Below are 288,358 nucleotides of genomic sequence, written 5' to 3' on the forward strand. Positions count from 1 at the left end.
CGGAATGGGTCGTACGGTTGCTGCGAGTGTCGGATGCCATCAACAATGAAGTCACCTGACTCCTGGGCAAGAGACCTGTCGAAGCCATCCGAATAAAATCGGTCACGGCCGAATCGGCAGAAGCAGCACGTCGAAAAAATCATTACCGGATCAGGTCAGCGTTAAGTACTTGTACTCGCCGGGCGAACACAAAGGAGACACCAGAAAATGGGTCACAGATCCGATATGGTCCATAAAAACGTACAAACTCGACCTGGTCAACATCAAAGAAGGCGAACGGAACTTGTACTCCTTAAAAGACGGGGCGCCGAGAGGGTTCATCATACGATGGGATGGGATTCAGACATCAATAAACCTATAGGCTGCATGTGCGGCAGTAGCCCCATTCTACTACTACTCCTCCCCCCACATATTTTAAAAAGTTGATTACGTCTCCGAAATAATGAACAACAGTCTTTTAGTCAATCAAGAGATAATACCATACAAGTATTGAGAATACCGGGTGAAACGAGTAACATGTCATCTCTAGTTAATGATTATGCAACTTTTGTAATGTACGACATACCCGATTACCATCAGTATTTTTTCGATTCAAATTTGGCTATCAAATTACACACCACGCTCGTAATAGAAGTCTATCTCGTAAACGCTTCCGTGCCAAGATTACTTTTGGATGGACTGTCAATAAGCTGGGATGACAGACAGCAGCACCAACGTTGCCGGATCATCATACGACCGGGATCGACATCCTTAGCAAGCCTCGATGGGGTTCATGTTATAGAAACGAAGAAGTCCATTCATCTCCCGAGTATTTACTTTTACGAAGATCTATACTTTATCAGCCTCAAATACATCAAGCTAAGATTGACGGAAAAGCAATTAAATATTATTTTCTAAGACTTATATTGTCAAACAATTAAAGACTCTTCCATAATACGAGTATAACCATGGGTGACGTTTCAAACCCGAGTCTAAATACTACCATCGCTTCTCCGATCTCAGGGACACGCGAGGATTCGATCAACCCGGTACGGAAAACGCCTTATATGTATTGCACTAACAAAACAATGTGTACAAACGACGAGAAGTGATCATCCAATCTCAGTTGAACTGGGTCATTGATTTTATCCTTTCCTACCCCTATCTTGTCATGGATGATGTTGGTAATGTCATCGAACTAAAAAATAATGGAGTTCTACTGGGGAGGTTTCAGGCTCTACAAAAGACGACGTACGTAACAAGTTTATTTGCAAAGTTGGGAGGAAGGATGAAAAGAGACAACCTCCCTCCTATAAGAGTTCATGCAGAATAGGTATAATTTAAGCCAAACAGTTTAAATGTCTGTAGTACATGGTTGAAGGCCATGTGCTCAGACAGAGTAACATAATATGATGGTAAATATTTGATAATGTAGGAAATTATATTGTAATTAAATATATTTTTACAATTATGAACTTGTGAGATACCCTTTATTGAATAGTATTTGTTTACAGAACAAAGTACAGAAAGATAAGAATATTGAAATCTTTCTCACCTGAAAAGAGAGAACCTCCCTCCTATAAGAGTTCAAGCAGAATTCAGAGGAGGGCAGGTGAGAAAGGAAGTTCAGAGAGGGGACCAAAAGGCCAATCAGAATACAGGTAGCATCTGACAGGTGTCAAAGGAAGTCAGATGCTGGACAGTTACATTAGGTGGTGGAAGTGTCTATAAATAGAGAAGGGGAAGTCCAGGTGAAGCTGGAGAACTCAGAGGCTGCTAAGGGTATTGAAGATTGAAGTTGTTAGTGGGCTGACATTCAACTGCAGACGAGGACAACATATAATGCAAACAGCATGAAATGATGATGATCATGATGGATGTGGATGACAATGTGTATATATAAATGTATATGACAATAATGTGGGGGATTATGAGAGAGTGGTACTTAAGTGGTCACAACGCAGTTAGAGGTATAGCCACCACCCTGCTACAAACACATAGGGATGAACCACGGTGAGTTACCTCTGTTATTATGCGGAAGACAAGAGTGGATACGTTAGCCACTGGGCTCTGTCTAAGCGCAAATGGGCACAGACATGAAAATAGTCTTTAGTATTACCAAGGAAAGACAACTTTGATTCTCCTAACATGGCTACTGAAAAGAATAATAGATATCACGTGGGCCAAAGCAACTGTTTACACATACACCTTGTAAATGTGGTTGAGTGTTGAAAGTTGATGAACTTATAGTGCAAAGTGTAACATGAAATTATGCCTTGAATAGTTTACAGAAGTTGAAATGTTCCATTCGTAATTACTCGCATTATTCTAGTGGCCGGAATGTTCTAGAACAGCCACCAATACCACGTGTTTAGTAACCATGGTAGAATGATGTGTGAAAGGGAGGGATATGTACTCACCCACGAAAAGACGAATAGTTCCAATTAACAAGTTGTGTGAACAGACGAATCTTCGAACAGCTGAGCTTTGTGCAGTACAATGGGAACGTTCATGTGAGATGTGTGTGCATCTATCGTCCACCTGTATCCAAACGTAATGGTTCTACTCAACAGGATTTCATTGAAGATTTCTCATTGCTTCTGTCAAATCTCACACAGAAAAACATATTAGTTCTGGGAGATTTCAACATTCATTGGGATAATCCACAGGATGCCGTCACGAAAAGTGGATTAAGCTCCTGGAATCTCATGAGCTTGTGCAGAATGTGGCTTCTTCTACCCATAGATCAGGACATACCCTTTGATTGGGTTGTTACTCGACAGGACCAGGATATCTTGGATGATGTATCTGTGTTGGACTCCCAGATGTCTGATCACCACGTTATCACCTGTATCCTATCTTTAGTGAAACCGCCAAAGTCTGTTAAACTGTCAAATCTCGCAATATTAAGAAAATTGATAGGAGGACTTTAGATCAGATTTACTAAACTCACTACTTTTCACGAGCCAAACTGATGATCCGGAAACTTTATGTGAATTGTATAATGACACCCTATCCCATCTCCTTGATAGGCATGCACCCTTTAAAGAGAAGAATATTCCCGACCGTTCGTCGTTACCATGGTTTAATCGAAGAGATCGCTTCTTTAAAAAGAGAGCGTCGTGTCATAGAACGGAGATGGAGACAGTCGGGTTTAGAAGTGTATCGTCAAATGTTCACTGCCGCTAGAAACTGTGTAACTAGGGCAGTACGGAGGGCAAAGTCTGCATACACTCTATCAGCTCTACAGTCAGTAAGATCCAGCAGAGATGTATCAGCTCCTAAACCGCTTAGCTGGCAAGGCTAAGGATTCTGCTCTCCCACAGACGTCTGATCTGGGGAACTTGTGGATAACTTCAATAGCTTTTTGTTGACAAAATCTGCAAGATTCGAAATGAACTTGATTCATTGGATATACCTGTAATGCATCATGAACCAACGCCATTGGGTCAAGTAAACTTCATCAGTGCTTTTGCACCATTTTCAGAAGCAGAGGTCCTAAAGCTTTTAACATCAGCAAGACCTAACATTTTGTATGTTGGATCCAGCACCAACACGATTTGTTCTTGAGTTCATTGATGTTTTGCTTCCAGTGATCACACGGATAATAAACAGCAGTTTATCTTCCGGATGTCCCCAAGTGTTCGAAGGTCGCTGTTGTTGGGCCACTCCTCCTGAAAAGCCTGGCTTAGACGCTGACACACTATCGAACTATAGGCCTGTCTCTAATTTATCCTTCATATCAAAATTGCTTTGAGAAGGCAATCAAGGTACGCCTTGTTGATCACTTGACCTTGAATGATCTCTATGACGTGCATCAGTCTGCATATCGCTCCGATCATTCCACAGAGACCGTACTTCTGCATGTGATGGAGAGACTTCTTGCTGCAGCTGATGCGGGCTATGTTACAGTTCTAACGCTGCTTGATTTATCAGCGGCTTTTGATACCATTGACCATGTTCAACTAACTGAGTGTCTGAAAACAGAATTTGGTATTCATGGCACAGCTCTTGGATGGTTTGTCTCATACCTCAATAATAGGACACAATCTGTGGTCATTCAAGACGTGAAATCGTGTACGCATCAGCTTACATACGGAGTGCCACAAGGTTCCGTTCTTGGGCCCATTCTCTTTTCACTCTATATGAAGAATCTCGGCAATATCATTCGGCATCATGTTGTGATGTACGAGTCATATGCTGATGACACCCAGCTGTTGCGTTCCACTAAACCGGACTCACTTCCAGCCGATATGTCTATAATCGAAGACTGTATCCTTGACTCCAAAGCATGGATGATACAAAGGAAGCTGAGATTAAATGACAGTAAGACCGAGGTTTTGCTGTGTGGATCACCCAGTAGCACTGCTAAGGTGGATGTGTCTTCGTTGGTAGTGGGTAATGAGAAAGTTCCTTTCAGTGATTCCGTGAAAGACCTTGGTGTTTTTCTAGACTCAAATTTATCCATGGAAACACACGTAAACTCTGTTTGTAAGTCATGCTATTTTCATCTCAGAAATATTGCTTCCATTCGTGATATTCTGACATTTGATGCAGCTCACCACCTAGTTCGTTCACTTGTTCTCTCACGTTTGGATTATTGCTGCAGTCTCTTTGTAAATATCCGCCAAGATCTATTGTCCAAGCTCCAGAGGATTCAGAACTCTGCGGCGCGATTGATTTGCCGAGTCAACAAGCGCAGTCACATTACACCATTGCTGATACGCTTACATTGGCTGCCCACGAAACAGAGAATAGAATATAAAATCCTCACTCTCGCTTTCAAGTGCCTCCATGACAAAGCTCCAATCTATCTGAAAGATCTCCTCAGTGAATATGTCCCACCACGGCTTTTAAGATCAAGTTCTAATTGTCAGTTGAATGTCCCTAAGGTCAGATTAAAGTCATATGGACATAGACAGTTCTCTTTACACAGCCCCTTTCTGGAACTCACTGCCTCTTCACATCCGACAAGCTGCGTCCGTGGAATCTTTCCAGTCCCAACTGAAAACTTTCCTTTTAAACAAGCTTATGAACTTTAATCCTTTCTTCAGATCACTCTATCTTTTAGCGCCTAGAGAAATTGCCTTGCAGTTTGATTTGTGCGCTATACAAGAACACTTATTATTATTATTATTAACCTGAGGACGAATATCACGTAAATGAGGTATTGTAAATGATTAATGACAAATGCGGCAATGGAGACAAATTGTTACTGGATGGAAATACGATGTCCCTGTGTAATGTCCGAAAATGATGGAAAACAAGATGTCATGCTTGCATACCACCACCACCATCCCCCACCTCCACCTAAAGAAGACTCGTCACCAAAAAATCTAGAAAATTTACAAACCTGAAAGTTTAAACATTGACGAAGACAACCAAACCAACCAGAATCTACAAAAAGTTATAGGAGTAGCCATGAGTCAAGAACGTATGTACAAGTATGTACAGGAAGCTATAGCAGTCACAAATCGGTCACAGGATACACAACACTGATATCCTCCCAAAAATTGAGAAAATCATGGGTCCTCCCCGTTTGCAGCGCCACATATATTCAGTAAGGAACGTGTCAAAGTTACCCTTTCTTGTGTGAGTGGAGGGCAGACTTCTTTATCTGCCACCACCTATTTCTGTCCTCGCCTGATGAAATTGACGTCTCATTAATCGTGGCCGCATATGGCAATTGGTGGCAAAATGAGTAAATAAGGAGTAAGGATTTTTTTTTAAAAAGGTTCGAATGTGCTCCAAACCATGTATTTGCGCGAAGCTGAACTTGATTTCTGTTGCCCTTTTTGCAAATGGCTTTGTTGCATTGAAATCGGTAGTCTGGTCTCCTCCTGTTAGACCTCTTAATACTAAGACAGCTTTGCTTGTGTCCGTTAGGACGACCTTTAGCGCTAGGTGTGCTAAAGGTGCTGTCAGGCCTCGATTTGGGGAATTAGCTATAGGGAGCGAGCCTTGAAACAAGAAAGGAGAGAGCTGTGAGTTCCTGGGTTTATTCAAGCAAGTGTGCCTGCATCAATTCATACATAATCATGACATACAATAATAGAAATAGTAATCAATGATATCCTAATACAGTTTAAGTCTAAGTCAGGTAATACAAGCAATGTGTGGTACAACAGGGTATGTACGGTAACTGCTTACAGAAACATAATACAAATAATACAGCATTTCCTTGAGTAACTACGGTACTGATAAATAACTTAACCTGACGGATAAATTAATCATCAACAACAATTGCAAAGAACAAGTACTGAGTGGAGCGCCCAACAGTTTAATTACAGCATGTAGTGCCTACCTAGTTCATTAACTGTTGTGCAGATTTATGACTATTACGCTATGTCGCGCCTAATGCGTTAACTACGGGACCTATTTATGACAATTACGGTATGTAGTGCCTATTGCGTTAACTACGGTAGGAATTTATGATTATTACGGTATGTCGCGCTTAATGCATTAACTACGGTAACGATTTAGGTCTAGTGTAAGTAAATTTCCGTTATCAACATACATGCCCTTGAGCAAATACGGTAAACGGCGCGAAGTGCTCAGATTTGACATATACCATTTAACTCCGGTATTGACTGTACGCGTTCTAACTGTAATGTTAACATTTATTTTCGCAACACAATAATTTCAGTAGATACGGTAGGTGATATTAGAGAGATATAAAAGTGTGTAAATACGGGGACAGAAGGCCTAGTTTTAGTTAGAGTACTACTACTTAAGCTTGTTTTATCATGAATTATTTGGGTGACTACGGTAAGTGTATTTCGACGGTGGTGTTGCTATTATTGGTAACGTGCACTTTCGACATAAACGGAGTTAAGCACATGACCTCCAGAATATATGTAATGCTGTAGATTCATTTTGTGCTTTACAAAACAAGACAGTTACTTAGTTAAATGAAAATGTAATAATGTACTACGACGGCGCTGTTGTCATTGGCTACGCGTATTTCTTAAATTACGGAACTAAATAAATACGGAATGAAGACTGTAATTGCAAACTACACGGAGTGAATGTATATTTTCTGGTTATATGAAGAGTAGACAATACCATTTTCTACTGATTACGGTAATGTGATTCGCGTATAAACTGTTCTGTACGGTATACAACTGCACGCAGATCAGAACATTTAATATATCATTATTCAAATTTTTATCGTGTTGGTGAAATATCAAAACACAAATGTTGGCTGTTATACCTATCATGTGAGCGCGTATCTGAGGTAAATCTACACGAATATCATTTGGTCGGCGGACTATCGTAAAATACATACAACTTCGTCTTTGCTGGAAATGATTGTATAAACTCTCGGAACTGCTTTTGTGACTAGGCTACTAGAATCTAGGCTACTGAACGAGAATCTAACCTGCATATACAGATCTAACACGCAAATGAATAAAAACAGACAAATACTGGGGATCTACATGTGTGTCGAAACATAGAAAAGAAATATTTGTTTGTACACGAAAGACATAAAACTTGAGGAGCCCACGACGCAATGTGGATATAATATATCTAGAACTAGTATTTAAAGTGCTTCAATATCGTAGGAATGTTTCAAACCTGACTCTAACATTTTCTAGACAATAATTACAAAGAAATAACAAGTTAGACATAAACAAGAATAAAGTTTAAATGTTTCTTACCTTGAAACAAGAAAGGAGAGAGCTGTGAGTTCCTGGGTTTATTCAAGCAAGTGTGCCTGAGATGGAAGAACCCAGGATTTTATAACCCACAGCTCTACTCGTTTCGTTTGTCATTATCAAGTTCCTCTAAAGTTGAAGATTCCATATGCGTTATCTACCTTATGCTGACAAGGTTTACTACACAAGGTAGGTGGTAAGAAGATGATTACCTAACAAGGTTTGATTTTCTTTATGGTGTAGCCACGGTCAGCTTGCGCCAGCTGCTTAACAAATATCTGTCAGCGCTTGACCATGGCATTTACGACAGGATAAAGGGATGGCATGATGGTAATCTCGATCTTGGTCAACAAAAGTTGATTTTCTATTACGACTTAGTTGGTGGTAAAACATTCTCCTGCTGGGATGACACTACTTATCTGTGCTTGACCAAGGCATGTACCCGAAAAGAAAGGCCGGAGCCGATACAGCTCAATAACTTCATCTTTTATTAATTAGTTTAAGGTTGGCGTGGACGCGTTTGCTAATTGCCTACTACCGCGCTTGCCATGTGGGGCTAAAAACAAGACAGACTATGCACAGCGACTTGCACCTATACAGATTTCCTATGTTATGGATAATTTGTGAAAAATATAAAAATGTATGAAGAAATATATGCACTGTAATAATACTGAAGCGTTTCAAAAGTGTTGCACCACAAGTGGGACAAGAGACCTTACCATGGAATCAATCCTTGACATTCACAGAAATGTAATTTGTCACTTTCATCACCTAAAATGGAAGAAAGATTGAAGAGATTAAGATCCGTAACTTTACCGGATCATTTTTGGGGTGCGGTGGGATCTGAAGATGGTGCAGAAAGAGCAAACTTATAGATCGAGTAATCACACCGCGCGATGTGGATGGTTGAGGATCGACAGAACCAGATACATCAACAGCAGGTGGCACCACAAGATTTTGATAGAATGAACATCGACACCAACACAATCTGTACCTTCACTCCCATCCAAGGAATCCAGCAAAACAAACAAATCCTTGGTTCCATCGAATTCGCCCTCGCAGTTATCCTGGGGCAGATCTGAAGGTTTGGTTAAACAAACATGCTGGCCACAGGGAAGAACATCACTGTCCGACGAGTAAACATCCGCCATGATGAATGCACCAGAAATGAACCAAATGAACCCATAATACACTTAAAAAGCTACATTAAAACATTAAAACAAAATGAAAAAGTTTCCTCCTTTAAGTGGAATCAATCTCTATCCGCATGGTTTCAACGTCCGATGCGCTACCATCACAGTACGGAATCATGTGATGCTTTCCGCTGGCAAAACAAGTTAAAGTATCATAAACAGGAGCACAGACGCAGGATTGTAGAGCACATAAAACCGGCCTCAATCACCAAATCATCAGTGGTCCAGAGCATGTATGTCAGGAAGGAAATATATTGCAATGTATCGAAACATACACAATTCATTTCATTTGGCATTTGAAAACAGTATTTGTACTCATAGGAAAGGTCAACGGAGAAAACAGTAAAGCCCCTGTCCTACCAGGAACCGACGTTTCCTTTTCAGTGTTCAGCATCTGCCGCAACTCCTCCAAGAATGGCAATGCATGGTGTTGAGGTTGGCAAAATCTGCGAAGTCGTATCGTGAATCGTCTTTCCTTGTGATCCATCTGCCGTTGTTTGTCCTAAACAACAGACATGGTATAGGTACTCTTGATGGTATGCATTTCGAAATATGAAATTATTTCACTGTAAAATATATACCTGTAGTGAGAAATACGAACCTTGACAAACGCCAACAGCAAGCAAAGGCTGATCAGTTCGATGATGTTCGCCATACCCTCGACTGCATGCAACGAATAACAGCATGACTAGCCAGCCTTTATGTACTATTTCGTAACCATGGCCTAACACTTCTAGACAAATCGGTATGGACAGCCCTTCATAAATAATGCTCAATTCGCTGTTGTTCATGTGGTCCCATGTTGAATAATGTATATACGGTTTAATTCACATGGACACCTAGTCCAGTTTTGATAGAAACTCAGATCAGTTCAAACACAAATAATGAATGTGTTGCGTCTCAGAGCAGGAAATCACAGTGTACAACTATTGTTAGTGTTTGTTCAACGATTCATATTCTGCGATCACATTCTGGTATCTCTCGAATGAGAACTAACCTGATCCCTTTCGTTACACAGGTAGTAATGAGGCAGGTGAGGACAAGGTTAAATCCATATAGTTCATATCTGTGTCATGTTCACATAGCTTGCAGCTGCGACTGGTTACCGAGTACACGGATCGACTGCATAACATTAACTACCAAGATCCTGAATAAACTACCCGGACCCCTTCGCCATGTGCCTTTTCACGTGAACCTGATAGTTTTGCAAATATATTACGGAAATTAAACTCAAAACAAAATCGAAATAATGAATAAAACATGCAGTTTATATTCGTTCTTCAATCATAAGTATGGACGCTCATTCATTGACACAAGATATACGGACTGACGATAAACAAGACGTCCCTATCACCGATGGACACGAAGCATTGGATAGCCATCGACGGATCAACACGTACGCGTACAGGCATGAGAAAATTGAACCAAGAACATAGGTGTATATATACAATGTCATGGAACCAAAGAAAGTTTGAGGCTATTTTACTACAGCCCGCGTGGGTACTGGAAAGGAGCTAGCCCCATACACAAGCTTGCCAAAATGGCGAGAGTAGTACCCCAGACGAGGCAAAAGCATGGCTTCAAAAACAAGCCCTGTGGCAGATCTATTTACCAGCACCACGCTACGTGCCTCGAAGAAAGTTCGGCATTGCCGTACCCAATAGCGTCCACCAGGCCGACTCCTCCTGTTCCTGCCCTACGACAGGAGGAGGTACAAGTATGCCCTAACCGTCATTGACGTTTGCCAGCCGCTACAAAGGAAGCCGAGCCTTTAACTGCGAAAGATGGGGACAAAGTAGCCCGCGGATTCGAGCGCATATACAAACGCAGTCCGCTGACATGGCCCACAGAGCTGTAAGTCGACCCCCGGGCGGGAGTTCATGGGTGCCATGTCACAACTGCTATCCCAGCACGACGTCCAAGTCAGGGTTGGCGCAGCCTGGGCTCATCGCAGCCAAGCCATAGTCGAGAGATTCAATCGGACTTTGGCCGAGTGCTTATTCAGACACCAGTATGCAAGAGAGATGGTCAACCCAGAAAAAGATCGACGGAATGGAGTCATTGGAAAAGAGTGCAATGTTGGCTATTTGCCAAACCAACGGCCATTAGTGTAGTTTTGGTCGCGTTGGAAGGAGGGAGTTATCTGTCCGTTATCGTGGACATTTGCATGTCTTATTAAAATGAAAGTTATAACTTCCAAAATAGCATGTTACGAGATGCCATTATATTTTCGAGATCGTGGACAACTAAAACGGGTCCATCATGCACGCCCATTATTGCCAAACACAGATTTTCAATATATCTGAATAGTTCAAAATGGTATGACAAGTCCTAAGGTTATGGAATTTTAAAATGTGTATGACCATATGTATTGGAAGCTGAAGAATGTGTATGGCACGTATTTATGGTTTATTGTGATTATTTCGTATTTTATGTTTGTTTTGCCAAGTGACGAAAAGACAACATATAAGATCAAAATTATGTTACGTAGACATTGTATGGGAACTTGTATTTACATTTATTTTCCCGCTTGTGTGCTAGACATGTCACTCTGAGAGAATTTAAAACCGCTTTCTCACTAAGTCTATAATTTGAAAGATATATAATCTCCAAAAGAAACGCATCATGAAAATAGCAATTTCATGTAGCAATGAATTAAACCGTGATTCATTTTACAAAAGGTTTTGCTCTGTTTATGAGTCCTATGGTGTTTATGTTTTGAAACATCACAACAAAACGCACCATCCGTAAAATACCCGTATTTAACAGCATGATTTTCAATTTCGGCGTGTAGTGTCACAGAATCACACAATTCACATGCAATGCACGTGAAAGTTGGGGATCAGATAGTCTTAGTGATGGGTATAAAAGGTTGATCGCTGTCTGACGATTATTCACTGTATTTGGAATATTGTTGACGAACGCAAAATGCCACGTCTAAGTGAAGCCAACCGTCATATCGCCATTGGTTTGCTTGAAGCTGGCCAGTCTCAACGTGCAGTTGCCCGACGCATGAATGTTCACCAAAGCACCATTTCACGGCTCTGGAGAGATATCGCCGGCAGAATGCGGTAGCAGATGCCCCTCGTAGTGGGCGACTTCGAGCGACCACTGCGGCGCAGGATCGCTACATCCGGGTACATCACCTGCGTCATCGAACAGCTACGGCGCCCAGTACCACGTGGTTAACGTGCCAGAAGACCTTATTTTGGCCCTGTGCTTCGACAACAACATCGTCGACATCGAGTTCAATGGTGCACCAACGTTCAGGCCTGGAACCTACCGAATTGGCGTAGAATCTAGTTCAGTGATGAATCACGATTTCTATTGGAACGACGCGATGGAAGAATGCGGGTGTACAGAAGTCGACGCGAACGTTTCACCGACACTTGTGTTATGATGTGGGGAGCGATCACCTGCCGTAGGAGAAGTGATTTGGTGATGATCCAGGGCAACCTGACAGCTCAACGGTACTGTGACGAAATCCTACGCCCACACATCCTTCCAATCATTGATCGCCGGAGGGAGTTGTTTCAACAGGACAATGCCAGCCCCACACAGCACGTCACACTAGAGACTTCCTCCAGAACCACAACATCAATGTGCTCCCCTGGCCCTCAAGATCACCGGACTTAAACCCGATCGAACATCTGTGGGATGCCCTGGACAGACAGGTGCGACGCTTTAACCCTCAGCCCCAGACACTTCAGCAACTCGCACAGGCACTACAGACAGAGTGGGCTGCGATTGGGCAACACGAGATTCTGAGACTTATTCGTTCGATGCCGAGGCGATGCCGTGCAGTTCTGGATGCCCACGGTGGTCACAAGAGGTATTGACATCAGCCCCACCACACGTCTCCATGTGACACTCAAACTGACTTTCCTCGAGTTGGTGCCAAAGACGGATAAGTCTGCATTCCCACTGTGCAATTTCGCTATCTTTCATTCACTCATAAAGCCTACAAGATGTTTCAAAATAAACATAAAAATACAGTTGAAATTCCTATATGCGTTTCTTTTGAGGGGAGTATATTTTTTCAGCTTAAGTCGTTTAGAAAGTTTGCCTTGAAGGTACAAACGCACTAAACAAAATAATCATTACCACAATTACTTGAAATGCAAGCTTCATACTATTATTCCTGCAGAACAAGTATATACTTGTCAACCGGTACACCATTAATATGAACACATCAGCCTTATATGGGCAGTAGGTTACTTGAATCAAGTTATGTTGTAATGGATACTTATGGTATATCAAAAAGGGAACAGAAGTCGCTCTGTTAATTTTGTCAAACTTCATAGTGCTTCAGGTAATTTAGGATCTTTTCGCCACATCAATCCGAGACGTTGAGGTATCACTAAATGCCGTTACAGTGATATCACTTAAATAATGTTAAACCAAACTCACTCACTCAAAATAATCATTCGTGATGCTGCAAATAATTGGCGAGGAGTGGTGTTGAAGAAAATTTTTGTTTTCGCCTTATACACCCAAGTACTCAAGAAGTAAATGAAATAACTTATCTTGTCCTTGAACGTTTGTAGTGGAACAGAAGCAAATCGGTAAACCGAAGTGGCGTCCAGATATGTATAATTTGTGTGCGAGTGATACACTCCTTTGACTATTGAACAACGCTTTCTGTATAATGATATTGATTTACTTAGGCTGCTTGATATGTATTGTTTTACATGTGCGCATGTGAGTGCATATCTTATACACGTATCACATGTAAAAGAGCGTAGTTATATCTATAGCTGCGTTTTCTGTAGAATGTCATTCTCAATTTAATAAATCATCCACATTCTACTTAATACAAACCACTTTTATCCAGCCTTATCCAGAAGACAGTATTTAATGAGTGAGTGAGTGAGTGAGTTGGTTTTACGCCGCTTTTAGCAATATTCCAGCAATATCACGGCGGGGACACAAGAAATGGAATTCACACATTGTACCCACGTGGGGCAGTATTTAATGAACAGGATCTCAGTAGTAGTAATAATTAAAACATTCCACATTTGTTTTCATGCACGCAAAATGGTTTTATTCACGTATATGACAGTGGCGCATTGGCTGTGACCTATTTCGAGCAAACAGTGCATCTCAGCTCCCAGTTATTCTTGTATGGAGGACATGGCAGGGAACCACAGACACCTTCAACAAGATACAAGAGTTGCCCGTTCTTGTTTTCATGGCCACTGCGATCCTTCTCTGCATCACCATCAACACACAGATACTCACTACCAGCATGATTAAAACGGCCACTCATCAGATACCCCGTGTACTCTACATGCCACCCAGGAAAGCAGGACATCTTGGCAGGCACCATGATGACGCTTGTTTTGGTTGTTCTTCTGCACACAGCACAGGGAACGTCATGGTCATGAAGGCGTTTGAAACTGATGGATTGATGTTTGGTTTGATATTCTGTACCGTAGATAACACCTTCAGCTTGAAACCCTGGAGTGTGTTTTCCATATTCAGGGTTGTCTGGCAGGCACAGGATATTAGCAGGTCCGGCCTTATGACTAAAATGAGTTCCTCCAGCTATTCCTGTGATAATAATGCAGTCGGGTTAGTCAAAATAAGCATTACTAAGTAATGCTCAGGCTGCTCAGATATAGGATATTGCTTAAACCATGGATATGACAAGGACATACATGTTCCCCCTCTTCAGCTCTCACTTTGAAGGTGACGCAAACTCAGTATTCATCACGCACATAATACACTTCACAGGTCTATATTCTCAGGGTGATCTGTGATATCATAGGCCCATATTTTATACAAATCGACATGATCGAAAACCACCTCTGAAATACGGTTCTTTTTATAAGGCTACTTTTGAAGGAGGTGGTGTCATTTCGTGTATTTTCTAAATTTCAAGTTGTTTACCCTTAGAATGAAATATAACACATTGCTGATCATGGGGATTGGTAATCTATACAATTGCCGATGGTTATTCAGAATCGACGCCAAAGACTTGAAGTATTATGTAGAGTACCATCCCTAAAATCAAATGTCCCAAATGCAAGACGACGTTGTCAGACAGTTTAGCCAACAGAAGAAATCCGACTGTAACATCACCAGTCATTCCCAACGCATGGTGTTTCTTTATGTCCGAAAGGGAAATGTGTGTATGCATGGTACAATGTGATTCGAGCATGGATGGCCCACTGCACAATGTGAGTAGACAATCTTTGTATGCATAACTCCCTAACGACTGTCAGTGTTTGTATATATATACTAAATAGGTATGAAAAAGAGGATCTTGGGTTTGTATTACCTTTATATACAAGTTGAGTTTTAGACGGACATTCAGTTTTTCTCCATCGAGTGTAGACCGCTCCGCCATTACCCTTAACTGTAAAACAGATCGATATCGATAAACAAACATGTGCATATTTCAATATTTGGTTGTGCTGATAATCAAAAGCTAATTTGTAAAGTACACTTCAATCTTTTTAGTCATAATATGGCACTATTGATAAACAAACTTTTATGTTAGGTTACTTGATCTGGTGTTGGATATGACCGCAATGTTTACTGTGAGTGAATGGTGTGCCACGTTAGTTCAATTGACGTCACGTCATATAAGATGTACGTAGCTGAGTCTTGGCCAAGTACACGGACAGCTGCACGAACGACGTCGCAAACTTGATTACTGGGTAGAATGAAAGATGACCAGGCTTGTTGGCCTTGCCCTTTTCTTGATATAATAGTATGCAAAACTGAATTTTCACTTTATTTCACAAACGTCACCCAGCATATACATCTCAACTATCCCACTTTTCAGGATCATAGCTATATCAATTCACGTTGAAACATTTTAAAGATATCTTGTGGGCAAAATGTTATATATGAAGATGCAAATATGCACATTAGTGCCAAACGTTAAGTTGTGACATGAAGCGACTATATAGTTCCTAGATAGAATGAGTAAATGAGCGTGTATGGTATTTAAAACCGCTTTTAGCAATATTCCTGCAATATCAGCAATGGGCTTCACACAATGTACCCATTTTGGGAATCGAACCCGGGCTTTTAGCGTTACGAGCAGACGCTTTGCCCATTGCACTACACTACCTCCCTCTTACATATAAGAGTGAGTGAGTGAGTGAGTGAGTGAGTGAGTGAGTGAGTGAAGGGAGTGAGTGAGTGAGGGGTGAGTGAGTGGAGTGAGTGAGTGAGTGAGTGAGTGAGTGAGTGAGTGAGTGAGTGAGTGAGTGAGTGAGTGAGTGAGTGAGTGAGTGGTTTTACACCCCTTATAGCAACATCACGACAAGGGACACCAGAAATGGGCTTTAAATATTGTACCCACTATATGACTTGGAGTTGACATGAATCAGGTAGAGAAAATATTCAGCGTCCGTGAAATATATAAAGTAGTTACATGTCATTTTTTAGTTTATTTGTAAGGCAGGGAGGTGCGCCCAACCATTCTACGAACTGAAAACTACATATGAGAAGAGGTTAACGATTATAGTTCAACTCCATTCTATTATACAGAGAAAGAAGAGAGTGAGAGATATTCTATATATGTGTAAATATAATGTTTTACATTGTCACACAATAAAACACAATATAAATATATCATATCCACCTAAAATTCACAAAAAGACACAGACATGATCATTCTCTATACATGTAAACATAGCTGTATTGCAATCATATTGTAGTGAAACATAGCATAGTTCAACTAGACGTTCCTTGTTATGGTCTTGTTATAGGTGAGGTCAGGTGACATGGGGTTTAACGTCATACTTATGATTATTTCGCTCATAAGACGACGTGCATGCGTGTGTACGTGTAGCTGCTTGTACTAGCCCAGACTCAAGCTGGTTTATAGTGCTAGTTCACTGAGATAACATGACTCAGATAAGCATGAGTACCACTCTCAGACACATTATACTGACTCCGAGCCGACCAGTCCTTTTTGTACCCATTAATGCCGAGCGCCAGGCAGGGACCAACAAGTACCATATTTTAACGTCTTTTGGTACGACGCGACCGGGGATCGAACACGTGCACGACCTATCGCTCTCTGGGCGGACGCTATAACCACTACACTACGGAGGAGGTCTCGTTTGTTATACTGAATATTTACATCTATTATACATGAACTAATCCAGAGAACTGTAAGCTGTATTTTAATAGATGAGTGAACAAGTGAATATGGTTTTACGCCACTTTTAACAGTATTCCAGCAACATCACGGCGGGGACACAAGAAATGGGCTTCACACATTGTAAGCTTGTCGGGAATTGAACCCTGGGTCTTCGGTGTGACGAGCGAACACAAAATGGACAACTGATGGAGTCAATGTCACTGACACCTATTTTGTTCTCTTGGGGAGACCTGGGGCCTGTAGGTGTATCAATGTATATTTCCAAACACAGAATATCAAACCTTAAGCTATTCAGCAAACAGAGGCCTCGGTAGAATTTCAATAAGATACTATTCGAATACCAAGAACTGACTTGTCAAAGTTCAGTTTTCCAGTTCACCGTCCATATATAATACTGAAATGCCTGGCATAGGGATATAATGCAACATAATATGGTGAATTCCAGTGAAACCTCGTGTCTTTTAATGTAATAGAAAAATCCTTTTGACTAATTGTGTCTGAATCATCGTACACAGTACCATAAAATGTGAGTAATTATTTAAATGAATATGTCTCAAAACATGTGCAGGATGAATATTAACACAGTTGATCATAAACAACTCTGCCTTTTGAAATCAGTTCATATTTTTGCTACGCAAAAGGGAGCTAAACCAAATGGAATCAGCAAAAATGACGGGATCTCTCTGGGAACGTTATTCAGATGTAAAGTTTCCAGCCTTCATCGAGGCAGCAGGTGATACTGCACTAATAGCTCCCCGTGTTGTGTTTCTCCAGATATCACACTTACAACAAAATCAGCTCCGTATCAATATCTATCACAAACAAGACACGCGATGTCCAGATCTGGTTTGACGATAGTCAACATGTGCATCCTGATTCAGAAACATCGTACCCTCAGGTGTGAATGTGAGACCAACATGACTGCGTCATATCTAGCTAACAATCTTATATCCTTAACAGGCGGTAACGGTCGACGAAACACGAAACACCAAACAGATGAACACGACACCACAGGAGGACACTATCAGAGTACTTTACACGAACGTGTTGGCCAGACAGCCAAACATGCAATCTCAGATCCGCGTGCTGCTGTTGTGTGAGGGTAGAAGGGTGTGATTACAACTGACAGCAGTGTGTGTGACACAATCGGGGTACCAGCACCGGCGAGAATATGTTAGATCCTGGAATGAAAACATATAAATATGAATTCATACGTAGCTGATTTGACTTTCCAAGTATGGCGACGATGCGAATATCAACATTGGCAGCCTGCATCTTGCTTGCTTCACAGACTACTATATCTTCGGGTAAGTTCAAACAATTTCGAATATCTATTATACATTTTGTGTGTGTGTGTTTGTGTGTTTCTTTGTGTGTGTGCTTATTGTTGTTGGTTTGTGTGTGCATAAACTAGAAAATTATTTGGGTTGTTAAAATAATTTTCTCTGTCTACTTGAATTACGATCTGTGTAGTACTTATATTCGAATCCATTTAAATTCATTGAACGCCCGGGTCACAATGCGTTTCGAAGACATCTAAGATTAATACAAATCATTTACAGTCATATGTTAGTCCGTTGTTTGGTCTTGAGTAGCACCATTGTAGCACCAGTAGCAATAGAGGCCTATTATCATTGATCGTTCTTGAATCTGATAAATATCGGATCGAATCCAAGTTTCGTCCTGTATCATTCATAACACGTATTAAATATGTTAAGCTGGCGGGGTACAATATCAGTGATTTCATACTTAATTACTCTATTCATACAAGATATTACCTGCAACGGGATTCCTGTAAAGGCCGCCTTTGATTGTGTTGTAGTCGGCAAGGGAGCTGACGCTCTTGTGACCAGTGATACTGTTGCTCTTGCAAAGATACCGCGAGCGAGGATCGTAGTGCTAATAGCTTGATGTCACCTTTCGGTTTTATCCTTTCCTTGATTATCGAATATGTACGTTGTTTCATACTTCAACTATCCTAAGTTGAATAAAATTCTGAGTTTTCAATGTTCAACTGGCAAGGTAAAATTACATGGTTTCGCAATCTTAATTTCACTTTATTTGATTTACTCATTTGTTTGAAGTCAAATTCATCGGTATTTTTCACTGCAAACAGACTGTAAGTCCCCATTGTTCCTAGTATGGTGATCTACCTTCAGTTGTTGGCGATCAACAGCCTGTTTTTTTTTTATTGTATCGTCTTCTATAGTTAAACTGATTTAGATTTAATCAATAGTTTTAAGTGTATATCTGTGATAATCTAGCTGTTTTACTATCATACGTCGACAGGTGTTTATAATTTACTTTTAATTATTATAAAACTACAACTTGATTTAGTCACGATATGGCTGAAATAAGGCCGATTTTAAGACCGATGTGACCTAAAATCTTAACTTGTGTTTTATTGGTGGTATAAGTATAGATTGATCAACAAAGAGGAAATCTTTTTTACTCGATAATATTTCCATGTTCATTAATTTGATAACAAATGAAAACATTTTGAAGTTTAACCATCTGCCAGTGGTGAAAAATGTTAGGACTAAAAAATAACGAAGTCAATGTACGTCTTTATATTTTGTCTTATAATCCTAATTAGTTTATTATCATTTTTGTATGCATTTTGAAACCTAAAAAATGCACATGATCTGCTTATACTTTACTGTGAATTTATAACATGGCTGTTTTATCTAGACATTTTGTATATTGTCAACGTCGATTATAAATTATTTCACACACGCGCCCCAAGTGCGACCTAGTGTATGTTGTCTGTCTCATTACACTTCACGGCGAAAAAAATGATTCTGCATAATGTTACAAAAAATGAATAAAAACAAAATGCAAATATTAAAATTGAAACAGACTAAAGTTACAGCAACAATGTCAGGCTATCCTACCTTGTTCGAGGAATGTCTCCATCAATATCCACATAAAGGAACCACATGCCATTACCTTGTTGGAGGAATGTATCCATCAATATCCACATAAAGGAACGTCATGCCATTCACCTTCAGCTGACAAAGAATCCTGCTCCATGTCATGTGACTTGTAACAGTGTAATATTTGAAAAGTGATATATCGTTTCAGGCTGACAAAAACTTTAGGCCGACACATTGGTGTAGAGTCTGAATAGTCTGTATATACCTATTTCTCAAAGTAAATTTTCAGATTTTTCTAGCAATAGCAAGGTGGGTTTGTTTAGTTTACGGATTCAAATACATCAAATGTGTGTTTTTAATATTAGCATAGGTGTTGGCATGATTGAATATCGAGATAAAAACACATCAATTCTAGGATCAAATTGGATCATGGCCATCCAGGCATTAGAAAATATGAAAATGTTTACACTGCTGGGTTTCTTTATTACACGTTATAGGTATGGTTAATGTTTAGGTTGAAGAAATTGCCAGGTGGACAGGCATTTTGGTCACCGACCCCTCAACAATCAGTTCGATTAAGTGACGCCCTTCAAAGCATCAGCTCAAACAAAGTATGTTATAAAAGTCTACATCATTCATTTTGGAGACCACCCCTCAACAATCAGTTGATTAGTGACGAAGTATCACCGAACAAAGTATGTACAAAGTCTACATCGTTCAGGGAGACCACGCGATCGGCGATTTCCCTTTGCACCAATTAATGCTAAACCGGCAATGACTTCCACACCAGCGACTTTGTCATAAAACTGTCAGAAATCGACTGAAAACAGCAAGATATAAAGCCAGAAAATTACGGTGGTGCCGTGACCAGCATCATTGAGGAGGATCTATTTTTCAGACAAGAGCCTGTTTTTCCTGTTTGTTACTGACAGAATGTCGCGTGTATGGAAGAACATGGCCTATGTTCAAAGAAACACCCTGGAAGAAGTTCCATTCACCTGAGGATCCTTAATAGAATGGGACTTTGTGTCGTTTTTACTGGAAACTTTAGCTTGTCACAGTGAAGTCATTACTACCGTTCCCTGGTCAGCCAGAAGCCCCGATTTGAACCCTATCGAGCATGTTTGGGACATTCGGGGGCATAAGGCTCGATCCGCCAGGCCAGAATATTGATGAATTAGAGCAAACATTGCACCAAGAATGAAACAGGGGTTCAGCGTCTTGTGCACTCAATGATGACGAGGGTTCAAAACGTCATCCAGATGGGCGGAGGTTACACAAGATACTAAATCTGTCTTCTGTTTCTGAAACAAGATACCTTATTTGTGGATTGGGTGTATAAAGTAGGACTGCATCGTCTTACCCGTTTGGGATGACCATACGTTACAGGTCGATGTTTCATCACATTGTACCATGATTGAGATTCTTTATTGTTGGCTTTTGTCTTAATGAAAAGTCGTTTTAGCACTTTGGCTCAAAATGATCTCCTGTGAAGACGCACATGACATATGAACTGTGATTAAATATTGATCGTGTCATAAAACTTGGATGTTGCGATACTTTTGTCCATCTGTACATTATGTAATGTTATGTCCTGACTACCAAATACATATAAATGCTGACTGCTCATGTCAATATCTTCTGTTGATCGTTGTCATGGTTCTTATGTCTCGCTGTGGATATTCAAGTCCACCAGTTCAATATTTCCGTGTGTATGAAATCGTGTGCACTTAATCCACGTTTGTACTTCAGGACAAGCCGTGAGGGGTGCACGACAAGGAAGGGCTACTTCGCAGGTTTTGCCAACCTCAACACCATGCATTGCCACTCGGACATTCCTGGAGGAGTTGCGGCAGATGCTGAACACAGAACAGGAAACGTCAGTTCCTGGTAGGACAGAGACTTTACTGTTTTCTCCGGTGATCTTTATGTTCGTGTGTCTTTGGATTAAATTGAATTGACCCCACCCTCCCTCATAAATATAAATAGGGTTTTCAAACTTCAAAATAAAACAAACCTGTATGTTTCAATACATTGCAGTTATTTTCCTCTGACAGACGTGGCCCCAGCTAAAAGTTGTAAAAGGAAATTATATTTTGTTTTGTCATTATATCGCATTAGGCTCTTGGATATGTACGTGTTATTTGTAAATTGCAGGTGAAGACTAAGAAGTGTTATCAAGTGTTTGAGACTAACGTTGAAAGTGAAATTGCATCAATGTACTTAATATAAATATCAATAGTGCTATATTATGACTCAAAGATTGAAGTGTACTTTACAAATTTGCTTTTGATTATCAGCACAACCAAATATGGAAATATGCACATGTTTGTTTATCGATATCGATCTGTTTGACAGTTAAAGGGTAATGGCGGAGCGGTCTACACTCGATGGGGAAAAACTGAATGTCCGTCTAAAACTCAACTTGTATATAAAGGTAATACAAACCCAAGATCCTCTTTTTTCATACGTATTTAGGTATATGTAGACAAACTGAGGATGGAACTATTTAGGATTATCTAATCAATACATTGACCGACAGTCGTTAGGGAGTTATGATTGTCTACTCACATTGTGCAGTGAGCCATCCATGCTCGAATCAAATTGTACCATGCATACACACATTTCCCTTTCGGACACAATGAAACACCATGCGTTGGGAATGGCTGGCAATGTTACAGTCGGATTTCTTCTGTTGGCTAAACTGTCTTAAAACGTCGTGTTGCATTTGGGACATTTGATTTTAGGGATGGTACTCTACATAATACTTCATGTCTTTGGCGTCGATTCTGAATAACCATCGGTAAGTGTATAGATTACCAATCCCCATGATCAGCAATGTGTTATATTTCATTCCAAGGGTAAACAACTTGAAATTTAAAACATACACGAAATTACACCACCTCCTTCAAAAGCAGCCTTTAAAAAGAACCGTATTTCAGAGGTGGTTTTCGATAAAATGTCGATTTGTATAAATCAAAACACAATCCCCCGCACAGTCCAAAAGTAAGGACATATACTAAACGTATTTACATGTATATTAACCACATAGAGCAAACGGTGCACACAGAAGATGCCTTCAGAATTGGAATACAACACAGCAAAGACGAAATGATGTAGACACTTTTATAAGCTGAAGAAAATGTCAATAGAACATGAACAATATCCGTAACGATGACGTCAGAAGTTCAAAATCGAGTAGGGGGTCACACGACGAAGTCACAAAGTCAATAACGGGTATGACCACCGTGTGGGTGAAGGTAGTCTTGGGAGGGATTGCACAAGGCGTTGGACTGTTGCTTGGGGAATTCCTCGCCATTCTTCCTGCAACGTTTTGGCAAATTCTGTAAGTGTCTACAGGAGGATTGTGACGTTTTCGGACGCGTCTATTAAGTTCATCTCTTTAATAAGATGGTGAAGACCATTCTTTACTACTTAGCAATGTTGAAATGACATCAATATTTGTCCTTTGTGGACGTTTAGTCCCGCGAGATTGATGTAGTTCTTCAAGGTCACCTGAATCTGACAATGATAGAACTGAAAATAGAAACAACCAGCTTCCCATCCCAACATTCCTGCTGCCAAAGATGGTCAAAGGAATACCATCCTTCTGAAACCGTCACCCAGTCGATTTCCCCTCTCGAATCCCTTTTACATAAATAGAATAAACTTCATGGTCGATATCCCTAACTTCTTGTCAACCTCGTCTACTTCCCCTCTTGAATCCCTCGAATCTAACTAGAATTAACTACGTAGTCATCAACCCAGAACCAACGTCAGAACCCGGGGATTGATGTTTGTAATGGCCGGTTATTTAGTTCCGTTGTAATGAATTGTTGCATCAACCATGGTAATCATTACCACTCATCGGATGGTCAGATTTAGTGTCTTGGCATATCAGGGAATGCGTCTACATCAAAAGCATGGTGATGTATGTCCACACCTAACACTCTGCTGCAGCACATTCAATGTCAAGTACAGCCATGTCCCCTCCATCAGATTATGCAATAGTAAAATATCGACAGGCACACCAATTTATAGTGTCGCAGGTTGTGGTACTTAAAGGAAACACGTTGGCCAAAGTTAATCCTGTTCTGTGCAAAATATGTTCCCCGTTAATTCACTTTCAAGAATTTTGTAAACATTTTATTTTGATCTAAAAGATATAATATTTATATAGCCTTATTATAAAAAGAGCAACCCATATATGCATAGGGATGTATAATTAACTTTTTCCAATGGACAGGATTGAAAATTAAAGTCTTTTGTATGTTTTTTTCCAAACTGTAAAAATATAATCTTATTGTCAGTTGTTTGCCTATATACGGATGTGGCGCGTGGAGGTGAAATAGAGTTGAGAGTAATCTGTTATTGCCACAATGGACGAGTGTGTGTCAGCGTCTATGTGCGCTCGCCTTCCCCAGTGAGACACGATGTCGGTCGGTGTGTGCGTGCGTGCGTGCGTGTGTCTTGTCCAGTGAGATACGTGGTCTGCAGTTTTAGATCTATACATTTCTATTTTGATCGCATGGCAAGGTAACAGCAATACTTGACTTTTTTGAGTGAACGGATAGCAGATTGAACCCCTATCCATCCCCACAGACAGATCATGTCAACGACACACGGATATTCTTGCAAATAGAAATGTAATGAAGTAATGACCTTGTATGAACCTCCTTGCGACTTTGTGTGGGTTTCCCTTCCATGCTGTGATCTTATGTGGGTTTCCTTGGCAAGTTGTGACCATGTGTCGGCCTCCTTTTGAAGTTGTGGCCTACTGAAACCTTGTGTTGGGCTCTCTGAGATAGTGTGTCTCCCTGGCAAGCTGTGACCTTGTGTTGTCCTCTAATTGAAGTTGTGACCTTATGCGGGCCTCCTAATTGCCTCCTTCCAACGTTGTGACTTTGTGCTAGTTCCCTTGACTTCATATGTGGGCTCCCTAGGCAAGCTGTGACCTTCGTGTGAAATTGTGACCTTATGTGGGCCTCCTGAGACCTTGTGTGGGCCTCCTTCCAACGTTGTGACTTTGTGCTAGTTCCCTTGACATGTTGTGATCATGTGTGGTCTTCCTAGGCAAGTTGTGACCTTATGTCGGTATTCGTGTGAAATTGTGACCCTATGTGGGCCTCCTGAGATCTTGTGTGGGCCTCGTTAGGTATCAAGAAAGGTATGTACAAACAGGTTGGTCAGTCGTTAAACTTATCAGTCCCTTTGATTCATAAAAAGAACAAAATACTAATATCCCAGAATGTAGGTTTTAATGTCAGGTTGCACACTGTGTATTTCTAATGTATCACGTAGTCTTTGAACTCCACACAAGTAAAAAATACTTAAGTGCAGGAAAGATTAAGAATATTCATTATGGAGACAGTGACATTGTCGCTAGGTCCCCAACATAAGCCTCAGTAACTGATCACGTTTTACATTTTCATATTTCATATTTTCTTTCGTTCTTGTAGAATGGATTCATGTTAAAGACTTTGGGGCAAGTTTGTGGCTGTGGCAAATAGCTGTGAGAGAAAATTGTCAATAATTGACGAAACAGGGCATTCATGTCACAACAAGAGAAATTAAACTTTGCTGCTCGGCAATGTAGTCATTTTTCAACTCACCATCGCCATCGGCGTAATGAAACAGCAGTCTAGGGTCTTGACCACCTCTACCCATAATGCACCGTCCATGAACATTTTTCACACATTAAAACCTTCAGCACAACCCTTTTCGCAAGACTGATCCCTCTATCGTCCAAAACGTACCATGTAAATACACGGGTCTTCCTTTCACAGGCATCGCTGGGTTAGGATCTAATCAAGGCGTCAGTTATTTTTTTTGGCGAATAAAATAATTAATTTTCTTTCTTTCGTATGTTTCTCCTGCCTTTCATGTTAAAAAGGAGGCGAGTTTAACATCTGCCCAATTCTGAAATACAATGCCATCCTTCCTGGTTTAAAAGAAAGATATACCAGATATACTCTGTTCAGTGCGGTGTCACTTACCACTGTGCTCTAAGCAGAGGCCCGGGTTCGATTCCCCACATGGGTACAATTTGTGAAGCCCATTTCTGGTGTCCCCCGCCGTGATATTGCGGGAATATTGCTAAAAACGGCATAAAACCATACTCAGTCAGTCAGTGATGTAACGAGGTTTTGTGTCATAATCAATATCACAAGAGAAATATTGAAAAGTTGATGATATAAACATCTCGCCGTGACAAAAGACAAGCGTGTCAGACCACAGAATTGTCACGTGTAGTAGCACGTGAAGGGACGATACAAAAAGATCAAGATTCGACTTTTCATGACTCGTGTTTTATCGGCAAGACTTTGTGGTCGTTAACCAGAGCCCTGCGTTATCGTAACATGTACGTGAGAGTGAGCAGGCCTGGTTTGCTGCAGTTTTCAACAGATTAAACCACGATGTTTCACGGTAAACTCCCATCAGGAATCTGTGATGAGAGCTACTATCATCTGATCCCGGAACATTAACGAGTGATCATCCAACAATTAAAGCTTCTACACAGTCCGATCACACGTATGAGAATAGTACCATGTTCATCACCATATCCATCACAAAATCTTATCGGGTAAATTCTATTTAGAACCTTATGGTGGCGAAGAAAGGGGGTGTAGGAATCTGAAGCAGACAGATTTATTTAAAGCAATAACTAAGACAATATGTTTTGTTTGATAAAATTGCAGATTGCTCCATCCCCTCGCTCAACATTGAATATCATTCCCTTGTCAGCAAATAATTTTCAAGTTAATGTCGAATATTGCATATCATAGAGTTTATGAAGGTCCTTTAATGGGAAGTCCACGTGGGAGATTCCATACGTACGCAGGTCCATGTGCTACACTGACTAAACAGAACTCTCCACGTACATTTGGAAACCATACATCCTCAGTCAAAGTGGTTGAACATCCTTACAATTCGCTAAACGTTGACAAAAACTACTAACATGGGTAAAATTGATATAGTAGTAAGAATCTTGATCTGATAAACCAGACGTATTCTGAAACAAGTAGATGAATCACAGCCATTGTAATACGAAACACAGAGAATATATGAATGAAGTTTGCACATTTTTACAGTCAGCACAACAACACATGGTGACGTCAAGACCAAGCTTGGTGTCAGATAGATAAACACAGTGAATATTTCTCCACATGACTGTTGATTCTCCAACAAGTTGTCTATGAAGTGGAAGGATAAGTACGGTTCCGCTTGAATGGTCCATGTACCCTCAAGTCATCGTATAGAGTTGGTGAAACCATTTAAACTCATTCTTTGTGCCATGGTTATCACATAAAGAAATATTGACAGTGTCCAGATATACAACCAACAATTGTTATCTGTCAATGTTCACACACAGATCTGTATCCAAACATTCACAGGTTTGTACCAACAACTGATACATCCATTTGGGGCATCTTCACTATGGTAACCAAAAGGTTCCACGATTGGACAACTCACGTCAAAATTTGACTGTTCTAACAAGATGTCAGCATATGACCGCCGTCCTTGTAACATTATCAGTTAGTTATGTTTTCCCCTCGTTCAGCTATTAGTCAGTTATGAAATACTGGATGTCAATAATAGACCGTTGTTCAGCATAAGCTTGATTCATTCTCTTCAGATCTTTAGCACACTGTCCGTTGTTCAGCATAAGCTTGATACATTCTCTTCAGATCTTTAGCACACTGCCCGTTGTCATTCATGAGTCCTTCATACGCATGTGATCAACACATTTCCTGTTCTTTGAGAGGAGTTTAATATTATGTTGAGCCAGTGTATTCTCCTACGAAATGACTCGGTATGTTATTGTTTGTTTCGTCTCAACAAACTTACACTTGGTGTCCTGTACCACGTCTTTCGGCTGTTTGAACCAAATACATACTAAAGCCATGATCATTACAGTAAGCCGTGGCAAACCCGTAATATTCAGTCAAGGTGGTCCAGAATAACCAACTTGAAAACACGCGACAGAATTGTATGAAAATAACCAAATACAGTTTCCAACGATCCAACTAGGTTTCCTGCTGATCGTTGAGATCACTTCAGTAGGACATACTCCATTCGTTCCATGCGCACATTTCCATCCCTGGTGAAGTCACAACATACACTCTGTCTTCGTTCGAGAACTGCTGATTTCAGCGTAGTGGCCACACGTATCACCGGCTATGTATAAACTACTTCGTCAATCACAGCCATATCGGTCCGCGTGGTGGATCCAGAGAAAGATCAAACATGGATGCTTCACAAAGAAGAAAAACATCACGTTCCACCACAGCTCTGTGCAATGTATTCCATGGTATTGTAAGCACAAACTAATATCATGCATGGTATTTCAACACTTCGCAATGTCACTAAAGGCAGTTCAGAACTACCCGATTCCATTCATGGTAGTTCACAACTACCCAATGCCACTAAAGGTAGTTCCACACTACCCAATGCCACTAAAGGTAGCTTAGCACTACCCAGTGCCAGCCACGGTAGTTCACCCCTATCCAATGTCAGTAAAGGTACTTCAGCACTACCCAGTGCATCCATGATAATTAACTACTACCCAATGCTGTCTATGGTAGTTCAGCCAATCGCCATTTATCATATGGTAGTTCCGTGTAATACCATCTGTTTCTGAAATACCCAGTACCAACTTAAACATAATCCTTGAGGTTTCAAACCATTGCCCACAGCGGAGTCTCCTTGAGTGTGAAAGCAGCGCTATAGAGAACATGGTATGTAACAGTGGCTCTAACGATGGGATGCAGGTCAGGAGGATGAGGATGTTGGCGTCTCCCCAACCAGCCAGTAGGTTGTCTGTGCTCCCTTCCCCTGGAACAGATAACACAGTCATGCATGGCAGAACCTTATTACCATCAAAACAAATATCTTACTTATCATGCTTCAAATTATCAAAGAATAATATGTTTGTCGTAAGAGGCGACTAACGGGTGGTCAAGCTCGCTGACTTGGTTGACACATGTCATCGCATCCCAATTGCATAGATCAATGCTCATGCTGTTGATCACTCGATTGCCTGGTCCAGACTCCAGAGTATTTACAGACATACAGCGGGAAAATTGCTGGAGTGCGGCGTAAAATTAAACTCACTCACTCAAAGAATGATAGAAAAGGTTTGACGGAATCACAACATCACGATCATGAGAATGTGATCACAATAAATTGGTTCGTTTTAATAGGAAGATTTTTACTCCTGATGTATACATAGAAACATCATCGTAGAAAAATTAAAAATTAAAATTAAACAATAGTCAGGTCGATGTTTAATCAGTACTTGGAATGTGATCTAAACTGATTTGTCTGTTATTGTTATTTAATGCTGTAGTCCAGCTGTATAATGACGGAATAGAAAACTTATCGATGATCGGTTGTGAACATCCTGGTATTTCCTGTCTTTTGAAGTTAGTATTCATTTGTAAAATGATCAAAATGCACGTGACCTAAATCCATTTAAAATGTCTAACCGAAAACAAATGCATTCACTTTACAAGGGTTCAATACACTGTAGGCGCGGTTTTGTACACCCATGATGTATAACACTCTAAAATACAACGTCTTGCTTCTTCCCTGACAAATATGTGTTTATTTGTTCTTAAACAATGCTAATAGTTTGATTTAAAAAACAAACAAACTTGTGAAAGATTCACATGAGGCTAGAAGGACTCTCTTAACGCATTCTCTGCCGACCACGATGGAGCAGGTTGATGGGAGTTTCTGTGATTCACAATAGCAGTAAATGGGTGAAACGTTCGTAAAATACTGACCTATGCGTGACCACAGTGTGACAGAACATGCCACTTTGAGTCACCATCATTAGTTGTTTACAACCACGGGACAGCTTGATCGTTCGAGATGTTTCGTGCTGGGACACTTTCTTAAAGCCTTTTTACTTGTAGAGCGGCTGATGAGCTAGTCCATGCCTTGTACGTTTGGATTGCTAACTGCTGGCTAACTACTTATAGATCTAAAACCTTCGAACCCGACAGATCCTACCATCTGATTCACAATTATATTTAAAAGGGCTTATTGCTGTAAGCCTAAACTGTTAGTTTCAATATTATTTGCTGCTTTTTCAGTGACGACGTAGACTATTTATGCGTTATCCTCTATTAGGGAATCCCCTCGTAACACTAGTTCATACTGAAATCATAATATTTGATGGAAATCATCATCTGAGTGGATTATGTGTAATCTCGACCAACCTTCGGAGTATGTTCTAACTTGGGTATATACAAATGTACACTTGTGCTCCGTTATTCCGGCCAAGCACTGTGGGAGGTGTACACACATATATTGTTCTTATAGCTGTGGCACTCCGGGCAGTTCCACATGTCACTTACTTTCATCTCCACTTGTCCCCGGAGCTCCACATCAAAGGTTCGGAAATGGTCCAGCACGTCTTTGGTTTGTTGGCTTAAGTGGATCTTCAAAGCTGCAATGGAGTGTTTCGAGTTAGATAGCATCGTGAAGATGGAACTTTAAATGGACCGATAGTTCTATTTCTATTCCATTTACTAACAAAATTAGAAGGGTTACTGAATACTTACATAGACCATTAGACAGCAGATGAGAGGACGTGAGTAAGCAGACGTCATTGAACACTTACGTTGACTATTAGACGGTGAATAATTAGACATGAGTGAGTAGACGTTACTGAACACTTACGTAGACAATTAGACAGTGAATGAGTAGACTTGAACACTTTACGGAACACTTACGTTGACCATTAGACAGTGAACGTCTAGATGTAAGTAAATATACCTTATCGAACACTTACGTAGACAGTTAGACAGTGGATGAGTAGACTTAAACACTTTACGGAACAACTATTACTATTGAGTGCATGAGTACAGTGAGTAAACAGTTATCGAAGACTTACGTAGACAATTAGACAATGACAGTGAGTGGACTTGAACACTTTACGGAACACTGGACGTTGACCATTAGACAGTGAACGTCTAGATGACCAGTAAATATACCTTATCGAACACTTACGTAGACAGTTAGACAGTGGATGAGTAGACTGAAACACATTACGGAACAACTACGTTGACTATTAGAGCAAGTGCATTGACCAGTACAGTGAGTAAGTGGAGCATTACTGAAGTGAGTAAGTGGACGCTATTGACCATTAGACAGTGAGTAAGTGGAGCTATTGCATAGACAGTTACGTGGAGACCAATTAGACAGTGAGTAAGTGGACGCTATTGACCATTAGACAGTGAGTAAGTGGACGCTATTGACAATTAGACAGTGAGAAAGTGGACGCTATTGATAATTAGACAGTGAGCAAGTGGACGCTATTGACCATTAAGACAGTGAGTAAGTGGTCGCTATTGACCATTAGACAGTGAGTAAGTGGACGCTATTGACAATTAGACAGTGAGTAAGTGGACGCTATTGACAATTAGACAGTGAGTAAGTGGACGCTATTGATAATTAGACAGTGAGTAAGTGGACGCTATTGATAATTAGACAGTGAGTAAGTGGACGCTATTGACAATTAGACAGTGAGTAAGTGGACGCTATTGACCATTAGACAGTATTGACCATTAGAGTGAGTAAGTGGACGCTATTGGATTAGACAGTGAGTAAGTGGACGCTATTGACCATTAGACAGTGAGTAAGTGGACGCTAGTTGACCGTTATTGAGCAAGTGGACGCTATTGACCATTAGACAGTGAGTAAGTGGACGCTATTGACCATTAGACAGTGAGTAAGTGGACGCTATTGACCATTAGACAGTGAGTCAGTGGACGCTATTGATAATTAGACAGTGAGTAAGTGGCCGCTATTGACAATTAGACAGTGAGTAAGTGGACGTTATTGACAATTAGACAGTGAGCAAGTGGACGCTATTGACCATTAGACAGTGAGCAAGTGGACGCTATTGACCATTAGATAGTGAGCAAGTGGACGCTATTGACCATTATGCAGTGAGAAAGTGGACGCTATTGATAATTAGACAGTGGGTAAGTGGACGCTATTGACAATTAGACAGTGATTCAGTGGACGCTATTGACAATTAGAAAGTGAGCAAGTGGACGTTATTCACCATTAGACAGTGAGTAAGTGGATGCTATTGACCAATAGACAGTGAGCAAGTGGACGCTATTGACCATTAGACAGTGAGTAAGTGGTTACTTTTGACCAAAAGACAGTGAGTAAGTGGACGCTATTGACAATTAGACAGTGAGTAAGTGGACGCTATTGATAATTAGACAGTAAGTGGACGCTATTGACCATTAGACAGTGAGTAAGTGGACGCTATCGACCATTAAACAGTGAGTAAGTGGACGCTATTGACCATTAGACAGTGAGTAAGTGGACACTATTGAACACTCACGTAAACCATTAGACATTGCGAGAGTAATCATTTCTGAGACTTACGTAGACCGTTCGACTCCATCCTCGACGTGGTGTTGACGGTGTCTCCAAACAGACAGTACCTTGGCATCTTGAGGCCTACCACCCCAGCACATACACCACCTGGAACACATCATATAATGACATGTTATCCAGTGTTAAAGGGTAAGTCAGTGTTGCTTAACGCCGCGCGCACAGTCGAAGTACATACAAGTTACTTGTACGGAATCAAGTCAGACGCCAAACGCCTCACGCTCCAAAGAATAAAGTCAGTATTAAAAAATCAATATCTCAGGTAAAACTATGTGTTTTTGTTCATATTCATTACTATTGTTTTGTCATCATCGTACAGCTGTAATACTGCTGAGTGCGGCGTTAAACCGATATAGTCTGGTTTGTACATTCGACTCTACTTTGAACAGAAATTTCTTATGGATGTCACCCGTGAATTTCGAAGGTCCGGGTTAGAATGAACATTCAGTAACTAAGGCGACTAGCAAGGAGGCGACTAACGGCATCGGGTGGTCAGGCTCGCTGACTTGATTGACACATGCCATCGGTTCCCAATTGCGTAGATCAATGATGATGCTGTTGATCACTGGATTGTCTGATCCAGACTCCATTATTTACAGACCGCCGCCATATAGCTGGAATATTGCTGAGTGCGGAGTAAAACTTAACTCACTCACTCACTTATGGATGTACAAACTGTTTTGCCGTTTCTATTTATACATATGTATGGGCGAATAAGTTAATTCAGGACCCCAAAATCGACGGAAGAAATGCAATCTTGACCACTTACCTTGTACACATCGAAGTTTTCTATATCGAACGTAAATTATTACGGAATCAACGTTGAAAAACATTGATTGGGTGGCACGTGATACTTGAACACCGTTATTTGGAGCAAACTGAAGATGTTAACATACTTTTCATCTCTGACCATACACATATTACAGTGGACGAAATTGAGATATGCGCGAAAATGTTCGTTTCCGACCGATTTAATGTCGAAATATAACTGTGAGTAATTCACAAACTATCGTCTTCGTACCTGTATGTATGCCTATCCGTAGCTTCAGGTGCTCCTCGGGTCTGTGGCGGATACGGAAGTGTTTTATAGCATTTAGCAGTGCAAGAGACATTCTGGCGATTTCCCTGGCGTGCAGGTTTCCGTTTGGTACTGGCATACCCGATACTACCATGTAGGCGTCGCCTATCGTCTCCACCTGTACAGAAAACACAACAACTAGAAACATCTGACAGCATGGCAAGAACGTAGATACAAAGTTTGATCATAGCTTTTGTCATCCAAAACTGTGTTCCACTGGATATATTGCTTGTGTGAGATCAAACGATATCTCCTAGGGGATATCATTTTGACAGAAGATTTTGTACAATGCACTGACAATGCTATGACGTCATGAACTTGATGACGTAACACTGCTATGACATCGCTACACTGCAAGTCTAATGGTAGTACCGTTGATAAAAGTAAAATTGTGTAACGTTATCAACTCGTGTTGATATAATTGATATCAGGAGACACTTGGGTAGGATTACCTATATATCCGTTACATTTCAACCCGGGTAACAGTAACAGTACGTGTTGCGTGATATCTTCGAAAAATCAAAACATATTTCTTATAGAGCGATATTTCATAAATGTGAACTGCATCATATTCTGAGAATGGGGCATTGCCATACCATATAAGGAAATCCAAACATACAAAGTAAATGCATGATTTGGGAAATAAGGCTAGTAAAATGTCTCAAATTAGGGTCAGCACCTCTGTTAAGACATACAATGAACAGGATATACGACACAATGCAACAACCAATATTTCGGTAAATTTCTAGTGCATGTCGAGTTGCCCAAAATAGTACTGTTAGTTGTAAATTAATGTCCCAGTTATGACAAAAATGCATGAAGCGGATTCGAGGAGAACATACAAAATATCGAAATATGAGATTTTCAGGTGACGCCATGTGTTATACAAACGTATGGCCGACTTGGTGTGCACTTTGTTAATGTCGCCCATTTAACATTGACGGAAGAAGCAATAACTACCTTATACACGTCGAAGTTTTCTATGATGGAGTCAAACGTCGTGTACAGGTCATTCAGGAAATCAACTATCTGAAAGGATACACAAGAGTAATATGTTAAAGTTTGTACTCCACACAACACAACTCTCTCTCAGATCTTGACGTTCTGATAAACAATCACTGGACGGGAAGTCGCGGCAGTTGAATGCTATTAGATATTCGCATATAAGCTACTCTTATATCCCCACGTGCATCAATAATCTATGAAGCTCGATACTGATTGGCAGATTAGAAAGATCTCATGACCGAGTATGGCTGGTTTGACTCATCCTCCTCACAAGGAGGTATCAATCCATACGAAAATGTGTGATTAACGGCAATGTGGGTGAAATGAACCTGTGTTCCTGGATTGACTCCAAAGCTGTAACTATTGGGCTATTCCAACGACTCTTAGAAACATATATAATATTTTACTTGTATTTATATTTACAACACAGCAGCTTCGTGATAACCATCTCAATCAGGTAACTGAACATGTGCTGATATCTTCATGCTATTTATACGGTGAATTAATGATATTGTGAGAGAGTTAGATTTTACGCCGTAACATACCTGCATAGGAGTGCTCTCCGCTGACATAGCAGTGAAGCCGACGATGTCGCTGAAGTAGATAGTGACGCATTCGAACGCCTCTGCTGTCACCGACTCGCCGCGAATCAGCTGACCAGCAACTGACCTGCAAGAGAGACTTATGTATGTGCATGACATTGGCTTCATACTGAGGCAGAAAGGTACAATTATCGGATCTACCTGAAGAAATATGTGAAATATAATGCATACATATGACGCCAGTGTGAGAAATATCCACTGGCCCGCTTGACTGTGGCTATTAACAATCTAGTCGGGCCAGTAAATCTCCACAGTCACTGGCCCGACTGGCTAGTGAATTTTCATATGGTCATTAAATTATTTTGGTAAATATATCACGCTCTCCGGCTTGTTACGTTATAACACAGTTTCAAATCATGCAAGATTCTGGCCTGATAAAAATGTTCACCATATTAGCAGCTTAATTACGAAACCCGTGTCATGCCGACAATATCTGTTTCTCAGCTTTTTTGTAATCTTTTGCTTTAGTTTCTACAATCACATTTTTGGCTTGTGAATTATTTTGTGGGCTAGTAACTTTCAGGCACAGCTAGGCAGACTGCATGTGCATGACAATGGTTTCATACTGAGGCAGAACGGTACAATTATCGGATTTACCTGAAGAAATATGAGAAATGCAATGCATACAATCACATATGACGTTCTGCAGCGGTATTGGAAAAATAAAAGATGCGCATTCTGGTTGATCAAGGTAGCACAGCTAATTGTGGCGCCTGTGGTCTCTTGATCCATTTGTACAATACATCTTTACCGTTACGACTGTCCTATACCTGGGCAGTTTCAGTGATAATCATGAGTGATAAGACCACAGAGTACAGCGCCGTTCTGGACACCTGTGTCCACTGTTGCTAGAGGATGAACCTGATGGACATTATTCCGTATACTATTGTCCACAAATATACTTGCGCAAGAGAAGGAACGAGCTGGAAGTAAGAATTTTATTACGATCACATCTCGTTATCTTGAGACCACGGGGGGTCATCGATTGTATATCTTTAACGATTAGTAAGATGACTGATTTCAAGTTAACGTTAAGTACACAATATGTTGACACATGGTTTAGAATGTGTTCAGTTCTCAACACAATATTTGTCCACAAAATATGAATGTATTGGCGAAAGAAACACGTCCCTAAAGGGCAAACTAAATGGCAAATATCGATTTTTTTTATTCAGAACTAGTCTTGACAGTGTTACCCAATAGATTCATTTGTCTGGAGTCTATCACGTTGGCTTCAACACGACAGCAGCCACCTCCAACGTGTTTTCCTACTGTAGACATCGGTGACTGATTGACTTCCACCTCACCCCTGACTACCACCAGGGCCATGACGTCACAACGCCCGGATGCCCTTGTGAAACTGACATTTTCATCAGTAACACAGGTAATGGCTATAGATCCGATAAATTACAGTGATTTGTGGAGTGGTGGAAGATTACATTTTTTACCATGAGATAATGTGCAGGCATTGTCACGAGGAACTGATTACCTGGTTACTAGGTGTGATATACTTCGATCTGTGCCACGAGATGTTGAACACCGGGGGTCGTGTCCAACGGATTATGTTTCAGAGGGGAATTCATTATTTTGTGGAAAATAGTTGGAAAATACATGAGAGATATGAAGACACAGCGGATAATCCGCCATTGATGGATAACTTTCCATTTGATAAAAGATTCAAATAGTTCACGAAAGAAAATTAATGATGCGGGTGAGCTAAATCCATAATTAACGAGAAATTCAGGAAATTTAGTTGCCCCTTCGGTCCAAAGTTCAAAGTAAGTTAAGCATAGGTGAGTAAGGGGAAGATACACCAGAAAAGGGCTTCACACATTGTACACATGTGGGGAATCAAACCCGGGCTTAGGCGTGACGAGCGAACGCTTTAGACAACCACAGGGCTACCGTCACCGCCCCGAATCTTCGTGACAGGGTGTACAGGAGATATGGGTATTTTCACAACACGACGCTTGAACCCTTTCTCAAGCAAACGTCTCCCAACAGTTCCAGATAACAAAACTGATTGAATTGTGTTGTAATATTTTGTTGCTAAATTTCATTGTGTCTGTTTCTTGTTGAATTCAACAACGACAAAACATCAGCTCCGCTTTCGATACTGTTTTACGTGGTTGCCCACTTCGCAGCCAATGCTCTTCTAACACATTTTGAAATTGTATTCTATGATAATTGTACACCTGTCAATTCTTCTTTTTTTTCCCGGAATAACTCTGTCATTTGACTGATTGATAATTATTTTCTGTATTTTATCAGGTATAATTCATGCTGCGCGCTGCCAACGCGGACGACCATAGACAAAACATTATAGAGAAAGGGAAATACTCAGTAACAAAGAGTGAAGAAGAATAAATAAAACCGTATACAATGTTGCAGTTACAGACATCATGACCTATCACGACCCTGAGGAGACAATACCCTGGTGGTATTTACCTTGATCACCGTATCTATCTATCTGTTTTATAAACGCGCTTTATGCTCAGGTAGTGATGTTTTCACACAACAACCGCACTAAGTGTATCGCGTACCGTTTCTGCATGTATTCCTGCGCGCGGAAGAACACCGAAGTACTCAGCAAGAAATCCAAACAGCCTCTTGAACTGGAGACTATTAAACTGTATATGTAAGAGATCGACTGGATGCGGGGTCTGTTGTGCATCGCCTCGCTGGAGACGTTGTAGTCCCTGTTGTTGTTGAGATAAACAGTTACAGTCTGGAACTGTCAGTTTGATGTGAGACCAAATCTTGCTGTGTGACAGGAATGAGCGGATTAGTCCTCTGCTTGAGCTCCATGGTCCCTGATATGTAATTGCCTGAGTGTAGCCAGCCGAAATAGGCTCCTTGTGGAAGAGCGCACACAGATTTGTCAGGATTGAGACGTTGCCAGTGTACGTAATGATGTCTGATGTCCTCCAACTACATTTACTGCCCAGCCTATTTTGGATCACTTTCCCTAAGCCAACAGGAGCCGTGTTACCATGTACGATCACTAAGTGTGATCATGGCCAGTGCCTACCTGTTTAGGGGTAAGATATAACTGCAGTTGAGTAAACAAATTCCATATGTTAATCTTCAGATTTGAAGCTACTCTAGACCCTTCATGTCTTGACATTATGACGAGAATCAACGATGCTTTACAAATAACCCACATTAACGCTGACAATTCAATGTGCAGTACTGGGTTCTTTGGGAAGTTCAGGAATATAAAGATATAATATCAATATTCATATTTGAGTCGGTATACTTCATTTCAGGCGATTCTTTCGTATTTGAGTCGGTATACTTCAGGCGGTTCTTTCATATTTGAGTCGGTATACTTCAGGCGGCTCTTTCGTATTTGAGTCGGTATACTTCAAGCGATTCTTTTGCATTTGAGTCGGTATACTTCAGGCGACTTTTTCGTATATGAATCTGCTGTATACTTCAGGCGACTCTTACGTATTTGAGTCGGTATACTTCAGGCGACTCATTCGTATTTGAGTCGGTATGCGTCAGGCGAATCTTTCGTATATGAGTCGGTATGCGTCAGGCGACTCTTTCACCAAACTATAGTTTGACATATAGACTTTTAAACATAACACCTTTCTTTAGCATCCCATCCAAAATGGAAGACTATCGGAACATGTAGATCCGCAGGGAGAAGGCATATATTAAGGATTTAGTGACACGTATCAACGCGGTCATGTTTCATTTTGATATTGAAAATATTATTATTATAGGATATTTATATAACGCACATATCCACGCAACTAGTGCATGCTCAAGGCGCTAGTATTTATTCCGTCGATCATTGGATGTCAATCGCAACGGCACATCGTATTATCAATCTCAACTCCCTGGGGAATATGCAACTCTTGCAGCCACTAGGCGAGTTATTTCGGCATTTCCATCCTTACAAGGTACCCATTCACAGCTGTGTGGACTGGGACACATAGTCACAGTACTTTATCTGAGTTTACTACACGTTGCTGTACCTGCAACTAGGTGTTTGCACGTATTCATGTGGCCACCATTTGGTCACATACCAACGGATTCGTGGGTTCTTTTAAGTGCACAGGGTTGTGTACTGAACACTAGGGGTTGTGACAACACTGAAAGAATCTGCACACAAAGCTGACTCCAAGGTTTTTACACCCAGTCACAGGTGGGCTCGATCCCTACACCTCCAGCTCGCTGGATCACTAGCCTGGCACTTTTGACAGCTCGCCCACCACGCCCACCACGCCCACCACGCCCCCAAAATATAATACACATTTGATTCCTGACAATGTGGATTGTGGACAGCTACGTGCAAACTGTCCTCGGCTGATGGGTACAGCCTCTCTTTAACACTGGCTGTATTATACCGAGAGTCGGCGACGTCGTGACGAGGTCAGCATCACAACAAGAAGCCAGCTGTGATACACCCCCACGTCTGTGTGGCTGGGGAAACTGATTTGATCAGGTTTGATCATCGGTATACAATCAGGATTGATGACCAGGTCATCCGGGGTTTATCCGCCGTGTACGTGGGCAGGGGTCGCAATGATTACCTGTCTCCAAGGGATGAGATTCTATCGACAAACTTGGAACAAACAACCAACATTTGTCAGCTATCTCAGATACAACAATTGGCTGATACTATCAGCATCGTCCTTCACCGTCGGATACGATGAATTCCAACCAGGGCAGGCTTGAGCATCACCCAAGTCAGCGCATCTAACACAGAACCCGCGAAGATTAGAATTGATCGTCGTCGTCGCTTGTCGTAAGAAGCGACTAACGGGATCGGGTGGTCAGGCTCACTGACATGGTTGACACATGTCATCGTATCTCAATTGTGTAGACTGATACTCATGCTGTTGATCACTGGATTGTGTGGTCAAGACTGGTTTATTTACAGACCGCCGCCATATAGCTGGAATATTGCTGAGTGCGGACAATCAGACAAACCAAACCAAAGATCAACAGAGACATTCTTTTGGTAAGTCGGTGAACTGTAAAGATAATGATGACCTCGTGTACTAAGACTGCATAAGCATAGGGATTAAAAACAAAACGCAAAGTGGACGACGTGGAACACCGGGTGTCTACTCACTTCGGCAGCATGGAGTACAGTAGATCCTCCGCCTTCCGCTTCTCCTCCAGGTAGTCAGACGTCCTCTCCGCTACCAGGGCCTCCAAGTTGTTGGCGTACTGCTCCATCCGGGACAGCAGGTTGTCAAGGATGTTGCCCTTGTCTCCATCCCTGTAACCAATGGAAACAGTGTACATACGAACTGGCCAGATCAGTTTGACAGTCTTAATACTCCAAAGTCACTTACTCCGAATGTTGCAAATGAGATAGGACAATGTCAAGCGTGCCACTTGTTGATTGCGTGAAACTAAACACATATCAAGTTCGTGATTACAAAGCTATGTTCGTCATGTAGAGAGTGAAACGTTATTTAGTTTCTATCATGTAGCCACATTTAATTGTGGAAGGAAAGTAAGAATTTACGCAGATGGAAGGCGTTTTCCGTGTTGTGAGACCCTGGTGCTTTCAAACATAATCGACAAAACCCTTTCCACATCAAGAAGAAATCGATTGTACGGTTTAGTCTTTTTCATAGATAAGCGTTTGTGAATCACCATCAAAACTTTGATGACACCGGGTGTAACCCAAAACGTGGGCGTATCCTGTCCCCTATGGCACCAGTCATTAACACTATCCCGGCAACCTGAAGGCAACATCTTCCCGTCAGTAAGCATGATTCGCCAAATATTGCTCTGGAATTGCATCTTTGTTACAATGACGACATGTTATTAGCATCACAGTTTAAATTGTTGAATCTTAACGCACTCCACGGCGAATGCATATCACCAGCATGGAGACTCAATTACAGACTCCACCTATGACACATTGTAACCATAATGTTACAGGGATATAATTACCCGTTACATCAATCTACACTGTCATTGGTGGGATCACAGGATCACGTGTTGATAACAGTATGCAGGGTTAACAAGACTAAATATACATCAATTGTCCGAAGACGTTAAGCAGGCTACTGATATGTCGACAGGGAATCTGTCTTTTGGAAAGCCATACTTAGGAGGACGGAAGTCACTGTGATGCGGACACTGCCTTACTTGCGCATGCGCGTGGTAGTAGTAGTAGTAGTAGTAGTAGTAGTAGTAGTAGTAGTAGTTGTAGTAGTAGTAGTAGTAGTAGTAGTAAATTGTCTATTAAAGTGTCACACGCACAAAATTAACATTAACATTCAACATTAAAGCATTTTCAAGGAAGTGCGTCCAGCCATACATGGGCTTACGAGACACTATAAAAACATTACAGCTAGATTAATGGTACATACATAATAGAATATAATATGGGAACTAGAAGATGGGTAGATAAGACACCCCGATTACAACAGCATACTCCTCGATGAAAGAACAGAAGAGAAAGAAAAAGAGTAACAGTAGATCCTTAAAGTAATCACCTAGATACACTGCGGCCATATTGTCCTGTTTCATAAAACAACTTGATTGACTTTTGTTTTACGCCACTTCAAACCGCTCAAATTAGAGATGTCAATATGTGAGGAAGGTAATTTAAAACTATATGGCAAAATATATATACAAACTAAAATCCATGCCCTCATTATTGTGAGACTTAAAGCTTCAATTTGCGTGATATACAAGTGGAATGCTTCTACACATACATTTTTGACGAAATGGCGACACAGGCAAATGTCGTTAAATTCTAAAATCTTATAAAAGAGTTCATTTAATACACGCAAATAAAACACTGCTTCCTTTGAAGTAGTCACAATAATTAGCTAACAACATATTACTTACATTGCCAGCCAATCATGATTAGTAGTTTCCATGTCTCTGAAGTCGATTATATTTAATCCATTTAATCTCCACTGCACTACACATTCAGTGAGTCTCTAGAGTCTCTAGAAACAAACTTCATAGTCTGACTTGCCGTTCTGCTGGGCAGGTGCCCTCTCTGATTAACTGTCACCGTTCAATACCTGCAATCGATCAACCCATTTTCAGCTTCCTGATTATATTTACATCGATCCTGATGTTTAAGACGAACGCGAATATCCCCGCAGTCGCCGCGCCCTTGATGCCGGCGTTCTGCTTCCATGATCTATTCTGCAATCGCGGATCAAATAAGCACAACAAATGGTACAAATCCATTTTGATGATCGAGAGTCTGGTATTACATGTCTAGCCAGTGGGTATATCTATGGCATTGGTGTAGAACAGAGGAATTTAGGCTGATTTAATTGTCTGTGTTTCTCCTGATTGAAAATTCAGGATGTCCCTGTTTCCTGATTTCTCTGTGAACGGAACAAGTTGCAATCCGCCTTTAGCGAAACTGTTCCAATACACAAATGTTATTGGATTTACCTACTGACACCGCCGAGGTAATATTGTACAGACGAGCAGTAGCCATGCTTCCATGCTTATAGCTCACGTACATGCACTGGCAACAGCTGTACAAAAAACCTTCTCCCGTGAAGTTCCAGGTTAGAATTGGTCTTCAGTAACCCATGTTTGTCGTAAGAGGCGACTAATGGGATCGGGTAGTTAGGCTCGCTGACTTGGTTGGTACATGTCATCGTATCCCAGTTAAGTAGATCGATGCTCATGTTGTTAATCACTGGATTTTCTGTTCCGTATTCGATTATTTGCAGACCGCCGCCATATAGCTGGAATATTGCTAGATTTGACACATATTCTACACTTGCATGGACGTTCTTGGATATATTTGTTTCAGGGTCTGTATGGCACACTAGGCGTAAAACTAAACTCACTCACTCACACAGTGTCATTTTGTTGTTACAGGTGGCAAATGCAAATAAAATTGGGAAACATTAATTTTCGCTCTAGAGAACGGTAGCAAAATGGTTGGTTTCAAACTTGAAAACAACCGAATCAAACTAAAAATTAATTGCAAATCAACGACTAAGTATTTGAAACATGGTATTCTTAAAGAAAAAAACCCAACATTTCAATTGTACGATTCAGAATGTATGACAGGCATGTGGTATTGAATCGTTATCAAGCAGATTGAGTGATGACGCTACGCCTACCTATCCTCCTTCACTGGGGCACCTGTCACATGGAAGTCATCTCGTATGGAAAAGCACCGTGAAAATAGGGATATGTATTGGTCATCATTTCTGTCATCTATGTGCAAAAAATGTAAAACTGCATTCCACCTTTTTGTCATTAAATGTTTCGCACGCTGTACCAACGTCTTCAATGGAAAGGGCAGACTCAAAAGTTTTGAAAAGTAACCACTAAAATCTGCAGGAACATTGCCCGACAACAAGGGAAAGTTTACTTTTTTAGGAAAGTTGAAGTAATCTACAAAGATTATGTCATTGTGATTCTGAAAGCAGATTGAGATCTAAATATAGAATAAGCATTCACAAGGGTACAGTTCATCAAGTGATTTTAGCGACACGAATAGAGTAAGTCTGTCTAAAAGCCATTAAGACAGCCGTGCGGCTGAGACGCTTGGGGTATCTGCAACAGCTAGAGTGATTGAATGTCGGTCACTTCAGCAATGTTTCAGCTGCAACAGAGTGCATTGTGAACTGAATCAGGCAGATCAGAGACTGTAGTGCGCACAGACCTAGAGAGACAATCAAAGGTAGAGGTAGACGTGGGGATGGATGAAGAGCTGGAGTCGGGATGTCATTCAGGGATGGAGCGAGGCTAGGTGGTTGCAACGTTCGCTTGTCACTACGAAGATCCGGTTCGATTCCACATATACAATCTGATGTCCTTCGTCGTAATGCTGCTGGAACATTGCTAAAGGCGGCATAAAACCATACTCACTCATTCAGGGGTGTACGCAGATGGAAGGCGTTTTCCGTGTTGTGAGACCCTGGTGCTTTCAAACATAATCGACAAAACCCTTTCCACATCAAGAAGAAATCGATTGTACGGTTTAGTCTTTTTCATAGATAAGCGTTTGTGAATCACCATCAAAACTTTGATGACACCGGGTGTAACCCAAAACGTGTGCGTATCCTGTCCCCTATGGCACCAGTCATGAACACTATCCCGGCAATCTGAAGGCAACATCTTCCCGTCAGTAGGCATGATTCGCCAAATATTGCTCTGGAATTGCATCTTTGTTACAATGACGACATGTTATTAGCATCACAGTTTCAATTGTTGAATATTAACGCACTCCACGGCGAATGCGTATCACCAGCACGGAGACTCTACTTACAGACTCCACCTATGACACATTGTAATCATAATGTTACAGGGATATAATTACCCGTTACATCAATCTACACTGTCATTGGTGGGATCACAGGATCACGTGTTGATAACAGTATGCAGGGTTAACAAGACTAAATATACATCAATATACATCAATTGTCCGAAGACGTTAAGCAGGCTACTGATATGTCGACAGGGAATCTGTCTTTTGGAAAGCTATACTTAGGAGGACGGAAGTCACTGTGAAGCGGACACTGCCTTACTTGCGCATGCGCGTGGTAGTAGTAGTAGTAGTAGTAGTAGTAGTAGTAGTAGTAGTAGTAGTAGTAGTAGTAGTAAATTGTCTATTAAAGTGTCACACGCACAAAATTAACATTAACATTCAACATTAAAGCATTTTCAAGGAAGTGCGTCCAGCCATACATGGGCTTACGAGACACTATAAAAACATTATAACTAGATTAATGGTACATACCTAATAGAAAATAATATGGGAACTAGAAGATGGGTAGATAAGGCACCCGGATAACAACAGCGTACTCCTCGATGGTACAACAGACGAGAAAGAGTAACAGTAGATCCTTAAAGTAATCACCTAGATACACTGCGGCCATATTGTCCTGTTTCATAAAACAACTTGATTGACTTTTGTTTTACGCCACTTCAAACCGCTCAAATTAGAGATGTCAATATGTGAGGAAGATAATTTGAAACTATATGGCAAAATATATATACAAACTAAAATCCATGCCCTCTTTATTGTGAGACTTAAAGCTTCAATTTGCGTGATATACAAGTGGAATGCTTCTACACATACATTTTTGATGAAATGGCGACACAGGCAAATGTCGGAAAATTCTAAAATCGCATAAAAGAGTTCATTTAATACATGCAAATAAAACACTGCTTCCTTTGCTCAAAATTGAAGTAATTACAATAATTAGCTAACAACATATTACTTACATTGCCAGCCAATCATGATTAGTAGTTTCCATGTCTCTGAAGTCGATTATATTTAATCCATTTAATCTCCACTGCACTACACATTCAGTGAGTCTCTAGAAACAAACTTCACAGTCTGACTTGCCGTTCTGCTGGGCAGGTGCCCTCTCTGATTAACTGTCACCGTTCAATACCTGCAATCGATCAACCCATTTTCAGCTTCCTGATTATATTTACATCGATCCTGATGTTTAAGACGAACGCGAATATCCCCGCAGTCGCCGCGCCCTTGATGACGGCGTTCTGCTTCCATGATCTATTCTGCAATCGCGGATCAAATAAGCAAAACAAATGGTACAAATCCTTTTTGATGATCGAGAGTCTGGTATTACATGTCTAGCCAGTGGGTATAACTATGGCATTGGTGTAGAACAGAGGAATTTAGGCTGATTTAATTGTCTGTGTTTCTCCTGATTGAAAATTCAGGATGTCCCTGTTTCCTGATTTCTCTGTGAACTGAACAAGTTGCAATCCGCCTTTAGCGAAACTGTTTCAATACACAAATGTTATTGGATTTACGTACTGACACCGCCGAGGTAATATTGTACAGACGAGCAGTAGCCATGCTTCCATGCTTATAGCTCACGTACATGCACTGGCAACAGCTGTACAAAAAACTTTCTCCCGTGAAGTTCCAGGTTAGAATTGGTCTTCAGTAACCCATGTTTGTCGTAAGAGGCGACTAACGGGATCGGAAAGTCAGGCTCGCTGACTTGGTTGATACATGCCATCGTATCCCAGTTAAGTAGATCGATGCTTATGTTGTCAATCACTGGGTTTTCTGGTCCGGATTCGATTATTTACAGACCGCCACCATATAGCTGGACTTTTGACTAGATTTGACACATATTCTACACTTGCATGGACGTTCTTGCTTGGATATATTTGTTTCAAGGTCTGTATGGCACACTAGGCGTAAAACTAAACTCACTCACTCACACAGTGTCATTTTGTTGTTACAGGTGGCAAATGCAAATAAAATTGGGAAACATGAATTTTCGCTCTAGAGAACAGTAGCAAAATGGTTTGTTTCAAACTTGAAAACAACAGAATCAAACTAAAAATTAATTGCAAATCAACGACTAAGTATTAGAAACATGGTATTCTTAAAGAAAAAAAACAAACATTTCAATTGTCGGGATATCTCATGCAATCAAAGACCGCTGTACGATTCCGAATGTATGACAGGCATGTGGTATTGAATCGTTATCAAGCAGTTTGAGTGATGACGCTTCGCCTACCTATCCTTCTTCACTGGGGCACCTGTCACATGGAAGTCAACTCGTATGAAAAAGCACCGTGAAAATAGGGATATGTATTGGTCATCATTTCTGTCATCTATGTGCAAAAAAATTAAAACTGCATTCCACCTTTTTGTCATTAAATGTTTCGCACGCTGTACCAACGTCTTCAATGGAAAGGGCAGACTCAAAAGTTTTGAAAAGTAACCACTAAAATCTGCAGGAACATTGCCCGACAACAAGGGAAAGTTTACTTTTTTAGGAAAGTTGAAGTAATCTACAAAGATTATGTCATTGTGATTCTGAAAGCAGATTTAGATCTAAATATAGAATAAGCATTCACAAGGGTACAGTTCATCAAGTGATTTTAGCGACACGAATAGAGTAAGTCTGTCTAAAAGCCATTGTCGACGGGTTTAAGACAGCCGTGCGGCTGAGACGCTTGGGGTATCTGCAACAGCTAGAGTGATTGAATGTCGGTCACTTCAGCAATGTTTCAGCTGCAACAGAGTGCATTGTGAACTGAATCAGGCAGATCAGCGACTGTGGTGCGCACAGACCTAGAGAGACAATCAAGGGTAGAGGTAGATGTGGGAATGGATGAAGAGCTGGAGTCGGGATGTCATTCAGGGATGGAGCGAGGCCAGGTGGTTGCAACGTTCGATTGTCACTACGAAGATCCGGTTCGATTCCACATATACAATCTGATGTCCTTCGTCGTAATACTGCTGGAACATTGCTAAAGGCGGTATAAAACCATACTCACTTATTCAGGGGTGGGGCGTTATTTGGAAGAAAAATGTTTGCAAAAAGTAAAAAATGCAATCAGAACATGTCAGCTGGACATCCCTGAATAAGGATCAAATACGTATTGATACGTATTGCTTTATGACATCCATCACTAGACACTGAAGGGTCGAGTTGTCAGTTTGCAGATCTGAATACATGCAAATGCATTCGTTTGAAGTCCTTGTGGTGCCGATAAGGCCATTACATTGTAAGAGGGACGCTCTCACATTGGTGCATTCAACCCCAATACGCGCACAACTCTCATTGACAATTTTGGACTGATACCATCTCATAACGTCTTGCGTCGGGCTGCTGCCCAACACTGGAACCCTTCACTATGAACCACCCACAAACCAATATGAGCTGCCCTAACTCTCATTAACACAGCGTAATAAGCAATACGCCTTTGCCAGTGTTCTGATTTACAGGGAGTATTGACGGAGGGAACTGAGTTATATTGTCCCTTCCTTCCGGTGGGTAATGCAGTTGAATAAGGGCATATTCATCTCGCTGACAATCTCAGATGAATTGATATAGCTTTGTAATAAAATGGCAATAATGTGACGCAATATTAGGAGCCAGTGATTACTGGGTAGACGACAGTCAATATAAGGGCGAGGTAATGACAGTTTTTCGGTACTTGTGGCGACAAAATGGCATCTAATAGTGCAATTTCATGTAGACAGATTTATGTCTTTATTTCCAGAGAGCGTTATTATATATTTACTAAAATAATAAATGTTTTATCTGGTGTGTCTGGAAACATTATTTTCAAACAGTTACTTTGATAGAAACTCATGGTTTGATAGGGACGCCGAAATGTGGAAGACTTCCTGATCCACACGGTTTGTAAACAACTATCTTTATCATCGAAAAGGCGTCCCTGTGAGTTATATAAACGATGTCAATTTCAATATCTAGCCAGAATATCCCGATTTCAATACCAAGATAGAATGTGTTTATTTCCAATACCCAGATAGGATGTGAACTGTTTGAGAGGCCTTCTAGAAGCTGCAATAATAGGAATGACAAGTCTTTATGGATGATCAACTTCTTCATTGCATAATAGCGACGTTTAGGTCTGGAATAGAATGAAGTTAACAAAATGTCAGATCCAAATCGAAACAAAATCAACTGATCAAACACACTAACCAATAACCATCGTTATGTTTCCTCTAAATTTATTTTGGGTGGTGGGGTAGCCTAGAGGTTAAAGCGTTCGTTCGTCACGCCGAGGGCCCAAGTTCGATTCCCCACAAGGGTACGATATGTGAAGCCCATTTCTGGTGTCTCCTGCCGTGATATTGCTTGAATGCTGCTAAAAGCTGCGTAAACCATACATTACACTATCACTCATGATTTGATTCTAAGCGGAGAGGTTAGCTGCATAGAAGCTTTTAAACGACCTTCCGTGCAATACCAATTTTATTAATTTATAATACAAATGGTGTTTCACGGAAGCCAGCTTAGTATTCTGTTTATTACTCTCCAACATAAATTGATAGAAACTGCCTACAGTGTGATGACTCTCATTTCAGTTTTCCGCGAGTCAAGCAATGTCTAATACCATTGCGACAGAGTCATTTGCATTGTGACGTCATAACTGTAACCATTATGACGTGATATGTCTAGCAGTAATACACTAGTGTAATAGTGCTGTAAAAATATCACACTGCAGTATCTTCCACGGGCATGTAATAAATAGAGGATATTATATAAGTTCCCATGTCATACTATGTTTACGACACGAGTGCCTAAATGTTGGTATTTCCCGAGCGAGAGCGAGGGGATATACCGATATGTAGGCACGAGTGTCGTAAACATAGTATGATATGGGCACGATCATGTTTTTCTGTTTATTACCGAAGTCGTCAAATTGAGGAAAATTAACCCAAAACTACTTTCAAACATAGACTGGCTACCTACAGTCGCCGCATGTAGAACGCAACGTCACAGTTTAAACGTGACGTCATAGTATTGTTCATGACGTCACGACACCCTGACAAAGTGATATTTTGCCCTAGGGGATCGTATGGAAAATATGAACCCCGATATTTTCGCCCTTGTAGGTAATAAAGTTGCATATTACCATGAAGGACAGGTGTCATCTAACAAGGTGCATGGCCACCGAACAAAGTGGTCCCCCTGACGTCGGTTATAAGGGATACATTCTCTGGCTAGAATCACAAAGGTAGGACAGGCCTACAATGACCTACTGCTTTCTCGAAAAATCAGTATGTACAGTCTTGTCATATCACCACTTAAAGCTACAAGCATGCCTTAACAAGATAACACAATGAAGTGGAACGTTTACGTGACAACAACGGACACATAGACCGAGCGTTAGAAGCGAGATGGTTGTATATGGCACTAAGAACTAATTCTGGTATAAGCTAACGTTGGTGTTGCCAATCTGTACACAGTTCAGTCATTTGAGATATGTCATCATAATCTAGGTGACAAACCAAGCTCATAGTTTACGGGCACAGGCAACATGAAGAACAGCCAGGGAAAAACAAATGTTTGAACGATCGCTCGTTACGATTAACGGATTTCGGGAAATGTACAACAGCCTAGTGAGATTCTACACCTCAGAAAACCAGGCCACCTGGTCTTAAATACCACAGCAAAACACAACACCATCAACTTACTTGTTAAGTTTTCGAATGATGCTCTTCAGGGCTTGGAAATCCGGCCTTTCCATTGGATCGTCTGCCCAGCAGCGTCTGATGACGTCAGCAAGCTCGTCACACGGACAGTCGTAGTCCTCCAGAGTCGGGCGGAAGAATGGTTTGACGCCGTTCTTGACCTTCTGGTAAACCTCTGCCAGATAGTGGTAAAGTATGAGTACAGTTAGCATACTGGACCTGGTCACACAAAACATACACCCCGTAATATTTATACATATAAACCGCACTTCAATGCTTCATTCATCCCGCGAACCACATTCCCATAGGCAGTTATATGGCGATCAAGTGACGTGGATGATTGACAGTATATATTGTCGTGGAACTTGAAGACTTGGAATTCGTCATATAGGTTTGATGTTTGATGTTCATTGTAAATAGCACATATAAAACTGTTGGCCAGTGTGTGGTTGAGATGATTCCTTCCAACCAGACGTTGACGAATAACAGTAAACGCTGAATGACATATACACTGGGCTGCGGCTTGCCGGCGCTATCACTCCCTGACTTCTTGTGTATCGATTCCTATGGACAGCGGTTGCTTGACATCTGTGAACCTATTGGACATAGGTCCTGAATGTGCAGTGGACAAACAACTGGACAAGGCAATGCCTTCACCTCCACCCAGGCCGTGTCATAAAAATGGAGCTTGTTAAACGTAGCGGGGAGTAGAGAATACTGAACTGCACAAGTTTGGATATTTTTCTGTTCAGATCGTCAATGTGTACAAAATATGCTCACAACTATAAAAGTTTATTCAGTTTCAACGGTCATATAATATGATTTTAAAGTTTGACGTAAAATATTGAATTGTGTTAAGTTATGTTAGTATATTTAAACTTGAAACCTTGATTACATCATTATTAATTAATACATTCTTTATATTTTCAACAGACCCATATTTCCAAGCAAGTGCCATAAAAATGGCAAAAACCTTCAACAAGGTGTTAAATCACACATCATACAAATGCCATGCGTTCACTTGGCGTGTAATTCATTTCAACAATCTAGTAATCAGACTTCACCAAGTAGAAGCGGTAATTAATTAATAACCGATCTGCCGTGCACGACTCCAGTCAGAATTAGACTGACATCACCATACCATCTGGTGCCAGGAATACCAGGCCTGACCCTGATTCCTCAACCAGGAATGTACTCCTTCAGACCCATGTGGTGCCGGCAGTCAACGGTCGAGGGGAATATATTGATTGTTCTTCGAGAATTATGCAAAGTGGATGGCTCACTGAGCGCTCGGAACATCTAACATAAATTTGGCTATGCCACAACATACGTGTTCATGAACACTTTAATTATTGATCAGCATGTTTGACTTTGAATGAGGTCAATGCCTGATATTTATGACAACTGGCACATGTTTTATGTACTTGCTATATTTACAGGTATGTAAGTCGGCATATTCTAACAAAAATCTGTTAAACACTTTAAAGGGCATTCTTTATAAGCTATTTTAACATTGAGTCTGTAAAAAATGTTTAGATATGTTATTCATACCGGTAATAGTTATTTCAGCAATTATTCATAATTATGTTTCACCTGAACGTTGACTTGAGACATTTAGATATGAGATGTACATATAATAATTATACTACCCCTAAAATATCCACGTGAGATATATACGAGCAAACGTAATCGGTATCATAATTCCCCACACTCAGCAGAAAGTCGCATGTGGCTCCTCGAATTATTTCCAAAGAACGTGGATTCCCAGAACAAGCTCCTGTCGCCTTCCACGTCCTCAGCACATTAAAGAAGTGAACACACATACGCGGGCCATATATAACGGTAAGTGATCCACACTGATCCGCGGTGGTCAACCTGATCCAAGGTTTTGTTACACCCAACGGTTCATACACTCCGTTCGTGTCCACCAGCGAGCTGAATGACTGGCCTAACATGTGACTTTCCCAGTCGATGCCTCGTCGGGCAACGCAGTGCACGGTGCCGGTGTTATCTGGCTGATGGAACTAGATGATAAGATGGATGGATTGCTATGTTTATATGGTGTCAATGCTGCAGCGACAGGCAGAGGGACGGGATAGAGGGAGTGTGGGAGGTTAAGCTTTATAGTCACAGCGGAAGTATTTCAGCCATATCGTGACTTACAATAGTTATATATTCATGATAAATGCGCAGATTTTAAAAACATGTCGCCGAAGGACAGTAAATCCAATTAGTATATCACAGTAATAAAACTAAAACTAGCATATATCTCTAAAATAGGATTTCAAATTAGGACAATACAATCTACAAAGGGATGATGATCGCTAACAACTGAAGGCAGACCACCACTCTAGGGACCATTGGGACTTCCAGTACTTTGGCTACCTGCTGGATGTATACCATCCCTTCAGCCATTGGCAATTGTACTGATATTTAGCGATAATAAGACAACATATATTCTACGATTAAAAAGGTTTGTAGTGCTAAATTGACTTGGGAAGTTTAGGGACTTGTGTACTCTTTCTCATAAAATAAAAATGTGTTAAATTAGGTGGGTATATATAGGTGCGGATACAGATTATGGTTGACAAATAACTTAAGAATCTATGACGGACGTGTTTGATGAAGATCAATAGTTTGATTATTATCGGCCGGGCTGTGGTTATGGTTGATTAAGATTGGAGTTGATGCATGGATGAAGAATGCGTTAAAGGATGGCAGATGGACACATAATGTATTGGACGATTGATAAGGGGTGTTGATTTCATACACGAATGAAGAATGAAGGGTAGGGGAGGGTTGCACATTGAATTTTACGAGGTCGGTATTTAATACATGGTACTTTTACACGGATGGGGTAAAAGCGTGTTGATTTGTGCCTTGATTAAAGCCAACGGGTCGAAGGAGCTGGGGGTAACGGGAGGTATTATTCCACGGGGGATGTGGAGTATACGGCTGTGGGTGAGTGAGTTGAGTTTATGAATTAACACTGCTTTCCATTTCCGAGTCAGCCTGCAGTGATGTGATACAAGTGGAAGGGGGTCTTGCGGATCGGGGAAGCAAACTAAATGTCACACCCATGGTCTCATATATCTCGTACAGCTCTGCATGGTCGTTGTCCCTCTTACATCCACTGGGCCACTCAGGTGAAACAGGTGGCCTGATATAGTGGACCCATGATGGGTGTATTGCTGGTTGGATAGAGGTGGACCAATATAGATGGATTTTGAATACCAGACTGACTGATGATGACAAATAGCGGATGGACGAAGGGTGGTCGGATGATGACAGATAGCGGGTGGACGAAGGGTGGTCGGATGATGACAGCGGATGGACGAAGGGTGGTCAGATGATGACAGATAGCGGATGGACGAAGGGTGGTCGGATGATGACAGATAGCGGATGGACGAAGGGTGGTCGGATGATGACAGATAGCGGGTGGACGAAGGGTGGTCGGATGATGACAGATAGCGGATGGACGAAGGGTGGTCGCATGATGACAGATAGCGGATGGACGAAGGGTGGTCGGATGATGACAGATAGCGGATGGACGAAGGGTGGTCGGATGATGACAGATAGCGGATGGACGAAGGGTGGTCGCATGATGACAGATAGCGGATGGACGAAGGGTGGTCGCATGATGACAGAATAGCGGATGGACGAAGTGGTCGGTCGCATGATGACAGATAGCGGATGGACGAAGGGTGGTCGGATGATGACAGATAGCGGATGGACGAAGGGTGGTCGCATGATGACAGATAGCGGATGGACGAAGGGTGGTCGCATGATGACAGATAGCGGATGGACGAAGGGTGGTCGTATGATGACAAATAGCGGATGGACGAAGGGTGGTCGTATGATGACAGATAGCGGATGGACGAAGGGTGGTCGTATGATGACAGATAGCGGATGGACGAAGGGTGGTCGGATGATGACAGATAGTGGATGAACGAAGGGTGGTCGGATGATGACAGATAGCGGATGGACGAAGGGTGGTCGGATGATGACAGATAGCGGATGGTCGAAGGGTGTTCCGATGATGACAGATAGCATATGGACGAAGGGTGGTCGGATGATGACATATAGCGGATGGATGAAGAATGGCTGGCTGATGACAGAGAGTGGATGGATGGTCTGATTATGATAGATATCGGATGGACGAAGGGTGACCGGATGATGACAGATAGCGGATGGACGAAAAATGGTGGGATGATGACAGAGAGTGGATGGATTGTAGATCTTCTGATTATGACAGATAGCGGATAGACGAAGGGTGGTCGGATGATGACAGATAGCGGATAGACGAAGGGTGGTCGAATGATGACAGATAGCGGATGGTCGAAGGGTGTTCCGATGATGACAGATAGCATATGGACGAAGGGTGGTCGGATGATGACATATAGCGGATGGATGAAGGATGGCTGGCTGATGACAGAGAGTGGATGGATGGTCTGATTATGATAGATATCGGATGGACGAAGGGTGACCGGATGATGACAGATAGCGGATGGACGAAAAATGGTGGGATGATGACAGAGAGTGGATGGATTGTAGATCTTCTGATTATGACAGATAGCGGATAGACGAAGGGTGGTCGGATGATGACAGATAGCGGATTGATGAAGGGTGGTTGGATGATGACAGATAGCGGATAGTTGAAGGGTGGTCGGATGATGACAAATAGCGGATGGATGAAGGGTGGTCGGATGATGACAGAGAGTGGAAGGATGATGGTAGATGGTCTGATTATGACAGATAGCAAATGGACGGAGGGTGGTCGCATGATGACAGATAGCGGATGGACGAAGGGTGGTCGGATGATGACAAATAGCGGATTGACGAAGGGTGGTCGGATGATGACAGATAGTGTTCGGATGGTGGGTGGTCTGATTTATGACAGACAGACGGATGGTTGATGGGGACAGGTATTTGGACGGATGGTGGGTGGTCTAATGATGACTGACAGTGGGCGAATGATGGATGGTCCAATGATGACAGATAGTGAATGAATGTTGGGTGGCCTGAAAATGACAGACGGTGGATGGTCTGAATATGACAGTGACGAATTGCTGATGGTCTGTCGATGATAGATAGTGGACGGGTGGTGGATGGTCAGATGGTGACAGGCAGAGTACGGTGGATTGTCAGATGATCTGGGATAGCGGATGGATGATGGATGTTGGGGGAAAAATACACAACGATTCTTTCATTCAATATCAGACCTTATCTGAAAATAGTTACTAGGATTCGATAGACACCGACGACTTACTGTCGCTACACGGATAAACACAACGTTAATACACGGAAGTAAGGAAAGACAGAATGCTTAAACGAATAAAGAGATCGATTATTCGGTGAAGTGACAGGTGGCGGGATAGTTATGCCTGTCTAGACCGACAGAGGAAATAATAAACATAGATTTGAATGCTAGAGATCATTATGTAGTGCCTCCGATTGGTTTATCTCTGTGAACGCCAGTAGATCTCATCACTGCAGTAAAGTACTTTAGGTAAAAGCGCTCGTCAGCCCGCGTCCCTCGCTTCCTTCCACGCTCAGACATTTCGCAGCTCTTACCGATTGGCTTTAAAGATTTTTGTTCCATCCTAAAATAACATCGACCTTTAAACACATTATCAAACGAAAGCAACGATGCATCATTCAAGGTTGCAATGACTTGTGGTAACTTTTTTTCCTTTCCTTTAAACCGATACTGACGTGTTTTTCAAGCAATGCATAGAATACAATTTATTGTGACAAAACATATCTAGAATGCAGATGTTAGTGTATATCCACAGTCAATATACACTACTTCACGTAACAAATCATTACAATGAAATACTACACATAACCTACAGGCAATAGGGAACTTGCGTTGCCAGGAGACGGGACGTAGATGTTCTATATGTACCAGAAAACATACATAACAACCCACAAAAGAGATTTGCTTTGAAATGTCGATGACCTATTAATACACGTCATTGTCCATATGGAGGGTATCAGTGAAAACGTCAAATGACTATTGACAGTTGGTATTGGAACATTCATCAAAAGACTTATTTCATGAAACTGAGTCATGATGATGATGATGAAGAAGATGAAGGTGAAGAGGAGGAGGAGACACAGCGTAGATAAAATAATTACAGGGCTCCAAACACATACAATACTGTTGATCACTGGATTGTCTGGCTGACACTCAATTATTTCCAGACCTCCGCCATATAGCTGGAATATTGCTGAGTACGGCGTTAGGGGCGGTGGGGTAGCCTAATGGTTAAAGCGTTGGCTCGTCACGCCGAAGACCCGGGTTCGAATCCCCACATGGGCACAATGTGTGAAGCCCATTTCTGGTGTCCCCCGCCGTGATGTTGCTGGAATATTGCTTAAAAAGCGGCGTAAAAAAACAAACTCAGTCAGTCAGAGTACGGTGTTAAACAACAAAGCAACCAGCCAACATACAATGCTGATCTGGGTCCAGCTGAACATCGAGTCCTGCATTGGGAGTACTTCTTCTTGGAACCATAATCGCCTGTTGCACATTGCTGTCATTTTACAACACAATCCGTCGTCAGCGGTGACCCTTATATAATTGCTGCTCCATGTCAAAATGTGCTATACACAATAACAACATAACGAAAGCTTCTGTTTTAAGACAACAACGAATTCGTCTTCCAATCATCAAGCATTATCACCACACCATTGCAGAGCAGGAAAAAGGGTGAAAGGAAATCAACGGAATAAGCCCAGATAACCCGAATGACAGCACGACACTTTTAACTTGACCCAATGTGACCTCTCAGTCACGTGTCAATTCTGCACAATCATCATGGATTTCCCTTGTGACCGATACCCTTCGAGCGGAAATCCGCCATCTGATGTATCGTCTTCACACGCCGACCTGTGGCCAGCCACTGGCCATGTGGACTTGTGGCCACCTAAATCATTTATTAATGAAACTGTCCTCCCCTAAGGAGGCCAGGGGAACAGTCACTGGCAGTTGGTTCTGTCATCATGTCAGCCGTATTTTACTCAGTTGATTGTTCTTGGAGAGAGGTTCTTAAATATTCATGAATGCGAAGATGAGGAACACTTTTGGAACAGAAAATATTTGGTAAAATATTTGGTACTTATGAAGCATATTTCTTGTGTTCGTATGGTTGTTCCAGTCACTAGGCATACTGGTTAAGGATGTCATGCGCCCTTGCCCCCTTTCCGACGCAGTCAGGACAGCCAAAGGGAATTCTAATGGAAGCGCTGCCTAGTCGAACCCATCAAGAGTTCTTGTAGAATCTGTAGACTAACCAACACTGCAGCCTCCTGCAGAATGTCAGAAGGGCTGTGCTTCTGGAACCAAACCCTGATAGTCTCCCAACGTAAGGCAAGAGCGGAAGCCGAGAACAATGGGGAGTCGGACAACTAGGGGCTTCGGATGCAAGAGTGACATTTCGTAAGGGAGGTACACACATGTGTCAAGCTCTTTCATGAATCTTGACAATCATATTACTGTCCTAAGGGACAGACAAATCAATTACCTTACAGATAATGTAGTTGGTTTTAAAGAAACAACTCTGGGCATCCACTGACTAGACGTTGGACAGTTAATTCAAATATTTCCCATAATCTACAGTTCATATATTTTTCAAGCATTATTTTTAAACAATATCATAAAAAAATATATTGAAAGTTATGAGTGGAAAGTGAGTAGTCTTCAGCATCAAACAGAAGCCTTCCCTTTTCAAGCAAGACGATTTCTTTTGAGCGATGGACTCAAAACGCTGCATATTAACTCGGTGCAACGGCCGTTCAAAAAACCTACCCTTGAAAGACTGGGCCTGTACCGATTTGATAAGGCACTTGGATGTCCAGGAGGATGTCCTTCATCTTAGTCACACACAAAGGTTTGAAGGATTTGATGACTAGCAGAAAACCAAAGAATTGCCTTGAAATAACCCTCTTCCAATATTAATATTATCATCATTATTACTATCATTATTGTATAACGTCTACTTTAACATGCAAGGTGTTTTCGAGCAAGTCCAGTTTAAGCTGAAATCTCGCTGCAAAGAAATTATTACTCTGAGCCAATTTTTCAGCTGAAGTACGGCTGGGTTTAAACCGATTTCTTCTAATTATTTTTAACAAAAAGGAGTAAACCCCAACGCACTCGTTTGAACAAAACATAACCCATGAATACATATAATACTGATTGACTTCCCTGATTTTTAAAACATCGGAGGTCATCGTGATGCTGACAACAGCCACCAAAAGAAAGCCCTGCCCCAAGAAGCGGTGTTACGTTTCTCTAGGAGAGAACGCATGCATATAAGGCGCAATACGGTGAATCATGAAATCCCTTTGAGAACATTTATTCCGATTAGTTAGACATTTACAGATTGGAATATCTCCGGGGGCCAAAAATCGATACATCGTTGATTTATTTGAAGGGCTATTTCCTGCTTCGTTATCAACACGTATTAACAGATCAACTTTATGATCGTTCACCGCCATAATTAGATCCAGTGTCAGATTACCTGAGTTATCACGTAGATAGTCATGATAAGGGTGTGAGATCGTTGTCAAACCAGGAAAACATTACTCATTTCGAGATGCAGACTTCTATTTTCGGAATAGGATGCAGTGTTCTTTTGTCCGAGACGAATTACCATTATTATTCTGTAAACCTCCTGTAACAAATGCCAGCCACACACGCGTTAACAAGCGGATGTTGTTCTGTGTACTCCAGCAACTGAACGACGGTCTGAGACAAATTTGAATCTGATCCAGGCACACATGTTGTTGTAACATGAGAACCATCCACATCTTTGGATTCAGCCGACGGTGGTGTCCCCACCAGGGCAAGACTTGACCTTCTTAGAAACGATGCCGCAAGATTCTACGCTTTATATCGAAATATTGCTCTGAGATGCACCGACAAAGGCAACTTGTGACTTTGGGTAATTTTGAGAAAGATAAGTTTCCCTTCCCCGGCAAAATTGTAAAGAGCGTCCGAGAGAAAATAGGAATACAATATGTGAATGTTCCTGATTCCACCACCTTCAAATTTTGAATTTGCTAAAATATTGTAAACTGTGATGTAAATTCATTCCCATGTACTTGCTCATGTAATTCATCTACTGCGCATACGATTATGAAGTTCAGCATATTATGGTTATAATAGTCTGTTGGTCGTGCTTGTTTGCTTGTTCGGTCGTTAGTTCGTTCGTTTGTTAATTTGTTTGTTTGTTTGTAAAAGCCACTAATGAGATGTGGGTCAGACAATCCAGTGGCTTCTGTTGAGAGTAATGCTCCAGGCGGACAGGGCACGAGGTCATGCAATCTGCGAAGTCACCATGCAGGATCACCTCATCCATCAAATCGCCTCGCGTTGCGGGCTCAGGTTGCCAGGCATCAGCTCTCACCCTAAATCCCCAGGGGTAAGGAAATAATACCTAAACGCAGCATGCGTCGGTGTCTGATAACAGATTTGTCCAGTACCTCCTGAGTCGTTCATCACGTGACCGTGGTTTTGCCACCATGTGGTCAAGTCTGTGTGTCCCTTGACTTGTGTTAGGGAGAGGTCATGACAGACACGGGGGACAGTGGAACATCGGTTTGTACAAACACACTGACCCTTAATAAATTCCGGACAGAGCAGCACGCCAAAGAATCCCATGCTCAGCACTATAATAAGAGCTGACTTGTGGCAAAAACGCGCCCCTTGCTAGACTGCGTGTACCCGTGAAGGTCCGGGTTAGAATTGATCTTCAGAAACCCATGCTTGTCGTAAAAGGCGACTACTGGGATCGGGTGGTCAGGCTCGCTGACTTGGTTGATACATGTCATCGGTTCCCAATTGCACAGATCGATGCTCATGCTGTTGATAATTGGATCGTCTAGTCCAGACTCGATTATTTATAGACCGCCGCCATATAGCTGGAATATTGCTGAGTGTGGCGTAAAACTAAACTCACTCACTCACTAGGCTGGGTGCCATTATATCCCAAACGACGGAATCGCAGTTCATGATTTTAGCCACTAATAACGACATACGATAATTATCAACGTAATTATAATATCCTGGGATACGCTGTCTGCTTAGAGTCGGGGTTACCTAGATAGGACAGAATGCGAGGTACACATAATATTTATGGATAATAGATTCCGGGCTGTTGGTGTGTTCAGCGAGCGATTTAACAGCTTTGGCATCCTTAGAATCAAACCCGAAATTCCCTTTGTCAGCCTAAAGCTTCATCTGTAAAGGCAGCATTTGGCCACAGTCTTGCTTGAACATGGAACTAAAACAAGGTGTCAAAGACCCCAAGCTCATTGTGTGGGAGAGTTTTGAACTGATTACAGAAACAGGTCTAACCTTTGTCCAGTGTGTGTAAACACAATGCCAAAGCCATGGATGGAATCTATTCAGCAGGATCCGTATCAACACGATTGCCACTTGCTCTGCACGTGAGGACCGTCTTGTCGTGTCGGTATCAATCAGACTGCAACCTGCCCTGCACGTGAGGACCGTCTTGCAGTGTTGGTATCAACCAGACTACTACCTGCTCTGCACATCAGGACAGTCTTGCAGTGTTGGTATCTACCAGACTACTACCTGCTCTGCACATCAGGACAGTCTTGCAGTGTCGGTATCAACCAGACTGCAACCTGCTCTGCACGTGAGGACCGTCTTGTCGTGTCGGTATCAATCAGACTGCAACCTGCCCTGCACGTGAGGACCGTCTTGCAGTGTTGGTATCAACCAGACTACTACCTGCTCTGCACATCAGGACAGTTTTGCAGTGTTGGTATCAACCAGACTACTACCTGCTCTGCACATCAGGACAGTCTTGCAGTGTCGGTATCAACCAGACTACTACCTGCTCTGCACGTGAGGACCGTCTTGTCGTGTCGGTATCAATCAGACTGCAACCTGCCCTGCACGTGAGGACCGTCTTGCAGTGTTGGTATCAACCAGACTACTACCTGCTCTGCACATCAGGACAGTCTTGCAGTGTCGGCATCAACCAGACTACTACCTGCTCTGCACGTGAGGACCGTCTTGCAGTGTCGGTATCAACCAGACTACTACCTGCTCTGCACGTGAGGACCGTCTTGTCGTGTCGGTATCAATCAGACTGCCTCCTGCTCTGCACGTGAGGACCGTCTTGCAGTGTTGGTATCAACCAGATTGCCACCTGCCCTGCACATGAGGACAGTCTTGCAGTGTCGGTATCAACCAGACTGCCACCTGCCCTGCACATGAGGACAGTCTTGCAGTGTCGGTATCAACCAGACTGCCATCTGCCTTGCACATGAAGACTGTCTTGTAGTGTCGGTATCAACCAGACTGCAACCTGCTCTGCACGTGAGGGCCGTCTTGCAGTGTCGGTACCAACCAGATTGCCACCTGCCCTGCACATGAGGACAGTCCTGCAGTGTCGGCATCAACCAGACTGCCATCTGCCCTGCACATGAGGACTGTCTTGTAGTGTCGGTATCAACCAGACTGCAACCTGCTCTGCACGTGAGGACCGTCTTGCAAAGTCGGTATCAACCAGACTGCTCTGCACTTGTGAGGACCGTCTTGCACATGAGGACCGTCTTGCAAAGTCGGTATCAACCAGACTGCAACCTGCTCTGCACGTGAAGACCGCCTTGCAGTGTCGGTTTCAACCAGACTGCCACCTGCCTAGACTAAGGCTTAGTCTCTGAATATATATAATTTTGATAGTACCAAACAAGCCCATTTATATTGAAAAGGAGCCCTAGGCAGACCAGAGCCTGAGGAAGTCTAGACCTGCTTTATTTAGGGCTTTAGCACTGCAGAGAGGGCTTGGCAGTGGGGAAATTAATGTGGTTCAGGGACTGTGAGACAGACTACCACCTGCCCTGCACATGAGGACTGTCTTGTATAGTGTCGGTATCAACCAGATTGCCACCTGCCCTGCACATCAGGACAGTCTTGCAGTGTCGGTATCAACCAGACTGCCATCTGCCCTGCACATGAGGACTGTCTTGTAGTGTCGGTATCAACCAGACTGCATCCTTTGCACGTGAGGACCGTCTTGCAATGTCGGTATCAACCAGACTGCAACCTGCTCTGCACGTGAGGACAGTCTTGCAGTGTCGGTATCAACCAGACTGCAACCTGTTCTGCGCATGAGGACCGTGTTATAGTGTCGGCATCAACCAGACTGCCACCTGCCCTGCACATGAGGACAGTCTTGCAGTGTCGGTATCAACCAGACTGCAACCTGCTCTGCGCATGAGGACCGTGTTATAGTGTCGGCATCAACCAGACTGCCACCTGCCCTGCACATGAGGACAGTCTTGCAGTGTCGGCATCAACCAGACTGCCATCTGCCCTGCACATGAGGACAGTCTTGCAGTGTCGGCATCAACCAGACTGCCACCTGCCCTGCACATGAGGACAGTCTTGCAGTGTCGGCATCAACCAGACTGCCATCTGCCCTGCACATGAGGACTGTCTTGTAGTGTTGGTATCAACCAGACTGCAACCTGCTCTGCACGTGAGGACCGCCTTGCAGAGTCGGCCTAAAAAAACTGCCACAAACGCATGTTGATGATGCTCTGGTCCTAAAAGCGTGGACAACAGTGTGTCCTGATATGCTAAGGGTCACACTTGAAGCGAAGATGAAAATCCCAACGACTAAAAAGTAACATACACCACAAGAACATTGCGACCTGAGACTAACTAGCTGCCGAAATAAGAGCTGTTAGTTCTCTCTGAGTGTTGCTCTTGAATCAATTTTTCACAAGTAACTCTTAAAAATAACTCAAAGGTTGAAAGGCATCCAGTATCTAACGGTATCTTCACGATCGCATTCATTAATGGAGTTTGTCCCGGGTATCTTCAAGACATCAAGCCATAATCAATATGGTTGTTTCCAGCAAAAATATGCTTTGTTTCTATTTGCGACGGAAAATTGATTTTTATTCCTTTTTAGGTAACTCTTTTACAAGTGAAGGTGAAGGTCAATGTTGAGTGAGTAATGAAATCTGCACGTCCCATCAAGTAAACCGTCTTGGGTGTTGAATTAATTCAATAACAGATGGGGTTATTACCGGATTAAACCCACAACATGTGTAGAGCTTGAAACAATAACGCCATAAAGTCTACCCGATGGGCTGGACGTCCTTGACTGAAACACTGTAGTAAAATTATTGATGAGTGTCATATTAATTAATGATTGAGTGACGTTAAACTTTTACGTCGCCTTGTTATTTCAGCCATATAGCGACCATGAATTAATGCTATATACCACATGTAAGCGAGTCGTGTGGTTGTGGACAACATCTTGTTCCAGCAAATTACGTATTTAGATTACAGTATTGAATTAAAACGTTCGAATGAATTAATGCAACGTTGCATTAAATCGACTCTCGCGCCCTCTACCTGTCGAAAATTACTTCAAGCGAACCCCATGAAGCTATTTCCCTTAGAGCGCTTTTTACGAATATCCTACGAAAAACTTGTGATACAAATCAGTTCGGCAAAGACCGACAACACCGCATGGGACAGTTTTCGATGTACGGATCAATTGTTTACATTCCATATATGGCTAGTGTTCTCTGGGATGTTCGCCTCGAAGTTTCAGTTATCGATTTCAGGCAAGTCGTCAGGGATAACAAGTCTTTCATTGTATCAATAGGAAGCTAAAGTGAGTGCATATGCCCCAATATATATAAGGGCTCCTTGATTCCCGTGTACACTAACTAATTGTAAATTATAAAATGCCTCCCTGCAGAAGACATGTGGTGATAAAGTAACTTTTCATTTTTGAAAAGGTGAGTGAGTGAGGTTTTATTCCACATATATCACGACGGAACAAATGAAACGAATTGGCTTCGTATTGCTTAAAGTTGGGAGGGTCGGTGACTTTTAAAAAAGAAGCAACATGTTATTTACAAAATTATAGTTACACTTTGAAATTTAGTAGGTGATTTATAGGGACATTGAAAGAAATGAAATACATACTTTGATAGACATCATGATATATCGATTGTGAGTTAGTGTTTGATAATGTTCATACTCTTGCTACACACCTGTAATGGGTAAAGGTGGCATTCAGCTCCAGCAGGGATCGAAAAGGGAAACAAACAAAACTTGACTACAATCGCTCCAAACACAAAAACTATCCTTACCATCCAGAAGTTCAAAAAGGGCAATAGAGACACCAGGTGCAATTAATTACTTAATTATGCTCCAAACAATATATGAAGATCTATAGTAGGACAGAAAATGATTCATTGAAAGATGGGAGTCTCCGGGCGAAGCGCTTTGTCTGGCGAAGACTGTCTGCTGGCGCTATGTTCTGGTTCCGTCAAACAGAAATATCCTTTTCTGATCTGACATAAAATCAATGTATATCTAATCAGGATGGTAATCACAGTAGTGTCTCCTCCGTTTTACTGACAACACTAAAATATCCATCTGCTTCTAAATTTACCTTGAAAGAAACATAACAGCGGCGTCATTGGTATCCAACCGAACACGCTACTTTGATCCGGTATCTATTATGTATGATCTTCTTTGACATCATTAGTTAGCTTCAACGTAGCCCTTCCGATCAGACGATTTATTGGCAGGTTTAACAATACTGTCACCATGTCGGATAAAAAACGACTTACTCGGTAATGCACCAAACGTTTAATTCAGACTGAAATCATTATTTCCGTTGTCAGTTTTGCTTTAAGAGTTATTAAAGTCTGACGAAATGTATATTCTGGGTCATGAATGTTGTGTAAATGTTAAATATAACATTTTCGCTGATGCAAGGGTATGAATGGGAAAACGCAACGGCGTTCATATAAGATATTGCAAAATATTGAAAGCTGGTGATGTGTTGCATGCCTGAAGCAACTATTCATTTCATATTCATTTCATGCTTTTTATAGCATACAAAGTCGTTACATGGATTGACCATATATGTACATATGAAAAGCCTATAACACGATGGCCTTGTTTGCCGACAAAGACAACCACAGTAGCTTGTCAACACAGTCGTTAAGCTTCAAATTGCTTTTAAAAAAACATGTTAAGGTAATTAAAATCTGATATCTAGTTGATGATTCTAAGGGACATTAAAATACATGAAATACAAACTTTGATACACGCCATGATATATTGATTGTGAGTTAGTGTTAATATTGCTCCTACCCGTGAAGATACGGATTAGAATTGGTCTTCAGTAACCCATGATTGTCGTAAGAGGCGACTAACGGGATCGGGTGGTTAGCCTCGCTGACTTTGTTGACACATGTCATCGTATCCAATTGCGTAGATCGATGATCGTGATGTTGATCACAGGATTGTCTTGTCCAGACTCGATTATTTACAGGCCGCCGCTTTATAGCTGGAATATTGCTGAGTGCGGCGTAAAACCAAACACACTCACTTACTCATATTGTTCCTAACGCTTGCTACCTGTAATCGTTAAAGGTGTCATGGATTTCAAACAATTATCAAAAAAGAAAAGAAAAAAAACTTGATGCAGCTCGCAAACCTTTACACCAAGAACTCAACACAAGTAATTCTGATTTAAATTCCGAGCTTAGGATCAACCCTGCAATCAACGGATATTGACAGCTATGGTCATTGACATAAGAAGGGTCAGCCATCTGGGTGTGCTTAATTTATTTCCGATCTTTGGTTTAGCCTTGAGGATTCGTTCAAAGAAGAGGTAGTATTTCGTCATTAAGTAACCACTGGTTCGTATGAATCTCGAGTGTTTGTCTTAACGCCGCATTCAGCAATATTTGCAGATTTGTGGGATCTTGTTTTGCAGACACTATGGGATTATGTGTGGAAGCGGTCATGCAGATTTTCTTTTAAACACATCACAGCATATCCGCATTTAGAGGCAGGATAATGGAAACACGTTCAGACTTTCTAATTATAGGGCACGTAAGACAGAATGGAGGACGAGTTGACTGGACAGCATAATTTTCCGAGACTGCCCATGCGATGACCATAAGACTGTCAGCCATTTTTGAATAATGGCCACCCTTGTTCGTGTCCCAGGATATGGAGGCGGACTACTTGCTTAGTGCCACAGACGGATGTAAAATATGATCCTGTTCACAATAAAATCAGCTATTGTATTACTTGACGGAATGTTCTGGCCCATAAATAGACAACGTGTGACAAGCCTGTTAGATTCGTATTCCGTCCTGAGACGTAGGCTATTGACAGAACGAATGGAGATTTGGAATGTAATCAGCGGGCAGTCATCCCGGCTCTCTTGGGGACCATCAGGCAGTAGGAGTGTGTGTGTGTGTGTGTGTGTGTGTGTGTGGGGTGTGGGAGGGGGACATTGTAGGATGAATATTTAAACACAACAACATCCCAGAGACGCGGGGAGTTGAAAGATGCTCAATATAAGCCATCGCCAGATGACATTTGACATTTGTTTCGCTGAGCTTTCTTTATTACAATCAATACAAATGTCTTGATCTACATTAATTGTTGTTCTAAGCAAGATGTTTATACAGACATTGTGTAATTTGTTATATCGAACGCCCACACATTAACGGCGTGCAGGTATTGCAGACTCGGGCACCGCATTTAGCTATACAGAGTTGCTTCCCCTGGACTCGCCAGAATCCTCGGACCGTGGCTGGGAATTCCCGGATTATGCTTCCAGGCAAGTCAGTATCGCTGCGGGCATACCCCTTACATCAAGCTAAAATACCCATATACCACAAGAATAACGTTAAAAACAGCGTTGCGGAGATGATTGCCTTGATTGTGTAAATGTTGCGGAGATGATGGCCTTGATTGTGTAAATGTTGCGGAGATGATGGCCTTGATTGTGTAAATGTTGCGGAGATGATTGCCTACACTGTGTAAATGTTGCAGAGATGATTGCCTTGATTGTGTAAATGTTGCGGAGATGGTGGCCTTGATTGTGTAAATGTTGCGGAGATGATTGCCTGTAAATGTTGCGGATGGCCTTGAGATGTTGCGGAGATGATGGCCTTGATGTTGCGGAGATGATGGCCTTGATTGTGTAAATGTTGCGGAGATGATTGCCTACACTGTGTAAATGTTGCAGAGATGATTGCCTTGATTTTGTAAATGTTGCGGAGATGATCGCCCCCATTGTGTAAATGTTAATTGTGTAAATGTTGAGGAGATTGCCTCCTATGTGTAGATGTTGCGGAGATGATTGCCTACGTTGTGAAAATGATAATTGTGTAAATTATAATTGTGTTATGACACAAAAATGTATATAATGCCGAAAAGGAAATGCTATGTAAATGATGCCTGCTAACCTTCCATATTTTTTTACTGAAGATCAAATTGGGCTTTGGATACGGGACAGTGAGATAGGTTTACGACATTTTAACCAATACTCCAGCCATAGCTTGATAGGAGTTTCCAATAACATAACAGATTTTACCCTTGAGGGAAATAGAACCTGTGTGTTTATCCGAACCAGTGAACGCTACTGGGCCAAGATAACTCAGCGGTTAACAGCTTTCGATTAACAGTTAAGCGTTAAAGATGCCTGATACCTGTTACATCAGAGAACAAGGTCTATTCTTACAATGAGTGAGTATGGTTTTACGCCGCTTTTAGCAATATTTCAGCAATATCGCCGCGGGGCAGGCCAAAAATGGGTTGCTAACATTATACCCATCTGGGGAATGGAACCCGGGTCTTCGGTGTGACGAGCGAACGCTTTAACCACTAGACTACCCCACCGCCCCTCTCTATTCTTTCAAAAACCATTAGCATCATAATAGTATTGACGCGAAACTAATCATCTCAGACGATACACCACTGCCAGGCTTCTTCCAGACATTCACGTCGCATATAGTTTCTACGTTGATGTGAGGCTAAAATAACGCTGATGCTACACTAGACTTTATTCTTACTTCCATACTCTTGAACCGTATTAATCTGGAAATTTACGAACTTTTTCTAACGAAAGTTGATATTCTGAAACTATTTCTCGATCGTTACATATGTTGGTTGCTGTAGCGACAGCCGAACATTATAATTGTTGACAGAGGTGACACGGTTGCTCTACTGCAGCGTATGCTACCTGTATACCGTTCTATGGATGTCGCTGTCGTGAGCAGGAGGAATTCTTTGTACGCATTCTCCTGTCTTTGAAAGAATCGAAACAAAAGACAAAATATAATACAAACAGTGCCCCTTTAACGTCTAATTAGGTCTGCGATGTTCGACAATTCTTTTAAAATTGCATGTTCTAATTACCTACAGTCGAGACACTCCGAATGTAAGCTGTGAACCTATCGATACACTCCATGTACCCAGGGCTAGCAGGTATACTGACTGAGTTTGTTGGGCAAGTCAGGTAGGAACCGACAGTGAATCTTCCATTGTTTGGGGGTGGCAGGGTAGCCTAGTGGTTAAAACGCTTGCTCGTTAAGCAGAAGACACGTGTTCGATTCTCCACATGGGTACCATTTGTGAAGCCCAAGTTTGGTGTCCCCGCCTTGATATTGCAGGGATATTGTTAGAAGCGGCGTACTCACAATCTCCATGGTTCGGGGAGGATTTTGCCGTAACACCCATCGCCCAGCGGTGGGGTAGCCTAGTGGTTAAAGCGTCAACTCGTCACGCTGCAGACCTGGGTTCGATTCCCCGCATGGGTACAATGGGTGAAGCGCATTTCTGGTGTCCCCCGCCGTGATATTGCTGGAATATTGCTAAAAGCGGAGTAAAACTTGACTCACTCATTCACTCACAATTAGCCCAGGCGGTTGCTAGTGAGACCACGTGTGTGTAGCGATAGATTACTCTTGACACCTTATTACCCATTCTGAACAAATGATGCGGCAAAACTGCCGTCCGCATAAACGGGGTTTCGCTATTATCGGTTATATCAAGACACAGTCGGCGGTTTACATCTATCATGGAATATCGTGGCCTGTGTGAACATTACAGGCAAACAGTGGTTGATAACATGAGCGATAGCGCACATCAGCAGCCAGGTGTGTATTCATCCGTTTGGATGGTTAGTTGGCTGAGACTATTTTGCCCAGGGCAAATAGATGACGTTTTCAGTGCTGTTTGATGTGCTTGTTGGTCTGTTGTTCAACGCTGAACATTATTCTTACAATATGACGGCATCCTGTCAATAATCGAATCTGGTACAGACAATCCAGTGATAATCTATGAACTCCGGTCAACGACAAGGTACATGTACGCTGTCGTCAAACAATTCCACCTATTAACCTGTTGCTATTTGTTAAACGGGCTGTCAGTTTAGTGTGTCTCTGTGAGTTTTAACCAACACATGACCCATTTACCCGTTGGTTCAACACGTCATTTGGTTGGTTGGTTGGTTTGTTGTTTAACGCCGACCTCAGCAACATTCCAGCTATATGTGAATGTTTCGAGGTTTTGTGTGAAAAAGTAAGCAATCATCAGAGGGAAATTGGGGAGGGCCGATATCCCCGGGCAATTCCTCAGAAAATTTCTGGGACCCGGGCAATTCTGTAGAAAACCCTCTGGACCCGGGCAATTCTGTAGTTCTAAGATCAAAGGAATTTCTTAGTGCCACGAATGCCCGCGAAACTGATTGTAGAGGTTTACTCCGTAAAATAAGTACCTTGCGAGACAATAGAGTGGCGTCATTGGAGGATTATAAGGTGGGAACACCTCAGTCAAGACGGTCAAAGGAAGATATTTAGGATGCATTTGGGATTGGATGCAGTACTGCATGAAATACTTTTCCCATCCCAGATCATAATCACGTGTGCCCTACATTACAGCTGCTGATGCCACATTAACATTGACTGCTTACCGTGAGGAGACAGGTCGATGTACTGTAGATAGAACACGCCCTTTCTGTACACAATCTCCTGGCAGATTATAGCGAAGCTGAACACATCCCCCTTCTGTGTCCCCTCGCTGGGAGCATTTTGTTGCCTCAGCAGCTCAGGAGACGTCCATAGTCTGCCTGTAAATAGACAGTAGACCAATAGACAGTAGACACCGACAAGACGTGACCGTCTACCTGCATTTCCACAGATATTGACGTCACATGGAAATGTAGTATTTCGACAGGAACAGAATTTCCAAATTGGAGAAATTTATCGAAGGAAGCGCCGTAAAATATCTCGTGATACGTGTCATTCAAAGGCAAATTCTCCTGCAGTTTTGTGTAAGGAACGCTTCAAACAGGTTTTACTCAACATATTTACATTATCTGTACATTGGTTGAGGTGCGGTGAAATGGGATATAACGTCGTGCTTGAGACTATTTCGCTCATCTGACGACTTGCACTAGCCCAGACTTAAGCTGGCTTTATAGTGCTAGCCCACTGAGATACCATGCAGCCGTTCAGCATGAATACCCCACTCAGACACATTACACTGACTCCGAGCCGACCAGTCCTTGTATAACCCATTAATGCTAAGCGCCAGGCAGGGACCAACAAGTTGCCGATGCGACGTTTCGAGTTCGACTTATTTACAGTAGCTGGGGCAATATTGACATCTCTTGAATGACTTACTCTGTTGCAGTGCGAAGTCCATCTCATCAAAGTCATCATCCGTCTCCCGGAAGTAGTGGAGACCGAAGTCCGTTATCTTGACCACAAACCTGCTGTCCACAACACAGTTCGTACTTTTTAACCTCCCGTGACTCTTCGCTTCACTACTGTGTAAGTACGCCATTCCCTGCAAACAAACCCTTTAGTTCAGTGATGTGGCTTTGCCGTAAACAGTATACAGACATACAAACCAGTCTACATATATGTTACAGGGAATGTGTGGAACCAGGGATTCATGAAATCACTGACTCTTTCAGGGATTACATGAAATCACATTCCCTGTAACATATACACAGTTCACCATATACTCTCACTTTCAAGAAGAGCATAAGTGTGTTTTCGTGAATTTAATCCGCTGAATTTAAAAACCTTTTAGAGGTTACACATGAAGTCACAACCGAAATTCTCCCCAATACCACCAGTCGGTTATGGCACCGATATCCACAAACCAATTCTACGCAAGATCGGTAGACCTCGGTGCACGCAGGATAGGTTAGCGTACATAGTTGTACTGCATTTGCGGAATCGAACAGTCAACTACAAGTGCAGTGCCTGGTTTGAGAGTATCGGCGCAAACCATTCATAATCGTTTACTAGAAGCTGGACAATAGACCCTATTTGGGCCCTGTGCTGCGACGACTACATCGGCGTCGAATGGCTCAGTGGTGCAATAACGTTCGATTTTTGATTCTACAAAAGTGTTGTCGTGTATGGTTCAGTGACGAAGCACGCCTCCTGCTTCAGAGCCGCATCCATCGACGTCGAAATGAACGTTCTGCTCAGAATTGTGTAGCCCAGGTTGACCGATATGGTGGTGAAAGTGTCACGATGTGGGCAGACATATCCTACACGCAGAAATCTAACTTTGTGCGCCCTCGGGGCAATTTGACTGCTATTCGACGAACGACGAACTCTTAAGGATTCATATGGTTCTGATCATTGACTCATGTATGCAACAGTCACGAATCTTCAGCAGCCGCATCTTGTAACAAGGACGCATCAAGAAGCTCACCCTGACTATGTCCTGCATGATCGAATACCGGAACATCCAGTCTAGTTGTATCTCGTCATTCTCCAGCACATCCTGGAAATAAAATAAATGTAAAACTGTCATCAGATTATTAAATGCATTACGCCTTCCTCAACGTTAAGGCCCAACGACCGTCTATAAAATGAGGAGGATCTACTCCAGGAGCCCCGAGATGATACACAAGAGATTTCCGTAAAATGTCTGCTTTGTGGTCGCTCCCTTCTTACTTCCTTGTGTTAAAGTTCGAAAACAACGCCAACCACATGAACTCATTGAAAGATGTAAAAATTAATGCAACGCTGTTTAAGATAGTGATTCACCATTACAATGAAATGTTCCAGTCCCAAGACAGTAGTCCTAATGTCCATACATACACCTATGCACTACAGCGTGTTATTGGGGTGAGTGAGTTGATGTCGTTTAAGCAATATTCCCGCTAGATCAAGGAGGGTTCGATAAGTTGATCCGACAAACCAATCGACGATAGCGCATGCAACGAACCTTGTACTAATGGGCAGCATGACACAACACGGCCACCACCTGATGTCGTCTCACGACAAGAATTAGGTACTAGTGACCTGTTGTGATACGCATGCGTTGGTTCTGTATAACCTCAACTTAGACTAGTAGTAGTTGACACTGACAGATTCGACCATATATGTGGCGGTGTGTGGTCCTGGACGTAGAGCTCTGGTCACAAATCAGTTGAAGTTAATCAACGTCGGGCGCGGAGAGTCTTTGGATGGGTAACTGCGTTTGACTCCTGAGAGTTTCTAGGATTTCAGTCCTGCCCCACAACGAAGCACATGTGATACATGTGATCACACCTTAGGCAAGTGAGTTTGTTCAAAATTGCCTCTGTTCACCCAGCAGAAAATGGGTACCCGGTGAAATATATCTTGAGACTATTAACCTTCTAGCGCCTAACAGGCAGCTTGGGTTATCCGGGGTAATAATGATCAGATTGTGCGTTTTGAACAGGATATCTAGCCTGGAGAAGGCGGGTTATAAATATTTTCATTATTACTATTAAATGTAACGGGACGTTGCTGTACCTGTAGGCTACCCTTGGGGCAGTACTCGGTCAGTATACACTGATGGGGTGGGTCCAGACACGCCCCTATAAACCGCACCACGTGGTCGTTCTGTAAATCTTTTATCTGTCAAATAGATCGATACATGAACAAATCAAAACATGTGATTGAGAGGAAGATGTCACATATGTAACAGACGTAACACGCTATAAATCTGGCACAAATCTGGAGCACTCTCTCTTTCCGTCGTGTAACCTTGTCTTGATTGAAAAGTATGACGGCAGCAGAAATTAATACTGAGAAGTCCGAACCAAGTCCTAGCCAATTAACCTATGGCGACGACACATGACAACAACATGTGTTGATATACCTCAGCATGTAGTTAGCACGGGACCCTCTGTTATCGCGGCAGTTACAGACTGTAATGTTGTCTCTATCGGAATAATGAACGGCTATTGACATTTGGCATTTTATATATATTTTCAGTTGACTGATGTTTAATCTTCATTTCTGTCGCAAATCATGCGGCACATAATAGCAACTCGTTCAATGCGATCACTGCAATCCTGATTGCCTCGTTTGACGCGGAAATGGAGAAACTCACTACTATCGCGGTATTGCTATTGTCTGACTATGGCACGCGGTACAAGCAAATGACACTGTCAAACTTTTACTTAAGACAAGTAACGAATCTAAATAGATTTTATATTAAAAATTATAATTTCATTAAGATTAGTAATATCATCATATGTTTAACCATCTTCGATAATCTCCAGGGTATACGTTACGATCACTCTCCACTAGACCCTGGATGCATCTACGGCTTGGCCTGATGATTTTATTACCTCGCTTTGCTGGCTTTTTATCCAGTCAGGTGTCTACGCTGGGAAGTTGAGCGAACCAATCACAACTGACTTTCGCTTCTTAAATTATCTAAACTTGGCAACACAATTGATGCAGAGGTACTCTGAAAGATGTGGAAGGAGTTCTTTTTTATATTTTTTGAAAGTTTCAGATCTGTCAATTTGTCTGTATTATTTCTCAAAAACTCTGAGTGGTACTGCGAACAAACCTTCGCGACTGCGACCGCTGTCTTTGTTGACACTGGCAAGCTCGGATGTAACGGCGGCTTAGCTGATTGGCTACTGTGAGAATGCGGAGCCAGCCAAGGGAGGTAATATAATTATCGGGCCAAGCTGTAGATGCATCCAGGGTATAGTGGAGAGTGATCGTAACGTGTACCCTGGAGATTATCGAGGATGGTGTTTAACCAAAACATCAGAAACGTTAAGAATGTCTTCGTAAGACGATCGTCCAGGTTTAACATCCAATATCGAAATGTAAGAAAACTGCTATGCTGTATCAGTGACAAAGTGTGGATTAAACGGAAACTCACCTTCTTTACCTCTAACAGTAAAGGTTTGTGGATTGTAATGTTGGACCGTGAGATGGGCTTGATGGCTATGATAGCTCCTGAAACACCCAATACACAGACATGAAAATCTCACACACAAAAAACAATATCTACTTCCAGTGCTGTGCTTGTACTCTGAGAAATATTTTCCCTTGTGTCGATACAACGTCGTGATGATACATCCATGGGGTAGACACGACACACTATATACATGATGTCACTACTGATATTACTGACCCGTGAAGGTCCGGGTTAGTAGATTGATCTTCAGTAACCCATGCTTGTCGTAAGAGGCGACTAACGGGATCGGGTGGTCAGGCTCGCTGACTTGGTTGACACATGTCATCGGTTCACAATTGCGTAGATAGATGCTCATGCTGTTGATCACTGGATTCTCTGGTCCAGACTCAATTATTTACAGACCGCCGCCACATAGCTGGAATATTGCTGAGTGCGGCGTAAAACTAACCTTACTCACTCACTGATATTACTATTGTCATATTTACACGAATACCATAATGCCTGATCCAAGTAACAGGACAAGTTGGCAAATGCTACAATCGAGACAATCTAATGACTACCATCATCGATCGACGCAATTCGGATACTATACTGCAAACTATTCTACCCCAGTTGACCGCCTCCGAGGTTAGAGTGTCCACCCGACGGCGCCATACCCAAAGACGTTGAAATATGGTACTTGTTGGTCCTTACCTGGCGATCGGCATTAATGGGTACAACAAGGACTGGTCGGCTCGGAGTCAGTATAATGTATCTGAGTGGGGTATTCGTGCTTCACTGCGGCATGGTATCTCAGTGAGCTGACACTATAAAACCAGCTTCAGTCTGGGCTAGTACAAGCACCCACACATACACACGCATGCACGTCGTCATGTGAGCGAAATATTCTTTAGTGCGACGTTAAACCCCTTTTCATCTCACCTCTACGCCAGGTGTTTACAGGGATTTTTTAATCTGACTTAATTGAATCACACAATTATTTAGACCTAAACAGCCTGAGGCTCTGAGTCAGTATAGGTGGCTCTTCCAAACGTCGGAAAGAAAAAATCCCAAATACTGGGAAATTAACATAAAGGTATTGTCTTCCCGCTGTAATGTGCGCTTATTTATTTCAAAATTAAAATCAAAATCCAAAATAAACACTTTCAGACAGAGAAGGATATTCCTGAAATATTTCATTTCACCAACATACAACATTCTTATTTAAAATAAAAACGAAAAAAACAACAACGCCGGAAAAATCATTTTTCATCACAAATGATGGAGTAACGGCCATAAACAGTTTTCACATTATGGGTGAGGTGGTGAACATATTGAAACTTGAATTCGAATCTCTTCAGCAAACACATTAAGGGGCATCAGTGGTGAGGTTTCAGCATCACTGGTTCAACAGATGTTAACGAGGTTAAGCTGGTGATAGTTGATAAATTTATTGAGATTTGTTGTTTTTGATTCGCCGATCGAGATGTAATCCACAACACGGCACTATATTAACCATTTTTACGATCCCCGTTAATTCTGCTTTAATAGAAGTAGTTGGGTTTTTTGAATTTTCTTTAATCAAAAATGCCCACCAGACAGACTGTCGTACAGAAATTTAAACGTGTATTGTTACAATCAAGCTACTGAAATTCAGCTAAATCCGTCTAGCTATGTCATCAATATCAAATGTCATATGACATGCTTGATGGGCAATTTACCCGTGAAGATCCGGGTTAGAATTGAACTCCAGTAACCCATGGCCATGCTTGTCATAAGAGGCGACTAACGGGATCGGGTGGTCAGACTCGCTGGCTTGGTTGACACATGTCATCGGTTCCCAATTACGTAGAACGATGCTCATGATGTTGATCACTGAATTGTCTGGTCCAGACTCGAATATTTAGAGGCCATCGCAATATAGCTGGGATACTGCTGAGTGCGGCGTAAAACTAAACTCACTCACTCACTTCCTCATTGATGGGAACTTAACTGGCGTCCACGTTGCTGCCACATCAGCTCATAGATGCGAACAGCACAGTGCATCTAAATAGTATTTGAAGCGCCAATACAATCCCCCAGTAACCCCGCGTGAAATACTTCTTGTTTGTTTGTTTGTTGTTTGTTTGTTTGTTTGTTGTTTTACGCCGCATTCCCAAAAAATGTCCAGCTATATGGCGGCTGTTTGTAAATAATCGTGTCTGGACCAGACAATCCAATGATCAACAGCATGAGCATCGATCTACGTAATTGGGAACCGATGACATGTGTCAACCAAGCCAGCGAGTCTGACCACCCGATCCCGTTAGTCGCCTCTTATGACAAGCATGGCCATGGGTTACTGAAGTCCAATTCTAACCCGGATCTTCACGGTTATACATGATAGTACGTTTGAAACGACTGTATTCCATGACGGATGAGGCATCGCGTTTCTCCGAGCAGCTACAGGAACGGAGCTACACACAACAATGGATGCTATGCCGCCCATGCTAATTTACATGAGTGTTATACAATGCGCAATAGAATGTCAGCCACAGGGCCGGTGGGGTAGCCTAGTGGTTAAAGCGTTCGCTCTTCACGCCGAAGACCCGGGCTCGATTCCCCACATGGACACAATATGTAAAGCCCTTTTCTGATGTCCCACGCCGTGATATCACTGGAATATTGCTGAAAGCGGCGTAAAACAAAATTCACCCTTTAGCCACATCAACCGACTGCAATCTCACGCAGCACTTACTTCCGCCTCAGATGTAACACCCTCCGGTTACATATTTTCCAGCATGTACTCAATCGGTCTTTAGGGTTTTCACTGATGCTAATTCTTTTAGATTTTTTTTAACACAAGGTGTAGTTTCACTTTTCCCTTCATATTAAAAAACACGGCGATTTCATCGTCATATAAATTTCACCCGTCATTTTTCCGTGTCAGGCTGCAGGTCAGAATCGACACATTTAATCAGTGTTCAGCTCTCAGACTTAGTTGATCCATGTCAATGTCCCCAACAACATGCGTGCATATAGACCCATTGTGACAGTCACAGTATGTTCTGTTTCTGTTGTGACGAAGAAACAAAACAGACCAAAGCCTGTTTGGCATGAGAAAAACAACAATGTAGATGTCTATTGAAATATCAGTAACAGTTAATATTTTATCTTGTTATAATTAACTCTGATTAAACCATGTCGCCCTTTTAAACTATACGTGAAGGACGAGACTATACATTGTACTGTTCTACCAGAACAATCCTGATTGATGGGTGGTTAGGAATGAAAATTGGAAGTTGTTATTATTCCTCAGGAAGTTCTCTAAATAGTCGTGCGCCAATAAGTATGTGTTCGGTCGTAAAAATAGTACATTTCATTTTTTGGCGTTGATGGAATGCGCAATGTTTTCCCTAAAACCGTCTCCCGTTTCGTGTTGTTTTACCTTGTAATACCCCGTCTTTGTAAACAGCTGCCTGTTGCCGACGTTGTTCAGTACAGCGATCGTATCCCTCGAACAGGAGCTGGAGAACGACATCCGCTGAAACAGTGGACACATATCATCTGTCATGCATGGAACTGTAGAAGTGACAATAACCCATATGGTAAATTACGTTAATAATACGAAGACTCGCCACGATTTGTCAGAGTTTGAAGGTTCTTTTCGAAATAGGCGTGCGTGTGCGTGCGTTAGAGATTGATAGTTTTCTGTTAATTTCAGTTATGCAACATGGCTCTGAACGAAGGACCGTTTCTTTCTTATTTTCAGGAAATATATTAGCTACATTTTAACAATAATGACGCAAAATATGTTTTCAGTACTCCACGGAACAAATTCATTTTTAAGTGAGTGAGTGATTTTGTTTTACGCCGCTCTCAGCAATATTCCAGCTATATGGCGGCGGTCTGTAAAAAATCGGATCTGGACCAGACAATCCAGTGATCAACAGCTTGAGCATCGATCTACGCAATTGGGAGCCGATGACATGTGTCAACCAAGTCAGCGCACCTGACCACCCGATCCCGTTAGTCGCCTCTCGACAAGCATGGGTTACTGAAGATCAATTCTAACTTGGATTTTCACGGGTGTCGTGTTTTAGGAACACAACTTTCATTAGTACATTAGTACATTTCTACATAGAAAATACAGATACACCTGGTTAATTATTGTCCTCGCTGTGCGGAGTTAGTGATCCGTTAACTGTTAGTTCGAATCCCTTCTGAACACAATGTGATCCCTGTTTTGTCGACAACCACCAGGTGTCAAGGGTCACAGGAGTGTCACTTACCTCACAAATCTTTCCCTTTCCGCTCCGATCGAGTTTCTTATTTTTACCAGGTGAACCGAAGAGGATGTCGTCCCACTTCACGCGCCAGTTCATCTCGGCCAACTCGGCCTCCAGCTTTATATGTCTGTGAGAGGAGATCATCACTACCATAATAATGTTTATAATCATCATCATTATCACCATAAGCGCCCTCGACTTCGTCCAAGTATTATTGACATAATAATTCATCATCACTATTATCATCCATGTTTAGTCACAGAGATCAAGTCTAAGGTTTCATCATACTTCAGCCATATCGTCGCAAGCATCCATGTTTACTGTCGTCGTCATCATAATCATCATCATCATCATCATCGCCAACACCACCAACAACATCACTCGTCTATTCTTGTGTTAAGGAATGGACACAGGTTACGTACTCACAAGCTCTGATATTAATTGGAAAAGAAAAGGGCGAGATATACTCTTTTGCATCTTATTTCTCTGTAAATGTACATGTAAATGATGATACTGTTCAACCATCGCCCACTGTCCAAGCATTAAGACATCACAGTATGAGCGACACAAGGTTACATCCGGGCCTCCGACCAGAATGCTCTGGTAGGCGTTCACAGAACGAAATTACGTAGCGTTAACCTAAACTGCCGGCAAATGTAGTATACCCGTGATAACAGGTTTGCTAAAAATATCAGAAACGTCATTGAAAGGAATTGCTGAAACACACAGAGACCAAACATCGGTGTACGGTCCTTCACTAAACTCGTGAACCAAACCGTAACAGTGATACAAGCTCAGGGGTTCGAATCATTGTTTAGAGAATAATTTGTAAAAATAGCTCAATGAATCAATAATTTGTTTTAAGTTCTGCCGCCACGCTATTACATACAGTACTATAAATGTGTAGTGGTAGAATTTTCTAAAATATTATTTCTTCACCGATTTCCTTCAAATGTGAAATATGTACTCATGCCAATAATGGTTGTCATCCCCTCCCACCCCAACCCCACACACACCTCACACCCCACCTACACACCCTCTCCATTAAAAAATTGAAGGGGGTGACAACCATTATTGGCATGAGTATATGTTAATCATAACATATAAAAACAAAATATGATTGCAAAAGTCTGAGTTTTATATTTAAACATAATTGTCCAAACAGTGATTCGAACCCCTGTGGATACGTATCAAATATGTCACCATCGAAGAACTACGAGTTGTTGGTGTCAAGTGTAGCCTTCATCAAACCTGGATGTATCTTGCCCGGTGATTGTACACGAAGTCACCCACCTGTATATGAAGAATGTCGCCACCAGGACAATGAGCAGCACGGAGCCGAGCACAATGATCACAATGCCGTACTCAGGGAAGGGTTCTGTAAACGTAATGGCAGTGAGTGAGTTTCACGAGAGTGAATGTGGTTTTACGCCACTTAACCACGTAGATGTTACGGCGGTGAAATACATGACGAAATAATTTAGTGAGTGCGTGATTGTTGTTTGACGCAGAGGATATCTGTTATACCAAGAGTGAGAAGGTTACTGAGTAAACGTGACTTTACGCTTTCAGCAATACTGCAGCAATATCACTGCGGGGGACACCACAAGGATATCCAACCGCCCGTTACACATCGGGTCCATCTGATCCACTATCGACCCGTGAAGATCCGGGTTAGAATTGATCTTCGGAGACCTTGCTTGTCGTAAGAGGCGACTAACGGGATCGGGTGGTCAGACTAACGGGGTCGTATCCCAATATATGTGCGCAGATCGATGCTCATGCTGTTGATCACTGGATTGTTTGGTCCAGACTCGATTATTTACAGACCGCCGCCATTTTAGCTGGACTATTGCTGAGTGCGGCGTTAAACAACCAGCAAGATCTTTTATTGAAAGAAGATTATAAAAACAAATATTTGATCTGAAACCCAGTCTTTCAACCATCTGTCAATGCTGCATAGCCCGCTCTGAAAATATAGTCCGGTAAAATGTATTTTGGAAATATCAACAATTTGTTGCTTTTGCTATTGTTTTCTTTGTTATGTTTTTTGTGTTGCTTTTGTTTGTTTTGTTTTTAAAGAAACTGTTCACAGACATGTAAGTTGTGATTGGGCCTGCATGTTCTATAAAGCCAACACCTATTTTGTTCGACATTGTTGACAGAAATAGCAGAGAGATTGAGATTCGAAACTTGCGCTGCATGTGCACGAAATTTACACTCAGTCGCGCGAGTCCATTGCATAAGAGGGGGTAACGACTCACATGGGACTTCGTATGTTTGTCTATGTGTTCATATTGACACGTTTTTAATTTAAAATCACCAAATGAATAATTTTGTTAGTTTTTAAGAGGTATAAATCTCTTTCGCCGGTTAAACTCAAGAGATGTGATCCACTCACTCTCCCCGCCCCCCAAATTCTCGACCCCCCGAGAAATAATTCAAAACAGTGCCTCCAGAGTTCTACCTTACCCCGTGTAAACAAAGTACCGGTTTCCTGGACCTTCTAACGCATTTGGCAAGGGACTCAGTCGTTTCCTTCCTCGAGCATTAAAAAATATTTGTCTTCTTTTCAGATAAAATCAGGTATTTCCAGTGTAATTTTTCTAGGAAGTGCGCACAAATAAATAACGCCCAATTAATGCCTTGCTCTTTCTCTGCAGACACAAAATCAATATTTTTCAGACTGACGAGTGGAAGCCGACTGTTTCCATATTGCACAATAAACATGTCACCTGTAAAAATGTATTCCCTTAGTGAAAGGGGTTGGTTTACGCCCAGACATTCTAGACACCACAGCCTGTGAAAACTGCAACAGGCAAACTGGTGCCTGATATAAGCAAACTGGTGCCTGATATAAGCAATGGTCCACAAAGGTTCAACGACACACAATTATCGATACCTTATGTCGTAACTACACTATTCATAACGTTGATACGTCGCGCCTCGGGGTAGGAGGTGGGCTTGAGGGTTGGTATTTGTAACAGTGTGGCTCAATACGTTGTATACATACACATGTTACACGCGTGCGTCACTCGTTGCACCCACGTGTGACACGGAACTCACGCGCTGCTCACCCATTCCACATGTCACATGCATATTACACGCGTTCTCGGGGCGGTGGGGTAGCCTAGTGGTTTAAGATTTCGCTCGTCACGCCGTGGATCCGGGTTCGATTTTCCAGATGGGTACAATGTGTGAAGCCCAAATATGGTGTCCCCCGCCGTGATATTGCTGCACTATTGCTAAAAGTGGCGTAAAACTAAACTCACTCAACGAGTGTAAAGGGAATGAAGTTTTAGGATGTAATGTACACTGGAATCACTATGTTACATATTCATGACGTACCACCAAGCCACAATGTCAAATGCATTAAAGATGTAAATATTCATGATATATACTGGCCACATAAAGAAACTGTGCACACAGAAAATATAAAGATAGGCAGACAGCGTATTTATACATATATAAATGTTTGAACATAACAAGTATTGGAGACAATCAAACGCTCATGCAGGTGCCAGGCTACGTGACGTCATTGATGGTGGCCTATGGACTTGCAATGTGTTACTGCACGTGCAGCCCGTGCAGATGCACAAAACATGGGAAACTCAGAAATTGCTGTCACTGTCGAAAGCCTGTTCTATGGTCATTAAAACGTTCACAAATTAACATGAGAAGTCACATGCACATCATGCCAAGATTAACATCTGCTCAACGTCATGAATCCATTGGAATGGTTCGAGCAGGCATGAGCCAACAACAGGTGGCAGCACATTTCCAATGCCATCGTAACACGATATCTGCATTGGTCAGGCGTTATGGAAACAGTAATGACGTCGCCGACCACCCACGTCCTGGGCGTCCCCGAGTAACGACGCCAAGACAGGACACATGGATTCGGGTGACTCATCTCAGACACAGGTTCCAGTCGGCAGTGACCACGTCCCAAACCATTCCCCAGGCCTTCAATGCTCATTTGGTAGCCTCTATGCGTCGTCGAGGCACTGCCGCGCATGATGGTCATACCCGTTATTGACTTTGTGACTTCGACGTGTGACCCCCTATTCAATTTTGAACTTCTGACGTCATCGCTACGGATATTGTTCATGTTCTTTTCACATGTTGTTGTGGCCCGATACTTCAGCTTATAAAGTGTCTACATCATTTCGTTCTTTGCTGTGTTGTATTCCAATTCTGAAAGACTTTTCTGTGTGCACAGTTTCTTTATGTGGCTAGTATATGATGTTGTTTGCTTGTTTGTTATTTAACGCCGCAACATTCCATTCCAAATAATCGAGATTGGACAAGACAATCCAGTGATCAACATCATAAGCATCGATCTACTCAATTGGGATACATTGACATGGCCACCCTATCACGTTAGCCGTCTCTGAGGATAAGCTTGGGTTGCGGAGGACAACGTCTAACACATATCGTCACGGGTCTATCCTGATCTAGGTATATCGTTTTAGTTAGCACTTCCAACATCAAAAGATAGGAAAAGAACATAATTTCATACGTTTTGAAACAAACCTCCCCCGCCCCAAACATAGCCAGCAGCCCAACGCCGAAAGGTTAATGTGAAAATCCTGACATCGTTCAGGAAATTCTATATTACAAATCTTATCAAGTTTGACACATTGCCCACGTTTTAACGACCAGTGTTTCTGCAGGATGCTGTTCATTTTCAAATTTATCATCTTGCAGAAAATGCGCAATACGAAGCAACGTGGAAATTGTTACGGTGGAGCAGAGGTTAAGCATACCCCCACGGGCTGCTCACTCACTCACCTTGACAGACAATTAGCACTTAAGCACTGGGAGAGTACTCCGATCGACCTACGTCAGAGGAGAAGTAAGTGTACTGCAGTGTTGTGTTTTGTTTAAGTTTTGTTTTAAATTTAGTTACAGCATACAACGTCAGTGTCTGCCAAGGCAGCGACCACCCGTATACTAACTTGGATCCATGTTAAATGATACGTCTTCAGTCATTGCTGGGGTTTCAGAAAATACTATTACCTTTCATTTATTCGACGTCTAGCAGTGGGAAACATGAGAAAGTTCCCAGAACATCGTAAAGGGGAACTAACATGGGGAGCATTTGTCTATAATGAAGAGGTAGTATAAACAAAACACCTAAATTACGACAGGTCATTACTACACTCAAATGATGGGAATACGATGCATTTGTTATCTTTGTCAACCAACGACTGGGTTAAACAATTTGAGGGGAGTAAGTTATCTCTACATACCTTCTGGCGGACATTTTGCGCCATCAAATCCACATTTAGGCACGTCTGGCGGGGGAGAAGTTCTTCCTCCCGCCCAGTGGATCTCCTTCCCAGGTACCGGTTCGTAGCGTTTCCTGTTCCCGAAGTAGTTTGCAACAACCTGTATTAGGACAAAATAAGTATTTGAACTACAGACAAAACTCGGCAGGACCAGTACCCTAGCCCCAGTATCCTAAATATATGCTGCCGACCTGTGACCAGAAATGAGTGAATGAGAATATTCCAGCAATATCACGGCGAAGACACCATATTGTACCCATGTGGGGAATCGAGCCCGGGTCTTCAGCGTGACGAGCGAACGCTTTAACCACTAGCCTACCCCCACCGCCTCTGTGGCCGGTGTATGACACCACGATAAACAGAACCACACGCCCGAGTGATAACACGACCATTATAACGTAAGAGTTTGTACGCCCCAGTCTAGTTAAGTTATATCACTGATGTATGGACAGTAGCTGCAGAGGAAATATAATATATAGTGGATAGAATGGACAGGACAATTCTAAGTTCGAGTCTGTTCACCTCTGAACCTCTACAATATGTCGTATGCTAACGATCGTGTCAGCCTCAAGGTTGTGGACCTACCTCAAACTTGCCGCTCTCGGGGTTCATGTCCAGTAGTGAGTAGTCGGCGTTCCGGTCGCCGTTGGCGTCGATGCTGACCGTACCAGTAATGCCTGCAAATAACAGTTGGAAAACACATGCTTATCTTGAGGTGAGTGAGGTGTACGCCGCATTCAGAAATACTCCAGCAATATCAAGAGAACAGAGGCTACACCATTGATACCAAAAAGAAACCGGGTCTTCAACGTTACACCACAGACAACGGATACAATTGATGGCACTACTGCTTATACAGTTATTTAATCATATGCTTGTTTAGATTTTACAGCGTGGGGTATTGATAAAATGTGTGATGTCAATCCACATGAGTAGGCAAGAACATGGTAAAGTACCCCATGGTGTGACGAGCGAACACTTCAGCCACAAGACTACCCCACTGCCCGTTAAGTATACACATCTCCCACGTTTATACGCTATACGCTTTGTATCGTTGAAATCGCATTCGTATTTTCGCTCGAATAAGGAGCGTGAGAACTGGGTTTAACGCCGCTTTTGGCAAAATTTTAGCAAACAGAAACGACATTCACACATTGCACCCAAGTGGAGAATCGAATCCGGATATTCCCCGTGACCAGCGAACACCTTAATCACGAGACTATCCTATCACCGTTTTGCTTGAACGCATTTTAATACTTATAAAGTCTGTGAAAATATGAATAATGGAGATAAGTCTTCGCTGAGACCCTGTTCAACATCACCCTTCCCACTTAATATGTTGAGATCTACACCCATATAGGTAAACTATAACTATGGCATTTTATGAACACAAAACTCAGGATACGCAGATTCTGACTTGTGAAGCACCTGTGTGAAGACTTTCCTGCTGTGTAAAGTACTGCTAACATGACTTGTGAGGCACCTGTGTGAAGACTTTCCTACTGTGTAAAGTACTGCTAACATGACTTGTGAGGCACCTGTGTGAAGACTTTCCTACTGTGTAGAAGTACTGCTAACATGACTTGTGAGGCACCTGTGTGAAGACTTTCCTGCTGTGTAAAGTACTGCTAACATGACTTGTGAGGCACCTGTGTGAAGACTTTCCTGCTGTGTAAAGTACTGCTAACATGACTTGTGAGGCACCTGTGTGAAGACTTTCCTGCTGTGTAAAGTACTGCTAACATGACTTGTGAGGGCACCTGTGTGAAGACTTTCCTGCTGTGTGTAAAGTACTGCTAACATGACTTGTGAGGCACCTGTGTGAAGACTTTCCTGCTGTGTAAAGTACTGCTAACATGACTTGTGAGGCACCTGTGTGAAGACTTTCCTGCTGTGTAAAGTACTGCTAACATGACTTGTGAGGCACCTGTGTGAAGACTTTCCTGCTGTGTAAAGTACTGCTAACATGACTTGTGAGGCACCTGTGTGAAGACTTTCCTGCTGTGTAAAGTACTGCTAACATGACTTGTGAGGCACCTGTGTGAAGACTTTCCTGCTGTGTAAAGTACTGCTAACATGACTTGTGAGGCACCTGTGTGAAGACTTTCCTGCTGTGTAAAGTACTGCTAACATGACTTGTGAGGCACCTGTGTGAAGACTTTCCTGCTGTGTAAAGTACTGCTAACATGACTTGTGAGGCACCTGTGTGAAGACTTTCCTGCTGTGTAAAGTACTGCTAACATGACTTGTGAGGCACCTGTGTGAAGACTTTCCTGCTGTGTAAAGTACTGCTAACATGACTTGTGAGGCACCTGTGTGAAGACTTTCCTGCTGTGTAAAGTACTGCTAACATGACTTGTGAGGCACCTGTGTGAAGACTTTCCTGCTGTGTAAAGTACTGCTAACATGACTTGTGAGGCACCTGTGTGAAGACTTTCCTGCTGTGTAAAGTACTGCTAACATGACTTGTGAGGCACCTGTGTGAAGACTTTCCTGCTGTGTAAAGTACTGCATTATGCTGTCTGTTATTAACCCTGATATCTAACATGACTTGTGAGGCACCTGTGTGAAGACTTTCCTGCTGTGTAAAAGTACTGCACTATGTTGTCTGTTATTATCCCTGATATCTAACATGACTTGTGAGGCACCTGTGTGAAGACTTTCCTGCTGTGTAAAGTACTGCACTATGTTGTCTGTTATTATCCCTGATATCTAACATGACTTGTGAGGCACCTGTGTGAAGACTTTCCTGCTGTGTAAAGTACTGCACTATGTTGTCTGTTATTAACCCTGATATCTAACATGACTTGTGAGGCACCTGTGTGAAGACTTTCCTGCTGTGTAAAGTACTGCAGTATGTTGTCTGTTATTATCCCTGATATCTAACATGACTTGTGAAGAGGCACCTGTGTGAAGACTTTCCTGCTGTGTAAAGTACTGCACTATGTTGTCTGTTATTATCCCTGATATCTAACATGACTTGTGAGGCACCTGTGTGAAGACTTTCCTGCTTTGTAAAGTACTGCACTATGTTGTCTGTTATTATCCCTGATATCTAACATGACTTGTGAGGCACCTGTGTGAAGATTTTCCTGCTGTGTAAAGTACTGCAGTATGTTGTCTGTTATTATCCCTGATATCTAACAGCCTTATGATGAAATAAGTTTTCTGTCGCTCATTTGTCTAAATATGGAATGAACACCCACATGAACACATTTACGTAAATGCAACTTAAGCAAATTGTTAGATTTTTTTAGAACGTTTTTGAAAACGAGCTCAAGGCTAGAAGTGGAATTCACCTTCAAAAGTCCGGTTCCACATTCGCCTGGTTATATTGGCACCGTCCGATATTTTGCCTCCCGCTTGAATAGTCTCGTTGAGGGCCAAGGCATATAGGATGACGGCATCGTGGAAGGCGCCCACGAAACTGTTAACCTGAAGCAGCAACCAGAAATTGTAAACAGAATATCGATACGCCCGATCAACAAAACAAAATCATTACAGTGTACATGTTTTGGCATACATGTGTTTGTATCACAAGCACATATATTTTAACCCCATGATAATTCAAAGACATGTCTATGCAAAATACAACATACCACTGTTCATTTGATATCATGTTAACAAAAGTGATGTGAACTAACAGGGTGTTCCTAAATGGTTTTCGAGTAGTACAGTGTACAAATGTTGAACGTGAGAGGGTGAATGTAAAGTTACGCCTAATGTTTGGTAAGTTGTCTCATTGCATAACGAAAGTGTCTTGAGTTGTGCATTGGATATATTCTGGAGGTCTCCAGTGAGAGCGTCAGCATAAAAGAATTGTCTCTTGATGTCGGGACTGATATTTTGAGGAAAGTCCCAAGCCGTCGGTGGTACCATGACATGCAATGAATTAAACCAAATGAGCCCCATGACTCGATCCCAACAATCGTCTCGTGCGACAAATACAGGTTGCTGGGATACCTGTCCTATCCTGGACTAATCCACTGGCTAGATAAAGGCACTAATTTAGGATGTGTGACGAGCTCGTTCTTTCATACATCACTTGATTCAAAGTGACTCTCATATAGATTTATCATGATACAGGATATGCTCAACATCAAATTAATATCATTCATAAAACACGCCATTGATTCGCTTCTGTAAACATACATACTTTACAATGATCTTGTATGCACTTACCTCTTCCTCCCCGTACGTGAAATCCGGGTACATGACTTGGGCTCTTCTTTTAACCTCCTCCGAGAACTTTCTGTATGCAGGACTTGTTGGTTTCCGGAGAGTCACCGTCATCAAGGCCTCGTATGCCTTTCGTGCCTTTTCGTTTCTTTCCGGTGTGTCATCCTCTCGATACCAGGAAGCCTCGCTTTCATTTTTGCTGTATATGCATTAATGTACATAGTATGGTTGAGACAACATATTGGAGTTTTAATACTATATAAGTATAATAAATGAGCACTTTATACATTTTCAAGTAGTTGTACAGTGCAAATATTCACAAAAAGCTTTGTATATACTGATTGGTATTCCATCTTTCAGCCATGCGAGAATCCAAGTTTGTTGGCGTCGATTTCTAATTTTTGTCGAACGCACCGGGCAGCAAATATAAAATCGGCGTTAAAACTGATTCACCTACACAACATGTGAAATTCAAACATCACAGTTTGTTTGGTACCACTCATATCGCGTGTTGAGGATTTTTTCTCATTATTGTATTCCCACTTTAACACAGAAATGTATTTTAGAATACATGTTTGCATAAATTATCCAGCTGGGTGTTTATGATGAAAGTCATTTATTCGCAACTTTTCATCCATGATTGTGACTGGTCGTATTTCCTGAATTGTGTACTTTGGTGGAGCTTTCAGTCAGTATTTATCACGCTGGAAACATTGAATAATTGCTTACATTTGGATAGTTGTTTTGATTATCCAAGAAACAAAGCTTGCTTACCTGGAGAATAGGTCGATGTTAAAGAAGACATATTCCCCGTTGTCAAAGTTGAGGTCGTGGGCGTGGATCATGATGTCTCTCACGGAGTCGGGGGAAGCACAGAGGACCACGACTGGAAGAGAAGGGAGATAACTCTCAGGTAACATGAAAAAGGTCGTGTAAATCCCCGTAAACGAATTAAGTATACAGGCGAAATATCTGATCATGCAATGTTATTTAAAGATCACACGTCATGTGTTGTCTAACGCCGCGCTCAGCAATAAGCAATATTCCAGCTATATCACGACGGGGAACCACAGGCCCTCGTGTATTTGCGAGGATTATAAAAAAATTAAATGTAAAAATTGAGATGACCTCCGACTCGAAATGTCATTATCTATTGTGCTGTGACGCATTTCGAATCAAAGCTCATCTCAATTTATTTTTTAAAATCTTTAATCCTCGCAAAGACACGAGGGCCTGGGCGGAGAACTCCATGGGCTTCACACTTCCATGTTGTACCATGTGGGGAATCGAACCCGGTCCTTCGGCGTGACGAGCGAACGTTTTAACCACTAGGCTACCCATCGCCCTAGTTCATCGTCAACCAGCTGGTATATGTACTCAGACTCAATGACCCCGGACTGTCCCCTATTTCTACCGTATCTATTGGACTATACAATCAACACGACTCCAGCAGACCTGGGACTTACATGTACTGTTTCATTGGACTTAGTGAGTATACGTGTAGTTACAGGTTTGGCAATCTCGGACCATGTCGTGTCCATGTATCTGTCAGTAGCTACAACTCGCGGAATTAAACCGGCTGAAACGCGTCACTTATTATTGGTTGGCACACTTCCAGGAATTGTCTTCCCTAACACGCTTTGAAAAAAATATTTTCCCCCAGGATATGAAAAAGTCTACCACCTCATATACTAGGTGTTCCTAAATATACGGCTCAACGGGTGATAGGATTACTGTGCTTGTTTACACTCTCACGTACGTTGGTGTAAACGATTGATATGAGTGTTTATTTTGTTAATCAGGATGTGAAGCTGAACATGCATCAAGTCCAATTGCATCCTATTTTCAGACCGCCTCCATGGTGTAGTGGTTAGAGCGTCCGACCGGAGAGCGGAAGGCCGCGGGTTCGATCCCCGGGTGAGTCATACCAAAAGACGATAAACTATGGTATTTGTTGGTCCCTGCCTGGCGCTCGGCATTAATGGGTACAACACAACACAATCGACTCGGAGCTAGTACAATGTGTCTGAGTGGGGTATTAATGCTTAAATGCGGCATGGTATCTCAGTGAGCTAGCACTATAAACCAGCTTTAGTCTGGGCTAGTACAAGCAGCCACACATACACGCGCATGCACGTCGTCACATGAGCGAAATATTCCTAAGTACAATGCTAAACCCCATTTCACCTCCTCACACCTCACAACTTGTCAGACGGACACCCAGCCTGGACAGTCACACTATGTCCGTCAAATGTTGAGACGTATATATAATGAAATGTATGGCTTTCCACTATGTTGCGAACAAGAGGAGCTGATGGATCAGGGCGTCTTACTAGTATTCTTTCGCAATATATGCATATATATCGCACAACATTTTCTCTGTTTGTGTGGGGTTTTAACTGCCTTCATCTTTAACTGCCGCGTTAATATTAAAGCTGTTTTCGAAGGGCAGACATATTGTAAAATACTTTATAAATATCATCATCAGCCTTATTTCACACACATTACACGCCTGTGTGCTTTGTATGATGTTGAGTGATCAATTAAGCGCATCAGACATTTCCCGATGAGTCATCCCTTTGATCATCGGGTCCCTGCGGCATACTCCGAGCTGCTGAAGCAGCTACTGATAGCTCTCGTTGATATACCTGATGCTATTCCCCGCTTCCCTACACTAAAACACCCCCAACAGCCACCCGAACCCCTTCACCAACGTGAATGTAACATAATATACTGAACAACATTAGAAACGCACCACCCATGTAATGCGAAATATCCCCGTCAGACTGAAATGTACCCATGATATCTGAGCATCGTCGCTGCATTTTAGTGTGGTGCGTTTCTTATGTTGTCAGTATACAAAACGTGCCCGCATCTTCAGTACATCACGTGACCATACACTACCTTCTGTGATGTTAAATACAAACTGTCATGAACACACGACGTATATTCACTGAAGTGACACTTGACTGTAAGTTGTTGTCGATAGAAATTATACATCATGCTTCATCTGAGAATTAAGGGTGTAGGTAGCATGTTACTAATCGGTTCACAGATATAGGACGCTGAATACACATCCACACATCGTGTCACATATGTGAATCAATAGTTCACAGACAACGATATCGCCGTCACATATGTATCACACATTGCTGGTTTAGCAGTCAAACTCAGTTGGTTTGTTGTTTAACGCCGCACTCAGCAAATATTCCAGCTATATGGCGGCGGTCTGTAGATAACCGACTCTGGACCATACAACCCTGTGATCAACAGCATGAGCAACGATCTACGCAATTTTGAAACGATGACGTGTCAACCAAGCCACCGAGCCTGACCACCCGATCGCGTTAGTCGCCTCTTACGACAAGCATGGGTTACTTCAGATCAGTTGTAACTCGGATCTTCGCGGGTTTATCATTCAAGCCCTCTGACCGGCAGCAGGCCACGTCAGTCCAACTGAATGGAATTTAAATCAAGCAACGTGTTGCCCAATTTTTACATCTTACCGATAGGTGCATGTTCTTTGGTAATAGTGTGAAGTACATTGTTCGGGATGAAGGCACCAAACACCATTTTACATCTACAGTAAATGTCAGTAGCATTCATAATAATTCCGTGTTTAAAATGATTATTTATCTATTCCACATGTATTGTCCAATCTGACATGAGATTGGTGATCGATCTGCGGATCCTGGCAACAAAGGGATGTAAGTCAGCAGACAGGTGGCAGTGGTGTCGGGGACATGTTTCTATCACTCAACTAAATCGTTTATCCGATAAGTAAGCTTCTGACGAAAACAAAACAAAACGAAAAAAAAATACATGTATGTCTTACCTAACGACATGAGAATTCAAGTTAGAAACGCAAACTGGATAACCGGGCGATGGGCGCTTTTCGCAGGTAAGATAGAAAGTTAATGTCAGTGAAGTTATACCAGAGATATGATCAACTGACACAGAATGGTTGTTGTTGGTGCTGTTATGGTGTCCATTATTCTGCAAAATCTGTCCACGTGGTTTTTAAAACAAACCAAGGAACTCCTTTTCTCGGCGACTGAATGTACCATAAACGTGTTAACAGTTTGTCTTGTTGGTTCACATGCCAGCGTAGTGAGAGTGAGCGAGTCAGTCAGTTGGGTTTTACGCCGCTTTTAGCAATATTCCAGCAATATCACGGCGGGGGACACCAGAAATGCGCTTCACACATTGTACCCATGTGAAGAAACGAACCCGGGTCTTCGGCGTGACGAGCGAACGCTTTAACCACCAGGCTACCCCACCGCCTCTCTACGTCGCGAGAAAAATGTACCGCTACGTAGTGAGAAAAAGTACCTCTACGTTGCAAAGGAAACAAAAGTACCGCTATGTAGTGAGAAAAGGTACTGCAACGTAGTGTGAGAAAAAGGTACCGCTACGTAGCGAGAAAAAAGTGAGAATCTGACAAGATTCTTATGTTAATCTGATGCATTTATAGCTTAAAAGAAAAACAGTCAGGTGAAAATGATAAACAAAATCCATCACGAAAGGCTCCGCAAACACCATTTAAATCTGACTCGGTTCATATTTCCGATGTGAAAAAAGTCACTCGTGACGTTTTCTCTATTTAATAATAAATTGTGCACTGTCTGCCCATGTCACTATGGAAGCGGTCATGTTGCTGAACCACATCGCTAACTCCACACATATTGAACATCCAAGATTCCGCTGCCAAAACAAACATTGACTGACAGGGAGGGGTTTTGTATAATTGATTGACATATTTTGACACGTGTGTTAATGAACGAGCAGGTGTGTCTACAGGTAGCTAGCGCCTGGATGCGATGTATCGGGCCCATGTGCAACTCGTTAACTGCCGAGGCTGAACTGTTCAGACAGAAGGCATGGCGTCATATCTTAGTATGTCCAGGAAAAGATGTTTAAAACATACTCCACATCAGCATTTCAAATGCACATACTCCTCGTACACACCCAGGATAGTTACGCTTACTTTATGAACGTTAACGGTTGCTTATTGCGTTTTGATGTAGATTCCTATACTTTCAGCTTGATAACGGTATATGAATCTACACCGAAACGGCGCTCCATGCAATAAACTTGAAGTTGTCATCCATGAAGTGGTATGATTCGTTATTTACTTAGCAGCGTCTAGAATGTCGATCACACAACCCTAGACAGTTGACTAAGTAGAATAAAAGAGTTTATCCCGTTTAGAACTGTGATCGGAATCAACTATTATGATACATAGATCGTATGATGAGGCTTTCGTGATTTCCTGATTAATTATAATGCAAATATACAACTTGACAATACTGCAGGACAAGCCGGATAACGGTAGAATAGTGCCGTTTTAAGAGTTGGAGTCACACCCCAATATCAACCTGCTGCAACGTTTCAAAACGAAAATAATCGCAATACATGCAAACACGAGAAACAATAAGCACAATTTGAAACCAAGAAAACAATGACGCATTAACGAATCTTAAATTCTGGCATCTTAAAAAAATGAGAGGCTCTCACGCTTTAAGAAAGAAATACTATGTGGCAAAAAGGATAACGAGTTCTTTACCTCGGCGTAATATGAAGGAGTGAATGAGTATTGTTTTACGCCGCTTTTAGTTATATCCCAGTAATATCACGGAGTGGACACCATGGTGCCAATATTGGTAATCGAACCGGATCTTTGGCGTGACGAGCGCTACTAGGCTACACCACCGTCCACGCGTACGTATACGTATGAACGATATAGGTCGCCAATACGTGTATCTATCTTAGCAGTTTATCCCCAAGTCTATCATCTACACCAGTGACAGACAACATAGCATGCTGAACGAAATGAACTCGAACTAATGGTTGAAAGAAACAATCTAACATGGCGGGCAATATTTACATACAATTAGGAAGAAAGGACACTTATTTTCTGAAGAAGCAGAATGAGACCAACTTAATTGAGGAATAAGAACGACTGTGATCAGATGTTTGGTTAAGCCAGCGCGTGTTTATTGCAACAAGCAGCAAGGCAACGGCGTCTCGCTATCTGCATCACGAAGGCTGATGTAGAGCTAGTGACTTGCCGCTGAAACACCCGGAACCTTTAACAGATCAGCTCTATGTCTGTAACGCCGGAGAAATAGGGGAATTGGCTTCAGGAATCTTATGCGATCTGTTTTATTCACGCAAAGATTAAATCTACGTCACGGGTGCATTACAATGACAAACAGTCATTGACATGTAAGGTAATCTGTTGGTGATAATAATTATTTATATTCAGCGTGACTCGACTTCAGAACGAAAACCTTCCAGAACGTTTGCAAGTCATTATAAATGCGCATGTGCTTGTGTGTGTGAATGCGCACACGCATGTGTGTATGTGTGTGTATATGTTTTAATTGTATCTGAGTTAATGTATGTTTAGGCGTGTGTTTATGTGTTTGAGTTTGTGTGTGTGTGTGTGTGCGTGCGTGCGCGTGCGTGTGCGCGTATATGTGTCAGTAAAAGACTAATAACAGTTACTTCATATCACAATTACTTCATGTCACAAAAGTATCCTACACATTTCAAGAACATATTTCAAGTATGAATTTAATTATGCAAATGTGAAAACAATTAATTATGCAAATGAATATTAAACATTGTTGAAGCTCATGTCTAGTTGGGGGTGGTGGGGTAGCCTAGTGGTTAAAGCGTTGGCTCGTCACGCCAAAAACCCGGGTTCGATTCCCAGTATGGGTACAATGTCTGAAGCCCATTTCTGGTGTCTCCCGCCGTGATATTGCTGGAATGTTGCTAAAAGCGGCGTAAAACTAAACTCACTCACTCATAGAGCATGAACAACGCAAACATATCATTCTTTTCTTAAAATATCAATTTCCAACTCGTGTCAGAGTTAGCACTTCGCTCGGGAAATTCAAAACGTTTGACACTGGTTTAGTTAAATCAATGTGACATATACAAGTACTTGATCCTGGCATCTATTGAAGCCCATTTCTGGTGTCCCCCGCCGTGATGTTGCTGGAATATTGCTAAAAGCGGCGTAAAACCAAACTCAGCCAGCCAGTCATGTCTAGTTGGAGATCGTTATATATTGTCACGCAGGTTTTGCCGTATCCATCCGTATTAATGTTGATGATTCCTCGATTTATTTCCACAAGGCTTAGTATCCGCACATAGTCCTTGTTGAAGAACCCCTAACATGGAACTTCACAAGGTTAGGTGAGGTGAGGTGAAACTGGATTTAACGTCGTGCTTGAGAATATTTCGCTCATATGACGACGTGCATGCGTGTGTGTGTGTGTATGTGCGGCTGCTTGTACTAGCCCAGACTGAAGCTGGTTTTATAGTGCAAGCCCACTGAGATACCATGCCGCAGTGAAGCATGGATACCCCACTCAGACACATTATACTGACTCCGAGCCGACCAGTCCTTGTTGTACCCATTAATGCCGAGCGCCAGGCAGGGACCAACAAGTACCATATTTTAACGTCTTTTTGGTATGACGCGGTCGGGGATCGAATCCGCGACCTTCCGCTCTCCGGGCGGACGCTCTAACCACTACACCATGGAGGCGGTCGAACTTCACAAGAGGCAATTCAATCTGCTGAAAACAAAACAACCCGGAAGTGTGTTTTTGTACGGTTACGGTTATAAATGCGGATGACAAGTCAGGTGACATGTCTGTTTGAACTGGTCTTCAGCAACAAATGCTGGTGTAAAAGGCGCCTTACTGGATCGGCTGGTCAAAGTCTCCATTCTTGCTGGTCATCTTGTACACTGGTGTGGATCAGCGCCCATAACTTCAATCACTGGATTGTGTGGTCAGTATGCGGTTGTTCACAGAAAGCCGTTATATAACTGGACTACTGCTGAGTGCTGCATTAAACAACAGCAAAAAACAAACAATATTACACTTACATCTTCGAAAAGTTGCAGCCCTTTATAAGAATGCATGCTGAAAATGCATTCCGTGCACATCGTGCTAAGGGACCCTGAGACAACATTTCAAGGTATGTATATTTAATACCACTACTAATATCTGAACTACCAGGGGTTAAAAACCTGTAATGTCTGAAAACTAAATCCCCAAAATAGTCGCTGTGCATCCCACTCTTCAGGTACACATTCTGACTACATACAATTCATGCCATTCCGTGTTTCCTCTTTGAGTTTGTTTATAGATTAATCATATCGCCCGACAGGTCAAACTAACACATACAATAACCACCCTCGTGTTAATCTGGCCAGGCCTACTTTAACTGAACCTGATTTAATGCACACCTACATCACAAAAAAATCAAAGTAAGTACAAGTGTTTTAATTTAGCCAGAGATCAACACAGTATACACATTATCAACAAACTAACCTACAGGAAATTAACATTGATAGAGCCAAGCATTATATTAATTTAGAACATTCTCGAGTGTTTGATAACTCCCACGATATGAGCGCCGTGTTCTCCTGTACTAATAACCAGCAAATATAAATACCTAGCCCGGCATTAATGGTAATGCTTTCGCAGACAGCGGCAATTATAATCTCGTTTGTTCCTGGCAGTACCATTAGAATATTAATAAATTTAGATTAAACGATTTATTCCAGCTCTGGGGTCAGATTGCTATTTCCTTATGTCAGTTTACATGTGTCTGAAGAGGCAAGTCTGTTGTGGGCCAGACAATATTGATATAAAAATACGTATGAATTAAAGAGCAATAAGTTTTATTATTTAAATCAATTTCTAATATACCCTGATGATTTGAAAACAAATGTTAGATAAATGTGCTGTTCTGAGTTGATGAGAAATGTCGAAGTAATAAAATCGTTTCGACCTTTCATGGAAAAATATATGTTCTTCCTTGATGTCTTAAAATTTTGAGCCCTATTCATAACACAATATGATAGGATAATAGCCTGAAAGTGGTAATTTAGCACAACGACATACATGCGACTGTGATTCATGTCTGGCAGCGATTATCAGCAGAGACAGATTTGTGAATCTCTCAGCAAATATCACGTTACCGTAAGCTAAGTATTTCAATGAAAATATGTCTGAACACCATGTGAACAAAGATCAAAGTACAATGTGAATCTACGAACTATCATGCGTTAAGTGATTTGTCATTGGTGGTCAGTATCCCGGCTGGTGATCTTTGGTGAATTATGCGAGCTGATAATGTTTCATGGTCGTTTCTTCCCAGCTGCCCCATCACTACAGACATCATTTCTCTAAAAACGCCACCTTGTCTGACTCCAGGAACACCTGATTGACGGAATTCAAGAACTGGTTAGATCTTGGAAATGGCAGCGTAGTTTAATCAGTTACTCTGTCTGATTGGATCAGCTTTAAATGTTGGTCCAGAATGACCGCTCGTTATATTGGACCCTTGCAATCCGGATACCTCTATATATGTCCCAGGATGAGGAAGGGTAGTGATGTATTCGTTTATTTATTGCGATAAAGATCAGGGTTCAATTTACCACATGGGTACAATGTGCAAGGGTACAGCACATCCCATTAACCCCTGTAAAGATACTTGATACAGCATTTTGAAAACCAAAGTGAATGAAATGTAACAAGTCGATCCCGTTGGAGTATCAGTCCCAATTAACAACCCAAACTTATTTCAAGGGCGTCAAAAGGAACACAACGGTATAAATGGTATAACACTCTGAGAAAAACAAACAAAGGAACGCAGGGAAATTCAATCGTTTCATTATTTTTTTCCAGTTTTTATCACCAGCTTTGAATAACGCTGTGGGAGAAAATCTGAGAATATATAAAGGAACAATCCCATCAAGTTGTGTTCCCTTATTTAATTCCCTCAGTATATATGCATGATTAATGAATCCCTAAACCTCGTTGTGACACAATGTGTACACGAAACATAACCATTCGCTCCTTTACTTACATAGATTATAGGGGCGGTGGGATAGCCTAGTGGTTAGAGCATTTGCTCGTCACGTCGAAGGTCCGGGTTCGATTCCCCACATGGGCGGGCACAATATAGTGAAGCCCCGCCGTGATATTGCTGGAATATTGCTACAAGCGGCGTAAAACTAAATTCACCCACTACATAAATTATACATATGTTACACAATTTAAGAACCCGGATTACATTGGAACAATACTGTCTGGATTGAGGAGGTTAACTGTAAATATAACTATATCTGTTTGAAGTGTCACCCTGTACACCAACCTTTGTGGCTTACATCCGTGCGAACATGCTCTGGATTAGATCTGTGAACCGATGAAAGAGCTAACAACATGTTCTGTGATAAGGTAATCTGTGACCCCATGAATCGATGATCGTATCATTACCCAGGGGACCAGGCGGAAGGTTGAACACATGTACGTTTGAAGGCTTGTGTTCCGCAATGGGTTATCTTGTAAAACAACATGGCTGACATTTGTTTAACATCATCCGTAGTTATCTGCCCTTTTCTTGCAGCATGTGCAAGATAAGAACATGGGCCTGTGTGTTGGGTGTCATGATGTCATAGAGGAATGAAATCCCATTGGCCTACTACAAACAAACGTTTACTCACACTTAACGTTTGAACTATTTGAGCCGTTATCGTATCCGATGTCTCCCGTGTTTTTGGGTTACACAGAATGACGACAAAAGAGAAGTTTTCTTCAATAGTAATGTTTTTGTAAACATACTGCTGATGTTTGCAATTGATCACTTAAGTGAAAGTCATATTTTGTTTGATAATACCAGCATAGTATAATGTTTTATCCGAAAAAGTCAAACTATTAGATTAATTACAAAGAATAAAACATTTAGAATCAATTCATCTGATATAGTTTTCGATCAGGTTCGGAAACATAGCATCATGTTAATAGGGTAAAGATAAAACTACATCTTCAATGTAATCAGATTTCAGACATACAACCCGATTCGCTGGTTGGAATTATTGATTCGAAACAATTTACCGTGGTGAAAGAAGGACATAGGTGAACAAACGGAGCTGTCTCTGAAAAATCGAGTGAGTGAGTTTAGTTTTACACTGCATTCAGCAATATTCCAGCTATATGGCGGCGGTCTGTAAATAATCGAGTCTGGATCAGACAATCCAGTGATCAACAGCATGAGCATCGATCTACACAACTGGGATACAATGACATGGATACAATGACAAGTCAGCGAGCCTGACCACCCGATCCCGTTAGTCGCCTCTTACGACAAGCATGGGTTACTGAAGATCAATATTCTAACCCGGACCTTCACGGGTATTGAAATATCGACGGTTACACTGACGTAAAAACAATGAAATCGAAGTTATGTAAAAGTTTCATTTACAAAGCTTGACTCTCATCTCACTGTACACAGCCCTGACAGAGGGGTAAACTGTACCCCTGTTTAGCTCATACTAACTGTACGTTATAGATAATTATGCTAGAGTTGTCGCGAGGCAAGAGTCGTGAGACTGTACTCACAAAGAACAGTATTGTGAAACTCAAATCACAATTACTTCCAATATCATTGCTACAAAGTCGACATCAACAGATAGATTCATCACAGGGTTGAAACTTAATGTTGTAATGGAAATGAGATCCCGTTTTTGTGAGGTGTTACATTTCAATACAAATGCAGCAAAACACATATGACATTTACAGGCGTTGATTTGCGTTATGTTATTTTCTAAGACATAAAATAAATTATGCCCATACGTTTCCTGCGGTCTTGGCAGAAAACCGAGATCGTATATCTAAAGATTGCCCGGTGCGGCTGAGAGTAACCATCTGATCTGACGGGAATACTCCGCTTGTAGATGAAGTCTATGATATCCTACACTCTTGTAAATATAGAAGACGTCAGCAACTTTCTGCGAATCACATACGAAATTTCATCACTGAAATAATAAACACAAATCCACTTTTATAGGAAACAGAGATTTAAAAAATGTTCTATTTGGCTAAAGGGCGTCTCAGCAGTCAGCATCGAGGCGAGATGTCTGTTTGGTGTGGGACATCTGTTACAGACGGAATGTATTTTAGCATGCCTAAACAATGGCCCTCAGCGGAACACACATCTAACAATCTGCACTGAAACAGCAGCCTTATGTATAAACAATAGCTGCCTCCTGCTGCTAGAGTGATCTCCCTTGGCCTTGAAGTCAAAATATTGAAGTAAAATTTGGTCCGATAAAGACACGCTTCACAAAGAGAAGACTAGCTTGAGACTTATAATGTAAACAATGTTATATCAGATCGTTCGTTTTAGTGCAACTTTGGTAAACGGACATTATCTTAGGGAGTCGGGTCGAGGATGTAGTGTTCGTGGTGGAGCATCGCTGCCGTGAGATCACGGGTTAATGACTGAGTTAGTGAGGTTAGTTTTACGCCGCATTCAGCAATAGTCCAGCTATATGGCGGCGGTCTGTAAATATTCGAGTCTGGACTAGCCAATCCAATGATCAACAGCATGAGCATCGAGTCAAAGTCAGCGAGCCTGACCACCCGATCCCGTTAGTCGTCTTTTACGACAAGCATGGGCTACTGAAGACCAATTCTAACCCGGATCTTCACGGATGTCACGGATTAATGAATTATGGTGGGACTGATTACGACAGGGGGTACATTTAGGAAAATACTCCTAATACCTTTTTGTAATGCAGGTATTAAACCTTGATAAAATCTAAAAGTTGCATTGGTTCTTAAAATCTGAGATGCATAATTGGCGGGAATGTTTTGGATGGACACGCCAGAATCCCGGAAGACCAAAGGGACATAACTACGGCGATTCGGCCATTATTTTCTCTGACCAACAATTACTCACACCACGATTTTTATTTGGGTTTTATCCGAAATGACATAATTCTAACTTTCAGGTAACAGTGCAAAAAGTTTGCATACCACCGATATCTCAAAACGTTTTAACCATTTTGCTGTCAACACATTATGTATTAATTGAAGTGATCTCTTTCTGTGTCTCCTGTGTGGTGGATGATACCACTTAGAATGTTGTTCTGGAACTGACGAGGCAATAAACACAGCCAATCTGTTGCCTTATCTATTTTAGTGTCTAACGTACACCTTTCTGTCTTAATGGCTTTCCTTCCTTTAAAAGTTGTTAAAAAGAGTCATATTAGATATCTTGGCGGTTATCCTCAGTAGACGTGAATGCTTACATTTCGGTCTGATTCGGAATGGTTGGAAACCGGATAGAACATGCATCTCTTAAACAAATACGTTAACAGATAAACCGGGTCGGGATGAGGAAGATCAGTGGTAAAATAGCATTATGACATCACACCTGACATTCCTGAATCTGACGGAGTTCACTTTAACAGCGGGTGTCGCTGGGTGCCGACTGAAGGTATACAAATGTGATGCCAGGATTGGAATATACGTCTTGGTGGTCGTGGTACAAGGAGCAATTGTCAAGGTTCCTGTGAATAATGGGGTTTTCATGGCAACGTTGTTTGTATTGAGAAGCGGCAAAAATGGTTATTTCGTTTTTCTTAAAATCATATCTGGTTTCAAACTCCTGACATTATATGATTAGTGGGATAATTTTCTTATGTAACTTCCTCATTTTGATGCGAAATAGACAAGCAGAAAGGTACAAGATGATAAATATGCATATTTAGATAAACATGTTTGCATGTATATTTTATTTTAGCCTTTTTTAAAAGATATCATCTGCGAATATGCACTTAAAGGGATTTTTTTTTGGTTTAAATGTGCTAAAATATTTATTCATCTTTTACGATAAACAGCTTTACATATTTCCAAGTAAACTATGTCACATGGGTTGCCTCACTTGCCATTAATTCTGCAATATACTCAGAAATAGGAACGTGTTTAATAAACGGATGGGAGTACAGCATTAAAGCCAAGTAACATAACAGCGTTCATAGCGCCTTTTAGTATAATATAGAAAATTATTCGAAATATTCCTGGTAGATGATGGATAAAACGTGTACGCCTTTGACGAACAGGCCCTTGGAGGACGTCAACAAAATCATGAGAGTAATATGATATTTTATGGTGTACTAAAGGTGCCAATGGAACCTTGCCTTTTGTGGGGGTAGTCCAGTGGTTAAACCGTTCGCCCGTCACGCCGAAGACCCGGGTTCGATTCTCCACATGGGTACAATGTGTGAAGCCCATTTCTGGTGTGCCCGTCGTGAATTTGCTGGAATATTGCTAAAAGCGGCGTCAAACTAAACTCACTCGCTCACTCTTGTTTTTTTAGGGGTTTGTTTGTTGTTTAATATTCAATCTATCTGTATAGAGGTGGTCTGCAAACAATCGAGCCGGAACCAGACAATCCAGTGATCTACAGCGTGAGCATCGATCTATGCATTTGGGAACCGATGACACGTCCCACCCGATCCCGTTAGTCGCATCTTACGATAAGCATGGGTTGCTGAAGATCAATTCTAACTCGCATCTTCACGGGTGTCATCTTCTAGTTTCTGACAGTAAATTGTCAGTATTCATACACAGGGCTGGTCCAATATATGGCACTGAAGATACAATTGGGGAACAACTGCATTTTTTGTTATTTTGGGGTGAACAATAATATTGCGGGTGTGGCTTTCGTTAAACAATAGGTTAGGTTAGTTCCAGCAATGCCCTTACACCACATCACGCAAATCTACGAGAATACCCACGTCCTCAGACGTTGAATTTCGGCAAACCTTGGCATAACGTAATCGCCAGTCATAATGAGTGAGTGTGTGAGTTTAGTTTTACGCCGCATTCAGTGGTATTCCAGCTTTATGGGGCGGTATGTAAATAATCTAGTCTGGACCAGACAATCCAGTGATCAACAGCATGAACATCGATCTGCGTAATTAGGATACGATAACATGTGTCAACCAAGTCAGCGAGCCTGACCATCCCATCCCGTTAGTCGACTCTTACGACAAGCATGGTTTGCAGCTGAAGATCAATTCTAACCCGGATCTTCACGGGTCCAGTCATGGTGAAACAAAGGTGTTTTCCTCAGCACGTGCAGACAGCTAAACACTTACTGTGCGCTGTCGGCATTTTCGAACACGTGAGTGAGAACCATACTCCAAACAAACACACAAACATTCAGTTTTGAACAGCATTTCTACTTCAATATGTTTTGAAAGATGCATTATTCAATTTCAGAAAAAATTAAACTCACACAATTTCCCTTCGTTGAAATGTCAAGTTTAAGAAATATATTCCCTGTGGCTAAACGTCCTAGTTCCTGGCCGTAACGTCGACATAATCAATGCCCAGCGTATGCCTTAATGTCATTATATTTGTCGCGTCGGTACAAGGTACTGCTTGAGTGTTGGTAGCATATTGTGTCGCCGAGATTGATCTGGAACTTTTTCGAACAAAACCGAAAATGTTTTATAAACATTTTTGTCTCGCTGTTGAAACAAGTACGCAAAAAGCACGCTATTGTAAGGTGTTTTGTTTTGAACAATATTTCGGCTTTAGTTTAGAAAACATGACCTTGTATTTTTTTCAGTTAAAAAATGTCTGGACTATGTACCAAATCCAGTGGCGGTGATGTAGCTTTATGATTAACGCCAGAGACCGGGTTCGATTCCCCACGTGGTTTCAATGTGTAAAGCCAATTTCTGGTGTTCCCCGCCGGGATAGTGTTGGTATATAGCTAAAAGCGGCGTAAACGTCTATTCACTCACTCATACCTAATCTCATTGCCCCAGACTCTCAAACAGTCGTCACTGGCATATGACTATTGATAACCCAACCCGTTGTCCACCGTTATTAACTGAGCCATGCGAACCTACTGAATTTCTAAAATTAAGGATAGAGATTGAAGGGTCAGGTGGGGTAGTCCAATGGTTAAAACGTTCGCCCGTCACGCCAAAAACCCGGGTTCGATTCCCAATATGGGTACAATGTGTGAAGCCCATTTCTGGTCTCTCCCGCCGTGATATTGCTGGAATGTTGCTAAAAGCGGCGTAAAACGACACTCACTCACCCATAGAGCATGGACAACGCAAACATATCATTCTTTTTCTTAAAATATCAATTTCCAAATCGTGTCAGAGTTAGCACTTCGCTCGGGAAATTCAAAACGTTTGACACTGGTTTAGTTAAATCAATGTGACATATACAAGTACTTGATCCTGGCATCTATTGAGTTTGGAGACAAATGACATTAAATCAGGGATTAGATCACTGACAGTATTGAATAAGTGTTTGAAGAAGCCCCTCCAATACCAGCTAGTTGAGGTTAAGACACTCGAGACACACTCGTGTCAATGCACCCCCAACTCTAACTCCCCTCTAATTAGACTCCGTACGCCTGGAGGGGAGGTACTGAGAACACGCGATGTGACAACATCCCCGAGAGCAACGACTCCGCTCGGTGTTTGGACAAAAGAAAGTAAACAGTAAGATTGTTGAAGTGATTACTGCCATCGCATTCAGTTTTTAGTGAAGTATTTACACAGTTTTCATGTTTTTCTACACCCCGGGATTTAAGCTACACTTTGTCAAATGAATCTGGAAAGTTCAACACTGACATGATAGGTTTATTAGTTTAACCCCTCATGTTGAAGTTAATACCATTTCGTCGGGAGGTTTAAGTGACGGTTTCTTCACGGGCGTCTTCCAACAGTACAACAAATGTTAATTATCTAAATGGATTTGGTTGGCTTTTTCGATATTTGTGTTTGAGTGTTCTGTCCTAACTTATGTGGCTTAAGTCATGGCATGACCACAACTTGGCAACATTAATAAGTGACATAGATATAAGCGAGTTTGTATAATTACATATCAATCCATTACATATACACCTGCATCAAGCGCAGCACTCGTGGAGTAGTTAACCGTGCCTAAAGTAATGATGGCGCCTAAACAAATGACGTCATCGTTAACGTCATAGTGACAGTGTTAGCGTCAATACAAATCACTAGTTGTTGACCGGTGTCCTCCCATTACGCAGACAGCCATTTCGCAGACACCTTAAACAAACAACAATTACGGTTCAGTGAACAGATTATCTACTACCTGTTACCTACACATTATAATGGAATAGTCCAAATAAAACACAGGAACAACCTGAAGCTATATTATTTATTTTGAAAGATGGACGAAAAGACAGTTACTTGAATTTTTATTGCTGCAATATAAAAACAGTTTATTTTCATAAACATTTCGGTTTAACCTTCTAGTCTAACGGGAGTCGGCATCATCATATTGAAAACATTAGCTTAGCTATTAGAAATCGCGACACTGTTGTATCATATAAATCAAATAAAGACAAATGTGAACCTAAATATTATTCATATGGAATAAATAAGTTGTATGTTTTGCACACAATATTAAGATATATGACGAGTACACTTAATTACGATTTATTCAGAATACATATTTAAAATATGACACATCATGTCAATGTGGCCATGGATGTGAGAATGCTTTTCATTACTTCCTTGAATGTCCATTGTACACTACTCAAAGACATAAACTGTTACAATCTTTAGAAACTATTGTTAAAATAAGAACACTGATTTGTATTAATCGTATCTTACATGGCAATGCAAGTGTCTCATTTACTGCAAATCAGAATGTTTTCAAATATGTACATATCTATATCTCTCCAACAAAACGTTTTCTCAGTTAACGTCTGTTGTACATATGCTATTATTGGGAGGGGACCTTTCTATCAATAGACACAGTCAAACCTCTCAGTGACAAACCTGTTTTATATTCGATAGTATTTTGAGAAGAGAAATCATTTAGCATTTAAACACAACAAATTTCTATTTACCTACAATCAAACTTCTCAATAACAAACCTGTTTCAGGCTCAACCTGCTCTACTCACTAGACAGTGGACTGTTCCATTATACCCATAGGTGTTACCCTAATTAACCTTCTAGTTCAGTGTCTGTCAGTTGGGTGTCTGTCAAATGGGTGTCTGTCAAATGGGAGATAACCTGTTGACCGCATGAGATCATAGCTTGTACTTAACGACACTTTCAACACTATTGTACATCAGCTGGATATGGGTGAGAAGCCTCAGATGTCCATGTACATGTAGTTCAACTTGGAGTTGTTGGTTTTGTTTGTTGTTATTGAAGTCCGCACTCAGCAATATTCCAGCTATATGACGGCGGTTTGTAAATATCGAGTCTGGACCAGACAATCCAGTGATCAACAGCAAGAGCATCAATCTACGCTTTAGGTATATGATAACATTTGTCAACCAAGTCAGCGAGCCTGACCACCCGATCCCATTCTACCCCGGACCTTCACGTGTGCCCTCAGTTTGAAACACATGCACTATATGTCTTCAGGTCAACACTTGGTACTACGTATACTATCATATAATATTGAAGAGAGGGTGGACCTGAAAGCTGCTAAACAGTATTGGCATGATATAACGGCGGTTCAGATTAATGTGTGGAAAACCTCAAAAGATGCCAGTCACATGCTCTCCAGTTGGATGAAACCAAGGATATGTATGTGTGAACATCCTATTAAGAACATGCTAGAACCATTCTACGTTGATAAAAAATCATAATGAACACGTTTGAGTGGAACCAAACTACGCTACACAACTGAAAATGTCTTGAGGGTTTGCACAAGCCTACACGTGTCCCTAACCCAGTGGGTTATGCCTTATGTTGATTCCGAGGTTCTTTCCCAAGCAGCGTAATGTCTGGAGAGATATATCGTCCATGTTCCTATTTTGACCTTTCAATCTAGCAATAATAGACAAGCAGATATGTCTACCAGTACATACCGTCTCCTTGATGCGGATCTTCCTACATGAAATGTTTTCGTAATAAATAACCCCCAAGACATGTAACTTTAATTTGGACGCTATAAAATTTGACGGCATTTTGCTACTAGCTTATAAAAGAAGATTGGCACCTTATTTCGTCTGAGTTTCGCAATAGGGAAGATAGTATTGTCTGAAACAGCAAACATGTCAGAGAAATGTCTCCATGCTATCTGTTAGTGGCATTTATAAAAACAAACTGATAGTGTAAACTCAATTAAACAATGACTCAACCATACTCCACATTGTCTCCGTGAGTGATGAAGACACCGGAGAACGTGTAGTCTTACAAGCTCTATCTTTACGACTTCCTGGGATGAATAAACACACATTGGACGCCAATTTCTTTGCTCGTTTACATTACGTTTCAAAGATAGCACTCGACAAGTGTTTATTTGCAACAATTAGGAAACGCTTTGTAAGAGACCCTTTTTGTGCAGACCTCTTCGGAGTGAGATATGCAGATGTTTAGACCTTTAGCTGGGGCGGAAATGATAAAAACGCATTACTGGTGGAGATAGTTTCGTGTTTATTTTGACAGTTTCGAAATATATTTTCATTTCCATTTTGGACTTTTTGATATCTGACCGAGTGGATATAGAACAAGACAAATATGAAGGTGTTGATTCATTCTGACGTAAACGCTGTTGTTGTTGACGTGGCGAGGGGACGTAGACGTGAGGTTGTACGTGCACCACATCACATGCAGATGAAAAACGTGGACGACAGAAATAGGTTTCCTTGTTTTATATAAATGTAATAGTAAGTCGTCCAGCCTGAGGTTACTTGTGAGAAGATTCCAATACAGGTACATCCGCGTGGACTCACTACAGTTAGCCATACATACTGTTACAGTTCGCCATACATAGTGTTACAGTTACAGTGTTGCAGTTCGCCATACATAGTGTTACAGTTCGCCATACATAGTGTTACAGTTAGCCATACCTAGTGTTACAGTTAGCCATACCTAGTGGTTTAGTTACAGTGTTACAGTTCGCCATACATAGCGTTACAGTTCGCCATACATAGTGTTACAGTTAGACATACATAGTGTTTCAGTTAGCCTTACGTATAGTGTTACAGTTAGTCATACCTAGTGGTACAGTTAGACATACCTAGTGTTACAGTAAGTCATACATAATATCACACTTAGACATATACAGTGTTACAGTTGGACATATTTAGTGTTACAGTTGGTCGTACATGATGTTACAGTTAGCCATACACAGTGTTACAGTTAGTCATACACAGTGTTACAGTTAGTCATACATATTATTACAGTTAGTCATACACAGTGTTACAGTTAGCCATACATATTATTACAGTTAGCCATACATAGTGTTACAGTTAGCCATACATATAGTGTTACAGTTAGTCATACATAGTGTTACAGTTAGCCATACATATAGTGTTACAGTAAGCCATACATATAGTGTTACAGTAAGCCATACACAGTGTTACAGTTAGTCATACATAGTGTTACAGTTAGTCATACACAGTGTTACAGTTAGCCATACACAGTGTTACAGTTAGTCATACACAGTGTTACAGTTAGTCATACATATTATTACAGTTAGTCATACACAGTGTTACAGTTAGTCATACATATAGTGTTACAGTTAGCCATACATATTATTACAGTTAGTCATACATAGTGTTACAGTTAGCCATGCATATTGTTACAGTTAGACATACATAGTGTTACAGTTAGCCATACATAGTGTTACAGTTAGCCATACATAGTGTTACAGTTAGCCATGCATAGTGTTACAGTTAGTCATACATAGTGTTAGTTAGTCATACATAGTGTTACAGTTAGCCATGCATATTGTTACAGTTAAACATACATAGTGTTACAGTTAGCCATACACAGTGTTACAGTTAGTCATACATATAGTGTTACAGTTAGCCATACATATTATTACAGTTAGTCATACATAGTGTTACAGTTAGCCATACATATTATTACAGTTAGTCATACATAGTGTTACAGTTAGCCATACATAGTGTTACAGTTAGCCATACATAGTGTTACAGTTAGCCATACATATAGTGTTACAGTAAGCCATACATACATATAGTGTTACAGTTAGCCATACACAGTGTTACAGTTAGTCATACATAGTGTTACAGTTAGTCATACACAGTGTTACAGTTAGCCATACACAGTGTTACAGTTAGTCATACACAGTGTTACAGTTAGTCATACATATTATTACAGTTAGTCATACACAGTGTTACAGTTAGTCATACATATAGTGTTACAGTTAGCCATGCATATTGTTACAGTTAGACATACATAGTGTTACAGTTAGCCATACATAGTGTTACAGTTAGCCATACATAGTGTTACAGTTAGCCATACATAGTGTTACAGTTAGTCATACATAGTGTTACAGTTAGCCATACATAGTGTTACAGTTAGTCATACATAGTGTTACAGTTAGCCATACATAGTGTTACAGTTAGACATACATAGTGTTACAGTTAGCCATACATAGTGTTACAGTTAGCCATACATAGTGTTACAGTTAGCCATACATAGTGTTACAGTTAGTCATACATAGCGTTAGTTAGTCATACATAGTGTTACAGTTAGCCATGCATATTGTTACAGTTAAACATACATAGTGTTACAGTTAGCCATACACAGTGTTACAGTTAGTCATACATATAGTGTTACAGTTAGCCATACATATTATTACAGTTAGTCATACATAGTGTTACAGTTAGCCATACATATTATTACAGTTAGTCATACATAGTGTTACAGTTAGCCATACATATAGTGTTACAGTTAGTCATACATAGTGTTACAGTTAGCCATACATATAGTGTTACAGTAAGCCATACATATAGTGTTACAGTAAGCCATACACAGTGTTACAGTTAGTCATACATAGTGTTACAGTTAGTCATACATAGTGTTACAGTTAGTCATACACAGTGTTACAGTTAGCCATACACAGTGTTACAGTTAGTCATACACAGTGTTACAGTTAGTCATACATATTATTACAGTTAGTCATACACAGTGTTACAGTTAGTCATACATATAGTGTTACAGTTAGCCATGCATATTGTTACAGTTAGACATACATAGTGTTACAGTTAGCCATACATAGTGTTACAGTTAGCCATACATAGTGTTACAGTTAGCCATGCATAGTGTTACAGTTAGTCATACATAGCGTTACAGTTAGTCATACATAGTGTTACAGTTAGCCATGCATATTGTTACAGTTAGACATACATAGTGTTACAGTTAGCCATACATAGTGTTACAGTTAGCCATGCATAGTGTTACAGTTAGTCATACATATTATTACAGTTAGTCATACACAGTGTTACAGTTAGTCATACATATAGTGTTACAGTTAGCCATGCATATTGTTACAGTTAGACATACATATTATTACAGTTAGTCATACATAGTGTTACAGTTAGCCATGCATATTGTTACAGTTAGACATACATAGTGTTACAGTTAGCCATACATAGTGTTACAGTTAGCCATACATAGTGTTACAGTTAGCCATGCATAGTGTTACAGTTAGTCATACATAGTGTTACAGTTAGTCATACATAGTGTTACAGTTAGCCATGCATATTGTTACAGTTAGACATACATAGTGTTACAGTTAGTCATACATAGTGTTACAGTTAGCCATGCATAGTGTTACAGTTAGGCCATACATATGTTACAGTTAGCCATACACAGTGTTACAGTTAGACATACATAGTGTTACAGTTAGCCATACATAGTGTTACAGTTAGCCATACATAGTGTTACAGTTAGCCATACACAGTGTTACAGTTAGACATACATAGTGTTACAGTTAGCCATACATAGTGTTACAGTTATCCATACATTATGTTACAGTTATCCATACATACAGTGTTCACAGTTATCCATACATAGTGTTACAGTTAGCCATACACAGTGTTACAGCTAGACATATTTAGTGTTACAGTTGGACATATTTAGTGTTACAGTTAGTCATACATAGTGTTACAGTTAGCCATACACAGTGTTACAGTTAGCCATACATAGTGTTACAGTTAGATAGACATAGGGCTACAGTTGGACATATTTAGTGTTACAGTTGGACATATTTACTGTTACAGTTGGACATATTTAGTGTTACAGTTGGTCGTACATAATGTTACAGTTAGCCATACACAGTGTTACAGTTAGCCATTCATAGTGTTACAGTTGGCCATACATAGTGTTACAGTTAGACATACATAGTGTTACAGTTAGCCATACACAGTGTTACAGTTAGACATACATAGTGTTACAGTTGGACATATTTAGTGTTACAGTTGGCAGTATTTAGCTTTAGAGTTGGCCGTACATAATGTTACAGTTAGCCATACATATAGTGCTACAGTTAGCCATACATCTAGTGTTACAGTTAGCCATGCATTGTGTTACAGTTATCCATACACTATGTACCCATGTACAGTTATCCACGTACATCCTAGTTATAACACTTAACCAAACATTATGTTACAGTCATCCATACACTATGTCACAGTTATCCATACACTATGTCACAGTTATCCATACATTATGTTACAGTCATCCATACACTATGTCACAGTCATCCATACACTATGTCACAGTTATCCATACACTATGTCACAGTTATCCATACACTATGTCACAGTTATCCATACACTATGTCACAGTTATCCATACATTATGTTACAGTCATCCATACACTATGTCACAGTCATCCATACACTATGTCACAGTTATCCATACACTATGTCACAGTCATTCATACACTATGTCACAGTTATCCATACACTATGTCACAGTTATCCATGCATTATGTCACAGTTATCCATACACTATGTCACAGTCATCCATACACTATGTCACAGTTATCCATACACTATGAGGGGCGGTGGGGTAGCCTAGTGGTTAAAGCGTTGGCTCGTCACGTCGATGACCCGGGTTCGAATCCCCACATGGGTACAATGTGTGAAGCCCATTTCTGGTGTCCCCCGCCTTGATCTTGCTGGAATATTGCTAAAAGCGGCGTAAAACCAAAACTCAGTCAGTCAGTCAGTCCATACACTATGTCACAGTTATCCATACATTATGTCACAGTCATCCATACACTATGTCACAGTTATCCATACACTATGTCACAGTTATCCATACACTATGTCACAGTCATCCATACACTATGTCACAGTTATCCATACACTATGTCACAGTTATCCATACACTATGTCACAGTCATCCATACACTATGTCACAGTTATCCATACACTATATCACAGTTATCCATACACTATGTCACAGTTATCCATACACTATGTCACAGTTATCCATACACTATGTCACAGTTATCCATACACTATGTCACAGTTATCCATACACTATGTCACAGTTATCCATACACTATGTCACAGTCATCCATACACTATGTCACAGTTATCCATACACTATGTCACAGTTATCCATACACTATGTCAAAGTCAGTCATACACTATATATGTTCAGGAAGCAATACACTCTGTTACATGTTTCCATATCATATTCAGCCAAATATTACGTTACAATCAGCCATACCCTGGGCTACAGTCAGTCACATACTGTGTTACCTGGTGCAATACACAATGTCTCAGTTAGGTAGACATCGTGTTTCAGTTAGCGACGTGGTTCAACTCTTGTACAGTACTCAGTCACTCGTTGTGTTGGCCACGCTACAAGGAGAAGTAACTGTTATCTAAATTTAATGGCTCAATATATAAATGATCAAGTACCATTTGCAATTGCAAAATATTACAACTGTCTTTAAGACACAAAGTGATGAAACACTTCAAACGGTTTGTTGCCTCAAGCATTAAAAACACAATGTCGCTCGACATGCCGGGTGTCCTGCGAATAACTAGTCGAACTCATCTCCTTTCAGGTGTTTGTTGTCTTCAAGCAGCGACCGAAATAGTCACAGATTATTTATTTGCAGGTACAAATACTGACAACGTTCACTATGCCAGTTTTCACGTTTGTTCTCGTTTGCTCGTTGACCTTGTGGTTAAAGACCCGCGTTCTTTTCCACGCATGGGTAGAATGTGAGAATCCTAGTTCCAGTGTTCCCGGCAGCATATTGCAGTATAACCACACTCACACACTCACTTGCTCACGTTCGATCAGAGTCGCACGCTCAAACATTCACCTGGCATTGGTGAGTAGATCACCCAGGTAGAACATATCTGGGTACAGAGAAACCACAGCCTCTGGAAATAGATCTGAACGAACATCACATAAGTGGGCTACATTACATTGATTGCAACGTGAAGGCTCGTTTTTATTCAGTGTTAAGCTTCAACTTTTAATCCATTTCAATAAAAAGAAAGAAACGTTTTAAATCAAGCTTGTTACGATTGGATTGTTAAGAACTTGTAATTTACCCCGTAACACTTCAAGTAGATCAACTTTCTTTGCTCAATGTTACAGTTATGCTGCTTGAGAAACAGACGTGCGTTACTGCAGATTAAAGTACTGTTTGTTTCCTCGGGGCTTGGCCCCAAAGCTTCTCTCTACATGAGAATTTATCAGACTTCGCTCAAGTTAAAAGCTAAAAGCGAGCAGGACTTTGACGCAAACCAACAGGAGGAAGCCTAACCGGGCTAGCTTTTATCAGGATGAATGGTCACTGGAGAGAAGGGTTGTGGTGCTTGACTACGTGGTTTCATTCCGTGTTTCACACAAAGAGCGTCTGAAGTGGTATTCGTGGTTTTTCCAAGAGCGTTCCAGGCCATGTATGTATTTACAGAAGCAAAATCATTTGTCTTTCTCCCCCCCAGGTGACTCTGCCAGTTGAAGCGGCCGTCATTGCCCTCCGAAACTCTTCATTACATGTTCTATTTTTTTTTGCGGTTAGAGGTTTAAAAATCAGATAAGTCTGTTTTACAGGTATATCTTGTGCTGTACAAAATCTGGCTACTACGATGATTTTGTATCAGCATAACCCGAAAGGCTTGAAATTATATCTAGCCTGCCGTCATGTTACAGAAGTATTGCTGAGCGCTGCATTAAACAAACAAAAAAGTATGAAATATTTGATATTGGACATTTCTTAGGAGAATTCACGGATAGGAACTCCAAACAAGAACATAACTCCGTAAAGCAGTTTATGAGGTTAGCAGATCTTTTCAGCCACAGGCACTGAAGGACTCGCCAAGGTCATTTATTCAACTAGCAGATCCTGGCAAAAGCTATATTAACAAGGGGCATAACTCAGTAACGCTACTTGAGACATCCAGGCAAGAATTTGATGGATGTGAAGTTCTTTATTGTGATGGGCATGACGTTTCGTAGTATATTCGTCCACCTTCATCAAGTGATTGACATCCAGAAATTGACATCCATAAAATTCGTGTCTATATAAATCACTTCTAAATGCCATTCAAAGACTTGTGAGATCATTGAATCTTCTACTTGTACTGTTCGCAGACCAAACTGAAACATATATTTGAACTCCCATACCTATGCAAGTTTGTGTTCCAAGATATATATTTTTGTGTTCGGTAACACATTTGCAACCCTGTTTTAACTACTCAGTTGGTTAGAGGTATATCAAGACGTGGAATACATTTACAATCAAACGGCTTCCTCTGGTTCAGCCAGAGATGCTCGGTTTAACTCCATATGATACAGATAGTATTTGAGTAGTCACTCTATATCATCCCCCTATTCATCAACCGTATGTATCTATTTGCGCTATCGGTCCAACTCCGCCGTCGCTGTCAATGGCAACTCATTCTGTACTTCGTGGTAGTAATTGTTTATCTCGAATAACATTGAATCACGTATGATGTACGGAAATTACCGATGTTTTGCGAATGCAAATCGATGGAAGGGAGATAACTCTAAATCTGTTTTTCTTGTCAGCAAAATCTAGCGATGGCTACAAAAACATTTATACCCGTGCTTCAAACAATTCAAATCTAACATTAAGGTGTTCAGTAAGATAAATACGTTGTTCACTGGTCCCTCGGGGGGCATGGGTTGATGTACCCTCGATGTTTGTTTATGTTCCCTGAGCCCGAAGGCATAAACAAACATCAAGGGTACATCAACCCATGCCCCCCGAGGGACCAGTGAAGATCCTATAATGTTCCACATTATCATGCTTTTGAAAATGTGTATGTAATTAAGATCATGTTTTTATGTATTTACTTGATATACATGTATTTATGCTCATTCAGAGGTAAGAAAAATTCCCTTGCGGACAATAGAAAAATATATTCGTAGAAACGAATAAGGGAACAACGTGGAGGTCTAATCGTCGAGTTCAAAGTTGAACACGCACAACCCGATATATTCGATAGTCCGGTGGACTTCGAATTAAGAATGTTTCATTGCGGTTAAATGTGCTGCCGATAAACCGTGATCATTGTAAATTGGCTATTGACACCCAAGTATTCCGTTGATTCTCATTTGGCATGAGATACATCTGGACAGAAATTTGGAAAATGTGCCGTGTTGTAAAGTCCTCAACTGAATCGGCATTTTAATCCTGGTCGTCCTGGGAGTGAGTGAGTATGGGTTTCACGCCGCTTTTAGCAATATCACAGCTGGGGACACCAGAAATGGGCTTCACACATTGTACCCATGTGGGGAATGGAACCCGGGTCTTCGGCGTGACGAGCGAACGTTTTAACCACGAGGCTACCATGTACCACACTGCCCCCTTCGACATGAGAAAGAATTGTGGGCCGCTCATCCTTGATATGAGAAGGGACTTGAACCGGTTTGGCTTTAAATGAGAAAGTACTTTTGGGTCAGTTATTCTTTCTATGAGAAAGTACTTTGGAATTGTTTTCCGTGATACGAAGCGTGCTTTTGACCAGTTATTGACATGAGAAAGAAGTTGGAAGTAGTTGATCTTACCTCGTTAGGATGAGAAAGCCACAATAACTCAGTGCGCCTAGTGGCTGCAAGACCTGTATACTCCCCAGGGAGTTGAGATTGATAATGCGATGTGCCGTTGAGATTGACATCCAATGATCGAGGGAAAAAATACCAGCGCCTTGAGCATGCACTATTTGCGTGGATATGTGCGCTATATAAATATCCTATAATAATAATAATAATAATAATAATAATAATAATAATAATAATCCTCTGCTGCATACTATCTTAAATCTGTAAAACATAATAATAATAATAATAATAATAATAATCATGTCTGATAACAGAGCCCACCACCCTCGTTCCTCTCTTAACCGTGTATATATGCCAATCAATTCTGGAGGTCGGGGTTTGATTAATGTGGAGGCTCTTCATGACAGAATTTTATTGTGTACTTTTGCACATATTTATTTATCGGATGATCCTCTGGTGATGCATGTGAAGACTCATGATGAAAGCAAGGAATTCCACAGTTATTTTAAGCGTGCCAAGGTTGTTGGACAGAATCTGAAATTTGAGGTTGACTTTGCTGATGGCGATGTACTGCTGGATGGTACAGCGATGGGAGTAAACCAGGTGAAGTCCTTCACCAAGTCTGCCCAGAGTCGGTCTTTTGTGGAGAAGCTTTCTGAGAAGCCATTGCATCGTGTGTACATGCAGGGTGTGGAACAGAATAGCAATCCCTCCGACTCCTTCGCCTGGATGAAGTCGGCTGGTCTTAAGTGTGAAACTGAGGGCTTCCTTTTTGCTGCTCAGGACCAGTCACTTCCCACTCGTAATCGCCTAAATGTGATTCTTAAAGAAAATATCAATATGAAATGTCGTCTTTGCAATGAATTCACAGAGACTGTCCAACACCTTGTCAGTGGATGCCTTTCCTTGGCACAAACAGCATATCTTAAACGACATGATGGCATGGCTCGCTGCTTTTACTACCGTCTCCGACATGCCTGTGGCTTTGACTCCGAGGTCCATCCATGGTACGACCCTGAACATGTCCAGGGCGTCATGGAAAATGACGCTTTCAAACTTCTGTGGAATAGGCCCATATACAGCCTCAGAAGAATTCCAGCTAACAAACCTGATCTTGTCCTTTTTTGATAAAGCCAATGAATTTATATATATCATTGAATTTTCTGTCCCTTTTGACAGGAATGTGATTGACAAGATCAAGGAAAAGCATGATAAATATGCGGACCTCGCCTTTGAAATGTCTCGCTTGCATCCCAAGTACACTGTCGTCAGGCTCCCCATTGTTCTCGGTGCCCTTGGTTTGGTACCTCCTGATCTCTTGGCGCAGATCAGGAGAGTGCCCGGGTTCTCCACCGGGAGTACAGCCCTTCTGACACTCTGGGTAATGCAGAAGGCTGCAGTGTTGGGGAGCCTTCATATTCTCCGGAAAGTTCTTGGTGGGTTCGACTAGGCAGCGTTTCCTGGGAGAAGTCCCATTCGCTGTCTGGGCTGCGTGTAGAGGGGGGCAAGGGCCCTGAGCTGATGATGAGCCTTACCAGCCTGACTGTGCCAGGATCACCCGAACCCTCTCTGCTGCATATTATCTTTAATCTGTAAAACATAATAATAATAATAATACGAGAAAATGCTTGGGACCAGTTTTCATCAATATGAAAAAGCAGTTTGAACAGGTTATTCTGACATGCGAAAGAACTTTGAAGTGGTTATCATCGATAGGAGAAATATCACTCAGACGACGAGAATGGCAGATACTTTTTGATAAACATACCAGTGAGTTCTGTAAACGACCGCGCGTTAATGCGCCTCCTTATTATCAAGATACCCATAGCTGGATGGATGCAAGATTGGTACCACGATCTGGGGTCGCCAAATGTACATTCCTGTCTAGGTCTAGACGCACTCATTAGTGTCGTGTGAGAAACTGATACAATGTCCTGGGTAATTAGGGTAAATCTGTCCTCGCTAAATTGATCGACGTCACCATATTGGAATTGTCAGACGAGTAAAGTGGAGTTTAATCGAATCCTTCTTTCGAGGACTGTTCACAGAGAGTTCACTAATGTGGCCGGCTAGGAGGTGATACGTAACGCCGTATGAGGGTGGGGTACTGTCATAGACATGTTAGTCGCTATTAGCAACAGACACAAGTTGCTTTTGTTTTACAACAGTAACAAAATGCATAATTTTCAATTTCTAACTTCACAGACTAAACCTCATCTAAACCTCATGCACAGCTGAAATATACAACAATCGTCTTAGTATCAGGTGAAAAACAAGTTTCCCATTGACATTTCAAGCTAATATCACATGCTAATATTACAAGCTAAGACCAACATGTGAGTTGGGTCATTATCTCAACAAACATTTTGCTACATACTATCTAGAAGTTTTTTCTATACGTTAACATAAAAGTTCCCGTTATTATACGTTATATCTATACACGTTTCCGTAAACACACGATATTGTTTTTCTTGTTGCAATCTACTAAGACTAGATATATTCAAAATTCTAGCTATATTTGTGTATTTTTGAAAACACATAACGGTTGAAGCCTTAACAGTCAATATGGACTTCGTGTCGTCAAATCTCGAACGGGGTCTTAATTATAAACATAAACAATAATCATAATCATTAAACAATCGCGTTGATTAAATAATATTCTCCATCATGACACTGCTGCACTGCACAAGTCACATTAGTACCAAACCGAGAGACAGAACTAGCTAGCCTGTGCAAGTTTCTTGAACAGAAGGTATTTAATTTCTTTGTAAATGTCCAAATTTAGCATCCGACATCTGTTATGAGCGATAAATAAACGGATGGAAAAGTCAGCGACAAAAACACTGGTCCTCTTTGTGTGTCGTATTTTATTCAATAAGCAGATGAATCCTGATTTAACGTCAGCGCACCAGAACATGTCTCTTGTGAATATGTTTACATCCAGATTTTACTGGGGCGATGGGTAGCCTAGTGGTTTAAGCGTTTGCTCGTCACGCCGAACACCGGGCGTCGATTCTCCACACATTGTGGAACCCATTTCTGGTGTACCCCGCCGTGATATTCCTGGAATATTGCTGAAAGATTTTACAAAACTAAGGGTCCTCAGGGCCCTCATTTACTAACTTGAAGGTACAGATTGGCATTACATAGTCTAGAGCCCTGTACCTTAAAATGTAATAATTACGTTTATGAAAAAGAACTTTATATTTCTTGTCGAGAATTAGGTACGGTGAATATTCTGTAATGTAAAATGTAAAAATTAATTTTCTGCGCCTTTCCGGTATGTTTGTGCGTACAGCTCGCTCATTTCTGTGGCGCGCAAAATTCTCAACCATTGGGTCTTTTAACGATACCGGAATATTTGCCTGAACTGCTAAACTCGATTGTAAAATCAGGAGTATATCAAAAGCATATCGTAATAAACCACTGTAAAGTAGCGACGTTACAAGGTGTTCACGAAAACGTGAGCGCACCTAACCACATGCAACAGCAAGTACTTGTTTCCAGAACAGAATGCGAACTTAGAGAGCAAGTCCACATGGAGAATTGCATAGGGCATCATTTGTGTTGCTGATGCTTTAAATGTTAAAATGTCTTTTAGAAAAGTAACAGTTTTACTGGCGCCTTTAACGCTGAAACTTGATAAAAAAACTTATAACCCAAAATCACACGATGCTAATTGGCACATTTGAAGAAAGCACACGCTCGACTGTATCTCAAACGTTGTGACTTGTAGATACAAGAGGCGGGAGAAGCAAGAACGTCGCTCTTCATAAAGGAAAAGTTGACAAGTAGAAGTTGAAGTCATCTCTCTTTTCACACAGCCCTTTAGGGAGCTTCTTGTCAATCGGGAGTGAGAGTGAGTTTAGTTTTACGCCGCTTTTATTTAGCATTATCCCAGCAATATCACGGCGGGGGACACCAGAAATGGGCTTCACACATTGTACCCATGTGGGGAATCGAACCCGGGTCTTCGGCGTGACGAACGAACGCCTTAACATCTAGGCTACTCTACCGCCCCTCTTGTCAATCGGAATCTTAAAGATGGATAAACGTTTTGAACAAATTCCATTTATTGATTTTGCTATTCGTTATTGATTTTGCCATTCGGAGGGTATGTGTGTGTGTGTGTGTGGGGGGCAGTTGTTGCGTACGTCTTGACTAAATCTCTCCCAACAAAGTTTCAACTATTTGCAACAAACTTTAAACGACATTGTCATTGAACACTATACCACATAAATTGAATTCCTCTATGTTAATGAGTCGTTAGTCTGGAAATTTGTCGCGAAATTCACAATAACAAATAATTAGTAAATTGTAATATGTTCCTGGGATTAGCGAGTACACACTTCCTCCACGTGAGTCGTGTCTTCAGAGATATGACATTTCGTACCGATGGTAGGTAAATCAGTATTTGTCAAAAATCATTATTTTGTAGAGATCCGCGCGGTCCAGGGAATACAGTTTAGGCTCCAGACGTTCCCCAGTGTATATAAACCAGTGATTTGGAACTTAAGCTAAGAAATTATAACCATCTTCCCATCATCTGTCTTCATCCTCGTCAACTTAACGTGGGTGGATGGCGGGTGATGTAGGAAGTGTGAGTGAGTTTAGTTTTACGCCGCATTCAGCAATATTCCAGCTATATGGTGGCGGTCTGCAAATAATCGCGTCTGCACCAGACGATCCAGTGATCAACTACAGGAGCATCGATCTACGCAATTTGGAACCGATGACACGTGTCAACCACGTCATTGAGCCTGACCACCCGATCCCGTTCGTCGCCTCTTACGACAAGCATGGGTTACTGAAGATCAATTACAAAACACAATAACACCCTACATAACAATTTATCAGTATTGTTCAGAACAAAAGACAAATATTTTCAAAATATAATTCTACTGAGTTAGATATAACACTTTTTCAACATTGAAAAGCTTGTTTCTCACTGACTGGTTGTCGTCCCATTAGTACAAATTCCCTTTACTAACCATCTCCCTTCACTTCACCTCTCCATCACTAACCATCCACAATAATCTTTCTTAATCCCACAATGCCTATTTTGTTTCTGGAGGCGTTTGATTAAGTGAAAACCTTGCCGTTTTCATTAGTACGAAGCTTCCCTGATTACTCTAAGTGCCCCACGAAGACGTTTTGTATGAGTGCCCAGTGTGAAATGTACAACCCACAGAAAAGAACACCGCTGCATGCTCGGCTTCCCACTCAGTGGATATTTTCTTGCACTATTGCCTTCCGAGGGACGGAAGCGAAAGTTTATAACCAGAGCTCGCGGCAACAAAACTTAATTATCTTGCCCGACGAAAGTTCACGACAACAATCAAGTATTTTTTCGAAGCATATGGTTCTTGACAGTTCTCATATATTTGGATCTGTTGCCGATACTTATTAAGGTGGTTGAAGTGTATCGTGCTGTAGGAATCCGTTCTTTCCTTCAGGGAAACCACACATATATCAAAATGGTTTCAATCAAGATTACTTCGGTTACAGTAACATCGAACCCAGTACACGTGTACTAAGTGAAATAAGGACCCCTTGCATGTGGAGCACAGACTGTAGACTAGGGTCCCATTTCACGAAACGTTCGTAGCCCTACGGCATTTGTAAGCCTATAATAAACCATAGAGTTACGACAGGTCGTAAGGTTACGAACGCCTTGTCCAGAATGATACAACAAATGACGTCAATAATGACAGTGTAACGACATTACTGCGTTTATAACAACAAAAATTAAATGTGTAATTTGTTATTTATGTATTTATTTAATCGACTTCTGGAACAAAGTGTATAAACACAAAATGGCCTATTTCGGTTTCCTTGAACTTGGACTATTTTCAAAAGTACTGTTCAGCGAATTGACTTCCAAAATAAGTATTAAGACCCGATGTCCACATGTGAATGCGAATCTATATTGTTTCAAAACAAATTTGTTTTTGTAAACTTGTCAAACCGCCCGTGCTAAGTGTGGAATCTCGACACGTAATGTCAGTACGTATAAACGAGTTAAATAAATCCTTTCAGACAAGCGCATTTCATCGTTTGAGTGTTCTCGGCGACACTGGCTAACACAAACAGGCCTATTTGTATTCCAATCTGTTTCCATTGACTCTAATTACGGATTCGTGTGCTTCGCCGGGTCCGAAGGTCCGCAGTACGCTCTGCGCAGGCTTGCAAGATTAGCAGATCTGCTCATGCGCGAAACGAGCCCATGGGAAGAGCAGTATGTCTCAATCAAGACGGGCGGTGACGGGGAAAGATAGCACGGCGGATGAAACAGTGCGGGCTGTTAGTGGTATAACAAGCTGAGGGAGATCACGGGATGGGCCAATAACCATTGCTGTAAACACATGACCAGACCACCATGTACCTACTGAATGTCGACTTTCATTTAAATTTACAAATACATTGTTCCTAGGTTACAAGGCTGACTGACTGACTGAGTGAGTATGGTTTTACGCCGTTTTTAGCAATATTCCAGCAATATCACGACGGGGGACACCAGAAATGGGCTTCACTAATTGTACCCACGTGGGGAATCGAACCCGGGCCTTCGGCGTGAGGAGCGAACGCTTTAACCACTGAACTACTGTCGGAAATAGAATACAACTTTTTTTCCGCATTTATATCTACAATTTATGTAGTTAATATATGAAAGTGTAAAATATCTGTTAACTAAGTTCAGTCTCAGTGGTAGGGAGGTAGGAAACGTAGAAAAGGGACTTTACTGAGGAGAGATTAGTGCAGGAATGAGCAATGTGGGTTTTTTCTTAGGCAAAGGCGACTTATTTGGAACAGACCATGGCTTTATTCAAATTAGTGTGCGATGATATTGTATTACAACGGACACTTTTTAAATGCCCATTTTGTAATTAAACTTAGCTTCATTATACACGATAGCTGACAAAACAATAATAAGTTTAACACTGAAACTATGAAGGATGTAGCTGCCATGGAGTCTCACTATCACTGTTAAAAGAAACAGGTGGGAGGGGTCGTCTCAAAAGCAAAACCAGGGTGGGGGAATAGAGAAATCAGCGAAGATAAAATAATTCTTTAGGCGAATTAAACTGGGGAAGAAAACGGCAGGTCATAACAATTTACAAACAATATCCAATCCTGTCGATCTTCTGGTGGTCATGCCACTTATATATTTTGAGACATTTCATACAATGGGGACAGTGAACCTCTTTATACAAACAGTCACACTCAACATTGTATCAGCCTTTAAGGTACCTCATGCCCCTCGTCTCCTATAATAATTTTAGACCCGTGAAGGTCCGGGTTAGAATTGATCTTCACAAACCCATGCTTGTCGTAAGAGGCGACTAACAGGTAGCGGGGTCAGGCTCGCTGACTTGGTTGACACATGTCATCGGTTTCAAATTACGTAGATCGACGCTCATGCTGTTGATCACTGGATTCTCTGGTCCAGATTCGAGTGTTTTCAGACCGCTACCATATAGCTGGAATATTGACAAACTAAAACTAAACTCACTCACTCATACTCGGTAACGATAATTATTTTGGCGATGTCCTTCGCAATGTTATTGCCGACAAGTTCGTAAAACATCACATAATATAATGCACTCATCCTGTGAACACTCGCTACCAATGTGTGATATCTGCTGCCAATGCTACCAAAGGTTGGATGCAAAACAGTGAAATGAATTAGAAAAAGTCTTTAGGACAAACTCGAATCATAAGGATACTGTCCTACATTCCTAAGGAGAAAAAAACAACAACATATATCTTAGCTTAAACAATACCTGTCGGCATTGTCAACAACACAAGGACTTATATCTGTGTTTGTGTTGTGCTGTTCTGACCTTGCCCTGCTATGTAGATATTAGCACAACGGCTGCATCTAGACATGCGATCTAAGAATCACACAGTTCACTTGACGGTCAGTCCACGTTAACAGGAAATTAAACATAATCTTCTTTCTGAATCCTGCCATCGAATGCGTTGCTGACAAAACTATTCCCAGCGCAGGTCTCTTCACGAGTCAATATTGATGGCTTCTTGACGATGCCGTGAACGGCTGTACTACGTTGACAGGTACAACCATCTCTATGAATCAATCACATGTATGCCTTCAAGGAATATCGGTCTTATCAACAACATTCAATTCATAACTTCGTTCGACTTTTTTACCAACTATAAGGTTTTTAATTGACATTGTAAGATACCGGTGTTATAACACCAATAATGCTATATCGACATTGGAACGTGTTACAACACCAATAATGTTATATCGACGTTGTAAGATACCGGTGTTATAACACCAATAATGTTATATCGACGTAAGATACCTGTGTTACAACACCAAAAGTGTTATATCGACGTAAGATGCCTGACAGTGTGTTACAACACCAATAATGTTATATCGACGTAAGATGCCTGTGTTATAACACCAATAATGTTATATCGACGTAAGATGTCGGTGTTATAACACCAATAATGTTATATCGACGTAAGATGCCTGTGTTACAACACCAATAATGTTATATCGACGTAAGATGCCTGTGTTACAACACCAATAATGTTATATCGACGTAAGATGCCTGTGTTACAACACCAATAATGTTATATGCGTAAGATCGACGTAAGATGCCTGGTGTGTTACAACACCAATAATGTTATATCGACGTAAGATGCCTGTGTTACAACACCAATAATGTTATATCGACGTAAGATGCCTGTGTTATAACACCAATAATGTTATATCGACGTAAGATGTCGGTGTTATAACACCAATAATGTTATATCGACGTAAGGTGCCTGTGTTACAACACCAATAATGTTATATCGACGTAAGATGCCTTTGTTACAACACCAATAATGTTATATCGACGTAAGATGATTCGGTGTTATAACACCAATAATGTTATATCGACGTAAGATGTCTGTGTTATAACACCAATAATGTTATATCGACGTAAGATGCCTGTGTTAATGTTAACACCAATAATGTTATATCGACGTAAGATGTCCGTGTTATAACACCAATAATGTTATATCGACGTAAGATGCTGATGTTACAACACCAATAATGTTATATCGACGTAAGATGTCGGTGTTATAACACCAATAATGTTATATCGACGTAAGATGTCGGTGTTATAACACCAATAATGTTATATCGACGTAAGATGCCTGTGTTATAACACCAATAATGTTATATCGACGTAAGATGTCGGTGTTATAACACCAATAATGTTATATCGACGTAAGATGCCTGTGTTACAACACCAATAATGTTATATCGACGTAAGATGTCGGTGTTACAACACCAATGATGTTATATCGACGTAAGATGTCGGTGTTATAACACCAATAATGTTATATCGACGTAAGATGTCGGCGTTATAACACTAAATAATTTATATCGACGTAAGATGCTGATGTTACAACACCAATAATGATATGTCGACATTGTAAGATCCCTGTGTTATAACACCAATAATGTTACATTGACGTTGTAAGATGCCAAATCCACAGCAACATTACATCATAAATTACCATGACTTCATGACGTCAGGAGCTGTAAGCCGCTTTATCATAAGCTCATAAGCTTACCCACACGTTTATTTCACACATCCTAAAACCTCGACCCCATTATTCCAACCACATTTTCAACGTTATGACGTTGTATAAAATAAAAACACAACATTATTGTAACAGTCACGACTACTACAAGTCCTAATGCTGATATCCAAGAGACCAAAATATTCAGCTGACCGAGAAGTGACCAATGAGTATAGTGCCTTACTACTTCCTAACGTCTTGGTCAGACAAGCCATTGGTTGATATTGTTGGTAACGCCCTGTCGAGACACGACGGAGCTCCAACGGGTCAGCTATCTTGCCAACACGGTAACTTAAATTCCAATCGCCTCTTCCAACCAACACGGATGATGTTTTGCTGATACCTTTTCAATGTTGTTAAACAATTACCCAACGTCAAAATCATCTGAATAGCGGAAAGCAGGACATGGTCCGATGACGTTATATTTCAAGAAAAGTTTTTTTTTCTACACTGACCATATCTTCTATTGATGTCTATAGCATTTACTGTTACAAGCTTCGTTTGACTGATAACAGAGGTCGGTTGATTTATTGTTCTCGTTTGTGTTAACAATCGAATTTACTGTTATTCTTGAGATGTCTATGAAGAAGTAACGATGTCATCATATGTTTTAAATTAAATTATACAGCCGCTGTCTCAAAGGTTAATGTGTTCCTTCAGTAGAACAGTTTGATGTTCTCATGAACATTACGCACGCAACAATGCATCCCTAGGGCTGCAAACGTGATTGTATGAATATAATAGTTCTGACATCAATCTTAGTTACTACTTCAAACAGTAAGATGTTTAACCGATATTCTATTTCACGTTTTCTATATAAATTCTCGGCACGCTATTGAAACAAAAAGTGTCGGGTTGATATTGTCATAGTTTGCAAGAAGCCTTGTTTCAGATGCCGCGTGGGCGGTGGGATAGCCTAGTGGTTAAAGCGTTCGCTCGTCACGCCGAAGGCCTGGATTCGATTCCTCACATGGGTACAATGTGTGAAGCCTATTTCTGGTGTCCCGTGTTATTGCTGGAATATTGCTAAAAGCGGCGTAAAACCATACCCACTCTCACTCAGATGCCACGTGATCGTTATTTGCATCATAACCTGTTTTCTTGTTCGCGCCTTTATGCATCAGCGTACCACCAACGCATATCAGCTGCTATATAATCTGTCCCATTAACCAACTGTCTGTAATATATCATGCGACCTTGCAGAATCTCATCAGCAGATCAGACACGTTAAATAAAATGATCAAATCACTAAGGCTTCGGTGTGTACCGTGCACTGTGTGGAGTTCTGAGACATATCGATATGCTGCTAATGACGGAGGGCTGCCCGAACCCCTAACAGGGTCAATATAACGCCAATCGCTTTATACCGTTAAAAGTCTTATCGTGACTGTATCGATTACCGCTGTTCTATCTAGTATCTAGTGATTCATCTAGCCATGTGATAAATGCCACACAAATACGTCTGTTCATTCGGGTTTTCAGTTTGCAATGAAAGGGCTATTTCTTTGTCGGTTTTCAGTTCGCAATGAAAGGGCTATTTCTTTGTCGTTGGTGTGGATTAATAAGTGGCTTTCATATTGAGCACTTGTATTCTGTATTCGATTTACTTTCGTAAGTAGATCTATATTTAAAAAAGAAAGCATATACGCACGCACACACACGCTTTCATATTGAGCACTTGCATTCTTTATTCGATATACTTTCGTAAGTAGATCTATATTTCAAAAAGAAAGCAACTACGCACACACACACACACGCACGGACCCGCCTCCCTCCCTCACTCACTCACGTCCTATTAGTGTCGGTATCATAGTAAAAGCAGCTTACCCATTAGAAAAAAAACCCAAGCACAATGTTAACTTTTTCAAAAGGCACAAGCCTCAACCTTTCTACGTTTTCCCCTGACATACAAAGCAGTGAGTAGTGACCTCGCGGTCTTGCAATATACAGGTGCAGTACACCTGTAACAAGCCAAAATTCCTTCGATACCACTTAATACCACTACTTATAAACTCCCCTTCACATCAGCTGCGGCCTGGTTTAAATGTAAGTATGTGAAATATATACGATGTTTAATCCCTGCCGTAGATATTTCACAGAAGAGAGGGATAGGGCGACCACAGTGCCGTTACATGTTACCAGCGATCACAAACCAGCTCATATGCTTACGGGGGCGGTGGGGTAGCCTAGTGGCTAAAGCGTTCGCTCGTCACGCCGAAGACCCGGGATCGATTCCCCACATTGGTACAATGTGTGAAACCCATTTCTGGAGTCACCCCGCCGTGATATTGCTGGAATATTGCTAAAAGCGGCGTAAAACCATACTCACTTACTCACTCACATGCTTACGTCATTCGCCATTATAGAAGGCAAGCGATATATTTTAGGTCCAGGTAATTGCGTGACATTACATCCAGATCAGTGATTCAAATGTTGCAATTCCGACTGATCATCTCAACAATCTTGCCTATGTATTTATACAAGGGAAAGTTGCTAAGCCTTTGAAACATCAGAATGTTTGCTAGTTATTCACTATGACGGAACCGGCCGTTCTGCAAGCAGTTTCGACCTGCGTGGACATTGACAACTGACCGACACATGTGTATTGACCCGTGGTAAATAGGGTCATTGGTCAAATTGATACTGACCTTAATTTCGCAGTCCAGCTTGTCAGTTAAGACATGTTCATATTGATCGGACATGCATAATTGAGGCTTAATGTGACGGGACATTTTCCAGGAGTATTATCAAAGTCCGTATGCCCAAGGCACAGTGTTGGAGGTGCCTGTTCTTCACCGTAATAGCCAGAGTGTTGACGTTTTGTCTTTCTGCTGGCGGTCTGTAAATGATCGAGTCTGAACCAGACAATCCAGTGATAACAGCATTGACACCAGTCTACGCAATTGGAATACGATGACATGTGTCAACCAAGTCAGCGAGCGTGACCACCCGATCCTGTTAGTCGCTTCTTACAACTTACATGGGTTGTTGAAAACCAGTTATTGCCTGGGTCTTTACGGGTGTGTTGAATATTGAGTGCATTTTACCTTACAGAGCTGAAAAATTCAAAACTTAACCCGTACTTGCCTCACTCACCAAAGAAAATCAAGACGCTGTTCTATTTTTAAATGACACCTGCCAAACTTTCTGCAAAGGACACGTGTACATTTCTGTCAGCTTCGTGTTGCACGTGCAATCCGTGAGGATGTGGTATCAGGTCAAGAAAAGCCGAGGATGGTTGTGTGGAAGGTCTGGGGCGGTACATTGGCGTCATATGCATTTTACATTTGGAATGTATGACGCTAACTTAACAAAATACATTTTAAGTGTATAAACTGACTCTTAAGCGACATTTACTCAGAGGGAGGAACACATTAAATGGACATGCTGTGTCTATTTCAGGGGCGTAGGAACGGGGACGGGGGCTGGGGACTTTTCAAGACGAAACCATATCAACCTTACCATAACTACAATTTCATTTTGATTTTCAATACTTTTCATAAATTAGAATCCCTAGAATGCACGTGCAGCAAAGGGTAGGCTCAGACAGTGTATCCCGAGCTCGATTCACGCGTGAATAGTTCATTAATAAACGTTAACGTTAAGTTTGTGAAAAAGATGTTGAAAAAATGATTACATTAGTTCAATAATGTTCGCGTAAAATATGCTTTCTTACCACCACTTTAACGAAATGTCGCCATGCTCGTAGAAAGAGGCGACAAACGGGATCGGGTGGTCAGGCTCGCTGACTTGGTTGACACATGTCATCGGTTCCCAATTGCGTAGATCGATACTCATGCTTTTGATCACTGGATTGTCTGGTCCAAACTCCATTATTTACAGACCGCCGCCATATAGCAGGAATATTGCTGAGTGCGGCGTAAAACTAAACTAGCTCACTCACTTAACGAAATTTATTTGTGTTATACTTTGTTTCGGAAACACTTCAACCATATTAATTTCGGAATTAATCAAATTGAAACAAAAACGGTTGTATATGGCCAAAAATCAGAAAATTAAGAACATTACTGTTATTGGCAGGGTGGGTATATCAAATAATTCATCTTTGTAAAAGAATATAAACCCGGAAACAATTTATGTGGAACGCTGTTTTGAACTGTATTACGCGGCATGTCAGCTTAACGAGGGGTGGAGGATTCAAGAAGTGATGTTGGCTTCAGACGGTAACTATAATTGTGGACCCTCACAAGGCATGGTGTTTACAAGACCAACAGTCGGAATCAGTACAAACAAAGGATTCAGGTCGAAATTCGCAGACTTCTGGCACGTGTGTGTGTGTGTGTGTGTGTGTGTGTGTGTGTGTGTGTGTGTGTGTGTGTGTGTGTGTGTGTGTGTGTGTGTGTGTGTGTGTGTGTGTGTGTGTGTGTGTGTGTGTGTGTGTGTGTGTGTGTGCAGAAGCAAAACATACACTGGCCCAAAAAAGAAGCGCATAGGTGAAAATCCAGTGTTATCAGTGATTCTTTAATAACTTAAATTACACAAAAAGTAATGATAGAGCAATAAAAATTCACACAGGTATTGGGACATGTGTATCCAAAAACATACAGTCATTCACAGTGCTCTCTGAAACTCTGTATTCAGATAAATGAAGTTTCCAAGAACAATCAAAATCGCTCCAAAACTATTTAGACAAATACCTTACTGGAAATTAGTAAAATGGAGAAATCTTATAAAATCACAAAGCAGATATACATCGTTGAAGGGTATGGTCAGATTTACAATCGCAAGTTTAAATTAAGAAATGACAACAAATGTTTAATGTTCGCTGGCAAACCTTTAAACATGCAGACATTATAGCTAATAAAATGTCTTCATATTGACAATATGACTGAGGGTGAACCTATCTCTCGTTCAATCAATATCTTAGACAATGTCCTATAAAAGACGCACGTCATGTCTGTAGTCTTGCTGCCTGAATATTCATTGCATCATTAGCATTTAGCATGAGGACCTCATCTAGTTCCAGACGCCATTTTATCTACCTGTGTACATAAACATTGAGACCGCTGTCGTAGCTGACGTTTGCTTATCCTGGAGATCAATTCAGTCCCCGCCGTCTGGGACAATCGTCTCCGCCCTTTCAATCAGAGCATAATTAATCTTCATTTTACAATTTTCCCACTTTCCCGACATATTGATATCCATATTGACCAAACTTATTGCTGGTTTGGAACGAGATGACCATTGTCCTGGTGGTCAGTGGAGATAATCATTTCGACTGGACGGACAGCAGGACTCGCATACCAAGTGGCGTTCCTTGGCCTTGTCGTATGTGTACACAGGCAAGAAATAGAGAAATTCTGATTTTTCTGATGAGACAACTTTCCAGTAAATCCTTACTTAAGATTCCGTATCACGATTGCTGTTCAAGAAATTTTATGAGCATATAGGAGATGCACGGTGAAGTGAATTGAGTTCAGTTGAGTTGAGTTGGGCTTTACGTCACAACGGCATTATTTAAGCCATATAGTGACGAGAACAAGTCTGCAGTCATGGATATTTAAATTCAAGTACACGTTGAAGTGAGTGCGTGAGTATAGTTTTATATTCCAGCAATACCACGGCGGGGGACACCAGGAACGGTCTGTACACATTGTACCCGTGTGGGGAATCGAACCCGGGTCTTCGGCGTGACGAGCGAACTACCAGCTCACCTCACCGCCCCAGATACACGTTGAAACGGTGCACTAAACATCTCAGAGACTGCACCACAGATAAATGAACATTTGATAGGTTACTTCAGCGAAAACAAAATACAATATGTCGAGCAGAATGTTTTAAAAGCCTGTCAACAATGATGAACAATGAACAGAAACAAATTGTTCCGCAAAAAAATAATTTCAGATAGATATAGAACGTATGTGCAAATCCTGTTGGCACTGACAACTGAATAGATACACCAACGTGCCGCTGAAAATATGTTCCATAGTCGGAACTATAGTCTGATCTCAAAGGCGTCGAAAAGAACCCAACTAAATGTTAAGAACGGATTATTCTATTTTCAGGTAGGGGATTTTCTGTTGAGCTATGGGTGACAGTTGAAACCTGTGCTTTCAGCAATTCAGAAATATTGTATTTTTAGTTCTCCAAGCGTCAATTGTGTTTTGGCAGAACGTTTCGTTGATTTGTAAGCTTGTGTTTTTGTATAAAACATTATTTCTAAATTCGTTTCGAGCTTCGTCTGATTTCACCGTGGCGGTTTACACGGGTCCGGTTTAAGAGAACCAATGTTTCAGTAACAGTAGAAGAAACATTGCTCTCAAGTCTCATAAAAGAAAATTGTTCAATGGCTGTTAAGCGAAATTATATGTGTCGGATCCTTCATTCAGAGATCGGAATTGTAATCCTTGCCTTCAACAGCCTATTAAACAGTCATTCCATTATATTCAGATAGTTTCTGGCGGTCTGGGTAATATCATTTGGTGTGCAATGGTTTGTAAAGTTTAAAAGGCCGGGTCAGTTATTGTTCGCAGTTATTGTGAAAATGATCCACCGTTGTTCTTTATGTCTGCGTTAACTGAAATACACATTAACTGGTGACAACAATCGTGGCGATTTAAAGCAACTGTGAAGATGTTCTTGTTGGTCGTTTAGCGAATCGCTTAGGCTATCACCTTAGGCTTTCTCTGAAGACTAAATGTGTGCCGTACATAGTGCTTTCGAAGATTAAAACAGTTATACGAAGTGAATATAATTTTGCACAGTGAAAATATGGCCAATATTCCAGCGGGGACATCAGAATTGCCTTTATATATTGTACCCAACTGGGAAAGGAACTGGGACCTTTGATACGACGAGCAAACGCTTTACAGGAGACTCCGGTCTTCCGCTCCTTTATCCCATGAAAAATGTACGATTTTTCCATGTGTTGCCTGTATTCCTCATACAGTATTGATAGATCCATCCCCCGTTAGTGAGTGAGTGAGTGAGTTTACTTTTAAGCCGCTCTTAGCAATATTCGATACATCGTAGGCAGGTAGGCGACAACTGGGAGATGTTTCACTTAGGGGTATATAATGCTATAGAGTATTATGTGTTATGCTTATTTGTTGTCATTCTCTTCCCACAGAGGTTACTCCTGTCATATCTTCCTACGTAACCTCTGTTCTAATACGGCCCTTTCATGGTGTGAGCGTTCAAGACTCGTGATTGGAGACAATCAGATTTAGTTGTGCAATCAGCAACGTTGTTTCAAAAGTGATCATTCGCAAGGCCTCGGTAATTTCCGTATGCTTCGAGAAAACTAAACTTCTTCCCCTGCGCGATGCGCAAACGTTTCTTCTAGACAGAACTCAGTTATGTTATGGCGGATCAGTGGCGTCTCCATCGCCCTCGTTGACAACGGACAAGCTAGCCATTAAACGTCTTGTGTGTAACATCAACACAAGTCCCCGGCAGATGGGGGATATTTGTGGCCCCACATTTGCTTGTGTTAGTCAAGTTGAATCTAAGTCGATGTAACAGGTGTTCTGATTGGATAGAAAGAAGGGAGATAATTTGTGTTGCGATCTTTTGCCGCTAGGGGATTTTACGAGAACCGGGAAATATGGCCGTATTAGAACAGAGGTTACGTAGGAAGATATGACAGGAGTAACCTCTGTGGGAAGAGAATGATTTGTTGTTTAACCCTGCATTATATTTGGCGGTCTACATCGCGTCTGGACCAGGCAATCTTGTAATTCACATCAAGAGCATCGAAATACACAACAGGGATACGATGACATGCCTCAACAAAGTCAGCAAAGATGGCCACCGGATCCTGTTTTTCACCTTTTACGACAAGCAGGCGTCCGTGAAGAACATACTATAAAGTAGTGAGTGAGTTTGGTTTGATGCCATTTTGAATAATATTCCAGTTATATAACGACGTGCCTAGTTAATGCCGGATGACAGCCCTAAGTGATGCAGGTGTTGTCCGTTTACCACTTGGTGAAACACACGGGCATTGGGGGTTTGTATTTTTGGTTGTTGTTTAACGACGCACACAGCGGTATTCCAACTATATGGCGGCGGTCTGTAAATATTCGAGTCTAGACCAGACAATCCAGTGATCAACAGCATGGGCATCTATCAACACAATTGGGATACGATGATATGTGTCAACCAAGTCAGCGAGCGTGACCACCCGATCCTGTTAGTCGCCTTTTACGACAAGCATGGGTTACTGAAGACCAGTTCTAACCCGGATCTTCACGTTTGGCATTGGAGGGAATATACTGACATTGTCAGGCGAATCTCGGATGCAAAGAAATAACTGAAAACGGATCGTCAGGTATAAGATATTATATTATGACAATACGATCCAAAACCTACACAATGATATCATCGTCATGTTATTCTAAATATCTCAGTCACCAGCCGGAAACGATTCCATTGGACGTTCCATTGGAGGTAATACCTTTTGGAAATTAGAAGAATTGGACACGAGGAATCAGCGATGACCGGCTGTAGTGGTTGAGAAGTATTGTAAGGTAACAATGTTATCATGCGTCTAAACACGTGTACGGATTGAGCCTCGTGGAACATGGTTATCGCCTCCTGATACACATGCGAGATTGTGGCCAGCTGTAATACCAATGTCTGCGACACATGCAAGGGGCATTATCTTCTGAGCTAGCAGCTCTGTTTATGAGACCTTGGAAATTGAGGTACAATCACGGATGTTTTTATGAGGAGCTTATGGGATACTCTATTGCTGACCCCGAACTAGCGGTCAGCTCTGACCAATGGTCAAGCATGGAAGGAACGTGAACAACAATGCTAATCTGTCCGTTGATGGTATGTTGATAACACGATGTTTGGAATAAGAGGAAACAAATCTGTCAATCTTCGATAATAATGTTCGCGTGCACAGTCACCCTGAAAGGTGATTTTATGTGGGTGGGCTTCGTTAGCGTTTGTAATCAAAGGGACGCGAGGTGAGGTTGTTTATGCTTGACAACTAATAATATGAGGCTTCTCCGGTTACATACTATCTAAACAAACATGTTTGTCTGTCTGGGACGTTATGCAACACTGTGGTGTCATATTACACCGGCTAAACCCGTCCTTGCATTACACCTCGATAATGGATTTAATACCATACATGGCGGCTGAACTGTTCTTGTTCTTGTTTGTTGAGAGTCGGGGAGGGGGGTGTACATGTCTATTACTCTTGTAATGATTTATGCAAATACGACATAAAGGTATGCATTTAAATTTGAGCACCAAACCGGCGCTCAGTCTAATTGCAAGGTCTTTCCTGAGGCATTGATCTTCAAACTTCTTACACGGTCTGTTTAAGCTTCTTTGTATATTTTTCATTTCTTATATAGTTTCAAATACGTATTACCCGGCAACATCTAGTACTATATTTTTAGCAAACATTCATCAAGTAAGGGAAGGTCAATAATATGTTTTCTTTTTTTAACATTTCGAGAAGATGGATTCTTCTGTCAAAAAATGAAGATATGTGATGTATTCTTAATGAGGCGAGACAATATGACCAAGGCAAAGATTTACTTCGCGGTATGGTTGCTGGGGAAACGGTCAGATGGTACATATACTTTCAGTTATACTGTCTTGGCCTATCGTTTACAAAGAAGGTACTGAACATTCTAGTCTGTCGTACAGGCCCTCAAGCAAATATATCCAAGAAAGCCCACGCAAGTCTAGAAAATGTGGCAAGTCTAGATTTCCTCAGCTTCTGAAAATGAAGAAGGTCTCAGGGCTCCTTTTCATTATCTTATATTTTCTTTTACAGTGAACCTATTTCAGTAAAATATGTTCATTTTAGAGACTACTTGTTAGTCTATGAACATTCGAGAAACTAGTGAATCGGCGAGTGAGAGTGTGAGGGACTCCCTGGGCAGAGGTTGGGTGGGTGTCACATATTCGGTCACATAGGGTGTCACATATTCGGTCACATATTCCGATGAGACGTCGAAGCAGCCATGCCGTGTGTGGATGGCTTGTAGATCAACAGGTTTCACTCTCTGTCAGATCCCATGATACATGGGATGTAAACCGGCTCAATACCAACATGTACTTAACAATGGACATTTGTACACTGGGCTTCTTAAGTGCAGCTTGACCTACTCTGCCGTGGATATCCCCTTTTAGTATTCAGACATCTGAGCAAGTTGGGAAAGCGGCGATCTATGCCACTTCTGATCACATATATATACTCAATACAGACAAATATATGAACGGTTGAGCTGATTCTGGTGGTGGTAATTCATTCTATGTATGAATCTACATGGACATCAAATATCACGACCATGGTTCAAAGCTTTAAAGCAATAATCATATCAAACTGGAAAAAAACATTAAACAGCGACCGGGAAATAGTAGGTATAATGACCCGGATATTGTTTGATAAAATATCATGATAAAATAGTGAAGAGACATAGTGGGACAGAAATATGAGAACAGTAATGTCTCATGTAGATTATATTGTGTGTTATCTTCACATCAACACGGGGAATTCAGGCTACGTTTGGACCCCAGTAATCTATGCGTGACGTATTACGACCGTCGTAGTGTACAACGTGTGGAAGTGTCCTGACCCAACCGTGACGTCTTACGGCCGTCGTAGTGTACAACGTGTGGAAGTGTCCTGACCCAACCGTGACGTCTTACGGCCGTCGTAGTGTACAACGTGTGGAAGTGTCCTGACCCAACCGTGACGTCTTACGGCCGTCGCAGTGTACAACGTGTGGAAGTGTCCTGACCCAACCGTGACGTCTTACGGCCGTCGTAGTGTACAACGTATGGAAGTGTCCTGACCCAGTCGTCGCTTACAGCGTTACTCATTATGTTAACCGCTGTTTTGGGGGTTACAGATTCGATAATTTCTAGCTGTAATATTCAATACTGCTGGATTAAACAACAGTCATCCACTCCACAGGTGCGGTAATGTGTTATTAAGGTTTAGACTTACACAAGTCTCTAATGTAATAATTCATAGTTAAAATGACAATTACAATACATGCATGGGCTTAGCACTCAGTACAGCCTTGGAGCAAGGCTAATGAAGGGTATACACAGTCACTCTGCACCCAGTGGGGTATGTATTCATCCATCGCTACTACTAAATCGATCTAAACGTCATGCAATTGACGGCGGATTGTTTACTCTGTAACACGATACAGCCGGTTAGTGGTAAAACCTTGTCCACATATCGTATGTCGCCGCTGTGCTGCTGATCAATGGGGTGTATGATACCTCCAAATGCTGCTCATAGCTCGCGGAGCTCAGAGCATGCCTGCTACAAACAATGTGACGACGGTAGGGATTGGGGATATTTAGGATGGGGGGCTGCTGAAGTATCATACATCATTGACGGTCAGAGGAAGAAGGAAAGAAATCAAACCATACAAATAAACACATAAAGACGTTGAGAACGCGGAAGGACGAAAGACAAGGTAACCGTTGGAGTTGAATAAACAAATACAATATTTTCAGAGAGGGAAGTAAAGACGGCTAATATAGTGTAATCCAGGATCACACAAACCCTCTCTGCTGCATTTTCATTTTGATTTGTAAACCATAATAATAATGCACAATATTTATAACGCGCTTTTCCTGGCCTCATATCCTGCTCAAATACAATCTGATTATTATTACCCCGGGGGCACTAGAAGGTTAATAGTTACATAACTTATCCCACCGGGTACCCATTTATAGAAATAAAGAAGCTTAAAACTTAGCGAAAGAAAAGTATCCCTTAACGACACAGTTAAAAAAAGACAAAATGTTCCGGAAAGCGTTCAGGCTACCAAGGAAGAGGGACATGTTAGTGGATAGGGTTAAAAACCAGATTATTGACAACGACATCTCTGTTAGTGGTTTTGTTGGTATCACTTTGTACTTACTTCTCGCATTGTTCCTGGCCTCTTGAAGAATAGTCTTGAAATTAACATCTCCAGTTTTCATATCAAATGAATGGTGCCAAGGCTTATATCTGTAGGTCTTACTGAGCGCCAGGTATATAGCTTCCATGGAGAAGAAACAATTCGACTTCCCCTTGTTAGGGTCAAGTTTGTAATCACTGTATAACAATCCCGCTTTCGTCCATCCAAACACTTTTATAAGTTCCAAGAAGAACTCGCCGGCCTTGGCGTATGATCCTAACATCCTTGTGAGTAGTTTGTACTCCGATTTGTCCCAGAACGCGCTGACCAGTGCCCCTGAACTCAGGACAGGTATTTTCCACCGGGGGCTGAACCTAGCCACCGGTGCGACGGCGTAGTCGCAGGCCGGCCCGATGAAGACGTGAGCATCGTTGTGGATGTAGAGTTCTATAGCTTCTAACGGGCCTTCAGTCTCCGAACATTGAGAATCCCGTATAACCAGACTGATGTTATGTTGAGGTAGCACTGTCATATTTAACATGATGTTTTCAACAGCTATTTGTAAAGCCGGTCTCGTTTTTTGAATCACCCAGGGGTACTTACCCTTGTGGGGTAGCAATACCCCGATCTTAAGTTCATTCCCTTGTCTTGAATATCCGACTAGAGAGGATACTATTAATGTGAATACCCGTATATTCATTTTGACATGGAGAGAGTGTAAATATATCCAACAATATCATGTACAAGTTTTCCCTGTTTCACATGTGACATCCATTGGCGTATATTTCGTATAGCAAGCGACAATAGGATACACTTCCTGCTTCAAAAGGTGATATATTTCAAATGTATTCACACAGGTAGAAATAGAGGCCACGTGAATAGTAAACTGTGGACTGCCTAAACATATCTCCGGTGAGACGGGTTCCAGATGTGCCGGCTTTTAACAAGCCCACCTCTGATCTGTGATCGAACAACCATACTCTGTTAAAAGATCCAAGTATACTTCCTATCTCCTTGCGAGAGAGCTCTTCCAAGTCACGTGGTTCATCCAGTGGAAGGACAGCTACCATCTTCAAAGATAGTATATACCATCCATTCTGCCGCTGAAACTATAACTGATCACACTTGAAAAAAAATCTTATCCATCAGGCACTTCTTGTTCGCGAGTTTGTGCTTTGTGAGATGTTTGATGATGTAGACACAGGTTAACTGTTGAAGTTGGGGCTTATATACTGCTCATCGCTCACTCGCAAATAGCATCTGGCGGCGAAAAACACTCCACAGCTTAAACGTTCACGGATTTGTTTTTTGTTTATTTTATTTAATATATGAACTGGACGATAATGACTAGAGATCGGCTATTTTGATTTTGTGAACGATCCTTCTGAAATCTGTAAAAGGTTACTTTTCCACAACATGGCAAAATCGGTTTTTTTATGTTTGCGAAACTTCCTTGAATATTGACGCGAGGAAATAGAACTCCTGAATATCCAATATTGAGGGAGATTTCTTCCGTCCTCAAATCATCACAACTGTACAATCCCGGGTAATCCACATGGAATGAACAGCCGGTTGTAGCTGACATCCAACATCTCTTACAGCGTCATCGTCGACAGTTGTGGAGTGCTCAATACAGCGGTGACAGGGACGTTCTCTGCCGCGCCTCGCTCCAGAACACAATACAGGTAAGGTGTTTTGCTTAGAGATCACACACAGTCACCAGGTGTCACGCTTAACAACATACCTTGGACCAGGAAAGTCATGGGTTCGCTACGTATACCAACAGTCCTTTATACGATCAATTTATTATATATAAACGGTATTGACTTATCGCCAACAAACTCGACATGCGGGTAGAAAAGCATTTGACACAAACAAATCCACCCTGAAACCTATCCGTGATGCAGGTCTACCCACAAGAGGAACACTTTGTTAACACAACAGGGACACAATCAGATCACTCTCAACAGAAACACACCCAGTCAGCTCTCTGTCAGAGGGAAGTGAATTCCTTACGCTGTGAGCAATGCATGCTTGTGCTTGGGGAAAGCCATTACATAGGGTCTCGGCTCTCGCGATATCTCCGAATCCCGTGTGACTCGACGTTGTTCAGATACCATTAGGATTCTATGCTTGTCAATCCCAATTGTGCAGTCATTGATTTGGTTTAAACTCAGTTCTTAGCCGTCTTTCTTAAATAATTATTGATGCTTATACCACAGATAGGTTGGTTAATACCTAGCCGACACTGACGTCGCTTTTAGATTGAAGGTGGCGTTGATACTAATCAGACAGGTAATTTGACATTTCTGAGACTATCTGGAAGATGGTCATCATTGGTAGGTATATAGGTATACATTTATATTGGTTATCAATACTCGTGTCAATTCGCGATCAGTTGACAGTATTGGTTGTCTCGGCTTTAATTATATAGCGTGGCATGCGAAATGTCAGCTATATACTAGTATCATCAAAGTCAAGCCTTCAAGAATCACTTGTCACTGCGTAAATACATCTTGTGAAATAGTATTGATATTCCCAATGTACTTGAGGTAAATGTATCCCCATGTCATCCAAATAACTAACACTGTTTTCAGTCACCTCCCGTCATTGTGAAACAGCTGAAGCTCGAAGCACAACAAACACTGAGAATACAAAATGAAACCGCGAGTTGCAATTGTATGCGTTGTATCCGTTCTTTTGAATTTTTCTCCTTTGTTGATCCCCAAACTTTAAATACAGTCATATAATGCACTTAGAATGAAGCATTCCATCTCGTACACGTTTTCCCGTTTTGTCACACATTCTCATGTGTGGCAGTCCTTTGTGATTGAATTATCCAGACAGTCATATCATGGGTACACCATACTGAATCTCCAACGCTAAACACATTCTGGAGATATACAATCGTGGAAATACTCGTTAAGGGCCGGTAGTTCAGTGAACTGCGCCGTAACACAGGATACCACATCGGTCGAATAAGTACAGCTGTGAATTTACTTGTCATTGAAACGTCGCTGTACGATCTGTTTGAGCAGCCCATACACCCAGCACGGTCACGCTATATCGGCTTTATATGTCCGTATAAACAGCTACCACAACAAAGTCACAATGCAAATAGTTATCCTAAAGTATCACCCATTAATCTCTTCGCCGTGGTATGCTAGGGTTCTGTTATTGAACAATCCTCCTGTTCTCAAAGAATTGTGAACTCCTTAAAGTAATGAATCCATAAACGGTAGTTGAAGGGATTAAGTTTGCCAACACTGTTGTACAATACTACGGTAGCCCTGGCTTCGTTCATTCAAACTGTCGGTGTATTCCTAGCAGACGGGGGGCACATTGAACACATTCCCGCATACACACCGCCTGACCTTTAACTCGGGAAGGTGTCGAGTCGGTTTGTGTTATTAAAGGAGCGCCCATAGGACGATTCCTTAATCACTGGTTCTTGTAGGAGACATTGCTGCAGGCGGGAAATGGTAATAGACCGCAGACAGTCTTGCATGAGTCATATGGATAGGAGGGTAAGAGAAAGAGGGAGAGAGAGAGAGAGAGAGAGAGAGAGAGAGAGAGAGAGAGAGAGAGACAGAGACAGAGACAGAGAGAGAGGGAGAGACAAAGAGAGGCAGAGACAGAGAGAGAGAGAGAGAGAGAGAGACAAAGAGAGAGAGAGAGAGAGACAGAGACAGAGAGAGAGACAGGGAGAGAGACACACAGAGAGAGAGACAGAGAGAGAGGGAGAGAGAGAGAGAGAGAGAGAGAGAGAGAGAGAGAGAGAGAGAGAGAGAGAGAGAGAGAGAGACACAGAGAGAGAGAGAGAGAGAGAGAGAGAGAGAGAGACAAAGAGAGAGAGAGACAGAGAGAGAGAGAGAGAGAGACAGAGAGAGAGAGAGAGAGACAGAGAGAGAGAGAGAGAGAGAGAGAGAGAGAGAGAGAGAGAGAGAGAGAGACAGAGAGAGAGGAGAGAGAGAGAGAGAGAGAGAGAGAGAGAGAGAGAGAGAGACACACAGAGAGAGAGACAGAGAGGAGAGAGAGAGAGAGAGAGAGAGAGAGACAGAGAGACAGAGAGAGAGAGAGAGAGAGACAGAGAGAGAGAGAGAGAGAGACAGAGAGAGAGACAGAGAGAGAGAGAGAGACAGAGAGAGAGAGAGGAGAGACAGAGAGAGACAGACAGAGGAGAGAGACAGAGAGAGAGAGAGAGAGACAGAGGGAGAGAGAGAGAGAGAGAGAGAGAGACAGAGAGAGAGAGAGAGAGAGAGAGAGAGAGAGAGACAGAGAGACAGAGACACAGAGAGAGAGAGAGACAGAGAGAGAGAGAGAGAGAGAGAGAGAGAGAGAGACAGAAAGAGGGGAGAGGGATGTGTATTTTTGTTTGTCTAATGACATGACATCTAGGACAAGCCTAATACATTTATCTATTTCGCCAACCAGCTATAAACAGCAATGACAAATTTCGAAGTGTTTCCTAATTTAACCGATTGTACATTAACTCAGGAAACTTGTCATTTATCCTTCTGTTCAACAACAATACGCAGTCAGTACGTTATGTTGCTGCCGAAACGACGTTGTCGACGGCGCAGAACGGCATTCTCTCAACCAACGGCATCGGGTTTCATGCAATAATTAAAGGAGCACGTGCCATACGTTCCACCGATGGTATTGACCACTCCGTCATAATATACCCGTGTTACCGGGAAGCACAGATCGGCGACATCCAACTTCTTAAAGGTTTGCACAGGTATATTGTGATCAAACTTATGTAAACAGCCCCCCTTAGTTGTAACCTTAAGCCACAGATACAAGCCAATTATGTCCGGATATTACCAAAAAGCTGAGAGACAGCACGCAGTGATATTAAGGTACCTCATTACCAGGCAAAACATGTGCGAGGCTTTATCCAAATTTCATACGCACATTTCATGTAGGTCTAGCACTTGACAGATATTCGGTGCATGACGAAACGTGAAATCTGACAGCACACAGAGGCACTTGAAGAGAATCAGGATTTATTTCCTATTCTAAGATTTTGATTGTTGATACAAAGGCTGTAACGAAATAATATTTCTTTTCCATAAATCATTTCCCATTGTGCAAGTATTCACTTGCAATATTGTCAAGAAGATATATTTGATGAATAACAAAACACTAGTTTATTATTTCTATCATTGTATGTAAAACGTCATTGTTGTATTTTGCAATACTATCATCAGCTTACCCAACGCTTTATACATGTGTTATAAAAGATATTACTTTGCTTTCGTAGTCGTTTTAGATTGGCATTTAACATGTGTAATTAGGTGATAACCTGTCATGTGTATGTGGTGACATTCATGGCAACATGTGTCATGTACATGTAGAGAGTCAGGGCAACATGCGTCATGTACATGTAGAGATTCAGGGCAACATGCGTCATGTACATGTAGAGATTCAGGGCAACATGTGTCATGTACATGTAGAGATTCAGGGCAACATGTGTCATGTACATGTAGAGATTCAGGTCAACATGTGTCACTTGTAGAGATTCAGGTCAACGTGCGTCATGAACATGTAGAGATTCGGGGCAACATATGTGATGTACATGTAGAGATTCAGGTCAACATTTATCATGTACATGTAGAGATTCAGGGCAACATCATGAACATGTAGAGATTGTCATGAACATGTAGAGATTCAGGGCAACATGTGTCATGAACATGTAGAGATTCAGGGCAACATGAACATCATGTACATGTAGTAGAGATTCAGGTACAACATGTGTCATAAACATGTAGAGATTCAGGGCAACATGCATCATGAACATGTAGAGATTCAGGGCATGGTCATTCAGGGCAAACATGTGTCATGTACATGTAGAGATTCAGGGCAACATGCGTCATGTACATGTATAGATTCGGGGCAACATATGTCGCGTGCATGTAGAGATTCAGGGCAACATGTCATGTACATGTAGAGATTCAGGGCAACATGCATCATGTACATGTAAAGATTCAGGCCAACATGTGTCATGTACATGTAGAGATTCAGGGCAACATTTGTCATGTACATGTAGAGATTCAGGGCAACATGTGTCATGTACATGTAGAGATTCAGGGCAACATTTGTCATGTACATGTAGAGATTCAGGCCAACATGCGTCATGTACATGTAGAGATTCAGGGCAACATGTGTCATGTACATGTAGAGATTCAAGGCAACATGTGTCATGTACATGTAGAGATTCAGGGCAACATATGTCATGTACATGTAGAGATTCAGGGCAACATGCGTCATGTAGAGATTCACAACAGCGTCATGTCAGGGTATGTGTCATGTACATGTAGAGATTCAGGGCAACATGTGTCATGTACATGTAGAGATTCAGGACAACACGTGTCATGTACATGTAGACATTCAGGTCAACACGTGTCATGTACATGTAGAGATTCAGGTCAACATGTGTCATGTACATGTAGAGATTCAGGGCAACATGTGTCATGTACATGTAGAGATTCGGGGCAACATGTGTCATGAACATGTAGAGATTCGGGGCAACATGCGTCATGAACATGTAGAGATTCGGGGCAACATGTGTTATGAACATGTAGAGATTCAGGGCAATATGTGTAATGTACATGTAGATATTCAGGTGAACATGTGATCATGTACATGTAGAGATTCAGGGCAACATGTGTCATGTACATGTAGAGATTCAGGGCAACACATGTCAACATGTGTCATGTAGTAGAGATTCAGGGCAACATGTGTCATGTAAATGTAGAGATTCAGGGCAAAGATGTGTCATGTGTCATGTACATGTAGAGATTGAGGGTAACATATGTGATGTACATGTAGAGATTCAGGTCAACATGTGTCATGTACATGTCGAGATTCAGGTCAACATGTGTCATGTACATGTAGAGATTCAGGGCAACATGCATCATGAACATGTAGAGATTCAGGTCAACATGCGTCATTTACATGTAGAGATTCAGGCCAACATGCGTCATGTACATGTAGAGATTCAGGTCAACATGTGTCATGTACATATAGAGATTCAGCGCAACATGTGTCATGTACATGTAGAGATTCAGGGCAACATGCGTCATGTACATGGAGAGATTCAGGGCAATATGTGTCGTGTACATGTAGAGATTCAGGACAACATGTGTCATGTACATGTAGAGATTATGTACACGTAGAGATTCAGGACAAGATGTGTCATGTACATGTAGAGATTCGGGTCAACATGTGTCATGTACATGTAGACTGACTGACTGAGTTTAGTTTTACGCCGCTTTTAGCAATATTCCAGCAATATCACGGCGGGGGACACCAGAAATGGGCTTAACACATTGTGCCCATGTGGGGAATCGAACACGGGTCTTCGGCGTGACGAGCCAACGCTTTAACCACTAGGCTATCCCACCGCCCTGTACATGTAGAGATGCAGGGCAACATGCGTCATGACCATGTAGAGATTCAGGGCAACATGTGTTATGTACATGTAGAGATTCAGGGCAACATGTGTCATGTACATGTAGAGATTCAGGACAACATGTGTCATGTACATGTAGAGATTCAGATCAACACGTGTCATGTACATGTAAAGATTCGGGGCAACATGTGTCATGTACATGTAGAGATTCAGGGCAACATGCGTCATGTACATGTAGAGATTCGGGGCAACATGTGTTATGAACATGTAGAGATTCAGGGCAATATGTGCCATGTACATGTAGAGATTCAGGTCAACATGTGATCATGTGCATGTAGAGATTCAGGTCAACATGTGTCATGTACATGTAGAGATTCAGGGCAACATGTGTCATGTACATGTAGAGATTCAGGGCAACATGCGTCATGAACATGTAGAGATTCAGCGCAACATGTGTCGTCTACATGTAGAGATTCAGGTCAACATGTATCATGTACATATAGAGATTCAGGTCAACATGTGCTGTGTACATGTAGAGATTCAGGGCAAGATGTGTCATGTACATGTAGAGATTGAGGGTAACATATGTGATGTACATGTAGAGATTCAGGTCAACATGTGTCATGTACATGTCGAGATTCAGGTCAACATTTGTCATTTACAAGTAGAGATTCAGGGCAACATTTGTCATGTACATGTAGAGATTCAGGGCAACATGCATCATGTACATGTAGAGATACAGGCCAACGTGCGTCATGTACATGTAGAGATTCAGGGCAACATGTGTCATGTACATGTAGAGATTCAGGCCAACGTGCCACATGTACATGTAGAGATTCAGGGCAACATGCCTCATGTAGAGATTCAGGGCAACATGCCTCATGTAGAGATTCAGGTCAACATGCGTCATGTACATGTAGAGATTCAGGGCAATATGTGTCATGTACATGTAGAGATTCAGGGCAACATGTGTCATGTACATGTAGAGATTCAGGTCAACACGTGTCATGTACATGTAAAGATTCAGGGCAACATGTGTCGTGTACATGTAGAGATTCAGGGCAACATGTGTCATGTACATGTAGAGATTCAGGTCAACATGTGTCATGTCATGTACATGTAGAGATTCGGGGCAACATGTGTCATGTACATGTAGAGATTCAGGGCAACATGCGTCATGAACATGTAGAGATTCGGGGCAACATGTGTTATGAACATGTAGAGATTCAGGGCAACATGTGTCGTGTACATGTAGAGATTCAGGTCAACTTTGATCTTGTACATGTAGAGATTCAGGGCAACATGTGTCATGTACATGTAGAGATTCAGGTCAACATGTGTCATGTACATGTTGAGATTCAGGTCAACACGTGTCATGTACATGTAGAGATTCAGGGCAACATGTGTCATGTACATGTAGAGATTCAGGGCAACATGCGTCATGAACATGTAGAGATTCGGGGCAACATGTGTTATGTTCATGTAGACTTTCAGGGCAACAGCTGTGGTGTACATGTAGAGATTCAGGTGAACTTTGATCATGTACATGTAGAGATTCAGGGCAACATCCGTCATGAACATGTAGAGATTCGGGGCAACATGTGTTATAAACATGTAGAGATTCAGGGCAACATGTGTCATGTACATGTAGAGATTCAGGACAACATGTGTCATGTACATGTAGACATTCAGGTCAACACGTGTCATGTACATGTAGAGATTCGGGTCAACATGTGTCATGTACATGTAGAGATTCAGGGCAACATGTGTCATGTACATGTAGAGATTCGGGGCAACATGTGTCATGAACATGTAGAGATTCGGGGCAACATGCGTCATGAACATGTAGAGATTCGGGGCAACATGTGTTATGAACATGTAGAGATTCAGGGCAATATGTGTAATGTACATGTAGATATTCAGGTGAACATGTGATCATGTACATGTAGAGATTCAGGGCAACATGTGTCATGTACATGTAGAGATTCAGGGCAACATGTGTCATGTACATGTAGAGATTCAGGGCAACATGTGTCATGTACATGTAGAGATTCAGGGCAACATCCGTCATGAACATGTAGAGATTCGGGGCAACATGTGTCATGTACATGTAGAGATTCAGGGCAACATGTGTCATGTACATGTAGAGATTCAGGTCAACACGTGTCATGTACATGCAGAGATTCGGGGCAACATGTTTCATGTACATGTAGAGATTCAGGTCAACATTTATCATGAACATGTATAGATTCGGGGCAACATGTGTTATGAACATGTAGAGATTCAGGGCAACATGTGTCGTGTACATGTAGAGATTCAGTGCAACATGTGTCATGTACATGTAGAGATTCAGGGCAACATGTGTCATGTACATGTAGAGATTCAGGGCAACATGTGTCATGTACATGTAGAGATTCAGGGCAACATGCGTCATGTACATGTAGAGATTCAGGGCAACATGTGTCATGTACATGTAGAGATTCAGGGCAACATGTGTCATGTACATGTAGAGATTCAGGACAACATGTGTCATGTACATGTAGAGATTCAGGGCAACATGTGTCATGTACATGTAGAGATTCAGGGCAACATGTGTCATGAACATGTAGAGATTCAGGGCAACATGCGTCATGTACATGTAGAGATTCGGGGCAACATGTGTTATGAACATGTAGAGATTCAGGGCAATATGTGTCATGTACATGTAGAGATTCAGGGTCAACATGTGATCATGTACATGTAGAGATTCAGGGCAACATGTGTCATGTACATGTAGAGATTCAGGGCAACATGTGTCATGTACATGTAGAGATTCAGGGCAACATGTGTCATGAACATGTAGAGATTCAGGTCAACATGTGTCATGTACATGTAGAGATTCAGGGCAACATGTGTCATGTACATGTAGAGATTCAGGACAACATGTGTCATGTACATGTAGAGATTCAGGGCAACATGTGTCATGTACATGTAGAGATTCAGGGCAACATGTGTCATGTACATGTAGAGATTCAGGTCAACATGTGTCATGTACATGTCGAGATTCAGGTCAACATGTGTCATGTACATGTAGAGATTCAAGGCAACATGTGTCATGTTCATGTTGAGATTCAGGTCAACATGCGTCATTTACATGTAGAGATTCAGGGCAACATGCGTCATGTACATGTAGAGATTCAGGGCAACATGTGTCATGTACATGTAGAGATTCAGGGCAACATGTGTCATGTACATGTAGAGATTCAGGGCAACATGCGTCATGAACATGTAGAGATTCAGGGCAACATGTGTCATGTACATGTAGAGATTCAGGTCAACATGTGTCATGTACATATAGAGATTCAGGGCAACATGTGTCATGTACATGTAGAGATTCAGGGCAACATGTGTCATGTACATGTAGAGATTCAGGGCAACATGTGTGATGTACATGTAGAGATTCAGGTCAACATGTGTCATGTACATGTCGAGATTCAGGTCAACATGTGTCATGTACATGTAGAGATTCAGGGCAACATTTGTCATGTACATGTAGAGATTCAGGGCAACATGTGTCATGTACATGTAGAGATTCAGGCCAACATGCGTCATGTACATGTAGAGATTCAGGGCAACATGTGTCATGTACATGTAGAGATTCAGGCCAACATGTGTCATGTACATGTAGAGATTCAGGGCAACATGTGTCATGTACATGTAGAGATTCAGGGCAACATGCGTCATGTACATGTAGAGATTCAGGGCAACATGTGTCATGTACATGTAGAGATTCAGGGCAACATGTGTCATGTACATGTAGAGATTCAGGTCAACATGTGTCATGTACATGTAGAGATTCAGGGCAACATGTGTCATGTACATGTAGAGATTCAGGTCAACTTTGATCATGTACATGTAGAGATTCAGGGCAACATGTGTCATGTACATGTAGAGATTCAGGTCAACATGTGTCATGTACATGTAGAGATTCAGGTCAACACGTGTCATGTACATGTAGAGATTCAGGGCAACATGTGTCATGTACATGTAGAGATTCAGGGCAACATGCGTCATGAACATGTGTAGAGATTCAGGGCAACATGTGTCATGTACATGTAGAGATTCAGGGCAACACGTGCCATGTACATGTAGAGATTCAGGGCAACATGTGTCATGTACATGTAGAGATTCAGGGCAACATGCGTCATGAACATGTAGAGATTCGGGGCAACATGTGTTATAAACATGTAGAGATTCAGGGCAACATGTGTCATGTACATGTAGAGATTCAGGACAACATGTGTCATGTACATGTAGACATTCAGGTCAACACGTGTCATGTACATGTAGAGATTCAGGTCAACATGTGTCATGTACATGTAGAGATTCAGGGCAACATGTGTCATGTACATGTAGAGATTCAGGGCAACATGTGTCATGAACATGTAGAGATTCGGGGCAACATGCGTCATGAACATGTAGAGATTCGGGGCAACATGTGTTATGAACATGTAGAGATTCAGGGCAATATGTGTAATGTACATGTAGATATTCAGGTGAACATGTGATCATGTACATGTAGAGATTCAGGGCAACATGTGTCATGTACATGTAGAGATTCAGGGCAACATGTGTCATGTACATGTAGAGATTCAGGGCAACATGTGTCATGAACATGTAGAGATTCAGGTCAACATGTGTCGTGTACATGTAGAGATTCAGGGCAACATGTGTCATGTACATGTAGAGATTCAGGGCAACATGTGTCATGTACATGTAGAGATTCAGGGCAAGATGTGTCATGTACATGTAGAGATTGAGGGTAACATATGTGATGTACATGTAGAGATTCAGGTCAACATGTGTCATGTACATGTCGAGATTCAGGTCAACATGTGTCATGTACATGTAGAGATTCAAGGCAACATGTGTCATGTACATGTAGAGATTCAGGTCAACATGCGTCATTTACATGTAGAGATTCAGGGCAACATGCGTCATGTACATGTAGAGATTCAGGGCAACATGTGTCATGTACATGTAGAGATTCAGGGCAACATGTGTCATGTACATGTAGAGATTCAGGGCAACATGCGTCATGTACATGTAGAGATTCAGGGCAACATGTGTCGTGTACATGTAGAGATTCAGGTCAACATGTGTCATGTACATGTAGAGATTCAGGGCAACATGTGTCATGTACATGTAGAGATTCAGGGCAAGATGTGTCATGTACATGTAGAGATTCAGGGTCAACATGTGTCATGTACATGTAGAGATTCAGGTCAACATGTGTCATGTACATGTAGAGATTCAGGGCAACATGTGTCATGTACATGTAGAGATTCAGGGCAACATGTGTCATGTACATGTAGAGATTCAGGGCAACATGTGTCATGTACATGTAGAGATTCAGGGCAACATGTGTCATGTACATGTAGAGATTCAGGGCAACATGTGTCATGTACATGTAGAGATTCAGGGCAACGTGCCACATGTACATGTCATGTACATGTAGAGATTCAGCAACATGCGTCATGAACATGTAGAGATTCAGGTCAACATGCGTCATGTACATGTAGAGATTCAGGGCAATATGTGTCATGTACATGTAGAGATTCAGGGCAACATGTGTCATGTACATGTAGAGATTCAGGTCAACACGTGTCATGTACATGTAAAGATTCAGGGCAACATGTGTCGTGTACATGTAGAGATTCAGGGCAACATGTGTCATGTGTCATGTACATGTAGAGATTCAGGTCAACACGTGTCATGTACATGTAGAGATTCAGGGCAACATGTGTCATGTACATGTAGAGATTCAGGGCAACATGCGTCATGAACATGTAGAGATTCGGGGCAACATGTGTTATGAACATGTAGAGATTCAGGGCAACATGTGTCGTGTACATGTAGAGATTCAGGTCAACTTTGATCATGTACATGTAGAGATTCAGGGCAACATGTGTCATGTACATGTAGAGATTCAGGTCAACATGTGTCATGTACATGTTGAGATTCAGGTCAACACGTGTCATGTACATGTAGAGATTCGGGGCAACATGTGTCATGTACATGTAGAGATTCAGGGCAACATGCGTCATGAACATGTAGAGATTCAGGGCAACATGTGTTATGTACATGTAGAGATTCAGGGCAACATGTGTCATGTACATGTAGAGATTCAGGTGAACTTTGTGTCATGTACATGTAGAGATTCAGGGCAACATGAACGTCATGTTATAAACATGTAGAGATTCAGGGCAACATGTGTCATAAACATGTAGAGATTCAGGACAACATGTGTCATGTACATGTAGAGATTCAGGGCAACATGTGTCATGTACATGTAGAGATTCAGGTCAACATGTGTCATGTACATGTAGAGATTCAGGGCAACATGTGTCATGTACATGTAGAGATTCAGGGCAACATGTGTCATGTACATGTAGAGATTCAGGGCAACATGTGTCATGAACATGTAGAGATTCAGGGCAACATGTGTCATGAACATGTAGAGATTCAGGGCAACATGTGTCATGTACATGTAGAGATTCAGGGCAACATGTGTCATGTACATGTAGAGATTCAGGTCAACATGTGTCATGTACATGTAGAGATTCAGGGCAACATGTGTCATGTACATGTAGAGATTCAGGGCAACATGTGTCATGTACATGTAGAGATTCAGGGCAACATGTGTCATGTACATGTAGAGATTCAGGGCAACATGCGTCATGAACATGTAGAGATTCGGGGCAACATGTGTTATAAACATGTAGAGATTCAGGGCAACATGTGTCATGTACATGTAGAGATTCAGGTCAACATGTGTCATGTACATGTAGAGATTCAGGGCAACATGTGTCATGTACATGTAGAGATTCAGGTCAACATGTGTCATGTACATGTAGAGATTCAGGGCAACATGTGTTATGAACATGTAGAGATTCAGGGCAACATGTGTCATGTACATGTAGAGATTCAGGGCAACATGTGTCATGTACATGTAGAGATTCAGGTCAACATGTGTCGTGTACATGTAGAGATTCAGGTCAACACGTGTCATGTACATGTAGAGATTCAGGGCAACATGCGTCATGTACATGTAGAGATTCAGGGCAACATGTGTCGTGTACATGTAGAGATTCAGGGCAACATGTGTCATGTACATGTAGAGATTCAGGGCAACATGTGTCATGTACATGTAGAGATTCACAACATGTCATGTACATGTAGAGATTCAGGGCAACATGTGTCATGTACATGTAGAGATTCAGGGCAACATGTGTCATGTACATGTAGAGATTCAGGGCAACATGTGTCATGTACATGTAGAGATTCAGGGCAACATGTGTTATGAACATGTAGAGATTCAGGGCAACATGTGTCATGTACATGTAGAGATTCAGGGCAACATGTGATCATGTACATGTAGAGATTCAGGGCAACATGTGTCATGTACATGTAGAGATTCAGGGCAACATGTGTCATGTACATGTAGAGATTCAGGGCAACATGTGTCATGAACATGTAGAGATTCAGGTCAACATGTGTCGTGTACATGTAGAGATTCAGGGCAACATGTGTCATGTACATGTAGAGATTCAGGGCAACATGTGTCATGTACATGTAGAGATTCAGGGCAAGATGTGTCATGTACATGTAGAGATTGAGGGTAACATATGTGATGTACATGTAGAGATTTAGGTCAACATGTGTCATGTACATGTCGAGATTCAGGTCAACATGTGTCATGTACATGTAGAGATTCAAGGCAACATGTGTCATGTTCATGTTGAGATTCAGGTCAACATGCGTCATTTACATGTAGAGATTCAGGGCAACATGCGTCATATACATGTAGAGATTCAGGGCAACATGTGTCATGTACATATAGAGATTCAGCGCAACATGTGTCATGTACATGTAGAGATTCAGGGCAACATGTAGAGATTCAGGGCAACATGCGTCATGTACATGTAGAGATTCAGGGCAATATGTGTCGTGTACATGTAGAGATTCAGGACAACATGTGTCATGTACATGTAGAGATTCGTGTCAACATGTGTCATGTACATGTAGAGATGCAGGGCAACATGCGTCATGAACATGTAGAGATTCAGGGCAACATGTGTTATAAACATGTAGAGATTCAGGGCAACATGTGTCATGTACATGTAGAGATTCAGGACAACATGTGTCATGTACATGTAGAGGTTCAGATGAACACGTGTCATGTACATGTAAAGATTCGGGGCAACATGTGTCATGAACATGTAGAGATTCAGGGCAACATGCGTCATGTACATGTAGAGATTCGGGGCAACATGTGTTATGAACATGTAGAGATTCAGGACAATATGTGTCATGTACATGTAGAGATTCAGGGCAACATGTGTCATGTACATGTAGAGATTCAGGGCAACATGCGTCATGAACATGTAGAGATTCAGGTCAACATGTGTCGTCTACATGTAGAGATTCAGGTCAACATGTGATCATGTACATGTAGAGATTCAGGTCAACATGTGTCATGTACATGTAGAGATTCAGGACAACATGTGTCATGTACATGTAGAGATTCAGGGCAACATGTGTCATGTACATGTAGAGATTCAGGGCAACATGCGTCATGAACATGTAGAGATTCAGGGCAACATGTGTTATGAACATGTAGAGATTCAGGGCAATATGTGTCATGTACATGTAGAGATTCAGGTGAACATGTACATGTAGAGATTCAGGGCAACATGTGTCATGTACATGTAGAGATTCAGGGCAACATGTGTCGTGTACATGTAGAGATTCAGGGCAACATGTGTCATGTACATGTAGAGATTCAGGTCAACACGTGTCATGTACATGTAGAGATTCAGGGCAACATGTGTCATGTACATGTAGAGATTCAGGGCAACATGCGTCATGTACATGTAGAGATTCGGGGCAACATGTGTCATGTACATGTAGAGATTCAGGGCAACATGTGTCGTGTACATGTAGAGATTCAGGGCAACATGTGTCATGTACATGTAGAGATTCAGGGCAACATGTGTCATGTACATGTAGAGATTCAGGTCAACATGTGTCATGTACATGTAGAGATTCAAGCAACATGTGTCATGTGAACATGTAGAGGACAACATGTGGGCAACATGTGTGTCATGTACATGTAGAGATTCAGGGCAACATGTGTCATGTACATGTAGAGATTCAGGTCAACATTTATCATGAACATGTATAGATTCGGGGCAACATGTGTTATGAACATGTAGAGATTCAGGGCAACATGTGTGGTGTACATGTAGAGATTCAGGGCAACATGTGTCATGTACATGTAGAGATTCAGGTCAACATGTGTCATGTACATGTAGAGATTCAGGGCAACATGTGTCATGTACATGTAGAGATTCAGGGCAACATGTGTCATGTACATGTAGAGATTCAGGGCAACATGTGTCGTGTACATGTCAGAGCAATATGTTCAGATGAACACGTGTCATGTACATGTAGAGATTCAGGGCAACATGTGTCATGTACATGTAGAGATTCAGGGCAACATGCGTCATGTACATGTAGAGATTCAGGGCAACATGTGTCATGAACATGTAGAGATTCAGGACAATATGTGTCATGTACATGTAGAGATTCAGGGCAACATGTGTCATGTACATGTAGAGATTCAGGGCAACATGCGTCATGAACATGTAGAGATTCAGGTCAACATGTGTCATGTACATGTAGAGATTCAGGTCAACATGTGATCATGAGATCAGGGCAACATGAGAGATTCAGGTCAACATGTGTCATGTACATGTAGAGATTCAGGACAACATGTGTCATGTACATGTAGAGATTCAGGGCAACATGTGTCATGTACATGTAGAGATTCAGGGCAACATGCGTCATGAACATGTAGAGATTCAGGGCAACATGTGTTATGAACATGTAGAGATTCAGGGCAATATGTGTCATGTACATGTAGAGATTCAGGTGAACATGTGATCATGTACATGTAGAGATTCAGGTCAACAAGTGTCATGTACATGTAGAGATTCAGGGCAATATGTGTCATGTACATGTAGAGATTCAGGGCAACATGTGTCATGTACATGTAGAGATTCAGGTCAACACGTGTCATGTACATGTAAAGATTCAGGGCAACATGTGTCGTGTACATGTAGAGATTCAGGGCAACATGTGTCATGTACATGTAGAGATTCAGGTCAACACGTGTCATGTACATGTAGAGATTCGGGGCAACATGTGTCATGTACATGTAGAGATTCAGGGCAACATGCGTCATGAACATGTAGAGATTCGGGGCAACATGTGTTATGAACATGTAGAGATTCAGGGCAACATGTGTCGTGTACATGTAGAGATTCAGGTCAACTTTGATCATGTACATGTAGAGATTCAGGGCAACATGTGTCATGTACATGTAGAGATTCAGGTCAACATGTGTCATGTACATGTAGAGATTCAGGTCAACACGTGTCATGTACATGTAGAGATTCGGGGCAACATGTGTCATGTACATGTAGAGATTCAGGTCAACATTTATCATGAACATGTATAGATTCGGGGCAACATGTGTTATGAACATGTAGAGATTCAGGGCAACATGTGTGGTGTACATGTAGAGATTCAGTGCAACATGTGTCATGTACATGTAGAGATTCAGGTCAACATGTGTCGTGTACATGTAGAGATTCAGGTCAACAAGTGTCATGTACATGTAGAGATTCAGGGCAACATGCGTCATGTAGATGTAGAGATTCAGGGCAACATGTGTCGTGTACATGTAGAGATTCAGGGCAACATGTGTCATGTACATGTAGAGATTCAGGACAACATGTCGTCATGAACATGTAGAGATTCAGGGCAACATGTGTCATGTACATGTAGCGATTTACTTCTTTGATGGGCATTTTAGAGTTGATGAAAAATGATGACAATGTTTTTGGATATACAACGTCTTTTATTGTGAAAGTTGTATGTCAATAAAAAATTTAATCATTCTTCATGTAGACATTCATGTATATGTCGTGATTCAGGTTAACATGTGTCGTGTAAATGTAGCGATTCCGGTCAACGTATTTTGTACACATGTTTATTTTGGTTGGATTATGCCACGTACAAATGGTGGATCAGATCAGATTGTGCCATGAACATATGGCCATTCATATACATGTATTTTTTAACCATATTTATTCATTATCCAACGTCCTCCGGTGCCATCGCACACCGAATATATACAATACAATTTTTAAATAAATATACATATTTCTTATATATTAGTATAAAATGAACAGAAAATCTTAAAGCATTTTTCAGTCGTATTACACAATTGCCAATACCTGAGACGTTCTAGAAAACCTGCAGGATTTACATTGGCTACCAAGGCATCCACTCCAACACATGGTGCTGTCCTCACACTCCAGAATTAATCCCACCTCAATCATGGTAACGTCCACCGGATATTTGTAAAGGACAATATCCGGTTCGTATTCCGAGTCATCTGTCGCTCAGCAGAGCATAGGGTTTGAGCGTGGGTATAAATATTCATGCAAGTTCATTTGTAACCGATCATTTGTTTGTTATATGAGACTACTTTACTATGTAATATGTTTCGTAGACGTATCATGTTGATATAACTTCGTCTGGAGTATTAAGATCAATCTCGTTTGTAGTTTACTCTTCTAATAAACCAAATATTGCCAAAGTTTTTCTGAGTTTACTGTAATCGAAATACAAGCAACTGTTGTAAAGTAATGTGAATTGAAGAACCTACAGCTAATGCAACATTTCGTATATATTTCAAAATGTTACGCGAGCATCACCAACAGTAACATATGATGAAGAACGTTGAAGCAGGAAAGCAATCAATTTTATTACATGAGTATTTCTGTCAGGGTCGACGTTCAGTGGTAATGGAATCATACAATGTGCTCACTTAGTCAAGAAATGTGACTCTCCCTTGCCAGTGTGTAGCAATGTAACTGTATCTTTCTGTCTGCTCAAGCTCGTCCGTTAATGCTCCTTCTCAACTCCCTGAGCAGTATGCTAATGATAACTCCAAACACGCTGTGCCTGGACGAGCTGGGTAAGGCGATGAGCCAGGTACAGTGTAACCAGCATAACTATGTTTGTGTCGACTCTCTTGAGTCGTGAAAAGAGTTGGCTGTGTCAGGAGGGAGACGTATTAATGAGCTGAATTTTGTGTCATGATGCTTATACACATACTTTCATTCATTTACACCTCCAAAACATGGACAAAACCCACGTATTTTGAGTAACAGTAAATATTCTCGCCTATGGGCCAAACTGTTTCTGTTTTTTGGTTTTTTAAACATCGCTCTAAATTAGCCGAATTTTAAGTTAAAATGAGTTGAAATTTGTGTCACGATGCTTATATACATACACTCATTCATTTACAACCTCCAAAAGATGGAAACACATGTATTTTGAGTAAAAGTAAACATTTTCGCCAAGGGGCGAGATTTTTTAACATCGCTCTAAATTAACTGAATTAAGTCAAAATGAGTTGAAATTTGTGTCATGATACTTATAAACATACACTCATTCATATTACAACCTCCAAAACATGGATTCTGAGCGAAACTAAACATTCTCGCCCATGAGCCGGCCCATGGGCTAGCGAATTTAAATATTGAGTTTTCGAAAAACATTTTTTGTTCATCCTTAGCATATATTCATAACAACTGCATGATTAATTTGGTCAAATCCTTTGTCAGAAAGTGCCCACAGTGCGGAGAGTTCCTGGACTTTTGTGAGTTCAGAATTAAATTGTGACGTGTTATTTTCATTCGAAAATTACCCATTGCTGATCACTGTGGCCAAAACAATGTTCCCAGAATGAGTGAGTGGGTTGGACTGAACGCAGTCTTTGGTCAAAGGTAAGACATGTGTGTGTGTGTGTGTGTGTGTGTGTGTGTGTGTGTGTGTGTGTGTGTGTGTGTGTGTGTGTGCCCTGCGTTGTGTCTAATGAAAGATCGATGCATAATCGGTTCCAGATCTGGTATTCCTGGATCAATACGTGATGATCGTACATACCAAATACCGTTACATTTTCCACACGAGTGGTTTCCGTAGATCATTGGTATAGATTATTGGTATTGATCATTTGTCTTGATCATTGGTATATTCAGTACATGTTTCAGTCATCAACCTAAAGATGGTTACTTTCTGATTAGTCAATCCCCGTTGTGTCGAACTCGTCGGGACAAGGAGGAAGTTTGACTTATCCGAGTGTTCGACATATCCGTCAACACAGAAAAGACCAAAGTGTTTACAACATCGTTTTTCTACAGTAGTCTACACAAACGAACAATACATTTTTGTAATACACGTTTACTGCAGTAAAAAATAAAATAAAAATAAATAAAATTGTAAATTAATTCAACCTCTTTAATGACAAATACATATGCATACAAAAAGCTAAGAATACATTTTTTAAACAACGTGGATTTGAAGATTTATCTATCTATTTACATCAGGGTAAAAATAATGATAAATATTAGGAAATCGGCAGGGACCGATATATGAGTTCGACACAAACGTGAATTCATCTCAGCCGAGTTCGAACTGTAGGGGTTCGACTGTAGTTGCCAAGAATATTTTTGACATCTTAACAAACGCCATATATTTCTAGTAAGGTTACTGTATTGATATAGATTTAACGCAGCGGACATCGATATCATTACAACAATACGTTTACCATCACATCTTTCCATATATAGTCATATTTAGGATATTTAACTGACATTTCCCTGAAACCATTAGATCGAGGGTAATTTTATCCTTCTTCCTCCCTGGTCTTTGCTTCATCGGATGACACAGTGACAAGACAGATGCTACCAGTTACCACAGAGCGTACCGAGACAGATAACATGGTCAGAAAAACAACGTTGGCCCTGTTATGACGGGGTCATCACTGTCTGACCGTTAGACACGTCTGGTGCTGGCCCTCAGGTGTGGTGGTCTGACGTTGTGGCGATCAGTAAACAGACACCGTTATTCTAACAAATGTCTGTGGTATTCTTCTGATAACGACGAACATCTTTGTACGAACATGTGGGTTACACCAAAACGCTATGATGGAACAGCGATGTACAAGCCTATATGATGTATCACAAAACCGTCATTAAACACATATGTACAAGCTATATGATCTATCATATAACTATCATGACAAATAGATATGATAAATCACAAACCGGTTGTGAAATAGCGATGTACAAGCATGTATAATGCATTACAAAACGATCGTGAAACAGCGATGTACAAGCATGTATGATGTATCACAAAACCATCGTGTAACAGAGATGTACAAGAATATATGATGTATCACAAAACTGTCGCGAAACAGCGATGTACAAGCATATGATATATCCGACGTAAAATATGTGTTTCCAAAACCTATGCATAACTAAAAGCTCATACATGAATATAACCATTATATGAGGAACTCAATTCATGTCCAGCGAATTGGGCAGTCATGAATTACCTTCTGACACTCCATGGAAGTCAAACAAGTTCTGTTCATGGTATGAAGCTACGCATGTTCTTCTTGCAGCTAAACCGATACGACAACATCATGTGTTCCTAAAGCACACAGTCTTCTATTGCGTGTTTGCCTTACTTCTATATTCCGTTCATACAGAGACCATATGATATCTATTATATGCTCTCTGGTTCATACGTGAGCTTGGTTTCAACTCTGAACACCATTTCAAATGGACATAACATCCCACTGACTAGTCACTTGACTACCATTGCCACACCTATTATTTATTAAAACTAAAAGTTTATAAAAAAGTTTATATAACAAATGAAATATTAGTTTTCAATCGTATATGATATTTTCTTGGTCATCGATTCTAACAAACCCGTGAAGGTCGGGGCTAGAATGAACCTTCAGCAACCCATGCTTGTCGTACGATGCGACTAACGGGATCACGTGGTCAGGCTCACTGACTTGGTTGACAGGTATCATCGGTTCCCAATCGCGCAGATCGATGCTCATTCTGTTGATCACTGGATTGTCTGGTCCAGACTTGAATATTTACAGCCCGCCGCCATATAGCTGGAATATTGCTGAGTGGGACGTAGAACTAAACTCACTCACTCTATTCTAACATGGTTGCTGTTGTTCAAATGACATTCATCTCTTTACGACAAATACATAGGAAGCCTGTTGTACAAGTGTGTGTCCAATATATCCGAGTAACACCAAGGTCAACACGCTCGGGGTCTAAGACGACCATCTACCACTTCACCCACTAATGATGAGTCTGTATTCAGCTTCAGGCAGAGAATCTCAACAACCTCCGATTTCCATATGGTCGACAGACCCACCATTGAAACTGTGGCCCGACAAGCAAGCAGGCAACCCAATACATCAACACGTTCAGCCAAGCGGAGGACCATGTCATCAACATGGCTCAATATTGCCTCACAGATTATACGGTGTCCTGTCGCAATCATTCACAGGGGGCATTGTAGTCACCACCATTGTTAACGGGATTGTCTTGTTGTGTAAAACCCTTCCGGTAGTGACGTCTTATTATCTGGATTTTTACACGGGTTTTAGGTCGATTTCTATGGATTCGGGAAATTGCTCTCATCTAATTATTTTTTTAAGTGACATACCTTACCAACAGCTTGTCGGAACAATGCGACAAGTAATTGCTTTCTTTCAGGACAGGACGTCTCTTGTTACGTTGGGTAGGGATGTTTTGTATTCAAACTTCGTATTTTTACATATCTATGGTCTTAGTTCGTCGGGACCAGGGATAGAATTGGTTCCGAGTAACCCATATTTGTCATAGTTGACACGTTACGACATGGAAGCTTGGTGGGGCGAGTGGCATCGTGCCAAGGCGGTCTGAGATGTCGTTCATACTATTAACCACCTGTTTGTGTGGTCCAGACTCGATTACTTACAGGACACAGGCCATGAACTAGCAGGAACATAACTTCAATGTAACCCAGCAAACATTAGGACTATGGAAGTGACACCTAGGACACAACACACCTTTAGATAATAACGTACACAACCAAAAGTAGGTTGTCGTGAAGAGGAATCTTGTTTCAGGACGTTTTTCCCATGCCACTGGTGTGTGAATTTCGATTCTAACAAATGGTACGGCTAAGCTGAGTGACTGAGACACCCAAATGATGGAACATTGAGACCTATGGCTATTAAATAACCATACATAATCACGCCCTTTCTCGCTTAACTGTTGGGTGTGCTGATTCCCCTTTCGGAAATAACAGTATGGGTGACGGGATAAATAGATAAACGATAGTCACAGATCAGGTTGAAGGCCGAACGTATAAAGATCTTGTCTCAAACGTTGAAAACACCAGAAGAAAATTGTCGCGATGTGAGTGAATGAATGAGTTTAGTTTTACGCTGCTTTTAGCAATATTCCAGTAATATCACGGCGGGGAACACCATAAATGGGCTTCACACATTGTACCCATGTGAAGAATCCAACCCGGCTCTTCGGCGTGACGAGCGACGTTTTAACCAGCCTGGCAGGCTGTAGATCCGTCTCGATCTCGTCAGATAATGAACACCACTTTAAATACATTCAAGGGGTATCCCAGAAATGGTAACACCAACAATTGGCCTCACACGCGTAATTCTTAAATATGCATTCATGTTATAGAACGGTTGTATTCAGCATGACTGACCGCCACTCGACAGTACCTAAACAGTCGGTTCCAGCGTCTTTGGCAGGAGGAACGATTCATCGGTGAATGGCGATAACCGACCGACTATAAAACATATAATGAGTTAAAAGAGCAGAGCACGCCATAACACATCCTGAGTACTAGTCTGAATCTCTGGTCTCCCTAGGTCTCCTTTTCAATTTAAATGGGCTTGTTTGTTACTATCAAAATTATATATATTCAGAGACTAAGCCTTAGTCTACCCGAGTACCTGCTTAGAGTCCGTTTGAGCGGCCTTATGGTAAATCTGTCATGTGAATGACGGATTGCTTGTTTTTCAGTGCTATGATTTTTTTTCTGTTTGTAAATGAATACTGTAATGAATATGTTTAAAAAGAAAAAACTCATTCAGACTTTGTTTTTAAAATGTGCATGAATTCAGACTTGATCTCGTCACCATCTGGCTGGAATAATGCCTATGTGATGTATAGAGCCCAACCCAAGTCAACTTATGGTAAGTCAGACACCCCTATACAAGCTGTACTTTCCGTCAAAACAAGTTATTCTAAAACTCGCTTTTACTGTCTTTGTTTATGTTTGTTTTATAGAAGATGAAAATGATATTAAATTTCCTTGACATAAACGCAAAACAGCAAACTCTGATTCTTTGTTGATGTCTATTTTAGACATATGTCACTTTAACCCGACGACGTCATATCTTAGACATATGTCACTTTAACCCGACGGGTTCATATCTTAGACATATGTCACTTTAACCCGACGGCGTCATATCTTAGACATATGTCACTTTAACCCGACGACGCCATATCTTAGACACATGTCACTTTAACCCGACGGCTTCATATCTTAGACATATGTCACTTTAACCCGACGGCGTCATATCTTAGACATATGTCACTTTAACCCGACGGCGTCATATCTTATACATATGTCACTTCAACCCGACGGCGTCATATCTTAGACACATGTCACTTTAACCCGACGACGTCATATCTTAGACATATGTCACTTTAACCCAACGACGTCATATCTTAGACATATGTCACTTTAACCCGACGGTGTCATATCTTAGACATATGTCACTTTAACCCGACGACGCCATATCTTAGACATATGTCACTTTAACCCGACGACGTCATATCTTAGACATATGTCACTTTAACCCAACGGCGTCATATCTTAGACATATGTCACTTTAACCCGACGGTGTCATATCTTAGACACATGTCACTTTAACCCGACGGCGTCATATCTTAGACATATGTCACTTTAACCCGACGGCGTCATATCTTAGACACATGTCACTTTAACCCGACGACATCATATCTTAGACATATGTCACTTTAACCCGACGGGTTCATATCTTAGACATATGTCACTTTAACCCGACGGCGTCATATCTTAGACATATGTCACTTTAACCCGACGGCGTCATATCTTAGACATATGTCACTTTAACCCGACGGCGTCATATCTTAGATATATGTCACTTCAACCCGACGGTGTCATATCTTAGATATATGTCACTTTAACCCGACGGCGTCATATCTTAGACATATGTCACTTTAACCCGACGGCGTCATATCTTAGACATATGTCACTTTAACCCGACGGCATCATATCTTAGACATATGTCACTTTAACCCGACGGCGTCATATCTTAGACACATGTCACTTTAACCCGATGACGTCATATCTTAGACATATGTCACTTTAACCCGACGGCGTCATATCTTAGACACATGTCACTTTAACCCGATGGCGTCATATCTTAGACATATGTCACTTTAACCAGACGGTGTCATATCTTAGACATATGTCACTTCAACCCGACGGTGTCATATCTTAGACATATGTCACTTTAACCCGACGGCGTCATATCTTAGACATATGTCACTTTAACCCGACGACGTCATATCTTAGACATATGTCACTTTAACCCGATGACGTCATATCTTAGACATATGTCACTTTAACCCGACGGCGTCATATCTTAGACATATGTCACTTTAACCCGACGACGTCATATCTGTCACTTTAACCCGACATATGTCACTTTAACCCGACGGTGTCATATCTTAGACATATGTCACTTTAACACGGCGTTATATCTTAGACATATGTCACTTTAACCCACGGCGTCATATCTTAGACATATCTTAGACATATGTCACTTCAACCCGACGACGTCATATCTTAGACATATGTCACTTTAACCCAACGGCGTCATATCTTAGACATATGTCACTTTAACCCGACGGCACCATATCTTAGACATATGTCACTTTAACCTGACGGCGTCATATCTTAGACATATGTCACTTTAACCCGACGGCGTCATATCTTAGACATATGTCACTTTAACCCGACGACGTCATATCTTAGACATATGTCACTTTAACCCGACGGCGTCATATCAGGGGCCCTGTGTTACACTTTGCAAAGAACTACACCTTGCAACATGATACCATCATATGATTTCCGCTTTCTTTTGCTAACAGTCAGAACATATTCTTCAGCATGCACATTAGGCAAGTTAACTCCACAGCTGTTGCCCTAGGTTCGTCGCGCCGAGCGCGTGCCCTATCTGGCGGTACAACCACGTTGGGAGGATGCTGTACTGGTATCAGATTCTGAGGTGAGGTCTGACGCTCAGCACCCAAAGAAGACTAACGGAAAACAGCTCGCAAGTCATCGTATCCCAGTTGTGTAGATCGGTGATGTCAATCATTGCGTTATCTGGTCCAGATTCGAGGAGAGCGGAAGGTCGCGGGTTCGATCCCCGGCCGCGTCATACCAAAAGACGTTAACATATGGTACTTGTTGGTCCCTGCCTGGCGCTCGGCACTAATGGGTAAAACAAGGAGTGAGTGGGGTATTCATGCTTCACTGTGGCGTGGTATCTCAGTGGGCTAGCACTATAAAACCAGGGCTGGGCTAGTACAAGCAGCCGCACATACACATACACGCGCATGCAGGTCGTCATATGAGCGAAATATTCTCAAGCACGACGTTAAACCCAATATCACCTCACCTCACCTCACCTCCAGATTCGATTTGTTATATACCACCGTCAAATAGCTGGAACATTGTTGAGTGTGGCGTTAAACGAGTGAGTGAGTGAGATCAGACCTTTAGTCACACCGGCAGTATTTCAGACATCAAGGCACATAAACCTAGAATACAAAACCCTGTCGACGATGTACAACCACAACCAGAATACCCTAGATAAAGATGTCAAAGTTCAAAACCTAAAACTACAGACAATACAAAAATAACAGGCTTTAGATCGCCAACAACTGAAGGTTGATCACCATACCAAGTACCACGGGCACTTATGTACAGTACTTTTGCAACCCGCATGGACCATTAGACGAGCACAATGGAGCAGCAACACCTACAAAACATTAGCCTGTCTCCCAGACCCACGGGAATATAAATAAAGAAGAACAACCGAAGTCTAGAAGGAGTGAGCAAGTCTAGATCGTCTCAGCTCCGTCCGGCCATATCCGCCCAAGCCAGCTTGAGACTTTATCAGGTAATCTGGTTCTGTTCAGTGGTGTTTACAGCTGATGTGGATGACCCCTGCTGACAACCTCTGAGGCCGCCCCTGTCTAACCTTATTGAAAGCCAGCTTAGGGGGGCTCCCAGTTACACAATATGCCGGGGAAGCGGAAGTGGCCCTGCATAAACATATCACAATATATTAGCAACGCAAACCAGAAAGGTAGAAAAGGCAATTCCGAGTATAACAAGTCCAACAATGTAGAGCCGCGGAGGAATTGTAACTTAAGGATTTCTTTTGGGCTTTTTTGTGTATATTTACTTTTTGTAGACAATATATGTTCAAATAAGATAACTAAATGTATTTTATTACAGCTCTCATTCAGAACTCACATATCTTGTAAGACATAAAGTACTATAATAACAGTGGAATTCTTCTAGAATGAAATTATGGCGTGGAATGTAATGTTGGCTGCTGGTTAGTCTGTCTCACAGTCCCTGAACCACATTATTTTGCCCCACTGCCAAGCTCTCTCTGCAGTGCTAAAGCCCTAAATATAGCAAGTTTAGATTTCCTCAGGTTCAGGTATCTGAATCTCTGGTCTCCCTGGGGCTCCTTTTCAATTTAAATGGGCTTGTTTGTTACTATCAAAATTATATATATTCAGAGACTAAGCATTAGTCTAGCTGCTGGTTGACGGTAGAACGTACCACGATGACGGGGTATTCGTTACATCGGCAAACATTAACACATCCTTTGCACGCGACTCACAAAATTTAAGAAATGTATCACATTCGACGTGTAATGAGGCATATATCATTCAGTGCCGGCAACAGGCATGAGAAACATCGCTTTGATCTGACTGCACATCTTCATGAACATCTCTTCCCCCACCCGCTACTCCCCGTCATCCTTCACCTCCCCAGTTTACACCCCTTCTCAATGCTGCTATTCGTCCGGTGAACAGGTTAAAAACGTTGGCAAACTGCACCGCGTTCACTCGAAGAATGAAATACAGGGCAGGCGAAGCGCGGTCGTGCGTGACTGAGAAATCGTGTCTAGTCTAATGATCTTAACGCCTGTTTTTATAGAAAGGCGTATCGTTAATATGCCTTGTCATCTTCCAGACGGCACCCCGACTTTATTCACGTTGATTAAAATGGGATACCTTCGTTCACATAATATATCCCAGCAGGGAAACAACTGCGTGCTTCTCACATTACACGCAGAACACAACACCTGATCTACCACCACCACCGTAATGTCCGAATCGGAATATCACCCTCTCTACGTCGCATATTAACTCACGCAAAACAGACCCGTTAAGACCCAGGCTGACATAATTGATCTTCAGCAACCCATGCTTGTCGGAAGAGGCGACTAACGGGATGGGGTGGCCAGCCCAGGCGAGGCTCGCTGACTTGGTTGACACATGTCATCGTATCCCAATTGCGTAGATCGATGCTCATGGTGTTCATCATTGGATTGTGTGGTCCAGACTCGATTATTTACAGACTGCCACCATATTGCTGGAATATTGCTGAATGCGGCGTTAAACAACAACCAACCACAAAAGACAACATTTCGTGGGACTAACTGAACAGTCGTATTTTACCCCCATGGACTCCAATAGGATATAATCTGTGGTGTTAGCACAACACATCAACAATAGTGACTGAAGTCCACTTGCATAGTGCGGGTTTGTCGCAAGGACTATTGTAACCCTGACACTTCGACACAAACACATGCAAATCGTGCGATTGGACTCCCACAACCAACTGAAACTCATTCAAACACTAGGTCAGGAATGATGCTTCATGGACCAGTTTCGAGGTGTATCATGATGCCCATCTTAATGTTCTTGGCTGCTTGGAATGAAACCTGCTTTCTATCCACCGTAATGCTTCACCGCTCTACTTCTTTTTCAATTGCCATTCATCTTATAACAGACTCGCTGCTGCAGAAAACCATATCTAACACACCACCATCTCAATAAATCGCATGCACGTGCAGTTTGTTTCCGATAACATGTGTTTTATTACAACCTCCGGTTTAGGCCACAGCATTAACAGTTGTTGGGAAGATACGATGTCGCACTGCGCAGCTGCTGAACATTACAGGTCACGTGGGTTATGTGTACATCTCGCATACCGCTAGTAACCTTTCGTGTAATCGTACAACGAGGAACAGGCTTCGATGTAAACACTTCGTTTGGAAACGATTAAAGGATAATATGTGGGCATTTTTGTCAAACGAAAAGAAAAGAAGGGTTAGATACTTCTGATTTTTACAAAGGGGGTCAATATTTACAAACAAGAATACAGTTCCGATATGATGAGATACTTGCAGATATACTATACGGTAAGATCTTAATTAAGCACTCCCTGTATTTTTGCAATGATAGATTTTTCAACACGTACATAAAACATCTCGTGGTGACCACGATGGAAAGAAACATGAGTTTTTCTCACCCTTATGTTCCATAAAAGAAACCCCAACAAAATGATTGGAATCCTTGTTGATTTTATAATGATAATTGCTCATTAATTTACCCCCCCCCAAAAAAAACAAACAAACAAAACAAACAACAACAACAAACAAACAAAAACAAAAAAAGCCACACATACAAAAAACAACACTGATTTTAATACAAAACTATGTCTGTACAAGTATGGCCCTGTAATATATAATGTTGAATGTATTGATGAATGTGAACATTTCAAAATGTCATTTTGCGTGTCTGACACGATTCAAGGTCAAGACAGAGTGTAACCTACATGTGACTGTATGACAGCCATCACCCTCCTCCTCTAGTCTCTCGTACAGACCCTGAAGCAAATATATCCAAGAAAGCCCACACAAGTCTAGAAAATGTGGCAAGTCTAGATTTCCTCAGCTTCTGAAAATGAAGAAAGTCTCACGGCTCCTTTTCAATATATTTTTTTTTACTGTGAACTTTTTTCAGTAAAATATGTTCATTTCAGAGACTAGTTGTTAGTCTACCTCCTCCTCATACACCATGTCAGGCTCCTGGTCCTCCGAAGGGGGAATCTACGCCATTCCTCGTGTACAGCAGGTTCCAATTAGAACAGGTTCTGTGCCTGCATGAGGATCCCTTTGTTGCACACGACGACCAATCATGTCATTGTCCCAGATATGCTCCAAAGGGTTAAGATCGGAGCTCTTTCAATCGTGAGACATGTCAGGGGTGCTTAACTAAGTTGTTTGTGTATATATTCATGTATCCACCTACCCATCCGAAACAGTAAACAGTATTTCATCAAGAAGACGAGTCATCTGGATGCGGAAGGAAACCTGAAGTGATACAGGTGTTGACTGAATGCCTTCGCGAGAACCAACCCCAAGTAAATATCCACACAATCAAAGGCTTTGGCAGGCATAACCAGCACAACATAATGGCGTCCTGGTCACTGTCTCGGGGAAAAGGGGCGGTGGTATAGCTTAGTGGTTAAAGCGTTCCCTCGTCACGCCGAAGACCCGGGTTCGATTCTCCACATGGGTACAATGTGTGAAGCCCATTCCTGGTGTCCCCCGAAGCGATTTTGCTGGAATATTGCTAAAAGCGGCGTAAAACCATACTCACTCAGTCTCGGGGAAATGCTGATATATACTGTAGGGAGGCAGATTATGACATTGCTCTGTCACTAATGGAAACATCATCAATAAAGTGATATAATCTGTTAAAGTTGAGATAGTCAGTGAATGCATTATCATATGAATGAATAATGTTACACCAACTGTCAATGTTCTTGGGTAATAAACATCGAGTGACAATCAAATGCATTTAATTATGAAACTAGTGCATACGTATTAGGGTTTCAGATATATTTGATTATTCACTATTCAACCTGTTTGCATGCAAGTGCTAGTGTACGTACATCAGCACCTATAACAACAAGCCCCAGGTCGCATGAGGCTTAAATCTAACGAAGCCAATATAGAGACTAAACCAACACATGGACGCGTATCGTTATTCTTCACAAATGATGCCCTCTGTGTAACCTGAAACCTGCCGTACATAATGAGGATGAATTACATAATTGGCGCGTTCGTCTTTTCCTCGCAATGATTGCTTATCCTTTCGCCTTTTATAAATGATATTTCTTCACGACCCCCTACCAACACGACTCTTATTAATGTCCGTATGACAAAAACACACACGTGACGTCATCTTTAATTTGTTTTTCATTCCAGCAAATCTGCTTCTATGTCAATGATACTGTATATTTTTACGAAGCTGACATGTGATTGACTCTTTATTTTGATTGGACTTTGTTTTGATTGGACGGTGAGAGATCGTTCAGGGTCCGTCTCACGTGACATTCAACGGAGCTTTGTGATCTCTACGTAGTTAGATATCCTAGCATGGAGAAAAGGCCATTAGTGTCGGGATTGTTTTACAAAGAAAAATATTTCAAAGAACAATTGAAACCGGCACAGAAGCTGCAGTTTCAGATTATCCTTAAACTGAAAATAACACGCCAGTTTTAATGTAAGATGATCTTAATTTACCCATTGCTCGTAAGTAAACGTACCTTTCTTTGGACTTCATCGACATTCCAACACATCTTAACTGGCAGCATATACACACAGCGAATTGGAGGCAACGTGATTTCAGACTAATTTCGTTGCTAAAGTAGTTGAAGTGTTTTGTCTTAATTATATCGGGAATGTTTACTTTGAGCTTAAAGAGTATATATTTTTCGGGTAGTTTTGTCCAAGCAAAAGACGCGAAGGTAACTTCGTTGCAAAATAGAATATTAATTGCTTTCTGTGAGCGATCTTGATATCAAGTCCAGGCGTATGGTAAAAGTTCAAACGGGTCGAATAACATGTATTGAATATCACAATACTCGAGGGTATATTACATTGCTTTGGTATTAGACAGTTCAACCTCACAATTAAACATTTCAGAAAGTAACAGATTCATCAGAATGATCATTTTCTTTCCTATTTCTGAAGCGTAATCGTACCATTCTTCCGATTCATTAAGAGTGTGTTACATTAAACACTGTATACCGGAGTCTGTATATATTTCCAGCCAGATAAACATTGATTTTCGTACATAAACTATCCTCTATAAACAACCCCCTGAATAAAATCGCAAAAAATGTTTATTGACAGTCACAGAAGAAGGGTAACCGATATCCTTCCTGTTGTGAGTTTCGAAAACTACTTCTCACTTACATCTTTAAAGTCTCGCGTTGACATGATGTAACAAACGTGGAACTGTGAGACTGTGAAGGCCTCCTACATAGACACGTGACAGAGTGCATGTTATGTCATCTTTACTGCATCAAAGAAGCAGGTTATTACCGGGGAGAAGTTGCACAACCAGCGGGCTCACTCACACGTCTTGTACCGCCCATGTCAGTTTTTGTATCTCAAGTAGAGAATGTCAGCAATGGTGAACGGTATATCAGGGGTTGTCGAGCACACGGAATTACATGAAGAGTCGTGCAGTTGTTTTCGTGAAAAGTTTAAAAACAATACTTGTTTACACCATCGTAAGGCGCTGTAACAAAAACTGTTGTCTGATGTACCAGGTGTTTCCAGGTGTTACTTGTGATGTCTTTGGTACATGGGGTGGCCCGTGAAGTACATGGCACCTGTGTGTTCTGCTGCCTGTGGTATGTGTGTTACCTGTGTGGAATACTATCGTGTGTTCTACCTGTTACACTGCTGCCTGTGGTATGTATGTTACCTGTGTGGAATACTATCGTGTGTTCTACCTGTTAAAATGCTGCCTGTGGTATGTATGTTACCTGTGTGGAATACTATCGTGTGTTCTACCTGTTACACTGCTGCCTGTGGTATGTATGTTACCTGTGTGGAATACTATCGTGTTTTCTACCTGTTAGACTGCTGCCTGTGGTATGTGTGTTACCTGTGTGGAATACTATCGTGTTTTCTACCTGTTAGACTGCTGCCTGTGGTATGTGTGTTACCTGTGTGGAATACTATCGTGTGTTCTACCTGTTAGACTGCTGCCTGTGGTATGTATGTTACCTGTGTGGAATACTATCGTGTGTTCTACCTTTACACTGCTGCCTGTGGTATGTGTGTTACCTGTGTGGAATACTATTGTGTTTTCTACCTGTTAGACTGCTGCCTGTGGTATGTGTGTTACCTGTGTATGTTTTTTTACATATGTATGTTTATACTTTTGTTGCATTTCACAGTAGCGCATAATCCATAATAACCAACAAAATAGTAAATGACAAGTTGACCAGTAGTTATAAAACGTTTCGATATTTGAATTTATGGAGGTTGCATATTTAGTTAGTCTATAATATTCAGTTAGCTCCCTTTGGACTTCTTTGAATTCTGGCACTTTCTTTTGTGATCTTCTGGTGAATATATAATGTTTTGTTATTAATGTGATGATGTTAAGTGGGTTATTATTTCTTTCGGAATAGCCAAGGAAAACCATATCTTGTGATATATTTATATTTAACCGAGCTTCTGATAGCAGCCAATTTTTCAAATCATTCCAAACGGAGCGTATATAATGGCATTTCCAGAACAAATGGAATATAGATTCCGTTTCTGTAGAACAATAGTTGCAAAAATCGCTTTCAACGTATCTCATTTTATAAAGGCGAGAATTTGTGGGCTGGATATTATGCAAAATCTGATACTGGAACCATTGAAACTTGGAAGAATCTTGGTTTACCTGTGTATGTGTTGTTTCGGTGTTTGTGCTTCCTGTGTATGTTACCTGTATGTGCTAGCTGTCAGTGTGTTACCAGTGTAAGTGTGTCATCTGTGGAGTTTGTGTTACCTGTAGCACATGTGTAAACTGCAGTGAATCAGTGTGTATTGTAGTGTACTGTATATAGTACTTATGGAGTTTCACATCGTACTTGAGAATATTTCGCTCATATGACGACGTGCATGCCTGTTATGTGTGGCTGCTTGTACTAGCCCAGACTTTAGCTGGTTTTATAGTGCTAGCTCACTGAGATAAAATGCTGCAGTTAAGCGTGAATACCCCACATTATACTGACTCCGAGCCGACCAGTGCTTGTTGTACCAATTACTTGGCGCCAGGCAGAGACCAACAAGTAGAGTAGATATATTTTAACGTCTTTTGGTATGACGCGGCCGGGGATCGAACCCGCGACCTTCCGCTCTCCGCACTACCTATGATGTATGTGTTACACGTGGTGTATGTGTTCTCTGTGGAGTATGTGTTACCTGTCGTGACGGTGTTACGGGTGAAAGTGGTACCCACTGTTACTGTGTTACAAAAGGTGAAAGTGTTAACTGTTGAGTATGTGTTACCTGTCGTGACGGTGTTACGGATGAAAGTGGTACCCACTCTTACTGTGTTACAAGTGGTGTGTGTGTTCTCTGTGGTGTATGTGTTACCTTACTGTGTTGTCGTGTTCTCGGTGTTACCTGTCGTTACGGATGAAAGTGGTACCCACTCTTACTGTGTTACACATGGTGTATGTGTTCTCTGTGGTGTATGTGTTACCTGTCGTGACGGTGTTACGGATGAAAGTGGTACCCACTCTTACTGTGTTACAAGAGGTGAAAGTGTTAAGTGTGGTGTATGTGTTACCTGTCGTGACGGTGTTACGGATGAAAGTGGTACCCACTCTTACTGTGTTACACATGGTGTATGTGTTCTCTGTGGTGTATGTGTTACCTGTCGTGACGGTGTTACGGATGAAAGTGGTACCCACTCTTACTGTGTTACAAGAGGTGAAAGTGTTAAGTGTGGTGTATGTGTTACCTGTCGTGACGGTGTTACGGATGAAAGTGGTACCCACTCTTACTGTGTTACACATGGTGTATGTGTTCTCTGTGGTGTATGTGTTACCTGTCGTGACGGTGTTACGGATGAAAGTGGTACCCACTGTTACTGTATTACAAGAGGTGAAAGTGTTAACTGTGGTGTATGTGTTACACCGGATGAAGTTGTTACCTATTGTGATAGTGATACCTGTGGTATCAGATCAGGTGATTACTTACATGAACTACTTTTAACGTTACACTATGTGATAGTGTCAGAGCATGATAGGTGAACAGTTGGTGTGATGTTGCTGTCCACGTAGTGACCCCGTCATCGTTGCCCACGTTTTCAACCACTACTTCCGTCCATACTAGATAACATGAAGTCCCTTGTTATAGAACTAGAACTCACCCACGAATACTACTACCAGTACATCCGTGCGTAACACTTGACACTCTCTCTGTTAACTCTTCGGTGGAAGCAATGCCTCAGCATTAAGACGGACATGAATCTGATAACAGTAATGTGTTAAAGGGTTAAACCTCGCTAAAACCGCCACAACGTTGAAACCTCCTGGGTATGGCTGCGTGACTTCTCTTCATTACTTAATCTGGTCCAGGAAAAGGAGAAGCATAAAAAACGACAGACTGATTCAAATAATTGTTCATTACAATTGTAAAAATACATTACTAAGAATTCATGATCAAACTAATTATAGTCAGTGCGGTACAGACATAGAGCTTTGATTTCTGTAACATTGTCCTGCAAATAGGCCGGCCTATTATAGTTGCTCAGTCTGATAAATTACACCCGATCAATGTCATTTCAAATCAATGAATACCTTAAGTCTGATCGATATCTCATTGACAATATTTGCATTTATAACGGAGTTAAACCTAGTTCGTTGACTTTGAACGAATGAATAGCATTTGCATTCCTTCTGTCACACATATATTGTCTTCCCAAATAATCTGTATACAACATAGTTGGTTTCACTACGTGATGGCTGATTTGGTTGTCAGATACTTTGACATATTATTTATTATGGGACTTGAGAGTTGTATGAAAGACTGCACAGATCATCAGATCCCGAAGATATGGACCAATCAGGAACAAATGTGTCACGGCATGCCAGAGAAGTGGGTCACTGCAACCAGGTAGAAATTGATTACACCATGCCTGTAGAAATTGATCACCAGATCCTGATAGAATTGGATTCCCCCATGCCGTTAGAAATGGATCATCAAACCAAGGTAGAAAGAGATCACCACACCCAAGCAGAAATGGATCACCACATTCAAGTAGAAATGGATCAACAGGCCCAGGTAGACATGGATCACCACATCCAGGTAGAAATGGATCACCACACCAGGTAGAAATGGATCCCCACACCAGGTAGAAATGGATCACCACATACAGGTAGAAATGGATCACCACACCAGGTAGAAATGGATCACCACATGCAAGTAGAAATGGATCACCACACCAGGTACAAATGGATCACCACATACAGGTAGAAATGGATCACCACATACAGGTAGAAATGGATCACCACATCCAGGTAGAAATAAATCACCACATCCAGGTAGAAATGGATCACCACATCCAGGTAGAAATGGATCACTACATCCAGGAAAAATGACTCCTCGCACACAGGGGAAATGGAATGCTGGCTGATTATAGCTGAACCTCTATAACTATATATGTTAATCCGAAACTTGGTAATCTGCATTTTGACTGATAAAAATTCCCCATAAAATACATATATAGCGGTCCTTTCGGTTTCCCTATTAGTGTAATAACACAGATGATTACCCAGGAAGGTTTGGTCCTGTAACACTGGGTTCAGTGTGAAAGTAATAATGTAAGGGTTTCAACAAACACGTTACCAAACCTAGATTACACAGCAAAAATAACAAGGTTTCCAGTTTTCCGGAAACCTACCTGAAACTGGGTAATGTCAGAATCATGTTGGTTTCCGCTCACGGAAACTATGACTGTTGGTTTCCGGCTGTTTCCTTTTGCTGAAACTAACAAGATTAGTCTCTGCGACTGGAAACTGCCAGAAACCAACAAAGTTAGTTTCGAGAAATGGAACCTTACAGTAAATTATTATTGGTAGTTTCCATTGCAGAAAGCAGCTGGAAACCATCATTGATGGGAACTTGAATTAAACGAATTAAATTATGATCGGCTGATATCTATAACTACCGCCGCTTGCGTAGGATGATCCATGGTGACAATCGGGCCTTGGCACCGTTCTACAAAACCATGTCGGCGTTGTGACGACCGAACTTTCACAATGCTTGCTTAAACAATATTGCGACATTTTGGCAGGCAGGGGACACGGTGCTAGCTTAGAATAGGTTCCCTACAAGCAATGCTAGCCGTAAGAGGACACCCAATGGATTACAATTCATCGGATTCGAACTGCTTTGATCGCTGCCAATAACACCAATCACGGGTTTGTCTGGCCCACACTGCGTGTCTTATATACTGCCATCACGCAGTAGGACTACTACAGCAAGTACCTCAACAACTACAGAAAAAACCGTCATCCGTGCTACTCGCTAGAATGTCGTCAATTAAATACCATCCGAGATTCAGTTGAAAGCCAGGACATAAAATACCGATTATGTTCAGTTTCCCAAGTTTTATCAATGAATTTCAACCAGAAAGCAATAGACTGGTCGCTAGCTAAATTCCTTCCCTCCATCTCATCCCCGGAATCAATACGGGGCGGTCATAATGAGAACTTGATTGACTCCAACAATCTTTTCCGTGATTGCGTGTCCAGTTTGATAAATGGAGACATGTTTGTAATGGGCGAGGCGAACCCGGACAGGAGCCGTTTTTATTGCGACAGCTTCGAGAGAGGATGGGATGTCGACCTGAATTGCCCCCTTTGAAAGAATTTACACGACCGGGTCTGAGGAAAGGGTTTTCTTTGATGAGAACCAAGTATTGTCAGGGAAAATTGGGCAAAAAACTTAAATGGGAAATAAATTATCTGTGAAGATGTCAGTGAACGTTAAATAAAACAACGCCATGGCGTGAAATGTAGGACTTTTTGACAGCAGTAGGGATCAACAATTTCATCAACATAGGTGTACAAAAATGAAATGTTTTGAACAGAAATATTGTCTATGGGTAGTACATTTATATACATTTCTATACATGAAATATGTTAAAACTGAACTTTATCATCGCATTGAATGCTTAAAAAAAAGTTTGAAATCTTGAAAGTGATATATATAGTTACAGCAACTGAGTGGTGATATCTCTGTGGGAAACATAAACATTGTCATGATTATTATTATGATACTTGACAGGCAACACAGAATAATAGATGCAGCATTTTACAATAGACGAGAACATACCTAACACATACGACCAGAACACGGATAAAACATGTTTTACGTGTTGTTTTATTCTGAAATTAGCATTACTCTGCTTTATCACAGCGACCTGTATAAAGTCGGACCTTGTGAAACCAGTGGTTCAGAGCACGACCCACCACCTGTCCCTACCGTTCAGTTCTTACTACATGCAATAAGCCAATAGGATAGCGCCTGATAACGTCATCCTACAGCGGCTGTCATGGACAAGCGGTTCTAGGGATTCATTCGGGTTTGTAATTCACGCATGGTGTGTTCCAAATATGTCTTTTACTATACTTCAATTGAACTGTTGTACTTTTTATTTCTTTGATCATTTTTTGTTGATCCGTCACCCTTTGTTTTGAAGTCACTTATCATTATATTGGCCCCATCATGTAGGCATTCGAGTTTTCTAAAATATGGGGACGGCATGGTGCCGTTGGCTGTTGTGGATTGGGGGTTGGGGTTGGCGGTGGTGGGCTGGGGCGGTGGTGGCCTGGGGCCATGGGGAGGCAGCTTTCTTCATGTGATGTCAGGAGGGGTACTTACATCATACAACACGACCACAAACGGGCAACAACAGCAACAGCACACATCACCATTCTGATCTCTATCACTGAAACGGTACACAACGTAGTTCCAACCCAACTATTTACATACGAATTATCTGTGACATCACATGTCGGCGAACTGGATAAGATTCAGTAGTGTTTCTGTCATGTGCCAAAATCTACGTATGTTTTGGGTAAAACACGCAATGACATGTTTTCATGTATATCATTTGCCAAGATATATGTAGATTGGCACATGTGGCTTAAAATTAGTCATCTTTGAAAATACATATTGTCCAATGTTACCTCAATGAAAGAAAAGAGGCAATATAGATTACTTCGTTTCCTGGGTTGTTCTCTATACGAGGCACGTTCCCTGCATACAGAGAGTACAGAACACAGGCCAGTGCTTACATTAGACTAACATTTACTCCTATAGAAATAAACATTTCCTTTCTAGATCAAGATAATGTGGAGATGTTTTTCCGATGAAGCTTATATTGTGCGCATGTATGCTGGCAGTGCATCAACGACTGCAGATGTCTCCAGTATTTTTGTTACAGAAGTAATAAAATACCGATGATTTGTGTGATGGGAATGATAACACACGCCGCTCATGTCCATGCACTGGACATTTAAAGGATCTTCTCTTATGATTGCTTGATCACTCAATCATTCAATTACTTAAATATTTAACCTGTAATTTGATATAAGTTAGTGATATAGGACATTACTGATGTTCTTATGCTAGGCAGCGGCGATTGTTTAGCCTAGTGGTTAAAGCGTTCGCTCGAGACGCTGAAAAAACCGGTTGGATTCACATCCGTACAATGTGTGAAGACCATTTGCGGTATCCCCCGCCGTGATGTTGCTGGACTATTGCCAAAAGCGGCCTAAAACTAAACTCACACACTCACTCTTATGCTAACCACCTTACTTGGCGGAAAATAAATAGCTTGTAAAATTATCATGGAAAAGTTATGTAGATGAACCGGATATGGAACGATGTCTAGCCGAACTATGTAGAAACATAGAATATTTGCTTGGCTTTTTGTAAACACTCGTTTTACATAAGTCTGTGCTCGTACCCTTGGGCACTGAGACAGGAATCATTACACGTACATGTATAAATCACCTACCCGTTTTGAGTCTTACCTTTCATTGGTCACTGAACTTATTTACGGCATTGCACATGGGCAATTAACACTATAAGTATCACTAATTGTCAACAGGGGCGGTGGGGGTGAGGTCTGACATATGGGAGTGAACCGCCAAGAACAGGGGTGTAGGAACGGTTTTCAGAGCGGGGGAACGGTTTTCAGGAGGGGGAGGGGGGGGGGCTAATTTCTTAAAAGTATTGAAAATCAAAATGAAATTGTAGTTATGGTAAGGTAGATATGGTTTCGTCCTGAAAAAAAATGTTCCGACGCTGAAGAAGGTAAAGCGTTCGCGCCGAAGACCCGGGTTCAATGTGTGAAGCCCATTTCTGGTGTCCCCCGTCGTGATATTTCTGGAATATTGCTAAAAGCTTACTCACTCAATTGTCAACACAATTAAACGGGACCGGATTTGACAACATATGCGCTTATGGGGTTCTTGAGAGGCATATAGAAGTTGGTATTCAAGTATAAGGCAAAATGCTATGGATGTCAATAAAGAAGAAGTTGACATCCATAACATTTTGTCTTATATATGCGCTTATGCTTTCTCGCATACGATCCCAAAACCCAATACGAGCAAACAATTTCGGTATTTTGTGGTTCTGTTATGCCTCTCGCAGGTATATTAGAACTTAACTGCCGCGCGAACATGTACGTCATCAACTATCATTGCTTGCTGTCGATTGGCAGAGCCAATGTTTTCGCAACTTGCTAAAACATGTTTATCGTTGTTATATTTAGTTTGCTAAACCAAACAATAAACAAAGAATTACGTGAAATGTTAAGCAGTTTTAACACGCACCAATGTGATTACATTCGGGTGTATCGCAATGATATTTTTTAAGGCGTGGAAATAAGAAATGGTTCACACTTTTGAAAAACGCGTGATTGACATCCACCCTTATTATAACATCATTTATATTTACACATTCGCGGATAACGGCGAAATAAATAAAGTCTGCTTTTTCTGTGTGAAAGTTAAATAAACATAAAAAGCCTCACGGCTCGCTCAAACGGTGTGCACTAAACGAACTGTCAAGAACTCGTCAAAGTGAGGCTTGTATATAGCACTATCACAACATTAGCAGGCAGCTCGTGATTTGCTTTGCACGAGGCGCACGTGTTGCATGAGATTTTCCCACAGGAATGCGTCAGTAAATCAAACTTCATATTAAGCTTGTCAAAGCGTGCGAGAATAGGAAATTGACATGTCATGAGACGTGATGAAATTTGCAATGAATGTGAATTATCAAATGAGATAAGGAGGTATATTATCTCCAGAGGTGAAGACTCGGACATGGATGCAGATTTATGTTTTGTGGAATGCATGCATGTATACGCGTCACCCCGTTCCTTTATACGTTCTCATCACAAGGAACAATAATAATGAAATACACTACAGTGGAACATTGTTTACTGATAAAAAACATGGACAATTTGCAAAGCTCTTGTGATATTCAATAATTCAGTGATTAATGCCCGCAAGCATGTTAAATGCGGAATTAGAAAATTACCTTGTCTCGAAAGCGCATATAAAATATATTAATTTTCTTCATATTTCGCAGATGCTTTCGCCGCAGGCATCAATATTTGCGAAATTGAGTTGTAATTGGAAATATGCTAATTTTACAAAGGAATTGCCAGCAAGCAAAACCGAAAAGTTCAACTTTCCGGATTTATAAATGTCATTTTAAATGAGAATAAAATCATATATTTCAACTATCATCGATAATGACTGCTCTTCGGAAATAAAGTAACGGAACATTTGAAAACAAGTAGTTTTAATTTGGAAGAATGATCTTTTTACGATCAGTTCCGGTAAAATTAAACTGTTTTCGGTTATTAGAGGACGTATGTGGTTTCTAACGACAAATCTCCTGGGGGAACCTTTTTAATTTGTTTGTATTTCTTGCCCGAACCCATTGTAAGAAATGATTTTATGCAGTACTGAAAGTTATGGACTGAGCTCAGATGATAATAAAGGCTGAATGGATTATCTCCCTTGTATGGACGACGCGCATAACTTCTCCGATAAGATGAGGTGAGATCACTCACTTTCTCTCTATGCCTGTGTGTCTGCGTGTGTCTGTGTGTCACTCTGTGTGTGTGTTTGTCTATATATCTATCTCTCTATCTATCTATCTACCTATCTATCTATCTATCTATCTATCTATCTCTCTGTGTGTGTGCGTCTGTGCTTGTACCAGTCCGTACTAATATGGCCTACGGTATCTAGGCCGCGGAGACAGCAAAGAACAGTTATAACATGGACAAGCAGCTCAGATACAGTTTGCCGAGACAGCAAAGGACAGTTACAACATGGACAAGCAGCTCAGATACAGTTTGCCGAGACAGCAAAGGACAGTTACAACATGGACAAGCAGCTCAGATACAGTTTGCCGAGACAGCAAAGGACAGTTACAACATGGACAAGCAGCTCAGATACAGTTTGCCGAGACAGCAAAGGACGGTTACAACATGGACAAGCAACTCAGATACAGTTTGCCGAGACAGCCGAGACAAGGACAGTTACAACATGGACAAGCAGCTCAGATACAGTTTGCCGAGACAGCAAAGGACGGTTACAACATGGACAAGCAACTCAGATACAGTTTGCCGAGACAGCAAAGGACAGTTACATCATGGACAAGCAGCTCAGATACAGTTTGCCGAGACAGCAAAGGACAGTTACAACATGGACAAGCAGCTCAGATACAGTTTGCCGAGACAGCAAAGGACAGTTACAACATGGACAAGCAGCTCAGATACAGTTTGCCGAGACAGCAAAGGACGGTTACAACATGGACAAGCAACTCAGATACAGTTTGCCGAGACAGCAAAGGACAGTTACAACATGGACAAGCAGCTCAGATACAGTTTGTTTTCATTAATGCATGTACGAATGGGATTCAACTACACCCAGAGACAGCAAAGAGACGGTTACAACATGGACAAGCAGCTCAGATACAGTTTGCACAAAACAAGCGAGACAAGCAAAGGACAGTTACAACATGGACAAGCATGGCTCTCAGATACAGTTTGCATGTAATAGGATGGTTTACGAGACAGCAAAGGACAGTTACAACATGGACAAGCAGCTCAGATACAGTTTGCCGAGACAGCACAAGACGACAGTTACAACATGGACAAGCAGCTCAGATACAGTTTGCTATGAGATTGAGACAGCAAAGGACAGTTACAACATGGACAAGCAGCTCAGAGGACAGTTACAACATGGACAAGCAACTCAGATACAGTTTGCCGAGACAGCAAAGGACAGTTACAACATGGACAAGCAGCTCAGATACAGTTTGCCGAGACAGCAAAGGACAGTTACAACATGGACAAGCAGCTCAGATACAGTTTGCTGAGGGATTTTTGTCCACTCTACCAGCACTTATTCTGCCCACACTTGAAGAAGCTGACGCTCTCTCCGTGAAATGAGACAGTCCATTTATTAGCTCACTGACAACAGAAACAGATTGTCAGGTTTGGAGGATTGTAATGTCATCATTCACTTGCACGTCATTCCCGCCGTTATCATACTATAAGTTGTGTGTTTCTCTCGATGGTAATATGTACTGATGTACGCCTCTTTGTAGCAGTGTCACTCGAGCCGGTAGGCGAGGGATAACACTGCTACAAAAACATGTACATTAGACCGTATTACCCGAGTGAGAAGCATACAACGTATTCATCTTACCGCCATGTTAAATGTACAAAATTTTATTTTATTTTAAAGGTCGATACTGACTATATGACATGTAAACAAAATGGCGTCTGCCTCTCGACTGGATTTTTAAAATCAGTGAAACATATTCTGACAAGCTTAAAACTGCAATAAAAATGGTTAATTATATATGTTTAAGTTGAGTGTGCAAACGATTCAATGTATACAATATGGTTTAAATAAAGCAGTGACAGTCGGTAAAATAAATCTGTACATATTGAACTCAAACCAGCCAATCGAACATTTTTCGAACTCCGAGCATTTCACGCGTCATATTATGACGTCATATGATTATCAGCGATACAGCTAATCGGCGGAGGGTTTGGCGGTTACCGTGGCAGCGGGTAATATATTTTCGAGTTGTCACCCTCCTGGAAGGGGTGACACGGAAACTTGTTAAAGCGTTATTGACCAATGAAATTAAAGTATTATACATGAAAGTAAGATAATGCATTTATACACATCATCTGTTCATTGTGACAACATCTTTCACATGAATTACATCCATCATAGCTATCTATGACAAAAATATCATTGTCATCCAGTGTACGGTTGTGTCTTCTTGACATAGATTAAACCAAGTTCAAATCCAAATAAAATTGAATTTCAGCAAGTGGCTGACGGCATCACGGAAGTGTACGGGAGTCTCCATCCTTGCTGAAGTTGTTGTTTCAGGCGACCAAGGCGCCAGTCGATCTCTGTGTACTGCTGGAGGGGTGTGGCGTAGCCCAGATTTTAACGTGTGCGCACGTCACTGGTCTGCTGGTTCAACGTCGATGTACATTGTGTGTTGATGTCACATAACTGGTAAACTAAATCATCCTCGGCAGATATGGACATGCCTCCAAAATGTCAGTAGATAGATCTTGGACTTGGTCGAGGGCCAAAAGAAACAAACATGCAATAATCCTAGATTCCTCAACTCTACGGTATTCATTAGACTTGCAGAAGTCTTTCAGGCAACATTTGTATTCATAATTTGCAGAATATATTCAAATAAACTAACAAATTGTCTCTGTACAATGTTGACGTGCTTATGTGTTCGATTATCTAGACACACCTGTTATTATGATCGAAGTTATAAGCATCCTAGATTTACCAATCAGTACAGCCTTGGAGCAAGGCTTGACGATGACCTTCAGGTAACGGCGCAACACACTCGCTTGTACTTACAAAACTTTATATCCATGCTGTATTTCAAACCTTACTTCATTTGTATTCATATATTTTTTTTACAGTCGAACCGTGAATCACACGACGATGTATCTGACTGTGGAATGGATTCCAGATACCTCTTGGCATCTGTTGCAGCAAAACAATTTGAGATGGCAAACCTTCCTGACACAACAGAACACGTGCGCACTGGACTTAGCTATCAACGTATGACAGAGCAACATGCTCTGGATCCCGGGTATAATGAGGTATGGCAGAGTAGCATGTTCTGAAATCCGGGTATAATGAGGTATGGCAGAGTAGCATGTTCTGAAATCCGGGTATAATGAGGTATGGCAGAGCAGCATGTTCGGGATTCCGGGTATAATGATGTATGGCAGAGTAGCATGTTCTGAAATCCGTGTATAATGAGGTATGACAGAGCAGCATGTTCGGGACTCCGGGTATAATGAGGTATGACAGAGCAGCATGTTCTGGACTCCAGGTATAATGAGGTATGACAGAGCAGCATGTTCGGGACTCCAGGTATGATGATGTATGGCAGAGCAGAATGCTCTGGACTCTGGGTATAATGATGTATAATTATTATTATTATCATAATCTGTTATCGAATTACTCCATGAATTTCACCGCGATAACGGCAAATCCTCAAGTACGAAATTTCATCACGAACAGATTGTAACTGCATATGGAACACATCACGACGTACAACGAGAAAACAGTTGTGCTAGACATGTCCCTAAATACCTGTGTCCGTTCACTAGTCATCAGTCTACAAAACACTCTCTCAGAAATATATATTTATTAGAATAATCAGTGGAAGCGAATCTTCAAATCAGAAAGCTTTCGAAACGCAATCACAGGTTGGACTTAGTTTGATGTTATCTACTATGTATCCAGACACTGGATTGTACTTTGCAAAGATTTTTCTGTTGACATCCACTGTCAAATACCTTCAATATTGCTGGCAAAACGCAAAACACACTGTTGACCCAAAGAACGAAGAACAAGTTGATGGTGGAAGCGTCAAGTGAAAGGGGGTTCGTCAGCACGATTAATGATCGAAACTCAGTGAAGCGTGTGTAAAATACCTAGCAACGCAGGTTCTGCTGAGTGAATGCCGAAATAATCGATAGCAGTGATTTCTCACAAACTGTGGCTAACTATCATGGACAAACACAAATAAATGAATAAAAAACGGACTATCATAATGATACCAACATCACCTACATCACCATTCTACAACCATTAGTTGCTTGTTATATTTGTAGCCAACGTGAAACATGTGTGTCTGCTAGCTTGCCCTGCAGTTCAGTGGTTCTTGACATTATTGAAAAGGCATTTAGAAGTTGGATGAACACGAGTGCATGACACGTTTTAGTGAAGAGAAGTCCTGTAGTTTAGTGCTTTCCTCATCATTTCAGATGTATAGGGCATCGTCTACACAAACTTGATATAACAGGTTTAATGCGCCTGTAACAACATAGTTCCTCACAGCTAAATCATCATCATCATCATCATCATCATCATCATCACCACCACCACCACCACCACCATCATCATCATCATCATCATCATCATCATCGGCATCATCATCATCATCATCATCACCAGCATCATCATCATCATCATTATCATTATCATTATAATCAGTTCTTCGTAAATTTATAAACAAATTTATACTAAAATAAATGCGTTTCATTTCAAACACTTGAATTTGGAATTTCCGGATAAAACAAAAACAATTCTTGCTGGAAGGGAAATCCTCTCACTGCCATTAGAAAAACACTTTTTCATTAATTTTGTTCACTTTTATACTATCATAACTTGATTTAACGACAGGAGAAATCCCTAAATGTGAGTTGGCCTGTTATTTCTGATATTTACTTCTATCATCGATCCATCTTATCAGAATAAACGAATCACCAAAAATATTATTAAGATGCCAATGAGGTTTGTTTTGAGTTGGATGCGACTTGTAATGAGAATATGTTCATCCTGCCCGGAATAGCCCTGGGCTTCCACACATGAACCACATGATACATGTAGACATTCTTCTGTACGAGTTCATCACTGGCAGGATGAAACTGTCACCTATTGACATGTTCACTGGTAGCAGGAACTAGATTATCAAATGTCAGTGGTTGTCCAGCTGTGGCCTATCAACGTACATAGTTACAAACTATTGGAGAAAGATTTATTCGACATGATAGAAATGTCGACACCTTTACTTCTTCTTTTAACTTGCATGTTGTTGTTTGTATTCATTTTGCTTTAGATTTGACAAAAAATGTTCAAGACGGAATACTTTTCTGTACTTTTCTTTTCATCTAATCCTCTAAAACATACCTTTACTCATTTAACCAATCATCTGCCTACTGAAAGATTTTATAAGAAGACAGGGCGTTTGGTATGTCAACGAGATTTGTTCCGTACCAAAGACTCTTTTCTGACAATACCGGTTTTAAAATGTTTGGACTATATTGATCTGCGCGGTCAGTGTTACTTTAGACGTAGACGTTCTCTAGCGCTTACCTGATGCAGCAGATTATTGATGCCGAACTTATTATTGTTATCATTATTGTCATTATTACAAATCAGGTACAAAACTGGGGACAGCAGGTGACGGAATCTTCTGTTTTCCGTTTATGGCAACACTCAAAACATATTTCCCTGATACAGATAGCCCAGTGACTGCATCACAATCAGTCATCACCATCTGTGAAACACAAGTGGCCAAAACCTAATGCAGCGGGAAAACCATTGTCGTGACCTGTAGTGCATTCACTTATATTCATGGGATGTCTATCAGATGCACAGATTCCACACCACAAAGTTCTACCAACTAAACTGTCAACAATAGACACGTGTGTGAACAAACATCGGCGAGGTGTTCATGGATCACAGCAGGCGAAACTGACAGAGCTCATCGACACGATCAGACGATGGTCGACCTACACCGTATATCTACCCTTGCTGATAGGGCTCGAGCCACTGTCTGGCCAGAGGATATCTTGCTGTAAAACAGCCATATTACTGACTGGGTTGACATATGATTTCCTTTATTATCTGACAAACACTCATCTGTTATACGGTGAGTTGGACATCTCTTGGACGTCAAGGTACTCCCACACTACATGGACCCACCCATCTCTTCATCTGTACTTAACACTGTACTCGAGAGTCTGTTGCGTATGCGCAGTTACTCGGTTGTTTAACGGTATTTTAAACCATGGCACCGAGAAGTGCTTTTTTATGGTTAGGTAATACTGTTTCATTGACAACTAAATAAACTAGAGCTTACTCGTATTGCCAGTTTGGAACACAAAAACAGTTTCGTCTTTATAGTTTGTCAAAAGTAGTGTTACATGTCTTAAATTGTCACTCAAACACCAAGACACTACTGTTTCACAGCCTGTAGCACGCGGGTGTCGTAACCTTGACCTTCCCTACACTTCAGAGAAACCTGCACGTTGGCTTATTCCACTTGATCATGTCACTCAGCTTCACGTGCTCTCATTGTTAAATCCAGACTGATTTCTTTCCAATTTCAGTAAACTGTGTATATGTATAATATATTGTGTCATGGAACATCAGTGATAATTGCCTGTAGGTGCTGTGGAACCAACTTGACTTAGTGTACACTCTACCCAGAAAATCCACTTTGAATGTAGAGACTTGGCCTGCAGTTACTCCTTTCACTTCAGACAGTGACATGTGAGTGTGAGCTCACGTAATTCTCATTATCTCTAGTTTGATCTGTCAACTCCTCAGACATGAGCACGACTTTCCACGACAATTTCCAAAAGAAAATAATGAATCATGTTTCACGCCACTAAAATACATTTAATTCAATCCATTACCTGACAAGCATAAACCTGGGATAGTTACAAACGCACTAGATGTGCTGTTGGGCCAGGGAGCCTAAGCCGTTACTTCCTGCAAGAGCCGTTGATGTGGATTCCATGACTGCATGCCGTAGCTGAGAGATTCCTAATGCTGCTTTGCTGTCTGCCTTCAGCGAACGTCATTTTTTTCTGAATAATGTCACACTTTGAATTTTCGAGAATGACTCATGTAACGTTCCAATATACATTACAAAACGAACGTCTTCATTGCGTGGGTTTCAGCGCCCAATAATGATATAATTGCCCCTGGAATTGGTGCGAGTTTATTTCTGGAGCTTTAACATCTCAGAGTCCTAGTTTTAACATATCTTAGAATGTGCCCCTAGAGGAATGAAACAGCTGAATTGTTCACATAAATAACTAAGTTGGCACCTGGAACAGTGTGAACGTCTGAGTACACCTATACAGTACTGGTCACGTGCGACGGCCAGTATGTATAACTTCAAATGTCAATCATGTATATGGTGAATTTCTAAATGGGAGCAGAGAACCGGGAATGACAATACTTCCAAGACAATGCATCAAGATGCCTGACTGTGGGTCATTGTACCAGACAACACTGTCTAGATTAGATTACCCTGTGTTATCTTTATCTAGATACAGGACGGGAACTAAATTTTCGAATTTAATAATCTAACTGTGTTGTTGTAGATGCAAACATCACTAAACACGCGATCAAACGCTTTTGGTCTGTGACACTAAAGATTTCCTATTTTATTCCCGTGATAATAGGCATTGTAAAAATGAGAAACTTCAAGAAGCCAATTTGTCCGTGTAGCGGCTGTGAAACCATGCGTGTGGTCATCTGGGAGTCGCACTGACCAGGATGGGTATCAGGATGAAGAGGTCGACACACAGTCTCTAATACAGTTGTAACGGAGAACATGTAATCAGTGTAAGTTAATGCGTGTAAGTGTTTCACGTCAGATGTGTAATATCGGATGCTCGCGGAGACATGAATGGCTAAACAGCAGAAATTCACAGGAAATGCGAATGAACGTGTTATTTTTTTGGCGCCACAGCAAACAATATATTGTGGCACTTCTGAGACTAATAACTAATAACTAACAACATATAGCATAACAGCAACTAACAACATAAACATTGATCACATGGTGATGCTATGAAGCAGACTGGCAAGAAAGGACAGTGCTAAACATGACAGACATAGCGGTTATTGTGTCGAACATACAAGCGTTTGTCCAAGAACAACTTAGCTTCTCGAGGTGCCTAATTTTATGGTATTGCTACAGGTGTATATCAGGCAACCCTATTTCAGCAGGGACAATGTGATTCCGGGTTACAGATGGCACCCAACAACCAATGCTTGTCCAAGAATGGGACTTATTGGATCAGATGGTGGTTGTTCCGTGGAGTGCGAGCAATATCACCTTTCGGTCAGACTGGGCGTTGCTCATCATATCTATCACTGGATTGTCTGATCCAAACTCGATCAGTTAAGGGCCGCCTATACATAGATGATGTATTGTTGGGCGGGGCGTTGGAATCTTCACTCGCCTCCTTTAAGAGCACAACTACATGATGGGTACGTTGTGACGTAATGAATGAATGAATGAATGAATGAACGAATGTATGATAAAACAAGCCAAGCGATCGATGATTACAACGTACGCATAAGTCATTAAGTCATTATATCGAAGACACTCCTCGACCTGATATGGATATGTCTCATTTAGGAACTCACAAAGTAGGAGTTGAATCATCTCTCTTGGTACAGCGATGTTTTAGGTCACAAGTTTCCTTAAATACGCCAACTCCCTTAAGCGTGATTCACGTGGACGCGTTCTGTTTTCGCTTCAACAACCCCATAGACAAAAACAGACTCGGGACATCGCATTACATGGTTTTTAGCCGTTGTCATGGCAACCGACAAGTATCAAGTAAACAGTACTTAAGCTGGAGGTGACTGTCTGGTAATGACGGTTTTACTGTTATCTCAGATACGATGCCATCGTTGTCGCCAACATTGTTGTATGGGTATGGACAATGTGAGTCCCAGTGAGATGGGAAATGTATGTAACTGGTAAACCCCATCATCTTCTTTGTTCATTGACCGTAGTGGCATTGGCTTGTGCTCCTCAGTTATCCAGGTGTCATCTGGTGAGTGAGTGAATGTTGTTTTAATCGATGCTCGTAGTATTCCTTACATTAGCAAATGACCAATGACAACTGTGGACTTCTTTGAGGATGACCGTATGGAGGAATATATCTCACCATTCAGTTTATATAAATCGATAGAATTATTAATTTAGAAATATTGTTATTTAACATAGATAGATAGTTAGATAGATAGATATATAGATAGATAGATAGATAGATAGATAGACAGATAGATATAGATAGATAGATAGATAGATAGATAGATGTTGAGAATGTCATTTGATTTGTCAAAAGTCGCTGCAACAATCTTATGCCACCTTAACACTAAACACATTACTGCCGTTCAGATGTTTGATAGGTATTTAGATGTTGGTAGGGTAATACAACACACTTGATATGGATGTGCAACTTCTTTATTATTTACACACGTTGTTTCTGGGCTGATACTTGCCCCTTCATCAGGTGAATGACAGTGAGTAGTTACAGAGTTAATTCACTGTCATTCACCTGATGAAGGGGCAAGTATTAGCCCTGAAACGTCGTGTGTAAATAATAAAGAAGTTGCACATCCATATCAAGTGTGTTGTATTACATTACCGCCGTTGCATGATCAAGGCTGTAAGTTCCTTAATGAGTAGGTGTGTTTTGTAAAGTGTGTTTGACTGCTTCATTCCACGAAAATAATGTAAGTCTGCCGAAAACCGTGTTTGTGAGGGCATGACGAATCTGCCATTCCACCTCTTGCATGTGCTGCCCAAGGCCATGTGCTTTTATTTGTTTTGAACTGACTTTTTTGGATATGGTACTGGCACACAAATCACCATCATTGCCAGACACTGGTACACAACAGGGCAGGTAGATCCTTCGCGTGCCTTGATATATCAGTGCGCTACAGTGCAGTTAGATGTTGTCCTTGACTTGAACCACACTTATACTGTCATTGCCTGGATATAACACTGTACCCATTGTTGGCCACGTCAGCGAACATCTGGTAAAGTCATCTACTTTTTCAAAGAAAGTAAAGCAACCATCCGCTATTTATGTTAACCTTTTATCAATAGTTAATACATAGTAATTACCTTTATATACGTTCAAGTAAATGAAAAGCAAATATTCTCAGTTTTTTCCGGGAACTCAAATTTCTATTATATATTATTGTTTCATATCTTTAAGCCATTGAAACAGTGTCCGTCGGTGACTGTTCGGTGTTAGAGAGCATCTTTGGCCACAAAAATCTGACCACACAAATGCAGTTCTATCTACAGAACTTGTTAATACATTTGACACAAAACGCTATGCGTCAACCTGGATCACTGGCGGAATTTTTCAGATGAACTTAACTTATTCATTTTTCCAGGGTGTTGGTGTTGATAACATGCGTGCCTACGTGCGTGCCTGTGCTAGTCAGAACTAATGCTGTCTTTCTGTGACGCCACACTCAGCAATATTCCAGCTATATGGCGGCGGTCTGTAAATAATCGAATCAGGAACACACAATCCAGTGATCGACATCATGAGCATCGTTCTACGCAATTGGGATACGATGACATGTGTCAACCAAGCCAGCGAGCCTGACCACCCGATCCCGTTAGTCGCCTCTTGCGACAAGCATGGGTTACTGAAGATCAGTTCTAACTCGGAACTTCACGGGTTAAATGACAAAGGTGATGAAGAGGAAGATAATTGGATCCGAATATCTGAGGTATGTGAATCCCTCCTTTGCGTCTAAAGTTACATTGTTGTCAAATTATCCTAGTGACAGTGACAGGAATACGTGATATGAAAACTTAATACCCTCCACGTAAATTATATCATCTAAAAACCACTTACGGAAGACGAAAATGGATTAAAAAACTGTCGGTTATCTCTGATACAATTACTGTCAACCTGAATCTAAATCCTGTTATCTTTCATCAGCATAAAATAACAAAAAGTTGACAGCTCAGAATGTGAGGAAAATTGATTTCGTAGAAAATCTTAAATGTAATGAAATATAATTTCAATCCAGGCAAAGAAGTAATAAACTATGGCAACTGCACTGGATGCACTATGATCCACCACTACGGATTGGATCAATTCTGTCAGGGTTAAATATGTCCCATGATCGTGTTATTTTAATTGCAGTGCCAACTGTATATACTGCAAATAATGATGACTGATGCCAAGCACTTGGACAAAATGGTTGATGTTGTCGGATATGTTTGGACGTATGGAACAATTTGATCCAGATATATGTATTCACACTTTGTGTTTAATCGACACAATCGTGAGTATTTGGCAATATATGCAATTTAGATTCACTATTTGGATCCGGAAACCAAATGTCCGGGTAAATGCAGCATTATGTCCGGTGTGTGTCGAGAAAATATCTTCCGATAGGCAATCATATCTGGGGTTCAGATTATCGTCACCATCAGTTATTGTGCTGCTCGCCATGATAATCATTGATATCACTGATTATTATTGTAAAATGGTACCGTGAATAACAGGATGATATCGTCCGTCTTTAGAGCCCGGAATTGTCACTTAACGTCATCTGCGTATTCACATTAACTCATTCAGCGGTGAAAACAGCTACAATGCTGGTGCCACGGCATTAATCAATATTCACACACTCAATTAACACGGATAAAATACATTAATGAACATGTTTATGATATTAAATGTGTCCATATCTATTTAATGATATTCGAGATAGGTTGTGTATGAACACTGGCGTTTGCAGATATAAGTGTTCGATTTGATTATTTATTTGTCAAAGCAATAACGAGCCACACGTATCCAACAGAACAAATGATGAGCAGGTCATTCAAATATATCTATAACAGCTTGACGTGGGGCGCGGTGGGCGAGCTGGCTAAGGTGCCAGACTAGTGATCCAGCGAGGTTGAGGTGTCGGGATCGAGCCCACCTGTGACCGGGTGTAAAAACCTTGGAGTCAACTTTGTGTGCTGACTCTTTCAGTGTTGTCACAGTACACAACCCTGTGCACTTAAAAGAACCCACGAATCCGTTGGTATATGACCAGATGGTGGTCACATGAATACGTGCAAACACCTAGTTACGGGTACAGCCACGTGCAGTAAACTTGGACAAAGTAGTGTGACTATGTGTCCCAGTCCACATGAGAATGCCACAAAAACTCGGTGCGCCTAGTGGCTGCAAGAGTGTATACTCCCCAGGGAGTTGAGATTGATAATACCATGTGCCCTTGAGATTGACATCCAATGATCGAGGGAAAACGTGCCAGCGCCTTGAGCATGCACTATTTGCGTGGATATGTGCGCTATATAAATATCCTATAATAATAGTGTTTGGTTGATGTCGTCAGTAGGTCGTTGTCCATAGAACATCTGCGACCTAACACTACACATTGTATCTATTCCGTTTGTCACTGCTGTTTACGCTACAAAATGAAGTAAAAGTCAAAAGAATTATTTTTACAGCGCCACAATGCAAAGAATATGACACACAGATAGGACGAGATGATCCACTTGACCTGAGTTTTTGTTGATTTCACTGAATCCTGCAGAACGATACTTCAGCTTGGCTTGACCTTCAACCTTACGATTCTAGTAAAACCATACTCATTTTAATAATCGATCATTTATAGAACACCATCGATATTACCTGTTATGTTCCGCCCAAATAAGAAATTTGATGAAAATCCAGAAGCAAAGCCAATATTCCTACTATATTTGGGTCATTTGAATCCAGAGTTCAAGTTTCCAATTTCTTTTCAAACGGTTGCAAACGTTCCACAACCTTCTCCACTTAGCTCCTCAAGGAGGTGATATAATAAATCATGTTTGAAGCTATTAAAATACATTTATTTCAACCCATTACCTGACAAGCATAAACCTGGCATAGTTACAAACATCATGTTTGCTGTTGGGATCTTTAAGCGGCCAGGCAGCTTAAGCCGTTATTTCCTGCATGTGGTGTTGATGAACGATGCTCATCACTGCATCCCGTAGCAGAGTGATTTCTAATGCTCATTTGCTGTCTGTGACCAGCGAACGTCATTTCTTACTGAATAATGTCAGACTTTGAAGTTTCGAGAATCACTCTTTGGAGGTTCCCAAAATTATTACGAATCGCGTGGGTTTTAACGACCTGTAACGTAGGAGCCTATGTGAAATTGGTGCGAATTATCTTCTAGTGCACTGGCATTAAAACATTGCTTTCTTATCTTCAAATATGACTGGAAGGGGCGCAACTGGTGGAAACTAGTTGATTTGTTCACAATATATGGTCTGGACACTGAAATACATACATTTCATAGAGGATGGCTGTAAAGTTCCTGCATACCGGGACGGGTGAAGTTATTGAATATCAGTTTCCGTCATCATGACCATGCTAGTATTACCTGTCAGTGGAGAACGATATTTTCTAATCCTACGCTTCTTTATATAAGGTTATACTCAGAGCAATATCTCCTCACTTTCTAACAACACCTCACGCAATCCATTTTACCTGGTTATGTGACGGCTTTGGCAACAAGTGCTACATTAAATTTCGAAAACCTGGTCAGGATTTTGACAACCCAAATTCGCCACTAGTACTTTAATATCTCAGAACCTCAGGTTCTGGTCATAAAAAGTTGGTCGGTAAATATCACTGGCGTGGACGCGAGTCAATGTTCAAGCTGCGTGTATCCATAACCTGTCAGGGTCAGGGTCAGGGTCACGGCCAGGGTCACGGTCACAGGGTCTGGGTCAGGGTCACGGTCATTATGATGATCCTACGTTTGTCATGATACTTAAAAACCTCAGTGAGAATAACATGCCTTAACTTCCGCATCCACTGGGTATAGCTGGACGTGGCCATATTGGCATGGTTCCAATCTCAAACCACGTGGCTGGAGTACAACTGATGCAACGTTTACTTCTATGTTTCTTTAATCCATACCTGTTTATATTCAGTTTTGAATCAACAAAGTATAACGCCGCACTCAGCAATAGTTCAACCTATATGGCGGCGGTCTGAAAATAATTGAGTCTGGACCAGACAATCCACTGATCAACAGCATAACTGGGACTGGGATACGATGACATGTATCAGCCAAGTCAGCGAGCCTGGTAAGGATCACGTGCATCGATGTACATAGTTTGGATAATAATCGACTAGACAATCCAGTGATCATGAGCATCGTGCTACACAATTGGGATACGATGACATGTATCAACCAAGTCACAAAGCCCGACCACCCGATCCCGTTAGTCGTCTCTTACTACAAGCATGGGTTGCTGAATAGCAGTTCTAACCCGAATCTTCACGGTTTGACTCAACACCTGAAAACACACCATTCCCAGGCGGGTACGAACAAAGGTAGTGGCAAAGGATGCAGCTTATTGTTGCGATTGTAAAGGGCACTGGTAACCCAATGTAATAAGACGTCTGTGTGGGCAGGGTAGACCAGTGGGTACAGGGTTCGCTCATTATGTCCATGTTCGATTTCCCACATTACAGGGGTGAATTGAACATTTAACAATTACCTGATCTACACACCTTCCGTTCTTGTAAACATTTGATAGATGCATTGTTTACTTGACGGGAGTACAATGTGTCCATTTGAAACCCGGAAGCCAGAGCTACTGGCGTGGTGAGCAATAGCTTCAGCAACAAATCATAAACCTCCACATTTTGACGAAAAGTGTCCAAAAGCAAGTATACATTAGTTTTGGGGCCACAAAGATGTTATTGTTAGTTTTGTGAGCGGAACATTTGCTCCATCATTCACCAGCTCCGTTGGTAAATTCAAGAACTGCTGTGCGAAGTTGCGCCTCTCAACTCTCATTACTGTGGAATTCATGATGACACTGAGCCTGGGTATGTCAGTACCGTACCCCCAAGGGACTTTAACATCCTTAATGATCATCCATTTCATCTGGTAAAACTGGTGACCTATTTTAGTATGGTACCTTGATGAAGCCAGGAAATTCTGGTGGTGAGTTCACTTTCATAAAGACCTGAGTCGAACATGTCAGAATCGTATGTGAAGTGGAATGTTAGACACACAAATACGTCGCTGTTATAAGTACTTTATTTATGTACCTACGTACCAAAGTGTATTGGTGAGCTCCATTGTATTGTCTGGACTAGAGTAGATGTGTTTACACAATGTCCTCCACAGAGGCAGTTCTCTTGCTGGAGGCAGAACGAGACCATTTGTATGTTCTGATACAATTTAAAGGAATTCAAACGATTTTAAGGACTTTCTATAAAACTGGTTACATAGCATCTATACAGAAAGATATGCCGAAATAATCCTCTTCAGGTAATTCATAAACAAAACCCGCCTATTTCCTCTCTTTGAAGAAGAAGACATTGTATTTTCAATATACAAATAACGCAAGGAGACCCTTTCCTCGATTCACCGACCAGGTGGTTATCAAGATGACTATGTCTTCACGCTGTGTGTAATACACATTAGCTGTAGTCGCAAAAACGCACCTTTACTGTAAAAGCCAGAGAGGCAACTCGCACCCTTACTGTAAAAGACAGAGAGGCAACTCGCACCCTTACTGTAAAAGACAGAGAGGCAACTCGCACCCTTACTGTAAAAGACAGGGAGGCAACTCGCACCCTTTACTGTAAAAGACAGAGAGGCAACTCGCACCCTTACTGTAAAACATAGGGAGGCAACTCGCACCCTTACTGTAAAACACAGGGAGGCAACTCGCACCCTTACTGTAAAAGACAGAGAGGCAACTCGCACCCTTACTGTAAAGACACAAAGCAACTCGCACCCTTACTGTAAAGACAGAGAGGCAACTCGCACCCTAACTGTAAAACACAGGGAGGCAACTCGCACCCTTACTGTAAAGACAGAGAGGCAACTCGCACCCTTACTGTAAAACACAGAGGCAACTCGCACTACCTAACTGTAAAACACAGAGAGGCAACTCGCACCCTAACTGTAAAACACAGAGGAGGCAACTCGCACCCTTACTGTAAAAGACAAGAGGCAACTCGCACCCTTACTGTAAAAAGACAGAGAGGCAACTCGCACCCTTACTGTAAAAGACAGAGAGGCAACTCGCACCCTTACTGTAAAAGACAAAGAGGCAACTCGCACCCTTACTGTAAAAGACAGAGAGGCAACTCGCACCCTTACTGTAAAACACAGAGAGGCAACTCGCACCCTTACTGTAAAAGACAGAGAGGCAACTCGCACCCTTACTGTAAAAGACAGAGAGGCAACTCGCACCCTTACTGTAAAAGACAGAGAGGCAACTCGCACCCCTTACTGTAAAACAGAGAGGCAACTCGCACCCTTACTGTAAAAGACAGAGAGGCAACTCGCACCCTTACTGTAAAAGACAGAGAGGCAACTCGCACCCTTACTGTAAAAGACAGAGAGGCAACTCGCACCCTTACTGTAAAAGACAGAGAGGCAACTCGCACCCTTACTGTAAAACACAGAGAGGCAACTCGCACCCTTACTGTAAAAAGACAGAGAGGCAACTCGCACCCTAACTGTAAAAAGACAGAGAGGCAACTCGCACCCTTACTGTGTACTGTAAAACACAGAGAGACAACTCGCACCCTTACTGTAAAACACAGAGAGGCAACTCGCACCCTTACTGTAAAAGACAGAGAGGCAACTCGCACCCTTACTGTAAAAGCCAGAGAGGCAACTCGCACCCTTACTGTAAAAGACAGAGAGGCAACTCGCACCCTTACTGTAAAAGACGGAGAGGCAACTCGCACCCTTACTGTAAAAGACGGAGAGGCAACTCGCACCCTTACTGTAAAAGCCAGAGAGGAATCTCGCACCCTTACTGTAAAAGACAGAGAGGCAACTCGCACCCTTACTGAAAAAGACAGAGAGGCAACTCGCACCCTTACTGTAAAAGACAGAGAGGCAACTCGCACCCTTACTGTAAAAGACAGGGAGGCAACTCGCACCCTTACTGTAAAACACAGGGAGGCAACTCGCACCCTTACTGTAAAAGACAGAGAGGCAACTCGCACCCTTACTGTAAAAGAGAGAGAGGCAACTCGCACCCTTACTGTAAAAGACAGAGGCAACTCGCACCCTTACTGTAAAAGACAGAGAGGCAACTCGCACCCTTACTGTAAAAGACAGAGGCAACTCGCACCCTTACTGTAAAACACAGAGAGACAACTCGCACCCTTACTGTAAAACACAGAGAGGCAACTCGCACCCTTACTGTAAAAGACAGAGGAAACTCGCACCCTTACTGTAAAATACAGCTCGAACCCTTCACTTTAAAAGATAGAGAGGCAACTCGCAACATTTACTGTAAAAGATAGAGAGGCAACTCGCAACCACTACTGTAAAATATAATAAGACAATATACAAACCACTACTGTAAAATATAATAAGACAATATACAAACCACTACTGTAAAATATAATAAGACAATATACAAACCACTACTGTAAAATATAATAAGACAATATACAAACCACTAATGTAAAATACACAAATGCAACCCTAACCATTTACTGTAAAATACAATATTGCAACTCGCAAACACAACTGTAAAAGACAACTCGCACACTACTGTAAACAAAACAAAACAAGGCAACTCGCACCAACTAAAATCAAAGATAATTAGTCCAACCCTGAACGTACTATAAGAAACAGAAAAATATAAGTATTATTATCAAAACCATTTATCGTCTCTACTGCATTGTCGAAGAAGAAAACCGTTGCTTTACTGGTCCAGATTTGTGAAATGTAGGTGAAAAACAACATTACGAACACTGAAATAGAAAATGCTATATCATTACTAAACACCAGCATGAACAACCTTTACTCTCAATATTCCTACCAGGTGACGAAATGGGCGACGGATGTGGCACAAGGTAAGGTCGATACCAGTAATCGCACGCCCGGAGGACCCACTCACGTGATAAGTGAGAGTAGACTAGCCATGAAGACATTCGTAACGTGTAGTAAGATCAACCATCACGATCTTAACTCCACCCGTAGGCCATTGCTCTCTACCACGGAACAGGCTTAATGACTGCAGCGTCCGTGTTAGGGATTATCAATCATCGACATCTGGGTTGAGTGGTATGATGATTTCCAGAAAAGAGTCCAAGGATTGAGAGAGTTTTGTGTGCCTGTTTTCACAGATGCAATTTGAGTTCCGCGTATGCTTGAACAAGATTTAATATAAGGCGTGTTATTGATAACATTCTTGACATTTCCCCGGTTATGAGACATAATGGGTAGATGTGAGGGGGCAGTGAGTTGGATTTGTCATTGCTCAAGAGTATTATAGTACTTTTAGTGTAACCATAAAGCCAAAATGGAGTCTGGAACGACGGATACAAGTCACGAACACGTGTGATCCTGGGCCTAGATTTTCAAAGCTCTCTTGGCGCTAAGATAGTCGTAAGTTAATGATAATGGATGGCACTTACGACTATCTTTGCGCTAATTTTAAGAGATCTTCGAAAATATAGGCCCTGGAATATGAAGAATATGGACGCTCCATCAACGGATCAGGGCACGAAACTGAGATTGGAACTCTGAACTACAACTTGAGTAATGGTGCAGACTGAAAGTAATCAAAGTAATTTGAAAATCCAGTCAGCTGAAAGTGTTAAATGTAAATTGTCGAAATGCAGTATTGAAGGTGATATTTTTTTGGATTATATATTATTTATTTGAAAATCGACGTTTAATGGTCAAGAAACTACCCCGGGTGAGGGGACTGGAATCATGGACCTGCTCACTGGTCAGCCGCTTGTTCTCATCTCCATATAATTTCTCAGATATCAGTGGAACACAGTGTAACCAAAAACCGAAACCACTGCTCCGGGAAAACTGCTTAGTCAGTCAAAATAACAGCTATGTGTCTTTGTATAAATACTTACGATCAGTGTGCAAAACAGTTTCCAAATTTTGCTAGCCAGTCGGGCTAGCTATGCCTGAAAGTTACTAGCCCACAAAATAATTCACTAGCCCGAAATTTGAATGTAGACAGTAAGCAAAAGATTACAAAAATAGATGAGAATAAGATATTGTCGGCATGACAAGGGTTCCATCATTAAGCTGCTGATATGACTTGCATGATTTAAAATTGTATTATAACTTAACAAGTCGGAGAGAATGGTGTATTTACAAAATGAACCCATGAAAATTCGCTCGCTAGTCGGGCCAGTGACTAGAAATTTACTGGCCCGACTGGATTTTTACTAGCCATGGGCTAACGGGCCAGTTGCTATTTCGCACACTGCTTACCACTGAAAAATACATACACAACACGCCTCGGAGTTTTGCCAATTGTTCCCTTATAGCTTCCTGATGCTAAATGAACCTTGGTCATTCGTGTCACAGTTGTGAGCTTGATCTGGAAAGAGGTCAAACATCGCTGACGGCGAAAGTGCGTCGAGAGTTACAAAAAGCACGTACACATGTTCTGTTAGTAAATATAGTAGTTTCACTGGAACTGGTTTAAAAATATCCGCTCACCGACTAAAAAATACAGATTGAACTGAGTGGCTTAGTAGTCAAAGGAAATGACGTGCTCAATTAGAACGATTACATGTGAGTGAATACCCAATGACCTAACAAATGGCTGAATCGGACCATGCGGTACTGAATCTACAACGTTGTGTTCAGCAGACAGTGAACAGAGATTTAAATGCTGTTTAGTGTTGAAAGTGTTTTACTTAATTCAATGAGATGAGAAGCCTGGCAGTTATTGTCAATGAGTGAGTGAGTGAGTTTAGTTTTACGCCGGTTTAGCAACATTCCAGCAATATCACGACGGTGGACACTGGAAATGGTAATAACACATTGTGTCCATGTGGGAAATCGAACCCGGGTCTTCGGCGTGTCAAGCGAACGCTTTAACCACGAGGCTGCCCCACCGCCCATATTGCTAATGAACTTGTGCGCATGTTCTTTCATAATAATCCGAATGCTACCGATTCGATGTAACATATCTGTGCACAGTTGTTTAAACTTGCACGTGCAGAACGTGCACTGCAGGATTTCGAACGTCACCAGGATGGAGCAATATGTGTAAAGATCATGGATCACGATATCGAGTGTTTCCAAGATTTACATTTGCAGCGATAAGTCACAGGAAAAACAATTTGGTTCCCGGACACCGGAGACCTAAATGCAAGAAAATGGACACTTAAGTTTCAAATAGGTTTACGAACCGTTTCTCTACGTTTCTTCAAAGTTCCTGGAAAACTGAAACAATTTACCCAGAAGCCGACAAAGCTTCTGCGGCTTTCAGTTACCCAGGTTCCCAAACGGCTGCAGTGGGTTTTACTGGGCCATCAGTGTTACAGGATTGTGTGAGATATTCTATATGGGCAGACACAAACAGATTTGGAATTCTCAGCATCAGGTAGAATATCATTCGTATATAATATCGTTTAACTTGCCCGTATCTAATGTGGTACCGATCAGATACTTTCATTACCGTTTGACGTAACGTTCCACATCTCGCATAGTCACAACCCTCCCGATGTCTTGCACCAATAACGAGATAAGGCGAGTTGACACGAGAAGTGTTGAGACGTTGTGAGTCTTACAATCCTGTTTTAGTGGAATCCTGGCATGTAATTTGTTCTTTTCTCCCAAGGAATCTCACTGTCAGACTTTAGATTGCCTCCTGCCGAGGATTAGCAGGATAGTCTTACTTCAGCAGCACCTTACACATTGGATTATGGGTGGAATTACGTCTGGAAGTTTCTGGAATCATTTGGATGCCAATTTCTGGAAGTGTGGTATGCAGACCTTGTACACATGGTCCGTATATAACCATGTAGGTCTATATTGTGTGACAGTGTGCTACTGCTTGTGAAGCGGGAACTGAACATTGAATAGTTGTTCCAATGAATAAATTACACTGTAAATCTTATAGACCTTTTATCAGTGTGACAGTAGCAGCCTTATTTTATCCGTCCATAACTGAAAAATGGATCAAGTTGTCTTAAATCTGAACCAAAATATTTGTGATCTTAGTTCACAACTTGTCTTAAATAACAAAAACTATAATGAAAAGTTAAAAAATGTGGAGTTTGCTATATTTTTGCATGTAGTAAATGACAAAAAAACCTATTATGATAAGTTAAACAAACATAGAGTTTGTTGTATGTTTGCTTGTATTAAATACAGAAAAAGATATATTTTTGAAAGGAAAATAAAATTGGAGAGTTTGCTGTATGTCTGCATGTATTAAATGACAAAAAACTATTATGAAAAAATCGTACAAATATGGCGTTAGCTATATGTTTGCTATACAATTATTGAGCCTCACTACCCGACACACATAGTTGGACATATGTGAGTTAGGTAGTGGGTAAAGCGTTCTATCGTCACGGCAATGTGTTCGCCTCTCCACTCGGTTACAATGTGGGAAGCTCATTCCTGTGTGTCCAACTCTGATATTGCTTGAATATTGATACAAGCGGCGTAAAACAGTACTCATTCACGACTGGGATCTGTTTTCAAGTCTAATGAGTTTCAGTTGGCGACGTTTCGCCGAATGATTGATATTAAATGTATCATCGCAGCACGTAAATAATACAACAAAGTCTCAACGAATGAGAGAAACTAATTCAATGAAATGAAAGAGACAAGTGCATCATGGAAATGTCGAGGAATTTATCGCAGAAGGCAATTAGCGATTCTTTCCTCACACCCTAAGCCCAATTCTCGTTCCTATCTCCGTGCTTGGCTCTCCTACCCATTACACTGAAGGGAATATGATGCCCGGGGGTAAGACGGGGATTCACGGAGGTCGGGCAGTGAATCCAAGGGTCGTAGTAACTACTGTTTAAACGCTTGATTGGAGGAATGAGGTTCAGCGGGCTGGAAGGACCTTTCCCTCGTCGTTGTGTGCTATCTCGAAAGCGAAGCCCCACTATCAAAGTTCCGACTTGACTCTTTCAGGGAAATAAATTGATGTTTTTCACAAAAAAATATCTCAGAGAGCTAGTTTAAGAGATTGTTATAAATTGCTTCAGCTCAGTGGAATACAAATAACAAATAAAGGTGTGACTAATGGCACGTTAATGTAGTGAGTGAGTGAGTTTAGTTTTACGCCGCTTTTAGCAATATTCCAGCAATATCACGTCGGGCGACACGAGAAATGGGGTTCACTGTGTCCATGTTTGGAATCGAACCCGGGTCTTTAGCGTGACGACCGAACGTTTTAACCACTAGGCTACCCCACCGCCCTACACGTTGATGTATATATAGCCGACGATCCAGGTTCCATTTCTAACATTGTCACCAGCTGGAAACGACGTTCTACGTTCTGGGCGCACTGATTCTGTAAGCGTGTTACTATTGGTGACGATAGACCCAAGCAAATCATCTACGGTGAGCCAAAGCGGATTCCATTTACGTTGACCTGTGAAGATCCAGGTTAGAATTGGTCTTCAGCAACCCATGCTTGTCGTAAGAGGCGACTAACGGAATGGGGTGGTCAGGCTCGCTGACTTGGTTGACACATGTCATCGGATCCCAATTGCGTAGCACGATGCTCACTGGATTGTCTGGTCCTGGGTCGATTATTCACAGACCGTCGCCATATAGCTGGAATATTGCGGAGTGCGGCGTCAACCAACCAACCAATGACGTCATTGTGTACATTTTGCAGTCAGATGAGATATCGCATTCTACACCTCCACACAAACCCTTACATCAAACAAACAGTGCAGTATATTCCTATCAATGGCGAACTGATGTTAAAATTTGAAACACTTAAGATGCTCGGAATAAGATCCACTGAAGTTAATGTTGTATCAGCTGTAACATGCAACCTTTTACTTAATGATATTATAGTCATGATTGCAATGCGGGACGTTTAGTCTTTTATCAGGCTTTTTTCACATTTACCTGAAAACTTTCACGACCGGCTCCGACAATGAAATTTACACACATTGCCATCTCGTGTTGTTCAAGACTTTCGGCTTCTGACATTGATCTTTAACAGTTGTAGCACGATGCAGTAGGGGAACTGTATTCTCAACGTCTTCAGCTTATCAAATTTAAGACTGGAAAAAGCCAACAGTTGAAGCCACTGTGGAAGACGAGCGAGCGAGTTTGGCTTTACGCCACATTTAGCAATATTCCAGGAATATCACGGCGGCGGGCTCCAGAAATGGGCTTCATATATTATACTCGTATGGGGAATCGAACCCGGGTCTTCGGCGCGACAAGCAAACACTTTAACCACTAGGCTACCGCCCCAAAGAGTGGGTTTGTTGTTCAACGCCAAGAAGTTAGTTTGTTGTTTAATGCCGCACTCAGCAATATTCCACAATTATATGACGGCGGTCTGTAAATAATCTAGTCAGGACCAGACAATCCAGTGATCAACAGCATGACCATCAATGTAAGCAATTGGGATACGATGACATGTGTCAAACAAGTTACCTGCCTCTTACGACAAGCATTGGTTACCGAAGACACATTATTCAGGCGGATCTTCACTGGTAGAGACAGAAGGGAGGCATGAACAAATAATACCATGTTGTTATTGTGCCATGATGAAGGTTCTTCTGAAGAAACCGTTAATGGTAGCGAACTGGAACCACTGATTGGTGTACTTAGTCACAGTTGGTTGAGATATGAACTCATGCACAGTAATACTGATACATGCTGTTATATTGCGTCATACGAAGTCATACTCACGCGAAATCATACCAAGCCAGATCAAGTCTGTACTAATCATACTAAATCGGCGAGTTGAGGCCAAGTCACGCAATTCTGACTATAACTGGGTCATACCAATTTGAATTAATTGAATATTAAACTTTCAAAGTGTCGATATTCGAGTTTTTAGAATGAGCATTGCATTTCTTTTACGAATCACATGACGTCGTCTTTTATTTCAATCAGTACAAGTGATATATTTTAAAAGCTCATTGGTGACGTTTAAACACAAGAGGGAAGACACGATATTCTTCGCAAACGTTATTGCGCATATACAAGATATTTCAGAAATATTGACTAGGATTATCGACATTAGGACGAGAGTTAGAGTACGGATAACCTTATGATCCAACGATGCATTTTGAGTGACAATTATTGGCGTGTTTACACGCCATGTGAATCAAATCGTGCACATAAATGTACTGCACTGATCAATATCTCGCCATGAAAATTATCTCGGCACTAACCGCCCGGCTGAAATTAGGTAATCAATTTAAACAAACAGGTCATGGTCTTACAGTCGCACAAATCGTGATGATGCACAGTGTTTTTCTAACTCTATTTTTAGTCTTCCGTCTGTGTTGGACCTTAAAGGTACTGTGGGGAGGTTCCATGTCCATCACAGAGGTGGATGCAATCGGTGTATAGGAATCCGATCACTGTGACTTTGTTTACCATATCCCCGTCCGATCACGAGCCTTTGTTTGTCATCCTCTACTAAGCAGCTAGAGACAACTGGGTGAAATTGGTGTAACATTTTTTCCGTTATATCAAGATATGGCCGCTACATGTGGGTAGTGCCTCATCGAAGCTATCCCTTTTTGTGAAACCCAGGAAACATATGTTATATTTGCGATTACACTTTCTTAATAAAGTACAGATTCTAGTACTTTTTGGGGGTTGAGTCCCATCCGGGATTCGAACCCACACCCTCAGAGTCAGGCACCTAATCGCCAGCACACAAAGTTAGCCGCCCAGAAAGCTATGAAATACACAATGCCATTTTAGAAAGTGGTCAAATGTAACATATGTTATTTTGGGATTACGCTTTCTTAATAAAGTACAGTTTCTAGTACTATTTTTGAATCCCATCCGGCTTTTGACCGTGGGAGCCGTGCCAATTAACACTTGTCAGAGGGTACACAAAGTCCGCAGTCCAGACTTCCAGTTGTCCGACTTCCATTTTTGTGGAGCCGCGGTGGCTAAGCGGTTTAGACGTCTGACTTTGTGTGCTGGAGATTAGGTGCCTGACTCGGAGCGTGTGGGTTCGAATCCCGGATGGGACTCAGCCCCCCAAAAGTACTAGAATCTGTACTTTATTAAGAAAGTGTAATCCCAAATATAACATAAGTTACATTTGAGCACTTTCTAACATGGCATTGTGTATTTCAAACCCAGGAAGCTGGGATCATCGGTGTCATCTTGTAACAAGGCTCTATCTGTGTTGTTTTTGAAAATATTACATCTCTATATGTTGGTATTCATACAATGATGATTCTGTGGCATCTTTGGACAAAGTGACACAGTGAAGATATTAGTTCAATCAAAGTTGAAAACAGTCACCCGGGCACAAAAGCGATAGGTAATCTAACGAAAACCTTCAGCAGTAAGAGTCTTGGTGCTCTGATTTCTGTTTTATGCATTCATTCGTGAGGGCTTGGCCATCTTGATGAACCATTTTCACTCACTCACTCACTCACTCGTGAAGGGCGTGTGTTGTTACTCACCGGAATACATGTCCCCGACCTCCTGCTTCAGCATGTCGTCGATGGCGTGCACATCGGGCAGGTAGATGTGGAAGGAGTATTCCAACTTCTCCACCTTGCTGTAATACACAATGGCAGACGCTGCCAAGAAACAGAACTTTGGAGTAATCCCGGAATGGCCACTCTGGTCATAGATGACCTTGGCGTGTATAAGGTTAAAGTGTTTGAACAGACTTATGGTTGACTTGGCAAGGGAGTTGAAGGTCATACCTGTTCTGGTCAATGTGGGAAACTCATCCAATTTATCCGCGCCGAAATCATGCGCAAACCCCCCGGGTGAGAGAACGGGTAGATTCCAATATGGCGCATAACGGGACACTGGCGCCAGGCTGTAATCGCAGATGGGACCAAGGAAAACGCTGACTTCGTCAGCCATGTAGAAATCAAATGCTTTGAGTGGGGCCTCCTTTGAATCACATTTGGAATCTCCATAACGAACAGACACATTGACGCCTACCAACAAACTCTTGTTTTTGAATTCCTCAATGGCGTATTGAATGACGGGTTGAATATGTCGGATGGAAAACATTCGACTTTCATTTCTCGGTGCGATGACAGCGAGGTTGACGACGTCTTGTGACAGCGACATGTCAGTACACAGGTACAGAAGCACAGTTATTCCACATGAAAACATCATGGGTAATTATTGAAGATTTATTTCAGATCCGGCGAAGAATTCCGAGCTGTTTTTCTGAACAGCAGATTCTGAATAGTATTACAACCTTTCTCGTTCAATTGTTTCACTTCGAACCCTGTATAAAAACATTTTTCCTCACCCCAGTACACTTAGACATGGAGACTGAAGAACCAATTAATCATTCTTAACTCAAGATTGTAAAGGATTCCAACCGCATTGAGAACTTAAGATCATCCATCATATATTAAAGAAGCATTTGCTTACTGGCAATCTGTGTGCCTAAAAGTTGTTTATGTACAACGTAAGGCAAACATCATGTCATCAAAACAATCCCCTGCCACCAAACAGCTATACCCGGAAACTGTACCTCTCAAAACTGGCGTTCCTGCTTGACAAAGTGAAGTTCAATTCCCTGGTGAAGACAGATTGGGCGACGATATATGGACAGCTGAAGACCGCTCAGTGTCAGTATCAAGACCAGGGAGTCGGTCATTACTTCTTCACAGCTTTAACTAGTCTCGTGGCAATACGTCGTCCATTCAGCCTTATCTGGCATTGGAGAGGGTGAGCCAAGGCACTCTCCGTGTGGGGCAACTGTTGTCGCGAGTGTGTCTCTGTGCGGAGCTCGTTGGCTCGTTTTCCAATGATATGTCGTGATTAACCCTGCTAAGGAGTTGTGGCCACGTGGCACTGGTGATGTTTCTGTATCTATGTATATTATGGTGGGAAAATGTTTTTTTTTCAGTTTATGTGTCCGACGTTTGCATTATATCTCCGACTTCTGTCACTGATTTTATACTTACAGTGATGTCAGCGTACCTATCAACCCCCTCGCACATATTACTGCTTTGCTGCATCTCATCTACTAACATTGCTTTTGTTGACTTTCTAACGGCTATCTCTCTCACATACTGTTTGTGCTGAGTCTAACATAATAACATTGTTTTTGATGAATCTCTAAATGTTATCTTTTTCACATAACATTATATTTGCTGATTATATTACATAATAACATTGTTTTTGCTAATTCTCTCTCATATCATTGTTTATGCTTGCTCTCACATAATAACATTGTTTTTACTGATTCTCTCACATAACATTGTGCCTACTCTCACATAACATTGTTTTTACTGATTCTCTCACATAAAATTGTGCCTACTCTCACATAAAATTGTTTGTGCTGCCTCTCACTTAATAACCTTGTGTTTGTTGACTCTCTCACATCACCAAAATACGCCACTTTCGACCCAGATTCCAGAAAAAAATGGCATGGTTTTGTATTTGAGTCCCGCATAACACGATTGTATGTGCTCACTTCCTCATACCATTGACAGGAATATCAAACAAGACAAGGAGACAGCACAACATAACAGCTTCATTGTGTATTTCAGTCTTATACAGGGCATGAGTGTTCATGTTGACATCCACACACAATGCTAAATACATGTATGTGGTTTTTGGTCCCGTTTTCCACATAACAGTTTTTGAGTCAGTTTAGTTTTACGCCGTACAGCAATATTCCTGCTGTCTAAAATAATAAATAAATAATCGAGTATCGATCAGGCAATCCAGTCATCAACTGCTCGAACATCGATCTGCACAGCTGGGAACAGATGACATGTGTCAACCAAGTCAGCGGGCCTCACCACCGGATCCCGTTAGTCGCCTCTTACAAGTGAGTGAGTGAGTTGGGCTTTACGCCGCACTCAGCAATATTCCAGCTATATGGCGGCAGTCTGTAAATAATCGAGTCTGGACCAGACAATCCAGTGATCAACAGCATGAGCATCAATCTGCACAACTGGGAACTGATGACATGTGTCAACCAAGTCAGCGAGTCTGACCACCCGATCCCGTTAGTCGCCTCTTACGACAAGCATGGGTTACTGAAGATCCAGTCTAACCCGGACCTTCACGGGTCCGCCTCTTACGACAAGCATGGGTTACTGAGGATCCAGTCTAACCCGGACCTTCACGGGTCCGCCTCTTACGACAAGCATGGGTTACTGAAGATCCAGTCTAACCGGATCTTCACGGGTATCACATATAACAGGATATTGCGTCTGAAATCCAACAACGTAATAACAATTATGTTTATGCTGAATCCCACATTTAACGTCAAAATCGTTCATTTGGACACCAATGCAAAACCCGATTATGTATTTGAGACCCTCCAACAGCATGACTGTCATATTGACTTCCACACAGATAAAAACACGATTGAGAAGTCCACTCAAACATGTAACACGTTTGTTAAAGTCAACTCCACGTGTAATAATAATAATATTTACGTTCATTTCCACACAAGATTACACATTTGCCTCCCAATCTTAACAATACAAGGTTTTACACCCACACACTGTGTCTAATACGTTTCTGTCCAAACATTCACCAGTAACAGTCATCTGAACCTGTGTCGGGGTTTTAGACTAAGTCCACCTTCAATCATGGTTACCTTGTTTTAGTTTTGTCTAGCATGCTGTTTGTGGTTGACCTTAATACAAATAAGTCCATCAGATGAGTAGACATTTTTTTGCAAAGCTAGGGCACATACTCAATTTGTCCAACTAACTATTGGACATAGAATAGTTCATAAGGGAAGTAGTACTCGCCTGGGGTATAATCATCGATCTCCTCCTCATGTTACTGTGTCAGCTTGTAACATGTTGAGTTGGATGCACTCTCCCCAGCCAGAAGACCGTGTACACTGTCACGTATTACAACGTTACAACTGACGGACTTCCTTGTTTGTATTGACACATATACTCTGTGAAACTCGTAATAAATCTTGTGTCCTTGTAGAACATGTCTTCTGAGCAAAAGTAATTCTTGCCTTTTCCTTTCAAATAAAGCTATAACAAGAAGCTTTTTGTCTTGGTGAGGTGTGAACGTGCATCAGATTCAAATCATTATTGCTTGAAATTGCGTGAAGTTTATGACATTGGAGATTCTGTGAACGACGTTGAACCTGTTTATTCAATGAGATGTTGTGGGGTTGTGTGTTTGTCGAGTAGAGCAGTACGCGTCTTATGACTTACTCGCCAAGTTACTGAGTTATAAACTAATACAGCTGACGAACATAATAGGCATAATCAAGGTTTGTTCAAGAATCTACCAAATTGATTAACTTTCTAAATTAACCAACATTATCGTCCACATGTCCGTCATAAACATCTTAGACATAATCATATCCTCCAAACATACAGTTCTCCAGATTGCTTTGATCCCATACATCTAAACATGATATCAATGTCACAAATGTGGCAGCATGCCTTTGGTCGTATAAAGCCGACGTCAAACACCTAGACGGCTCATCCAGGACGATGTGGGATGGTCAATAAAGAGCGTTGTCCAGTCATCTAACATCTAATGACCTATTAGAATCAGGGCAGTGTACATAGCGTCAGTTATCAGAAGATACAGACCCTCTGTAAATACTGGGCATTAATAACACAGCTGCTTTATTCCTGGTCCAGAGGCTGATGTTTAGGGAGGAAGCATCCTAAACAGCTTTAACATATATAATCTACACGACTTGGTCGCTCAACATAGAGTGGCTGATTAGGGTTGTGAGGTCGGGGTAGCGAGGGCGAATGATTAACGTTGATGTTTAAGAAGGAAGTTGTTTCGTTTGAACATGTAATAGAAAGTCAATAGTAGATGGAACTGAAAACTGTGAAACATTTGATACGATTTAAGTGATGAACCTGTATTATTTCGAGATCGGTCATGGAAATTGATGCATCAAGCAATAGCGCCTTCACTGATAAAGTGGTCGATCATTGAACCGCCAGGGCTATCAAAAGCATGTCAGAAAGTATTTGGAAATTGAACGTTTCTGAATATACACAACTGGTGCTAAACCAATGATATTAGTGTGCAGATGGATCGGATAGGACATTGCAATAAGAGGCTCCTGATTCAAATAGGGACGCAAATCTGCAGACCTGAGTAGGTCCACCAGGATACCAGTGCTTGAGTTGAGGAACAAAGATTGTTCTATTACAATCTGCATGTATAGTACGTTTGTAACTGTATTCGTGATAACAGTAATACACTCTCGGACAAAATAAATATACACTAGAACATTAGTCGGTAAAAGACTGTTAAGTGAAAATCGAAATCGCACTGCGAAACCTTCATCAAATACATCCCTGTCGAATAACCATTTCTTGTTTTGATTCAATCTTATTATCAGCCATCATCAAATATTGGAGTAAACTTTCTTCTTCGTACAGCAACATAAAGAAGACAGTGGTGGTTTTGTTACACAGTCGAGCCCAATCACTCATGTAGCACGCAATCTCTCGATCAGATCGTTCTGAGACTTGTATTTACACAACTTGCGCAGTGAACGTTATTAGAGTCAATTAAATACATGATTTTATCCTTTTCATGATCATAAAGAAACTGATAAGAAGAGTCGTATAGGAAAAGTAATGTGACATATCTTTGATCAGTTAATGGACAAATATCTTCAATACACCTGATCAAAGTGTTTTCAAAACGAAACAACACATGCCTTCTGGAAACCAGATATTTTTTCAACTGTATATTAAAAATCCGTGTGAAAAACGTGCTGTTCCTGTACTGGTCTGTTTGAAGTCAGATGGTATCAGCTAATTGATAACATAAAGATGGCAGGGGCTTCTCGTGGATAGATATAGACGAGTACCAGTTATTCTGCATTGATAATGAAAATCATAAACAAAAAACAACCAGGGTATCCGGTGTGCCGAGCGAACGCTTGAACCACTGGGCTAACCAATCGCCCCTGCACGGCCACGGAATGTTGTACCTCATCTCTGATGTGTAATATATTGTAATAATATATATACGTAAGGAGAAAAAGAGATGCATATTGATTACGTCGAGACAGGCCTAGGTCTATTTTCATTTGCAAATATTCTGCAGATCGAGTAAATTTAGCTACGATATGTTATTATCTCAACATCTGTGGGACTGGTACAGTTGAACATCACGTTGTAGCAACATAATCACGTGGTATAACAGTAAAAGTACAGACATAAGTGCATGTTTGCTTTGTTACGCTCGTTACATAGAATTCTTGGAATCCCCTTCCTCGTTTCGATTCACTGGTAGAATGTGCAAGCGATAAGTTTGGAAAGTATTTGACCTTTGTCTGTAGCTTCATGAATATGTTTAACATACTCAGCCAAATATCCAGTTGTTACGAAAGCATGATTGATGACTTTAATAATTAATGCCCAAAACATACAGAATAAGTCTCGCGCCGTTGCTGTACATGAAATTGCTTGCTTAACATTTTTTTCTCACATTTATATAATTATCCATTTTGACATTATGCCTTTAGGTCTTTCTGATAATTCGTTCGGTGAACGGAAGTAATTTCTTGAAAAAGCACAGGGTTCGTTTATTTTTTACACTCTGTGGGCGACTGTTTGTTTCGTCAGCATTTGAGCAACACAACGCAACAGAAATAACCGTCTGATCTGATTTATATCATTCATTGAACTTCGATTCGTCTCCTCCGCCGGAAACAAGAGATTTACTCTAAGACGACAACCCTTTGATGCTATGTTCACAAATATAGCTGTCATTGTCAAAGTAAACAATATACCACGATATAAAAGGCTGTTTTTGACCAGAAGCATGATAAGTGAGGGTGCGAATGAGGGGTTATTTGTAATATTACCGCAACGAGTTTACACATAAGTGGAGGCTGGTTTAAGAACTTTCTTGAAGTGAATAAAGCGTGAATTACCACTTTTGGCATTCTTCCAGCAACAACACGACGTTGCACAGTAGACGTGCAAACCAGTCTCCGTCGGGACGAGATCAACCAATCAGGTATCCACTTGCCCATCATCAGATTGTCTCTGATATGTATACAGTGTACACAATAACAACAAACATGTCTTTGATTTCAGTATAACGAGTATTTACTGCCGTCCGGGAGACAGCAGCGCATTCAAAACCTATTGCACGTGAAACACAAGCCAGAATGACCGACATTTCATCGGGAAACTTAACGAATTAAGGAGAAACAAATGTTGGATATCATTAACAGAAATCAATGTAAATAGTCTAGGAAATATCCACTGTGAGCAGAGGTGTATCTCACAATGAGCGGATTAAAGAAAACTCGGAATGATGATTTGACCAAAAAACAGGCAACACATCTCCGTGGTGATATCCAATTTTCGGGATTTGCTGATGATGTTATTGGTGGTATCACCCCACGTTGTCGATTGCTGTAACACGCCAGTGCTGTAAACAGACTCAGGGGATTTGTTACAGTATAATCAAGTATGATGGCAGTACATAAAATTGGTTAATAATCGTAATAACTTCGAAACAAGTTTGATCAAACCACATAAAACTCATCGACTAGAAGGTTGTCCTTCGTCTGGATGCACGGAGTATTTCGAAGAAATCAAGTTGAAGTAGTTCATGTTATCGAGTACATGCCATGAATATTGGTGATTATCCAGGCGATGCGTCACTTCAGTGAGTGGTGACATTATTTTAGGTTGTCATAAAGTGAGCCTGTTTACGTCGGTGTCAGGGCTTGTTTATATCAACACGGGTCACAATCAGGCTCCACACAGTGTACTAACGTGAGGAGTAGCACCTGTCTCTGTTCTTGATGAACCAACCTCTCACATCGTCCGAACTATTTCTTTGTTTGTTAGGTGTTTAACACCACCCAAAGAAATATTCTAGCTATATGGCAGCGGTCTGTAAATAATCGAATTGGGGTTAGACAACCCAGTGATCAACAACATTGGCATCGATCGACTTAATTGGGATACGATGACATGTGTCAACCAAATCAGCGAGTCTGACCACCCGATCCCGTTAGCCTTCGTCCAAACTACCACAGATCTTCAGGAATTATATTCAGGAAAAGGACAGCCTTCTGAGAACTCATGTTGTTAGTGTAAAGATTCTTTTCTTGGATTGTCAGTGTCACATATGCAGAACGTTTGGTTATTGCGTTCAGCATGTAAGCCGTGAAAGCGCATGTGTCCATTCAGGGAAACGAACTGAATTTATAGATAAAATCACGATATCTTAATCATTAGGACGTGGAAATAAAACTAGCATACTTTATTGATGTACCCGGTATTTGTTTCCGGTGTTCTGCGTGATATACGGGTAGTTTCTGTAAAGTATTCATGAACACAAAGACACAAACGCGCCACGTTCAGGGCGTGCTCTGCATGAATATTCCCACCAAGTCCACATTCCTCGTTAAACCTCGAGTGTTGCATGTACAGGCGTTTGATACTCGGCTCAGGTAGAGGTCCATTCACACAAGGCTCGTTGTCACAACAGAGTATTTTACACCTAACTGCATTTACTGGCGTTCGTATGTCTGCTTGTGTGTTTCATGGTTGGTCAATTGTTCAGAAATAATTCAAATTGTATGATGGCAGCCTGTAAATATTCGACCCAGACCACTCAGCCCAGTGACTGACATCATGAGCATAAATCAACGTAAAAACTATAAGTCAGTTAGCCCGAGCAGTTAAGTCTTCAAGAAGATTCGTCAGATTCGAACCCTAGACTCCTTTTGGTTCATCTGAGTGATGTAACTCTGCAGCATCTCCGACACAACCCAGTAATGAATATGTTGGCTACCTATGATATTTGATGTTACTTTCGTTATTCTCAAAGGGAATAGATCTACCTTTAATGTCTAAACTGATGGCATGATCGAGTAGTATCATATACTTGTTCACCTCTATGTCTATATTCACAAATTTCATTAGCCGTATTTTTGTTATAGTTAATAAATAGCTTCACAATTGTTATTATCCATGATGACAATATTTGACACTTATCAACATAAAACATGGATTTTGCATCAGACAGAATGGCAATACAGGGCCTTTTTCGAGAAAGTAGTGCACGGTTCAGAAAGGGGAGGGGCTGCACATTTCGTTTGCACGGGATTTTCAGTTGTCATTGAATAAACTTTCAGGACAAAAGGGGGTGGACCCTACATCTGGATTCGCCTGTCATACAAATCGTGTGAACAAATACTTTGATCACCAAGTTATTAAGAAGTGGTCAAGGACATGACACACTGTACAGTTAAGTGTACAGTTCACTGCGCATTACTGTACGCAGCAGTATGATGACCAGAGAACACTTCCTGTCTTACGTCAGTAGCCGATGTAGGTAAAGGTCAAGGTTACCTATCAAAATATTATTCCTGAGAACATATGGAAGACTTATATTTCCACTTTTTCCTTTTATTCTCACACGTCCAGTGTAGGAAAACCTACTGCTGACACTTTTGTAAAATAAAATACCCTTGTCACGCAATTTCCCATTGCTTTGTTTATCTGGTCGGTGCTTGGGAGTATTTTCTCGTTATTTCAATTATTTTCCTGTTGCACTGAGTACGTTCGTTTCATTTCTCGTTACTTCAATTAATTGACATAAGGAGAAAATACTCCCAAGCACCAAAAAGATAATCGAAGCAACGAGAAATTTTGCTTGAAAAGATATTTTATTGCCCAAATACAGCAACATTAGGCCTTTGTACAAGAGAAGTAGTTCAAATGAAATACAAACATGTCGCCCACTTGTGCTTAACCAACTGAAACTTGTGCTTTTTGTTATTCTGTTTTCGTCGTGACACTTCCAGCCATTTCTTATTAAGGGGCGTAACTCTAAAATTGTAACATGGAGCACCACAGAATAAAACAACTTCCCGAACCTTTTCAGAACACAGAAACGGGAAACACTTGAATAATGAGGTTAGATATCTTCCGATTCCCAAAAACGCTTATCTGGGATGGAATTGGCAACATTTCAAATTGAAACGGAAAAAGAACAACGTGTATTTAAGTTAGTTCCCTCTGGAGATCTTGGTCTCGTTTCTTATGTGTTATGCTTCACACACTTAGTCGCCCCTACAGATCTTCAGATAAATTATACACAGTTCATGATAAAGACGAGTAACAAGCACGCACTCACGTCATTACGTAAGGAGTCGGTTTCCTAAATAAAACTATGCTATAACTCTATAAATAATTTGATAGCGACATTGTGACGTTTGTTTGTAATGTCTGTCCCGGGAGGTAAGGTAGGTATGGATGTCAGGAGCTGAATCTCAGAGGCTGGCGTGATTGATGATGCCATTTTTAATTGTGGTATTTTACAGTGGTGTTTATTTGGCACGCAAAATGTAGGCCATTGTCGCTGACCGAAGTTCCACTGCACAAAGTGGCGTCAGCGTCATAGTAAGCGCGTTTAATTAAATGAGCTTGCCACATATTATTAGTATCAGTCTCTTTGCTGTGTTCCTCTGAACAAGACTCAGATATGAAACAGTCGAGAGAGATGCTCGCTAGTTTCATTTTATACTAGCGAACGATTTCTGTCATGTTTACTTAGCAAACAACACGTTTATAACGAACACGCTTTTGACGAACTGACGGATACAACGAAATGTTGTCTTTTATCTCAGGATCACATGCGATGTAATTTAGTCGACATGCGTATAAGGAACTACGGTTATATCGAACTATAATTAGTGGTCCCTTTGAGTTCGTTATAACCATCGTTTACTGTGTGCAATTACAGACACACGTGAGTTCGGGAAAGCAGGAGTGACGTTTACCTGTGTACGTGTGCATGTGTATACGTGTATATTAGTGTACAATAAACTATTTCATTGCCAACTGTGTGGAATCGGACTACAGGGAAAGAAACCTCAAATGGGAAAACTGGACACGGCAACAACAGCCTTTTTTAAATGTATTCTGTAAATCGATATACAGATTGCCTAAATTGCTTTGACATAATACACACAAACACCATTAGCGTTTTCTGTTGTATTTCAAGTGAGGCAGCGGATTATGGTATAACAATTGTGTTGGAAAACACGTGTTGTTTTTCTCTGAACGATATATTTTTTTAACATGAATGCTCACATAGAATTAGAGTTGCCGGTTGTTCTATACATGTAGGGCGTACGCTATGTCAAGGCAAAGTAATTAACACCAACATTCTAACCATTCCACGATACAGCAACTTTGGATCTCACAACATTCACAATGACGAGAATCAAATCGAATTATGCCAAAAAAAGCAACAACGTCACCAATCGTGAAACATTTTCCTTTTTCTTTTCTTCAAATCGTGACAGTAGTCCCTTGTCTTTGAATCACATATACTCGCAACACGATGAGTATTCGACACTTAAACACTAATTACGTATGTGGACAGGAATTCTCCTTGAGTCTTGGAATAAGCCCCTCAGAGATGAAAACTTAAGGCAGTATTCGAAATAAAAAGCAGAATGTGCAACCAAGGGCATAATTCAGAAGGCGAGACACAATAGCCATGTCTGTTGCTGCAAAACACAAGTGTGAGAGGTTAACAAGTGTTTAATTCTGTGTCAGTAAGTACGTCCGAGTGTCAAATCTAACAATAGACATTGCTTAACAAAGACACGGGCATGCTTTATAAATTGATACATTCTAATATGAAACCTCACTCTGAACGTCTATTGAAAAATCATATCCTTCACTATACCTTATTGCCATCACTTATCACTTTATGAAACAAGAAACTCCGATTGCCGTACGGAATTATATAAACGATCTTTCTTGCCGTCTACTATTGTCGAATGGAATAATCTCGATGAATCTATAAAGGATTCCAAATCGTATTCAATATTTAAAAACAGATTTCATAGTGACAATAGTGATGGACACGAAATTGTGCAGAATTATGGACTTAGAAATAATCAAATTTTAATGTGTCCTATTAGATTGGATGCAACAACTTAAATGGTCATAAATTTGATAGATTTATTGTCAATGAATCACGATATTCGTGTGGTCATGCGTATGAGGATGCACATCACTACTTATTTATATGCCCAAATAATGCAGATATTCGTCATGTAAGCTACTTCTATGTCAATGGTCACAACTTGAAGACTGTATTATTTGGCAATAAGAACCTATTATATCATGTCAATACAAAAATAATCCAATCTGTTCATAAGTTTGTATCACAAAGCAAACGTTTAACGTTAAAATATCAGTATGTCACAATTCGTTTTTTATATACATGAATGTATATTAATAATTGTTGATGTAAATATCCTGTTGTAATATGTTCGGGAGAGACATTAATATACGGGAAAGCCCGTTTCTCTATCCAACTGTACATGCCTTAAGTACAAGAATAGATATTGTTTAAACTACCTTATTGTCCAATGAATCATATTTTTGATATACATGTGGTATTAGAACCTTAAATATATGTCAAAGGACACCATAGAAGAAATATTGACAGGTGAGTTTTGTGACGTCACGATACTGGCATTGCAGTCATTCAGAGGTTGGATTTCACCCACTATTGACAGAAAGACATGTAATAATGCAAATATATATCATTATGTATTGGGAACAATTATATCAAACACAGTAGAAACGATCGGTTCATGATTTCTCCATTACGTTAACACTCCAATGCAATTATCAAGAGCTGGTTTCACTGCGTAAGTGTGACAATACCGTCCCCAACAAGAATTAATGTATGAGTGTATTTAAATACACTATATGTAAACCTTCAAGATCTGGAAAACGTTATACCAAACACAGCTGTAATAAGAGAAACGGTCGAATATGTTGATTCTTGAATCAACCGCATCTGACGATTTCCCTATTCCCTAAATACTGTTATGCATTTAGAGTGTTGTACCGTGCGTACATGTGACAATACCGTCTCCAACTGGAATTAGTGTATGGGTGTAATAGTAAGGGGCATATTCGACATGCAGTTTGTGGCTGAACAACCTCCTTGACCACAAACGTCTCCAACTCAATCAGCCCATGTCTGAATCTTGACCTATGGTCAATCACACTGACGGTGACACCACTTACTGACGTTACTGACTTTGCACGGTATCATTTCCTGTCATAAGCCTGTTGGAAAAGAGACATTAGTGTGGTAATCAAACACGTAATCCGCTATTGTACAACGACCCCACAGCAAAAATGAGTCGTGTGGAAACGAAATGAACACAATTGTGTTTGCTGAGATTGTGTCGGCGGCTCGTCAGAAGGTCAAGGTCATGATGAGACGACGATCCAGACCGCGGGTTAACTGGTTGTCACACTGTGGTTTGGGATCAGTGTATTGCTTCAGAGATTATATTCATTATGTAGCAGTGTGTCATCTGTATAATCAGGGGCAAAGTACGAAGAGAAGCAGGTCATTCACATTGTACAGAATAGTGCGGGCATATGTTTTCCTTTTTTTCCATCGATTTTAACATTTGGATAGAATAATTAAAAAATGGGATACCTCATTGACAATTAGTTTGTTGTACAGTATGTGTTTACGAGTACTACAACAGTGTGACATTGAACATGCTTATACACCGCTTTCAGCAATATTCCAGGAATATCACGGCAGGAGACACCAGAAATGAGCTTCACACATTGTACCCATGCGGAGAAACGAACACGACAATCCAGCTTCACGTGCGAACGATTGAACCACTAAGCCACCCAACCACCCCGAGTGTTACAACAATGGGGGTCAATGGTGATAATTTTAAAATAATTAACAGTATTGCTTAGCTGTTGGTCATGTTAAGTGAAACAAATTGATAGCTGTGGCACAATGTGTTACAATGTGGCGTGACAATAAGGCAAGAATTGAAACTCACGACTACGGGTATGCTGTGGACAAATCTAGGAATATGATCACGGCGAAACTAGGATTCGAGATAGCAAATATTTTTGGGCCCAACACAATTAAAATCTTAGACGTCTGGGCAAATTCTTCTCCCTGAAATAGATTGGGGAAACACAAGCTGAATGCTATTCATACAAATGTCAGAGAAAAGATATCAAGACCTTTCCATCAAAGTAATTGACTCTATATTTTACAAAATCTTATTTACTGGCCGTCCGTATCGTCGACAGATATATTTAGTCTCATCCTACGACGCGTCTGGCTTGGTGGAACATAGTCCGAGTCGATAAACAACCGAAGCGACCCACATAGTCGTACTCCAGAAAGCGGATGAGGCCACCTTGATGTTGTTTTATGCCACAGTGTCCAAGAGGTGAACTTTAGGACATTTGCTTCCCAATATAACACGCCCTGACGCTTAAAACCACACTTATCATCGCTCTCGAACACCTTCCGCCCACTCTTCCAGACCTCCTCAACTAGATGAAAGACTTAGTGATGTTCTATGATAACCTATTGTCCCGGCCCATGTAAAAACGTGCTTCAAGTCTCTCGAGGTGAAGACGTCTGGTGCTCAGTGAGTGATACGTTTTGTCAGAACAAGACTTTACCGTCTTGACGTTAACTAAGGCAATGACAGACAGACATCTCATTTCTACTCTGCTGGGTGTCTGATGCAGCCGCAACACGGTATAGGTCCTTCAGCCCACTCTACAAGACATGAATGACCGTCACAGTCATAATGATAGCATTGGAGATGATAATGATAATAATAATAGTAGTAATATCAATACCGACAATGATCTTGAACTCATTTCAATAACATAAGCAGCAGCACCTGGGTTGCAGTTCATCTCTGTATCATCCAACCGTAAAATATCATAATCAAAATCATTGAGGTGGTGTGTCCTACATCCTTGGCTCTCTCACTAAAACTTCTTTCCAGTATTTGTCTCTATTTTACAGCTGAAAATACATGGAACATAATAAAGAAGGTTCATGTGGCAAAGTCAGAGTGGGAAGGCTCATCATCATTCCAGGCAGCGAATGGGTCTTCTTCCAGGAAGCACTTCCTAGTCAACCCACCACTTTTCGAGCTAAGCTGAGAATGTGAAGACTCCACGACATTTCAGCCTTCTGCATTACTCGGAGTTTCAGAAGGACTGTGTTCGGGCAGAGTGCTTTTCCCGCACTTTTCCGTGCTTTCCCAGTTGTGGGGGTAACAATCCTAAGGCACCAAGATCAACGGTCGGACAACGGGACTCGGGAATGCAAGAGCATTTATGGAGAATATTATCCCACAAACCATACCTAACGAATGTATCTATACTACCCATCAAAGGTTTAGACTCACTGAACGCGCTCACTATATGTTATGTATATGTATATTGTGACAACGAAGATGAAATTCTCCACTAACTTAGGGGAACCAACTGCAAACCATATGCATATGAAATGCATCAAGATCATGAATCAAATTGTTGAAAAGCATGTGCAAATATCGTGCATGTGAACAGCTGCGTTTTGGTGTAAATTATTGTTAAGAACTTGCCAATTTTCACTGAGTTTAATAATTTATTAAACATCAAGATCCCCAGCATCTTAAGGGATTAATAGTTATGCTAAGAAACAAAAGGTGCTGGGTAAGTGCATGAGAATGACCCCCTATGATAATAAGGGTGGATGCCCATCAGATGCCGTTATTTGAAAATATCCCCTATAGTTGTCTGATTGTAATAACTGACTGACTGAGTTTAGTTTTACGCCGCTTTTAGCAATATTCCAGCAATATCACGGCGGGGGACACCAGAAATGGGCTTAACACATTGTGCCCATGATTGTAATAAAGTATCCCAGGCAGTGTAGGCTTTTTCAGATTTTCAAATGTTTGGATGGTATAGTGACTGATCCAATTTGATCCTATTTCTGTGTTTTTACCTCGATATTTAATCATGTAAAAATATGATGTCTATTACGTATGCTATGATATCAAAAACACACATTTGATACATTTGAATCCATAAACTGAACAACCCCACTTTGCCATTGCTAAATAATATCTGAATTTTTACTTAGGTACTTAGGTATATACAGTTTTTTAAGAAGTACACAGCAAATGCTTATATATATTTCTTATGCAACAATGAAGTTTGATCCGTTCTTATCCTCAAGACAGTGTCGGCCCATAAGGACTTTTTTCAGACAGTCAATTTTACATCAAAATCTCATTTTTATCAAAGTGAATATGTTTTTATAAGAAACCAAATTATTCATCACATGCAGTTTACATAAATTTACAACAAAATCAAGATTATCGAGTAAAAAAGATTTCATCTTCGTTTTTCAGTCTATACCTATACTTCTTGGATATCATCCGGGTACTCACAGGAGAAAAACAATAACAAAAGCAACTGGTTTTTTTTAACCAGTCCACGGAAATTGCTCTGCATCAGTGGCCCTTTAAGCCAACATGAAGCTCGTTATGATATATTTCTCTGTTATCATGACCGCTAGACCCTGGAATTAACCACGATCTTTTCCTTTATTTATTTTCTATCCAGTTATGAACCAAATTGTGTTTGCACACCATATGTCCAATATTTGCTCACATCAGGCCATACTTAGCCTCCTTTTGGCAGGAAAGACTCAATCTCTTGATAAAACCTATCGTCCCTTTCCATTAGTAAAGGCCGTGGCTCACTGATGTCGCCACATTAGAATCCAGGTAACTTTTTAAAGATTTGCTATCGAATACAGAAATGAATAAATCACTGAGCGGCCTTCATTTCAAGTCTGTTTTGAAAAAAGGTCATGACAAACGACAGCCTTGTGCAAGACATAATAAAAAAACACACCATACAACAGTGAAACCTCTGTGTGAGGAACTGGTAAGGAAACCGTATATTCGTCGCAACTGCTTAGATGATCAGAATTGGAGCATTACGTGACAACTTAATCTGCCTATTATTCGTCAGTTCAAATGTTCTCGCAGTTAGACGAACGATAATTGCTTCTGCAATTTCTGAAAATTTGACAGTTTCCCATTGATACATCAGTGAAGTTCATGCAAACAGTCCCCTGGTGTTGAACCAGTGTCGTGTGATTGGCGTTTGAAAAAATTCAAAGGACGTGGGGACACATAAGCTGTTTTCAAAAGTCTTTTTTCAAATGAAGTGTTTATTTGTCACAAAACGTGCAAATACTTTGTTAAATTGTACAAACGTAGCAAAATAGGTCGCCTACGGGTCTGCCACGCTTCTCAATGAAATATTTACACTGTAACCTAGCATAATAGCTGTTACATGGGCCTCCAATATGCCAGGAATGTGGTTGAGCATACACTGATATTACATTGACAATTGTCTGTTGCTTGTAGATTCTGGAAGAAAGTTAATGATAATATTATCAAATCAAGCTTAACTAACGGGAGTTTGTGTCAGCAAATCGGTGTTACCAGCAGATAGAAGTAACACTGCGGCTTTTGAAGTTCGATCATGCGGGAGTGTTATTACATTCACATTTCTTACCATTCTGCTTCCTTGAGACATGCTGACATGTCACGATTGATACTCTTGATGTTGGCGTGTTCTTTTTAAAATAAACAAAACAAAACTAACCACAACGAACATAAAGAATACCCTTTGACTGATAGTGTCGATGCCTTCATGATGAATGATACGGACGTTTTCCAACGCTCGCAAAAGTACATCCAATGAATTAAACAGATCAGCCGTATCTATGGATAAAATATACGTCAATGCAATGCAATTTTACAAACGAACGTATTGTACCTCATCTTACCTGAAATACCTTCTGAAGGTATCACTAATCACGTTCATTTGCTTTGTTGAGAAACACTGTAGTAATCGTGCTATATGGTCAACATGAGACGCAAGGTTAAAAATGAATTGTCAAGTGTTAATGTGACAACTGCTGATAACGAAGGAACAATCTTATAACCATTGTTTCATCTTTAACGGAATCAGTTATCTTCAGATCTTTGCTACAGGTGTGTTACAGGTGTGTGTGACCCCTGACGTTCTTGCTCAGAATGAATTTTCAGCAAACCATGAGTGTTATACGAGGTGACCAACGGGAGATGATGGGCAGACTCGATGACTTGGTTGATATCCCAAATGGGTAGATAGATGTTCTTGATATTAATCATTTCTTTTCCAGACTTGTTTATTTAGCTGGAATTTTGATGAGTGCCACGTTAAACAACAAACAACCTGATGAACACTATGTGTGTGTGTGACGTCATTGAAACACGATGCAAAGATAATTTCATTTCTTGACATCAGAAAAAGAGGGTATGTTTTTTATGTCTAATATAGGAATTATGACGTGATCTTTTGCTGTGAACATACGATTTAATTCACCCAAGGAAATGTGTAATACTTCTCGAGGAGGGAAGTATACGTTTAATTATAAAGCATTCACGTCCTGAAAAGCAATAAATAAATGTCAATATTTCATTTAAGGACAAATCCTTAACAGTTATATGCAACGTGGAAAGGACATGGGTGACAGAAACGCCTGACTAAATCATATGTGTGATATGGTTAATCTGTTTGTGTTATGCCACAGACGTTCTTCGCACAGCTAATCACGAATTTACTTCTACCGTGTTAGAAAGTTGTACATTTACACATCTACTTCTATAAACGAGACCCGACAAAACATTTCTTGAAGACCAAACTGACTACAGGAGAGTAATACTGTCAGGGTCGTAATTTAACACAGCAACACTTATCAGATTAACGTTTACATAGTTTTTCCTGACGATACTTCATCCGTGCTTCTCGCTACGAGTCTCGACGTTCCAAAGGGCTTCCCTGCGTCATAAGACACATTTCCTAATGCAATCTTCTAATTATCCCGATACAGCTACTTGTATTAAGAACAAGTGCCATTGAACAAATCATTCCACCAGCGGCAAGAAAACGTTTCTGTTCCAAATATTTATTTCCATGCAAAACCGCAGCCAATCTCCTTCCGAAACCATATCCATGACAGATATGTCATAACTTGAGATATATCCCGACTTTCTATGCAAGCTGATGGAGTTCTGAGAGGGGCCTAAATGGGGCTAAAAGGGTGATATTCATGACAGATTCTGACAACTTCTCGGGGATCTTCAAATCATCCACAGAAAATGTTCCTTAAACAATATCAATCTGCAAATGGTTACAGATTTCCGTTTTTGTCATCTTATTCATATTTGTTGTCGACAAAGCACCATGATTGGGGTGGAGACAGAGTCAGTGAAATGTACATACACTGGACCCTGCGACAATGAGCTTGTCGCGGCTGCCAAATCGAAGAAAAGTAGGCTGGTCACGCTGAGTACCAGTGTCCGATTCTCGCATGTAGTAAGTTTAGTAGTCGGTGTTAGTTGGTGTTATTACACTTTGCAATCAAAACATATTACAGTGGCATAAAGCGACGTGTCTTCACGCAATGTTTTGAGGGTCGTCTTGCCAAGAAAAAGACCTTGGTTCTGTTCCTGAAATGGACAGTAGGTATTTTTTTCTCGCTTCACGTATTGTCATTTTTCTCCAAAATTTGTAGAGATGGTGACAAACCTCAGCCACTCACGGCATTTCCAACAGGGATCAAATGGATGTGAATGTGACGTTATTGTCAGCAATTATCACTTCCTATTGGTTCACTTCACAAACGCTTACCATCATTAACCTCGCCTATTATCGGCTTCAATGACGAACCATGTGTTCGCTTGAATATACGAAACCCCTTAAAGATCCTGGTCTTGTTGGCAGGCACCTGCGACCGATGCCAGATGAAGGGAACTTGCCATCCTTTGACATCCAGTAAGTACAGACTGTTTGAGATCCAAGATTTCCTCGTCTTGTCTGAGATTGGTACATTGTAAAGACTTAGGGTCGTACAAATTGTGAGCTCTATTGATACAAGAGCTCTACTCTTCCTATGACATGACACATTTAATGACTTTCAGTTTTGGTGTAAAGCATGCGAGAATTCCCAGCACCAGGGGGAGTGACAACAATCTGGCTAGTGTTTATGTGTCCGAGGTTTGTGTTAAACGCACCACTTTGAAACAAACGTATTGATTCAGGTCGATGGTTTGGGTGAAGTCTCGACGTGGCTAATGTCATCTGGAAGTCAATTAGTTATATTAAGTTAGGCTCTGTTCTTCCTCTGCGACTCTTTACTTCATTGTGCTGGCAGTCTATTCAGCTGAAGACAGAAACGAAATTACTCTCGGTTCTAGTTCGCGGTAAATGTCAGCAAAGTGTTTATTTGAAATACTGAAATCCCAACAAACACAACACAGCTCTCATGCTGGGGACCACGTCTGTCAAGAGTCTCCGATGTATGGAAGGATGTATACTTTATCATTAGTCAAACTTTAAGGTTAATTCTAAGTTGGCACACGAGTCCAGCTTCATGTTCAGGCCGTGTCTGAACTTCTCGCGGGCTACAGACATCGTCATGACAGAGACTTCACTGTCTGAAGCTGTCCAGTAACTGAGGAATGTAGTTCTGAGTCCGAGATCCGGTCTAGTGATGGTTCAATGGTTATTTGTGGCACCATACTCGCTCATACGTTTCAACCAAACGAGGGCTACAGACATCGTCATGACACAGAATTCACACTCTTAGGCTTCAGCCGCTGCGTTTTGCTGTCCAGTAACTGACGAATGTATTCCTGAGTCAGAGATCCGAGATTCAATGTTTATCTGTGGCACCATACTTGCTCATACGTTTCACCAAAAGTGGTAAAAAGCAATTTCCATACAATTGTTCCAGTGTGTAGAGTCGAACCCGGCACGAACCCAGATTAACAAATTCGGAAGTATAACAACATGACAGCTTGTCCCTTAAGTCTAAAACGCAAAGAAGGTTGCAGACAAACTTTGCTATCCTTGCTTAGCCTAAGAACCGATTAACAAGATATGATATTGCATGTGTTGACACGACTGGTGTTGCGTAATCATAACCTAATGGTGTAAGCCGTTGGTCATGCTATCGGCCATTAGTGTTTTTGTCTTAGGCTCCATTATTGTAGGAGTTGACTACCTGTAGCCCAATATGTCTTGACTATCTAACATAACACTGTTTTTGCTGACTCTCACATACCAATGTTTGTGCTGACTCTGATATAATAGCATTGTTTGTGTTGATTCTCTCAGATAACAACATTGTATTTGTGGACTCTTTTACGTAACGAGACTGTTATGACGGACCATGGATAAAAACGCAGCATTGGGTATTGGTACATACAATAACAAAATTATCTTCGATGACTCCTTAACACAACACAAACACTGTTTGGTATTAATATTTTAAGAGAAACGAGTGTTGACTCTAACACAAAATAACACGACTTTCTACGTTGAATCCCGAAAACATTGCATGATTTTGTATTTGAGTCACGCATAACAAGATTGTCCGTGATTAAATATGTGGTTCTCTCATACAATATGAAGACTGTTAACTAGAATACCAAATAAAATAAGGAGATAGGATAACATAACAGTTTGATTGTGTATTTGAGTATTATAGAGGCCATGATTGTTCATGTTGACATCCACACACAATACTAAATATGTGGTTTAGACCTTAACATGTTATAACAAGACTGACTGACTGACTGAGTTTGGTTTTACGCCGCTTTTAGCAATATTCCAGCAATATCACGGCGGGGGACACCAGAAATGGGCTTCACTCATTGTACCCATGTGGGGATTCGAACCAGGTGTTATAACAAGAAACCTGTTTGCCACATATAACAAGATTGTGCGTCTGGGTCTCAAACAAACAAACAAACATAATAACAGCATTGTTTATGTTGACCCCAGCATGTAATGACGAAGCTGCTCATGTTAACACCAATACATAACACGATTATGCATATACCACCCTCCTACAGCAAGACTGTCATATTGACTTCATACAGATAAATTCATGATTGAGCATTTTACTTAAACATGTAACACGTTTTGTAAAGTCAACTCCACGTATAATAACAGGAGTGTTTACGTCCATTTCCACACAAATTACATATTTGCCTCCCCCTCTCAACAAGACAAGGTTTTACACCCACACACAGTGTCTAATCCGTTTCTGTCCAAACAGCCAGCAGTAACAGTCATCTGAACCTGTGTCGGGGTTTCAGACTAAGTCCTCCTTCAATCATGGTTACCTTGCTTTAGTTTTTGTCTAGCATGCTGTTTGTGGTTGAACTTAATACAAATAAGTCCATCAGATGAGTATACGTTTTTTTGCAAAGCTAGGGCACATACTTCTCAATTTACTCAACTAACCTTTGGACATAGAATAGTTCATGAGGGAAGCAGTACTCGCCTCAGCCCTAAACAGCGATCTCCTCCTCATGTTAGGATGGAATTGGATGGATCAGCTTGTAACATGTTGAGTCGGATGCACGCTTCCCAGCCACAAAACCGTGAACACTGTTACGAATTACAACGTTGCACCTGATAGACTTCCTTGTAAGTATTAACATATACTGTTTGAAAGTCGTAACAAATCTTGTCTCCTTGCAAAACATATATTCTTTCCTTTTCCTTTCAAATAAAACTATAAGAAGAACCATTTTTTTTCTTGGGCAGTTAAGAATGTTTATCAGATAGACTTGATAATTTGCGTTAAGAAAGTTTATGAATCCATCACAACTCGCAGTTTAGATCGTCACTTCAAACATCAGTGTTTGTGAGATGAGCCATGGAGATTCTGTGAGCGACGTTGAACCTGTTTATTCACTGCCGTGTTGTAGAATTGTGTGTTTGTCGAGTAGAGTGGTACTCCTCGTAGGAGTTGCTCTCCAAGCTACTGAGTTATAAACTAATACAGCTAACTGTTTATGACTAACGTAATAGGCATAAACAAGGTTTGTTCAAGAATCTACCAAATTAATTAACTTTCTAAATTAACCAACATTATCGTCCACATATCCGTCATAAACATCTTAGACATAATCATATCCTCCAAACATACAGTTCTCCAGATTGCTTTGATCGCATACATCTAAACATGATATCAATGTCACAAATGTGGCAGCATGCCTTTGGTCGTATAAAGCCGACGTCAAACACCTAGACGGCTCATCCAGGACGATGTGAGATGGTCAATAAAGAGCGTTGTCCAGCCATCTAACGTCTAATGACCTATTAGAATCAGGGCGGTGTACATAGCGTCAGTTATCAGAGGATACAGACCCTCTGTAAATACTGGGGATTAATAACACAGCTGCTTTATTCCTGGTCCAGGGGCTGATGTTTGGTGACGAAGCATCCTCATCAGCTTTAACATATATAATCTACACGACTTGGTCGCTCAACACAGAGTGGCTGATTAGGGTTGTGAGGTCGGGGTAGCGAGGGCGAATGATTAACGTTGGTGTTTAAGACGGAAGTTGTGTCGTTTGAACATGTAATGGAATGTCAATAGTAGATGGAACTGAAAACTGTGAAACATTTGATACGATTTAAGTGATGAACCTGTATTATTTTGAGATCGATCATGGAAATTGATGCATAAAGCAATAGCGCCTTCACTGATAAAGTGGTCGATCATTGAACCACCAGGGTTATCAAAAGCATGTCAGACAGTATTTGGAAATTGAACGTTTCAGAATATACGCAACTGATGCTAAACCAATGATATTAGTGTGTAGATGGATCGGATCTGATTGGACATTGCAATGAGAGGCTCCTGATACAAATAGGGACGCAAATCTGCAAACCTGAGTAGGTCCACCAGGATACCTAATACACTCTCGGACAAAATAAGTATTCACTAGAACATTGGTCGTTAAAACACTGTAAACTGAAAATCGAAACCAGCACTGCGAAACCCTCATCAAATACATCGCTGTCGAATAACCATTTCTTGTTTTGATTCAACCTTATTATCAGCTATCATCAAACATTGGAGTAAACTTTCCTTTACGTACATCAACGTGAAGAAAGTTGTTTCGTTTGGACATGTAATAGAAAGTCAATAGTAGATGGAACTGAAAACTGTGAAACATTTGAAACGATTTAAGTGATGAATCTGTATTATTTCGGGATCGGTCGTAATGGAAATTGGTGCATAAAACAATAGCGCCTTCACTGATAAAGTGAAATGCCAGGGTTATTAAAAGCATGTCAGACAGTATTTGGAAATTGAACGTCTCAGAATATATACAACTGATGATAAACTAATGATATTAGTGTGTAGATGTATCGGATCCGATACGACATTGCAATGAGAGGCTCCTGATACAAATAGGGACGCAAATCTGCAAACCTGAGTAGGTCTACCAGGATACTTAAGTGCTTGAGTTGAGGAACAAAGATTGTTCTATTACAATCTGCATGTATAGTACGTTTGTAACTGTATTCGTGATAACAGTAATACACTCTCGAACAAAATAAGTATACACTACAACATTAGTCGGTAAAAGACTGTTAAGTGAAAATCGAAATCGCACAGAGAAACCTTCATCAAATACATCCCTGTCGAATAACCATTTCTTGTTTTGATTCAATCTTATTATCAGCCATCATCAAACATTGGAGTAAACTTTCTTCTTTGTACATCAACGTAAAGAAGACAGTGGTGGTTTTGATACACAGTCGAGCCCAATCACTCATGTAGCACGCAATCTCTCGATCAGATCGTTCTGATACTTGTATTTACACACTTGCGCAGTGAACGTTATTAGAGTCAATTAAATGCATGGTTTTATCCTTTTTATGATCATAAAGAAACTGATAAGAAGAGTCGTATAGGAAACATAATGTGACATATCTTTGATCAGTTAATGGACAAGTATCTCCAATACACCTGATCAAAGTGTTTTCAAAACGAAACAACATATGCCTTCTGGAAATTAGATATATTTTTCAACTGTACAATATAAATCCGTGTAAAAACACCGCTGTTCCAGTACTGGTCTGTTTGAAGTCAGATGGTAACGGCTAATTGATAATGTAAAGATGGCAGGGTCTTCTCATACATAGATATAGATGAGTAGTTATTCTTCTGTGAAAATGGAAATAATAAAACAATATTTCATTTTCACTTTGAAAGGCACATAAAGAATGTATGGAAGTAAAGAGGGGGGTGTTGAATTGTTACCGTGGAACCCGTGAGTGAGTGAATCCGTGAGTGCGTGCTTGCGTCTGTCCGTACGTTCGTGCGTGCTTGTGTGCGCGCGTACGTGCGTGCGTGCGTGCTTGAGTGAGTGAGTGAGCGAGCGAGAGAGCGAGCGCGTGTTCCATCGGCGACACCAAGCGAGTGAGTGAGTGAGTTTAATTTTACGCCGCACTCAGAGATATTACAGCTCTATGGAGGCAGTCTGTAAATAATCGAGTCTGGACAACACAATCCAGTGTTCAACGGCATGAGCATCGATCTACGCAATTGGGAACCGATGACATCTATCAAGCAACTCAGCAAGCATGACCACCCGATCTCGTTAGTCGCCTCTTACGACAAGCATGGGTTACTGAAGATCAATATTCTAACCCGGACCTTCATGGGTACGACACAAAGCAATTTTACAAACAACAATTTTGCAGAATTCAAGCCATTAGTTAGATAATTTAGGATTATCCCGTTTTGAACAGTGTTCCCGTTATATCACGTCGGGATGGTTGGACTTAAGTCCATTGGGATACAGGTCTCAGACGTTCACAGTCAGACAGGGTCACCATGAGGGTGAATTCAGGGAGATTCGAACTCCAGACAGAATGGTGCAGACATCGCTATTCCTACGCATGGTTACATGACATATTGCTGTTAACATTCAGTAGAGTTTCCCAACATTCGATTTTGTCAATAGCTGTCAGGAATGTATTATTATCTGGTATAATACAAAACATAATCTAGATCCATTTGGAGCCACGTGTAGTCTGCAAACCTCCACAACAGCATAGACTTATCTAACACAGTTGGGATTATACTGAAGTGTTCTGAAGACTCCATCAGATGGTAAGATCACGCCTCTACCATCCAACACAGTTGGGATTATACTGAAGTGTTCTGAAGACTCCATAAGAGGGCAATGTCACGCCTCTACCATCCAGCACAGTTGGGATTATACTGAAGTGTTCTGAAGACTCCATAAGAGGGCAAGATCACGCCTCTACCATCCAACACAGTTGGGATTATACTGAAGTGTTCTGAAGACTCCATAAGAGGGCAAGATCACGCCTTTACCATCCAACACAGTTCGGATTATACTGAAGTGTTCTGAAGACTCCATAAGAGGGCAAGATCATGCCTCTACCATCCAACATTGCATCAAAACCAAAAGTTTTGTCGAAATCATTATTTTCAACCTATTTGGGGAGTAACATGTGTTATATTTGGGATTACACTTTCTTAATAAAGTTCAAATTTTGGGAGCTTGACCACTGTTTCTGTTGGGTATTATTATTATTATTTTATTCATTCAAATTCAGTACATACAAATATACAAAGTACATGATGTAACAGAACTTGTACACAATAAAACAGCAATATACATGTATATGGGTTGGCATTACACATATTGGAATCTTCATAAGTATTAAACTGGGAATTGTAATATGTTTTGATTTTTCTTGGCAATAAACTTTTCTGTCTTGAAAATATTACTCAATATTTTTACAAATGTATCCAGTGATAACTTATCTTTTTTGGATGGATGCATTTTTTACTGGCAAGAAGTATGTGGTTCATTAGGTCGTTATTCTTTCCGCCAATTATGACTGTATATTTTGTCAGGGTAAAATGTTCTGATGATTTATCTTCAATATATTCTTTCAGTTTCAACCAGAACGTTTTCACACATTCACATTCCCAATAAACATGTATCAAATTTTCTGACACTAAATTACAAAATGAGCACAGTTCATCATCATACTAATTTCATGCTCATTAATTATTTTTTTGTGTAGACAATATTTTGGATAAATTTAAACTGGAAGTCAATCAATTTAGTATCTTTTGTACATCTTCTATATTTTTCGAAAATATGTTGCCATGGAATTGCAATATCAAAGATATTTTGCCATATTTCACATGTCGAAGGTAGGTTTTCAGCACTTAAGTATATCATAGAAATATCTGGATCTATTTGGTGCTGAAAGTAAACCTATCAGTGATGTATAAGATAATGATTATGAACAATCAATAAATTATTTCTTATAGTATCTTTCCATTCTTTGGGTATATTTGGAAGAACATGATAATACCTTTGAGATGCCAATGTCTTATAATAAAATTACTATTTTGAAATTGATGATTGAACCAAAGGGGTTCGGATAAGATATGATCAATATCTGTAAAATCAGTTTTATGTGTTTTTATAAAATATTCCCCATACAGCCAATACATCTTTCCAATAGGAATTCATAATATTGACACAACTTTCAATATTGGCTCCAAGCAGAATTATATCTCTGAATGGAAATATACTAGGGCTAGTACAGCTTTTGTTTTGAAGATATATATGTAAAGCTGACAGTTTTCAAGAGTATATGAATACCTCTACATTAACAATTCTGAGTCCCCCTTCTTCATGTTTTCTTATAAGTGTCGTTCGGTTTATCTTATCCCGCTTATCATTCCAGATGAATTTATAAAATATATTGTTTAATTTGTCAATGAATTCCTTTGGAGGATTTGGGAGAGAAGTGAATATGTGCACCAATGATGAAAGTGCTAAAGTTCTAATAACAGTTATTTTTCCCTATTAATGTCACCTTCCTCTTCCTGTTGGATATTATTATCACTGACTTTGTTGTTATTACTAATGTCATTGTAATTGTACGACCACAAGTGAAAGAGTGAGTTTAGCAATATTCCAGCAATATCACAGCAAGGGACACAAGAAATCGGCTTCACACATTGTACCCATGAGATACCCGGGTATCTGGTGTGCCGAACGAACGCTTGAACCACTGGGCTAACCCGTCGCCCCTGTACGGCCACGGAATGCTGAACCTCCACTCTTATGTGTATTGTCATTGTAATATATAAGTGATACCATGCATTGTTTTGTTGAAGAAGCGCTCGTGTTGATCTATACTACATTTTACTATCTAGACCGTCTATAGAAGAAATTATGCTGTCACAACATCTGTACTTCATGCTCCCAACGGAGACCTCACTATCTACACATGACCTTGTTCCCAAGCATCACGTCATGGATTGGAGGGAATTGTGGGTAATCATTGTCCCAAATATGGCCTTCTCCAGAGTGGTAATTTTGGCGTGAGGAGGAAAAGAAATGCGTATTGATTACGTCGAGACAGGTCTATTTTCATTTGGAACCATTCTGCAGATCGAGTACATTTAGCTACGATATGTTATTATCTCAACATCTGTGGGACTGGTACAGTTGAACTTCACGTTGTAGCAACATAATCACGTGGTATAACAGTAAAAGTACTTACTGTTAAACTTAATTCATCTCGTTTCTGCAACCGGAAAATATAACATCAACGTCGACTTTAAGGCTATGCACTTGTTTATAGTCCAGAGAGTAGGTCAGTTTTAATGTAATGATGTGCTATTCTGCATGTCTGTTATTCGGAACCCTGTTACGAGCCGTCCTTCCGGGCCATTCTTTGTGAACAAGTTATACTTCAACTGCACATATAACATTAAGTTCGTACCAATAATTCGTTAATGACTTTCCAGGCGATTTCACTGAAAATGGTCTTGACTGACGGAAATCGTATGTACTTGAGTGATGCTCTCTTCAACAACATTGGCATCCGAGGAAACATATTACAGGACATTCACTGAACAGACTGTGTATGTACGTGTTACATGGAGACGTAATGCCAACTAGCTTGTCACAATCCACAGGGAACTGTTGGCCATGCCAGATTCCACTGGTGATGGGTTGGAATCCCACGTTTACCTCGACCATAATTCATGGTTTGTCAGGACCTGACCCACAGTCATGCGTTTCTCCAAAGAGGTAAGGAACGGGAACCTACTTCACTACAAATAGACACGTCCTGATAAAATTCAGAATCTGTTCAAAGCGTTGAAAATTTGCCTTATTCAGAGCATGTTTGCTTTGTTACGCTTGTTACATAGAATTCTTGGAATCCCTTTGCTCGTTTCGATTCACTGGTAGAATGTGCAAGCGATAAGTTTGGAAAATATTTGACCTTTGTCTGTAGCTTCATGAATATGTTTAACATACTCAGCAAAATCTCCAGTTGTTACGAAAGCATGATTGCTGACTTTAATAATTAATGCAAAAACATACAGAATAATTCTCGCGCCGTTGCTGTATATGAAATTGTTTGCGTAACATTTTTTTTCACATGTATATAATTATCAATTTTGACATTATACCCGTAGGTCTTTCTGACAGTTCGTTCGGTGAACGGAAGTAATTTCTTGAAAAAGCACAGGTTTCGTTTATTTTTACACTCTGTGGGCGACTGTTTGTTTGGTCAGCATTTGAGCAACACAACACGCAAAAGAAATAACCTTCTGGTCTGATTTATATCATTCATTGAACTTTGATTCGTCTCCTCCACCGGAAACAAGAGATTTACTCTAAGACGACAACCCTTTGATGCTATGTTGTTGTCAAAGTAAACAATATACCACGATATACAAGACTGTTTTTGACCAGAAGCATGATAAGTGAGGTTGCGAATGAGGGATTATTTGTAATATTACCGCAACAAGTTTACACATAAGTGGAAGCTGGTTTAAGAACTTTCTTGAAGTGAATAAAGCGTGAATGACCACTGTTGGCATTCTTCCAGAAACAACATGACGTTGCACAGTAGACGTGCTCAGTAGCAACAAACATGTCTTTGATTTCAGTAAAATGCATATTTACTGCAGTCGGTGAGACAGCAGTGCGGACAAAACCTATTCCACATGAAACACAAGCCAAAGCGACCACCATTTCATCAGGAAACAAATAAATTGCGTAATGTGAAATATGCACTGTGGGCAGAAGTGTAAACCACAATCAAAGGATTATTTAAAACTCGGACTGGCGATCTGACAAGAAACAGGCAACACATCTCCGTGGTGATATCAAATTTTCGGGATTTGCTGATGATGTTATTGGTGGTATCACCCCACGTTGCCGATTGTTGTAACACGTCAGTGCTGTAAACAGACTCAAGGGAGCCGTTACAGTATAACCAAGTATGATGGCAGTACATAACATGAGTCAATGATTGTAATAACATCGTAACAAGTTTGATCAAACCACATAAACATCATCGACTAGAAGCTTGTCCTTCGTGAGGATGCACGGAGTATTTCAAAGAAATCAAATTGAAGTATCTCATATTATCGAGTACATGCCATGAAAATTGGTGATTATCCAGGCGATGCGTTACTTTGGTGGGGACATTATAGTACGTTGTCATAAAGCGAGCCTGTTTACGTCGGTTCCAGTGCTTGTCAATATTAACACGGGTCACAATCAAACTCCAAACAGTGTACCTGCATGACCAACATTTTATCTATCTCACCTCTAACATCGTAAATATTCTGGTCTTGGATTCTGTTCTTGGTTATTTTGTGTAAACATGCAGAGAGTGAACTGGCATGAATCCATTTCGGGAAACGAATTGGAAATATTCCTGAATTTAGAAATAATATCTCGCTTTTTTTATCACCGGTACCAGGACATGGTAATAAAACAAGTAGATTTTATCGATGTACCCGGTATGTGTGTCCGGGGTTCTGGGTGACATCCGGGTAGGTTCCGTGGAGTAATGATGAACACAAAGACACAGTCGCGCCACGCCCAGTGCGTGCGCTGCATGTACTTTCCCACCAAGTCCACATTCCTCGTTAAATCTGGAGTGTTTTCTGTACAGACGTTTGATACTCGAATCACGTAAAGGTCCATCGGGACAAACGGACTTGTGGTTACTAGGGGTCTTTTTCAGCTTGTTGCATTACCTGAGGTTCATATGTCTGCTTTTCACTTATTCCTTTTTTCTCACACATCGAGTAGGGAAGCCTAATGCTGCCCCTTTTGTAACCAAAAATAGATTTTTTCAGCGCATTTTCTCGTTGCTTCGATTATCTTGTCGGTGCCTGGGAGTATCTCCTCGTTAATTCAGTTATTTTCTCCTTATTGCAATCATTTTCTTGTTGCATTGAGTATGTTCTCGTTACTTCGTTTAATTTCCGAACCTTTTCAGAGCACACGGAACCACCTATCTCGGGAAACACTTGGATCATGAGGTATGTCGATATCCTCCGATTCCCAAAATCGCCTATCTGGGAAGGAATTGGCAACATTTCAAATTGAAACGTGAAAAAGAACATTGTCAACGTGTATTTAAGTTAGGTCCCTCTGGAGATCTTGGTCTCGTTTCTTATGTGTTATGCTTCACACACTTAGTCGCCCCTACAGAGCTTCAGATAAATTATACACAGTTCATGATAAAGACGAGTAACAAGCACGCACTCACGTCATTACGTAAGGATTCGGTTTCCTAAATAAACTATGATATAATTCTACAAAGTAGTTGATAGCGACATTGTGACAGTTGTTTGTAATGTCTGTCCCGGGAGGTAAGGTAGGTATGGATGTCAGGAGCTGAATCTCAGAGGCTGGCGTGATTGATGATGCCATGTTTGATGGCAGTATTTTACAGTGGTGTTTACTTGGCATGCAAAATGTAGGCCATTTGAGCAGACCGAAGTTCCACTGCACAAAGTGGCTTCTGCGTTATAGTAAGTGCGTTTAAGCAGGGATAATCTACGTCTTAGAGTCTCCTTGGTTTAAGTAAATGGGCTTGACGCACATCCTTAATATCAGTCATTTTGTGGTTTTCCTGTAAACACGACTTAATTATGAAACAGTCGGGACAGAGGATCGCTATTATAATTATACACTTGCATACAATTTCTGTCATATTTACTTAGTCAGCAACGTTTAAAACGAACACGCTTATGACGAACTGACGGATAAAACGAACTGGGTGTCTTTTTCTCATGATCACATGCTGTATATTTAGTCGACATGCGTATAAGGAACTACGGTTATATCGAACTATAATTAGTGGTCCCTTTGAGTTCGTTATAACCGTACTTTACTGTGTGCAATTACAGACACAAGTGAGTTCGGCATAGCAGGAGTGACGTCTTACCTGTGTGCATGCTTATGCTGTGTATATTAATATGTATACAATAAACAATTTCCTTGCCAACTGTGTTGAATCGAACGAAAGTGAAACATAACCCAAATGGGAAAAACACAGCAACAAAAGCCTTTTCTAAACGTAATTCTTTTGTAAACCAATAAACTGATCAAGACAGCGTTAACATTTTCTGTTGTATTTCAAGTGAGGCAGTGTTTCATGGTAAAACTGTTTTATGGTTGTTTTTTGTTTGTTTGTTGTTTGTCTCTCTACAAAAAAGTCACACAGAGTTGGAATTAACTTACGCTTGTTGTTCGATGCATGTATGATGTAAGCTGTGTCAAGTCAAAATAATTAAAACCAATATTCCAGCCATTTCACGAAAAGATTTAGCACATTTGAATCTCACAAAATGATAAGAATCGATAAGAGTTTAAGTCAGTTTAAAAAGAACCCCAGCTACCACAACGTAACCAATCTTGAATCATGTTCTTTGTCGTTTCTTCAAATCCAGACAGTAGTCTCTTGTCTTGTAATCATATATAATCCCAATACGTTGAGTATTCAACTTAAACAGTATATACATACGTGAGAAGGAATTCCTCTGGAGTCTTGGAATAAGCCGATCAGAGGGCAAAACTTACGGCAGTAATCGAAATATAAGGCATAAAGTGCGAACAACGGTAAATTCAGAAGACGCGACACAACAGCCATGTCTAATGCTGCAACACACAGATGTGAGAGGTTTACAAGTGTTTTATTCTGTGTGAGTAAGTACATTAGAGTTTAAAACACTAAATATTACTGAACAATAATGAAGGATTGCTTTGTAAATAAATAAGTTTTAATATCAAACAAACTTCGAACTGTATGTTGAAAAATCGCAATATCGCATTCTTCACTATACCTTATTGTCATTATGTAAACTTATAGAGAATTTTTTTGATCAAACACTTTCAAAAAGAGAAACGGTCGATTATGTTGATTCTGGAATAAACTGCTTCTGATGACTTCCCTATTACGTTAAGACTGTTTTGTAATTAGAGTGTTGCTACGTTCGTACGTGTGACAATACTGTCTCCAACAGGAATAAGTGTATGTGTGTAATGGTAAGGGGCATTTTCGACATGCAGTTTGTGGCTGAACAACCTCCTTGACCTCAAACGTCTCCAGCTCAATCAGCCCATGTCTGAATCTTGACCTATGGTCAATCACACTGACGGTGACGCCACTTACTGACGTTGTTAGCACAGCACGGTATCATTTCCTGTCTTAAGCCTGTTGGAAAAGAGACATTAGTGTGGTAATCAAACACGTAATCCGCTATTGTACAACGACCCCACAGCAGAAATGAGTCGTGTGGAGACGAAATCAAGACAATTGTGTTTGCTGAGATTGTGTCGGCGGCTCGTCAGAAGGTCAAGGTCATGATGAGATGACGATCAGAGCGCCGGTTAACTGGTGGCCACGCTGTGGATTGGGGTCGCTTTAGAGACTATGTTATGTAGCAGTGTGTCATCTGTATAAGTCGGGGCAAAGTACGAAGTGATGCTAGTCCCTGACATTTTACAGAACAGTGCGGGCGTATCTTTTCTTTTTTTTCATCGATTTTAAAATTTTGATAGAATAATTAAAAAATGCGATACCTCGTTGACAATCAAAGTGTTGTACAGTATGTGTTCACGAGTATTATAACAGCGAGGGAGTGAATATGCTTATACACCGCTTTCAGCAATATTCCAGCAATATCACTGTAGGGGACACCAGAAATGGGCTTCACACATTGTACCCATGCGGAGAAACGAACCCGACACACTGACGAGCGAACGCTTGAACCACAAAGCTACCCAACCACCCCGAGTGTTACAACAATGGGGGTCAATGGTGATCATTTAAAAAAAAATAACAACATTGCTTAGCTGTTGGTCATGTTGAGTGAAACAAATCGATAGCTGCGGGGCAATGTGTTACAATGTGGCGTGAAAATAAGGCAAGAATTGAAACTCACGACTACGGGTATGTTGTAGACAAAACTAGGAATATAATCACGGCGAAACTGGGATTCGAGATAGCAAATATTTGTTGGGCCCAACACAATTAACATCTTAGACGTCTGGGCAAATTCTTCTCCCTGAAATAGATTGGAGAAACACAAGCTGAACGTTATTCGTACAAATGTCAGAGAAAAGATATCAAGACCTTTCCATCAAAGTAATTGACTCTATATTTTACAAAATCTTATTTACTGGCCGTCCGTATCGTCGACAGATATATTTAGTCTCATCCTACGACGAGTCTGGCTTGGTGGAACATAGTCCGAGTCGATAAACAACCGAAGCGACCCACATAGTCGTACTCCAGAAAGCGGATGAGGCCACCTTGATGTTGTTTTATGCCACAGTGTCCAAGAGGTGAACTTTAGGACATTTGCTTCCCAATATAACACGCCCTGACGCTTAAAACCACACTTATCATCGCTCTCGAACACCTTCCGCCCACTCTTCCAGACCTCCTCAACTAGATGAAAGACTTAGTGATGTTCTATGATAACCTATTGTCCCGGCCCATGTAAAAACGTGCTTCAGTCTCTCGAGGTGAAGATGTCTGGTGCTCAGTGAGTGATATGTTTTGTCTGAACAACACTTTACCGTCTTGACGTTAACTAAGGCAATGACAGACAGACATCTCATTTCTACTCCGCTGGGTGTCTGATGCAGCCGCGACACGGTATAGCTCCTTCAGCCCACTCTACATGACATGAGTGACCGTCACAGTCATAATGATAGTATTGATGATGATAATGATGATTATGATATCAATGATAACATACCAACAATGATCTTGTACTCATTTCAACATCAAGAGAAACAGCAACTGGGTTGCAGTTCATCTCTGTATTGTCCGGCAGTAACATATCAGGAACAAAATCAAAATTGACATTAAGATGATGAAACCTACATCCTTGGCTTTTTTATTAATTTTCTGTCTGTATTTTTCTCTATTTTACAGATTAAAACACATGAATGCAACACATGAAGGTTTGTGTGTCAAAGTCAGACTGGTAAGGCTAATCATTCCAGAGAGCAAATGGATCTTCTTCCAGGAAGCACTTCCAAGTGGAACCCGCCACTTTTCAACCTTCTCGGTGAATGTGAAGACTCCACAGCATTTCAGCCTTCTGCTTTACTTTCAGAAAGGGATTTAGTTGGCAGCAAGGCCGGATGCTTTCCCCATGTCAGTGGGCAGATTTGGGGGGTACCAAACCTTAGGCACCATAGTCAACGGGGAGTCGGGCTACCTGGTACTTGGCAAACTTGACATTTCGTAAGTGAGGTCAGCATATTTGCCATGTTCTTCTTGAATCTTGTCAAAACATTAATGTGAGTATTCCCATCCCCACGGAAACAGAAATGGACGACTGGTATGTTGTACTTTGTAACGAATACAACAAACTTGATATGTATAACGACATTTATGAAGAATACAATCATAACTTATCTGTACCTATCTAATGTGTGCTATATCCCCCTGTTAGATCCACAATATTGGAGTTAATGAACTGTGTGTGATGGATGAAGATGAAAACGGCAAGCTATCAGTATGATGCTGTAATTGATCCCGACTGCACAAGGGTTTCATCTCAGAATATATTTGCAAGAAAGGAAATATTATTCATATTGCATATCGCTCATGGTACCAAAAGCTGCTCTGTATGTCAACATCTGGTGTCCGCCTGAAGATGATGATAGCACTATATACATTACACTGCATGAATTCCTGCCGTTACTCCTCATCGAACGGTGGCGACTTACCGTTAAGTCAACGGGGAGCTCGTTAGAATATATTTCTCTGTTATCATGACCGCTTGATCACAGAATTAACCACGATTTTTTCCTTTATTTACTTTCTATCCTCTTATGAAACAAATTTTGTTTGCACACCATACGTCCAATATTTGCTCACATCACGCAGTACTTAGCCTCCTATTGGCAGGGAAGACTGGATCTGTTGATCATAACCTATCGTCCTATTTCCCCAGTAAAGGTCGTGGCTCACTGATGTCGCCTCAATAGAATCCAGATTACTTTTTAAGATATGCAATCGAAGACAGACATGAATAAATATCTGAGCATCACAAGCCTGTCTCGTCAAAAAAGTAATTAGAAACGAGAAAGTTATACAAGTCATATTTTAAAAAAAACATATAACATTGACAATTCTGTGCGAGGGACTGGTTCGGAAATCGTATCTTCGTGGCAACTGCTTAGACGATCTCATTTGGAAAATTACGTGACAACTTAGCATGTCAATTATTCGTCAGTTGAGAGTTTCTCGTAGTTAGACGGATTTCATATGAACGATAATTGTTTCTGCAATTTCTGAACATTTGACATTGATACATCAGAGAAGTTCATACAACAGTCCCCCGATGTTGAACCAGTGTCGAATGGTTGGCACTTGAAAAACTTCAAAGGACGTGGAGACACGAACCTGTTTTAAAGAACCTTTTTTTCCAATGAAATGTTTATGTGTTACTAAACATGCACTTACTTTGTTAAATTGTACAAACGTAGCAACATAGGTCGCCTACGGGTCTGCCACGCAGCTCAATGAAATATTTACACTGTAACCTGGCATAATAGCTGTTACATGGGCATCCAATATGCCAGGAGTGTGGCTGAGCATACACTGATTTTACATTGACAATTGTCTGTTGCTGGTCGATTCTGGAAGATTGTTAATGATATCGAATCAGGCTTCAATCACGGGAGTTTGTGTGAGAAATCGGTGTCTCCAGCAGATAGCAGTAACATTGAGGCTTTTGACGTTTGATTATGTGGGAGCGTTATTAACACCACATACTTACATTCACATTTCTTACCATTCCGCTTCCTTGACGCATGCTGACATGTCACGATTGATACTCTTGATGTTGGCGTGGGTTTTCTTATAAAGTGTAACCAAACCGAACAAAAGATACCTTTTGATAAACGTCATTTGACTGATAGCGTCGATGCCTTCATGATGAATGATGCTGTAGTTTTCAAACACTCGTAAAACTACTTCCTAAATCAACAGATCAACAGTCTTATCTATGGACAAAATATACGCCAATAGTGTGCAATTCTACAAGAGAACATATCTGCGCCTCATCTCACTTGAAATACCTTTTGAGGGTATCACTTGTCAACCATAATTTGCTTTATTGTGAAACACTGTAGTAGTCGTGCTGTATGATCAACATCGGACGCAAGGTTAAAATATTACTTGTCAAGTGTTAATGTGACAACTGCTGACAACGAAGGACCAATGTTATACAGTACAACCAGAAATTATTGAGAATTTAAAGACTGTATTTCTTATATTTTTTTCACTCATTACTCACGTATTAAATGTGAATATTAGCAGAACATAACTCCAGATTCAAAGACATGTGAACAGTTAGTATTTTGTCAAGTCACCATGGGCAGCAATGCAGGCTTCAATGCGGCGGGGCATACTACTGATCAAAGAAGTTAGAAAGTCGCGGTCCATGCTGTCCCAATATCGGACCACCTCAGATTTTTCCCAATATCGGACCTTCACAAGTCCCCAAACATTTTCTATTGGATTTAGGTCAGCTATATGGCAAATCTTTGTCATATTTTGGGTCCAAAACCAGGCCTGTATTGATACTTTCGTTGTCCTGCTGGAAAATCAAAAAGTCCCCCAAACATTTTCTATTGTTCATATTCCCTTCAAATACACAGAGGGGGTCAGGGCTATCGAAGTATTTTGGGCGGCAAATCTAATAATGTCATATTTTGGGTCCAGAAAACCAGGCCTGTGAATGCTTTGAACGAATGTTTTTTGGGTCGTTGTCCTGCATTGGAAAATCCAGAAAATGTCCATCCAGAACACGTTTGTTTTAGAAACAAGCAGATGGAAGTAACTTGCGCCTCCCCTGGTCTTTGCTAATTGTGTATATTTTGTGTATGTGGACAAAGGGATTGTTCATGCCTAAGTGTGTATATTGTGTATGCTGCTTTGTTCATGCCTGTCTGGAAGAGAACTCTAAATGTCAATATTTCTCTGAAGGACAAATCATGCGTAGAAAGTAAATGCGTCACAGAATCGCCTAACTAACACATAATTACGATAATACGATTAATTTGTTTGTGTTATGCTATAGACGCTCACAGTGCTAATCCCGAATTTACTTCTACCGTGTTAGAAAGTTGTACATTTACTCAGCCACTTCTATTAACGAGACCCGACAAAACATTTCTTGAAGACCAAACTGACTACAGGAGAGTAATACTGTCAAGGTCGTAATTTAACACAGAAACACTTATCAGATTAACGTTTACATATTTTTTTCTGACGATATTTCATCTGTGCTTCTCGTTACGAGTTCCAACGTTCCCAAGGGCCAGGCACTTCTTTCCCCGCATCATAAGACACATTTCCTAATGCAATCTTCTAATTATCCTGATACAGCGCCTTGTATTAGGAACAAGTGCTATTGAACAAATCATCCCACCAGCGGCAAGAAAACGTTTTTGTTCCAAATATTGATTTCCATGCAAAACCGCAACCAATCTCCTTCTGAAACCATATCCATGACAGATGTGTCATACTTTAAGATAGATCCCGACTTTCTATGCAAGCTGATGTAGTTCTGAGAGGGGCCTAAATGGGGCTAAAAGGGTGATATTCATGACAGGGATCAGGGATCTTTAACTCATCCACAAAAAATGTTTCTTAAACAATATCAATATGCAAATGGTTTCAGATTTCAACGGTATTTTTTCATCTGTTTCATCTTTGTTCCGGACAAGGCACTATGATTGGGGTCGCGACGGGGACAATGAAATGTAACTCTGGAAGCTGTCACGCTGAAGTTGTTGGGGCAGCAAAATGGAAGAAACGTTCGCTCGTCACGCCGAGAAGCAGTGTTCGATTCTGGTTTAGATACACTGTATCACGTGTTTCAACCTCCCTTTTATGAACCAGGAATACTGTTTTTACAGAAGCTTAAAACCACGCTCACAAACTGATACGTATAAATTACTTAAGGCATGTTGTAAGTGTAATAATGGGTGTTATTACACTTCGAAATCAAAACATATTACAGCGACTTAAAGGGATGTGTGGTCGCATAGTGTTTTGAGGGTCGTCTTGCCAAGAAAAAGACCTTGGTTCTGTTCCTGAAATGGACAGTAGGTATTTTTTCCTCGCTTCACCTATTGTTATTTTTCTCCAAAATTTGTAGAGATGGTGACAAACCTCAGCCACTCACAGCTTTCCCCACAGGGATCAAATGGATGTGAATGTGACGTTATTGTCAGCATTTATCACTTCCTATTGGTTCACTTCACTAACGCTTACCATTATTAATCCCGTCTATTATCGGCTTCAATGACGAACCATGTGTTCGCTTGATTATACGAAACCCCTTAAAGATCCTGGTCTTGTTGGCAGGCACCTGCGACCGATGCCAGATGAAGGGACTTGCCATCCTTTGACATCCAGTAAGTACAGACTGTTTGAGATCCAAGATTTCCTCGTCTTGTCTGAGATTGGTACATTGTAAAGACTTAGTGTCGTACAAATTGTGAGCTCTATTGATACAAGAGCTCTACTCTTCCTATGACAAGACACATTTAATGACTTTCAGTTTTGGTGTAAAGCATGCGAGAATTCCCAGCACCAGGGGAGTGATAACAATCTTGCTAGTGTTTATGTGCCCGAGGTTTGTGTTAAACGCACCACTGTGAAACAAACGTATTGATTCAGGTCGATGGTTTGGGTGAAGTCTCGACGTGGCTAATGTCATCTGGAAGTCAATTAGTTATATTTAGTTAGGCTCTGTTCTTCCTCTGCGACTCTTTACTTCATTGTGCTGACAGTCTATTCAGATGAAACGAAACAGAAACGAAATTACTCTCGGTTCTAGTTCGCGGTAAATGTCAGCAAAGTGTTTATTTGAAATACTGAAATCCCAACAAACACAACACAGCTCTCATGCTGGGGTCCACGTCTGTCAAGAGTCTCCAATGTATAAAAGGAACTATGGTTTAATGATTAGTCGAAACTTATGGCTAATTCTAAGCAGGCACACGAGTCCAGCTTCATGTTCAGTGTCTGCATTTCTCGAGGGCTACAGACATCGTCATGACACAGAATTCACACTCTTAGGCTTCAGCCGCTGCGTTTTGCTGTCCAGTAACTGACGAATGTATTCCTGAGTCCGAGATCCGAGATTCAATGTTTATCTTTGGCACCACACTTGCCCATACGTTTCACCAAAACTGGTAAAAGGGAATTTCCAGACAATTGTTCCAGTGTGTAGAGTCGAACCCGGCACGAACCCAGATTAACATATCCGGGAGTATAACAACATGACAGCCTGTCCCTTAAGCTTAAAACGCAATGAAGGTTGCAGACAAACTTTGCTAACTTTGCTTAGCCTAAGAACCGATTAACAAAATATGATATTGCATGTGTTGACACGACTGGTGTAGCATAACCATAACCTAATGACGTAGGCCGTTGCTTACGCTTCGCCATTGGTGTTCTTATCTTAGGCTCGATTATGTTGGAGTTGACTTCCTGTAGCCCAATAAGTGTTGAACACAAAACGAAACAACACCTCGTGCACCAGTCCGTTTCAATCCATTTATTATTCATGCTTTTTATTGCTTTTTATTGTCTTTTTTACAATTTGTCTCTCAGTTGGTCTCTCAAGGTTGGAGTTATCACATTTTTAAAAAGAGAATATGTTTCATATTTCTTATCTGAAGAATCTAGTTTTTTAATATAATTCCATAAGTTCATTAATAAGATAGAATAACTGTCAGTAATTTCCTCACCCTTATCCGTAATGACTTTGTTGATTGTTTTGCTCACATAATTTCTATTTTCTAAATGGCAGAATTTTTTTGTCGGTTTTTCTCCTCTTCATACATTAAGATTCTGTTTCTAAACTAATGTGTGAAGCCCATTTCTGGTGTCCCCCGCCGTGATGTTGCTGGAAAATTGCTAAAAGCGGCGTACAACCAAACTCAGTCAGTCAGGCAGTCTAAACTAATGCCTCTCATTTCTTCTTCCCTAATTTGCTGCAATTCCTTTTTAGTTTTGCAAGTTCTGAAAGTAAGGTTTGATCTATATTTTGAAAATATTTTCTAATTGTATCTTCACAATCTTTCATTCTAATTTCCAATTCCTTAGTCTTATCTCTTGTTTTCTTTTTAAGAAATATGAAAAGTAAATTGTTTTTCCTATAACTGTCATCAAAAATGTTTCCAAAAATAGACCTTAGTCATTAAACTTGAGTTTAAATTCAGAACCATTTATATTTTTCACCTTGCTATCAGTATCTGAGTAGAAATCTATTGTTTCTTTCAGGATTGATCTAACTAAATCTTCATATTCAGGACGTAAAAGTAAGGAAGTATTAAATTTCCAATTACCCCGCCCTCTTTCCGGATTTATAGTGTTGGAGAAAGTAAAGCTAATAGCAGAATGATCTGTTTTATATCCAGGTAAGATATCAGAATCAAGTTCAATATTAAATAAGTCTTGTGAGATTTAAAAGAAATCCAGTCTTGCTTGCTGTCTAGAGGGTTTTTTTCCACCAGGTATAATTTCTTAAATCCTTGTTAAGTTCTCTCAAAACATCTACAAGATCAAGCGTTCAAACCATTTGTCTTAGGCTCGAGTGTGTAGTAGACTTCCTATAGCTCAATAAGTGTTGACTTCCAAACCTTTCCCGTACCAACTCGTAGTAGTATCGTGTAAACGTAGCAACAACGTAGAAACCCACTGTCAACGTTGCTGTGATGTAGTAGTACCCTGCCAACGTAACAACAACATAGTAGCATCATGTAAATGTACCAACATCGTCGTGACACATTGCCAACGTTGCAAATACAGCAGCTCATTGTAAACCTTGCGACAGCACAGTAACGAACTTGCAACGTTGCATCCACTCAGCGTGAAACATGTAAATCGTAGCAACACTTTACTAACGTACCGTCAATGACAGCAGCATGGTAGCACCCTATAAGCATAACAAGAAATAAAAAAGCATGTAAGGGAAGCAACAGTGTAGACGTATCACATCAACGTAGCCACAACTACTTGCATATTACATACGGCAGTAGCACCCTTCTCAAAGTAGAGTGAGTGAGTAGGGTTTTACGCCGCCTTTAGCAATATTCCAGCAACATCACGGCGGGGGACACCAGAAATGGGCTTCACACATTGTACCCATGTGGGGAATCGAACCCGGACCTTCGACGAGCGATTAACCATTAGGCTTTCCCACCGGTCCTTTCAAAGTAGACATAACACATCAAAATTCCTTTATCAGAAGAAAGACGGGGCACCATCCCTAGATACGATGTGGTACCACTATCTGACTTCACCCTCTTACTGCACGCGATCATTGTTTACCCCTTACCGCGATGGAATGGCGTCTCTCTTTTAAATTATATATCTTCGACAAGACGAGACAACCACAATACCCAGTGGAATCGCTGAAAAAGGATATGTCTGGCATTCCACCCACCTTAAATCTAGATTTGTTATTCCTGGTAATGCCTTTTTGAGATCAGGTGTATTTGTTGATCGTGGGCGGTGCCGACGAGAAGAGACGCAAGATGATCAAATTGTGACCAGCCCTGAACATCAGTTCAGCGCTCTAAACAAGTAGCTAAGTAAGGCAATAGCACCAGCCTGCTACACCACAGTATCGCAATTTCTACTTGAACCACACCTTCTCTGTCGCGTGCAACGTTCTCCGCTCCAGTGTTAAGAAAGACTTACGCATGAGTATATTTATGTGAACAAATGTGGGGCAAATATCTTTGGGCATACATTATATCTGAAAATATATATGTATGTATTTTGGGTTTATTGGAAATAAACGATTTTTAAATACATAGGATAAAATAGGATTCTTGTCAAGATTCAGGAGTGCCGCGTAGTTCGTTTTTATGTCTACCGCCACAAAGTAAATTACTGTCATGTTCTGTCCTCTTCCTCCGTTGTCAGTTAATGAGGAATATTGAAGTCGAACTTTGAAAAAACTTCAGAAACATAACGCATCAAGTATCAAATAAAATCAGCTTCAAAGAGCGCTGTCTTGTCACATGTAACTCAACGGCAGCTTTCTTTTGAAAAGTTACATGTCCGATTTGATTTACACTCTAATGGAAGACACGTATCTACGATATTACAGGATTCATTAAGCGATAATTGACAAACATACCAGGAGACTTGCCATGGATAACAGATCAGTCCACAAAGAAATGCATCGGTTAATATGCATGACTGTCAAAAAGGCAGGACAATCCCGATGTTGTCTTTTCATCTTAAACGGGAATGAGTCCAAGAAAATCCTAGTAAAACTTGAACTGAACAAAAATAACATGAAAAGCGGCTTTCATTTTAGATGTGACATGTGTTTAATATTGAATAAACATATAGAAAATATTGTTTATCTTCATCCACATAGGAATGGAGCTCCACCACACTTTCAGATAAAACATGAATTTTGGGATTATAGGTGAGCTTCCAAAATGCCGTTTCCTTGGAGTATATCTCAATCTGAATGCAAACAAATGCACTTTCACGTCAAGTGCTTGTTCGCCTGTAGTCAACAGAACTTGATTTGCGACTGTCGCCTTTTGAACGAAGGGAAAGGTGCGAGCGGTGACAAATGTTCCTGACATCATACTTGACTCGTAGGCATGTCATTGTCAGAACCATATTCCAGTGTCTAGCTGTTAAACAGAGACAGGGAACCATATCAAATGCACGTGTTAATGTCAGTCACTGGTCTTGTCTGTTTCTTTCGAGAAGGTTTGTTTGTTTTGTCTGTTAACATCGCAAGCAACAATATTTCGGCTATGTGAAACAATCCAGTGATTGGCATCAAATTCATCGATTTTGCATTTGGGATACGCAAACCACCCAATCCTGTTAGTCGCCTCTCATCACACGAACTTAGGTTGTTGAATACCATTTTGTAACCCGATTCTTCACCGGTGTCACGCAAGTAACAAGTGTTCACAGTTGTTTGAGCGTAAGCGGTCCGGGGACTACACAAAGACTGTATATAAAATCAAAGTCAGCCTGTCAACGATCCATGAAACGACGTCGGGGGCGAATGTTGAAGATAACCACAGTACATGAGTATATTTAAATGCATATATACTAGATGAGATATCGTTTAAACAGCCCTTTACACTTTTTGATACTCATAGACTTTAAACCATGAGTTGATCGCAAGACGTGTTTAGAAGATCACTCAATCCCTCTCTGAGCTAACGAAGTCAGATTAAACAAAGCTCAAAAGACACTTTTTAACGTGTTTCTCATACATCTCGTCACAATAACGGTAAATAATGCATGTCCACTTTGAAATATGTGGAGCACTTTAATTACTGAATATTTATGCGTGAACTCAAAGTATCTCAGATACGGAATACCATATGAAAGTAGTGTGCATAGTGAGCAAGGCGGAGAAAGGAACTAGCACTTTTTGACATCATGCTTTTAACACAACACATTCCATTAAGAGTTTGTCTCTGAATCTTTAAATATTAATGCACAAAGAAATGTTGATAACCATTGCCCACCATCAGTAGCTTTTTAAACAAAACTCCGCACAATGTGTGATGGATACATTGTCTCTTGAACGAAATGAGACCGTGAACGAAATATGAGTTTGGGCTTTTCCAAAGCCATTGAATCGCTCGTAAAATCTCTTGCCCCTCCACGTCAGGTTCACATGCACAGGAACTTCACAATCCACCGGCCAACACGTTGTGAATGCTGGTCATCGATTTCCACAAAAACACTGCAGATAGAGTGAGTGAGTGAGTATGGTTTGACGCCGCTTTTAGCAATATTCCAGCAATATCACGGCGGGGGACACCAGAAATGGGCTTCACACATTGTACCCATGTGGGGAATCGAACCCAATCTTCGGCGTGACGAGCGAACGCTTTAACCTCTAGGCTACCCCACCGTCCCTGTAGATAGAACAATGATTCTGGCTTCAATAATTTCGCACCATAAGGCTATGAAAACAACATGTATCACAGTAACTTATCTTGACAGGTTTCTCTTAAAAAAGAGTTAACTTATTTTCGCAGATTAAAAGCGTTTGTGTTGTCATACATGTGATATTGAATAAACCAAACAGCCTCATTGAAATTATCGACTTTACGTTCTAGTGTGTCCGTATTGTTACCCCCAGTGGGCTCAATTACGCTGCTTCCTAAATCCGTCATTTTGCAGGAGGCACCAAGGATTTAGTTTTCTGATTCATCCAGCTATCACGCATTAGTGGTGAGCTTTTGATTTACGTCGAGTCTGAAGTACTTGTGCTTATTTCAGAATACATTTTACCAGCTCATTTTTGGTTTTGTTTCATAGTTTAACTGAACCCATTCGCAAACAAACACATCATCCGTTTGTTCTCGATATTAACATCAAAATTGTTCTTCAACATAGCCTATTTGATTTAACCCTCACAGTAAAACTACCCACTTCATCGTCAATACATGCATCATAGTGGGTGGTTAGGGTTGTGTTATGTGCTATATACGATCATATTATTCAAGTCATTTATTAATATTAGAAATCGAACCCGGAATACCACGAGTACCGTACACAAAGCATTCACTAAACATTACGTCATGACATTTGTACTGTATATAAACCAATTTCTGAATGTGTACAGCTTCTTGAATAGTCATCCGTAACTGTCAATGATTATGAAAACACAATGATGATTTAATCGAAATGTTATGTTTCCGACTTCTCATTAAATTACGATTTCTTGAGCTTTAGGGGATTGAGTCACATCCGGGATTCGAACTCACTCTAACAGAGAGAGGTACCAAGTCGTCCTACTCAACCAGCGAGTCTACAACAAAGATGTACGACCGAGAACTGGTAATCAAGAGCCGTACTTTGTCTACCCCTCTGACAACTGTAAATACGGCTGTCATGGACGAAAGGTATGAAAACACGCTGCCATTGGGAAAATCGTAAAAGTTATATTGTCAACTTTGGATTGATATTTAATGGGTAAACGACACATTCTGGTGCTTCTGTGGGACTCATCCGAATACCATGTGACGACATTATGAATTGTGCATTCATGATCAAAAACAAATTAATAGTACATATTTCGTCTATCACATAAGTCGGATATTGTTCTTTTAAACTTTCACTGATGTGAAACAGTTGCAAAGTCATTTTTGTAAATACTCTCATTATATAACCTTCAGCGATCTTTTGAACAAAATCAACCATTTTTTCTGATTGAATGGTGTGCCCTTGGGACAAAAGCAGGGGTGGGTATTGCAGAGAAGTTTCATATTGCAATGCGAAAGCATGTATTGCGATATGTATTGCAATATATTGCAAGAAGTATTTTTAAACAAAAATACGTATAATCGAGTTTAATGCTTGATTTATAAAGCATGAACACAACAAAATCACCATGCTTGATTAAGCTTCAATAAAAACTTTTGATCATGACAACAACAAAAAATGTAAATAGTATTTGGCACAAATGAAACAAGGAAATATCCGAAGATTTCTGAGTGTTACGACGTTTTCCGAATGAAAGTCAAAATACTGGTTTTCGATCAACGTATCGCAATACGTATCGTTTTAATGTCTGAACCGGTAAATACCGGTAAACCGGTTTTATTGCGCAGCCCTAGACAAAAGTCTCATTCCAGATAGGTATGTAGACACCAACAGGACACAGCACTAAACCAGCTGTGGACGTGGAACGGGGACAAAGCTAGTTAAATACAGTGAATTGTCTCAGGCACAAATCCGATATTTTACTTGATGGACAGGACTTTGGTTTCAATTTGAGCCATCGATGTGTTATCGGTTCAGTTACAATGTGTGTGATGTTTATGACATTTTATTCTGAACATTTTAATTACACTTTAGACAGTATCACCTAAAACAACGGTTTTCTCTGCAGTGGACGTCATGTGGCCACAAGTGTAGACCGTCTCTCAACACTACACATGGTTGGCTAATCCACAAAATAGTGTGTTCAAGTATACATCCGCTAATCCACAAAATAGTGTGTTCAAGTACGCATACGATGGGCGATGATTGTGTACAAAGGGAGGTAACTCTTGGAGGTCTAGTCGATCACTCCCTTTCTTCCGTTTTAGGCAATGAAACATTATTCAACACACTACCAAACTAGAGTACTAAACAGGTCAAGCGTAAGTAAAACGGCCGCGAGTAGCTTAACGAGTCGGAGAGAGTGATTTATTTACTAAATGACCCCATGAAAATTCACTAGCCAGTCGGGCCAGTGACTGTAGAGGTTTTCTGGACTGACTGGAATTTTAGTAGCCACGAGCTAGCGGGCTAGTGGCTATTTCACATACTGTATAATAATGTGCAAATCTCCTAAGCACGGACAGAAGTGATTATCCTCTCACAAATGCTAAAATATGTCAATGACAATATAAATATTGACAAGCAATAACTTAGCAATGGCCATGAAATGCTTGCAAACGTTAACCTTAATAAGCATTGTAAACGTACGTCAAATTTTGTTGATAGATAATTTATTTTGGAAATATTTTTTCCCTTCACATGTCAAAATATGCACATGATAAAAAATGAAGCACCGATTGATCTTTATTTCTCTGTATCTTCAACTTTTTATAACATGACATGGATAATAGTTTGATAGGTGTCTGACAACCTACGAATACTTCTTCAGGGTTGATTTGGTTTTGTTTCCTGCTTCTACTCTCAGAATCGTTGAGTCTCCACCATACGATACCGTGACTAACTTTATGTGCATTGATGAACGCGAAGAGATATTCAAACATCACACATGTCAGCCAGTCTGACCATCGGACCCCGTTATTCCCGTGTTACCTGGTTGGTACAGATGGACCATCATGGACCATCAATTCCAACGACTCAACGAAAGACCAGTTTAAAGACAGAAAAAAGCAATATTGCCATATAACAGTCACAAAACACTTCCTTACATAATCAGTTTCCGTGTTTCAATTGTGTCACTTTCTGAACGAATCCAAATGTCTTTCGTCAGAATATAAAGTGATAGCATCCCCCACTCCATGTACATACCAGCATATTATTATGTAACTGATCGGTAAGCTAGGTCGGGAGGAACCGCTGTCTGAAGAGGCTCTACACTGTCTATAACGTCTGGGAAATCCCCATCTGACAGTCAAGGACTTTTGTCAACAAGGCACCGGTTTCTCAACAGAGTGTCCCAGAACGAGCCACTACACCGAGGTGTGAATGACATAATGAATGACAAGCAGCTGCTGGACATAGAACTTACCTTACCAGCTAACAAGCAATGTCTTTAACACTCTCGGTTAAGTGGGAATCCGCCCGTCTCATATACTACTCACACTTTGCTAAGGATCACAAAAATTCCCAATTTTACTTAAACATAGATTTACAATTTGAAATTGTATCCATTTAAAACTGGATAAATCATAATATTAGTAACCATTATTTAGGCAAACAGTCACTTTAATATAACCTTATGCACTTGATACATGAGTAATCATAAAAATGGTGTTCATGGCACCAATCAACCATTTTGCAAATCATGGAACGAGTCATTTACATGTACACAACACCTGTCAATAGCAGGTATGGGATCCACATGATGAAATGACATACTGAAAACTAGGATCCATACTTACAATAAGCTTAGATATTTAAACCAAATTTGACCCCACATAGTACATGTTGTGAATCAATGATTGGATCCTTAGCAAAGTGTGAATAGTATATATTATGGCCGATGCAATGCTGCCTTGACCAGTTGTGGTAAATCATGGACATTGTTGCTTTGTTTTTTCATAAATCTCAGATTGTCCGTCTCAATTACCCAGTGTGTTATACACCACTGAACCATTTCAGCGTATGTAAGAAACTGCCAACACATACAATTATCTCTTTTCGAAGGATAATTGACGATAGGAGAACCACTTATGACCACTTCACTTCAACTATACACACATTTTGTTCAAGAAATTGATCACACACTGTGTATAGGGAATCATTTCTCAATTATCAAGCTCAACAGACGTTACCTGTTGAATATATACAACCTGAATTAAGCATGCTTCACTTCTTAGGACAAATGTTTATATTTTCTGAACTCCGTTTCTGCAACAACACAACTTACTTGAAAACTCGTTGCCGACTTCTACCGCCATTTTATTCAGAATGTCCTTGATGGAGTCAAACTTTGAAGTATTCTTGTTTGAAGTTTTTGATGACTTTCTGCGTCCGTAGGCCGTAGTGGACACCGTCCGTTGCTATGTGACAGAATTTCTCCACCACGTGAGCTTGACCTATTGGGTCATACACCAGCTTCACCCTGCTCCAATCAAACTTTTGTAAAATTGAAATGATGAAACTGACCAGTGAGTTAAAATTCGGTCCAACTCGCGTCATTAAAGGGAACTGAAACAGTTTGGATAGAGCAAAATCTCGCGCCATTGCTCCAGCTGTTACCATAGGGATGTTCCAGTACCGTAGTTGCCTAGCAACCGGTGCGGCCGCGTAGTCACAACACGGACCGAAATATACATCCACCTGTCCATCAACGAACATGTTGATAGCTTCGTTCATTCCATGTGAAATTGAGCACTGGGAATCAGCATAGGTGATGCCAATCTTATGAAAGGGAAGTACCTGCTGTTTTATAAGTTCACTGTTGACAACTATCTCCAACGCCGGAGCTACTCGTGGTATTGAGAACAACCGGTTGTCGTTAGCAGGCAATAGACAAGCAATTTTAAGCGTCTTCTTCCCTTCAGCGTATGTGAAAAAGTGAAATACACAACCCATTAACAGGATCACAACCAAATGTGCATCCATGGTGATTGTGAAACAGGAAAATGTAGTATCCGAATATGTTCTGGAAAATCACAATATTTCACGTTAAAACCACGTGACTTCGAGATACCTCGTTTATCACAATAACCTAATTAATCCATCGGAATACCTCCCACATAAGTAATAATAGTGCAGCACGGTAGAGGAACGATGTTGGTGCAAAGTCGGTATGTTATACACTGTTTAGAAACAGTGGATGTCTGGTAACTGCATGAACTGGAAGTATATGGTGCTGGTAGAGTTGCACGTTCTATAACCAATCGTTGTGCTGTTATGTAGAAGAATCCCACTTATGAAAAGTCCATGTACCTATTGACGAGAGCCTTCCGCTAGGACACAGCTAACCACATCGCCTTTGAAGAAAGCGGCAGATAATTATATGAACATGATCACATGGGTCCGCGAATAATACAGATCCCGTTGTCCGTACACACGGTCATATATCCGTCAAAAGACATGAAAGGTAATTTCAATATAGCAGATTGTTGTGTATACAAGTTCTCGTCACGTTATCCGATTTGAAATTTCTCCGTTTTTAGCTATGCTCCATAGATAGAGACAGAAAGAGGGCCATATATCCTGGCATCATAATATTATGCATACAGAATTACAAATCTTCTTTAGAAGAAGACATCCAAAATCGAATATCCCCCGAGACGGGTGTCTACACAGTAAATCGAATTGGGGAGGTCACTGGGCTCCGTCTTGTTACTGTAATTCCCAATCTGAGATGTGCACCCAGTTTAGCCAGGGATCCACGTCCACCAGCTGGTGCAGCTATTTAAAATTAAAATTCTACAAACTTTGAATCCTGAATATTCAAAACTCACTCCGGTTGTAATTTTCAAACTTAAAATCAATCTCTAAGTTCAGATTACACATTTGTCAATATCCTCTGTAAGAGCAGAACAAATAGCACTTTTTTATCCACTTGAAGGAACTGAATATTTGAAAACAAACATCTCAGGACACAATTACACCGTTCGGGATATTAGCTGATAGTTTTGCAAACAGTGCACATCCCTCGCATTTCGTCGATACTGTTGAATACTTCCAATAAGAGAGTTTTTCCTGGCTGGAGCAACTCTGATCTTCACACCCAGAGGTTATCGATCAGAATGTACTGTTGAACGAATACACTTTCATATATGTATCTTAAAGTGAAAATCTCTCGGCGAAATTACGCGTATCCCACAGGATTCATATCACATATTGGCTCAGAATGCAAATACTAATATTCATCTGAAGACATAGCGGGGTGATATTTCCAATATTCTCCAATCTGACTGGCATATCCTGGGGGAAATACACCAAGGCAGAAAAAGCGAATACAGACAGATTATTCACTTGGAGTAATAAATAGTCCCATGATCTTAAACTAACACTTTCTCCCAGCTCGAGTGTCTTTGAACGTTGATAATGTGGCTGGGCTTCTTATTTGAAACCGTCGCTCCGGGTCATCGGAAAAGTGATGGTAGCGTCATAAAATATGGGAAACGGAACAGCATGTCTTGATGAGAGAGCTGAGTGGGGAAAAATGTTTTGTCAGCTTCAACAAAACAGGATAAGATTGCAAAACTCCTATTCCCAGAGCTCCGATTCTTTGAATGATAGGTCCGTATTACCACAAAACACGAGACACAAGCGTTCACTCCCGATCAGTACGTCTCGTGTTTTGCGTGAAAGGTGTTGTCGCAGAGGAGTGTTTATCGTCCATATTTTATATTTAACAGCGACAGTTATGGATATGAACAGTAATAAAGGCTAAATCCATTTTAAACCTGAACACCGTTTTAAATCATTTCCAGAAATTTTGTTTGCGGTAGTGACATACAGTCTTTCATTCTCGTGGTGTCACCAGCTCGTATGGCTGTTTCGTGAAGTTTTTAGGAGATGTTTCAGAAAGTTCCTGTTGATCTTTCAAACTTGACATTTCTTCATTTAAATCTTGTCAATTATTCTAACAGCAGAACATTTCAGAGCGTTTTCCCATGTATCCAGCGAGATTGAATGACGTTGTCACTTTGTCCACGTTTCAGGCCGAGGTATGTACAGTACTTTCAATCACGCGGTGTCAATAGCTCTCTGGTGCTATCATCCCCTCAAACAGGCGTTCCCCCGGGCCACTGGGCAATGAGGTCTCATTCACAGTCTCTCACTCGTCATTGAACATTCGCAAAATATCAATGTATATGCTTGTGGCCTCCAGCTATCCTCACACAGCCAATCAGACCGATCGTTGAGCGGTTATAAGCTTGTCATTAGCTGTCAATCAAATGTTCCTTTCGCGCCGTGAAATGCCATCAAAACAGCCAGTAGAAAAGTTCTCTAATAAACTAACACGAGGGTAATCCCGACGGATGAAATAGCCATGAATATTTATCGAAATGCCTCTGTGATTGGACTTTTGTACCTCTTGAAATGGATCCGTCTCACAGTCCAAATGGGAACCCTGAAAATAAAAAAAATAGTTATGTATATTATATATATTCATAACAGCACTATAAACTGGCCGCACTGTGTGAAAGTATGTTTGTGTTTTGACTTGTGTCACACTTTCACCCCGTCGTTCATTTAGCGTAAGTTTAAAGTTTGAGTTAGCATTTAACTTGTCAGGAACTTTGTTTTGTTTGTATATTGTTTAATGCCGCACTCAGCAATATTCCAGCTTTATGACGGCAGTCTGTAAATAATCGAGTCTGTACCAGACAATCCGGTGATCAACATCATGAGCATCGATCTGCGCAATTGGGATACGATGACCAACCAAGTCAACGCCTAATCCCGTTAGTCGCCTCTTACGACAAGCATGATTTGCTGAAGAAGATTCTAACCCGGATGTTCACGGGTTTGTCAAGAACTGGCCACCGTGCGGCTCGAAATGCTTCACAGTACAATACAAACACCTCGGTGCACCCCACCCGCCTGCTTTGCCAATCGCTACGCTACCATCGCATGCAATCGTTTAAAACTGAATGTAAACATAATCATGGATGATTGACCTATTGAGCACCACTCATGACACCTACCAATTCTTTATTGTTATTTCTGGAATATTGCTAAAAGCGGCGTAAAAGCAAACTCACTAATCCACGTCAAAAGCTTCTCAGACATCTAAATGTTACGGGCGTTTTTAGGGTAACGTTTCACATGAGTGTAGAATATTGAAACAACAGTGTTTAGTTTCAAACGTACGTTTGGGAAAACAGAAGAGAGACATATGTTTATTAAAGTGTAGATATAGAACACTTGAACCAATACGTCCACAACATGATACACTGATCAACTCACATAGTACAGTGATGGTTGTGTACAGCTGCAACTCGCGACACAGACGGACATGAGGTATTAGCTAAGCCGACAATCTCCAATTTCATAAAAAGAGAACAATAACTTTATTGATTGATTTTAGACAAATACTTCACGTTGAACCTGGGCGGTGGGGTAGCCTGGTGGTTAAAGCGTTCGCTCGTCGAATCGGAAGACCCGGCTTTCATTCCCAATATGGGTTCCCCGTCCCGCTATTGCTGGAATATTGCTAATAGCGGCGTAAAACCATACTCACTCACTCCACGCTGTACATATGTTAGAGAATGTCTCTGGTACTGTAGTCATTTTCTTATAAATATAGACGGACTGGACCTTGCATTGGATGGAAAGATTCAGTAGCGGGTATCTGAATACGGATCAACGGACGCGCTGATCGGTTCTGAATGTTGTCAGTCACAGGATTGTCTGGTCCACAGTCGATTATACATGCAGCCGTGATGTAGGTGGGATATTGCCGACTGCGGCTTAAAAACGACGTACATTCAATACATCTTCGTTTGTGAAGATATAAGTTGATTGTTGTTTAACGCCGCACTCAGCAATATTCCAGCTATATGGCGGCGGTTGGTAAATAATCGAATCTGGACCAAACAATCCAGTGATCAACAGCATGAACATCAATCTACGCAATTGGGATACGATGACATGTGTCAACCAAGTCAGCGAGCCCGAACGCCCGATCCCGTTAGTAGCCTCTTACGACAAGCATGGGTTAATGAAGACCAATTCTAACCCGAAGATAGTGACAGACGGCTGACTTTAAACGGTTTTTCAGCTGTTTACTGATAATATCGATGGAACAGAACCGAAGTATAAAATGATCATCACAATAATCACCACTAGAAACGCTCGTAAAATATTCAACATCGTTGAATGGGTTTCCAAGGACGCGACAGTGAGACGAGTGGGCGGCGGGTTCATTGAATGAACTAACGGTGATTTAAGATTTACTGGTTACACAAATGTGCATCGAACATGTTTCTTCCCTCTGTCACAACCTCGACGTGATGTTGAATACTTGTGAAAAGAGAGAAACCTGATGTATCACACCAGCGGGAGAAACACTCCACCATGTTCAGACTTTCAAGGAATAGACAAGTTCCTCCTCCTGAGTAGGACATCGCCCATCTCTGGTGAATAAAACATGCCTAATTTCACATTCGAACATTTATGAAACCATTTGAGATATACATACAACCATCCCTGCTGTGGTTTATGTCCTATGTCCGCACGAGTATAATTGATCACGAGTGAGTTAGTTTAGTTTTACGCCGCACTCAGCAATATTCCAGTTATATGGCGGCGGTCTGTAAATAATCGAGTCTGAACCAGACAATCCAGTGATCAACAGCATGAGCATCGATCTGAACCGATGACATGTTCAACCAAGTTAGCGAGCCTGACCACCCGATCCCGTTAGTCGCCTCTTACGACAAGCATGGGTTACTGAAGGCACATTCTAACCAGACAATCCTGTGATCAACATTATGAGCATCGATCTGTGCAATTGGGAACCGATGAATTGTGTCAGCCAAGCCAGCGAGCTGGACCACCCGTTAGCCGAGCCGTTAGTCGCCTCTTACGACAAGCATGGGTTACTGAAGATCAATTCTAACCCGTACCTTCACGGGTTCTTCATATCAAGAGCGGTGGGGTAGCCTAGTGGTTAAAGCATCTGCTCGTCACACTGAACACACGCGTTCCATTCACGAGTGACCTGAAGACACTTTGTTACATCCAAGTCCCGTTACTCACATTACATTGATTATTATGCAAGACTTCGATGTGTTAATTTATATATATTTCCCCACGTCCATAACTGACTGGAGATACCCAGTTTACACAAATTTCACCTCCAACAATATAGACACAAGAATGATGTATGTATATATATATAATTACTAACACACAACGTGGGAAAACATTTTCTACAGGATAGAAACAGAAGGTGGAATATGTTCAATAAACTGGTAATATGCTAGTTTTATGTGAATATGACATATATTCTAATCGTACATGTATATGCATATGTAATCGGTAATTTTCACAAACTCGTTCACGTAAAGTGATGCTATTGTATTAGGCAATATTATTAGACGGGTTCCGTGGTCTAGTTAAGAAAGTCACGCTAAGACGCTAACACATATATCTGTCTGTACCCTGCCTGTGGTTAAAGAAATAAAACACGGACAGTTTCTGGATGGGGGTGTTCATTTGAAAACTGCGACAGCGTATCTCTGTGGCAATGTTGACACTATGGCAGTGCTAGTATGAAGGGGCGGTGGCGTAGCCCAGTGGTTAAAGCGTTCGCTTGTCTCACCGAAGACCTGTGTTCGATTCCCTACACAGGTACAATGTGTGAAGCCCATTTCTCGTTTCCTCTTCCGATATATTGCTGGAATATTGCTTAAGGCGGCGTAAAACTAAACTCACTCACTATTAATATCTCATTTAAAAAGAAACAGATAAGAGAGTTCGTCTCAAAAGCAAAACCTGGACGGGTGTCGCAGACGATCGTTGGGGTCGGGCTTGGGGATAGAGATATCAGCTAAGATACGATAATCCTTTAGGGCAATTATACTGGGGAAGTACGTACACGGCATGTCATAACAATTTACAATTAACATCCAGTCCTGTCGATCTTCGCGATCGGGTGGTCATGCCACCTATATATTTTGAGACATTTAATACGATGCGTTTCTATGGTTATCAGGTATTAAACTATTTTACATATCTCAACATAAACTTTATGAAAGAAAGACACTTAAGCTGTTAATCAATAGATGAGGCATAGTCAACACACATGAAAAAGCACAAACTATCTTTGAGATGACCCCGTGGGCGCCTGTAGGCAGCACGTGCATTTTATGCCTGGTGAGTCGACGGTCCGTCGTCATACCTGGCTGAGCGACCTAATCTATTGTTTTCAGCAGCTATTGGTATTTTTCTAAGTTACTAGTGCCAACAGCGACACATCCACTCAAACATGTACCAACGTTGCCGTACAGGTACTATGAACGCCACATTCAACCCCATTTAACCTCACCTAACCCTATCTCATCTACGCGGTGATGCAATCACAGAATGGCCACTATTGAAGAATTTCATTGTTTGGAAAGTAAATTACTAACACATGTGTGGTGCACTCACTGAGTACTGGTTTCAGTATGACGTAAACCTAAACTCACTCACTCACTCTGGTTTCAGTATATGCTGCTTTATAACTGTATATATACTACCCGTCAGAGGTTTAGACTCACATAAAGCACCCACTATACGTTATGCATATATATATATGGTTACATCGAAGATGAATTTCTCCACTAACTTGTGGGAACCAACTGCAAACCTTATGCAGATGCATTGCAGGAGGATCATGAATCAAACTGCTAAAAGCATGTGCAAATATCGTGAAGAGCTTCGTTTTAGTGTAAAGCTTTGCTAAGAATTATCCAATTTTCACCGAGTTTCATCATATATTGAACCTATGACAATAACTTTTGCAATTCAACGTTACGAATTTGTTTTACAATACATCAGTTCATGTGTAAACAGTACCCTTAAACTGTATGGAATATTTTGCAAAATCTAGTTTAGATCAGTTGACTGAAGTATGTGGCTATATTTACACTTTTAATGGGTATATATACTGCTTTAACTGTATTCAACAACCCATTGCAGAGGCCATTAACTGAGATCGAGTGGTCTGACTTGGTTGACACATGTCATCGTATCCCAAGTACGTAGATCGATGCTCATGCATATGATCACTGAATTGTCTGGTCCAGATTGGATTATTTAAGGACCGCCGCCATAAAAGTGGTATATTGCTGAGAGCGGTATAATACGACAAACAAACAAAACAAACTTCAACAATATTTCAGTTGTAACGGGGTGTCAACTTAATGTTTAGCGAACGCCCACATCGAAATCGATACAGGCCTTAGACGTTTACAGCTGTGGTGAAACCAGCGGGTTCACATATGGCACAGACGATCTACAATCAGGGTAAGTCTGGGAATCGAACACATAGTCAGTGCACGTCTAAAGGGCCAATTTTACACAGCGAGTTTGGAAAGCGACTGGAAATATTAACACGTGTCATGGCACATTGGGTGACTTGTGGCGGTTGGATTCAGTGCTCCAAACCATGCTCACCTACACACGACCCGTAAAGATCCGGGTTAGAATATTGATCTTCAGTAACCCATGCTTGTCGTAAGAGGCGACTAACGGGATCGGGTGATCAGGCTCGCTGACATGGTTGACACATGTCATCGGTTCCCAATTGCGTAGATCGATGCTCATGCTGTTGAGCAGTGGATTGTCTGGTCCAGATTCGATTATTTACAGACCGCCGCCATATAGCTGTAATATTGCTGAGTGCGGCGTAAAACTAAACTCACTCACTCACCTATACACCGCGATGTTACTCACAATTGTTAAAGTGTCCTTACTCCGCGTGTTTTACGACACATGTGCTTTCGTTTACCCACTCCGATGTTAACTTTCATAGTGAGTGAGTGAGTATGATTTTACGCCGCTTTTAGCAATATTCCAGCAATATCACGATAGGGGACTCCAGCAATGGGCTTCACATACTTCACCCATGTGAGGAATCGAACCCGGGCCTTCGTCGTGGCGAACAAACGCTTTAATCTCTAGGCTACCCCACCGCCCCGTTAACAGATGCCTTTCAATGTTATTTCTTTGGTTCTTTTGTTGAACACCTAACTCGACAACACACAAGCTATAGCTACATCAGGGCGCTCTGTAAGAACTCTCGCATGCGTCAGACACTACCGTGATTGACATCATGAGCAAAATTGTCCCTACCCTCGCATGACTGTGCGTTAAATGTTTCAAACTGACGAACATTGAGAATATCTAAAGTCTGAACGTACTGACTTTTATCGTCAAATGTTGATAAAACATGACATAATTGTTTCGATACAAAATTTATGCTATAATTGGTTTGAAAAAAAAGAAACGGACAAAATGTATTTTCTAACATAAACCGCCACACGCGATTGTTTAGCTGAGATTGTTGATGTCATAGTCGCGAGACCACCCTCGGCTAATGATGAATCACGTGGCATTGTTATGTACACGGCGCCCACTTGTTAATATCACCATCAATCACGTCACGAGCTGTCATCGCAGCTTTCACGCAACACAGCTGACATGCCTGTTGCTCATTTCAGGTGATCTGATCTGTCTTCCAGTTAACGATCCCTACGTATATTCAGAGATAACAAATCGACAGGGTGCCGGTATCGAGGCGGACGTGGTTCATCATCAGAGTTTAATAACAGCTATTTTCTGTCTGATCAGACAGCCGCATTGCCAGAGCCCTTTGAGCACTATAATCGCTTGTCAATACCTGTTTGGGGCACAGTCGACATCAGGATTTGATTTACTGTCTGACGTCAATTATTACTTCAAATAATGTCTTTAAACAAGGGTAAAGGAGGCTTAGTTAATGTCATCATATATTGATATTTTCAAATGGATACGTCTTAAGTTGGTGATGTAATATCCAAAACAATGAACTTTATTGGTGCTTAGTCACTCATAGACTAACGCTTAGTCCCTGACTGACTGAGTTTGGTTTTACGCCGCTTTTAGCAATATTCCAGCAACATCACGGCGGGGGGACACCAGAATTTGGCTTCCACATACGCCCATGTGGGGATTCGAACCCGGGTCTTCGGCGTGACGAGCGGACGCTTTAACCACTAGGCTACCCCACCGCATATATACATATACATGATGCAATCAACAAGTCGATCAATTTTCAATTGCAATACAACGAGGTACAGGATCGCTTGCCCCTTTGTTTACTTACAAATATATACACCTGTTACAGAAGAATATGTTGGTTATGGAGCTGATACTACCTTGAATATAGTGCAGGGTTATCTACACAACAACGAAGTCATAACTGTAATCTGGAAATCCCTTAATCCGAAACGTGTAATTACTTGAAGGAAACCTACATTTTACCTATAATATCGTGAATAGGGCATTCTTCATTAAATGGGCATCAAATGAAATAATTCCGAAATAAATATGAAACATTTAACTATTGTGATAATAGACAACCTGTTTTTGTTGCACTTCATGAGGATTTGTTAAATATTGTATTAAGATAAAAAAATTACAAATGGCGGTTTCGCAGACACATTAAGGTAATATGTTAGCTACCTATTTGCAATTGCTTACGGATTAAAAGAAAACAGTTGTTACAGGTTAATTACATAAGTATAGTAGTAGTATCGATTCTGACAGAGATAACACTATGTGAACAAGATGTCATTAATGCATTCTGTTTGGCGTTTGTATACAACAACGACATTGGGTTGCTGTATATAACAATACATTGTAATGGAAGAGTGGTGCCAAACAGTTACTCTGTTAATTGTTACCACACGGTAACACGGTGTTCATGACAATGCTGACTTGGCACTATGATTCTGTACAATAAAGGGTGACATTTAAACTGCTGTAAATAAACTCACGTGGTGATGTTTCCGTACTACCTACCAGTACTATGATCCGCTCTCCAGTGAAATGAACACGTACATCCGACAGATATATTAAGATATACTGCGATAGATATTCCTCGGTGTCACGTATATTCCATGTGGTCATCAAAGTACCGTTAGGTATAACGGTAAACACATAACGACCGTGGAGCTTATTCCCTAATCTAGGATGGTTAATTTGGCCTTCGACGTCCTTCCAGTTACCACCTGTTGCTCCTGATTACATCAACACTTGAGCATCACAGCACGAATGTTGTCAATGATCGCCCTCCGTAGAAACCGATTGGACGACCACTGACCGACTGACCGGTCCACTGTGCTGCTTCAGTTCTGGACACAGCACTGTCCAGTTATTGATAAATCACACGGCCTGCCAGTTCACACGAGATGCATAGAATGACCATACAGATCTCAGCCTGGCACTGAGACTCATCAGCTGGGTCCGTCCTGACTGGGTGCACTACGTCCGGCAGTGTTCCTCGGCCCGGATCAGCACGCTCGAGGTTTATATTGCCACCGTATTGGAATCAAGCCACGCCGCGGGTGACCTGATCAGTGGTGTTTTTTCCCGGCTCAGTTATGACTGATGGGGAAGTGACCAAGACGACAGCTGATGGGTGGGTTTGAACGTCAACTAGTGGTGCAAAGACTTCGATAGTTTGTGATCGTGTTGGTGTCTTGTATAAATTGGACGTACTGGTTTAGTCTGGGAGCGCGGTGTGTTTAGTATACGTCAGTAAATTATTCTCGTGGAGATTTGGTTATCGTTCGAATTCAAGTAAGTAATGATAACTGCCTTGGAGAACGACGCCGCCATCAAATACGAATTAAATGCTTATATTGCAATGTTTTCATTTTAATTAAAAGCCATATTTTTAAATTTGTTTCTTTTTTAAAAGAAAACCATTTAGACTTGTATAAATATTGCCTCAGGTATAATGTAAAACAAATCAAGAATTCATACCTATGATTTTAATTTGTTACTTACGAATATATACTGCTGTCGGCGATGAGGAATCCTTGTCCTTGCTCTTATTCCTCACCCCCTACCCCATCTCTCTCTGTGCATTTCTCCCTCCCTATCTCGTTCTCTCTCTCTATATGTCTGTATCTCTCTTTCTCTCTCTCCCTCACTGTATGCCTCTCTATCTACCCATATCTATCTGTGCCTTTTTTTTCTATTTCCATCTCTCTCCATCTCTCTCTCTATCTCTCTCCTTCTCTCTCTCTCGTTATCCCCTTCCTCTCTCTCGCTATCTCCCTCCCACCCCACCCTCTCTCTCCCTCTCCCACTCTCTCTCCTTCCCTTTTCTCTCTCTCCCTCAGCAATAACGCACAAACACACTGATAATCCTCGTTAACTTCCATTCAGGCATGATTCATTCCTCCGTCTCGGTGGCGACGCGAGAGGGTGAAATCCGAGTAATCTATGTGCTGGGCACCCCTGATCCTCGTTAATCCTCTGGGATTTGTGGCTCTTAGATCATGTGTGTTTAACCGTCGTCATCTGTCTTATGTTTTCAACCGCCTGTGCTTAATTTACCCCAAGCACCATGAATAATTGCGCGAGTGATATATTTCTCAATGCAAACAAGGAAGGTGCAATCAATTCAGGTTTGCTAAAGCCGTGTAACACTGGGACCACTGACGTGTTAGTTTTTTTCAGCATTGTTTTGTGTTGGAAAGAAAATACATCTTGGAAGACACTGTGGACTGTTGTACAATACATTGCATGTGAGGCTTGTGTATGGAAGAAGTGCTGCATGCCTTAGGCGGAATTTCCTTGATTAAACGGACCAATCCAAGGTTCATAATTCGGGGGGTCGAGGGGTTTTAATCTATTTCAGTGTATCGTATTTTAGTGTATTTTAGCGGATCTCGCTGGCTAGGGGAAGCAACTCATGGTAGTTTATTCTTCACTTACCTCAAGGCTAACGTTGGGACCCGTGAAGATCCGGGTTAGTATTGATATTCAGTAACCCATGCTTGTCGTAAGAGGCGACTAACGGGATCGGGTGGTCAGGCTCGCTGGCTTGGTTGACACATGACGCATCGATGCTCATGCTGCTGATCACTGTATTGTCTGGTTCAGAATCGATTATTTACAGACCGCCGCCATATAGCTGTAATATTGCTGAGTGCGGCGTAAAACTAAACTCACTCACTCACTCATGGTTGATTTGGAATCCAGACAAGACAGATCGGAACCGACAAACAAGTGGTTGATAGTATGAACATGTCTGGGAACAATGGCGCACACAACCGACTATGTCGGACAAGGACATGTTTAGCAATGCCATGTTTACATTCGTGAAAGGATCCACACAGCGTCATTCCCTTCCGAAAGGCAGTGAGTGAGATTGGTACTATAACACCTCTTTGAACACTTTGTTAGAATATTCCAGCATTTCAGCTAACACTAAGAGGAACGCAAAAGGGTATTTTACTGTAAAACATTGAATCATAAACAGGACGAATCTCGGATTCTGCCAGGTCAAACGGACGCAACTCACAACTACGAATTGCCGCCCCATAGTCCAATTCCACTATTAGATATTGTAGATTATTTTTCTTTGAGTCTCCCAAATGGAACAAAACAACATAATATTGTTACCCAAGACTATAATAAGGATATTGTTTCTGATGGTCCGTTTGCTGCTTGCTGTATGGTTTAATCAGAAACTTGCAATATGTGGCTGCGACTGATCAATTGAGAATGTATATGGTGCAGGATGATCCAGGCGCCTGTGCCCATACAGGCTCTGGGGACATGCGCTGGGCTGGGTGGTGAATGTTGACACGTCGGAAGAGAGATGTAATTAGTTGATGAGTGAGAGAACACGTTTGAGAATATTTTTGCATGTTGAGCTCGCGTCTGACTAAGGATAGGTCTTGGCGGAACAATTTACTGGTATTATAACGCAAAATTTTACTGGCATTATACCACAACAGTGTACTGGCATTATAAAAAAACTCAAGCGAGTGAGTGAGTGAGTGCATATGGCTTTACGACGTTTTTAGAAATTGTCCAATAATATTACGGCGGGGACCACCAAAGAGGGGTTTCACAGATTCTACCCATGTTGGTTTCGGGTTATTGCCATTGCGAACGCATTAGCCACTAGGCTATAGCCCTCCTCCCAAAAGAATCACCAGCTGAAAAACATAGAACTACTATTACGAAAAAATAGGTAATCACGAGAAAGTTGTTATCTTTGGATTAACAAGAAAAGTGAGTGAGACAACAAAGACAACAAAGATGCAGGCTAAACAATGGAAGCCAGCAGTTAGCTGGTGTTAATGTGTCATTGACAAAGGACAACTGGAAGCCGGCACTGAACAGTTCATTAGCGCTGAATAGAAGCCAATTCTTTACAGTTAAATAGTGTTGACAGGTGATGAACAATGGACAGCTAGAAGCCGGGATTAAATTAAATGGATAAGGGAAGATGGGAGGTACATAGAAATAGATAAACCCTATGTTGCGTGAAAATCAAAGGTACTATAACATCTTCAATACATGGAGAAGCTTACATACCCACACCAAACACCCATCATTAACACAATATACGAGTGAGTGAGGTTAGTTTTACCCCGCACTCAGCAATATTCCAACTACATGGCGGCGGTCTGTAAATAATCGAGTCTGAACCAGACAATCCAGTGATCAACAGCATAAGCGTAGATCTGCGCAATGGGAACCGATGACATGTCAACCAAGTCAGCGAGCCTGACCACCCGATCCCCTTAGTCGCCTCTTACGACAAGCATGGGTGACTGAAGGTTCATTCTAACCCGGACCTTCACGGGTCCACACAATATACGATGAAAGTGTATGCTGAAAATATACTGAAAAACAAACACAATATTAACGAGCATGATGATACTGAACAGACCGCCCCGTCGGACAGCGATGAGAGGAAGGCATTGCGATGACTGGACCGTGATATGTTCTGTTTAACGACCCGCTGACATTATCATCAATTAATGAATGAGAGAAGCGAAAATGAGAACGCGTGCACTCGCACACCCTGCATTCGCCCTTGACATCCTTGTACTTGACGGCTTTACATGACGGCGCCTTCGTGGGATGACCATTAGAGGAAAATACAGTGGACATGTCTTAAGTGACATTATTTGTATTTTGGTAGATATAGTTACAGGTTACTACACTTCTTGGTTCAGGCAATTTAGAGAACCTGAATCGTCTTGGCGCAACGATGAGAATCAGCGAGGAACTATTGTCACTTGAAAAAGTGAAACGAAGCTATCGGGAAGATGTCCCAAGTGAGTGAGTGAGTGAGTGAGTGAGTGAGTGAGTGAGTGAGTGAGTGAGTGGTGAGTGGGTGAGTGGGTGGGTGGGTTGGTGGGTGGGTGGGTGGGTGGGTGAGTGAGTGAGTGAGTGAGTGAGTGAGTGAGTGAGTGAGTGAGTGAGTGAGTGAGTGAGCGAGCGAGCGACATTATTAAAGTGTCCTTACTCGACATCTATTGCTGCACACGTGCTTTCGTTTACCCACTGAGACGGTTAACTTCTAGTGTGAGTGAGTGAGTGAGTGAGTATAGTTATACACCGCTTGTAGCAATGTTCCAGCAATATCACGGCGGGGGACACCAGAAATGGGTAGCCATGTGGGGTCTTCGGCGTGACGAGTGAACGCTTTAACCATTAGGCTACCCCCACCGCCCAGGACTTCATAACTCTCACAAACGTAGCTAATATGTTAAGGGTTTTACAGAGAGATGTCAACTAGTCGTATATCCACAGACATGATATTTAATACTAGTACTCCTTGTTTATCTTTGAAAGTGCGATGTCTTGTCCAACCACATCAGATAAACGTTTTTCGTTTCATCCATATCATCACGAAGATCGGGTTTGCAGCGCTGACGTCGACGTAAAGGGTCCTGTAGATGACGAGGTGATTACCGTCGCCCCTGTAATGAGTACTTCTTGGCTATACTTAGATGGCAGTCGTTACCCGAATCCGTTTGTCGTCATGCATATCCTGTGATCCATCCGTTGCCATGGCATTTGCGAAACGCACGCCAGCTGATGTCGTTTGACGAATAATGCCGAAAACAAGCCGCTGTCGTAAGACGAAAGTTGAACAGTAACTCTGGGTGAGTAAACGTTTTGAATAAACACAAAGAATGTAGACTGGGTATATAGATTTGATATTGTTTTTTTGATGCCGTACTCAAACACTGGATGTCGTTAATTTGGTTGACAACTGATGTGCAGAAACATGATACGTTTCCCATTCCCATTCGTCCCCTTGTTGACTTGAATGGGTGAGTGAGTTTTAGTTTTACGCCGCTTTTGTCAATATTTTGAGCAATACCACGGCGGGGGACACCGGACATGTGCTTCACACATTATAACCATGTGGGGATCGTACACATATATGTGTTTCAAGGAAATTGACGTTTGTGTTTATTTTCTTTCCATATTTTACCAATTCCGTTTATCAAAGAGGTAGGTTCTGCAGTACCAATACATCGGACAGCCTCCTTTATCTTGCAGACATAGGCTTAACAGACTGAAAATAGCAGTCACGCAAGAGATTCCTCATTCCGCAGGGGCCATACCGCCGTGATGTCGTTGTAATAGTTTCTGTAAAAAGTTCCTGGCCACAGGAGGCTTTGTGTGTAATTGTATAGGAAATTCATGCATTATAAATGTTCGTGCGACGGTGAGATGTAAACACACCAAACAATACAGTAATGGGCTGGGAAATGGAACTATCCATACAAAGACTTTCAATTGTTGCGTCATGTTGCGAAACATACGATGTCATGTCGGTCTTGTACCAATAATCAGTTCCTGGAAACCTGAAGACGTGAGAAAGATTCTAGGGTTCCCACTAACCAGTGGTTGATAGTATGAGTACCGCTGATTGCAATATGACACACTCTGACTAACCAGTGTTTCCTTTAAAGGTCACATGCAAACGTAAAACACAACTTTGCAGATTCTGATACCTTTCGGTATGGACTTACAGATACAAATCATCAAAAATGCAAATTCCACTTATAAAGTTGAAAAATAACGCGATGAAAAAGCCCCCGCTAAATCGGAGTTCAAACTTTTCACTAAATTCACCCCAGCTTGGGGTGAAAAGTGGTTGCAACAGCTGTGCTGCGCAGAGCTGGGCTGCGCTCATAACGCATGCGCAGTGAATAGGTTCGCGCAGCTTCGAAGCGGGATTGTGACACCCGTAGGGCATTACGCCTATTAGTCCCAGCCTGGCGTCCCCATGGGACATCTGTGTATTCATGTGAAGCAAAGCCGACATACATACATGAACAGCTGTATTGGTTTCTAAGACCCGTTAAGTTTAGCTGACCTTAGTTTTAATGCGTCCTTTGATGTTTGCACTTGGACATTTAGAGATTTAATTTCACAGAGACGGAACCATGACCTGTTCTAAGGTCCGTGATTGTTCTTTTTTTCACAGACCATTTCGCTTTCCACAAACGCCATTGTGGTTCATAATGCACTGCTTGACACTACAAACTCTCTCGCTACGTAGTAAATACAACCTACGCATGATGACTTTGAACATCTATCCTGGGAAAATTCCCACAGGGTACAGTCTCACGACTCCAAGGACAACACTGTCAGGCATACCTTGGTTTGGAAGGTCATGAATTGGGAAACGCGATGTTTTTGTATTGTTTTGATTGTTGTTTTTCAAAACGCAATTTGTTCCAAAGTGATCAGTTTCGTGAAAAGGAATTTTGCTATTCCACCTGTCTTAGAGCATCCACAACATCTACAGATTCAGCGGGTGTCAAGTCTTCTGGAGTGTGCCCGGTCCTGTTCGGTGACCACACCGTGTCACGAGTTTCAGTTTTCAAGGACCAGTAGCACGTGCATCACGAGATCCACGCTTGTTGTCAATGGCGGCCTGCTCGATAACGTCACTGGTCTGTTTGACGTGTTTAGTCGGAACCCCAGAGGTAAATCTAACTCTTTTTAAACACCTGCTTGTTTTTTCGTTGTTTCATAATTTTGCAATTCTCACAAAGTCTGTACGGTGTGAATTTATTGTGTACATCGTATTTCTTTTCTGTGAAGCGTAGACTGTTTTGCATTTTGATTAGAATATTTTCCATAACCAGAATACAGAATACAATTCAGTTATACCCTGGTAATACAAAACACACCTACCTCGTATTCAATGATTTCTTTGTTTCTTCTCAGCTCCGACTTCCTGCTCTGCCATCAAGGCGAGTGACCATACAGCGTCAGACGGCGAGTACTACATCTACCCCACCGCCTCCCAGTTCCAGGGTGTGACGGTGAGGGTCTACTGTTTGATGAATGATACGCACCAGCTGGAGTACGTCACCCTGCCTCACAGGAACTTTGGAGAATTCCCCAACAAGTCCAACCCAACGTGCACCAAAGAATATCCGTATTTACGTGGTAACGGTGTTGGGCATAACAAAATATTCGATTTCCGGAAAATCAGAGTTGATCCATCCGTGAGTATTGATGACGTAAACATCGCAATGAAATAAAGCAGATTGACTGTATGATTGACGGTAATGAAATAAAGCAGACTGACTGGATGATTGACGGTAATGAAATAAAGCAGATTGACTGTATGATTGACGGTAATGAAATAAAGCAGACTGACTGGATGATTGATGGTAATGAAATAAAGCAGATTGACTGGATGATTGACGATAATGAAATAAAGCAGACTGACTGGATGATTGATGGTAATGAAATAAAGCAGACTGACTGGATGATTGACGGTAATGAAATAAAGCAGACTGACTGGATGATTGACGGTAATGAAATAAAGCAGACTGACTGGATGAATGATGGTAATGAAATAAAGCAGACTGACTGGATGATTGATGGTAATGAAATAAAGCAGACTGACTGGATGATTGACGGTAATGAAATAAAGCAGACTGACTGGATGATTGATGGTAATGTGCAAAAAGAATACCACGGACCGAGAATATGTTAAGAATTTTGGTTCCAATGTAGACTATGCAACCTGTTTACGCTGCAAGCAGATGTAACTATCTTTTAAAAGGAACTTTATATCTGCGGTAAAAGTGAGCCCTAGAACGTTTTTTTCAGAAACGCTGACCAACATGTTCAATAGGGTGGGCGATAATACCCGTTAACCGGTATATTGCAATTCGAACTTCACAATACAATATATTGCGGTACACTTTCCGCGAACCGGTTCACCCGATACGATCGGTAAAATTCGTGATGTAGTAAAAAATACTAATAACATTTGTATTTCCTTTATATCATTATACATTAATCATTTTGAGGATGTCGTATTATTGCATTTGCGTGACTTTTAAACCATATAAATAAAAAATAGATTGGTACCGGCACTCGTTGTAAGGATAAACAAACCAAAATGGCATACGCCGCTGCAGACGCTTTTTCTCGAGTTTCAAACTTTATCTAGAGCAAAGTCTTCAGTTTGGACTGACTGACTGACTGAGTTTGGTTTTACGCCGTTTAACAATATTCCAGCAACATAACGGCGGGGACACAAGGAATGGGCTTCACACAATGTACCCATGTGGGGATTCGAACCCGGGTCTTCGGCGTGGCGCTTCAGTTTGGAAACATTTTCAGTTGATCTCTTGTACAGTTACATTTGAGTCCTGACAGTGGCCAATGGCGTTGATTCAAAGGAGAGGAAACAGTAATTTCATTACCTTAACCCATGTGTTACACATTTACAATACATGTATATTGAAATACATATTGCAATACGCCAACACATATCGCAATATATCGCAATACGAACATTTTGGCAATACCCAACCCCCATGTTCAATATTTATTTGTCCATGTGTCAGTATTTGGTCACTAAAAGCGTAAAACAAGATTGTATCCCGATTCATTTGCATAATCCCTCATGAAAGGTGACCCGTGAAGATCCGGCTTAGAATCGGTCCTTAGCAACCCATGCCTGTCGTAAATGGCGACTAACGGGATCGGCTGGTGAGGCTGGCCTACTTGGTTGACACATTTCATCGTATCTAAATTGCATTGACCGATGCTCACACTGTTGATCACTGGATTGTCTAGTCCAGAGCTGGAATATTGCTGAGTGCGGCGTTAAACAACAACCAAACTAAACCCAGGAACGGTCTGTAACAAGGAAATGGTTTTAACCTTCAGACATCAGTGCTGATTTTAATGTTTGTTGTTTGCTAATTTCACGGGTGTCCTCATGGAAACGAAATGGACATAACTTCCGTCTAAGCTTTGCAACAGTGTCTCCAAACTCGTGTTAACTTGCATGGACTTATGTTGTTTCACGTCAACAACTGGTATCCTTTCAGACCATGACAGTGACGAGAGACGATTACACATTCGCAGTGTCTACGGGCAATAGCGGCAAGTACGGCAATGCTGCAGACTGTTACACAGATAAAGCTTCGTGTGGACCTATTGGAAACTTCCACATCAACACACTCGGCACCGGGATGAAGTTTAGTGACAGCGTATGTATTGCGCTTTTGTGTATGTTATTGTTTTTTGTGGAAAAAAATGTGAATGCGTTTTTATTCGGGACGAGGGCTGTTGGTTGGTTGGTTTGTTTAACGCCGCACTCAGCAATGTACCAGCTATATGGTAAATAATTGAATCTCGACCAGACAATCCAGTGATCAACAGCATGAGCATCTATCTACACAACTGGGAAGCGATGGCGTGTGACAAACAAGTCAGCGAACCTGACCATCCGATCCCGTTACTCGCCTCTTACAAAAAGCCTGGGTCACTGAAGACCAATTGTACCCGAGACCTTCACGGGTTTATTGGGGGTGGGGGTGGGCGTAGGGGACGGTGGTGGGGGCAGGGTTGTTATCATTTTATATTGTATTTAACTATTTGACGACATGATCCACATGAAAACAGTGTGTTGTTTTGTCTACAACCACCTCTTTCTGGTCTCTCAAAGACTTGCTGAGTCGGGCCCGTTTAATATCGTTGATCCGGGTTAGAATTTGTCTTCATCACCCATGCTTGTCATAAATGACGACTAAAGGGTTCAGATGGTCAGGCTCGTTGAATTTGTTGATAGTTTCCAAGTTGAGTAGATCGAGGCTTTTGAAGTAAGTCACTGGATTGTCTGGTCCAGACTCAATAATTATTGACAGACCGAGGCAGTGTAGCTGGAATATCGCTGAGTTCGGCGTAAAACAACAAAGCAAAAATCTTAAATTCGTTATCATGCCTTATTTCACGCACTCAGCAGTATTGCAGCTGTATGGCTATCCGGGTTAGAACTGACCTCCAGTAATTAACCCAGGCATGTCGTAAGAAGCGACAAACGGGATAGCGTGATCAGACTTGCCGACTTGGTGGACGCACGTCATCGTATCCAAATTGCGATGGTCGATGCTCATGATGTTGATCACTGGATTGTCTGGTCCAGACTCGATTACAGACCGCCGCCATATAGCTGGAATACTGCTGAGTGAGGCGTTAAACAACAAACCAACTGGAATGGATTCTCTCTAGGACAAAGTATACTGACATTGGTCTTTGTGGCACCCCATATCTTGAGATAGTTCCTTCCCGTGGGTTTAAGAATGAAATATAAAAAAATATTTCGGTAACCTTTCATGGCCCAACATATTCTACTTGCAGCTGACGTGGTGGGCCTCTAAGTTGACAGCAAAGGTAACCCGGCAAGAGAACGGTGCCATCATTGACGTGGTGTGTGGGGGCTACTGTGGCTACTGTCGTCCTGAGGTGGACATGGTGCTGCATCCACAGGACAACTAGCATCTTCATCATGACGTCAGCGTGAAGGAGAGAAACGGCAGTTTTGTGGTTAGCCCGTGGTTCAAAATGTATGCCACCAGTTTCTGAGGTTGTGATGCCGCTTCTCACTCAACAAACCGACACCATGCACGCTCTCACTCACTCACCAACCACTACACTCACACACCCGCTCACCTACCCACCCAATCACTCACCCACCTACCGTTATATTCACTAACCACTCATTCAGCTCAGTTACTCACCAACTCAACCATAGCTACACTCACACACTCACTCACCCACCGCGTTTTACAATGGATGTATTGGAAACTTACAGGGTAGAAACCGGTTATCGAAAAGAAAATCCAAACAAAACCTTTTTCATTTTGATTTGAATCTATGTGCCTGGTAGTTTGAATGTGATATACTATTTGCTGTCTTAAATAAACAGTTCTGTACTCAAATGGTGTGTAACGTTTATTTGTTACTACTTCTGACTCCAAATACCCACTCTCCCTCACTCTCTCTCTCTATACAGATCATGTCCTACCCCACTCTCCCTCCCTCTCATTTTCTCTCCCCTCCATCTTACTCCTCCCCATCCCTCTTTCTCTCTCTGTGTCATTTCTTCTTCTGTCTCTCTCATTGTTTCCTCTTTCTATATATATATATATATATATATATCTCCCCCTCTTTCTCTCTCTCTCTCTCTCTCTCTCTCTCTCTCTCTCTCTCTCTCTCTCTCTCCAATTACTTTCACAAAACCAAATATACCAGAGAGGTATGGTACTTACTAATTCCCTTATTGAGGATGCAGTATAATACTGGTGCGAATATATTTCTCGGCAATGAGTGAGTGAGTGAGTGAGTTAAGATTTTAAGTCACATTGGCAATATTTCAGCCATATCGTGACTAAAGCAAGTTATAAATATAACTCTCGGCAATGTATCTATGCATGTCATAAGATGATACTGAAGCTGTGAAACTCACTATCTGGATTCCTTGGTCACTGAGCCACTTGCCCAGTTCATATAGGTACTTTCACATGTTTGTAAACGTCGCGTTTATGGTATAAATAGGTCATTTCTATCCTTGTCTGTACTAAGCTCTAAGTTCCATATAGCACAGTTATTCAACCCAGTCTGCTGCATCAACGGTGCTGATGAATGCCAAGATTATCTACTTTGACAAAACCATTGTTACTGTTAAATGTAGGACAGTTCTTGTCACAAGCGTATGAAGAGGCAGTGCTGCGTTGTTGATCAATAAATGCCATATGTATAATATATGGTGCTATTATATTTAGTAAGTGAGTGTGAAAATGTTTAGAAGGCATTGCACAGACAGGTATTCTACTCATGTTTTCATGGAGAAAGTTGGAAACACTGCCAGCCAGCAATACACAATACACTTGAACCACCAAAATGCGAAAAAGGAATTTTGTTTGGTTAAAACTGGTTGTGGTCTTTGTCATTGCAGTTATATGTCATACCCGCTTCCAGATCAGATATCAGAAAGTAGTAGTCATGGTTACACATGACATCACTTTGTACGAGCCAGCAATTCTCAAAATAACCCTTGGTGCTGTTTAGTCGGTGGGTGTGAACATGTTTGGAAAACATTGAACAGACAGGTCTCCTGCACATGCTGTCACGGAGAAAGCTGAAACACATCCAGACAGCAAACCAACAACACACAAGAACCACTAAGATGCGAAAAAAAAAAAACATATTAAAAAATGTTAAAACTGGTTATTGTGCCCTTTGTCACTGCATAAGCAATTCTAGAAATAATCATTCACATTAACGGAGTCCGGAATAATGAAGGTCCACCATAAGCAAGAATTGCACTTCCTCTGGTTATTGATAAGATATGGTGGCAGTGTAACAACCCAATTTTCAATAAAGTTTGTCAACATTGCAAACTTAGGTGAAACAAGTCATAAGTCAAAGGGGGCAACCAGTCTGTCATTCTAGGACATACAGACATACGTCTGACCAGATTACATCACCAACTATCCTGACGTCCAAGCAGCAATAACCATATCATTATGTGTAGAACAACCCTAGCCGTTCCATCCTGATATCATTGTAATGGTCGTGAATACATGCTCATGCTACTATCACCGGTTTGTCTGGTCCTGATGCCTTTACTTTAGCCACAACAATCGTATGAAGCGGCGCAACTGCTGACTCCTAGGACTGACGTTGGTAATAAAACCAAGACCTAAGGCTTGATAGGCTACACTATCACCCCAGGTTGTGGATGAGCAATGATTAGACCTGCAGTGCCTGCTCAGACGGGCTACACAACTTCTCTTCATGAATATTGCGTAACACAGCACAGTGTGTTCACATGTTGTCAGTCTCCCAGTCCCTAAACCACTTCGTTTCCCCTATCGCCCACCCCTTTCTGCAGTGTGAAAGCGATATATGAAGTAAGTCTACATTGTCAACACGTTCAGCATACCTTGCACATTTTCGATTTAAGAGAAGTTATTTGTTCCTGCCAAATTATTAACAGAGACTTAGAGTTTGTCTAGGTGGACATGCTGCACACACTGAGTTGCAGGTATCGTGAGTGACGTTCTATTTAACACTGCTTTAGGCAATATGACAGTTATATTGCGACATGTCGGAACGGACGGCCAAAGTGACGAATATTGCAGATGACCGCATTCATGGCCAATTCTCTTGTCGACGTGAGGTCTTTGTTTATATTACACCTGTATGATAGCTATTAGACCATGGTATCACTCGGACCATCAGAGACAGGAGACCATTGATCTCAGAGCAGGTATTAACATTAGGGGACCTAAAACTGTCACTTGGTGTTTACGATGCTCGCCGCCAGACACAGCTAATAGCTCTCCCGGTGAGGAGACAGATCCCAGCTGACATCACGTTCTTCATCAGTAGTCGCCGTTTTACAGGGAGATACAGGGAGTACCTGGTTACACATTCTTACACCATTGTCTCTGATCAACAGGGAGAGGCTGAAATGTGGGAGAGGAAACAAAATAGCATTTCTCAAGGGCAGGCCTTGTGAGTAACATATCCAAATGGAATAACCTGTGTTCCATGTTTATATTTAAAGCTTCACCGAGCGATATTACAAGCGCCTTGTCAACTGCACATGGGATACCAGTTAACATCTGGTTAACTCTTTTCCTCTAGCTCTTGAAATTATTAGAAGTTAGCAAATCTGTTGCCATGTAGCTCTGGCAGTCATCAGACAACTTGTAACATAGCGGTGACGTTGCTCGGGTAATCCGTATACAGTAAGTGAGACGTTGTCATGTAGCACTGGTAGTTATGAGGTAACTTGTAAAATAGCGGTTATGCTGCTCGACATATCAGAATGTAGTAAGTGAAGCGGTTGCCATGTTGCTTTGGTAGTCATATTTGTAAGGATTATTGTTTAAACGTTTAGATCTATGCTCAAACTAACCATGGTGATAATGTAATCCGGGAGATAATTAGGTCTATCGATGGCTTCTGTCACAGAAAATCGTCACGAAAGAAAACTGCAAGGGGAGAAAATTAGTATTCTCCACTGGTTCGATGTTTTTTGCTCTAAAAATGGGTCGGCGATTGTTTTAGTGAAGAAATCGACTTTTGTTGTGCTCAGCACCTTCCTGTCCTCTAATGAATCCTGTCACACAGAGGCAAAAAATGACCACCCATAATGTCTAAATGCCTAGTCGGCAGTAATGAAGAGTTAAAAAGTCCTTTGAGCAACATCTATTACGACAGAAAGTCGGTGTGCATTTACTGGACTAATGGCACGTTCAGATGCTCTGTCAAATAACTAAAGCAACCGCCTGCGAATAATCTATCCTGGACGTTACAACCAACAGTGCTGTCAAGATGAAACGAAATGTACAGTCCTATTACCGCTTGAATAAAGCACCTCTTACCGAACTGATGAAATGCTCATTTAAAGGTGGGTTCGGTGGGCAGAGAAATGAAGTCATGAAAAATTGGCGCAGAGAAACAGGAAAACAAATATAATGGAGGGTGGGCTTGGGGCGTGACAGTTCTGTATATCCAAATTAATATTCCAACGTAGACCAATGTTCGGGATTGGCAATGCAGTAACGGTACACTTGATGCTGTAAAAACATGTTCATGGGTTTGGGTGCGAATAATCTATCTTAGACGTTGCAGACAAACATTGCTGTCAAGATGAAACAAAAGAACATTTCTATTACAGTTTGAAGAAAGCACTTCGTAAGGAGCTCATGAAATGCCCATTTAAATCTGTATTAAGATCCAAATGTATATCCAAATTAATAATACAATTTAGACTATGACCGTTGTTGGTAATGTAGTAAAGGTGCAATTGGTGGGCTGTAAAACATTAACTAGGGATTGGGTAACAGTAGTTAACAGTGTGTTCTTTGCACCGTGACCTAAACAGTCAAGGGAAATCCAACTAGTCGATAGAAAGCAGTACGACAGGCCTGTATATATACTAGGCACATAAAGAAACTGTGCATAAGGATTTAAACTCAGAGATTAGTGACATGCATGCACGTACCACGTTCCGTGACGTCAGTGGGTTCGTCCTTGAGACGTGCAATACGTTGTTGCACGTGCATTCCGGGAAAGAGAAACAGAGCAAATGAATGCCACACAATACTGTCACTTTGGAAAGCTCAACCCCTACCCTTGCGAACGTTCCAAAAATTAAACGGTCATTGAAACGCATAGCATGCCAAGGTTTTCTTGTTCAGTCGTTTGGGGTAACATGCCCTTTATTTCGGATGATATAATTGAAAGTTTATGTTAAAGGGTTGCAAGTTGTATTCACTTTTTCTGGTTTTCATCGTTGTATATGTTGTATGAGCATTTCAGAAAAGTAACAGTTCTGACAGAGGGCTGGTGTCAGTTGTGTTACCAGTTTTTAATATTTTCATACTCACTGAAGGAGAACCTATAGCCATAGAATCTAGAGGTACTCTCCAATGCCAATAATAAATTCATTGATCAAATAGGCTGTGACAGGGCTGTTTTATGCAAAAATTACACACCATTAGGCAGAGGTGTCAAAACTGTTACCCGAAGTGTCATTTCTGTTACTGGCTTCATTTTACCTTGCCCACAACTATCACTGTGAACAGTACTATGCATGTACAATGAAGGTTTTTAATGGATCATTCAAATATAAATCGTCGAATGTTATAAAGAAATATATGAGAAATCATTAATGTCATTTTCAAACACATACAATGTAGTATTTCCATTCTGTTACCATTCAAGTCCAAACTGTTACCGACAATGGCCATATCTGTTACGATATGTATTTTCTGAATAAGTTATTAAACATGTGTAAATTTAATACACCTTTAACTTGTTGTCGTTGAGTGCATGTTGAGTGAAAAGAAAATGTAAAGTTCACAAGTGCCAAACTGCAGTTATTTAAAATATAGAGATAATAAACCTCTGTTTTTTCAATTTTTACTTAGTTCAAGTGGTTTTTAAATGCTTTATCATATTTGATAAACTATTTTAACGTTTTTGTGGATATTTCCATTTAATATGTGTATGGCGCGTTCTACAAAACTGATTAAACAACAAAATGTTTGATGTGTTTATGAACAAAACTTATTCTATTATTGGTAACAGAACTGACATGGTTACTACCAATTAGCACTTTGATTGTTAATTACACGTTAATTAAGCTACATTAAGCTTGCACAATTCATGTGTGTTAAGTTGAAGATATGTTCTGTATATTTTTGCAAATAAACTTTAGAAAATACGACATATATAATTTTGATTTCCCTCCTTGAAAATAACATTTTTTTTAAATCGACTCATACATGTTCACTGCCTCCCCTGTTTGCTGTGTCATTTTGTGGGCTCACACTTCCCCAACCCTACCCAAACATTAATGAATAGTCCTTTTAGAGATGTGTTCTAGCAATGTACTTGGAATTCCATCTTGACATTAATGTTGTCTGCAACGTCTTGAAATGATTGTTCGCACGCGGCTGATTGACTTATCTGATAAACGACCCATTAGTATCAATAAATGCACACAGACTTCAAGTTGTGAGAAATGGAGATCAAAAGACGTTTTTATTTTGAATTATTCTTGACTACGCCTTCAGACATTGAGGTTGGTCATGTTTTTGCTTCATGTGACAGGATTCATTAGAGAACAGGAGGGTGCCGAACACAACTGAAGTCAATTTTCTCACTATAACACTCTCCTGGCTCATTTGGAACAAAAAATCAATTCAGATGGGAATACCATATTTCTCCAGGTGCCGTTTTCTTCAGGGATATTATTGTTTGAGAGCTGGAAGATAACTCATTTTTCCCAGAGCTACATGGCTAACGTTTGTAAGACGTTTTCGCCATGAAGTTTGATCTCGCTCAGAATTGGTCCCTTTTGAAAAAGCAAATTTATACTTGCTGGTGAGATGCTTATTCTGCAAGGTGTTCATATGCACCTTTACATCACGGGCACCCGTGACGCCTTCTGGAGAACCGATTGGAAGAAGTGATTTCAATGTATATCTTGTACTGCTGTTTTTGTTTGTTTGCTTCACACTGCAGTCCCTCTCATGTGTCACCGTTATGAAGATGACAAACATGAGCTTGCTGGAGACCAATTCTAACCAGGATCTTCACTTAATCCTTGAGATATCGACAGATGCAGCAGCATACGTTTGTATTCACATTGCGCACTGCCATACTCATGAACTGACAGCAGGATCGAACCTCCACTCATCTGAGGGATCGAACCTGGATCAGTAGCATCACGAGGCAATGATTCAACAAGTTGGCTAACCATATGCCAAACTCGAACGCAGGATCCTGCATGAAGAGTTCTATACATTACGTCATGAAATTGTATTAATATAATTAAATTTAAAATCAATTTAAGTTGCACTGTAGAAACAAAATAAAGAGTATATTATTAAGTTGATTAAACAACAGACAAAGACAATGTTCATATAATTGCGAGGCAATATATTAGAGATTACATTGACCACATAACAATATAGAATTTGGTGATATGCTTTTGTTATCGTTTCGGAATTCTGTCCCAGCCTAGTTGATTGGAGAATCACAGCCTTGGTGTAATACATTATTTGCGTTTGCATGGCGAGTGAAAGACCTTGCGACACTCGGAATGAAGTACGTGGAGTATGTTAACTATGCCATGCTTAAGAAGTAGGTAGTAAAATGTCTCACTTTATAACAGTAATCTGTGAGAACGTTCAGTGCTTAACGGGTGATTGCTGAAGTTACAAGATAATCACAATGCAGAAGCAATGTGGCGGTGTATGATCATCGGGTTGTCTCTTTGGTAAACACACTGATTGCCGTCTCATTTCGCGAATGTATGAGCTTGGCTTAACAAGCGAGCGATCTCTTGCACTGATGTGATCATTCGCGTGCATTCAGCGAATGCAGCATTTGTGGCGAGGCATCTCAATAAGGGACCAGTGATGTATTGTCTGGTGAGAGATGTTGGTTCTGGGGTTAGGGGCTTCGGTGAATGGTGTATTCTAGGTGAGCGAGCAATTTTTCTTTTTACTTTTTGGGAGGAATTTGGTTGTTCTTTTATGTGATTTGAGGGGTTCGTTAGTGCTTTGTTTTGTATGAAAAAATGTTTGTTCCATCTTACTCTAAATATAAATTTACCCGTTTCATGAAAGTAAAAATCTGTGTACGCTACAAGCCATATTGTTATTTCTACAGTGATCGTATTTATCGAATGTTTATAAGCATTCGGCTTCTCTGCTCTTTCCGTTGTTCGCACAGCTGCTCCGTTTTAAGTGCTTAGCCTTGAAGCAAAAGTTGTTTGGCAGGTCACTTAGAATCGAGTCTTAAGCAACCCATACTTGGAGTCAGTACCAAATAACGGGATCGGGATCGCCAACTTGGTTGTCATCGTATCCTAATTTCGTACATACGTTTCTGATCTCTGGATTGTCTAATCCAGACGTGAAATGCTGCCTTTATTTCTTTGTATTAGAACCCAGACACTTGCTCATCCAACGGCTGTGTTACTTCCACAAAAACTGAATCCAAGCGTGGCTGTAGAATAACTAGAATAAGCAGGCCCTATTAAACTTTTCATCTTTTTGACAAACTTTTGTTTTTTTACTAATCCTATGTTTGGAGTGTATATGAGAAGTATGTGACGATCAACAGAGTGCAACTTGTGAGCAGTGACAGCAAGGAACCCGTTGTACAGGAATTTGGCGATAGGACTGCAGGAAAGGTACCAAAGTTCTGATGACTCAGGACTGGAAATGACGGTACACTCTTCAGAATGACCACTATCTACATCTTCAACGACCTAATGGATACACCCCGACACTGGAAGATCCATTCCCAGAAGATCCAAGTGTCACCGTCGACTTATTGTTCTTTATCTGTAGATCGGCAGTCGGCTGCTGCCTTATGACTGACTGACTGAGTTTAGTTTTACGCCGCTTTTAGCAATATTCCAGCAACATCATGGCGGGGGACACCAGAAATGAGCTTCACACATTGTACCCATATGGGGATTCGAACCCGGGTCTTCGGCATGGCGAGCCAACGCTTTAACCACTTGTAGACGGTAGCAATGCACATAGGATATTTAGAACGTGATGAACAAGAGTAAATCAAATAATAAATTGTAAATTAATACTTTATGTGGTGAACGTTATGATCACAAATGTGATCTGTATTTCGTGGTGTTTCACTGTGTAACTGTCATCTTAGCTACCGTCTTCAGTGTCCATGTAATACTTATGTGAACAAATAGCTACTTTTACATCGGCAATATTGATCGGAATACTGGCCTGCATGGTAATTCTAACCTCAGAAGATATTGATTGGAAATAATAGAATCTGTCTGAATGTTTAAATTGATCATGTTTAGTAGGCTACGTAGTTTGTACTATTATTTCTATAATTCCAGTAGCATGGGGACATCAAATGTGTACAACGTACATAATCCACCATCACCTTTCACATCACAGAGACTCAACTCAGGGAATAGCGGATCTATCGAGACTCTTTCTTTTTGCATTACAACGTCAACGCGGCCATTATAACAAGGCGATCCGTCAGATATGCATGTCAGGGGAACATAGCATGATGCTTATATACTAGCCACATAAAGAAACTGTGTATTGTCAAAATATTATCCCAGTTGATAAGTACGATAACAATGTCAAAGGTACATATAAACTTTAATGGAGGGATCATGAGACCATAACAAGTCGGGAGAATTTCAATTGATAAGTCAATCACAATGACGTCACGAGTCCACAAGCGGGACAGGGGTCAAATGTCACAAGCTCAATCACGGGTATGTCCACCATCGGCATTGAGAACAGCAGTGCATCGACGACACATAGAGCCTATCAAACGTGCAAGGAAGGCTTGTGGGATGTCACGCCAGATTCTCTCAAGTGCTGTTGCATGGTCAACGACTTTATCTGGCGGATGAGGAAGACGGCGTAGACGTAGATCCATCTCTTCCCAAACATGCTCTATCGGGGAGAGATCCGGTGAATTTGCAGGCCAAGGTAGTAAGTCAACGTTGTGGTGTTGCACAAAATCCATAGCAACCCTTGCCGTATGAGGGCGGGCATTGTCCTGTTGGAATGTTAACCCAGGGTCATGACGTTGCAGAAAAGGAATTGCCACAGGTCGAAGAATCTGATCCCTGTAGCCCACACCAGTTAAGTTGCCCTGAACAATCACCAAAGGAGTTCTTTGGCGTGCTGTTATTCCACCCCAAATCATCACGGAACCACCACCAAAGCGATTCCTCTCCAAGACACAGGCCTGCGCATAATGTTCTCCCACGTGTCTATAGGCACGTTGACGTCCATCACTATGGGAAATGTAAAACCTGGACTCATCTGTAAAAACAATATTTCTCCACCAAAACAAGAGTCTGCGGACATGATTTCGGCACCACATTCGGCGAGCTTGTCGATGACGTTGTGTCAGGATAGGCCGTATGGCGGGACGTCGTGGTCTGATCCCGTGATGACGTAAACGTTGTCGAAACTGTGTTGGGGTTGATACGGCGAAGTCCTGGGATGGTTCGGGCAGTCATCACTGCAGTCTGAAACCTGTGGCGAAGATGGGTAACCCTTATCCACCTGTCGTGTCTTGGCGTTGTTACACGTGGACGTCCAAAACGTGGCCGATCGATGACGTCATCTGTGTTCTGGTAGCGTCTCACCAGTGCAGAAATGGTTTTCCGGTGGCAGTGGAAATGTGCAGCCACTTGTCGTTGAGACATTCCCCCAAGGACCATCCCATTGGCCTCATGACGTTGTGCAGACGTGAGCCTTTGCATGCTATGCGTTTCTATAGCCGTTTAATTTTTTGAACGATCGCAAGGACAGGGGTTGAGCTTTGCAAAGTGACAGTATTGTGTGGCATTCATTTGCTCTGTCTCTCCTTCCCTGAATGCACGTGCAACAACGTATTGCACGTCTCAAGGACGAACCCACTGACGTCACGGAACGTGGCATGTTGGATACGTTTCACTTATCTCTGAGTTTAAATCCTTATGTGTCTACACAGGTTTGATAAATTTAGATTTTAAATTTTTGTATGCACAGTTTCTTTATGTGCCTAGTTTATTCCATTTGCTACCGTCTTCAGTGTCCATGTAATACTTATGTGAACAAATGGCTACTTTTACATCGGCAATATTGATCCGGAATACTGGCCTGCATAGTAATTCTAACCTCAGAAGATATTGATTTGAAATAATAGAATCTGTCTGAATGTTTAAATTGATCATGTTTAGTAGGCTACGTAGTTTGTACTATTATTTCTATAATTCCAGTAGCATGGGGACACGTCGTGTATTACAACGTACATAATCCACCATCACCTTTCACATCACCAGAGACTCAACTCAGGGAATAGCGGATCTATCGAGACTCTTTCTTTTTGCATTACAACGTCAACGCGGCCATTATAACAAGGCGATCCGTCAGATATGCATGTCAGGGGAACATAGCATGATGCTTATATACTAGCCACATAAAGAAACCGTGTATTGTCAAAATATTATCCCAGTTGATAAGTACGATAACAATGTCAAAGGTACATATAAACTTTAATGGAGGGATCATGAGACATGACGTCATATAGGGATTTAACAATGATGTCCACCAATTGAGAACTACAGCATCGGAGAACCGCCTATCAGGTAGGGTATAACTGCTGAAATTGAGTAGTTGGAAGTGTATGTTTCCAAGAGTATAGATATAACAAAACAGATTACTCACTACGAAAGGTGAGAACATGATCTTTCAGATGATACCTAATGTTATGGGTGAAAGTTTTGCAGACATGAACAATTAAGTAAAAAGGGCGCGTACATAAAAACACATAACACTCGTTACTCTCAGTGGAGCAGATATTCCCGCAGGAATGGCATGTTACCGTTACATCATCATGCACCGTTTTGAAATTGTGAACCCGGACTGTGGGACAGTGAGTTTTGCTACATTTTGACACTAAAAACTACCACAAAGTATATATTTAAGAATTATTTTAAGAAAAAGGTATGTAGGTGGAAGAACTAATGTGACTTTATTATATAAAATCAACTAATGGTATAATAAAATCCCCAATTTAAGTAACTACGGTATAATAAAATCCCCAATTTAAGTAACTACGGGTCTGGACATGATATTTACACTTGTTTAGAAATTGACTCGTATCAGAACTATGTAGGGACTGGGGATTGAAAAAAGACATAGTCATTACACAAATAAATAAGCTGGTAATCAATTCTTTCTCTAGCTGTGAATTAGGTTTCCTGTAGGGCTCTCGCTCAATATCGTTGTTCTTGTCTGTAACACCAATGTTAGTAGTTAACAACTGTGTGTTCGTTGAACCATGACACAACCGTCAAAGGAAAACATTGTCGTCACCCGATCATTACAAGTCGATACTAAGTAATAGAGACCTGTTGTGTCCGGGAATTGCCACAAGGATCCACGACTCAGAGCTAACGTGCCCCCTGGCGTGTCCCCGGCATGTGTGACAGAGCCTGATGCAGGCTGCAGTGTAATAAGAAGGAGTGGTCCTGTGCTCTGGAGGATTGCTATTCACTGTGCAGAGTTAAGTCCCCTTGAAGTGCAGGACACGTGATAGTGGATCAGATACCTGGTCTTGACTCACGCCTGAATAAGTTCCAAGAGTCACAACCAAACGCTAGCTCGTTGGTATAAACTGCCAGATATTTCTGACACCTTGCACGTTTTGATCCCCGCATATTATCAAAGGGTCCTCCTCTATATGTCTGGTTAAAATCGCTCAGGAACCGTTGTCCTGTTCAATCTGAACCTCATGAAACAAGCAGTCAATGGTGTTGTCCTGATTGTGAAACAACAGATGTTCTAACTTCAGTTCCATGACGATGACTATGAGGTCGACGATGATGGAGATGTGTGTGTGCTGAAGGTCTGGAAGGTGTTCAGACATTTCCATTCTAAAGTCATGCAAAGTTTGGCAACTTTCCTGTAAACATTGTGCCTAATTCCTTTTTTTTGCGACAGGATTTGATGCCATACCACTTCATTTCCCCTATCGCCCATCCCTTTCTGCAGTGTGAAAGCGATATATGAAGTAAGTCTACATTGTCAACACGTTCAGCATACCTTGCACTTTTTCAATTTAAGAGAAGTTATTTGTTCCTGCCAAATTATTAATAGAGACTTAGAGTTTGTCTAGGTGGACATGATGCACACACTGAGTTGTAGGTATCGTGATGGACGTTCTATTTAACACTGCTTTAGGCAATATAACAGTTTTATTACGACATGTCGGATCGGACGGTCAAAGTGACGAATAGTGCATATGACTGTATTCATGGCCAATTCTCTTGTCGACGTGAGGTCTTTGTTTATATTACATCTGTCTGATAGCTATCGGACCATGATATCCCTCTGACCATCAGAGACAGGAGACCATTGATCTCAGAGCAAATATTAACATTAATGGACCTAAAACTGTCACTTGGTGCACACAATACTCGCCGCCAGACACAGCTAATAGCTCTCCGGTGAGGAGACAGATCCCAGCTGACATCACGTTCTTCATCAGTAGTCGCCGTTTTACAGGGAGATACAGGGAGTACCTGGTGACACATTCTTACACCATTGTCTCTGATCAACAGGGAGAGACGGAAACGATACAGGGGAGAGGAAACGTCTCTGATCAACAGGGAGAGACGGAAACGTGGGAGAGGAAACAAAACAGAATTTCCTAAGGGCAACTGTCGGGAGTAACACATCCTTCTGTACTCAGAGGAAATAGCCTGTGTTCCACCGTATTGTTTAGAAGCTTGACTGTGGGATATTACAAGCGCCTTGTCAACTGCAAGTGGAGTACAAAAACTACGTCTGATTAACTCTTCACATTTAGCTTTATCCTGCAGTTAGTACACTTGCTGCTATGTAGCTCTGGCAGTCATTAGACAACTTGTAAAATAGTGTGATACTGTTTGGGTATTCTGCATGCGGTAAGCGAAACGTTGCCATGTAGGTATGGCAGTCATCAGACAAATTGTACTATAGCGGTGGTGTTGCTAGTCCAATCCGTATGCAGTAAGTGAAATGGTTTATCTGTTGCTTCGGTAGTCATATTGTAAAAAACGTAGTCATATTGTTTAAACGTA

The 288,358-nt window shown here is 41.1% G+C and overlaps 3 protein-coding genes and 2 long non-coding RNA genes across 5 annotated transcripts; 3 read left to right on the forward strand and 2 right to left on the reverse strand.

Moving 5' to 3' along the window:
- Positions 1–13,847: 13,847 nt before the first annotated feature.
- LOC124283782 (short-chain collagen C4-like) lies at positions 13,848–17,885 on the reverse strand. The gene is made up of 4 exons (XM_046719803.1): positions 17,873–17,885; positions 17,297–17,302; positions 15,114–15,191; positions 13,848–14,383 (listed from the first exon to the last, which is right to left on the reverse strand). The coding sequence occupies exons 1-4, from the start codon at positions 17,883–17,885 to the stop codon at positions 13,911–13,913; spliced, it is 570 nt and encodes a 189-aa protein (XP_046575759.1). The 3' UTR covers positions 13,848–13,910.
- Positions 17,886–18,154: 269 nt separating this feature from the next.
- LOC124283774 lies at positions 18,155–22,287 on the forward strand. Its single transcript, XR_006900398.1, has 3 exons — positions 18,155–18,262; positions 21,584–21,721; positions 22,190–22,287. It is a non-coding gene; the product is annotated as an uncharacterized LOC124283774 (long non-coding RNA).
- Positions 22,288–27,470: 5,183 nt separating this feature from the next.
- LOC124283764 (atrial natriuretic peptide receptor 1-like) lies at positions 27,471–138,700 on the reverse strand. The gene is made up of 23 exons (XM_046719782.1): positions 136,768–138,700; positions 88,400–88,511; positions 87,629–87,824; positions 86,746–86,881; positions 84,032–84,123; positions 83,408–83,546; positions 79,446–79,530; positions 78,156–78,279; positions 77,312–77,407; position 76,642; positions 73,867–73,943; positions 72,492–72,596; positions 71,419–71,490; positions 70,368–70,533; positions 69,656–69,811; positions 49,860–50,031; positions 40,032–40,181; positions 34,883–35,006; positions 34,293–34,361; positions 33,276–33,450; positions 32,246–32,344; positions 30,196–30,287; positions 27,471–28,666 (listed from the first exon to the last, which is right to left on the reverse strand). The coding sequence occupies exons 1-23, from the start codon at positions 137,444–137,446 to the stop codon at positions 28,604–28,606; spliced, it is 3,180 nt and encodes a 1,059-aa protein (XP_046575738.1). The 5' UTR covers positions 137,447–138,700; the 3' UTR covers positions 27,471–28,603.
- An 86,657-nt stretch (positions 138,701–225,357) lies between these two features.
- Positions 225,358–269,550, forward strand: LOC124283779. Its single transcript, XR_006900401.1, has 4 exons — positions 225,358–225,369; positions 242,625–242,635; positions 251,372–251,455; positions 269,537–269,550. It is a non-coding gene; the product is annotated as an uncharacterized LOC124283779 (long non-coding RNA).
- A 739-nt stretch (positions 269,551–270,289) lies between these two features.
- On the forward strand, positions 270,290–275,139 carry LOC124283781 (A disintegrin and metalloproteinase with thrombospondin motifs 9-like). The gene is made up of 4 exons (XM_046719802.1): positions 270,290–270,875; positions 271,120–271,403; positions 273,252–273,413; positions 274,564–275,139. Exons 1-4 carry the CDS (start codon positions 270,560–270,562, stop codon positions 274,699–274,701), a joined length of 900 nt encoding a protein of 299 aa, XP_046575758.1. The 5' UTR covers positions 270,290–270,559; the 3' UTR covers positions 274,702–275,139.
- The last annotated feature ends 13,219 nt before the right edge of the window (positions 275,140–288,358 follow it).

Source organism: Haliotis rubra, unplaced genomic scaffold, assembly GCF_003918875.1.
Source record: "Haliotis rubra isolate DU_JTF1 unplaced genomic scaffold, ASM391887v1 Scf320, whole genome shotgun sequence".
NCBI lineage: Eukaryota > Metazoa > Mollusca > Gastropoda > Lepetellida > Haliotidae > Haliotis > Haliotis rubra.

Excerpts from the sequence above, each read along its gene's own strand:
- LOC124283782 (XM_046719803.1), bottom strand. Across the intron at positions 14,384-15,113 it reads AACTCAACTTGTATATAAAG|GAATAGCTGGAGGAACTCAT; the intron begins GTAATACAAACC and ends TTATTATCACAG.
- LOC124283764 (XM_046719782.1), bottom strand. The coding sequence starts at position 137,446 with ATGAATATACGGGTATTCACATTAATAGTATCCTCTCTAGTCGGATAT. Across the intron at positions 86,882-87,628 it reads TCACGTACGGGGAGGAAGAG|GTTAACAGTTTCGTGGGCGC; the intron begins GTAAGTGCATAC and ends TTGCTGCTTCAG. Across the intron at positions 78,280-79,445 it reads GCGACATTCTTCATATACAG|ACATATAAAGCTGGAGGCCG; the intron begins GTGGGTGACTTC and ends CTCCTCTCACAG.
- LOC124283781 (XM_046719802.1), top strand. The coding sequence starts at position 270,560 with ATGAATTGGGAAACGCGATGTTTTTGTATTGTTTTGATTGTTGTTTTT. Across the intron at positions 270,876-271,119 it reads GTTTAGTCGGAACCCCAGAG|CTCCGACTTCCTGCTCTGCC; the intron begins GTAAATCTAACT and ends GTTTCTTCTCAG. Across the intron at positions 273,414-274,563 it reads GGATGAAGTTTAGTGACAGC|CTGACGTGGTGGGCCTCTAA; the intron begins GTATGTATTGCG and ends TTCTACTTGCAG.